General features: G+C 43.5%; 6 protein-coding genes and 1 pseudogene across 8 annotated transcripts; 3 read left to right on the top strand and 4 right to left on the bottom strand.

Annotated features, from left to right (window-relative positions):
* Nucleotides 1-357: 357 nt before the first annotated feature.
* On the bottom strand, nt 358-26,220 carry sec24b (SEC24 homolog B, COPII coat complex component). Its single transcript, XM_072395158.1, has 24 exons — nt 25,924-26,220; nt 24,670-25,323; nt 24,163-24,300; nt 22,813-22,941; nt 15,835-15,918; nt 14,095-14,258; nt 13,631-13,815; nt 13,446-13,548; nt 10,578-10,704; nt 10,369-10,478; nt 10,123-10,235; nt 9,916-10,034; nt 9,577-9,632; nt 9,189-9,395; nt 8,530-8,653; nt 7,720-7,878; nt 7,457-7,630; nt 7,140-7,250; nt 6,707-6,882; nt 5,951-6,088; nt 5,728-5,832; nt 5,118-5,210; nt 4,657-4,760; nt 358-1,270 (listed from the first exon to the last, which is right to left on the bottom strand). The coding sequence occupies exons 1-24, from the start codon at nt 26,015-26,017 to the stop codon at nt 1,156-1,158; spliced, it is 3,582 nt and encodes a 1,193-aa protein (XP_072251259.1). The 5' UTR covers nt 26,018-26,220; the 3' UTR covers nt 358-1,155.
* Nucleotides 26,221-27,170: 950 nt separating this feature from the next.
* On the bottom strand, nt 27,171-32,105 carry LOC140317678 (thiosulfate sulfurtransferase/rhodanese-like domain-containing protein 2). The gene is made up of 9 exons (XM_072395157.1): nt 31,763-32,105; nt 30,278-30,567; nt 30,072-30,180; nt 29,870-29,989; nt 29,596-29,701; nt 29,244-29,359; nt 28,077-28,235; nt 27,759-27,897; nt 27,171-27,664 (listed from the first exon to the last, which is right to left on the bottom strand). Exons 1-9 carry the CDS (start codon nt 31,907-31,909, stop codon nt 27,429-27,431), a joined length of 1,422 nt encoding a protein of 473 aa, XP_072251258.1. The 5' UTR covers nt 31,910-32,105; the 3' UTR covers nt 27,171-27,428.
* A 97-nt stretch (nt 32,106-32,202) lies between these two features.
* Nucleotides 32,203-221,431, top strand: LOC140317674 (nuclear cap-binding protein subunit 1). 3 transcript variants are annotated; one of them, XR_011917787.1, is made up of 24 exons: nt 32,203-32,356; nt 33,680-33,768; nt 33,864-33,964; nt 34,048-34,204; nt 34,293-34,400; nt 34,773-34,894; nt 35,337-35,406; nt 35,566-35,781; nt 35,908-36,005; nt 36,085-36,148; nt 36,229-36,339; nt 36,944-37,008; nt 37,084-37,146; nt 37,243-37,317; nt 37,824-37,927; nt 38,028-38,150; nt 38,450-38,552; nt 39,381-39,474; nt 39,553-39,656; nt 39,731-39,848; nt 39,926-40,069; nt 40,839-40,952; nt 41,201-41,631; nt 221,411-221,431. XR_011917787.1 is itself a non-coding variant. In XM_072395151.1 (23 exons), the coding sequence occupies exons 1-23, from the start codon at nt 32,323-32,325 to the stop codon at nt 41,312-41,314; spliced, it is 2,391 nt and encodes a 796-aa protein (XP_072251252.1). In that variant the 5' UTR covers nt 32,203-32,322; the 3' UTR covers nt 41,315-41,763. The 3 variants fall into 3 exon arrangements, 2 of the variants coding, with proteins under 2 accessions (XP_072251252.1, XP_072251253.1); XM_072395151.1 differs by lacking the exon at nt 221,411-221,431 and having other exon boundaries at nt 41,201-41,763; XM_072395152.1 differs by lacking the exon at nt 221,411-221,431 and having other exon boundaries at nt 32,204-32,356; nt 39,929-40,069; nt 41,201-41,763.
* Nucleotides 42,069-55,025, bottom strand: slc49a3 (solute carrier family 49 member 3). Its single transcript, XM_072395150.1, has 10 exons — nt 54,603-55,025; nt 50,878-51,036; nt 50,490-50,706; nt 49,560-49,636; nt 47,979-48,116; nt 45,735-45,851; nt 45,483-45,635; nt 44,871-45,028; nt 43,855-43,958; nt 42,069-43,740 (listed from the first exon to the last, which is right to left on the bottom strand). The coding sequence occupies exons 1-10, from the start codon at nt 54,753-54,755 to the stop codon at nt 43,583-43,585; spliced, it is 1,434 nt and encodes a 477-aa protein (XP_072251251.1). The 5' UTR covers nt 54,756-55,025; the 3' UTR covers nt 42,069-43,582.
* On the top strand, nt 59,093-133,297 carry LOC140317672 (polycomb group RING finger protein 3). Its single transcript, XM_072395149.1, has 10 exons — nt 59,093-59,221; nt 89,838-89,947; nt 96,837-96,954; nt 104,430-104,526; nt 108,827-108,882; nt 109,120-109,227; nt 118,609-118,697; nt 123,799-123,936; nt 126,311-126,391; nt 128,437-133,297. The coding sequence occupies exons 2-10, from the start codon at nt 89,933-89,935 to the stop codon at nt 128,482-128,484; spliced, it is 750 nt and encodes a 249-aa protein (XP_072251250.1). The 5' UTR covers nt 59,093-59,221; nt 89,838-89,932; the 3' UTR covers nt 128,485-133,297.
* On the top strand, nt 101,657-103,435 carry LOC140317671 (tripartite motif-containing protein 16-like). Its single transcript, XM_072395148.1, has one exon. It carries the CDS (start codon nt 101,713-101,715, stop codon nt 103,393-103,395), a length of 1,683 nt encoding a protein of 560 aa, XP_072251249.1. The 5' UTR covers nt 101,657-101,712; the 3' UTR covers nt 103,396-103,435.
* LOC140317675 (tripartite motif-containing protein 16-like) lies at nt 133,683-136,003 on the bottom strand (annotated as a pseudogene).
* Nucleotides 221,432-242,949: the final 21,518 nt, after the last annotated feature.

Here is a 242,949-nt window from a genome sequence, read left to right as displayed (position 1 = left end):
CTCAACATTATTGAAGCAGTGTGGGATCATCTGACAGAGAACGGAACAAAAGGCAGCCCACATCCAAAGAAGAGCTTTGGGATGTCCTTCAAGAAGCCTGGAGAACTATTCCTGAAGACTCCTTAAAGAAATGACAGAAAGCTTGTCTCAGAGGGTTCAGGCTGTGTTGGAGAATAAAGGAGCTCAGACTTTAAAGCTTGTTAGAACTGTAGAAACTCTGATTTTCCCTTATTTACTGTATTTACAGTCATGTTTCAGTTAATGACTGCACCTGTAATCTATAAGTCAGCAGAAAACAGGGTAAAGCTTTCATTTTAAAGACCACATATTTCCACACGAATCAACACATGAAACGAGTTCTCTTTCTGTTTTTATTTAATAAGCTGGTTCATAAATTATCGCACATAAAAGATTCTTTTCAGTAGTTACAAAGTGGATCGCGACTTCAGTTAGCGCCTGGAAAAATAAAACAAGAAGATTAGAAGATTGCCCGACGAGTGGAAGATTTGAACAAATCCAAAGTTCATTCAGCGGAGCAGAGAAAACGGTTCAAACGTCCCATCAAATCACGTTTCCAGGCATCTGTTATCCGTCATCAGACTAGCAGCAGACAAAACCGTGACATGCGTTTCCTATTTCAAAGCACATGCCCAATTCTTGATCCTGTTCTCCAGTGTAATGGAATGAGGTGTAAAATTAAACTGATTTAAAAGGGGAGAAAAGGGAAAACACAGCACAAGCTACATGTTATGCTCACAAAAACAAACTCAAGTGTTGAAGTGGCGTCTTCTTGGCTCGACTTTCCCTCCTCGGGTTCACCGGTGGTCCAGAGGCGGCCGCTGCAGAAGCGTTTTCCATAATTCACTTCGTCTCTGATCCATCAATCATTCATTTATATCTCTTTAATACCTTCTACTCTCCTACAATCCTCCCCTCTGACAGTCAAACTGCTGAAAAACAAGCTTCAGTGGTGGATATCTGTTAAAATAAGGACAGCCTGAAGGGAGGGGAGGAAACCGTCCTCACTAAACTGGACTGAGGGGTGATGGGTGTCCATCCCAGACTATCACTAGTTCTCACTCTATGAGGCCCACGTCTTTCCTCGCTCTGGCTTCAGGAATGTGTTGGCCAGTCTTTCCCTCAGCAGGATGGAGCCTACTTGGACGTTTGCTGCTGAATGTGCTGCAGGAACTCAAGGTAGGACGAAGCGGACTCGGACCGGTCCTCCACCAGGTACTGGAACAAGGTGGCCTTAGCCGAAGCATCGTCCCTGCAGGAGGAAACAGCAAAAAACAACTCATTTACCCCCCTTTAACGTCTATGCAACTCAAAGACGAGTCAGTCTAACTCTAAACAGCATTCCTGAGCTTTTCCTGAGCTAAAGTTCATTAGTTTTGAAGAGAAAATCACACCAAAGGCCCACAGGAACGCTGTCTGTTGGGGAGTATTTTACAGAAACAAGACGGCTCACTTTAAAGAGTTCCTGAGCTGTTTTCACACACTTTAAAACACCAACTAACACCTGGAAGAAAGAGTTCAATCAGTCTTTGTGTGGCGCGGGCATCCGTCAGCTCCAGCCCAGCCGTTACCACGACGACCAGCGTAAACACAACAACCCGCCAAAAGCTCAGTCTCAGGTCCATGAAATGCTTTAAAACAAAGCACACAGCGGAGCAGCTTCTTCTTCATTTTTCCAGCTCAAACCGGCAGCCATCCTTTGAGCTGAAGTAAATACGAACTTTCAGTATTTCCTCCTTTTTTAACCAGAAAGTTTGGTTGGTCTTTTTTAAAATATTTCTCTGCTTCAGCTAACTGAGGAAATATGAAGGGTCTAAATTCTGACTTAATCTTCTTCACTTCCAATCAGAAAGAGGAGATCTGAGCCTGTTAAAGGGGAACTCCGGTATATTTAAACCTTATTTCTGGCATGAAATACGTTCATCTGCTCACAGAGAACAGTCTGGTGAAAGTCGGCGTCCTTCAGAAGATATTTAGATAACTGGAGATCCATATAACGGAGTGAACGGGGCTTAGAGGATGCAGCCTCTAAATAAGGCATTATCTGTCTTTATTTCACCAATACTTTAAGAAGAATGAATGAATGAACGTGTGCTATAGCTCTGTTAGCTCATAGCTGCTGTGTTGCTGTTATTGGCGGCTATCGGGGGGCTTATAGAGGTTTTCTACACACTCGTTTGCTGGGATGACGTCATCCACACGCCCCCCTGCAGCACAGCTCATTCACTCCGGTAAGAACGTCCATCTTACTCAAAGTCGTCGTTCATGTTGTCAAAATCTGATAAATATCCTGCCATGTTGCACAAAACTATCAGCAGCAAACTCTGTGTGAAGTTAGCCGACTGTCACAGAGCACGGAGTGAATAAACTGTGCTGCAGGGGGGCGTGTGGATGAAGTGGTCCCAGTAGAGTGCCTGTGTAGAAATCCCTCCGTTAGCTCTCCTGTAGCTGCAAGTAGCCACATAACAGCAGCTATGAGCTAACAGAGCTATAGCACACGTTCATTCATTCATTCTTCTTAAAGTATTGGTGAAATAAAGACAGATAATGCCTTATTTAGAGGCTGCATCCTCTAAGCCCCGTTCACTCCGTTACATGGATCTCCAGTTATCTAAATATCTTCTGAAGGACGCCGACTTTCACCAAACTGTTCTCGGTGAGTAGATGAACGTATTTCATGCCAGAAATAAGGTTTAAAAATACCAGAGTTCCTCTTTAACATAGATCAGCTGAAGCCACGGCTCCAGCAGCACTTTAAAACTTTTAAGAAGCTATTTTTGCTTTCGATCGATCCTCTTTTAGCCTCATTGTCTGCTTACTTCACCACAAACATCCATTCAGATACCAGCTGACAACACTGTGGTGTAAACATGTTGAGCAACAACGCCACAAACGGGAGGAGAGGAAACTCCAACAATGCGTCTCCGCCGCTGTCACCTCAGTGTTTACGCTGGAAATAGAGTTCTGCCAGCCTCAGGCTGATCTGCTCAACGTGAAACCGTGCACAACCGCCTTCTGTGCACAGCGTGATCACAACTCAAACCGACTCTTAAAGCGTAGCTCCACTCAACTGAAAAAAGATGGATGACCCTCTGACACGTCCAAACACCTGAGGAGCCAAAGCTGCTCTCACATTTTCCAAAGAGCCTCTCACTTTCTGAGCTGCACAAAGTGATCATGTGACTGGAAAGTTATGGAAGAGAACTTCCCAGCTCCACGAATCTGTAGATAAAAAGTCTAAATTAAACTTTGTGCTCCTTGTTCTTCCTTCACTGGAACATCTGCACGGCAGGCTGCAGCCGACATCTTCATCGCATTCAGCTACAGTTTGAGGAACTTCGACACGCCGGTTGTTTTAAATCAGCTTCAACAACCCCACAAACTAGAGTTTATCCAGTTATTTCTCTGACTAATAAGCTCCAGCTGCTAATATGAATGTAATCATTACAGGAAGGCGCCGCAACAAACGTCCCGAGGACAGAAAAGAGCGTTTGTTCCAATGATAATGGAATAAAAATGAGAAATCCTGCCGTCTGTGGGACAAACTGAGGCCAAACCTTTACACGGATCTGCAGAAGAAAGGAGGGATGACCCCACAGAAGTGAATCTTAATTATTTTGTCAGGAAATGTGAGCTGATCTTTTTAAATGTATTAGTTCTTCTTCCCCTGGAGACTGCAGCTCACAGGGTGCAAACAGCAGCAGCTTCTGAACAGTACAGAACCGCTCCAGTTCCTCACTCGTCCTCCATGCTGTTCTGACATGTTTCTACAGAAGCCCGGAATGGACAAAAAGCCAAATGCAAGCTCCGGCGTGGCTGCAGTTTCTGCTGAGGTTCAGTCGGTTTAATCTGCACCACAGGATGAGACACAGCTCTCCCTGCAGAATAATACTTTTATCTTCATCTTAATGAGAGTAAACGCTGTTTCATCTCAACCAAAGCGCTTTCATGAGCTACAGCCAGTTTCTTTTCATTTTCACACACCTGGAAGGGGACAGCTGGCTGATGAGCAGACTTTGTGCAGGTTGACATATAAGATGACATCAGGGGCTGAACAACTCTTATCCACCAAACTGAGGTTACTAATAGTTCAGTTTTCATCATCCGACATGGTTTCAGGCTCATTATTGGCTCCTTTAATGTGTCGATACTAAAGACATGCAGGCTTTTATCGAGCATTTCAGCTTAATTTAACAGCTAAAAATCATATTTTCTCACTTCGGTTTGTTTACCAAACTGAACAGCCAATCAGAGTGAGCCGTCTCTCTTCCTGATGGAGATTTAAAACAACCAATCGGCACTAATCAAAGACCGACTGACCCATGGGGAGGAAACGGTGAACCTGCAGAGATTCAGACCTGCTGCTGGGGTCAAAGGTTAAAGAAGAGGAGAAGGAACCGGCACCAGTTCAGCTTCTTTAAAAACAGACGAAGGATGATGCCGGTTCAGTCTGCTCATTCTCTACAGCTTGTACTGTTGGTCAGAGGGGAAGTGAAACTGATTTTGAGGTCACTGATGGAGGAAGTGTGGAGACATCTCACCCCCACACGTCTCCGGCTTCGAACATCTGGCTGTGTGTGAATGTTAATCCCCCCCGACTGCTAGTTAAGGGGCAGATGTGAGCCCAGCTGTGCTTACTTGACGACGTGAACGGTGGAGCTGAACGCTCGGTTGTCCTGCAGCCAGTCGAGGAACGCTCGCACCCTCTCAGACAGAGGAGTCTCCAGCTCAGGAACGTGACTCTGGGATTCACAGAGAACAACAATCAGCAACAGTGCTGCGTGTCAGCGTGGAGTCACACTGTCACCCAGGCTGCCCCCCGTCTGTGCTCCATCCACCCGTCGTTACGCAGCAGAAACAAGTGCTGACAGCTGCTGACAGCTCTGGGTGGAGCTGCTACGCCTACAGAGTGAACAGCTCCAGCAGCAGATCTGTTTTGCTGCACCAGTTGTTTTTCTACAAGCCAAACAGAGAAGCAGCTCTGCTGATTTACGGGGCAAAAGTGGGTCGTTTGTCGGAGAAATGAACAACGACGGGGGGCAGCGTCTGCTGCACATCTGGGTGACAGCGGCATTCAATGTGCGGTTTGTCTTTCTGACCATGTTGGGGGGGATCGAAGCGTAGGTCGGGCAGCCCAGAACGTCTCGGATGAACATTTCGTTGCAGCATTTGCCGATCCACAGATAAAACACCTGGAGGGACAAAAAAGAAGAACCAACACCACAAATCCAAAGAAATGAGTAAAAACCGGAGGAAGAGAACGGAGAAATCTGTTATTTCTGCTTTTTAAGACAGTTTTTACTTTTGTCTTCGCGTTCTACGCTCTGATTTTTTTCAAGTTTAATCTGACAGATCTGTATTTTTCTTCATTTATACATTTTATTTCAACAAAGTCTCTAGATTTGAGCTTAAACTTCGCTTTCTGCAGCCTTTCAGAGGCAGAATCGGACACGACAGATTCATTTTTCACACATTTACTCCCACATTCCACCGATGAGTCCCATTTTCGGAGGTAAATCCCTTTAAATTTAGTTGAAGTTTAATGAAAACTGTGCTTTAATGCTGCAGCTGTTGTCGTCACGGCGACACAATAAAGGCTCACAGAAATGCTAAATCAACACATGTCGTAATTATAGGCCCATAATTAACATTCTGAGGAAAACCCGTCCATGTGGAGCGGGTCATGGAGAAATAATCGTAAATGCTCACACTGCCGCAGTCCATGAGGAAGGCGCCGTCTCTGCTCAGCCTCTCAGCAGACAGGTGCAGCAGGTGAGGCTGAGGAACTATGCTGTCGTTCAGATGCAGCGCCCCCTGCAGGTCACACAAGACAATTACACTGACAAATACAGGATAAGAACAGCCACATTCACACCAACATAAATCAAGATGTGAAGCTAAATCTGAAGCTCAAACAGGCTTTTAATCCCACCTGGTCCGACAGGGTGTCCAGCCTGTACAGGTCAGGATGAACCATCCGCATCAGCTGCTGCAGCGGCTGCGTCTTAAACTCACACATGGCGAAGACGCGCTCGTCCAGCCGCGTGCTGGTGCCTGTCCGCAGCGCTTTCTGCAAACAAAAGGAAGCGTTTTCAACAATCATTCACTTATTCGTTCACCTGAAAGTCGATGAGTGACGAGCGCACAGCTGCTTAAAGCCAACGTCTGGTTTCACAAACACACTCTGAGTCCAACGCCTCCGCCGGGGTTGGTCAGGCGGCGCCTGCGTTCATCATGAGTTCAGAAGTTCAAATGGCGTTTTTAATCCTGCTGACTAACGTTACAGAACGTCATGATCCCCCAAGCTTAGTTTGTTTTTCCACTTGGATTATTAGTATGAGTAAATGTGGGCACACCCTCCGAGTGTGTGTGTGTGTGTGTGTGTGTGTGTGTGTGTGTCTGTGTGTGTGTGTGTGTGTGTGTGTGTGTGTGTGAGCTCGATGGTTAAGGACAGTGTCCTCATTAGGATAGAAAATCAAGCCTGTGTGGGTGGAAAAAACTAAAGGCGTTTTCAGGGTGTGTAAAGATGTTAACGTCACAGCTTCTTCTCACTCGATGCTTCCACTGTGTGAGAAAAACTCACATTTCCAGACTGTAATCCAGATGTTTTCCATTCCATCGTGTCCATATGTGTGCGAAACCTGGAATTAGAGTCTGTGAAATCTGGATTTGTGTCGAGCAGTCGCACCTGTTTGAGCAGAGCGAGGATGTAGAGGGGGAAGAGGCGCATGGCTGCAGGGACGACGAGTCCGGACTGCTGCAGGTTGGACACGTTGCTCCTGTACGCGCCGACGAAGTCCACCACGGCGTTGACCAGGGCGTCCCGGGCATCGGACAGGCTGGATGAAATCGACCGGTCGATGGCTGGAATACAAAAATAAGATGATGGAGCAGAGAAGGAAAACATTCTGTAACGTGCAACAAAGTCTATTTTTACAAGTTTTATCATGGAAATACATTCATGAGGGAACGAGGATGTCCTGCGACTCATAAAAATAAGGATTGCATTTCAATTTGCTCCTTCATCAGAGGTGAAACGCCTGCAAACCACAGCCGGCGTGTCTGTAAACGAGCAGATTTAAACTGGTTTAAGCAGGGAGAGCTGAAGGTTTACAACGCACCCATGTTGGCTAACAGGCATGTGATGGCCTGGACGTCAGCTCCGGCGTACAGATCACTCAGCTGACTGACGACCGGCAGACACAGCGTGTGCACTCTGATGCGCCTCTTTCCTGCAGGTTCGGAGAAGAAAAAGGGATTCATTCTGCTGATTTGCTGATAATTCCTTCCCAAACGGGTTAAATGAACACAGTGTTTGGCTCATGCACTCCGGGAGAATCCGCTAAACCAGCCAATCTCCTGCAGCCGGTCCGGGGAGCTAGAATTTAGAGCTCCGTTTGGACGTCCCGGCTGAGGAGAGGACCTCGTCTGCGTTTACCTTTACTGGACGTGTAGAGCAGAGCAGCCTGGAAACAGGCCAGAGACGAGTCCGCCAGAGAGTCTTCGATTGACATCTGGACTGCGAAGGCGGAGTCTGGGTTCACATTAGCGAGGGACAGCAGGTCGGTGGAGCGCACAAAGAAGTTACCGTGGAACGTATGGATGGATAGACCTGAAAGCAGCAGAAGAAGAAGGCGGATGAAGGTTACGTTGGCAGCATACGGGCGTCTGACCCGACTGCATCACCTCTAACCGACTGACCTTTAGTGCATCGTATTCTCATGACTGCCTCGAAGCCGATCTTTCTGGTGAGGTAGCGCTCGAGATCCCGCTGGAACTTCTCCAGCTGGGCCGGGTTGTGGATGTAATGAAAGGAGGGATAGTAAAAGACGCTGCCCGCTGAATACTTGGACATGCAAGCTGAGGAAGAGGTGGAAGAAGAGAATGCCATCATCCTTAGTCAGTGGAGGAGAGATTCCACCACATCAAGCAAGACGATACTGAGCATTTTCCTGATTTTTCACAGATTTTCAAGCACAAACAACAAATAAAAACACCAATTTCTATTATTCTGATGGAACCTGAACACAGCAGCATAATTTACATGTTACTTTCACTCTGAGATATCAGCTGATTTTCAGAGGAAGTTCATAAAAAACAGAACCGCGACCAGAACGCTGGCCGAGTATCTGAATTAAGCAGCTAAATTAACACGGTTAAAGCCATTAATGTTACGTATTCAGTCTCTGAAAAGGCTTTGAGATGAAAAAAATAATCCCTGAAGGAAGGAAAGGAAAACAAGCCAAAAATCCCAGATATTTCTCCAGATTTTATGATGTAGATGGTCTCTAGTCTCGTGGAAGAGGAGCTTATATCTGAGCCACTTCATGTGGGACAGAATAATGCAGCAGAAGAGAAAAAGAGTCGTCAATAGAGCAACTGTCTGAAATATGGTTCAACGGATGAAACGAGGACAAAATGATCAGGACAAAGTTTTATTCTGGGGAAGAAAAAGCAAAACGGCAGTAAAACAGAGAGGGTTAGAAGGACAGATGCAGGTTGTGTTCTTACCCAGCGAGGAGAGGTCTGTGTACTGGGAGCTAAGCAGGAAGAGATCCACTCCAATCTGCTGTCCTGAGCAGTCCAGTGCAAGTTTCTTATAGAAGTCTGTGGCAGGACCGAGGTGCTGCACTCCCTGAAAGACACCACATGACCACTGAACTCTCCTGCTTTGACCACACTACTTTGAATGTTTCCAAGCCTCTGAACTCTCCTGAAACACAATCAATGTTCAAAAGAAGCCACATCTGTTGTCACTTTGTTTTATTGGCGATTTCTGGAACCCTCACTGCGACTTCTGAGCAGTTTATTCAGATTAAAAAAATAAGACGATGGACATCAATACGGGGACAGATCTTAAAGCATCGAGGAGTTCAGTCGGAGCTGAAATCTGAGCTACATGTGGGGTGTCGGGGGGGTTATAAAGTATCAGGGATGTAAATATATAACAGCAGTGAAAACGCCAGCAAGTATAACTCCACATATCAGTGGTTCTCTGGTTGTAATTCCTCTGTCATGTGGCTTGGTTTAAAGCTCATAAATGACAGTAAGAGATGACAAAGCCATCATTTAGAGGTCCTATTCTGTCTGATGAATGTGGAGCATGACGGATTAATTCCTCATGCTGCAACAAAGAAACCCAGCAACAAAAGACTTTATGCTCAGTGAACCTTGGAGCTGGAGCGCTGGTTGGGGTCTTCTCTGGACTGCAGCTTCCCGGCGCCCAGCGTCGGCAGCTGAGTCTGGAACACGGTGATGCGACCCCCGGTGGGGGACATGAGCTTGAAGGCGGCCTGTAAGGCAGGACCGAGGGCGCTGTGGGTCTCTGTGCTCTGGCTGAACATGGCTGGGAGCGACGTCAGCAGGTCCTTCACCAGCTGGGGGAGCAGAGGAGAAAGAGTCGGGTTAAAAAACCTGGAGATTCTCAGCTGACACCAGAACTGAGCCGGTGAAAGCGAGCAAACGTGTTTAACTTCACGATAACATGTCATAAGTAGAGAAGAGAGATGAGCATGAACAGGAGGAACTGTTGAAAAGGGAAGATGAAGAAAGACCTACCTCTCTGCTCTCCTTCAGGTTCACCATCAGACTGTCATGAGACGGGATGAATACATCTGCAACAAGACAAAACGTCACATTAAACCAACTATTTGTCCCATAATGACCCCTGAAAATGTCCTTTACTGTGTGGAAAACGTTGTTGTTGTTGAGTACATGAAAAGAATTTAAAAAATCAGTGCAAAAGCTGTGATTGTGGGATGGAAACATAAAAGTTGGCCCAGTGAAACACTGAGGCTCCACAGGCTCTGATCATGGCTGCAACTCAAGATCCTTCTGCATCATTTCTCTCAGTTAGGAAGCCAACAACACCACAGGACAGGCCACAGAGCGACATACCATCGATGTCCGACACCACCAGCATCTGTGGCTGGGACAGCCCCTCCTGGAGGTTGTAAAAGTGGACGGTGCTGTCAAAGGTGAGGAAACCCACTCGAATTCGTGTGTCCCCGGGTATCCTGAACACAAAACACCGAAGAATTAACAGAGAACTACCAGCGGAAAGCTGGAAATCGATGACATCTGCTTGGTTTCTTCCTCACTCACTTGTCCAGGTTCTCGAGAAGCGATTCACAGAAGTACTTCAGGTATCCTGCTTCCACAGCATTGTGAGACACATCCAGCACAAACAGATAGACGGCCGGCTGTGGAGGTCGCAGCTGGACCCGGAGGAAACACATGATGAGACAAAACGAAAAGGTCCATATTTCTACACTGGATCCATAGATGTTGCTGGAGAAATGGCACAAGACTTCCCTCTAGTGGAAAAACAATGACACTGCGTGTTTTTACCATATAGTCTGAGGAGGCGATGAACTCCACTGTGGAGTTCTGGACCTCTGGCCTCTTGTGTGGTTCGCCGTATGACCTCGTCACGGGGTTGTACATAAACTCATCTGGTACTGAACAAGACAAAAGAGGAAAAAAATAAATCAAGGAGCAGCAAAACATGCAATTAAATACCTGCTAAAACAAAATGGCAACAATGGAGGGCCTCGTACCATCATTGACCCGGTAGCAGAGGTTGCACTTCCACCGGCGTTGGTCCAGGAAGGTGACGAACGGGTTGATGTAGGTCCGACAGGAGCGACAGCGCACGATGGTGTTGGACGTGATCACCGGCAGCTGCTGCAGAGAGACGCAGAAACGCTCGTGATTTCAAATTCTTTGCTTCTTCTCAGGCCTCTGATGACCTTTGCTAAACATTCTTCGACTGAAGAGGACTTTGTTTCCCTTTCACTGGGAATGTGGGTCGACCCAGATTTTCTGCTTCTCTTTCCTCTTTTTGGACTTTGTGCTAAAGAGCCTCGGCTGGTTCAACAGGGTCATGTCGGAGTGTTTCTCTGTTTCTCTTCTACCTTCGTTTCCTTTTGTCCTTGCAGCTCAAATCTCTGGTGTTTGCTCCCCTCTTCTTGACCAGCTTCAAACAGCTTGTGTTGCTGAGCTCGAGCTAAAGTTCGACTTAATAACCTGCTAATCACCGTTTTGCTTTCAGAGAGCATCACAACACCATAAAGGTCCAATTTATTGTCTAAACACCAGCTTCTGAACATCTGAGCAGGAAATGCAACGACTTAGCAGCCAACTTGCATTAGTTAATGTAGGGCTGGGAACTGAACTTCGGTTCTTTTAAGGCACCGACTGAAATGCTTCGAGTATCAGAACATGCCTCGTCTTTCGGTGCCAAGTTTCGGTCCCCAGAACTGATCGAGCTGCCCTCGATTGGCCGTATTAACGTTACACTTTGATGCAGGAAACCGTGGTTACGCCCACAGACGGGTTCACCTGCATCTGCGTTGGGAACTGTAGGCGTGTGTAGAACCGGTTAAAGAACGCCACCGAGGTCTGAAACGTGGCTCCATTTCACCAAGACTGATGCCAACATGTGCCAAAAAGTCATCTCTGCTAAGGCCAGCAACACGACTGATTTAATGAGTTATTTGACCTGCATAAAGTCAGTTTAAGAGCAGAAAGTTGCTCCGTGTTTGACTGGAAAAAGGTCGGACCGCAGCCATCCTCCTCTCAGCATTCAGCCTGTGGCCACAGAGCCGAGCGGCACAATTCAAAGTCTCCACATCTGGACTCGGCTTCATCTCAGAGCACCGAGGACGGCGCAGTGTGTGGGATTATAACAGGAAACGTTCAGCGAAATCCGGCAGAAATCTCAGTGTTACTGCAGCTTAATACTGCAGAAAGCAGACATGTTGATGTTTCTGAAGGAAAACCGCTGAGTGGAAAGCATTCTCAGTGTGGAGGATGGTGTTAGACACCAACCTGGCAGCTGTTTCCTCTGGAAATGATTTGTTGTTCATTTTTTCTGTAAGAAAACTGCTTGGATTGGAAAATAGACGACTTTATTCATCTCTTTGGGAGGTTCCCTCCAGGAAATTGAAATACTGAGCTTAAAATATAAAATAAAGCTGAAGATTTGCACTGTTATGTCTAATGTAATTTCCTTTTTGTTAGAATTGATATTATAAAACAGGTATCGTAAAAAAGTATCGAATATTTTCGATTGATCCCCGAGTTAAGTGTCACATAAATATTAGTCTGTTAAATGTTAGAGACTCTGTTTGAGTTGAGTAGTGATGAGATATTCTGTCTTTTTCACTTCAAGACATCTACAAAAAGGGAAATGAAGCTGGGGAGCAGTGAGTTCTGGTTTATCTCTATAACCCCACCCCCAGTCCATGCTGTGGGCGGTTCTTTCCTCTGCACCAGCATAACGTTGGTGGCAGCAGTTTTCCTGGCTGGGAGTTGGTACTTTGGTGGTGGAAACAGACAGAACTGGTGGAAAAAGGGCCAGCAGAAGCTAAAATGTGCTTCATGTTGTTTGTTTCCTGCTGGCTGAATGCAGAATGGGTCACATGACCCACCCCAGCGTATGAATGGGGAAGATGAACACGGTTTCAGGCCTCCAGACGACCACATCCCAAACAGCTGAGATCGCAGCACACACTCAAAGATCAATGTTCATGTTTCTGAAAGCTTTTAGATCCAAATCATCACTCCGGTACGGTGGGATAAAGCGCTGATGGATCATCCAGCTGCATGAAACACGGCCCTTTTCCTTTCTTGTCATAAGTGAAAAGGACTCTGAGGTACAGTGTGAGGCTTTTAGGAAAATACGAAACCTCCTGAATGAAACATCATGTGGATGACTCATGACCACAAGCTGCAGTCAGAGGAAACAGCAGCACGGATGAAACTGAAACACTCAAATGACACATGTAGCCTCACCATTCTTTCTAAATAAGTGGAAGAAATTCAGAGCTTTCACGAGTGAGACTGCAGAGGAGAATGTGGGGTTGTTAGGAGCTCCAAACCAATCGTTACACCTGCAGAGTTGTGCAGTGAAGCCTGCCTCCACCGCAGTGCACAACACCACAGAAAGAGGTGCAGACGCTGTCTGAAAAGATTTGTTTCCCTACAAAAACCACCCGACGTTTTTCGAGTCAAACGATTTTCTGTCAGGCCACCGTCTGAGTTTTATACCCATTTGGCTGGTGATGACTTCCAGCGTTGGTTTTATGTGTCATGGCTGCAACTCTGCTCTCCGTCAGCTCAAACCTTCTGACACCAGCTCACCCATCGCCTCTAAAAATACGCCCATCTATCTTTCCTGCACTCATCATTCCGCTCCTCCAGCCACCATCCGTCTCCATCACCTGCTCTCAGGGTGATCATTTGCACATTTCTTTTGTATTTTAGAATACAGCCAAGCTCAAAGTGCTGTCTCACACACTTTATTGATCACTAAGCAGCGATAGCTTCCACTCAAAAAGACGTTTCGGTCAATAAGACAGTCAAATCTGAGAAAAACATGTTTGTGTGTGCAGGTTTCACTGTGCCGAGCCCCCAGATCATACCTGAAGGTCTCTGAAGGGGTGGAGGAGGAGGCCCAGAGGGAGTCTGGCCTTGTTGAGTAAAGCCTGGGTTTGTGGTATGCTGGTCAGGGTACACCTGAACGTCCTGATCGGCAGAGAAAACAGACGACAAATTAGAAAAGAGATCAGCTCATCCAGACTGATTCAATTCCCCGTGTGTGACTCACTGTGGGCTGCAGTTGACCTTCCTCAGGTCGCAGCTGAGGTTGGGCTCGGGGGCCTCCAAAGGCCTCGGGGGCAGCAGGTTCCTCTCCTGCAGCAGGTTGACTGGCCTCAGGGCCTCCACCTCCAGCTCAGGCACCCCGCTCAGCCCCCCCAGGGCTGCAGACAGCTGGGAGAGGTCAGGGAAAGGCTGCAGAGAGGCAAGGGACAAAGATAAACAGTTTACGGCCACAATGCTTCAGTTTTTGACCGTTAAAACTCTTTCTGGGCGGTTTCAATTCTTAAAAAATGAAAATTTTAAAACTACAAAAGCACACAGTGTGTTTATTCATGCAGATCAATCAATGTGACATAGGAGAAGTGGCAGACAATCTGGCATTTTTAGCATAAAAAGCTTTTTATCAGTTGAGTTCCAGCTGCATGCAGCTTAAAACACTGATTAAACATGAGAAAATAAGCGTAGCTTCACCTGAGAGTACTGCTGGTAGCCCGACTGGCCGTACGGGTTGTGGGAGGGGGAGGCGTCTGTGTGGGAGGCCGGTCCCTGCTGATAGGCTGTCTGCATGCTATGGTAACCATAGCTACTGTAGGGCTGAGCCTGATTGGTCAGATCGTTGGAAGGTGGCATGGAATCTAGGAAAGAGGCATTTCTGCATTAAAACAGCATCACGCACCTGATGATTTAGTCAGGAACGGCTGGTAAAACTGGGCTAACAGGTCTCAGCCCTCCCTACATTAGTCAATCAAAATGAGAATATAATATATAAATAATTCAAGAAAAACTTTAAACAAATTGTTTTTGTATTTTTGATCAGAGGCGGAGCAAAATCTGAACTGAAACCCATGAAATCGGTGAAAACAGGCTAATTATCTACAGCCCAAGTGAAGCAACTCGGTTACACTGGACTTTTCTTCAACATTTGATTGACAGGTTGTAAGTCCCGCCCCCTCCATTTGCGGTTTATTTGGGCTAAATCTGTATAGCCCAAAGCCAGCAGATTTGGGCCAATCACAGACGACTCTACTTGATTACGTGTGCAGGGCGAAACTTTGACAATTGCAGGCATCGGGGTTAATGAAGTGGATTATTTACTTTCTAATCTGTGTTCTTCAATGTAGGGGCACATCATCCAAAGGAAATCCAAATTACACAGAAAGAAAAGCGCCAATATCGTAGCTTTTGTGTAACTTGGTTTGAGAGAAAGGACTGGCTAACGGCTAACAGCTAACGGCTGGCTAACGGCTAATGTTAGAAAGGCTAACGGCTAACAGCTAGCCTCTTCAAATAAGGTAGACCACCCCCATTCATGTCACACAGATGGCTCATTTTGTGGAGTATTTCTTTTCTTAACGTCTTTCTGGAGTGTTTTTCTGGAGTTACTATTTTAGTTTTGTGCTGATGTTTGGATTATTGTGTTCCAAAGCTAATTGCAATAGGCTATAAATCTGGGTTGACCTTTTTTAAAACCTTTTATGGTGTGAAAGTATTTGTATTTCCAGAGAGATGGTAGATGGTATATTTTCCATCAGTGCATTCTTCTAAATAGTGTTTTGGTGGTTTGTTGAAAAGGCCCGTGCTGTTGTGATAGTTTAAACTTTCTAACAGGACACCTTTTATGTGGAAATACAACTACTTGGCTTTTATAATACGTTAGCCCCCCCATTCAATGTCAGCACAAGCCGTCACTGGATTTAGTGTTTAAAGGTGATAGAAAATCACTGCCACTGTCCCAGATAATTTCTGCTCGCTTCAAGTCCACATGTGTAACTATAGTCACTTAAAACAGCAAGTAAAACACTTAAATCAGGAGTAACTTTGGTTTTCAGTGACTTTAACGTCTGCAGTCCTTCCTCTATGCTGGTTGGTCATTTTCACACAGTCTTGCTAACAATTAGCAGCAATCATACGCCTCCACCCGGCTCTCGACTAATTGGAGGAACAAACAACCTGCGGACCCATCTGTCGGGTTGCCAAGTAGCTGCAACACGATGAAATAAAAAATTCTGACATGCTAATCAACATCTGGTGTCAACCATGACTCAAACAACATCTGTTGCAGTGCCAGATGCAAATATTTGCTACAGACACAATACAACAGTCTTTCAGGCCACATTTGTGCTGTGATCATTTGGTTAGAAGCAGATATTTGTGGTAAAGATGCTTCAACCTTTGAACTTGTTGATGCTCGCAGAGTCTGAGATGAAATACCTGGATAGCTGCCACCTTCTAGGGAATCATAGCTGTTGGGAACCGGAGAGGCGCTGCCAGTGGTGGAAGAAGAAGTGTCTCCACCTGAGAGAGAAACAGAGGAAGAGAGGACACAGGAAGGATAAAAAAAAAAAACAATTCAATTAAGAGCAAAGGGCTGCCTGAGAGGCGAGGCAGAATGAGGCATGAGATCAATGTGGTGAATAAGGCCAAAGAGAACAGTTCAATAAAAAAACAACATAATGAGATAACAGACTCACGGAAAAAGTAATAAAAAGAGAAAATGCAGGACTGGTGCTGCAGATTAAATCTATATGAAGGAGGGAGGGTCAAGATGAAATGAAAGAACAGGAGGGAAACAAAAAAAGACCATGAAATGGGCCGTGTTTCAAACCCCCCCCCCCGGGCCTCTCAGAAGAACAGCAAGAGGAGGCAGAGCGGCTGAAAGGGGATGCACTTAAATCTGAACAAGTGAGTGTGAATGTGCTGCTTTGCATGGAGGAAAACCAGGAAGCATGAAGCAAAACCAGGAAGCATGAAGCAAAACCAGGAAGCAAAACCAGGAAGCAAAACCAGGAAGCACAGAGGAAAACCATTACGAAAAACCACGATGCACGGAGGAAAACCACGAAAGAAAACCAGGAAGCAAAACCACGAAGCACGGAGGAAAACCACGAAAGAAAACCACGAAGGAAAACCACGAAGCACGGAGGAAAACCACGAAAGAAAACCACGAAGGAAAACCCCGATGCACAGAGGAAAACCACGAAGCAAAACCATGAAGCACGAAAGAAAACCATGAAGAAAAACCACGATGCACAGAGGAAAACCACGAAGGAAAACCACAAAGCAAAACCACGAAGCACGGAGGAAAACCACGAAGGAAAACCATGAAAGAAAACCACGAAGCACGAAGGAAAACCATGAAGGAAAACCACGAAGCACGGAGGAAAACCACGAAGGAAAACCACGAAGCACAGAGGAAAACCACGAAGGAAAACCATGAAAGAAAACCACGAAGCACGAAGGAAAACCATGAAGGAAAACCACGAAGCACGGAGGAAAACCACGAAGCACGGAGGAAAACCACGAAGCACGGAGGAAAACCACGAAGCACAGAGGAAAACCACGAAGAAAAACCACGAAGCACGAAGGAAAACCACAACGAAAAACCACGAAGGAAAACCACGAAGGAAAACCACGAAGAAAAACCACGAAGAAAAACCACGAAGCACGGAGCAATAAATGATACAGTTAAAGCCCCAATTTGGGTGAATTAAAGTGTTGAATTTAGTTTTGAATGTTAAGTATAAATAAAGGCAGTTTGGTCATGTGACAGCCTGAAAGTAAACAGCGCAGCCAGGGAAAGAAGGAGCTGCTGTTGTTTAACCTTCGGCATCGATGGGTCACACCGCAGGACGTTAATCAGAACAAACTCTTTCAAACTCGTTACACTAAAACTTATTTTGGTGTGTGACACAAATGTGAAACTCGAGCACCACAAAGTTTGTGTTATTGCACAGTTTAGCAGCAGTTGTGGTAACATATATGTATAAATATCATGGTAGAAATCAGCAGTTTTATCAATGTTTAATCGGTTTTTAAACGGCTTTGTGAACAGAGCTGTGTCTTATGATGCATTTAATGACTCCTCGTTAAAGTCCAACCATCTCACATCTCCCGTTTACTTCCTGATGTAATAAAGTAGCATTAATAAAGGAAAAATGCACAAAAATTATCTAAAAACACAAGCACAACAACAAAATACACATTTCCTCATCACACATGAAATTCTGAGCAGGTTTTCCAGAAGGATTATGTGGTCAGAATATCTGAATGAAGCCATTAATCCATGTGGGTCAACGGGAGGGATCGACAACCGCGAACCAACACACGACAGGCCTCAGGCAGCGAGCTCATTGGACAGCACAGGATCCAATTATCTTGCTCTAAATCTGACCAGCAGACTCCGGGATTATGCTCTCTGGAAGAGGTAAACTAAGCTGTCCTTACTTCTCAAAAACCTCTAGCTGCACAATAAGCAGACAGGATATTAATTCTGTTTAATGAGCACTTGCATCAGATCTTTCTGTCAAACTGGAGCCATCACAGGTTACTGATAATTATGACTCCATTCACACTGCGTCCGATGCGTTTCTCCCACTAATCCGATTACTCACAGTCAGTGTGGACGGGAAAGAGAGCTGCATGGAGACGGTTTGTGCAACATGTGCTCGAATAGTCAGCTCAGACTTAGAGACACCATGACAACTAATGCACCTTCAGAGTGACTGAAGTGGCAAAAAAGATGATTTAGTTGGAGCCAAAAACAATGAATCCATCAGTTAAAAGACAATAAATCCACTTTGGATTATTATGCATGTTTTACATTTAGTTTTTAGGGTTAAATATAAAAGTATGCATTGGTGGGACTTCTGTAAAGCCCACCTAATGTTGCTGTAACTGCTGTAACTTTGGCATCCAACGAGCTCGCGCTGTTCATCGAGTATAAATGACATTCAGCAGAGTGGGAGAGAAGATGTTCTCTGTAACCCGCCGCAGATGAATCCTTTTTCATCTCCTAACGTAAACCTCTGTTTCCTCACCCTGGTCCTCGCGGCACACTGCCCTGCATGTCCTCTCCAACACACCCGATTCAAATATACAGGTCAGCAGAAGGCTGATGGAGAAACATTCATTTGAATGAGGTGTTCAGGGACACATGGAAACCGTGCACGCAGTGTGGGATGGGAAACAGACTGAGCCAGATGTCTCCAAATAAAAGCAACAGCACCTCCAACAGAAACTAAAAGCCTTTTTAAAATCATCCACATGGTACAACTGGATTTATCGGCCACTCTTCCATCTTCCACTCAGAGAACTCTGATGGACATTTGATTAAACAATTTCACACGTTCAGCTTCAACTTTTCAGCAATTAGCAACAAGAATGGTCCTGATGGAATGATTTTCCACATCAAAAACTGGTGAAACGTGTGAAACTAATCAAAGATCCGGCAACACAAACGGCTCTTAGCAAAGAAAAACTAAAAAAAGGTGGATTTGGTTCTTAGAGTCTGTGCCGCTTCATAATGTTACAGCAGCAGATGCATCAATCTAGTTATTATAGTTTCTATATTAGTTCCCCTCCTTTCTATTCCATCTATTTTCATCATTTTCATGATTATCGATGACAAATATTCATGTTCAGTCCAAAGAAGTGAAGTAAATCACCAGATTTTTAGGCGAGCAACTACAAAACGGCTGCATTTATAAGTTTATACGTGACTAAAAAGGTGAAATCTTCCGTATATGACGAAGATGAATCCGATTAGCATGGTTTAAAGTAAAGAAAAGCAGCAGCATCTGTTATTGTGCTCCAACAGAAAAGCTGCAAGTCTGTGCAACACCAGGGGGAACCGAGGAGATCATGAGGGATAAACCCAAAGCTAAAACAAGCCTCTTGTTTTACTAAGATGTGTGCTAATGATGTGCAGAAGTGCTAAGAACTGTGGTGAGGAGCCGGAGAGTCGGCTGGGGAGTGGCTATATTTAAACACCTGTTAACCTCTGGCTGATGACACAGCTCCAGAGGGATCGGCAGAAGCAGAACATGGAGGGGCTGGTGTGAGCCAGGATCGTCTCCCTCAGATACACAGATATATATGTAGGAAAAGAAGTTAACTTCTAACTTTGTGTGGGAATGATTCATTTGATTTCAACGTCATTTTAAAGGCAAACTGTGACGGCTGCACAGCTAAATATCTGGGTCTGTGTGTTTAAACTAAGTTGAAATGCATTATTTCTGTTTGGAAGCGCGCACATTTAGATCTAATTGCATTTTCAACTTTGTTAAATTTGTTTTATATGTTAAACCTGTTTTCTTTTCTTCTATTGGTGCTGGGGGGAGCCATGTGAGAGCTGGGGGGGGGGGCAAAAGTGAGCACAAGCTGCAGGCAAAGCTACATGCATAGGAAGTGCAATGAGCCTGTACCAAGGCAGCTTCATCGGGGGGGGGGGGCACGGTGTAGTTTAAGTCCTTTAGATGTTAAGATGTATTCCTTTAGATTTAAAAGTAATTTCTTTATTTAGTTATTTTGTTAATTCTTTGTTTGAGTAATTATTAAATTAACTGTTAGGTTGTTTCTTTATTTGTTAGCATGTGTTACCCCCCCTCTTGTGTTGAAAATTGGTCTGATCAGCCAGTATTTAAGTCCTCTTTTGTTTCCTGTTTAGGAGGTCAGTTTGGTTCTGTGTTAAGTTACTCATCATTTGAACAGTTGGTTTGAAGTTATTATGACTTTACTTTATTTTGGCCTCTTTTAATGGCCCTGATATGATGTTCTTTGGGTAAAATAAAACCAGTTTCTTTTTTTAATCTATCTGCTTGACCAGCTCGGTCCCTCACACAAACATATAGGTGTTACATATACAGTTATATCAGCAAAAATGAGCTTTAAAAGTTGATTTCCAGCTGTCTGAAGGCTGATTCAGGCCCCAAACACAGGCTAAAACTTTCTTTTTTTAAAATGGTACATGAAAACTTTTATTAATTTCAAATAAATCGGTCTTACATAAAGATGTAAATACAAGGCTTACGTAAATCCTGGGAAACATGGCAGCCTAATCTAATAATAGTCACTAATTTGCATTTCAAATAAAAATAAGTGGCAGTCGAGTACAAACGGCCCTTTTTCTGAAACAATCATTTTCCACTGCAACATTATTTAAAGCAACATTTTTTTGTCAAGCATAAACGAAGAGAGAGAAATAAGCCTTTGGATGAATTACATTTGCATTTTAATGCCAACAATGTGTATTACTGAGAAAAAGCCTCGGGCAGCCGTCCTTTCTTCAGACGTTCCCTCCAAGCAGCCAGATTTACTTTAATCTTTTAAAGTGGTCTTGAAGAATAGTTCTCCAGGCTTTCTGAAGGTCTTTCAAACTTTTTCTTTGGCTACTTTGAATGTAAACACTTTCAGAGGAATGTGTTTTTTCTTTGTTCAGCCACTTAACTCTGACCTTTGAACCCTTCAGGCAGAAAAAAGGTTCCTAACTCAAGGGATGAACCAGTGTTGTGTCGACACAGAACAGACAACTTAGCAAAGAAGCCATTTTAAACTGGATCTTTAGGCACTTTGTCACAAAGACACATCATTTGTTCCCATTTCTTTAGCTGCATCTATGAAAAACAGCAAAGAAAACACAGTTTGACAGACAGAAAATAGGATTTCTGCAGCAACAAGGTGATTCCCAAAGAGCTATTAGCTGAAAACTTGGCATATCTCAGCATGGAGTGCAGTGTGTCCTTAAAACATTTGAGGAAACTGGACAAGTGGAGGACAAAAGAAGAAGTGTCAGGCCTAAAAAACTATCTATAGCAGATGAACAGGATCTGAAAGTGATGTCCTTAAGAAAGAGGAAAAAATCCAGCTGTGACCTGACAGGACCTGAGAGATGCATCTGGACCTTCAGCTGATCCATCTACTGTTGGCCCAAGCCTCATCAGAAATGGTCTCCATGGAAGGGTGGCTGTCAAGAAGCCGTTCTTAAGGAAGGGAAACAGGGAGAAAAGGCTGAGCTGTGCCAAATGACACAAGAAGTGGACTGAAAATCAGTGGCAACAGGTCTTATGGAGGGATGAATCCTCCCCAGAGCCCGGACCTCAACATTATTGAAGCAGTGTGGGATCATCTGACAGAGAACGGAACAAAAGGCAGCCCACATCCAAAGAAGAGCTTTGGGATGTCCTTCAAGAAGCCTGGAGAACTATTCCTGAAGACTCCTTAAAGAAATGACAGAAAGCTTGTCTCAGAGGGTTCAGGCTGTGTTGGAGAATAAAGGAGCTCAGACCAGAGATTCACTTTAAAGCTGCTCAGAACTGAACAAACTGATTTATATTTGTATGTTTTTACAAATTTAGCAGCTGTTTCCTGTTTCCATGCGGTATGGAAAGGAATGAGTGGTTTCTCATGACCTTTGTATCGTATGAACAATACTGAAAGTGTTCACGCCTCGAGCTTCAACTGTATAAAACTATTATAATCTATTCAGATGGCTTTTAATACCCAGTAGTATGGTGACTCTTTTATATTATCTTATTCAATTTTGCTGTATTTTATTTTATTGCGTTTACTGTTATTTCATTGTTTTGTACTTATTCTTTTCTTCATTTATTATCTGATGTAAAGCACCGAAATGGATTGTTGTAAAGGGCTGTAGAAATAAATTACATTTACACTCACATAAAAACCAAGAAAATCAGAAAATGTTCACAATTTGGAAGCTTTGACCTGATTTTTATGTTTGCTGATGATAATAATAATACCTGCTAATTAATTTCCTCTTAAACAGGACACTTGAATACGAGTTTAAGATAAGACAATGTGGTCTGATTCGGACTCATGAAGCGTTTTAATCCACTGGTACGATCTGGAGCTGGAAATAAAAACCCAGTTTATTGATTTTTTTTCCCTTTTTCCATTAGCATGGAAGAGAGGAGCACCACAGCGAGGCAGCGTTCATGCAGTGACGTCCTCCCCTGCTTCACAGTTCCAACGAGCAGAAGCCTTTAAGCCAAACCAAATGCTAATCTACTTACCTGCCACCTCCCTGAGAAAGAATATTTCAACAGAACAAGATGCACACAGATTTAAAGATGACATCAACATACGCTTGAAGCATTGATGATTGTGGTGAGGGGGGATACAGGGAGGGGGGGGCAACAGATGAATTTCAGAATGTCAGACCAAGGGGGAGAAATCTGATTAGCATATTAAAAAGGAGGTGGTGCAGATGATGAATGATGGAGAGCAGGAGTGACAGAAAAGCAGACGTGACACTGCGTTGGAAGGTGAAGGCACCTGTTCACACAAATGCAAAAACTGTAGGGGCATGGCAAGGTTTAGGAGAGCTAGACGAGTTCATGGAGGGTGGGAAAAAAGTGGTAAGAATGGGGTTAAGGGGAGGTAAAAGCAGACCTGCTTCCTCATCCTCATCCTCCTCCTCGTCATCATCAGAGCTGGATGACAAGGGGGCTGCTGCTGGGCCTGAGGTGGCGGCAGAGGCTGAGTTAGCTCCACTATTAGCAACATATCCATACTGCAAGCCTGTTGGAAGGGGGAGTGGGAAAGGTTCATAAGAAAACTGTCAGGACTGGGTGACTGTCAGCTGACGGGGGCACAGAGATCAGGCAGCATCTGTGTGTGTTTAAGCAAAGGCAGCTTATTCAAATATTCCTTTATGAGGGAATGTTTGATGCCTCCCAAAGAGGTTTCAGCCAGCACCCAAAGGAAAAAAAACACTCAGAATACAATGTCTTACTTTTTTTACACCACTTTTGTTGCTTGGAATTAGCAGAATAGATAATTTAGCTTAGATTTGGTCAGAAATAGGAAAATGCTTTCTGAGAAATAAAAGAACAGGTTCAATCTATGTAATATAATAAAAAAACACAATTAGTTTCCCCATCATGAGCAGGAAAAACCCCGTCTGCTGACCAATGAAAGAAGCCGGACAGAGAAAAGCACTTTGAGTTTTCTTTGAAGAACACTTAAACCCTCCAGCAAAACGTTAACAGGCCGAGATAAACTGAATGTTTCAAACAGGGTGAACCTCACAGCTCGACTTGGAATGTTGCTCGGACAGGTTTTAACATCCAAAACAATATTTTAAATGAATCCAGTCGCATGTAAGGTGCAGATATGTGACAGCTGGTGGGACTAATTTTCACAGGCAGAGGTTGCTGCCACAGCCAAAACAAAGCTTCCAAAAAATGTTTCCAATCATAAAAAGACTGCGTACAGACAAGTTAATCACTTAAAAGTATGAGCCAGTTACAAAAGTGCACTGGGTGTTTGTTCTCCTGCTATTATCCAACATGTTTCCACTGCTTATGGCTGCTAATAATAATAATAATGAGACAGAGGACACTGATTTGCATTGCAGGTATGACTGGAACAGGGAGTGAGGATTCTGTGTAAATAAACACAGGAAATCACTTCTTTCTATGCACTGAAGCTGTGCAGATTTGTTTTTGGAAGCTAAATAATCGTCAAATGCAACCCGTGCAGGAGCTTTACGGTATGAAACTACCACAGAGGGTAACGCGGGAGAACTTCACGGATCACAGCTGAAATAAACAGGCTTCTGGGCCTTAAACCCTAACATTTGCATGAAGACTAGATTACGTGTGCAAAGTCCCCCCAAGAGCAGCTGTGAACATGTAAACCTTTCAGTTGGACTTCTACGAATAACTAACTTTAAAGACTGCAGGCAGAGCTGAACCAGAAGAAACAAAAAAACAACTATCTGTTGTAAACTGCTGTTACCTTGGTGGCCTGGCGAGGAATGCACTGAAGTGGAGGGGGTTCCTGAAGGTGGTCGATCCACATCTGCACCACTGTAGGAGTCATAGCTGCGAGAGGCCTGGAGGGTTTGGTTATAGTGTGGGTGGACACTATTTTGGGCTACAGCAAAAAAAATAGAAAGAACCACAAGTAAATATAAGATCTAACTGATTAAATGCAGATTTAACTTCCTTAATACAGTGCATAAAGTGGAAAAGCAGTCGGTACTTTTCTTTCAAGGACAGGTTGGTTTCAGATACAAAAGCGAGATTGTTTAACAGCAATGCAGGTCAGTGCTGTGCTTCACAGAAGAGGTTTTAACAAAATAAACAACAGAAAATCACCAATTCTGATTGAATTTGTGCCAATCACAGCATGCCTGAGGATGACAATAAATCTACACAACACCAACTGAATCACCGGGCAATACATCAAGGTAGAAGCTCGAGTTCTCGGTTTAGCAGCAAGCAACAAAAATGTTAAACAAACCTGTGCTTCCTTGACCATTGACTGTTGGCGCCATTTGTCTGTGAGACCCCGCTCCATACCCAGGCTGCACTGCTGTTGTGGAGGGTGGGGGTGCAGTGCTGTACTGGTGCAAAGGTGCACCCATCTGGGTGGGCAACACTCCAGGCATGGAGGTGCTTTGGGAAGAACTGAGGGTGCCATACTGGCTACTTCCTGGAACAGAGGGGTACGAAACAATCGGATAGAGGGGGGCTCCGGGTCCGCTCGCTGGCGCTGGAACCAAACTGGGATGCTGCTGGGCGGGGGAAGCCTGGTACGACTGCTGCCCGTAGTAGGACCCTGGTGTGGCGTAGGGTGGCTGCTGCTGCTGGAACGGCTGTCGGTTGTATTGGGCATTTGAAGGTGGAGGACCTGAAGACGGGAGGGTGGCATATGGCTGAGAAGGAGGGGCAGGTCCTGGGGGGGCGTTGTATGGAGATGAAGCTACATGATGCTGAGGGGGGTGGTGTTGCTGCTGATGGTTGCTCTGGTAGTAGTTAGCACTGTGGGCACTGTTCGGTGCTTTGCTGGGAGCAGAGGAGGCTTGGCCAGTGATGGTGGGGTAGCTCTGCTGTTGAGGTGGGGCTCCACAGTAACCTGCAGGTGGATACATGGGTGGGTAGGTCTGCAGTGGACCTGAGGACCAAGAAGGGGTGCGAGTTAACTAAACTCATCATATAAATATACCATTCAACTTTAACTGCAGCACTTATGTCAAGCATGTAAAAATGTAATTAATAAAATACCATACAGAGTTAACCATAAACTGCAAACGAAAAGCTTATTTTTCAGCCAAACGTACACCTGACAGCACACGATTAAAAATTCAACTTATACAGTTATCTTGTACTTAACTTTTGTTTTTTGAATTTGTTGTACTCTGCGCTCAAATAATAACATGATGGTGCGCAATCTGTTACAGCACTTGCTAACACTTAGCTAACTTATTAGCTTGCGTTAGCCGTTATCCTCATTGGATTGCGGTGGCTCCACCGTTAGCTTGGGTTAGCATTTAAGACTAGCTGTAGCATTCAATAAAATCCCTTATTTTCTCTAATTTACACATAGTCTTATTTTACATACAACACATATGTGGTAATTGATTTTTTTAAATCAGTAAAATGTATATGTAACAACAACAATAAGTACAAATATAGGCTAATCACAAATTGCCTTCATAGGGCTAGCATGCTAATGTCAGCGAGCTGGCTCATCGCATCATCCGGCCTCCTTTACCGTTCTGATACGGGGGCGCAGCTCCCCCGTTCGGCGTTGAGTTCTGGCTGTAGCTGCCGGAGCTGTTCAGGTTTGTGAAGCCCGGCGCGGACATCCTCCTGGTCTTATGTCCACAGATTCACGAGTGAGTACATACGCATGAGCGTGAGTGTCCAAACCCTGGATCCCCCCGCCACAAAGGCGTTAAAGAGGCTGCTGGTGGTCGGTGAAGACCCGGGCAGCCTGGCCAGGTCCGCTCGGCTGAGAGCTGAAGCCTCCAGTTGGGATGTTGGGGAGCTTAGCTGACGCTTGGTTGTGTTCACATCACCCCCTCTACTGGAGTTGCTATGCAACTGTGTGTAATTTATTAATGTTCGTGCTATTACAACCCCTGGCAAACACAAGTATGCAGGTATTTATTTTAGAAATACAAATTACAGGGAGGATTACATCATCAGAAGGGAAATGTTACATTTTTTTCTTCAATAAAAGTACTAATTGAACAATCTAAAAATACTCAAACTCGAGCAAAAGTCATGCATGAAAAATCCTGTTAATTATGAGTATTTCTGTAAAAGTACTGTCTGGATGGCTCTAAGACATCATTAGATCGTGAATATTAAAGCACCAGTTGGTTAGTTGCTGAAGGTTAACTACACCTTTCTTATCCATATATAAAATAAAACATGGATTAAGAATATGCCTCTGTTATCTTTTTCAGGAACACCAGTTAAATATGAAGGGTTGAGACAGACTTACTGCTTTTTCTATGATGACAAACCCCACAAAGGTTGGAAATTATTGGTTAATCTTAAAAGTTTTCTATTTTTAAGAACTTGAGCAAATGTTTTAATGTGCTAATTCAGAATAGGATCCTGGAGCAAGTGACTGGTTTATCTGACAGATATTCTTAACCATATGAACATCTGGGCAGTTTTTATATACTTTTACACTCATTACACTCACTTTATATGCTTTTATGTTGAAATGTACATATGCTCAGTTTGGAACAAATAACTGTCATCCAAAGTCAGCCATTCAGATGCATTTGTTGCTTGTGGTTTGTTTAAACAGCACCTGCAGTTCCTCTAACCCACATTTCAGGCATTTTCAAAGCTAGGAAAGCTTCAGTAGTGCAGGTTAAATGTTCTGTATGTTTGGGGTTGTACAAAGAGTCGTATAAAGTACTGTTGTTGTGTTTAAATATCTGTTCATCACACCTCAGAGGTGGAATTTAAAAAAACAAAAGGTTAGAAACACAAATAAGATGGAGCCGAGCTTTTATTACTGATTAAATGTTCACAAAAGTCAAGTAATAAAATGATTCAGTCCAGCAGATATATTCATACATATATGAAATATAATAAAAATGATTAAAATGTTTCATTTGTTCATGAGAACTTCATGGATTTCTTTTTTTCAGGACCAAGTGTATCTGACTTCATGCTAAAAATTCACAGAAACAATGACAACTTTAAAACCGACCACACTTTTTTCATTGATCAACAGTTCTGAAGTCCAGTCGTTCAGCTGCTAACATCCTGAGGGATTCTGGGACGTCCGTCGGTGCACTCGCACTCCTCTTTGTGATGCGGGGGGTCGGAGGTCGCCTCATATTCAGCCCGTCCTTTGGTCTGGCAGGTGGGGCAGCAGGCGGTGTGTCCCTCCTGTCTGCAGCTGGGACAGGACAGCACCAGCTGGCAGCAGAACCGGGTGCTACAGAGCTCATATTGGTCCCATGGACGGCCGCAGTACCTGCAGTCTGGACACAAAAAACCCGAAACTAGAGCTTAAATATTAATGATCGGTAAGATTTGCACTTTCTTTCAGATCAAGCAGTTATTTCTTGTACTGACCTGAGATGATGTCGTTGTTTGAGGAGATGGCATAGCGGTCATCAAACACGAAAAGTTTCCCCCGATAGAAACCTTCTGGGAAACGCTCCAGGTACTTATGAATTCCACCTTTCAGCTGGTAAATATCTTTACACACATCCTGCAGGTAAAAAAGGACATTCGTAGGATAAATGTGAACAAGAATTTATGTTGCAACAGCTCCTCTAGTGGACAACTATGAGAATGCAACATCTGAGTCGGAGCAACAAGAGTTAATCAGGTCAGTTCCAAGAGAAGCTTCCAGTGAAAGACAGGAACATCCCACATCAATCAGCTTACTTTTGAGCGAAGGTAAGCGGAGCCTCGCTCACAACGTATTCCTCCAGTGCAGTACATGAGGACCTTCTTGTCTCTGAACAGTTCCAGGTTCTGGTCGACGTAGTCTGGGAAGTAGCTGAACTTGCGAATGTTCGGGGCCAAACATTGACTAAACTGTCCCTGTGGAATATAAAAATCCAGATCAGTTTTTACACCAGAACATGCCACCACTTTTTATCCAACATGAAACCGACATCCTGCAGCCTGCAGGGTCCCAAACAGCAAAATGAGAAGAAAGTGCAGTCTGCAGAACCAACACAGCGCCACAGGTTATAAAACACGACTTCTACGTGCAGTTTTTAGGAATATTTTGTTTAGTGTGACTTTAAAGAGCAAGTTGATATTACCAAAACAGAGTTCTGATGAAAACTGAGATCATGTTTCTCCAGTTTTAGCTTCTCTCCATTGGCTCCCTGTTAAATTCAGAATAGAATTTAAGATTCTTCTCCTCACATATAAAGCTCTTAATGACCGAGCTCCATCACATCTTAAAGATCTCACAGCTGGATATTTCCCCAACAGAGCACTTTGCTCTCAGGCTGCAGGTTTCCTTGTGGTTCCCAGAGTTTCTAAAAGCAGAATGGGAGGCAGAGCCTTCAGTTATCAGGCCCCTAAAAGCAGAATGGGAGGCAGAGCCTTCAGTTATCAGGCCCCTCTCTGTGGAACCAGCTTGGCTTCAGGAAGCAGACACCCTCTCTACCTTTAGATCAGGCTGAAAACTGGCCTTTTCTGAAGGAGCTTACAGTCAGGGATTATGTTTGTTTGTTTCTCTGTCCTGTCCTCTCATCCCTTAAGTGGGGGAGGCAGATGGCTGCTGTCTCAGTCAGGTTCTGCTGGAGTTCTCTCCCTGTTCAGTGGGTTCCTCTGCACTGTCAGCACAACCCCAAATTTAAGATTCAGTACAATCTGTTGGTTTCCTCAGCTGGGAAACTTTGTGGAAAATGGCATTTTATAAATACTGCTCTGCTGAATTGGACTGTTTTTAGAGGATTATAAGTAGGCTGAATTGGATTATAAATGGACAGTCTCTGGTTGTTGTAAGGTGCTATATAAAGAAATGTTGACTGATTAAATGTTATTTGTTCACTTTGCCTGTAAAGATTAAAAAGAACTAAAAATACTACTTACAATTTTACTCTCATAAAAGTTGCGGCAGTCCAGGAGGACGGTGTCTTTACACAAATCCCCTTTAGCCAAAAGAGTCTCCACTTCTTTGTGGAACTCTTCAGGCTCCAGATGAACTCCTGGAAGGCCAAACAGATGGAAGTGACACGATGACTTGAAACCGCACAAAGCAAATGATTCACAGCATCACCAACAGATGGATAACAACACTTTAATAATGCTTCACCTGAGGAGGAACAATCAGTGCAGCCATATGGCTTGTTGACAGTTTACTAACAGGGGTGCTATAGGTATTAATTACATCATTAATATAATATCTGTGGTGGAAGAGGCATTGGTTAAACACAAGAAATACCTGCCAGCTGGTAGGAAATCACATCAGGATCCACTCCCATTGGGACAATCTCCTTATAGACCCCGACCTTCAGGTCAGTAAAACACTCAGCACCACCACCACTGGTCTGAAAACACACAGATAAGTCCATTAATATGCAAGGCTAAATATCAGACATGCTGATTATTTCAAGGTATATTTTATAAAATAAAGGCTAAAGATTGAAGCTGTGGCCGATGACACACAAAGCAGGGTCACACAAACACAGAGTGCAGCGTCGGCCATCATTTCTGACCTTAAAATCCTCTTCATCCATCTCAAAGACAGGATGTGAAAGCATTGCATCGATGTAAATATCAGCGGCCACGTTGGTGCCACCAACTGTCCCATTGATGCCTTCTGCTGCCACCCTCACCTGAAGAAAAAGGGGACAGTTAATTCTTTAGCTATGTCTGATATTTCACGCTGGCAGTCTTGTAGTTGGAGAGTTATTTCACCTTTCCAGTTAAGTGCAGCTTCTCACACAAAGCTTTCTGCCAAGCACAGATGACATGTGGATCCTCCACTTGACAGTAGTGATAGTAGAGGAGAACCTTTCCGGGACCGCTGTGTGAAAACAACCAGAGCCATCAGAATTTCTTCAGAAATCATAAATATTACACAAATTAGCACCACTGTGCCACTGTACATGTGCTGGGTTTACTTTTCAAGTTGCTCCTCGGAGATGTGGCTGATGTCGGGTATCCATGCAGAAATGTCCACTGCTTCTGCTTTGAGCCCGTTTGACTGGTGTGTTTCAGTTCCTTCTTGCAGCTGGGTTACCAAATGGTCATATGTGGCCTGTGTGAGCTGCAGTATTTCAGCATTATGAGTCCTGGCCACATGTTTGTGAACTGCAGAGTGTCCGCTGAAGGTCTGGCCGCAGCAGCACCAAGACGTGCCTCCTTCCCCATGACGGTCGTCCCTCTTAGACGCCACAAAACCGGCAAAGGACTGCGAAGGTTAGGAAAAAATCATTAAGCATGTTCAGTGTGTTTAAGTTAAGGTTTTCTAAATCAAATGCGGTTAAACAACTTTCAGTGCGCAGATTATATGTAGTCAAAGAAGCAGCTGACAGACTTTCTTTTGCTTGGAACACCTCACCATGCTAGGAGTCGCTCCCCTCGTCTCTAACCCTGGACGCTATTCCTCTGTTTGAATGTTAAGTAGAGTGGATGCACATCTTCATTTGAGGATACAGTTATAGTTGTAATCTAGTCGCTAAAATGGCCCCTGACACCATATTAAAAGGCCAGATGACGACAGCAACTTGACCCCCCATACTAAAATAAACTAAAGAAACATAAGAAAAACAAACTAGTTTTCTTGTTCAAACTTAATAGCCACTAGATTCACCTCATTAGTGTTTTACAGAGCTTTTATTCTTTTAGCTCTCCAGGGTTTGTAATAAAGCTTCATCAATACAGGATTATGTCAGACTGATGCAAATATTATTGGTTTGTGGGATTCTTAAGATACCTGGGACTTTACCTGGACAACAGACAAGACTGGAAATGTAACACCAAGCCTGTCTACAAGAAGAAACAGAGCAGACTGTGCTTCTTAACGACACTTTCATGTCTGCATCATGTATATCTTTGATGTCTCTGGTGGAGAAAACAATCTGCTTTGCATCCATCTGGTGGGGCAGCAGCATCAGAGCGAGTGACTAAAAAAAAAAACCCTGGCCCTGTGCTGGGGACTGCTCTGGAGCCCCCCAGCTGATCATGAAAATAAGAGCGCTGCACAAGTTGATGAACATAATGGACAATACTACACAGCCTCTACACAACATCGTGTTGAAACAGGAGGAGTGTGTTCAGTCAGGCTTCTTCAGCTCTGCTGCAACGGAGCACAGAACGGGAGGTCATTCCTGCTACCAATAACCATCATAACCATTTTATCTGATGCTATTACAACCAAAATACATTGCAAACCTCTCACTTTCCAGCAATAATACCAACTTTTTAGAACTTTTGAGTTGAAGGACAATGGAAAGATTTTTTTCTGCAGCAGCTTTCTTCAAATGTTGCACAGTTAAAATACGGTTTGCAAGAGACTAGACTATCAGTGACAATTTCACATCCATCCACTAACCCGTTAGTCCGGTTAAAATAGGGCTAAATCCCTTCAGTCAGTGTTTTCTCACCTTCCTCCTGCATAAATTGTAGTATCTTCTTTGAGGGGCAGAGAGTTGCTTCTCCCTTTTTAATCCATTACAGGATGAAGTATCGACCTCCCAGTTCATGAACTCTGAGCAGGGTGTTTCAGCAGCAGCCATTGTGCCCAACATCATTTTTCATTACTATCGGTTTTTACTGCTACTGTATTTATTAGCTAAGACACGAGACTTCACTAACTTTATCACTTTGCTATTTGAACATCTTGGGTTAGTCGTGTTTTTAAATGTTGTCAAACTCTTGCCTCACATAAAATATAAAGTCTCAAACATGATAAATAACACGTTACATGGCCAAGTGTCACCAAACAGCGAGCCGGAACATCGGAAGAAGAAGGCGACGCACCTTCCGGTTGACCCCTGAATATCCCGGATGTGTCTCACTTGAATCGGACCACTGTTATTTTTTTGCTGGAATAACGGCGGCGGTCTGACTGAATGATTTAAACTAGCAGCCGAGTTGGGTTTTTTTTTTTGTTTCACAATTATTTCGTCGTTGCTACCTTGTGTGTACAACAAAACGGGATAAAATGTCGAGGAGACGACACAGCGATGAGAATGACGGTATGTCGGTGAACCTTCACTGCATGTGTAATTCAGACGTTGGGCTAACTAGCGGTGGTTGGCTAACGCTAGCGTTTTTTTTGGAGCATTCACCACGCTGGTTGATCATTTGTTTTACCAGGCCAAGTTTGGGTTTCGTCGGCGTCGCACAAAATTAAAATACATTCAATAGAAGTAATTATAGTTATCTTTTTAATGACAAACGAAGCATGGAGATTGAGCCGGGACAGAATTAACGGCTGCGTTGACCGTTAGCTGCTTGATGGCTAACATTATCCAAATGTTGTGAAGAGCTGACATGGGACGGTTACTAAATATGTGGAGCATGTATATCATTTGCTGTGAATCTGTGAGTTGGATCTGATTAAAAGTGTTACAATCTAGTAAAAAAACAACAACTTTAAGACAGGAAAAGTTGCGCATGAAGTTGTTAATGCACACTGTCATTTAACTCAAACTCATTGCTGACCCCATGTTTTGTTAAGTGGTTAGGCTTTAAATAGTTGTGATTCAAATATAGTCCTGATATACAAATTAGGGGAGTATTTGCATCCATTCACAGCTAAAGATGTGGGTGGAAAACAGGTTTCTACGTGAAAATGTAGTTTCACAATTATTGAGATTTATAAAAGAGAACCTCAAATGGATTTTGCAGATAGATTTAGTTGTTAGTCCAGGCTTATGTCTGGGTACAGTGGAAAACAAGGGTGGCAGGAGAGGATACTGTCCTGTGTCACTTATGGACCTCACACATTCAGCTCCTCAGGCTCTGAAGATACGACTGTTTTGCACATTTACATTTTATATCCGAGTTACACTGTGACCCAGACAGATGTCTGCCTCTGGCACTGTGGTGCTTCTCCAAAGTTCTGTGTCAGGCTTCAGAACAGGACTCAAAACCTTCTCAATGGAGGAAAATGATTCCCAGTGATTAACTGGGTCTTTTTCATGTTATTTTAGCTGAATACTTCCTGCTCAGCACCAATCAGCAGCTTGTGTTTCCAGGAGCTGATAGAGACCAAAACAAGGCTGTGCCTGAGATTTATCTGCTTTATGATTTAATCCTTAACTTTTAGATATGTTGACGAGCAACTTGAGGATGCCAGCTTAAAAACTGTCCCCAGAATAACATCATCTGTTTTTTATTTCGAGTCACTCGTGGCTGCTTTTTTTGTCCAGTTTTCATTGTTCTTATTTAAGTCTGTTTGATCTTTTTTTTTTACGTGTCAGTTGCATTTATTGTGTATTTTGACGGATTTTAAACACGATCTTAACCGTTTCGTTAGCTCATTTGTGCCTGTTGTTGTCTTTTTACTCTTCCAGAAGGTCAAGCCCATAAAAGGAGGAGAACCTCAGAGCCCATTGAGATCGAAGACCGCCTCGAGTCGCTGATATGTCGTGTGGGGGAAAAAGTAAGGACAGACGCGTTTTTAGCACAAGGAACATTATTGTTTAGACTGTTTTCAGTAATAATACTGAACTGTTTCTTTCTTTTATCTTTTCACAGAGTACATCATCCCTCGAGAGCAACTTGGAGGGCCTCGCCGGCGTCTTAGAGGCAGACCTTCCAAACTACAAAAACAAAATCCTGCGTATTTTATGTGCCGTGTAGGTTCCTACATGTTCTCACACTCGGATGGATTAAAAGACTTGTGCATTGTTGTTCTCACTCATGTTTTATTTGCCGACAGAGCCCGCCTCCTGCCTGAGAAACTGACCGTCTACACAACTTTAGTCGGCCTCCTGAATGCCAGGAACTACAACTTTGGAGGCGAGTTTGTGGAGGCCATGATCAGGCAGCTGAAGGAGACCCTGAAAAACAACTTGTATAGTGAAGCGGTTTACCTGGTATGTTGAGTCCTGACATCATAAATCACCACAGTGTGTATTTAGGCAACTTATCATTTTCTTTTCTTTTTATTTGCACCCTTTTCAGGTGCGTTTTCTGTCTGATTTGGTCAACTGCCACGTGATTGCTGCCCCCTCAATGGTGGCCATGTTTGAGAATTTTGTCAGTGTTACTCAGGAGGAAGATGTGCCACAGGTCGGTGAATGTTGAATGTATTTATTCATCTTTTATTATTCTCATTTGATTCAGCTATAGATTAACTGTCCATGCAGATAATTGTATGCAACATTTTCTTGAAGTATTCATTTATTTCTCCATTCTTTGGTGTCATATATTCAGTAATTCTTCTTCTTCCTTGTTTGGTTTCACAGATTTTGGTAATTAAGGCGGTTTTTTAATGAGTTTCAAAGTTTCTTTTGATGAAATGAGCACAAGTTTGATTTTATCTGCAGCTTCAACACAAACTTTTAAATTTTACTGAATGAAAGTTATAATGTGGTTATTGTGGGGCTCAACGTAGCTGAGGTATCTGTGAGGTGTTGTAAGCGCCCTGATTTCCTTCTGCAGGTCCGTTCGGACTGGTTCGTGTACGTTGTTCTGTCCTGTCTGCCCTGGGTCGGAAAGGAGCTTTATGAGAAGAAGGATGTTGAGATGGACAGACTCCTCAGCCAGATAGAAGGCTACCTCAAGTAAGATGACGGATCTCTGTTGATACCGGTTGTTTTTTCCTGGTCGGGACTTTTTGCTCATGGGGATCTTCCACACCGGGGGCCATGCCCACTTGGCGACTTGTCGGGGTGGCTGGGGGTTCCTGCCCTGCAGCCCTGGCTGTGTTGTGGATGCCGGCCGGTCCTGATCTGGGCGGTTCCCGTGGTAACGACCTCTGTGGTCATCGGTGGGCTGTTTCCCGGTGTGAACAGATCCCCAAGATACCGTTTCCTTTCCTCAGCGTCAAGCCAGATGTTACAGTTTGTTGTTGTTGATGTTGCTCATGTTGGGGGGGTGCATGTGTGGTTGTCAGTGTGAGTTTATGTATGTCTTGATTTTATTATGTGAAGCACAGCGTTTTGTATAAATCAAATTAGACTTGATTGATGATTCCTATCGATTGGTTTTCTCCTCATTTAACAGGAGGAGAGTAAAGACTCACGTCCCCATGCTGCAGGTGTGGACTGCAGAGAAGCCCCACCCACAGGAGGAGGTGCGTATCTCCGGTGTTTATCTGAACAATCTGCTGAATATTCTGCAGTGTCAGAAGTGACTCAGGCTAAATGTTCAGTTGCAGCACATATTGTCAGTTGTGAAAATGGCAAAGAAGGCAGCCAGAGTCCATTTTAAACCCTCTTTGTCTTCATTTTAGTACCTGGACTGCCTTTGGGCTCAGATTCAGAAGCTGAAGAAAGACCGTTGGCAGGAGCGTCACATCCTCCGTCCGTACATCGCATTCGACAGCGTGCTTTGTGAGGCCCTGCAGCACAACCTGCCCCCCTTCACCCCACCAGGCCACATGCCTGACGCCCAGTACCCCATGCCCCGGGTCATCTTCCGCATGTTTGACTACACTGACGCCCCAGAGGTTCGTTTGTCTTCGTGTTGCAGCCTTCGGTTCAGAATGACTTCAGTATTTCAGCTGTTTTAGTGAAACTTCTGCCTACAGAGAAGCTCCCCGGTTTTTCACAGCTGGCACATTTTCTGTCTGCAGGGACCCGTCATGCCTGGCAGCCATTCTGTGGAGAGATTTGTCATCGAAGAAAACCTAAACTGTATCATCAAAACTCACTGGAAGGAGAGGAAAACATGGTGGGTTGTGATCCTGATCCAAGGTTTCTGTTAGGAAAGTGTCCGAGTCGTTGCTTAAGTTTCTGTTCCTTCCTTTCAGTGCGGCTCAGTTACTCAGTTATCCAGGGAAAAATAAGATCCCACTCAACTATCACATCGTGGAGGTATACGTCCCTGTTGTTTAGTTCTTTATCGAAGCGGAAAAGCTAACGCTGTGATTAAACGTAGTTCCTTTCCCCATCAGGTGATCTTCGGGGAACTTTTCCATCTCCCCTCGCCGCCACACATCGACGTCATGTACACTGCGCTGCTCATCGAGCTCTGCAAACTGCAGCCGGGGTCGCTGCCCCAAGTTGTATCCTTTTGTTCTTGCTTTTGTCTCTTTTCTAAGTGAGATTTTAAGGTTTCTGAACGGCGATGAAAGTGGAACGTGAAGGATAATGATGTGTATTTTTATGAATAAAGTTTTGATGTTTTAAACACAGCCGTAAACAACGACCTGCTGTGGGAAGTTGTGCCGTTATCAGCCTCTTCCTGTGTGTGCTCTGCACTTCCTGCCTGGTTTGCACTCACTGAGCTGGCAGTGAAGTGTGAGAAAACACTCAAGTCTCTTTACTTTCTTTTAAATCAGAGACGCAGAGATTAATGAGCTGTTATGTTTGCATGTTTTGCTGCTCAGAGAAGTTTCCTGTGATCTTGTGATGCGTCTTTATGTTGTGATGTTTAAAGATGTGTTCCAGTTAGACTCTGATGGTGGGTGGATGAAGAGTTAAGAGACTAACGTTTCTCTTTCTGAAGTTCGGTACGAGCAACTGTTCTTTCAGTTGTGATGGTTCCCGTTAGCAGCTCTTTATCCTGGTTAAACCTCCCATAATAAGCCCATAACGGGTGGAAAGGTGCTTTTAAACGGCAGCAGTTGGGTTCTTTGCTGAGTTTTTATCTTAACGCCTGCCTGACAGCTGGCCCAAGCCACAGAGATGCTTTACATGAGGCTGGACACCATGAACACCATCTGCATGGACCGGTAAGGTCACTGCACATTAACTGGAACTCAAGGCTTTCCTCTCCCGTCTAACCTTGTTTCTCCTTCGTTGTACAGGTTTGTCAACTGGTTTGCTCACCATTTGAGTAACTTCCAGTTTCGGTGGAGCTGGGATGACTGGTGTGTGATTGTTCGATGAGAACACAGCATTTCTTGTTGTTTTCATGACAAAACGGCCGTTTTCTAACGTGATGTCGCACACGTTCCTCTTTAAAGGTCCGACTGCTTGGCCGTGGACCTGGATAGGCCTAAACCCAAGTTTGTCAAAGAGGTTCTGGAGAAGAGTATGAGGTATGAAAGCATTTTACACCTTTTATCCGAAGGAGACACATTCTGCCATTTTATTCTCAAATACAGCTGTCGATCCCTCTTTTAGGCACAATCTCACCACGGGTCATGTGCTGAACTGACCCAAGTTGTTAAAACCTGCAGCACAAAGCGTAACGATGGCTGCTTTAAATCCTCCATCACCGGTCGGCTCCTCTGTCGCTTCCTTCCTCTGTTTTCAGTTTTAATCGGTTAACATTCAGGCCGTTACTTCATCAGTGCCTGGTGCTGTTCTGATGGTGCATTCAATGACCAATGAGAAATCTCAGTTTCATTCGTTCCTTAAATAAAGTGAACTTTATTCCCAACGATGAGAAGCAGAAATTGAGGGCCAAAGAGTTTCAGTTCTCCAGTGAGTGCAGCATCATGGGGCCACATGAAGATGGTGAAAATAGGAGCTCAATATAACAGCTCAATCTTTTTAAATGTCTCCCGGTCTCAGTGGGTCTGTTTTGCGGTTGTACTTTCAGGCTATCGTACCATCAGAGGATGGTGGACATCGTCCCTCCAACCTTCGCAGCCCTCATCCCCGCTGAACCCATCTTTACTTTCAAATATGGAGATGAGAGCGCCGGTAAGAATGATTTCTGTTGTCATGGAGAATATCTTCAGAGATTAAGTGTGAAGCAGGACATTTTTAATGTGGAATGAAATAAATCTCCTCTCCCTCACAGCTTCGTTACCAGGATACCCAGTCTCCATTACAGTCGGAAACGCCATCAAGAACCGGGCGACCAATGAGGAAATCCTCACTATCCTCAAAGAAGTCCCCAACCCCAACCAGGAGGACAACGATGGTGTGTTCCACTCTTTATTCCACTTCCTTTTCACGCCCTACGGTGGAGGAAAACGTCTCTTCTTCATGCTGAAGCTCAGTGGTTCCTTCAGCCTCGCTGCCAGTCTGAATAATATGACAAACGGAGCTTTTCTGCTTGTAAAAGTACAGAATCAGCGGGATGGCGGCGGCACTTTATCTACATAGGACAGAAAGGCATAACATGAGAAAATAACACGATTTTAACACGCATTCATCCCGTTTGGTGCTTTTTCTGCACATTCTTTCCTCTCCACTGTATTTCTGTTTCTGTTGCTGCAGATGAAGGGGAGAGCTTCAACCCTCTGAAGATCGACGTGTTCCTGCAGACTCTGCTCCATCTGGCGGCTAAATCCTTCAGCCACTCCTTCAGCGCCCTCGGCAAGTAAGTTTAACTGCAGTGGAACCGGCTCATCGGTCGTAGAAGTCATCAAAATGCTGCCTGCAGTTCGAAAGTTCATTCAGAAAAGAAGCAAAGCGACTAAAAATGGACGCTTTCCTCGGGGGGCTGACGCCTGACTCTCAGGCACAGCTGGAGCATCTGTCTTTTTTTAATCCTTTTCCTTTCTGTCAGCTCGTGGCATCACACTCGCTCTGATTGGCTGCAGCGCGTCGGAGAAGGGAGGCGGCGCTGAGAACATGTCTGCTTTCATTTGTCGTCGTCATTCCTCCAAACAACACGTTCAATGTGAAGAAAGCGTCACATTAAGCTCAGTTTGACATGACTGAAGAACACGCTTTACGCTGATTTCCACCCTCACACACTGTGAAGCGTACGTTCTGCAGCTTCTGGCTGGTTCTGGCAGCTTCTGGCTGGTTCTGGCAGCTTCTGGCTGGTTCTGGCAGCTTCTGGCTGGTTCTGACAGCTTCTGGCAGCTTCTGACAGGTTCTGGCTGGTTCTGGCAGGTTCTGGCAGCCTCTGGCTGGTTCTGGCAGCCTCTGGCTGGTTCTGGCAGCTTCTGGTTGGTTCTGGCAGCTTCTGACAGCTTCTGGCAGCTTCTGGCTGGTTCTGGCAGCTTCTGGCTGGTTCTGGCTGGTTCTGGCTTGTTCTTCCCGTGCTCAGACACTCGATGGGTCTCTGCTCGCCGGTTTGCGTTTGAGCGCCTCGGTGACCGCTGCCTCGCCGCCTCAGAGACGCTCCAACAGTCCTGAACGCTGCTTTAGTCCCTCAGTGGATGCAGACCTGCTGAACTCTCCTTTCTGACGCTTCCAGGTTCCACGAGATCCTGAAAACTCTGACGGAGAGCGACGAAGGGAAGCTGCACATCCTCAAAGTGGTGTACGAGGTGTGGAGGAACCACCCGCAGGTGCAGGCCGCCGCTGTTCACCGTGAAAATGTTGCAATCTGCCACTTCTTCTTCTAACCTGTCACTGCTGCGTTCCAGATGATCGCCGTGTTGGTGGATAAAATGGTCCGGACGCAGATTGTGGACTGTGCCGCTGTTGCCAACTGGCTGTTCTCACAGGACATGGCTCACGAGTTCACCAGGTGAGCTGAGAACCTCGTGTTGTCTGAAGTGGCCCCGCCCCCGCAGAGTAAAAACCTCTTTTCACCTCATTTAGACTGTTCGTCTGGGAGATCCTGCACTCCACCATCCGAAAGATGAATAAACACGTGCAGAAGATCCAGAAGGAGCTGGAGGAGGCCAAGGACAAACTGGAGAAGCAGCAGCACAAGAGGGTAACCCTGTTTCCATCCCAGCCTCTCAAACATCTCAGGGAGGCTTTCACTTGAGTTCTAATGCGTTTGTGCTCCAGCAGAAGGACAGCGGCGACGACGAGGACATGGAGAAGAACAGCGAGGATGAGGAGGGTCAGCTGGAGGAGCAGATCGAGAGGCTGCAGGAGAAGGTGGAGTCGGCTCAGAGCGAACAGAAAAACCTCTTCCTCGTCATCTTCCAGGTACCGACCGCTGCCAGACGGCTCCGCCAGCAGAAAGCTTTCAAGCTGAAGTGTTGATTATTTAGTTCTTCATCCACTGCAGCTGATGAGCGGCAGTTTGAGGCTGTGCTGGTCACAGTTAGAGGAGATGTCCTCTCTTCTGCTGCAGAAGGACACAGTTATTATTACACAGTTATTACAGAGAAATGATCCCGTTTACTTTATTTAAACTGAGGAACATTAGAAGTGCAAATTCCTTTTTTTAACTGGATTCTCCAGCTTATGTCCTCTCTTCTGCTGCAGAAGGACACTGTTGTTATTACACAGTTATTACAGAGAAATGATCCTGTTTACTTTGTTATTTAAACTGAGGAACATTAGAAGTGCAAACTCCTCTTTTAACTGGATTCTCCAGCTTTAAAAATGTGTGTTTTTCCTGCAGTTTGCACAAAGTGCGTCTTCAGTACGACTCTGATCTGAGATGATGGAAGATTCTCAGAAAAAAGCAGTTGAACTATGTTTGTGTTGATGATATTAAGCTTTTCTGCGCTCTTACGTGAATAAAAGTTCACGCCGGGCGTCAAATCCGAGCTCCATCTTTTCATTTCACAGAACTTCCATCATTTAAATGTTCTGCTTCCTGCTGTGAGAAAGAGTTTTGGGAAAGATTCCCAACGTGAGCTTCATCCATTGTTCTCCTGCTGATTCAGCAGAACGAGATGAAAAGGCATCACTGGAGACCTGCTGAGTGCGTTGGTCTGGTCTTTAAAACTCTCTTTTCCTCCGTCAGCGCTTCATCATGTTGTTGACGGAGCATCTGGTTCGCTGTGAGACGGGCAGCGTCGACATCAGCACGCCGTGGTACAAAAACTGCATCGAGCGGCTGCAGCAGATCTTCCTCGTGGTAAACATCACACACACACACACACACGCACTCGGGTGGTTTTCTGGGCGCCGCAGCCCTAAAATGTTCCTCTAAAAGCACAGGAGGCGGTGCAGAGGACCGATGAGTCATGGCTCAGGTCAAAGTGAAAATCTGAGTCATCGCTCTGGTTCTTCCACGTTTATTTTTAGACACTTTCTCTTTCATTTGGTCTGTGAAATCCAACAACCCGCTGCGTTCCCATTGGTGCGTCTCCTGTCGCCCCGCAGCACCACGTCACCATCCAGCAGTACATGGGAACCCTGGAGAACCTGCTGTTCACCGCCGAGCTGGACCACCACATCCTGGCCGTGTACCAGCAGTTCTGCGCCCTGCAGCTCTGAGCGGCGCTGGCCACGTGCGTTCCTGCGCTCACGCTGAACCTGATGTGATAAACCGGCACATTAGAAACTACCAGCTCTTGCATCAAGAATCTCCTCTTTCCGTTTTGTTGGTTTCGCCCTCTCTGTGTTCGGTGCCAATGATTTCAGTTAACGTGCAGCCGCCACCTCGGACGTCCTCCAAAGTAGGAATTCAAACATTAGTTTGCCATAGTTGGTCCTTTTTTATTTTTTTTATGATAGGATTTGTTTTGAGTTTAGTTGATTTTTACCTCCTGCTCGTGTTCTTATGAATGAGTCTTTTTAAATCTGTACGAACTGTCCCCACCGAGCTGAAGAGATGTTCATAGGAGGAGACTTCAGGTCGGCTCTGAAGCCAGAGAGCGCTCTACTTTTTTATATTTGTGTTATGTGGAATTGGGAAGTAATTAAAACTCCAGAGTCTTTATCCACCTGCTTGTTTGTGCTGTCGTTCTTGACTCCAAATGCCTTTCCGGTCACCTGAAAAGACAAATATGCAGCCGACTCATCCGTAAATATCAGCTGGGGTCGACTGCTACAGCAGCAGGTAAGTAAAAGATTTCCTCCTTTCACACCATGAAAGTAAACCTACGGACAGAAAGCTTCAGCTTCAGTTAAAATGTCTCCTCCACACAGACAGCAGTCACATTTTGTGCCTGTTGACAGCTTAAAAAATGTTTCTATAACTACGAATAATCCTATTTAAATCAATAAAAATGTAAGATTGAGTCTTTAATCTGTTTTTATTGCACAAACTCCACGTCTGTGAGGCTTCAGCAGGTTAAAAAGCAGCAGCGGTCCATAAGAAGACGACGCTGTTAATAATGAGCCCGTCGTTTCTTTAGTGGTCCCACATCTACATGTTAAACATCTCGTTGGTGCTCTTAAACAGCAGCAGTTTAATCATTTTCTGTTAGAAAAATAAATCAGATGCTCCACAAAATGAATTCATCTAACAGTTAAACTTTCTAGCTTAAAAAAAAAAAATACCCTGAAAATGATGGAGTCGCCTTGTAATTTGTGTTGCTGAAACAGGTCAGAATATGAGTGTTTGCTGAGCTGTTAAAGGATGATAAAACTGGCTAATTCTGCTCCGAGTGCCACTAAAGATGCTGGTTTTTGGTCCTCAGTTTGGACTTAAAGGTTAAGGTTGTAAACGGGAAACCAGGGAGGGTGTCGGACTCAAAGGGTCTGAAAATAAAGATGTACAACTGATGCTGGGCTCACAGGAAACGATTTCCACAGCCCCAGACTGAAAACTGAGTCTTTAGGAGTCGAACTGGAGTCTCGGCGCGCTCCCGTCATCTCAGTCGTTAAGTTTAAGGCAGTAATCTGCAGTTTTTCCCCAGTTTTGGGCTTCAGATCATATCAAACATGTTTAATATTATCACAGATCAACAGCCAATAGATGAGCTCTGACAGCATCAGAAACAGGAAAGCAGACAGTCAATAACAAACATGTCGGCAGATGTAGAAAAACAAGTGATATTCTGTGGCGTTTCTCTTCTTTTTGTTGGGTTTTTCCCTACAAACCACTGCACAGACCAGAGCAGCTGCAGCTAAAAGCTGCTTCTCCTCCATTTATGTGAAACTTCTGCTGAGCATGATGGGAAAAAATCTAAAAATCTAGTTGAGGCTAGTCTGGGACTAAAAACTCTAAACTCTGGTCTTTAGATGTGAGCTGATAGTCTTTCAGAGTCTTTTCTAAGTCTTCTGGTGTGAGGGGAGCTTAAAGAAATGGAAAACAAACTTCCATCTCTGAAGAGGAGAACTCGGGGTGCAGTTGGTTGAAGGGAAGCAGTCATGGACTGTGGATGAAAGGGATTTTCAGTTTGGTGCAGTGAGACGGAAAGAAGGAGCTGAAACTCTTCTTTCTTTCTGTGGGGGACACGACTCCTTGTTTTTCCTTCTATTCGCTCCGGAGAAAAGGCCAAAAATCACAACTATTTCCACATTTTTTCAGGTAGCGTCAGAGGATCAGCTGCTAGATTAACTAGTTTGTGTGATAACTGATTAATGTATCTCCCACAAAGCCTCTGAATGGAAACCCTCCGTCAGGGGGGGGGGTGACGGAGTTACATGTTATCGGTAAGTAACAAACTCCCAGATTCTGGAGAACATTTTATGACTTTAAAGACCATTTGTGTGGAATATTTGCAGGATTATGACATGAATCTGTTTGAGTTTGGAAGTGTTTGGCACATAAACATAAAGCATGTGGGAATGTCTGAGAGCTGGAGCTGGGATTCTTCACGTGTCTTCGCTCGGAGCGCCTTCGCCGCCGCGGGCATTTCTTTCCCCGTACGTTGCTTGTTCTTCAGCCTCCAGGCGTCTGTAGCGGGTGTGGAAGAAGAAGACGAAGAGGCAGGTGAAGAAAGAGCACAGTCCTGCCATCACCATCATGGGCACTGAGGACAGCAGAGGGACCAGAAAAGGTTGGGTTTTAATCTTCTTTTACCTCTTTTCACTCAAGATGTTGACACGTTTTAAGGCTTTGAGCAGAACGGAGGGGGTGACTCTACCTCTCCAGCTCAGGACTTCATCCCCGCAGGTGGACAGAGGAGAGTCAGCCAGCCGTTTGGTTAAAGCCTGCAGGATGATGATGTAGAGGACCGACAGCACCTGCCTGGTGACAGAAACAGTCAAATATACATGAGCGCCACCTGAACACATCGCAGTCACTTATTATTTTTACATTAAAGACATTCAAACATCCACAAAACAAGCAGGATTCATCAGCTGCAAACACATATGATGCGGAACTGGCTGTAAATGGGCTCAAATGAAACCTCTCAGGTGCAGAGTGATGAAAACTATTCAGATTATAGATGATTACAGACGTTAAACTGAAGGAAACAAACTGAATCAGACGCTGGTTTCAGCATAATCAGCGTTAACCGTCTTCAGCCACATTCTCCCACTGTGTTAAAGCCAATAAGGTAAAAGAAGTAAGTGAACTGCATCTAAAAGGCTGATTCGTGTCCTGATGCCCTCCAGTTTCTCACCAAACTTTATTTACAAAAACAAACAGCGAGTGAAGCCAAAGTGCTTTACGGGTAAAATTAAACCAGTTCTAAGACTTCTAAATGCGATTAAAATAGCAGCGAAAGGAAGGAGTCAAAATTCAGACTAAAGGGTTTAAAGGATACAAAAGACAACCCCAAAAAAAGTAGCTCACAGGCACAAAGTTCTGGGAATAACGAGCAGACCTGCACACTGACAGCTGCGTGACTTTCAGACACTTCCACGGTTAAAAAGGTTAAACACGGCTTCTATGGACAGCGACCAATCTAAGAAACTTTAGGACTTGTGCAATCTGCAGACAACCCACAGGAATGGATTCAGAAAAGCCTGAAAACTTTGGTCCTTGTGCAGTTATTTTGGTGATATTCCACCTGCTCGCTCATCTGTCTCCAGTCGGAGGAAGAGGGAAGTCCTCCTGGAGGAGTGACCCGCTGGAGCAATTCTTTCAGCTCCAGTTGATCTGAGCTCCAGAACGAGCTTTACCCAGTAAAATCTGTTCAGACGGCGAGTTTACCCCGACACGAAGATGAGCCCGGTGGCTGTGGCCTCTCCGACCGGATAGGAGCTCTCCACAGACAGCTCCATGACCACCGGGTAGATGGAGAAACCGAAAAGGCCAAGGAGGGAGCAGACGGTGGCGACGGCGATCTTCTGCTGGGGCATCAGAGACACCTGGGAGGCAGGAAGGAGGTAGAAGAAAACCCAAAGGCATTCACTCCAAATCGAACATTAATTTGTGCTCAAATCATCATGAAAAGGAACAATAAGGCCTCAAATATAGACTCAACAGATACGTCACGAGTCGTAGCGTCCTGCCTGTCCTGTCCAGGGAAAACTGTTCTGATCACATCTGTGTGAAACCCAAAAGTATCCCTGGACCAGTTGTTTTCTAACGTCATCCCCAAATAACAGCTAAAAGTCAGGTAACTGGAAGCTTTCCTCATGGATCGCTGCCTTTGCAGATCAGAGGGTGTTAAAGAAGACGTTTCTGTCACTTTTAAAGAGAGAAATGATCAGAAACCTTCTGATTTGTTATCAGAGAAAGTCTTCCAACACCCTCTGAGATCCCCAGAATCAGCTTTATGGGTCTGAACCAGCTCCGTCTCCCACAGTTTTCTGCTCTCACCACTGAGAAGGCGATGCAGGCCAGAGCTGAGAGGCTCATGTTGATCTTTGTGGCTTCGATGAACTTCTTTGTCTTGTCGACATAGAGACCCAGAGCGCCGGAACCAAGGATGCCGAACACGATGAAGAGGGCGCCGCACAGGCCAGCGAAGTCCTGCCGTGGTGAGATTCAAAGGCTGGTTCAGTCCCAACAAACAGAGGGGCTTAAAATCTTTCCTTTCATTCCTCCGGCCCGGTCCAGATGTGTACTTACGTTGGTGTATCCCTGCACACACAGGATCTGCTCCAGCAGGATGGAGAAGCAGGTGAAGACGGCGATTCCCGAGCCGAAGCACAGCAGCAGCACCAGGTAGGCTTTGTTCCTGAGCAGCTGCAGAGGAAGAAAAACCAAACAAACCGATTAGGTGATAGAAACAGGGTTTCTGCTGGGGTGTTCTCTCCGTTTGCCACCTGCCTCTGACACTAACATCCAATAAGAAGCAGAGATTAACTGCACTGACTGCATTTGACTCGGGCGCTTGGGTCTAATTTGGTGCCGATTCTTTGTTTGTTTTCATCTTTATCCAGAAGCTAATAAATGTTGTCAGTATCAGGATGTGATCAGTTACAGAAGGAGAAGCTGCTGCTGCTGATGTTCTGGTTGTTACTTACTGGGCTTATGTCACATTCTTATGATTCTCTTTCTGTTTGTACTGTGGAAAAAGCCTCATTTCTTTCTGTTTCTCTGCAAGCAGCCAGACTTTCTTACAGTCTCCCAAAGTGGTTTTGATCAGTAGTTCTCCAGCTTTCTGAAGGTCTTCTTTGGCATATCTCAGCATGGTGTGCAGTGTGTCCTTAAAACATTTGAGGAAACTGGACAAGTGGAGGACAAAAGAAGAAGTGTCAGGCCTAAAAAACTATCTCCAGCAGATGAACAGGATCTGAAAGTGATGTCCTTAAGAAAGAGGAAAAAATCCAGCTGTGACCTGACAGGACCTGAGAGATGCATCTGGACCTTCAGCTGATCCATCTACTGTTGGCCCAAGCCTCATCAGAAATGGTCTGGTGTCTTTCTTTCTCTGCCTCCCTTTTCTCACATGTGCCCTAAAATAAGTCTAATTCATCACATCTGTTTAAATGGGCACAAAACTGAAGGTACTACAGTCATTTATGTGCCTTCATCTGCTGGAACACAACAATAAATCTCAGTGTTTTCTACGAATGTGACGATAAGACACATTTTAGGGTGCCTGACTGTCTCTGTTGTAAGAAAAATGTAATTTCAGTTGGATAAAATAAGTCTAAACTTGATAGACTGGATGAGATATTTCAGATTCAACATTTTTAACTGCTGTTGTGGCGATTTATGCATGAAACTTACAAGGTCAACCTTAAACACACCAAAACGACTCGTTTTCAGCAGCTTCTCAGGTTTCTGCCACTCGGTGTCATGTGTGAAGACGATGCAGCATATTAGAAGTGGTGAATTTGGGGCAATACGGAGAAGAATTTAAAGTCCTGTGATTGTGTTTTCTTTTTCTTTCTTAACTCTGACCTTTGAACCCTTCAGGCAGAAAAAAGGCTCCTAACTCAAGGGATGAACCAGTGTTGTGTCGACACAGAACAGACAACTTAGCAAAGAAGCCATTTTAAATTGGATCTTTAGGCACTTTGTTACCAGCAGCCTGTCACAAAGACACATCATTTGTTCCCATTTCTTTAGCTGCATCTATGAAAAACAGCAAAGAAAACACAGTTTGACAGACAGAAAATAGGATTTCTGCAGCAACAAGGTGATTCCCAAAGAGCTATTAGCTGAAAACTTGGCATATCTCAGCATGGTGTGCAGTGTGTCCTTAAAACATTTGAGGAAACTGGACAAGTGGAGGACAAAAGAAGAAGTGTCAGGCCTAAAAAACTATCTACAGCAGATGAACAGGATCTGAAAGTGATGTCCTTAAGAAAGAGGAAAAAATCCAGCTGTGACCTGACAGGACCTGAGAGATGCATCTGGACCTTCAGCTGATCCATCTACTGTTGGCCCAAGCCTCATCAGAAATGGTCTCCATGGAAGGGTGGCTGTCAAGAAGCCGTTCTTAAGGAAGGGAAACAGGGAGAAAAGGCTGAGCTGTGCCAAATGACACAAGAAGTGGACTGAAAATCAGTGGCAACAGGTCTTATGGAGGGATGAATCCTCCCCAGAGCCCGGACCTCAACATTATTGAAGCAGTGTGGGATCATCTGACAGAGAACGGAACAAAAGGCAGCCCACATCCAAAGAAGAGCTTTGGGATGTCCTTCAAGAAGCCTGGAGAACTATTCCTGAAGACTCCTTAAAGAAATGACAGAAAGCTGGTCTCAGAGGGTTCAGGCTGTGTTGGAGAATAAAACCTTCTTTTCTGTTTAAATGCAACACATTCATTTGACCAACATCAGCAACGTTGTTTTAAAAGTGATTGAAAGCAGTTCGAAGCTCAGGTGACAGAGGAGATGTTCCAGTTAATCTGTGAGATCTTACCAGTTTGAAACCCTGTACGAACGGTTCTGATGCGGAGGACTCGGCACTGGCTGATGGGGCGGTGGGGGGCTCATTGCTCCGTATCCCCACTGTTGCTAGGAAACAGATGAAGCATGCTGGGACTGCATAGATGAGCAGCTGGAGGAGGAGAAACACATATGAAGAGGTGGTGAATGGGTGGGAGCACCCAGCCCAGGATGTATTAACTTCAGAGCGACCTCACAGACATCTATCTTTGTTCTCTTTGCTTTCTCTTCAGTTCTCTGCTGCACAGGCTTAAAAAAAGCAGGAAACGGTCGAGTCGAGCTACAGTTCCAGCTTCAGTTAACATGGACTGGAGGGGATCTGATGCCAGACAGCACAGGGTGTGGCGTTCAGCGCCTCCTCGCATCAGGAAGCTGACTGGCTGGAGTTTGCATGTTCAAAAACACGCATTTTAGGTCACCTGGTGAGTCAAAGTTGTTCATTTGTCTGCTCAGCTCGGTGGCGGCCTGCCTCTCGCTCTGTGGCAGCTGGGATAGGCTCCAGGATCTTATTAGAGCAGAGCGACAGTCTGGAGATGCTCAAAGTGACGGCATATGGACACGAAGTCTTAATGGGTTGATTTTCAGTCACATTTTCTGACTTTTTTCACTTTCCTGACAAAATAAACAGAAAATATGTCAATGGGAGCAGCTTTATTGGAAAATGGGGCGTATTAATACCCGTTTACACTTTCCAGTTTAGACAAAAACCCATTTGAGTCGAGCGTTGATTCTCAACCACATTATGATCTGATTTAGTTCATTTTGGTTGGACGAACACGTTTAAATGCATCTTAAAAGCTCGGTTTTGGTTCGACTGACACAATTATTCAGTTTTCTCTTGAGTGTAACATGGTTGAACAGTGCATGCTCACACATGCAGCCCATAACTAATGACATGCAGATGTTTGAAGTGAGGGAGGAAAACCCCACAGGTGCAGGAAACATGCAAAGTTCCCACAGCGAGTCTCAGCTGACCAGCAGCGCTAAAAACGGCACCAACTTTGAGTTTTTCTGTCAAGTTCGACACTGAAAGCTGCTAAAAAAGTCAAACTAAATCAGGAATAATCCCAAATAGCTCCAAGTTGACAAAGAAAAGCCGATGAATGCTGTTAAATGCTGTAAAACCTAAATAACTTGCATATAAAACAGAGAAACAGAGACGAGAAGATGCACCAGATGTCTTTAAGCACCTTTATAATACGCTGAATAACGAGGTGTTTCTTCTAATTATTCATCTTCCAGCTGACACACGGTGGAATTATCCTTTTCACTCCAGTTTTGTCTCGTCTGAGTCGTCTTCTTTGAGCTTGTTTGTACTTCATCTTTCCAGTTTTCAGTCAGTCGACCTAACTTCCTGTTTTATCATCTCTCACCTGGTTTCTAACTGGTTCTGTCACTCCTGCTGCGTTGATTCATCTCCGGTTTGGGGGCGTTTTTCTTTTGGATTACCAGGGATGTTCCTGCTCCTTTAAGACTTTATTAAACAAACTTAAACCACCAATCATGTGGCGGCACAGATCCTGACGCAGAGTTGGAAACGGAGACTTGAACTTACCAGCAGTGGGATGTGTTCTGAGGTTCTGACGATCATGGGAGACAAGATATTGGCGAGGAGGATGCCCAGGGGATTGGCTGAGAAGGGGAAGCAGAAGTGTATGTGAGGGTTATTCTGGTCCCTGTCCCACATTTACAATCAGCACAGCGGGCGCACCGCTTTCACTTCCCCGCTTCACTCCTCCAAACAGCATCAAATAAAGGAAAACAACACAAAGGTGTCACAACGATCGCTGCAACTGAGAAGGACCGCGTGCCAGAATCCCCTCGTTTCATTCAGCAGGCAGCATGGTGGAAGTGGTGAACAAAGTGAGATATTTGGGTCATATTACCAGGAAATGACAGAGATGGAACCTCTGGTGCTGCAGATGAAGTTAAAACAGCCTTTCAGAGCTCACTGTGCTCCTTTTTACTCATTTATTTTTCATTCAGGCGGCATTTAAAGTCTCACAAGATGGACAGATAACGTTCCTGCTCATAATGTCACATTTTTAAGGTCTTTGGACGACAGACACAAGAGATTAAAAGTCCTAATTAAACTAAAAGTGAACGACTCCAGGTTCCCGTAAGTTTCTGTATTTCTTTTATTTCCTTTCCAAATAGCCTTCGGTTTTTGTTTTAATGGCCTGTAAAGTGCAGGCTCCAGATTTAATGGGATCAGTGATCTTTAGGATCTGGGATCACGTGGCGTCTGTACGCTCTGCTATAATTAGTCAAACGGATCAGGTGAGGCTGTGAGGGAGATGGTATTTAACCAGATACGAAGCCTTTAATTCAAAATTAAAGCCATTAAATTATCATCTCGTGTCCTAAAGTGCAGTATCAGACAAATCTACCTGAAATCCTCATGATTAATTCAAATAATGCCATGAAAAAGCCCTCTTTAAAGTGTTCAGGGGTGCTGTAAGAGCCAGCTGTTCCAGTCGCTTACACATGGAGGCGATGGTGTTGGCCGTCGCCCGCTGGCTGTCGGGGAACCACAGAGCCGCCAGCTTGGTGGGGGTGAAAATGATGAGGGGCTGAGCAAGAGCACCGAGGGTCTGACCCACCATCACCAGTACGTATTTGAGCTGATAAACGCCCGACTCCGGCGTGCCGCAGAGGCGTCCCAGCGCGCCGAGCATGTTCAGCCAGGACCCCAGGACCAGCTGTGAAGGTTGGCAGAGAGGTGAAAGGTCAAACTGCTGCTCATCTGGCTGCAGCTTTGATCCAAAGCCCCCCCAGACACACACATCTATCTATAAACTAACATGCATTTCATCCAAAACTGACGCTGAGCCAGAGTTTGAGCTCCCAGTCACATTAAAAGCAGTTTCTACCGTGATCCGTAACCCAACGGTGTCCAGCATCCACGTCGTGCCAAAGCTGAGCGGAATGGCCACCACGATGTAGACCAGAGACAACCAGTTGATGTCCCCCAAAGAGACCTTCAGGTACTGGGCTGACTGGTCTGCCACTGGTGCGAAGGTAAGCCATATCTGGGAGGACACATCCAGAATCCTGCTCTTAACAAAGCTTTAGAGCAGGGATGTCAAACTCCGGTCCTGGAGGGCCGCTGTCCTGCAGGTTTTAGCTGTTTCCCTGCTCCAACACACCTGATTCAGATCAGCTCATTAGCTGGTTTGTGCAGAACTTAATCTTTTGAAGGGATCCATTTCATCTGAATCAGGTGTGTTGAGGCAGGGAAACGTCTAAAACCTGCAGGACAGCGGCCCTCCAGGACCAGAGTTTGACATCCCTGCTTTAGAGGAATAAAACTGAGGTTTACACAGAAGATTCAACAGTTTAATGGTGATTATTTGAAGGTAAAGTTGCCTTAGATGTGAAACATGTGGTCATCCTGCCAAAAAGTCTCTCAGAAACGTTTCTGTCAGTAAAAGGAAGAAATTCAGGACATAAACGGGAGCTAGCAGTGAGATTTGTCTGTGTCTGAGTTTGGTGTTTAATTCTCATAAATATGTTGGAGTTATCACTGTTCAGCAGTTTTAATTCCTGATGGGATGAAGCCCGGATGACCTTCTGTAAACCAGCAGAGAGCAGAGCTTCTTTTGCAGCTTTAAAACGTTTAAAATACGAGCTTAGTTTCACGTTGTGACTAAAACTGTAAAGTAGCTGCGGCCCGTCTGTGACGAGTCCATCCAAAGCATCCGATTCCTTCAGTATTCTGTCCTCTGTGTCTAAACTCTGCCTGCTTCATCTTTCATGTGACTGTGAAACGAGGAGGTGATCAAACACATTTTAAATGCGCTCAGCGGACGAGTTTTAAACTATTTTGTCGTATTTTTTTGGTTTATGATCAAATATTTGTTGAAAACGCGACATGATCCATCTCAAACCGCTTGATTTTAGGTGTTATTTCAGGTTTCTGGGCCACTTGTGTCACTTTAACAGTTCCTGACATGATGAGAAATCAGGATTCTGCTCGGAAGAAACTCCTAAATGAAGTGTACAAAACGCAGGCTGAAAAACAGAAAATTCATCACTTTTATTCTGAGGAGGTTGATTATTATAAGCTGCTTTAACAAGACTAACAATCAGCGCCCCCCCCCCCTCTGATAGTTTTATTAATCCTCCCTCCCATGGGCACATTAATGTCACACTGACTGATGTCCAACTGGCTCATCAGCTGTTATTTGCCACCTCATGAATGACTCTCCACCAGCTGAGCTTCTTTTGTGGGGTTCAACACCAGTTCTCCGGAAACAATGGCTCCCATTGAAAGGACGAGTCCCGCAGGAGCTGGAGATGCACGAGGCGGGGGGGGGGGGGGCTTGGAGCGGCACACTTGCCTCCAGGCACGCTCTGCTTCACAAAGACAACGTCCCCGGGGACTGATACGAGTCGTGCAAACATTACAGGGGGAAAAAGTCTTAAAAAAACGTAACGAGAGGAGCAGAAAACAGGATGCTGGGCCTGAATTAAATATTAATGAGAGAAGCATGTCGAACAATCTGCAACTTCTTAGCCAGAAGCAAATCAATACGACGAGAAAGGTCAAAGAACTGAGCCGAGAGTAACATGAAAGCTCCGTCTTATCAGAAAGAGAAGAACAAATAAGTCCAAATCCACAAGAGATTTATTGATCGGTCAACACGTGCGAGCAGCCAGAAGCTGCAGATCTATTCTGCCACGATTCAGAGGGAATCCGTTCAGAAAGTCACTCTTTCCTGCCGTCTTTCAAAGGGAAAAATTAAGCTTCACCTGTGCTGGAATGTGCTTTTCACTGTTTTATGAAGCTGTGTTATTCTCTGAAAGGAGAATCAGCTGATTGTGCATGTGATCAGGCACGTGCGCAACATATCCAGCACTCATTCAGTGAAGCTGCTGCTCTCCAAACTAAGAACTCCCCTAAATTACAAAAAAAGCCCCGAAAGGAAACGTTAAAACACACTGAAGCTTTCGTTTTGGTCGCTAAGCAACCAAAGCCGCTGAGTTACGGCCTGGATGTAGCTGTAAGGCGCAGGATTAGATGTGGTCGCTCATTCAGATCGCGCGACCAATCGAAACGGGTCATTTCCTGTTCTCCTTCTTCGTTTAGCTTCTCTCTGTTTGAAATGTCCAGCTCGAGCTCAGCTCAACTCGGCGTTTTGTCTCGGATGTTGAGCCTCTCGCTGCTATCGGACAGAACCGCGTTTGCGCTCGTCCGGCTTTCCGTAGAAAATGGCGACCGTTACCCACAATGCAACTTACCGCGCCATTGTTGCCCATTCTCTATTTGAACATTTTAAGAAGTGAGTCTTTCTAATTTTGACCACATATGTGTGAAATCTGCATACTGCAGGTACTTTTCTCCTCAGTTTCTTTTCATTTTGGCACTTTGGCACCGTTCACAGTGGGCAAAATAACTATTTTAAGGATGAAATTCTCATTTCCTGTATCTTGTTGTGATTCGTAGTTGTAATTTGGAGGGAAAAGGACGGATTGGTGAAGATGAACGGTAGTTTTCCAATAAACTGATCAGAACGTAGCAAAAACAAAACTAAAACGGGCTCAAACCGACTGACCGGGGAGGAACCACAAGGAAAAGACACAGAACCACTGGATTACAACTATAATCTGGCAAGGAGCAAAGTTAAACCAGGAGAAGGTGTACCGATGGATAAATGACCGATAGCTGAGGGCAACCAGGGAGAGACGAGCAGCAGTAGAACTAACAGAAGTGAATAAAACATCAGGATCTACCAAAATAAAACAATGACACATGAACAAAACAGGGAAAACCGGGACATGGGTCATAGGAGTCGGAACCGAACTACAAAAACCAACGGATCGTGACATATTTGAGCTAAAAGATCTGGGAATCTCGTTCAAAAAGGGAAATAATCCATAAAAATCTTTTTATGAAACAACTGATCACTTCTGGTAATCTTTGTCTAAGCTTCTGCATCAGAAATGAAAAAATTAGACGTAGTTTGAGTTTTCATGAGTGTAGTTGGAGCGCCTCTGGACATGGGATCAGCGTCCGCTGGATCAATAACCAAAGCAAATGATTAAGGACTTCATGAACAACTGAAACTACAAGGTTCGTTTTAATCCAGCTGTGATTTCACACTATTTCAGTGAGATAAATCTGGCTTTGGTCAGACTAATGCAGCACTGAATTTTCTACTAATTTCATGTAAACTTACACACTGCTAAAAAATAATCAGGATCTCCAATAAAAAGTCAAACCTACAACATGTAATTACAACTTAAGTCGATGCTGAAGAAACACGATCTTCATTTTCCATCAGCTCACTTTCAAAATTACAGTTTTAAATAAAGTTTTTTTTTATGGTTGAGGAAAATTAGTGCCATATTTTATTTATAATTCAAATAGAAGTATGAAAAATGAATACAATAAAGGTACAGGAAGGAAAAACTACCAAACACATCCTTTCCATTGATTAAAAAACTCCATGTCTATTTAATTTTTTTAATTTGTTTTTGCACAAGTGGGCTTCCATACCGCGCCGGCGTCTTCGCGTTCTGTCCCACTTTAACCACAGTTTTGACACGTGCGGTCACGTGATTCACCCCCAAAACACACCAACCGCAGACTCACCGTTGCGTTGGAGCAGTTTAACAGACACAGCACCAGCAGCATAAACCACCTCCTCTTGTAAACTTTAAATAGCAGAAGTTTCTTAAGCTCTGGCTTTGCTCCTGCGGCCGCGTAGACGGTCCGAATCTCGGACGTTTCGCCGCTGGACTCCATGACGACCTGACCGGCTAATCCTGGCGGTTCTGTTAGCTTGTTAGCTAACGTCACACTGTACAAAAACACCCGGACATTTTACAAAGTTTAAGCTGTAGCTGGTCAGCAGATCCGTAACAGTCTAAAACCCGATTCTGTGCTTGTTCAAACAGGCAGCAGGTCAACTCTGTCAAATCTGATTGACTCTTGTGTGAATTTATCTCACAAATAGACGCCGGAAAGGCAGCTGGCAAAAGTCAGCAAGTATCGGTTCAACAATCAGGGAATTGTTGTTGTACTGCACAAAGATCCTCCAGTAGAAAGATGAACCACTCTGTCCTTTAAAAATAGCTCAGAAACCGCTGTTTCTCAAACAAAAAAAATCGAATTTTTCCTTATTCCTTCATTAATACATCTCTTTAAATTAACTCAAACCCAAATGAGTATCCTCAGAATAGTTTCAATAAAAAGGGTAAAAATAGGACATGTATGGCATCGCACTGTATCCTGCAGGCTGTGCACAGACCCTCCATGTGAGACATTTGCCCGCTCAGACTGCCCTAAATGCTGATTGGAGCCTGAGCTGATAAATACCCAACACTACTGCAGAGTTATCTCCTGCTGCACTGAAAATCCAGATGTTAGCTGGTGTTAAGGGCCTTTTTTGACCTTATTAAGTGTTTTTGTGAATAATTTCCTCTTGTTCAGATGAAGGCTGAAAGTTTACTTTGACACTTTAACAAGAAAATTAGGAGTTTTATTTCCCTGCAAAGTAGGAGCGCTGTAGATGTCACTAGTGTGTTTGTTAATAAAGTTTTAAATCAATCACATGGTTTTCATGTATAATTAAGGCTTATATCTGACTTCCTTAAGGAAAAATGCTGACCAAACTTTTAATTTATCTGTTTTTCCCTATAGCACCGGTGAATAACGTGTATTAGTAGCACATATATTGTCTTATAGCCTGTTATTCATGTTCACAGGTTGACACAGACTCTCTCCAACTGCTGCAGCTGCTTTATCTCACTGGTGCAGAGACACTGAGGTGCACATTCACAGCAGAATGAACCCCATGCAGGAGCAGTGTTTCTGCATCCCTGTGTAAGCTTTTTCTTTAAAGCTGTGATACTTTTTTTACATTTGGACAGAGTTACTTTCTTCTGGGTTTTCTTTGTTGTTTGTTTCCAAATGAAAACTTCCCACCTACAAACTGAACGGCATCTTGATGCCAAAGGGGTCATATTTTCTCCATAAAGATGATTTATGGCAGCAGACACTTTGGGTCAAGCTATAGTTCTTTGAAACTGGCCACAGCTGTGTTTACTGAATGAATGAATCATATAAATGTCACGAACAACCTCGGGCTACATTTGTGCCCGTTGGGAGCGCACGGGATTAGAAAACACTGTGACATAACAGCAGCTGACATCATACATTTATACTCAGAATTGAATGAAGTCATGGAATTATTCTGCGATGGAAGTAAATTAATGAAATAAAAGTCTGTTAAATTCATTTTGGCTTCTTAAAGGGAATCTTTACCTTTGCTTTTTCATCATCCGATTGAATATAACATAATTAATAACACTTAACATATAAGATTTATTCAACTAAAACTCGCATCTAATCACATCTGAATGTGTTATTATTGTCCTGCAACATGCAGAGAATTACAAAGAGTATGAATGCTGTTACTTCAGGTTCCTCTGCTGTGTTTTCAGACCTCGAACACACGAATATGAACGTGGATGTGACCGTTATAAACGCTATTATCACATAAATATGGGGTTTAATCAGAGTGGAGCTGCTCATTTTTCTTTAATGACGTAAGATTAGGACCAGAGTGAGAGCTCTTTACTTCCTTTAGCCTCTTTGACTGCACATTAAAACACTCTTTTGTCTGCCTGCTTGTTCCTGTTTTGCAGTTTTATTCAAAAAGAAAGTAAAACTCGTTGAAATGGTTACAAATTAATCACGACTCTGACATTTACAACCATGAATCTACAAATAGTTTGACCAAACCTTTAAAGTAAGCATTATCAATCAGGTTTATTCCCGTCTTTCATCGACTGATTTACCAGTTTTAGGCATCAAAATACTAAGACTGGTGTCATTTGGCTTTAATTTGCAGTTGAAAACAATCCCAAACACTCTCAACTCTAACTTTATTGAAAACTGTTGCAGAGGTCTTCCAGTCCGATTAGGATTTATCAGCAGAAGCAAAATACTTTCCAGCAAATACAAGGTTGTGCTCGCAGCGCAGCAGGAAGATTTATCATCTCATTTGTAACTTAAAGGATTCAGAGAGAGAACAATAAGCTGCTCAAGCATCACCCTTAAAAGTCTCCATTTATAAAGTACTTAATGCATAATTAATTACTCGTGTTATACATCAGTTATAATCCTGTCATAATAGACAACTTTCTGGTTACCACATTCCCTTTAAACTGTCCTTTAGATTGACCACATTTGGACAAAAACAGCAAAAAACTCTCAACAAAAAGCAATTTATTGATGGTTCAGTGACATTTAAAACTATTAAAACTATTTAAACACATTTGCGATCATACACAGAGTTCAACAAGCTGTAAAACTATCTAAAATCTAAAATATCAGGAATCCCAAGAAGAAAAAGAAGCGTTAAAGGTTTAGTGTGACAGCAGAAAATAACATTTTTAATAACTCGACTCTTAATCGGTTAGAAAAAGGCATTAATATTAGATAAACTGGGCTTTGTATACATTTACAGTTCAACCTTTGAGTAAAAGTTTAACCACCTGTTCTTTTGGGGATCGCACACATTAGCATTACCTGTTTCAGATTTATATCTCACCTTAAAGAAATAAATCCGGCCATGAAACATGTTCACGTGTATCTGAAGTAATGTTTGAAGACTCCAAACTTTGATCTTTTTTCTGTTCAAATGATCAAAACCTCATTCACCACATTTCCCTGTTTTATTTAGTTGCTTTTGAGGGGAAAAAATACGACATCTTTGACATATATTTGCTTTAGTAAGGTTTAAACTTTTTTATTTAATGTCACACTGTCCTTCTCAGCTAGTTGAGTTCACTCATGTGTCCATAAATGTTTAAAGTTGTGTTTCCGTCTGATTGTTTTTGTGGAAACTTGAACTTTTTCCATGAATCTGTGAAGCTTCACTCAATACTTCAGCTTCAAAGCTGAAACATTTTCAGAATCAGTGTGTTTTTATCATTTAAATAATAAAATGGAGACATTTTATCCACAATATGTACAATAAACTCTTTCATTCTCTCATTTCCCTGGATGGAACAACCCTAAAAGTCTCCATTTATAAAGTACTTAATGCATAATTAATTACTCGTGTTATACATCAGTTATAATCCGGTCATAATAGAGAACTTTCTGGTTACCACATTCCCTTTAAACTGTCCTTTAGATTCACCACATTTGGACAAAAACAGCAAAAAACTCTCAACAAAAAGCAATTTATTGATTGTTCAGTGACATTTACAACTATTAAAACTATTTAAACACATTTGCGATCAAACACAGAGTTCAACAAGCTGTAAAACTATCTAAAATCTAAAATATCAGGAATGACAAGAAAAAAAAACAGTGTAACAGCAGAAAATAACATTTTTAATAACTCGACTCTTTCTTTTCTGTGGAAATACACTTAAAAAGTTGGCAAACCATGAATATGTTGAGAGTTTCCTGCTTTCTCGCCATTATAAAAAACTTAAAGCCGTAATTCAAACAAAGAATCAGAAAAAGGCACCTTGGAAATATGAATTTGAGCTCTGGGGGATAAGTAATGATGGCTTTTCACATCTAAATAGCTGATTGATGAAGAACATAATTAAATTCTGTATCATCTGTCGATGACAATATATGCCAGCTTCAGTTTCTCAGTGTTGACTAATCATATTCATGCCTGTTGTTCATTTGGCATGTTCTTTAATCATCACGCTAACTAAATATTTTTTATTGGAAAAACTGGATTTATTGACATTATAAACCAGATTTAAGCCTCAATAAATTACAAATGATTTATATCATTAACAAACGTGACGATGAATTGAAAATATGTAAAACAATCCAGAAAAAGTTCAAATATAGGAAAATGTTCTAAATAATATGCTCAAAAAAGGAGCTTTTGTTGTACTTAATCTGTTATGTAATAAAGTTTTTTTTTTATTAATTATTAATTACAGGTGATGACGCCTTTATACATGTTTCTAAATCAAATTGTGATACCAAATGAATCATTAATGACACACAGCAGATTAATTTAAAAAATGAGCTGCCCTCGTTCACCCCGTCCCCCTCCTCCACCGACACGGCTCCGGCGCGTCCGCTCTGCGCATGCGCCCCGCTTCTACAGGAGCACAGTTTCGGCCTGTTCCGCTCCCACTCGGTCATTTTCGCCTCTTTGTTTTACTGATAGTGGATTTAACTCGGATTCAACCCAACATCCAGCGGACTGTGCGGCTCGCAAACAGGTTAGTTCGTCTACTTACACTTGTGAGCGTGTCCCCGTCCTCGGCGGCTCTGTCACCGGTCTACGGTACCGGTCCGCTCCCCCTCCTCCTCATTTTTCGCCAGTCTCTTTCCGCTTGGTGCTACGGTGCATGCTGTACGTGTTGTTTAATGTGTCTGTGTGGTGGTGTATGGCGGCGCCGGGCCCTGCAGTTGCACACCGGGGATGTGGGGGGGTTTTAAGGGGAAAAGTGTGCTGTAAAGGCGGCTTTAACGCTAGCCGGGGTGCACACGGTTAGCCGCACCGGAGAGGAGGCTCCTGGCTGTCTCGTCATGTGCAAACGCTGTTGTTCCTCTCTGCCAAACACCAGTTCTTGTTCCCCATTGAGATGGAATGTTCTTGAAAGCTCCTGCTCCACCATTAGAGGCTAACCTCTTCCTCCTGCCGTCCAAAGTTCAGCATGTGTGCGTGGAGCAGCTTCGTGGGGCTCGGATTGAATCAAGACTCAAAGTTGGTGCATATTCTTGTGTTCTGGGTGGATGTCGCCCCACGCCAGACTGCTGCTGCTGCTGCTGCGGTGACATTGTGGGGCGAAAAGCGTGCAGAGAGCAGCCAACAAGTCTGTGCAGTTTGCTGGGAGGAAATGCAGATAGAATATCACCTCCACACACTCAATTCAGCCTCTAAATTCAAGGATTTCCGCAACTTTTTCACGCAGCCCGTGGAGCACGCTGTGGGTGATCCGCAGGTCAAAAGAGAGGAGTGACAAGGTTGAAAGTGGGACACATTTAGCCTCCAGTCCACTTTTAGCAGGTATAATGCTTCCACTCTGTGGTTTTCAGCTTTTAATCTGAGTTTTCTGTGTCTTTTTCCCAAATCTGGAACTTGGTGTTGATCTTTTCTGCTTTAATAATGGAATGAATAAAAAAATAAATGTTTAAATTTCTTGAAATCTCCCCAGAAAGTGTGAATCTTTGTGTTTTTCCTCCATTCTGGTTCACATATTTCCATCTGTAGAGAGAAAACTAGCTTTTAAGGGTTGAAACAGACAGAAATCGTACCAATTGGGGGGGTTTCAGACATCCTCAGACTCGGACCTTCTTGGATGATGTAAAAGTTGTTAACCACATCCTGTTTCTACTGTATGGCATCAGGAAACACCCACTCTACGCATTTTGCCTCTTGTCACTTGTGAATTTACTTCCAGTTGACATTCATGCAGCAGACGCCTCTTCGGGGGCAGCGTGGGGCTCAAAGCTGGGTTTGACTCGTGGAGTTGGGGCTCAAACTAGCAGCCTTTTGATTAACTTATGTGAGAGTTACAGCTTTCTCTTTAAAACGCGCCGCGCTGCCGTGGAAACGCCACGTTTAGTGTCACGTTGATCCCATTTTTGACAAAGATATAGATTAAAAATGGCCGGACGGATGGATGAAGAGGCCTTTTTGTGCATTTCAGCCGATCCTGAGACGCACCGGTTCTACTTTTCCATCATGTGCCAAATCTGGAGCTTCTAAGCGTTTCTTTTCCTCTCAAACAGAAACTTTGAGGACACGTCCAGTTAGGAGTTTTGGTCCATCCTGGTGAGATTCTCTGTTCACAGTCCGCCTAACAAAGCCGTGGTTACGGTCACATCCTGAATGAACAGCTTGTCAGAGGCTTGTGAGATGGATAAAGGAGTCAGAGTAGAGTCAGAGGAGGTCCTGTTGCTCACAGATGAAGAGACCGAACCGTAATGAGCGTTTATAGGTGGTTCTGTGGTGCGTTCAGGGACCCTCCGCCTGCTTGTTTGTTGTCCTTGTCACAGATGAAGAGACCAAACCGTAATGAGCGTTTATAGGTGGTTCTGTGGTGCGTTCAGGGACCCTCCGCCTGCTTGTTTGTTGTCCTTGTCACAGATGAAGAGACCGAACCGTAATGAGGGTTTATAGGTGGTTCTGTGGTGCGTTCAGGGACCCTCCGCCTGCTTGTTTGTTGTCCTTGTCACAGATGAAGAGACCGAACCGTAATGAGGGTTTATAGGTGGTTCTGTGGTGCGTTCAGGGACCCTCGGCCTGCTTGTTTGTTGTCCTTGTCACAGATGAAGAGACCGAACCGTAATGAGGGTTTATAGGTGGTTCTGTGGTGCGTTCAGGGACCCTCCGCCTGCTTGTTTGTTGTCACAGATGAAGAGACCGAACCGTAATGAGCGTTTATAGGTGGTTCTGTGGTGCGTTCAGGGACCCTCCGCCTGCTTGTTTGTTGTCCTTGTCACAGATGAAGAGACCGAACCGTAATGAGCGTTTATAGGTGGTTCTGTGGTGCGTTCAGGGACCCTCCGCCTGCTTGTTTGTTGTCCTTGTCACAGATGAAGAGACCGAACCGTAATGAGCGTTTATAGGTGGTTCTGTGGTGCGTTCAGGGACCCTCGGCCTGCTTGTTTGTTGTCCTTGTCACAGATGAAGAGACCGAACCGTAATGAGCGTTTATAGGTGGTTCTGTGGTGCGTTCAGGGACCCTCCGCCTACTTGTTTGTTGTCCTTGTCACAGATGAAGAGACCGAACCGTAATGAGCGTTTATAGGTGGGTCTGTGGTGCGTTCAGGGACCCTTCGCCTGCTTGTTTGTTGTCCTTGTCACCGATGAAGAGACCGAACCGTAATGAGCGTTTATAGGTGGTTCTGTGGTGCGTTCAGGGACCCTCGGCCTGCTTGTTTGTTGTCCTTGTCACAGATGAAGAGACCGAACCGTAATGAGCGTTTATAGGTGGTTCTGTGGTGCGTTCAGGGACCCTCCGCCTGCTTGTTTGTTGTCCTTGTCACAGATGAAGAGACCGAACCGTAATGAGCGTTTATAGGTGGGTCTGTGGTGCGTTCAGGGACCCTCCGCCTGCTTGTTTGTTGTCCTTGTCACAGATGAAGAGCCCGAACCGTAATGAGCGTTTATAGGTGGGTCTGTGGTGCGTTCAGGGACCCTCCGCCTGCTTGTTTGTTGTCCTTTAAGGTTCAGATGTTGGCGTTCACTCTCAGAACGACTGGCTCTAACAGAGCAGTCGCACCAGAGGCTGTTTTAATCAGACCAAACCTGCGCTGTGTGAACACTCTTTGTACAGAAACCGCTTTGACTTTTAGCCCAAAGCTTCAGAACTCTTTTGATGTCGACGCTGCTGTTCAGTGCAAAGCGGCGGCCGCCACGCTGAGCCTTTTGTTGCAGGAGTCTCACCAGTCTTTAAAGCTGCATGTTGACAGAATGTGAGCCCGTTGTAGTTGTTGGAAGCACTCGACTCGCATGTTGCCTGCTGATGAATTAATGAGTGATTATGAAAGTGTGCCGGTGTTTTCTCTGCGTTTCAGAGCTCCAGCAGCCTTGGATCTGGGACTGTTTGAACAGCAGAGCCGCTCTCTGACTCGTTACATCAGAGGGGAACGAGATGTAACGCTGGCAGAGTCTTAATGATCCGGCGTGCTCTCGCTCCTCTTTGCTTTCTTTGGAAACTTTTATCGCGCCAGAATCAGACACACTGGCAGTCTCAGCCTTTAATTCGGCTGTAATTCACCTGAGACTGACTTCACCGTGGCTGTTTTTAAAGCTGCTCTTTGACAGCTGTGCGTCACTCTGCTTGCACTTTGTGGTTCCTTTTGATGACCCACTCTCTGAGAATCAACTTTCCAGAGTCAGATCTGTGCAAACCTTGCAGGGAAACCCCAGATTACCCACAAACAACCTGCCTCTGACCTGAAATCTAACATCTGAATCATCCTTTTCAATCTTCTAGTGAGATTTCTGCACTTTAATCATACAAAATGACTAAAAGAGCTCAATCTTGACCCTTTTACCCCCAAAACATGAACATTTGCCTCTTTAAGCGATGTGAATGGTCCCATATGGCACTTTCTGAAACTGTCAGCCCATGACAGGCCGACAGGATATGGCCTCTTAGGGCTCAACACTGCTTGTTAATGAGAAAACTCAATAGAATTGGAGGCACCAGAAGATGCATTTGTCTTTTTCTTGGACAGGAAATTAAATCAGGCAGCTCCTTAAATGAGCCGCTGAGCAACTGGAGACAACAAGCCTCCGTCCGCGGAGCGGCTCGCATCCTCGGCCCGACTTTCCTCCGAGGGAAATGGATTTTAGAGGGAAAACTGGAGGGAAAGGACAGAGCTGGAGCAGCTTTGAGCTGTTAAAAAGTTAGTGATGGCGGAAGAAGAGGCTGGTTTGGAGGATGTTGGGAAGCAGCTCGGCACCAATCAGCGGCTCTCTCCACTTTCTGTCACTTTCTTGGTGAAATACCTCGGTTTATTTTCTACCTGCAGCTTTTCTCTTGCTAATGTGTCGATGCTGTGCTTGAATTTAAATGAGTGGGGAGGAGGGGGGGCTGCTTTTTTCATGCAGCACTATTGTTCGTCCCGCTCACACCACCATCAAACTGTGAGAAAGAGGCAGAAAGCTGCTTTTTCACGTGTTGCTGAGGCTCGCCGTCACATGCTCATTCAAGCTTCTGACGGGCCTCGAACGCTCCTGATTGGGCTGACTTTTCAGGGCACTGAGAGTCGGCCGCTTTCGAGCTTTCTCTTTATTTAAAGGAGGTGAAATGCTGCAACAAAATGGCAGAAGGGATAAATGTCAGAACATAAAAGAAGCTTTCAGAGCCGGCCGGACTTTACCCATCAAGACCAAAAGTAAGGAAGAGAAGTTCTTCCTTTTTGGCCCCGTTTGGACCTGCTGGACGTGTTCGGGACGATCCGGGGGCCCTAAACTGGCAGGAAAGCAGGCCCCTGTGTGCTGAAGAGCGTTCATTTTGTGCTCAGCATCAGTTCTGGTCCATTTTTCACCTCTGATACCCTGGTTCTGTCTTATTGGACTGAGACGGAGGTTTTAGCCTCACAGCAGAATTAAAAAAGTAACATGAAGAGAAAAACAAGGTGATGAATAAGAATCGAGCACCAGCAACATAGCAGTGATAAAGAAAGAGAAAGACGGGCTTCTGGCTGAACATCGGGTCACTTTGGATGAGACTTTACGATATTTTGGCTACATTTCCATCAGATGATCCGACTGGAAGCTCCTCTCTCATGTTCCCCTCAACTCTGAACTGGCTGAGATCTCATTGGCTGCCACATCTGCTTTAATTAGCCTCCCCACATGTGGAGGAGGCTCTTCTCCAGGCCTGGGGGGGGCGGCTGGAGCGCCACAGAATTAAACGGAGGCGTGTGACACGGCTGCTTTAATGCAGCGAACTGTGAGGACAAACCTTCCTTTGGTTCCTTTGGAAACGAAACATTTAGCCTCGGAGTCTTCTGCTGAAGCCTCGTCCTGAAAGTTTTCTGCGTGGTTTTTACCGTTTTCTCTGTTTCTGCGTTTAAAACCTCTGCAGAGGACACGCTGAGCGGGTTGGCGGCTCGCTCTGCGGCTGCAGCAGCTGTCTGAGATGGACGGCAGCGGCATCAGATGGTGGAGACGGGATCCAGATGTGCATCTACTGCCGCAGTTTTAAGGCTATAAGGCGCATTAAATGAAGCAAAACTCAGAAAAGTCCAACTTTACTCAACTCACTTGGTGTTGAGTTTGAAATCTGCTTCATCAGCATGTCTCTGAACAGGAGCGGGTAAAGAAAATGAATGGATGAATGCACACACCTTAATGTTGAAGCTCGTGACTACGGTGGCCCGTAATGCTCAATCCATCCAGCAGTGCAGCTTCGTAGCTTTCCAAGGCCGAGCTCAAACATTTTGACAGATTTTTGAGCGCCGTGTACCACATAAAATCTGTTCTAGGTCAGAAAGCACAACCAGAACTAATTAATGCATCAGGCGCACCGCATTTTAAGGCGATTTTTGAGCAAATTAAAGGATTTAAAGTGCGCCTTGTGGTCCGAAAAATACGGCTGATGCTCGGTTATGTTGCGATTTTCGACCTGGACCAAGCTCTGAAGAACAAGTCTTTGCTGCTGGCTGTGTGTGCTTTGGACTCCACATCACCCCCCCCACCGCCTCGCTTCACATTGATTTCTGCTGCAGTTTAACGACATAACTCCAGTTGTGAGGAGCAGAAACATTTGTAACTCCGCTTCAAAGATTCAGGCCAGGGTCCTTTAAACTGGGCAGGAAATAACTGGCTTTTCAGGGAATCTGCAGCTTTCAGTTGGATGGTTTCCAACAAAGCTCAGCTTTTTTGTCCTGTGGACAATCTTATGGTTTTATTCACATTACAAACACCGTGCTAAGTTTAAGTTCTTTCTCTGGGAAACTCCTGAAAATGAATGAAACGGCCGAAGTCTTCCTGAAGACATCAGAATTCAGGCGTTTAGGAGACGGGACGCTGAGGTTTTATTCTTTTATTTATGTCAGCGGCACTGAGGCAGAGGGATGCAACACTGTGGCTTATCTGGCCTGTTTTTCTTCTACTTTCACTACTGTTCTGTGCAAACATCTGATCAAACCTGTTGCCTTCAGGTCGTTCGTATGTTAATGCTTTCGTTGGCCTTTGTGCTGACGTGGGAAACAGCCGCTGTGGCCTGCAGACGGCTGCTTTCGGATCCTGTCGCTGACTTTCTCTGTGGCCTGAAAACCAGATGAAGGGAGATGTCGATGACTCGGTCTCAGACTTATCTGCCTCAGGAGCTTTGCAGCATGGTGGCTGAGTAATAAAGAGGAGCTGGGCGGCTTCCAGGCTCACTTGTTAGCTTAATGGAGACAGGAAAATGGTTTCCATTAGATGCTGGAAGCTGTGACGTAACTGCTGCAGGAGAATCATTAGCTGCTGCTGCTGCTGAGGGCGTTTTCTAACTTTGGGCAAACTTGCTTTCTCTATTGAAGGGTGCATTGTGTAGCCATCAGTCATACTGCATGCTTAGGAGGTGCCTGGAAGTGCTTTTTTCTTCCCCCACTGGTTAGTTTAGCATTAAAAATGCTCTAAAACACACGATGAATCAACCAGTGCTTTGCCTCCAGTGTTGTTTTGAAAAATAAGATCAATTTTTGTGATCAAGATGCAATACGAGCAGAATAATATTATATATATATATATAACTTAAAGCATCAAATCGAGTCTTTCTGACATGCAAACATTTAGAAATGAGCAGGTTTGTTACGTTTCTGGTGTGGAAGTGAAAAAAACCCAGCATTTTTTCCGTTTCTAATGGTTTGTAGCCCATTTCTAATGGAAAAATTGCTGTTTTTTCCATTGTTGATGGCACCTGATATCAGTTTTACCTTGGTTATGGTTTCAAGCAAACTGGGCTGAATCTTAAGAGTGGCGTGAAGACGCTGCAGACATCTGATTGGTCGGGGGGACTCCTCACCTGTGGCTGGAAGGTCTTTCCTTTGTTCTCTGATTTAAAAATAAAAAATGCACCAGCAGCTGGAGGTTTCTGAGAGAGAAGAGGTGCAGCACAAAGCTTGACCAGCTGATGCAAATAACAAACGTGGCCAACGTGAACACCCAAATAACGGATCTAAACCTGTTCGTTTCAGGTGTTGAACCAGGGCTGCAGCTTCGGTCGAGCAGCACGAGCCGCTCCACCTGCTGCTGGTCCTGCCGTTCTTCCAGAGGAGGTTGTTCTCTGTCTGTCTGGTTATTTTCTCAGAGGAAACACGGCCGTTTTTGGCATTTCAGGCTAATTTCAGGTAATTTTCTTAAAAAACGGAGACAGCTGCCAGTAACCTGAGCAGATTGGGGATATTTTAATGGATTAAACACAGAATTGGAGCAAACGAAGCTTTATTTTCATCACATAGAACTCAAATTTCAAAGGAGAAACCGCCTCTCTGAAGCTAAATCCAATTATTTTGCACAGTTCACATATCTGCGAGCACAGATTGCGAAACATAATACACGGACGTCCCATCTGTGCGTTTGGATGCCGACGCTCACAGACTGTGCCTGAGTTGTGAATCTGAGGGGCTGCTTATAGCTGACACATGGCTGCTTTTCCCTGCTGACCGGAGGTGAGCGCTGCAGTGCACGGCTGTCTGCTGAAGTCAGAGCTGGCTGCACATTCAGTGCAGTGTGGAGATCTGCTGCTACCTGCAGCAAAAGCACGGCTGTGAGAGTCGGCTCCCGCGAAACGCTCATCATTAACTTAAATTTGCATGTTTTTCAGGGAGTTTCAGAGCAGAGGAGGCCCAGGAAGGCAGCTTTTTCGCCATATTCGCCCGGCCAAAGTGTTCTGGAAGCGAAAACATCCCCGTGTCGTATACTGTGAACCGAAATGAAAGTTTAATGTTGCCCAGCAGGCTGAAGCACGTCCACAACATTGTTTTTGTGCTTTTCATGAGCCCAGAACTTGCTTTTCGAGCAAGAAATCCCTCAAATTCAGCTGCTGCGGTGCTACTTTGGCCATTTGTATCTCAGCTTATGCCCAGCTGAGGGAAAGGCAGTTAACTGGTCTCTAAACGTGCAGCATGCCACCTTTCTTAGGTCTCACAGGCCCTCTTACAGTTCAGATATGACCCCAAACACCTGCTTCCCGTCTCTGAACTGAATGATTCGCATCGAGCCGAGCTGGGCAGATGCTTGGGAGGTTTTATTAACTCCTTTTCTTTTTAAATGGCACTCATACCTGTTTCTCAGTGGTCTGTCAGCCATTTGGTGAAACCTGGGTCAGTGAAGGTCTGTGAGTGACGCCCCTGCTTAGCGTCTCAGTTTAATGACCCCAGAAAGCTTCGGTAAATGAACATCGGGGAGGAACTAATTACTTGCTTGCCTTGTCTTTGGCTGAGCTTGTACAGTAAATGCGTAATAACTGTGTGTGACTCACACTGTGGCCTGTGGCCCACACTCTGTGGTTAAAACTGAGAAAAGCACCACGACAAACCCTCGGAACGGCTCACTGCATCCTCTTGGTTGGACCGCAGACTGTCTGGTGAATTTAAATGTTTTACTTTAGAAACGGGAACTTTAATGTGTTCTGTGATTCTCAGGCACCTTTTGCACAAAGAGCCAATCAGGATTTGAGTCCTAAAGCAGGGAGATTTCTCTGGAAGTTACACTTTGACTAATAGATGAGGAATCAGTCTGAGTTTGGAGAGTTTTTGAACCGAAGAATTACGATTTCGAGCGAAACAAAAAGGATTTTTGTGGAATATTTAGTGGATTTTTGTGGGATATTTCTCCCTTAATTCCTTAAACTCTTCCCCCTCCCGTTGTTTGAAGCAAAGGGATCTGTGCCGATGTCTCAGAGGATAGTTGCGTCCAGTCCTCCTGACACCAGCGTCTCTGGTGTGTTTATCACTGATGCCATGAGGCTGGGGGCTTTTAAGAGGCGCCCTTTGACCCGGGGAGCTTTGTTGTAGCTGGATGTGTGGTTTTTATCTGGTGTGAGACAGACGATGAGTCAGTTTCAGTGCTCAGGAGGTCAAATCTCTCAGAAAAACATCTGCGTTTACGTGTTAGATGTGGTGTGTTTTCTGTAGAATTCAGTTAATACGGCAGGTAAATCGGCTCATTAGATTAGATTAGATTAGATTCAACTTTATTGTCATTGCACAAAGTACTGAGACAAGGAAATGTAGTTAGCATCCAACCAGAAGTGCAAAACAGCAGTAAAAAAAAAACAAAATCATTGTTCAAACAGCTGATAAACTCCCTTCTGGCTGAAGGGAAGTGAGGAGTGATGCATAATCCCTCGTTGGGCACTGAATTACACATAAATACGGACACTGCAGCTAATGCTTTTAATTCTCACCTGCAACAAATGATCCAAAGCAGTGCTGGGCTGCAGCAAAGCGCTGGTTCTGTAGGAGCCGTGAGTCAGAGGCGGCCACCGGTGATGCAGGGCGCCTGCTTGTATCGTGGGGTTGCTGCACGGGAAAGTTCCCCAAAGTCCAAGCGTTCCCCGGGCATTAAAGCGGGCCTCCAGCTGAGCCGGCACCGGTCACATGATGCAGATGTGACGCATCATATTTCACTGACGTTGGTTTAAAATGACTTGAAAGCAAAGCTGTCGGTGGTTAAATGCTCGTCACCTCGGCTCCTCCTCTCTGTTCTCACCTGATCTGTTCGTGATATCTGAGGTCAGGATGTGGAGCAAAGGTTCGAAGCTCGGCTTTTATTTACCTGAAATCACAGGAAGTGAATGAAGACCAGGAAGCTCCAGGCGTCGCAGCTCACACTCATTTGCAGCTTTTAAAATGTGCGTTCTCTTCATATGATGCCGGTATGTTAAACAAAGGTGGGGTTCCGCTTTCTTTCTGCATTTGATTTGATTTTATGGGTTAAAAGGTGAGGCTGACCCCGAGCTGCAGCCCTGCTTTAAAAACCATTTCCAAAACTTATTGAACTGTTCGCATCATCGTGATCCTCGCTTCTGTAAAACATCCTTTTCACGACAGGAGGGAAAGATCTTCAGGGAAATAAAAGGCTTGGTTCAGAGGATACAGCTTAAGGCTTCCCAGGTGATCGATCCAAGCTTTCTCCATCAGATTTATTAATCCCCACAGCAGCCGTGGAAGCAGGACAAGCACCGAGGACGTCTGTGAACTGCTGCTGCTCATCTGCACAGCTCCAGCTGCAGCTCCAGCTGCAAACCGCCCGGCTCCAGCTGCAAACCGCGCGGCTCCAGCTGCAAACCGTGCGGCTCCAGCTGCAAACCGTGCGGCTCCAGCTGCAAACCGCGCAGCTCCAGCTGCAAACCGCACCGCTCCAGCTGCAAACCGCGCAGCTCCAGCTGCAAACCGCCTGGCTCCAGCTGCAAACCGCGCGGCCCCAGCTGCTCCTCTGCACCGCTCCAGCTGCAAACCGCCCGGCTCCAGCTGCAAACCGCGCAGCTCCAGCTGCAAACCGCACCGACCCAGCTGCAAACCGCACCGACCCAGCTGCAAACCGCACGGCTCCAGCTGCAAACCGCGCAGCTCCAGCTGCAAACAGCACGGCTCCAGCTGCAAACCGCGCAGCTCCAGCTGCAAACCGCACGGCTCCAGCTGCAAACCGCGCAGCTCCAGCTGCAAACCGCACGGCTCCAGCTGCAAACCGCACGGCTCCAGCTGCAAACCGCACCGACCCAGCTGCAAACCGCACGGCTCCAGCTGCAAACCGCGCAGCTCCAGCTGCAAACCGCGCAGCTCCAGCTGCAAACCGCACGGCTCCAGCTGCAAACCGCACCGACCCAGCTGCTAAAAGGCTTGGTTCAGAGGATACAGCTTAAGGCTTCCCAGGTGATCGATCCAAGCTTTCTCCATCAGATTTATTAATCCCCACAGCAGCCGTGGAAGCAGGACAAGCACCGAGGACGTCTGTGAACTGCTGCTGCTCATCTGCACAGCTCCAGCTGCAGCTCCAGCTGCAAACCGCACAGCTCCAGCTGCAAACCGCGCAGCTCCAGCTGCAAACAGCACGGCTCCAGCTGCAAACCGCGCGGCTCCAGCTGCAAACCGCACAGCTCCAGCTGCAAACCCCACGGCTCCAGCTGCAAACCGCGCAGCTCCAGCTGCAAACCGCGCAGCTCCAGCTGCAAACAGCACGGCTCCAGCTGCAAACCGCGCGGCTCCAGCTGCAAACCGCGCGGCTCCAGCTGCAAACCGCACAGCTCCAGCTGCAAACCGCGCGGCTCCAGCTGCAAACCGCGCGGCTCCAGCTGCAAACCGCGCGGCTCCAGCTGCAAACCGCACAGCTCCAGCTGCAAACCGCGCGGCTCCAGCTGCAAACCGCCCGGCTCCAGCTGCAAACCGCGCGGCTCCAGCTGCAAACAGCACGGCTCCAGCTGCAAACCGCGCGGCTCCAGCTGCAAACCCGCGCGGCTCCAGCTGCAAACCGCACAGCTCCAGCTGCAAACCGCGCGGCTCCAGCTGCAAACCGCGCGGCTCCAGCTGCAAACCGCACGGCTCCAGCTGCAAACCGCACAGCTCCAGCTGCAAACTGCAGGTGATGGTGGCTGTAAATGAGACGCTGGAGCAGAGCGAAGGTGACAGGAAATACAAACTCAGCACAGCCTGCTTTGGTAAATGAGTGACTGCGAGCTGAGGACACCCTGAGTCTGTTAAAGCGGCGCCTGCAGACGGCACCTTAAGTGATTTATGTTTATTTTTTGTCACTTGAGTCCAGTAGAAAAGAAAAGTGGAAGTTAATTATAAGCTCCTTTATTCTCCAACTCAGCCTGAACCCTCTGAGACCAGCTTTCTGTCATTTCTTTAAGGAGTCTTCAGGAATAGTTCTCCAGGCTTCTTGAAGGACATCCCAAAGCTCTTCTTTGGATGTGGGCTGCCTTTTGTTCCGTTCTCTGTCAGATGATCCCACACTGCTTCAATAATGTTGAGGTCCGGGCTCTGGGGAGGATTCATCCCTCCATAAGACCTGTTGCCACTGATTTTCAGTCCACTTCTTGTGTCATTTGGCACAGCTCAGCCTTTTCTCCCTGTTTCCCTTCCTTAAGAACGGCTTCTTGACAGCCACCCTTCCATGGAGACCATTTCTGATGAGGCTTGGGCCAACAGTAGATGGATCAGCTGAAGGTCCAGATGCATCTCTCAGGTCCTGTCAGGTCACAGCTGGATTTTTTCCTCTTTCTTAAGGACATCACTTTCAGATCCTGTTCATCTGCTGGAGATAGTTTTTTAGGCCTGACACTTCTTCTTTTGTCCTCCACTTGTCCAGTTTCCTCAAATGTTTTAAGGACACACTGCACACCATGCTGAGATATGCCAAGTTTTCAGCTAATAGCTCTTTGGGAATCACCTTGTTGCTGCAGAAATCCTATTTTCTGTCTGTCAAACTGTGTTTTCTTTGCTGTTTTTCATGGATGCAGCTAAAGAAATGGGATGACATATGTTAGTATCCAATAGTAACACTATCAGTCTTGTTCTTTCCTTCAGTCTGATAGAAACCAACCCTTTAATCTTGCTTTAATGCAGATTATTTTGAACACAACACGAGTTCAGAGCCTCAGGACAGCGACGCGGTTTATCATCAAACTCAAACTCTGATGGTTTCTGGGCTTTTTGTTTCTACTCATGAAATCCTTCCACAGATGCTTCAACATGAATTAACTTGAAACTAAGCTGAGGGACAGATATATTGATGAATCACCTCTTTCCAGGTCATCATCTCTTTATCAATGATCCATTTGCTCATCCGCTGATGACACTGAGTCAGCGCCTGTTACCTGTTGCTGCTGCAGGCTCCTTTCTCAGGGAGGTGGAGGCCTCCGTTGTGTTAATAAACCCAGATTTACAAATTAAAAATCAATGCAGGACTAAAAAAACAAGTGACAAAAAGATGTGAAGCTTTCCAGGAAAATGGTTCTTCTTCTTTCTAATTATTCCCAGAGAGCAGAGGATTGTGGGAGTTCCTCCTCTGCTGCACGCTGTTAATCCACCGGTGAAAATAAAGCGCCGGCCGCTGGTGGTCCTGAGGATGATTATCTGGGCCGAGAAGGTCATCTTTTCATCCCACAGGCTGGTTTACAGCTGCGTCTTTGAGCAGGAGAAGGAGCATCTCTCATTTCTCTGAGAACGCGTTGAAAAAAGGTCCAACAGGTCGATTAAGCTGCCATCAGATGTGTGACACCGTGGATTCTCATCGTTCAGCTGTCCTGCATTGCATAACAGCGCTGAGAGGGTAAATGTTATCTGACATATCACTTTGTGAAGCCCGTTGAGGAAAAACCGAGCTGTCTTGAGGCTTTTATTGATTGTTCTCTGCAGACCGGAGCGTTTTTACAGCTGCTTTGCTCATTATCCTCTCGTTTTCTCTGCTGCAGTCGGCGCTCTTTTTAGGAATAGATCGCCTTCATTGGAGTTAATTATTTGTAGTTTATCTCAGTTTACACACCATCGGCTCACTGAGGCCTAACTGGGACGGCTCATTTGATGGATTTGGAGTGAAAACCAGTGGAGTTCTGCTGGGTTATCGGAGAACGTCTGCAGCTGCTCGCTGTGGTTGATCCGGGGCGCCGCTGTTATCATGAGCTCAGCAGAGCAGGGAAGTCCACTCACGTGCATGTGTGAGTGTTAATGTATGAGCACACTTAACCTTGTGTGTCCTGTCATGAAACTGCATTACATTACATCCGTGTGTGGCCAGGTTTCCAGAAACCTGTTATTATGTCTCATTGTTAATCTGATCTAAACAGCCCTTTAACACCCATATTTATTCTATTCTACATGATATTTCTATAAATGTGTGTTGGTTTGTTACCTTCAACTCCAAATATGAAACAAAAGACCGGAGAATCTGAGTGTTTTGTCCTTTTTAGCATCTTTCTCGGCTTCGGTCTTTGCTTTGATATTGGAGTCTGGAGCCTGGTTGTCGGTAAAAACCAGTCGAATCGGCATCTTTAGGCCCAGCTGTGTGTATCTATCTTTCAACCAAAGGCAGTAGATGTTTTTAGCTCTGAACTGGCCAAGCTGCGGCCATGTTTTGTGTCTGTTGAAGCTGCGACAGCATCCAGGGAGTCACTCTTCTCCCATGTTCCTCAGGTCTCATAAAAGCCAAATGATTTGCAGACATTTACCCTCCTGGAGCGTTGGAAACCAGCACTGTCTGTCAGGCATGCTTCCTTTTTACTTTGCAGATAACCTCTGATATGAGCGGGGTTTCGGCGGCATGCAGACTCACAGCCACTCTCACATGCACCCCGCGTTGGCTCTGCAGCTCGAGCGTATTCAGCTGGAATTTAGCCGTTAATGCGGTCAGTTTTGGAGGCTTTTAGCTGCTTTGACAGTTTGAGGGGAAACGAGGAGAGCCGACATGTTTGAATGTCACAGGCCGTCACGAGCTGCTGTCAGGGCGTGTCCTCAGCCTGTTGGGGGTTCACTTTCCTCTGTCTCCACAGAGCCCGTAGCACAAAGAAGCTGCTGCCAGAGATGGTGTTTCTGCTGTATCCTTGCTAATACCCCCTCCAGGATCAATTGAAGCCATCCTGGCTGACTCACATGACTGGAAGTGGCGTATGTGATTAAAAACCCACACTGGTCCCCACTGTTAGTGCTGTTTCATCTGCACACGTGAGCCAAGCCTTCTGTAAATGTGTCCAATGCTGTTTCCACACACTTAAGTGCGCAGAATTGGTTTGTGGCGTTGAATTTAGCAAACAGGGGCTCCACATCCAGCCTGGTGGTTGTTTTGCTCGCTCCTCAGAGCGAAGCAGCTCCTGCGATCAATAACGGCGCCGCTCTGACCCAGTCGGACACTTTCTCAGGCGGAGGGGTGGGAAATGGATGCTTAGGTCATCGCTTTGGCCTCAGACCTGCAACATGGATGTGGGGTTGATAAATAATGGCTTTTTTGTTTGAGCTTTTTTGAGATAAGAAACCACCAGAAAACTCACTCTGGGACCGTTCTGGGCTGGGTTAATTTATCTGGCCTGGGTTAATTTATCCGGCCTGGGTCCATTTATCCGGCCTGGGTCCATTTATCTGGCCTGGGTCCAGTTATCTGACCTGGGTTCATTTATCTGGCCTGGGTCCATTTATCCGGCCTGGGTCCATTTATCCGGCCTGGGTCCAGTTATCTGACCTGGGTCCATTTATCCGGCCTGGGTCCAGTTATCCGACCTGGGTCCAGCTATCCGACCTGGGTCCAGTTATCCGACCTGGGTCCATTTATCCGACCTGGGTCCAGTTATCCGGCCTGGGTTCAGTTATCCAGCCTGGGTCCATTTATCCGGCCTGGGTCCATTTATCTGACCTGGGTTCATTTATCTGGCCTGGGTCCAGTTATCTGACCTGGGTTCATTTATCTGGCCTGGGTCCATTTATCCGGCCTGGGTCCAGTTATCTGACCTGGGTCCATTTATCCGACCTGGGTCCAGTTATCCGACCTGGGTCCAGCTATCCGACCTGGGTCCAGCTATCCGACCTGGGTCCAGCTATCCGGCCTGGGTCCATTTATCCGGCCTGGGTCCATTTATCCGACCTGGGTCCATTTATCCGGCCTGGGTCCATTTATCCGGCCTGGGTCCATTTATCCGACCTGGGTCCATTTATCCGGCCTGGGTCCATTTATCCGGCCTGGGTCCATTTATCCGACCTGGGTCCATTTATCCGACCTGGGTCCATTTATCCGACCTGGGTTCAGTTACCCGGTCTGGGTCCATTTATCCGGCCTGGGTTCAGTTACCCGGCCTGGGTTCAGTTATCCGGCCTGAGTCCATTTATCTGGCCTGGGTCCATTTATCCGACCTGGGTCCATTTATCCGACCTGGGTTCATTTATCCGGCCTGGGTCCATTTATCCGGCCTGGGTCCATTTATCCAGCCTGGGTCCATTTATCCGGCCTGGGTCCAGTTATCTGACCTGGGTTCATTTATCTGGCCTGGGTCCAGTTATCTGACCTGGGTTCAGTTATCCGACCTGGGTCCAGTTATCCGGCCTGGGTCCATTTATCCGGCCTGGGTCCATTTATCCGGCCTGGGTCCATTTATCCGACCTGGGTCCATTTATCCGACCTGGGTCCATTTATCCGGCCTGGGTCCATTTATCCGACCTGGGTCCATTTATCCGACCTGGGTTCAGTTACCCGGTCTGGGTCCATTTATCCGGCCTGGGTTCAGTTACCCGGCCTGGGTTCAGTTATCCGGCCTGAGTCCATTTATCTGGCCTGGGTCCATTTATCCGACCTGGGTCCATTTATCCGACCTGGGTTCATTTATCCGGCCTGGGTCCATTTATCCGGCCTGGGTCCATTTATCCAGCCTGGGTCCATTTATCCGGCCTGGGTCCAGTTATCTGACCTGGGTTCATTTATCTGGCCTGGGTCCAGTTATCTGACCTGGGTTCAGTTATCCGACCTGGGTCCAGTTATCCGGCCTGGGTCCATTTATCCGGCCTGGGTCCATTTATCCGACCTGGGTCCATTTATCCGACCTGGGTTCAGTTACCCGGCCTGGGTCCAGTTACCCGGCCTGGGTCCATTTATCCGACCTGGGTTCAGTTATCCGGCCTGGGTCCAGTTATCTGACCTGGGTTCAGTTATCCGACCTGGGTCCAGTTATCCGGCCTGGGTCCATTTATCCGGCCTGGGTCCATTTATCCGGCCTGGGTCCATTTATCCGACCTGGGTCCATTTATCCGACCTGGGTCCATTTATCCGACCTGGGTTCAGTTATCCGGCCTGGGTCCAGTTACCCGGCCTGGGTCCATTTATCCGACCTGGGTTCAGTTGTCCGACCTGGGTCCAGTTATCCGGCCTGGGTCCATTTATCCGGCCTGGGTCCATTTATCCGGCCTGGGTCCATTTATCCGACCTGGGTCCATTTATCCGACCTGGGTCCATTTATCCGGCCTGGGTCCATTTATCCGACCTGGGTCCATTTATCCGACCTGGGTTCAGTTATCCGGCCTGGGTTCAGTTACCCGGCCTGGGTCCATTTACCCGGCCTGGGTTCAGTTACCCGGCCTGGGTTCAGTTACCCGGCCTGGGTCCATTTATCCGACCTGGGTCCAGTTATCCGGCCTGGGTCCATTTATCCGGCCTGGGTCCATTTATCCGACCTGGGTTCAGTTACCCGGCCTGGGTCCATTTATCCGACCTGGGTTCAGTTACCCGGCCTGGGTCCAGTTATCCGGCCTGGGTCCAGTTATATGACCAAATCGAAGCTAACGGACCTTTCAGGGCTTTTCTGTGGTCTGGCCAACATGGAGGCTCCAGGTGGATCAAACTGTTTATCAGCAGCTGCAAAGCTTACTTTGGGCTCATGAAGTTTCCAACCAAACATCTAAAATATCGAAATAAATAAAGCAAAGATGACAGAGAATTTATTAGAAATCAAATGGGCAAAGAATTTAAATCAAAGCTAAGGTGTGGAGTGACTTTTTTTAGGCATAATCTGATATTTGTGAAACACTTCAGTGATAATGGAGCCGGACAGTCGGAGAGATGTTTCTGTTTCTGTATTCAGCAGAAGCTTTTATCCAAAGCGACTTAAAAATGAAGATATAACAGCTGTATAAAAAGCTAACAATAAGCTACATAGAAGGAACCCAGGAGTCCGACTCTGTCAGAGGGGACAGAGTAGAGATAGGGTGCAGGCATAGAAGGAAGTGCAGAAAGATAAAGTGCAGAGATAGAGGGGGGAGGGAAGTACAAGGTAAGTGCTGGGATAGGAGATGCTCTCTGAAGAGCTGGGTTTTCAGGAGCTTCTTGAAGATAGACAGGGACGCCCCTGTTCTGGTAGCGCTCGGTAGGTCATTCCACCATCGTGGGACGACACATGAACAGAGTTTGGATTGTCTTAGGCGTGGTGTAGGAGCTGCTAGACGACAATCCTGGGACCAACGGAGGGACCCAGTTGGGACAGAAGCCTTTGCAGGAGCCTTCAAGTAGATGGAGCCGCTCCATTAAGCTCTTTGTAGCTAACATCAGGGACTTGAACCTGATGCGGGCGGCTAAGGGCAGCCAGAGGAGCTCAATGAACAGAGGGGGGACGTGTTCTTTTAGGCTGATCCAAGACCAGACGCACCGCCGCGTTCTGGACCATCTGCAGAGGTTTCACAGGCTGGAGACCAGTTAGGAGACCAGTTAGGAAACCAGTTAGGAGACCAGCTAGGAGACCAGTTAGGAAACCAGTTAGGAAACCAGTTAGGAGAGCAGTTAGGAGACCAGTTAGGAAACCAGTTAGGAGACCAGTTAGGAGACCAGTTAGGAAACCAGGTAGGAAACCAGGTAGGAAACCAGTTAGGAGACCAGTTAGGAGACCAGTTAGGAGACCAGTTAGGAAACCAGTTAGGAGAGCAGTTAGGAGACCAGTTAGGAAACCAGTTAGGAGACCAGTTAGGAGACCAGTTAGGAGAGCAGTTAGGAGACCAGTTAGGAAACCAGTTAGGAAACCAGTTAGGAAAGAAGTTAGGAGACCAGTTAGGAAACCAGTTAGAAAACCAGTTAGGAGACCAGTTAGGAAACCAGTTAGGAGACCAGTTAGGAAACCAGTTAGGAAACCAGTTAGGAGACCGGTTAGGAGACCGGTTAGGAGACCGGTTAGGAGACCGGTTAGGAGACCGGTTAGGAAACCGGTTAGGAAACCAGTTAGGAGACCAGTTAGGAGACCAGTTAGGAAACCAGTGAGGAGACCAGTTAGGAGACCAGTTAGGAGACCAGTTAGGAAACCAGTTAGGAGACCAGTTAGGAAACCAGTTAGGAGACCAGTGAGGAGACCAGTTAGGAGACCAGTTAGGAAACCAGTTAGGAAACCAGTTAGGAGAGCAGTTAGGAGACCAGTTAGGAGAGCAGTTAGGAGACCAGTTAGGAAACCAGTTAGGAAACCAGTTAGGAGACCAGTTAGGAGACCAGTTAGGAGAGGAGTTAGGAAACCAGTTAGGAGACCAGTTAGGAGACCAGTTAGGAGACCAGGTAGGAAACCAGGTAGGAAACCAGTTAGGAGACCAGTTAGGAAACCAGTTAGGAAACCAGTTAGGAGACCAGTTAGGAGACCAGTTAGGAGACCAGGTAGGAAACCAGGTAGGAAACCAGTTAGGAGACCAGTTAGGAGACCAGTTAGGAAAGCAGTTAGGAGAGCAGTTAGGAAACCAGTTAGGAGACCAGTTAGGAAACCAGTTAGGAAACCAGTTAGGAGACCAGTTAGGAAACCGGTTAGGAGACCGGTTAGGAGACCGGTTAGGAAACCAGTTAGGAGACCAGTTAGGAGACCAGTTAGGAAACCAGTTAGGAGACCAGTTAGGAGACCAGTTAGGAAACCAGTTAGGAGACCAGTTAGGAAACCAGTTAGGAGACCAGTGAGGAGACCAGTTAGGAGACCAGTTAGGAGACCAGTTAGGAAACCGGTTAGGAGACCGGTTAGGAGACCAGTTAGGAAACCAGTTAGGAAACCAGTTAGGAGACCAGTTAGGAGACCAGTTAGGAAACCAGTTAGGAGACCAGTTAGGAAACCAGTTAGGAGACCAGTTAGGAGAGCAGTTAGGAAACCAGTTAGGAGACCAGTTAGGAAACCAGTTAGGAGACCAGTTAGGAGACCAGTTAGGAGAGCGGAGTCAAGGCAGGAGCTGGGGGGCATGTTGGGTCAGGTATGGTCTGATCTTTCTTATGTTTAGTAATGCAAAGCGGCACGAACGAGTAACCGAGGTAACGTGATCTTTGAAGGTTAGTCGGTCACCAATCATGACACCCAGGTTTCTAGCAACCTTTGATGGAGCAAAAGATGGGGAATTCCACCTCTGTTCATCCTCTTGGTTTAGTTTTACTGCTTTAGAAAATGCAACTTTTGCTTGAAGACTCGTGTGAATCCATATTTTCCCTTCATGTCTGATGATTTTAACGGTTTTTTGTTTCTTTTCCTGCTCTGAACAGTCGTGTAACCCGACAGGCTCTGAGCATCAGCTGCAGCTCTTTGGTCCTTCCTCTGGAGGCGGTTTATGCAGCCAGACGTTTCACTGCTGAAACAAAGTGGGGGAACCCAGATGAAAACAAGCTGTTGACTCGTGGTCTAGCTGCCTATCTGCTCTGTGTGATCAGACTTTCTCTGCTCACCCCCTCTCAGCCTGAAGTTAAGAGAGAGTTATCTTATCCTTGCTGAGCAGAACTTTTTGTTGTGTTGCTCCTCAGATATAGAAACACGCCCTCTTTTAAACTCCGTTTCCAGTTGAATTCAGATATTTAGGACCAGCAGATTCTGTTTTTAGGTTCTGCTTTTCCTGTGTTTTGTCTGACCTGTGAGACAAATTACACATTAGCTTCAATAACTCCTGTGCTGGCCATCACAAGCCCGGCCCAAAGCTGCATTATTCCAGTGTTGCTGGTTCTTGGCAGAGAGGACGGCCTCCTGGCCGGCTGCGGTCTGCTTCTCTTTAGATCGCCTCCATTGTCTGACTTATTTCCCCAGGCACCGAGTCCTGGCAGGGGGATTGAGGCCCATCAAACAGAATTAAGAGGGACAATAACTGTGTGTGTGAGGCGGTTGTGTGTGTTGGAGCACGAGGGCATTTCCATTTTTGTGTGCTTTCTGTGGATTTTGGTCCGCGTCTAAGTGTGTGAGTTTTGAAATGAAGCCAATGCTTCCACAACAAGCAGAGGCCTCTCCTCCTGGCTCCGTCCACTGATGCTTCACTGTCCGGCGCTCCAGCTGGCAGCCAATTTATACCGAATCCAAACACTCCAGGGCCCACAGGCGGGCCAACAGGGGCTCTTTGTGATGCCAGAGTGTGTGTGTCTGTCTCTGTTTGTACTTCCCCGCCACTGAGGCAGTTGTTCAGGGAATGATTGACTGCAAATGTTGTCAATCTCAAGACTTCGCTGGATTCCTAAAGCCCTGAAAATGAATCAGCAGAGCCACACAGCTGCTGTGCTGCCGGTGCTTTCGGCAGTAACAGGGGTGAAAGAGACGCAACAGACTGCTGTGGTTGTTCCTGGACATGTGTGTGGTGTGGGGGGGGGCAAAGAAATACGCACATTGATTAATCCTGACGATGGTGTCGAAGTTAAAGGGGAACTCCGGTATTTTTAAACCTTATTTCTGGCATGAAATACGTTCATCTACTCACTGAGAACAGTTTGGTGAAAGTCGGCGTCCTTCGGAAGATATTTAGATAACTGGAGATCCATATAACGGAGTGAACGGGGCTTAGAGGATGCAGCCTCTAAATAAGGCATTATCTGTCTTTATTTCACCAATACTTTAAGAAGAATGAATGAATGAACGTGTGCTATAGCTCTGTTAGCTGAATATTTCATTTGAGTGGACATTCCGGCCACATTTCAGGTTACATTCTCAACTACCGATGTGCTATGATGATATGTCCAAATCAGAAAATAACTCGGTCACGGTGAAGCTGACCTCAGACTGCTTCAGAGGTAATCGGACATTCTGATACTTTCACCTTTAAACTGCGAGGTCAAGATGTGAAAAGTTGTTTAAATGATCGAATTATTCATTTATTTTTCAAAAGGTTTTCCATTTTGGTGCAAATAATACTTTTACCATAATTTCTATCACTACAGTGTGCAGATTAAAGGGGAACTCCGGTATTTTTAAACCTTATTTCTGGCATGAAATACGTTCATCTACTCACAGAGAACAGTTTGGTGAAAGTTGGCGTCCTTCGGAAGATATTTAGATAACTGGAGATCCATATAACGGAGTGAACGGGGCTTAGAGGATGCAGCCTCTAAATAAGGCATTATCTGTCTTTATTTCACCAATACTTTAAGAAGAATGAATGAATGAACGTGTGCTATAGCTCTGTTAGCTCATAGCTGCCGTGTTATTATTGGCGGCTATCGGGGGGGTTATAGAGGGCTTTCTACACACTCGTCTACTGGGATGACGTCATCTGATAAATCTGATAAATATCCTGCCCTGTTGCACAAAACTATCAGCAGCAAACTCTGTGTGAAGTTAGCTGACTGTCACAGAGCACGGAGTGAATAAACTGTGCTGCAGGGGGGCGTGTGGATGAAGTGGTCCCAGTAGAGTGCCTGTGTAGAAATCCCTCCGTTAGCTCTCCTATAGCTGCAAGTAGCCACATAACAGCAGCTATGAGCTAACAGAGCTATAGCACACGTTCATTCATTCATTCTTCTTAAAGTATTGGTGAAATAAAGACAGATAACGCCTTATTTAGAGGCTGCATCCTCTAAGCCCCGTTCTCTCCGTTATATGGATCTCCAGTTATCTAAATATCTTCTGAAGGACGCCGACTTTCACAGAGCACCTGCAGGTGTAAAATTCCGAGTAAATAATGACCGAGTCACTTCATATTTAGTCATTATTTTATAGCTGAAATCTGCCAGCCACTTTGATCTTATACCCGATTCATTTTCCCACCTTGGTTCCACTTCGGTGAGCATCCATCCTACTAAGATGATTCATGAGTGTGTATTTACTCCCACAACTAAAGGAGGTGAATTTGCAGTGAGAGGAAGCTTGTCCTGCTCCGTATTCGCTGATCGACAAACAGCATTTGGTGTCAGAAATGTTCTTCCTGTGCTCCAGGCTGTGATCCACAACCAGCGGCGCCTAACTGCCTGATATTCTGTGCTAAGACAACTCAGCCTTGAACTATCAGGGGGGCCATGAGGCACGTCACAATTAACAATTAAATCATGTAATTATGGTTCCATAACCATCGAAGTTGTCTGAAAACAGCTGGGTGAAACTGACCAAATGTCCTGTTAAATATGTTTTTGAGCATTTGACGGCGGCGGGTTTTGGCCTTTAATGACATCATTTCCTCACCCACCTGCCCACCTGCCCTCTGCACGGGTCGTATCTGCCGCCGGCTGTTTGGTTCAGAAAGCCACATATCTGTGGTTGAATTTGAAATAACCCCGTTTAAAAATGGCGAAACTTGTGGTGAAGTTCACATCTGGCAGCTTTTTCTTTCACTTCCACACAGTTTGCTTTTTCTCACTTCTTTATAACTCGATATTGATTTGATCCAGTAGAGAAAACAGCAACAAGCTAATGCTGCTGGCTCTCATCCAGCGTCTCTCTGGAGGATGATTGTTTGCCGTTTTTACCCTGATGAATTAGCTGATTAGGAAAATAACCGACTGATTTAAAAGGGGAACTCCGGTATTTTTAAAGGTATTTTTAATGCTTTAAAGCAAATGTGGAGTTTTATCTTCTGAAAAGCTTTAAAAAAGGAAAGAAATGTGAATCAGACACTGGTCTGAAGCGATTAAACTCGGCTGCGTTGCTCGTGTAATTCAGAAGAAGTAAAATAAGTTTAATTTCTGCAAATATCTGGGATATTGTATCATACACCTGAAGATGCAAACCAGTCACTTGACTTTACTGACAGGAAACAGCTGGTGAGGCACATTATTTTAATTCTCCAGGTTGTTTCCATTCCCTGAAAGAGCAACAAGTCTTCTTAAAGGGGAACTCTGGTATTTTTAAACCTGGACCTTATTTCTGGCATGAAATACGTTCATCTACTCACCGAGAACAGTTTGGTGAAAGTCGGCGTCCTTCGGAAGATATTTAGATAACTGGAGATCCATATAACGGAGAGAACGGGGCTTAGAGGATGCAGCCTCTAAATAAGGCATTATCTGTCTTTATTTCACCAATACTTTAAGAAGAATGAATGAATGAACGTGTGCTATAGCTCTGTTAGCTCAGAGCTGCTGTGTTGTTGTTATTGGCGGCTATCGGGGGGGTTTATAGAGGGCTTTCTACACACTCGTCTACTGGGATGACGTAATCTGATAAATCTGATAAATATCCTGCCATGTTGCACAAAACTATCAGCAGCAAACTCTGTGTGAAGTTAGCCGACTGTCACAGAGCACGGAGTGAATAAACTGTGCTGCAGGGGGGCGTGTGGATGAAGTGGTCCCAGTAGAGTGCCTGTGTAGAAATCCTTCCGTTAGCTCTCCTATAGCTGCAAGTAGCCACATAACAGCAGCTATGAGCTAACAGAGCTATGAGCTAACAGAGCTATAGCACACGTTCATTCATTCATTCTTCTTCTGAATATCCCGGCGGGTGAATGATCTGATATCGGTTTAACTTTGATCCAGAGGTGGAGTTCTTCCTCCAGCTGTAAAACTGTGCTGCAGCACTTCATCAAACAAAGTCCTATTTATTTGAAGATGTAAAATCCTTTAGCGGTGCTGTGAATATGTCATGTGATCTGCTCGGTTTGCTGCCCTCAGAGGTCAAAGAGGTCGTCTAACCTTTCACTCTCCCAGAAAGTTGGACCACAGAAACCATCGAATTTCCCCTGCTCTGCTCTTTCTGCTCCTCAGAGGCAGCGACACTCGGCTCTGCTTTCAAGCTCCGTGCACAGGGAGCCAGAAATGAATTCAGCATTTAAAGCGTTTATCTATTTTTTTTAATCCTTTCACCCCAGATGCAGATAATTTTTGCTGTAACACTTTAAAGTTCACATTAAAGTCGTAACTAAAAGCAAAATGAATTTATAGGAGGAAAAAAAGCATTTCATCGGGTCGGATTGATTTCTGCGATTTATCGCAGTATTTTGGCAGTCTTATCAACGAGCATTTCCTGTTTTAGTGCATAAAAGCACTTTACAGAAGCCGTTATCCGTCTTTGTAGATAAAAACCAGAGCAACCGGCTTCACACGGAGGTGCTGGTGTTGTTGTGGCCGGACAGGTTTCAGTGGGAGGCAGCGGGATGACGAGCTCCTCGTGAGTCACCACAAAGAGGGAATTAATCACTCGTGAAAATGTTAATCTGCGACCTGTGCTAAACATTTTGAATGCATTTAGAGCTTCTTCTTCTTCTTTATTCACATGATTTAGGCCGGGTGCCCCTCCTGAAGCAGCCCTCACTGTTTATCCGGCACTGGAAACACACTGACTCGTGCCCCCCAGCGGCCGGGCGCTCACACTCGCACCAACGGACCGTTTAGAGTCACCAGTTAACCCGACATGCATGTTTTTGGGGGGTGTGAGGAGGCCGGAGCAAACCTGGGACCCTCTGCTGCTCACCACCACACACTTTTTGCAGCTTGTGTCTCTGCTCCGCTGCTTTCATTCTAAACATTGAGCTGAAACTCGTGTGGAATCATTTAATTAAAGAAGAGAAAGCAGACGTGGGTGAAAGCATGAATGTAATCACGGAGGTTAATTACTCATCTCTATCTGCGGGGCGACAGGCAACGAGATCTGGCAAATAACAGGGCGCTCTTTAAACTTTATCGGCGGCGGATGCTGGCAGCAGACATCCGGGAAAACACAAATTGTGAAGTATTACAGCGTTTTACTTCCTCTAAGCCTCGGTGGGAGTTTTTGGCTGGTCTTTAATGGGATTTCTGCGTGTGCCCCGGCACAGTTTGGGCAAATAAAGTGTGGAAAGGGGGCTTCTGAATAAGAGATCCGGTAAAAATGATTTCCTCCCACTAAGAATGTGTGCTTATTCGCTCTGATTGCTTTCCTGTTCACGTCCACGTGCGCCAACGCAGATCCATAAAGAAAAAGCCTCTCAAACAAGTGTAAAGAATTACTTCAGCTCCACCCGACACCTGGAGAGGTGTTCAGCTGTCGCTTACAGAACTGTGCAAGTCTCGACTCTTTCTTCAGGCTCCGAACTCAAGGGATGAACCAGTGTTGTCTACACTTGTTTCTCATCATCCTGTAATCTTTTAAAGTGGTTTTAAGCAATAGTTCTCCAGCTTTCTGAAGTTTTTATTTGAACATTTTCTGCTTTTTTCACTCATTTTCAGTCCAGTTCCTGAAGCTATTTTCACAGAAAAGGGTTTCTTTCTTTGTTCAGCCACTTAACTCTGACCTATGAACCCTTCAGGCAGAAAAAAGGCTCCTAACTCAAGGGATGAACCAGTGTTGTGTCGACACAGAACAGACAACTTAGCAAAGAAGCCATTTTAAACTGGATCTTTAGGGACTTTGTTACCAGCAGCCTGTCACAAAGACACATCATTTGTTCCCATTTCTTTAGCTGCATCTATGAAAAACAGCAAAGAAAACACAGTTTTACAGACAGAAAATAGGATTTCTGCAGCAACAAGGTGATTCCCAAAGAGCTATTAGCTGAAAACTTGGCATATCTCAGCATGGTGTGCAGTGTGTCCTTAAAACATTTGAGGAAACTGGACAAGTGGAGGACAAAAGAAGAAGTGTCAGGCCTAAAAAACTATCTACAGCAGATGAACAGGATCTGAAAGTGATGTCCTTAAGAAAGAGGAAAAAATCCAGCTGTGACCTGACAGGACCTGAGAGATGCATCTGGACCTTCAGCTGATCCATCTACTGTTGGCCCAAGCCTCATCAGAAATGGTCTCCATGGAAGGGTGGCTGTCAAGAAGCCATTCTTAAGGAAGGGAAACAGGGAGAAAAGGCTGAGCTGTGCCAAATGACACAAGAAGTGGACTGAAAATCAGTGGCAACAGGTCTTATGGAGGGATGAATCCTCCCCAGAGCCCGGACCTCAACATTATTGAAGCAGTGTGGGATCATCTGACAGAGAACGGAACAAAAGGCAGCCCACATCCAAAGAAGAGCTTTGGGATGTCCTTCAAGAAGCCTGGAGATTCATTCCTCATTTGTTTTTACATCATTCAGACATGTTTTAAGCTGCTTATCACAGCAGATGTCGGCATGTCTCGTCTTTTCTTACAGTATTTGGGTACATTTGGCTGCTTGTGAGCTTTTATCAAGTAAAAGAAGAGAGGAGCTTCAAAAACATCAATTATAATCGGTTTGGCTTGAGCTCAACCCCACAGACACACAGATGTAAAACATGACATCAGAGAAGTCGCTGGCGTCTGACGGCGGTACAGTTTGCGTCCTCCGGGGCTAATTTCACGGTCTGACGGGCAGACACGGGGCAGGCTGGTTCACTCATCTCTGACTGTAGACTTTAAAGGCCGTGTGTGTGCAGCAGGATGAATGAGTGGTGGGTGTTCGCCTCACACTGAGGATGACTCTCTGCTGAGCAGCGAATCACAGAAACGACGTCACAACTCGTCACTGAAGCATTCCTCTGGAGGAGAAGTGGGATGTTTCACATGGGATCGTCTTCTTGTGTGTTCCCTTTAAACAATCTGCAGCCTGGGTGGTTTGGTGTCGTGTCCTGAGGTTTCTGCATTATTTGACTCTGTGTCCTGATGTTTTTGCATTATTTGACTCTGTGTCCTGAGGTTTCTGCATTATTTGACTCTGCGTCCTGAGGTTTCTGCATTATTTGACTCTGTGTCCTGATGTTTCTGCATTATTTGACTCTGGGTCCTGATGTTTCTGCATTATTTGACTCTGGGTCCTGATGTTTCTGCATTATTTGACTCTATGTCCTGAGGTTTCTGTATTATTTGCCTCTGTGTCCTGAGGTTTCTGCATTATTTGACTCTGTGTCCTGATGTTTCTGCATTATTTGACTCTGCGTCCTGATGTTTCTGCATTATTTGCCTCTGCGTCCTGAGGTTTCGGCATTATTTGACTCTGTGTCCTGAGGTTTCTGCATTATTTGACTCTGTGTCCTGAGGTTTCTGCATTATTTGACTCTGGGTCCTGAGGTTTCTGCATTATTTGACTCTGTGTCCTGAGGTTTCTGCATTATTTGACTCTGTGTCCTGATGTTTCTGCATTTTTTGACTCTGTGTCCTGAGGTTTCTGCATTATTTGACTCTGTGTCCTGATGTTTCTGCATTATTTGACTCTGCGTCCTGAGGTTTCTGCATTATTTGACTCTGTGTCCTGATGTTTCTGCATTATTTGACTCTGGGTCCTGATGTTTCTGCATTATTTGACTCTATGTCCTGAGGTTTCTGTATTATTTGCCTCTGTGTCCTGAGGTTTCTGCATTATTTGACTCTGTGTCCTGATGTTTCTGCATTATTTGACTCTGCGTCCTGATGTTTCTGCATTATTTGACTCTGTGTCCTGAGGTTTCTGTATTATTTGACTCTGTGTCCTGATGTTTCTGCATTATTTGACTCTGTGTCCTGATGTTTCTGCATTATTTGACTCTGTGTCCTGATGTTTCTGCATTATTTGCCTCTGTGTCCTGATGTTTCTGCATTTTTTGACTCTGTGTCCTGAGGTTTCTGTATTATTTGACTCTGTGTCCTGAGGTTTCTGCATTATTTGACTCTGTGTCCTGAGGTTTCTGCATTATTTGCCTCTGTGTCCTGATGTTTCTGCATTTTTTGACTCTGTGTCCTGAGGTTTCTGTATTATTTGACTCTGTGTCCTGATGTTTCTGCATTATTTGCCTCTGTGTCCTGAGGTTTCTGTATTATTTGACTCTGTGTCCTGATGTTTCTGCATTATTTGACTCTGTGTCCTGAGGTTTCTGTATTATTTGACTCTGTGTCCTGAGGTTTCTGCATTATTTGACTCTGTGTCCTGAGGTTTCTGGATTATTTGACTCTGTGTCCTGAGGTTTCTGCATTTTTTGACTCTGTGTCCTGAGGTTTCTGCATTATTTGACTCTGCGTCCTGAGGTTTCTGCATTATTTGACTCTGTGTCCTGATGTTTCTGCATTATTTGACTCTGTGTCCTGATGTTTCTGCATTTTTTGACTCTGTGTCCTGATGTTTTTGCATTATTTGACTCTGGGTCCTGATGTTTCTGCATTATTTGACTCTGGGTCCTGATGTTTCTGTATTATTTGACTCTGGGTCCTGAGGTTTCTGCATTATTTGACTCTGGGTCCTGATGTTTCTGCATTATTTGACTCTGTGTCCTGAGGTTTCTGCATTATTTGACTCTGTGTCCTGATGTTTCTGCATTATTTGACTCTGTGTCCTGAGGTTTCTGCATTATTTGCCTCTGGGTCCTGATGTTTCTGCATTATTTGACTCTGGGTCCTGATGTTTCTGCATTATTTGACTCTGTGTCCTGAGGTTTCTGCATTATTTGACTCTGTGTCCTGATGTTTCTGCATTATTTGACTCTGGGTCCTGAGGTTTCTGCATTATTTGCCTCTGTGTCCTGAGGTTTCTGCATTATTTGACTCTGTGTCCTGATGTTTCTGCATTATTTGACTCTGGGTCCTGATGTTTCTGCATTATTTGACTCTATGTCCTGAGGTTTCTGTATTATTTGCCTCTGTGTCCTGAGGTTTCTGCATTATTTGACTCTGTGTCCTGATGTTTCTGCATTATTTGACTCTGTGTCCTGATGTTTCTGCATTATTTGCCTCTGTGTCCTGAGGTTTCTGCATTATTTGACTCTGTGTCCTGAGGTTTCTGCATTATTTGCCTCTGTGTCCTGAGGTTTCTGCATTATTTGCCTCTGTGTCCTGATGTTTCTGCATTATTTGACTCTGTGTCCTGATGTTTTTGCATTATTTGACTCTCTGAGCAGCTTCTTTTCCCTTCAAACCAAACCAAACCCAACTTTTTTTTCATGAATAACCATCCAGGCGCCCCCTGCTGTTCTAACACCGTTTCTATGATTTCGATAGAAGCCAAAATTAAGATCCGTCACTTCAAATCCAAACCTCAGAGTTGGGATTAAGCATTTATTATATATATATCCCTTCAGTGCTGTGACAGAGCTGTAGAGTTCATATCCAGCAGCCAGCACTTGTGTTCAGCCTGGAGGATAAATGGAGGAAACTGTCAGGTGGTAAAGCTTGACCAGACTTAAGAGTGCATGAGGTGAATTTACAGGGTGGAGCAACACAGCAGCCTCACAGGGAAAAGTCTGGTTTTAAAAAGAAACACTTAAACTCTTCTTATCTTTCCTCATATTAAGATAAACCAAAGCTGCCTTGAACGGCCTGAACTGTCCAAACAAAGCGACCTGAAAGCTAAACTAGACTAAACAATGACCAGCTTCCGTTGAGCAGAAAGGAAATAAGTTCCCACGTCCAAGGCCGTGATAAGATGGCTGCACAAACACGTGGAAGCAGCCAGAAGCAGAGCGTAAAGTAGAGATTTCCAGCAGCTTCTCTTGAACATGTACAAATGGTGAAGCATTAGGTAGATGGAGGCTGGTTGGTTAAGGATGGTTCTATCATTAATTATCACGTAGAGTTTATTTAATTCTGACTAAATAGAGCTGGAAAAACACCATCTTCCCTTTTTAGTTAAAGTTATTTCTTTAAAACTGAAGTAATTCTGACTAAATAGAGCTGGAAAAACACCATCTTCCCTAAAACTGAAGGTTTGCATGTGAATTTAACACCTTTCATTGTCTGATTTTGGGCTTGTTCACGGTGAGCTGAGCCGATCAGTTTGGCCTCGGACACCAAAGATGTCTTCTCTTCTCTGTCTTTGTTTCTGTTAAATGAGAATCCGAAGGAATCCTCTAACAGTTTGCCTCTTTCTGTGTTGGCAGTCTTCGATGAGAGGCTCTCCATGATGAGCAGCTAACACTGTCGGCCGCACAACGACGGGAAGAGACGTGGCTGCTGCACCATCCACAGTCGACGCATGGCGGTATTAGGGGTAAGAGCCACTTTTTCAATTATCATGACAAGAAAAGTGAAATCGGACTGAAAAAACAACATTCCTGCCTGAATTAAAGCTAATAAAATGTGAACAAATTCAGCTTGAAGGCTCAGAAACTGAAAACAGCATCAGATATTATTGGCTTTGGATTGAAAAGATCACATGATTGCATTTATTTCAACAGTTTCAGTGAAAATCACTGAAAAATGGAGGCCTGAAACACTGAAACTGCCAAATAAATAACTAAAAAGCACATAAATGGCTCCATAAGTAAATGAACATGCCGATAAATGCTAAAAAAGTAACTTTTTTCTCTTTGTTTCCTTCCTATAGTTTATCGTCGTGCCGCTTTATATTTCGTAACTGCATTTTTTTCAAGCTCTTGAGTCTAATTTGAGTTTCGTTTCGTTAGTTTCAGTTCACATTTCAAACCAAAGATGCCTCCCTCGGTGGACAGAAACTGTAAAGGAGACTCTTTTCTGTCTGTGTTGAGGCGCCTGCACAGTTCGAACTGAGGGTTTTAGATCGGGTCTGAGCCTCTAAATAATGCACGTCTCTGCGTCTGATTGGCCGAACACGAGCAGCCTTTGTCTGAACCATCTCTGCTGGTTATCTTGACACACTTCAGCCACCTTGTTTTCACTCCACAGGGAACCTGATTTTATGTGGAAACGCATCCAGAGACACTGGCTGCTTCTTATCCCATCTGCTGAACTGATTTTCTTGGTTCTGTGAACTTTGTTATTACGATTACGCAGAATTGGCTCATGCCGCTCGGACATTTTCTTCTAATTTGAAAGGTTTTCTGCCTTAGAGATGAACAGAAAGAGCCCTTCATCCAGTCTGGATGTTACCAGCCTCACATCTGTCAGTGTGACATTTATGTGCAGAAAGTCTTTCATCTTTCTTTTTATTCAGACTTCAGGAGTCAGTTTGATGTGAAGCTGAAGCAGCAGCCGAGTTTAGAATAAATCAACAGCAGCTGAATGGCAGCTAAGCTTGTCGTCTTGGCTGCAGCGAGCACTCGACTTAAACAGGTGTGTAACTGTTTCCTGAACCTCTAAAGAGGTTTCTCCGAGGTCACGCTTCCTCTGCCGCAGCCCCAGTTACAGTCCTCCTCATTACAGGGATTCCTGTAGGCTACTATGAAAGGACACATGTGGCATCATCATTTAGCACTTAATGTTTCATAAAACAGGAAAACGGATCAGAGTTCAAAGACGTATTTAGCTCTGTGGGATCTTTGCAGCCTCGGGCACTCGGAGATCTTTATTGGCGGATTGATTCAACTGCACACGCAGATTTAGATTAGTTGGGTTTATATTTGCTTTAAAGCAAATGTGGAGTTTTATCTTGTGAAAAGCTGTAAAAAAAAGGAAAGAAATGTGAATCAGACACTGGTCTGAAGCGGATAAACTCGGCTGCGTTGCTCATGGGTGTAATTCAGTAAAATAAGTTTAATTTCTGCAAATATCTGGGATATTGTATCATACACCTGAAGATGCAAACCAGTCACTTGACTTTACTGACTGGAAACAGCTGGTGAGGCACATTATTTTAATTCTCCAGGTTGTTTCCATTCCCCCGAAAGAGCAACAAGTCTTCTTAAAGGGGAACTCCGGTATTTTTAAACCTTATTTCTGGTATGAAATACGTTCATCTGCTCACCAAGAACAGTTTGGGGAAAGTCGGCGTCCTTCAGAAGATATTTAGATAACTGGAGATCCATATAACGGAGTGAACGGGGCTTAGAGGATGCAGCCTCTAAATAAGGCATTATCTGTCTTTATTTCACCAATACTTTAAGAAGAATGAATGAATGAACGTGTGCTATAGCTCTGTTAGCTCATAGCTGCTGTTATGTGGCTACTTGCAGCTATAGGAGAGCTAACGGAGGGATTTCTACACAGGCACTCTACTGGGACCACTTCATCCACACGCCCCCCTGCAGCACAGTTTATTCACTCCGTGCTCTGTGACAGTCGGCTAACTTCACACAGAGTTTGCTGCTGGTAGTTTTGTGCAACATGGCAGGATATTTATCAGATTTTGATGACGTGAACGACGAGTTTGAGTAAGATGGACGTTCTTACCGGAGGGAATGAGCTGTGCTGCAGGGGGGCGTGTGGATGAAGTGGTCCCAGTAGAGTGCCTGTGTAGAAATCCCTCCGTTAGCTCTCCTATAGCTGCAAGTAGCCACATAACAGCAGCTATGAGCTAACAGAGCTATAGCACACGTTCATTCATTCATTCTTCTTAAAGTATTGGTGAAATAAAGACAGATAATGCCTTATTTAGAGGCTGCATCCTCTAAGCCCCGTTCACTCCGTTATATGGATCTCCAGTTATCTAAATATCTTCTGAAGGACGCCGACTTTCACCAAACTGTTCTCTGTGAGTAGATGAACGTATTTCATGCCAGAAATAAGGTCCAGGTTTAAAAATACCGGAGTTCCCCTTTAAAAACAGGCAAAAGCCACATCAAGCCAGCTTATGATTGTTTTTGTGCATTAGTGGAAGTCTTTGTATTCTTTCCATCCGCCTTTTGAAAATGTGACTCGAACAATGGAAACCTGCTTAATGTGGCCAACATGTGGTGCAAAAAGTGAGATTTCCCAGTCTGGATTTGGTCCGATGCACTCATGGATCCCTTCAAAGTTCAGTGTCCCACATTCTGAGCTCCTCCTGTCAGCTTCCTCTCGTCTCCAGGTGTGTTTTATGTCGAGGGCGGCTGTAACGCCGGAGGTAGGCTGGTCATCTTTCAATCAGAAGCTTGCTGGTCCCGTCTCCAACTCCCCAGAAACTCTCATAGCCCCCCTTCTTTTCACAGTCGTAAATCACTTTGAATTTAAGCGTCTAATTGATTTAATGAGATGGAATCAAGATGTTCTTCAGGATAAGATGTTTTAAAAGGTTCCCTGTTGGAGGAGGGAGACGAGAAGCCGCCAGACGAAGAGAAATCAGAGGAGCTTTGAGTTTAGGGGAGGATTTCCTCTAATGCAGCCTGGGAGACAAAACTTGGGGCAAAGCTGCCGACTTCCACAGTCGCCAGCTAAGCTGTGAGTTCAGAGCAAACAAAGATAACGCCCTGGCTTGGTGCTTTTTGCACCCTCTGAATGTGATTTGTGGGCCGATGAGCACATGGAGGGAGTTTCTGCGAGTGGACGCATTTGTAAATGATGCTCCTGGCAGAGTGAAACCACGGTTAGTCACAGTAACCGTGAATCACCGGCTGTGTTGCAGCCTGTTTGTCCTGAATTTCTGATTGTGTTGCTACACGTTGAACTCGAGCCTCGCTGTGGCGATGCTGCACTGTGGTTAAAAGGGATGAATGACTCACCTGCCTTTTTGGTGATGCTATCTCAGATTTAAAGTCAACGCCTCATCTAGTCCAGATGAATGGAATATGTTGTTAGGCTGGGAATATGGAGCTGGGAGCGGCTCCGGCCCAACCCTCTCCACCCCTCCCCCACAACACCTGAACTGGATCCAGTGGATATGGAGAATATGAGATGAATTTCAACATGTGGCCCAATTTGAGCTCATATCTTGTGAATTTTACTGATTGTGGAGGCAATCTTGGCTCTTGGCTCAGTTTCCTGGAGTGTTGAACTGTGCAGGTTGTTCTGGAGGGTTGGGACGTGCACATAAACATGTGTGCACTCTGTGAAATGAAGCTTTACTGTGTGATGGTGAGAGCTGCTGCTGCTTCCTGCTTTCTGCTGACCCAAACGTTGCTTTCCACGCGCTCGTTGCTGTTATTATCAACAAAACAAGCAGCTTAATCTGCTCTTCTGAGCGTGTTGCAACGATATGACGGATGATGAAATGATTTCCACACCGTACTTTGTCTCGGCAGATGCTCCCCTGCACCCTCTCCAGCAGAAAATCTCCTGCTGTGACGTACTGGAGGAAAAATCTGCCGAACGTGTGAAAATGACAGTCAATGTTAAGGGAAAAGGGGAAGAAGCATTAAACTGGAGTGGAAGTGGAACGTGTTATTAGTGAAAAGTCGTTCAGATGAACAGAAGTTGATGGAAAACAGCACCGTACTCCCCACTCAAATATATCTCTAAATGTTTCCATTTAATCTATCGGAACAAAATTTAGTTGTGAGAGCGAGAGATTCAGGTCCTGCTGGTCTCAAAGTTTCACCCCCACACATTGCACACCTCTACTTTAACAACTGACAAACTACTGCCTTAAAACCTCACAGAACTCCCGCATTACACCATTTATTAAGGAAAATTAAAAAGTTTATCAGGGAAAAGGGGAAGTAACATTAAACTAGAGCAAGCTTTGTGCGAGTGACTGACTTTGAGGGTCGGACCAATGAGCTTGCAGCCAGTAGCGTGCAGCCGGTAACGTGCAGCCGGTAGCGTGCAGCCTGTAACGTGCAGCCTGTAGCGTGCAGCCTGTAGCGCGCAGCCTGTAGCGCGCAGCCTGTAGCGCGCAGCCAGTAACGCGCAGCCTGTAGCGCGCAGCCAGTAGCGCGCAGCCGGTAGCATGCAGGGAACTGAGCACGAGCAGAAGCAGGCCATGGGTTGCTCACGGTTACCAAATGAGAAATGAGCTCGTTATCGAGTGCATCGTTCCTCAGATCGCTCAGAATTTCAGTGATCGGGACAGTTTGCGGGAGAAAAGCAACAAAAGTGACTTCCTGCATCAGATAACCAATCAAAACTCATCAGAAAACGGACACGCCACCAAATGAAAGATTGAATGTGGGCGGGGCTTATAATTTCCACTACAACCAGTCAGCAGAGGGCGATGGATGCACTGTGGCTTCCCCACAGTTGGGCTTGTTTGGGCCAGACAAATCTACTCTTTTTGGCTTTTTTTATGCTGCTGTGGAGACTTTGAGATGTGATCCAGCAGCTCGATGGACGTGTCATGCGTGGATCTGGCCAAGTCGCTCCACGTCTGAAGAGTAACTGAACAGGTCTGCACCCCTGCAGAGGGTTAGCCGTCAGTGTGGACTCTTTAGCATGTTTGAGCTGCTTACCCTCTTGGTAAACAAACTAAAAGTGGATGCAGATCCAGCTGCTTGTGTTAGGGTAGATTTGAACCCAGTGAAGTCTCCTCAGGGTGTTTCTGATGGTGAGGGGCTGCCTTCGGGCTTACAAAGGAAAAGTTCTCACAGAAAAGCCGCTCACACAGTCTCTTTGAAACGCTTCTGCTTTAAAAAGTTGGACACGAACAGAAAGTATGTCACGAAGTCCTTAAAACTCTCTTCTTTTACCACCTAAAAAATGCAGTATGGATTAGAAGCCTTCTGTCTAAACCAGACCTGGAGAAACTCCGGCTTTGATCTCGAATAGACTCGACTGCTGCGATGGGCCTTCCAAAGAAAAGCATCCAACAACTGCAGCGTGTTCAAAATGCAGCTGCAGGGTGCTCACAAACCCAGAAAGTACGACCACATCCCACCAGTTCTCAGGTCTTTGCACTGGCTTCCTCTGTGAGAGATTAATTTAAAATTAAATGGTTTGGGCCCAAAATACCTGCTAAATCTCCTTATTCCCTTATCCAACCATCCAGAACCCTGAGGTCACCTGTTAAGGGTCTGCTAACGGTTTATAGTCCTAAGATAAAACATGGAAAAGCATAATTTTGCTGCTTATTTCTGGAACAAACTCCCTGAAACACTCAGATGTGCCCAAATGTTGCTGCTTTTAAATCAAAGCTCAAAGCTTTCTTGATTTGTCAGGCCTTTGAAAAGAGTTTATTTTCTCCTTTTTACTCGTCTTATCCTTTCTTACCAAAGCATTTTCTTAATTCTATCTTCACTGCTTCTGCTTCCAGCTGAGTGGATTTTACAGAAGGTTTTATTGCCTTGTTTTACGTGTCTTTGCACGTTTTCATCCTTTTATTCTGCTCTTTTCCTGCTTTGTAAAGCACATTGAGTTGCACTTGTGTATGAAATACAAATAAAACGGCCTTGCCTTCTTTTCAGAGGTCAGTCTCCGTTTTACCTGCACATCGTGGCCTTAATTTCAGCAGTCTGGCTTCTAAACGCTGTGAGAAACGAGTCGGTTTGTGAATTCTCTGTTCAGGGCTGACCAGCTTCTCCAGCTGCTTAAACAAGTTGTTTTCAGCAGCATCTTCTGTATCTTCTTCAAAGTTTCTACAAAGGGATGATTTAAAGTGACACTACACCCCCCATCAGACAGTCCAAACCACAAAACCAACTAAATAAGTCAGAAAAAGCAGCAATTCTGCACATTTAAGTGAACTTTTGGTATTTCTTAAAAGCCCTGCTGTCATATTTATGTCTGAGATATAATCAGTGGCAGATTATTACCAGATAAACGTTTTAATGCGTCAAAATCTAGTAACGAAGGCTATTTAGTGAAGTAAGAAGTATGTTTCCTCCAACACAGAGAGAAGTAAAAGTGTGGAAGATGTTATCAAGGCTCTTTTCCTGTCTGCCGCTGCCAGCCTATGAGTGTTTAGTCTGATTGGATTACAAAGTATTACCTAATTACCACAGAGCAGCTCTCTGCCTGATCCAATCTAGCAACAGCTCCGTGCTTCATCTCTCTTTGCTCACAGTCTGCTGGGCACAGAGTCGGATCCGAGCCGCCGCCCCACAGTGAAACTCAACCTTATGATCGGTGATCAGACGGGGAAGTTGACTTTTTCACGTTTTATCTCAGCCTGGTTCGAGGGAGGTTTATGTGAAACAGTTCATATCATAAATGGGGTGTGTTGATGTGGATCTGAGCCAGAACCAGCAGCACAGAGCAAACATGTTCTTTTATTGTTGGGTTATCTCTCGGCTTCTGTATTGATGGGCAGGATTCCCTCACACGTTGTTTTCTCTCCAGATAACGTTCCTCAGAGGCTGAATGACTTCAGTATTCTCCTTCTTTTTCCTCCACAGAACCCCGACATGCTGACGAGGAAGATAAAGCTGTGTCACATCAACGCCCACATCACATGCCGCCTGTGTGAGGGCTACCTGATCGACGCCACCACCGTCACAGAGTGTTTGCACACCTGTAGGTCCCTCCTCACACACTCTCCCTGTCTTTCACGTGTGGTCAGCTCTTCTTTGTGTTGCTTCTTCTGAAAGGCAGGAGTGATTCTCTTTTCTTTCACTCACTGCTCCTCGTCTGGCACCAGCAGCGAAGCCTCTGGTGAAGCCTCTGATCCGCCTGCTGGTCGCTTGGTGCTTTAATATGTTGTTTCCACAAACCCTAATCTGAGAAAGAAAGGTCTCGGTACATCTTCCAGTTCTTAAAAATCAAAGCCGGCGCCTTGAACCTGAGGAAACCGCAGCATCACAGAGCGTGTAATCTGCACAATATGCGTGTAAGAGGGGAGATGATGCTGTCTCTCATTCACTCTGTGGTGCGTCGTTAGCGGGGTTCAATAAAGTTTGATCACACCATCTGTTTCCTCCTGCAGTTAGTCATTATAATATGCGATTAGGGCTCCGGCTGTCTCAAACCAACTCTATAAAAGCGGTCGGTACCTGCAGAGGAGGTGCCGTTTTTATGTCTGAGTGCTGTGAATCTTCCGCTTCCTCATTAAAGAATTGGAGCCAACTCTTAAAGCCGCCTCAGCTCAGAAGCTTGCGGTGTAAATTTCGTCTGTGAGGAGCCAGCTGGTCCCGACCACGTGCAGCCCAAAAGATTTGTAACTGCTGCAAGTGAAGGCAGCGGCCGTGCAGCCGCCGGGACCGATGGGGACAAGAAGCGAAGAAGAAAAATGGCAAACCATGAGTAGAGATTCATGACGATCCACACCTCTGCAGCACAGATTTCATGCCCCTGCATGGGAGTGTCTGCACAGCCCACCCAAAGCGTAGCAGCCACGGGGCTCTGCGTGCACACGGTGCATCGATGCACCCGCTGCGATAAAAACACGGAAATGGACTGCTGGACTTCCCCATGCAGCGGCCCGTTTGGTTCCCAAGCCTCTGTCCTGAAACGGCAGCTCTTCCCAGTCGCAGGGACGATGCTCACAACATGGACGTTTCATATCTCAGGTTGGCTGTTTCACCGGAACATTCAGTCAAATCAGCTGTGATAACACTTGTGATGGTTTAGTTGTCTCAGAGATGTCACTTTGATGATGTTTCAGCTCTTCAGGATCGTGCCGTACGGCCTCATGTTCAGAAATGGTTTAATACTCTGCAGAGGAAGAGCTGCTCGTGTGTGTGTGTGTGTGTGTGTGTGTGTGTGTGTGTGTGTGTGTGTGTGTGTGTGTGTGTGTGTGTGTGTGTGTGTGTGTGTGTGTGTGTGTGTGTGTGTGTGTGTGTGTGTGTGTGTGTGTGTGTGTGTGTGTGTGTGTGTGTGTGTGTGTGTGTGTGTGTGTGTGTGTGTGTGTGTGTGTGTGTGTGTGTGTGTGTGCAGAGCAGATGATGCCATCTGTTCAGTGTTCACCAGGCTCCACGTGAAGGTTGAATGCACGCTTTTTTCCCAGGATGCTTCCTAACTGAGTGAAATGACCAACAGAAGAGCCTTTTGAATGCTTTGATGCTTCCTTTAAGATCTCTTTTATTGAAGGATGCAGCAGACGATCCTTAATTCTGTCCCATGATTCCTTGCGGTTGCAGCTTTCAGAGCAAAGCTCGATTGTTTTCAGCCTCTTTGCGCTGAATGTGATTCTTATGAATGAATTTGAGGGGGTGTGAATGTAAATTACAAACCGTGATAATAAAGTGTTCAGAATATTTATGGAACAGCTGCAGTTTCAGTGCTGCAGACCCTCATCACGGCTTCCTCCATCCTTCCTAAAGCCCATGATGTTTCCACTGAGGTCCAGAAAAAGAGCTGAGGTAAAAACATTCAGGTCCTGGCCCTGGTCCTGGCCCTGGCCCTGGTCCTGGTCCTGGTCCTGGTCCTGGTCCTGGCCCTGGCCCTGGCCCTGGTCCTGCTGGTCCTGGTCCTGGTCCTGGCCCTGGTCCAGGTCCAGGTCCAGGTCCTGGCTCTGGCCCTGGTCCTGGTCCTGGCCCTGGTCCTGGTCCTGGCCCTGGCTCTGGCCCTGGTCCTGGTCCTGGCCCTGGTCCTGGCCCTGGTCCTGGTCCTGGTCCTGGTCCTGGTCCTGGTCCTGGCCCTGGCCCTGGTCCTGGCCCTGGTCCTGGTCCTGGCCCTGGCTCTGGCCCTGGCCCTGGTCCTGGTCCTGGCCCTGGTCCTGGCCCTGGCCCTGGCCCTGGTCCTGGCCCTGGTCCTGGTCCTGGTCCTGGTCCTGGTCCTGGTCCTGGTCCTGGTCCTGGTCCAGGTCCACCCTGAGTTGCATATTGCTGTGAAACCATGTTGCTCCTCAGGTTTAAAGCGGATCACAGCAGGAAAAGCAGAATGAAGTCACTCAGTTTATTAGGATTCATGCTGAGAAGCGGCTCCATACAAATGAAGCTCTTTAACTCTGGAAAGAAGGAGCCAACCAGAGGAACTCCTCCACTGGTTCCCGGTCCGGTCCCGTGGATGTTCCATCTCAGCCGAGTCACATTCGTGGCTCATCCTGCCATCAGTCATCCTGATGAAGACTCATCGGACTCTTAAAAAGCAACAGAAGCTGGAAGCTGAGCCGCCGACATGCAGCTCAGAGCGGACCGGGACCTGGAAGCCATGCAGCGATGAACCGTTGGTGCTGTTTTCAGTTCGTTTCTGTCAGAAAACCCGTTTTCAGACAGTGTCAAGGTTTGAGAACGGTTTTCAAAACATTCTCTCCGGTCTTAACTGTTTAAGGTTGATCATTTAAGATTTTTTTGATCCTTTGACGTGAGTTTACCAGCTAAAAGCTTCAGATTTTCATAAAATCTTCACATGAGGAGTGCTTGCACTTTGCAACATTCCTCATGCATTTCAGGAGGTACTTTTTATTCCCTGTCTTGGGGAAAAGGCGGCAGAACAACCTTGTGGTAGATGTTTGGGGGTCACTGAGTTGATGAGGCCTCCTCTGGAAACTTGCTTTAATGCTCACATGAGATCTGGGTGAGTCAGCTGAGGGCTCAGCCAACAGTATACTGACACCGAGCTGATAAGTGTCCTGCAGAATCCTCTGCTCTGTGGGCTTTCAGCTGCAGGGCACTCAGAGCTGAACCAGAAGTGTTTATTCCCAGTGCAATGCGTCCATCTTTCTCCAAACTGAACTTTAGGGTCGACAACTGTATTGCATTTATTCACTTTATTCACTTTCCATACGCACATACTCTGCACTTTAACCACTTTTACTGCTGTTTTGCACTTCTGGTCGGATGCTAACTGCATTTCGTTGTCTCGGTACCTGTACTTTGTGCCATGACAATAAAGTTGAATCTAATCTAATCTAATCTAATCAATCTGTGTCTGGTTTTCATGGACCAGACTGAAGGCAGAAGCTTTTGCTCATTTCACACCAGGAAAAACCCGATTCTGAGCACCTAATTCCGAGAAATGAATTTAAATCTTTTCAGATGCACATTATAGATGTTTTCAGTGATATTTGCAGCACAGACCAATCTAAATCTCCGATGCAAAGATAAGAGCGGAGCATTGAAAACAAACCAAGACGTTTGGATGCCTCGTCGCTCCACTAGAGGGAGCTCTTGCACCTTAGATGGGAGCCATTCTGCTCTGTTTCAACATCAGTCCAGACCCGACGCTTTGATTCTCCTTCCCAGTTTGAGCGGGGGCTCTATTGGAGAGTCGAGACAAAGAAATTCACATTACGTCACCAATGCAGCTGCTCTCGCAGACTGGGCTCCACTGCAATAAAGCTGTCAGGTGCAGATGGATTTTATTGCACGTCGGGTGCAGTAAATTACATTTCAGGGTTGTACACTTCATGTGTTGTGCTCACGAAGGGGTCTCTAGGTGAGAGATGAAATCAGTGTAATATAAACACGTTTTACAGGATCAGTGTATTCATCAGAAGTCAGTTTGTGACTCAGATGTGTTTTTCCTGCTGTCAGACGAGCACCTGAGCCTCTTAATTACTTCATTTCGCTCACAGTGATGTTTGTTTGAAGCCACTGGTTCACCGAGCAGCAGTTAAATGTTCTTTTAACTCGGCGAAGGATCTTTTTTTTGTATCTTAAAGCTTGAATGTGGGGAAAAAGATAAATCAGCGGGTGTTCTTGCTGTGAAAAGCAAATAAATCCAACCTGACATGAAGCCTTGACTTTATCTGATGGAAATATTTACGCTTTACAACATTAATCATCACTGGACTGGAAGTTATGAACACTTTAGAATTAAATTTGACATGGCAACGTAAATATTTCTAATTAGAGTCCTGCGTTTCTCACGTTTTTCTGCTTTTTCCCTCAGTCTCAGTCCAGTTCTTGTACCTTGTTTGTTTGTTCAGCCACTTAACTCTGACCTTTGAACCCTTCAGGCAGAAAAAAGGCTCCTAACTCAAGGGATGAACCAGTGTTGTGTCGACACAGAACAGACAACTTAGCAAAGAAGCCATTTTAAACTGGATCTTTAGGCACTTTGTTACAAAGACACATCATTTGTTCCCATTTCTTTAGCTGCATCTATGAAAAACAGCAAAGAAAACACAGTTTGACAGACAGAAAATAGGATTTCTGCAGCAACAAGGTGATTCCCAAAGAACCATGAAGACCGGTGTAAAACAGCTTCAACGCACTTCCTGCTCTCACACACAGCTCGGCTCCGCCCACATATTTCCTTGTTCCCTCCCCTTCAGACCTGCAGGCTGATGATGGGTGTGACCAGCAGCTGGTGAGCTGATTGGCTCAGAGCTCAGACTAGTTTCAGCTTTGAGGAAGTGAAACTTACTCAGTCGCTGATCTGAGAGGAGAAATGGCGCAGAAAGGAGTTCAGCTGGACCGGGAAAGCTTCTCTTGTTCGATCTGTTTGGATCTGCTGAAGGATCCGGTGACTATTCCCTGTGGACACAGCTACTGCAGGAACTGTATTAAAGGCTTCTGGGATGGAGAGGATCAGAAGGGAATCCACAGCTGCCCTCAGTGCAGGAAAACTTTCACACCGAGGCCTGTCCTGGAGAAAAGCACCATGTTAGCTGATTTAGTGGAGCAGCTGAAGAAGACTGGACTCCAAGCTGCTCCTGCTGATCACTGCTATGCTGGAGCTGAAGATGTGGCCTGTGATGTCTGCTCTGGAAGAAAACTGAAAGCCATAAAGTCCTGTTTAACCTGCCCAGCCTCTTACTGTGAGAATCACCTTCAGCCTCATTATGATGTGGCTCCATTAAAGAAACACAAGCTGGTGGAGCCCTCCAAGAACCTCCAGGAGAACATCTGCTCTCTTCACGATGAGGTGAAGAAGATGTTCTGCCGCACTGATCAGAAGTCTATCTGTTATCTCTGCTCTGTGGAGGAACATAAAGGCCACGACACAGTGTCAGCTGCAGCAGAAAGGACTGAGAGGCAGAGAGAGCTGGAGGGGAGTCGACAGCAAATCCAGCAGAGAGTCCAGGACCGAGAGAAAGATGTGAAGCTGCTTCAGCAGGAGGTGGAGGCCATCAATCTGTCTGCTGATAAAACAGTGGAGCACAGTGAGAAGATCTTCACTGAGCTGATCCGTCTCCTCCAGAAAAGAAGCTCTGAGGTGAAGCAGCAGATCAGATCCCAGCAGGAAACTGAAGTGAGTCGAGTCAAAGAGCTTCAGGAGAAGCTGGAGCAGGAGATCACTGAGCTGAAGAGGAAAGATGCTGAGCTGCAGCAGCTCTCACACACAGAGGATCACACCCAGTTTCTACAGAACTGCCCCTCAGTGTCAGCACTCAGGGAGTCTACACCCTCATCCAGCATCAAGATCCGTCCTCTGAGGCACTTTGAGGCTGTGACAGCAGCTGTGTCAGAGCTCAGAGAGAAACTACAGGACATCCTGAGAGAGGAATGGACCAACATCTCCCTGAGAGTCTCTGAGGTGGATGTTTTACTGTCACAGCCAGAACCAGAGAGCAGAGCTGGATTCTTAAAATATTCATGTGAAATCACACTGGATCCAAACACAGCAAACAGACGTCTGTTACTGTCAGAGGGGAACAGAAAAGTGACATTTATGAAACAACTTCAGTCTTATTCTGATCATCCAGACAGATTCACTGAATATTCTCAGGTCCTGAGCAGAGAGAGTCTGACTGGACGTTGTTACTGGGAGGTGAAGATGAGAGGGTTAGGAGTTGGTGTAGCGGTTGCATACAAGAACATCAGCAGAGCAGGAGATGGGAATGAATGTAGATTTGGACGTAATGACAAATCTTGGGCATTAGATTATCTCCTAGACAGTTATTCATTTTGGTACAACAGCATGGAAACCTCCATCTCAGGTCCTGAGTCCTCCAGAGTCGGAGTGTACCTGGATCACAGAGCAGGTATTCTGTCCTTCTACAGCGTCTCTGGAACCATGACTCTCCTCCACAGAGTCCAGACCACATTCACTCAGCCGCTCTGTGCTGGACTTTGGTTTTGGAATATTTTTGGTTCTGGAGCCACAGCAGAGTTGTGTAAAGTGGAATAAAGGTATCCTGTCAGCTCTTTGCTGTGATGTCTCTGCACTGCTGTTCGTTTTATTCCTGTGAAAATATTTGTTCTTTTGACTTTCTTCAATAAAACGGCTTCATCGCAGAGAAATGAGTCCAGTTTTCTTTGAATTTTTCTTTCCTCCGTCTCTCCCACACAGATTTGATCCACATGCTTCAGATGATTACTTTTTATTCTGTGAGCTCTGTTGTTTCTTCTTTAACAGCGAAGAAACATTTTCTGCAGCCGATAAAAACAACACGAGAACCGATGAGAACTTCAAGAAAGAGCTATTAGCTGAAAACTTGGCATATCTCAGCATGGTGTGCAGTGTGTCCTTAAAACATTTGAGGAAACTGGACAAGTGGAGGACAAAAGAAGAAGTGTCAGGCCTAAAAAACTATCTCCAGCAGATGAACAGGATCTGAAAGTGATGTCCTTAAGAAAGAGGAAAAAATCCAGCTGTGACCTGACAGGACCTGAGAGATGCATCTGGACCTTCAGCTGATCCATCTACTGTTGGCCCAAGCCTCATCAGAAATGGTCTCCATGGAAGGGTGGCTGTCAAGAAGCCATTCTTAAGGAAGGGAAACAGGGAGAAAAGGCTGAGCTGTGCCAAATGACACAAGAAGTGGACTGAAAATCAGTGGCAACAGGTCTTATGGAGGGATGAATCCTCCCCAGAGCCCGGACCTCAACATTATTGAAGCAGTGTGGGATCATCTGACAGAGAACGGAACAAAAGGAGTTTCTATAGACAACCATAGATGTATTTTCAGGATTTTTTTGCTCCTCTTCTTGCTACGCTGATATGTCTCGAAACGCTTGAAATGGGAAGAAACACTGACTCAGACACTCAGGATTATCATGTCCTGCAGACGTGAGAATACACTCACTTCAATGCTTCATTTTGTCAGGTCATTGTATGAGTGCTTTGCATAATTTCCCTTTGCAACAAAAGTACATTTTAATTGAATTAAAAACGCCTTGCATGCTGAAAAGTAACCCTTTGTGTTTGCTGTGTGTCTGCAGTCTGCAGAAGCTGCCTTGTGAAGTATCTGGAGGAGAACAACACGTGCCCCACGTGTAGGATTGTTATTCATCAGAGCCATCCACTGCAGTACATCGGGTGAGTGAGGGGCCGCCGCAGAGCAGCGCACGGCCGCAATCAGCAGCACGGCCGCCACTGAGCGATAAATTCCAACGGGCCAAAGAGCCGTTCTCCCGCAGGAAACCACCCGAGCCGCGGAGGCGGTCTGTGTTTTCCTGAAAGATGCCACTTGTGTAAACAATGCAGCCAGTCAGGTGCGGTGGTGTTACTTTACAGTGGAGCTGGCATTAAAGCTTCATGGAGAGCCGAGTGAGTGCAGATTTGCATGTTAATCAAACCCTGATGTGGTTCCACTGATTGGTTTTATCCGCAGGCTGTGGTTGGAATGACAAGCAGCTCCGTGTCTGCGCTGCACGAGGACAATAAAACCTGCACCTGCGCGGAAATATCGGCTTTTTATTTCCTTTATTACAGCTTTGACACCCCGATTTTTGTGTTTTTACTTCTGAAATCGATGCGACCCGAACGGCAGGGACTCGTGTGAACGTTTATCAGGTTTTAATCGACACAAAGCAGCTGCACACGTGCACGATAATCTCCACATGTGGAGGGGGTCCTCACCAGAGCAGGCTTCAGTTTGACAGACAGAGGCCCGGCCGAGCACCTGCTGCATCATCCTCAGCCTCTGATGGGACTGAGTCGGCAGGGATCAGCTGCTCAGGACTTTCAGCTGCATTATGGAGCCGGCTCTCGATGCTGGTTTCCAGTCCGCCCCGGTTCCTCTGGCTCTGGATGTGTCTGCGTTCATATTAAACCTTAATCTGGAACAAACAATCATCCTTTTACTTCCTTTAAATGAGCAGAACTCACAGCTACTTGTTTACTATGAGCCTTGTGAAAACTCATTTAAAGGCTTTTAACTGAAAGTAGCCACTGGAACATGAATAATGTATTTCTATTTCTTTCTTGGTGTGTTCAGTTTCGGTGAGGATCTGTGAAACATGGCTGTGTTCTCTGTGTTCTGAGGTTGTTTCCATGTTTAGCGCCTCAGGGTCACCCTGGACCGTGACTCTGCTCGCTGCCATCGGGCTTGTGTGGTTGTGGTCCTTCAGTCGCCTCCGGTGACGTTTGATTGGCTGCGTTTGCCTGTAAGCTTCTGTGTTTTTCACAGGAGTAGTTTGACAGTCTTACTGCTATTGGACACCCAGTCTGGCTGCTTAAATTCTCCTCTGTGAGGGATCGTGTTGTTGATTCTCCTCTAAGCACTCGTGCATTAATGTCTGATTAATTTGACACTCAAACTTTCGTGTTCCTGCAGTTTAGTCATTACTGTGTAAACTGAGACGTCTGCAGGAAATGCTCCATTTCAAACACATTAGCTCTTTGCACAGCTGTCTCAGTGTTTGCAGGAAATTGGAGTTGATGGGACCATCAACAGTGATTCGAAGGCAAAATGTCCAGCAGATGACAGACAAATCCCATCTGCTCATCAAAGATTGATCAAAGTTGATGCTGGAGACTGAGCTTGACATCACACTCGGCTTGTTTTAAAGCATTTTAAATGTTTTGCTCAGACAAACAGCATTTTGGAGCTCAGAGGAGGAAATCAGCTGTTTACTGTGTGTGAAGTAGATCAGTAACAAACAGTTTTCCGCTCCCAACACCCAAAAGCTTCCTTTTTCCACTCAGGCAGCCATCAGCTCTGACATCACGAACCGCCCTGACGTGGATGCTGAATCTCTAAAGCTTTTCTTTGGTGTCGGGCACCAAGCTGCCAGTAGCTCCATCAGTTGGTATTTCCCAGAGCATCACTCCCCCTACAGCTTGCCTTCACCCCGTACTGCATAGGCATCACACACGGACACAGGCTTCCACCAAGCCAACGCCTTCCATCACACCGTGACCCAGCTCTCATGTTCACTTTCGGTGCCTTGGCGCTGAATTTGGGTCGGCACGAGCACCCGAACTGATGTGATGCCAAGATTTGAATAGAGTTTATCAGTCACTGCAGTTCTTAACCTGAACAGTAGGTGTCACTGCTGAGAAAACTAACGAATTTAAAAAAACAGAAACGTTGCAGAGCGAAGGAAACCAACGGACCTCATCGCATGAGGCAACATTGGAAAGAAAAACTCCCTTTAAACTGGAAGAAATCTCCAGCAGAACCAGAACCAGGCAGGGGTGGCCATCTGCCTGAACCTTAACCTTAAAGCAGTGTTTCTCAATTCCGGTCCTCATGACCCACTGCCCAGCACGTTTTCAATGTTTCCCTCCTTCACCACACCTGATTCAAATGATCAGCTCATCATCAAGCTCTGCAGTGACCTGATTAGGAGCCATTCAGGCCTGATAGGGCCTGATAACTGAAGGCTCTGCCTCCCATTCTGCTTTTAGGGGCCTGATAACTGAAGGCTCTGCCTCTCATTCTGCTTTTAGGGGCCTGATAACTGAAGGCTCTGCCTCCCATTCTGCTTTTAGGGGCCTGATAACTGAAGGCTCTGCCTCCCATTCTGCTTTTAGGGGCCTGATAACTGAAGGCTCTGCCTCCCATTCTGCTTTTAGGGGCCTGATAACTGAAGGCTCTGCCTCCCATTCTGCTTTTAGGGGCCTGATAACTGAAGGCTCTGCCTCCCATTCTGATTTTAGAAACTCTGGGAACCACAAAGAAACCTGCAGCCTGAGCGCAAAGTGCTCTGTTGGGGAAATATCCAACTGTGAGATCTTTAAGATCATTAAGAGCTTTATATGTGAGGAGAAGAACCTTAAATTCTGAGAGCCAATGAAGAGAAGCTAAAACCGAATAAATATGATCTCTTTTCAGCAGAACTCTGGCTTTTCTGCATCACTCTGAGGCAGGATGTTCCTAATTTTGACAGTATTACAAAGGCAAATGAAGGCAGTCCTAGAAATCTGTTTTATATGTGGGTCAAGGGACAGATTCTGGTAAAAACTTAGAAGTTCTTCACTGTAGTACCAGAAGCAAAGGAGATACAATATTACAGAGGAACTATTCAGCTTCACGGTGTCTCTCAGCTCATCCAGAAGCCATACAGGAAGCACTTTATGCACACACATACTACCCAGTTTCAACTTTTTAATAGTACAAAAACCGGACCTTCTCTGGTTTTGATGGGTCATACAGAAGAGAAGAACCTGCTGGCTCAGTTTTGGCTCATGCTGCCGTACCCAAGGTCGAGATAATGAGCAAAAACAGTCCACGAGGCTTCAAAGCCTCATGTCCACCGATCTGACAAACTTCTGCCAGACCACCGGAAACATCCCTGCAGCTGTGGAGATGACCCAGCTGTGCGATCCTCACATTCTGACCCAAATCTTTTCTTCCCCACATCTTTCCTGCTTTAAACACATCATCTTTAAGGGCAGAATGAACACTTGATATATTCCACCCACTGCTGGGTGCTATTCAAACAGGATTATCGATGTTTTCCGCTTCTCCTCTCAGTGATCATGATGTCATTTTATTCTGGATTGAATTGATTCGGCCTGTACATATCACCTGTATTTATATACATATATATATGTATATTTTGCCTTTCATATGTGAAAGATGACAGAAAGTTATATTTTGTCCCATCTTTAACGCATTAATTTAAATTTACTTGTATTTTTTGCATGTTTTTTGCGAGGTTGGAGTCCAAATGATTGGACTTGAAGGTAGAATAAGACGCTGTTGCACTGAGGATGTAGTACCAGCTCAGTCCAGCAGGGGCCACTGTTTTCTTGCCATTGAGGGAGCATCTCTGCTGATTTTGGCCCCTGATACAGCAGCTCCTCAGTACACAGCTTGCTGGGTTCTTTTCCTCCATAACACCGCAGCTAACTCAACACGTTGTGTCCGTTAGCTGACTGTCAAGGCTGGGTGTCAAAATGCACCGTTGTGGTGATGGCAGACCTGAGCTTCCCCCACTGAGCCGCCCTGTCACCAGCACAGGGAAAGGCTACTTAACACTCTGACTGACAAGAGCATATGCTGCTCACCAGCCTCTCAGAGTGTCAATTGGATTTTTTATTTTTTTTTGTCACAACACATTTGACATTTTCCCGTAAATGCCGTCCTGAGATTTGCAGCTTTTTATCAAGCAAGGGAGGGAAGATGTGTCCTTTGTTGGCTCGACGTGTTGCATAAATCAACAGGTTCCCACTTGTTCATCCTAAGACTTATTGTCTCTTTTGATAGTGCTGCACTTTAAGGGTGAATAAGGGAAATCTCTCAGTAAAAAAACTCAAAGATTAGAGGATAAAAACATTATTCTGCAGCTGAAAGTTGGAAACCAAACATGTTTAGATGTTCATTTCCCTCTCTGTTGGATGGAATGAAAAGATAACTAAAACTAATCACTTTTTTTGTTCTTTTCAGCCATGACAGAACAATGCAAGACATCGTCTACAAGCTCGTACCGGGGCTTCAAGAGGGTGAGTGTCCTCGTGTGTCATCAGAGATTAAAGCTTCACTGATGTCCTCCATCACTACCTGCATATGGGGCTCAACAGTGGGGACATTTTGGTCACATTTTCTTGCTGCCGGGTGGATTCAGAAGCCTTATGGAGCACAGATGTGACACACTCACTTTAGGGAACCGTTAAAGTCTGGTGCCGGCAGTGATCTTGAGAAAAACCAAACATTTCTTTGTGTTTTTTCCTCTTGTGCAGCGGAGATAAAGAAGCAGAGGGAGTTCTATCAGAAGTTGGGCATGGAGGTGCCCGGCGACATTAAAGGAGAGCTGTGCAACATGAAGACTCATCTAGACCAGCGCAATGGTACGGTCCTCCCGCTGCTGTTTTTATAAACCCAGACAGGGTCCTGATGAAACTGCTTCCTCACCGTCACGGCCGAGCTCTTCCTGTTGGTTAGAAACTTTAATGTGTTCGGTGCATCGATCCAGCCGCTGACCTATGATCAGCTTCACTTGATGGGAGCCACAGCATGTCAGAGTGTTGTTTAGCTTCGTTAGGTGATGTGTGTTAAAAGTCCTCCAAAGAACCGAAGGGTTCAGCTGCAGCCTGATGAAAACACACTGACTGAGGCTTTTCTGACTCACAGACACTCAGACGAATGGCAGCTTTTCTCTAAACCCACCACAGACTGTTCAGGTGATATCATAAAGTCACAGTGTCACACACAAAGGATGAGACCAGAAAGAGGACGATACGACGGCCCTGCAGCTGTCCTTTTTCACCGTCTGAACACATCAGTTATCAGGGACCAATCATCAGTAGGCATTTCCTTTAGATCCCTTTTATAGCTCATAGTTCAGTTAATGTCTCATGGCTTCCAGCTGGGAATAAGGAGCATGGGTTAGCGGGGTTAGCATGGGTTAGCGGGGTTAGCATGGGTTAGCATGGGTTAGCGGGGTTAGCATCGGACGGCTGCCGTCTGCGTGAACCTGAGTGGAGAATTGAACCTTTTTCTTCTTCTTCGCTGTGTGAGAAACATGGAGGTGTGCACAGTGTTAGCAGCGAAAGTCTCGCCATCATCACCTGAGAGCTGGCGGCCCTCGCTGCAGGCGTTACCTCCACCTGTTGCTGCACCGATGCTCCGAGCTGAGACACAGTTGCACCTTTCCGGGTTCTGTATTCGCACAGAAACTTGCTAAATAAATGAGTCTATTTAGGTTCTTCGTCTTGCTAGTTTAAAATAAAGTAGTCGGTGGGAGTCTCCTGCACACGAAGTCTCACAGCAACATGTAGGCGGTGACCGTGCTTTTACCGGCTTTGATTCCAGCAGCATCAGAAAGTAAAAGCTGCTCAGACCAAACGTTTCTACCTCGATTAGCCGCTGCATTGATGAGGGTGAGGGCCAGCTGGGGTGTGAGGGCCAGCTGGGGTGTGAGGGCCAGCTGGGGTGTTTCCTGCTGGATTTGGAGGTTCTGATTCTCAGTTCGTCAGTTCAGTAATTACTTCTTTAAATCCACCCAATCATCTCAAGCTTTTGTACAAAACAGATCAATAGACTGCAGGACAGACCCTTTTCACAAGCTAATGGAAGTAATAATGACAATAATTTGGAAGCGATATTTGCTTTGAGCCTAATAGTAAGCAGCTTATGCTGAGAAGCACTCGGAAACAACAGCAGTTAGATGCTTGGAAAGTTTAGAGCAAACATTCACAGAAGAATTCAGCTCATCGGTTCAGTCTTTGTCCCTGCCGGGGGGCCACAAGCCCTGCTAGGGGGCCACAGGCCCTGCAGGGAGGCCACAGGCCCTGCAGGGAGGCCACAGGCCCTGCCGAGGGGCCACAGGCCCCTGCTGGGAGGCCACAGGCCCTGCCGAGGGGCCACAGGCCCCTGCTGGGAGGCCACAAGCCCTGCTAGGGGGCCACAGGCCCTGCCGAGGGGCCACAGGCCCCTGCTGGGAGGCCACAAGCCCTGCTAGGGGGGCCACAGGCCCCTGTTAGGGGGCCACAAGCCCTGCTAGGGGGCCACAGGCCCTGCAGGGAGGCCACAGGCCCTGCAGGGAGGCCACAGGCCCTGCCGAGGGGCCACAGGCCCCTGCTGGGAGGCCACAAGCCCTGCTAGGGGGCCACAGGCCCTGCCGAGGGGCCACAGGCCCCTGCTGGGAGGCCACAAGCCCTGCTAGGGGGGCCACAGGCCCCTGTTAGGGGGCCACAAGCCCTGCTAGGGGGCCACGGGCCCCTGCCGGGAGGCCACAGGCCCTGCTAGGGGGCCCCTGCCTGGGGGCCACAGGCTCTGCTAGGGGGCCACGGGCCCTTGCCGGGGGGCCACAGGCCCTGCTGGGGGGCCACAGGCCCTGCAGGGAGGCCACGGGCCCCTGCCGGGGGGCCACAGGCCCCTGCCGGGAGGCCACAGGCCCTGCTAGGGGGCCCCTGTTAGGGGGCCACAAGCCCTGCTAGGGGGCCACAGGCTCTGCTAGGGGGCCACGGGCCCTTGCCGGGGTGCCACAGGCCCTGCTGGGGGGCCACAGGCCCTTGCCGGGGGGCCATGGGGCCCTTCCGAGAGGCCACAGGCCCTTCCGGGAGGCCACAGGTCCTGCCGGGGGGCCACAGGCCCTGCTAGGGGGCCACAGGCCCCTGCTGGGGGGCCACAGGCTCTGCTAGGGGGCCACGGGCCCTTGCCGGGGGGCCACAGGCCCTGCTAGGGGGCCACAGGCCCCTGCTGGGGGGCCACAGGCTCTGCTAGGGGGCCACGGGCCCTTGCCGGGGGGCCACAGGCCCTTCAAGGGGGCCACAGGCCCCTGCTGGGGGGCCACAGGCTCTGCTAGGGGGCCACAGGCCCCTGCTGGGGGGCCACAGGCTCTGCTAGGGGGCCACGGGCCCTTGCCGGGGGGCCACGGGCCCTTGCAGGGAGGCCACGGGCCCCTGCCGGGGGGCCACAGGCCCTGCTAGGGGGCCACAGGCCCCTGCTGGGGGGCCACAGGCTCTGCTAGGGGGCCACGGGGCCCTGCTGGGGGGCCACAGCCCGTGTACGCTCACAGCTCGGCAGAGTTCAGGATTAAAGCAGGCTGAACTGTTTGAGCCCTTCACCTCAGCAGTTTGAATGTCACGTGCTTCTCGTCGCACGATAAAAAGAACGAGACTTTAACGAGTGACATTAGAAACAACCAAGAGGACCAGCAAAAATCCATTAAACCAGCTCAGCCAATCAGAATGAGCCTCAGGCCTGGTTATTGTGCACAGCAGCTTCTCCAAACCAGCTCGCTGCAGAGGGCTGGTGTGCATGTGTCCAGAGGGCTGTCACGCCGGCAGGCCTAATCGCTCGCTCTGATTTTGGTAATTAAGGCTCAGATGGAAGTGGAAGTCTTCTCCGGCTCTGGGGCCTCGTTGCTTTGAGTCAGTTTTATCTGAAGCGTGCAAACACAAACACGTTTTAATGTGGCGACGCCAACAGAAATGGAAACAAAAGAGCTGCTGGACTGCATTACACCATCATTCAGTGTGTTGAAATGAAACCAGTCTCAGCCTTTTATCAGAAAAAACAACTATAATCAGACGTAGTTTTCACTCTGAGCTCATTGTTGTGTGTTTGTGAGAAACTGAGATGATTAATGTGCTGCTCAAAGCTGAAAACCGGTTGGTTTCTGACACATAATGCCTTATTTAGAGGCTGCAGACCTTCACCAAACTGTTCTCGGTGAGAAGATGAACGTATTTCATGCCAGAAATAAGGTCCAGGTTTAAAAATACCGGAGTTCCCCTTTAAAGCGAGACTCCAGGAACAACTCTGGCCTGTTTTCTGTGTCGATGATGATGATGATGATGATGCACAGGCACACCGCAGATGGCTGAGTGACAAACCAAGTGAAAGGTGGAAAAATGGTTCTGCAGATGGTCTCCATGTTTTGGTTTCTGACATTTACAGGAAGTAGAGACGGATTCTTCTGTGTGATGCTGTAAAGGCTCGAAGGGAAAGTTGTGTCCAGCACTCGGGATGTGATATTATTACCTGTGTTCACCTTCAGCATGAAAATGTTCCACAGTACTGATGGTGCACTCAACAGAAAGGAGCAGAATAGTTGGGAATACCAAGAAAACGCCACAGAATAGAGTTTAAATTCCTCTCATCGTGCCTAAAGACAGCTCTTAGTAACAGGCTCTGCAGCCTGGACAGATGGCCCGTTAAGGCCTAATAAATCCCAGCTTTCTGTGAGGACCTGGCTATCTGATCTAATCAAACCAGAATGAAGATGTTTCTGTTTTCCAAAGGAATCCGAGGCTAAGAGAAGAGTTTGAATTGATATCATTGAGATGATTCCCAGCCATCGTTCTGATTCACGAGGCGCAGCAGTAATCCTGTGTTTCACATGAGAGAAACCCCTTTAAGGCTGTTGGTGACTGCTGCAGAAACAGAAAATTCTTCTGTTTCACGGCTCCATTTTCCAAAGAATTGCAGGAACTTTACATTCATTCGACCCACTTGTTAAGATACTGCAGAAAAGGAAACCTCAAGGCTTCTTTACTTGACAAAAAACGCCCTGAAATGTTGCCGTAACATCAGCGTTCCTTGAGAGGCTCATCATCGTCGTCTCCGTTTTCCCTCTGGCAGATTAATGTGCTGTTAAATCCATGTGCAACAAAACCAAAACTCACCCAAAAGGAATGGAGCGAGGCAGTATGTGCAAAACAAAATGCTTTCAAAGGGAAGTAGTGTCAGCAGAAGCTTGTTTGTCTGACATGCCCTGCGGCTGATGTGGCCTCGTCAAGTGGGACGCAAAGCAGATAAAACTGTGGAGCAGCAAGATGTAGCCAAGGGTTTAGAGTGTATTCTCATCATATAGTCTAAAGACATCAAACATGAAGTTGAGTTTTAGGTCCATGGCTTGCACTGGGCTTAAATGAGTGCAGAAATCTCATTTCAAGGCACCGTGAGACTTTTATAACAGTAAACTGCGTAATATCCCACTTAAAAACGAGTTTTAAACGTGCTTTTTGCACCTTTCCATCCGAGAAACCCTCAGTAAAAAAAACCAAATCACAGCTAAATTATACAGACTCACGAAAGGGTCAAGCATTAATGGAGAATTAACATCCAAATGTCGACTAAACGAACATTTGACCAGTAAATGAGGCGGCAGCTGCCATTGGGTGAGAGGTGGGGTACACCCTGCATGGGTGCCACACAACCGTGCACGCTCACACTCACTCTTAGGCTCATGCATGCTTTGGGAGGGCCTTCCACCCCCCCCCACAGCTCTGCAGGGAGCAGAGGATAAAGCAGACACTGGTCGCACTGCAGAGCCGTGAATGCAGGATATTAGGAGGAGATTTCTAAGAAAATCACGTTTTCTTTCTATTTGATTCAGATTTGACTTTGGATTCACAACTTTGACGGACAAGTGAAGGTTTACCAACAGAAAACACACTTTAAAGAGATAAAACTTGAGATGAGTCTTGACTCTATTCAGTTTACTGACTTATCAACAGAAGCTCTGCCTCCAATGGAGCAGAACAGACTCATTTTTCTAAATTACCTTCTTTTCTGAGCACTTAAGGCAAGAAGATTGATAGACATGAGTCTGCAGAGCACACTTTTATCTTTCATGACAATACAAACTCCCCCGCTGACACACAGAGTTTACTCCATCTCATTCCTGATGTACAGTAGCCTGAAAATGTTGTGCACGCCTTTGGGATTTTAATGTTACGGCACGATCCCATAAATCAGCAAACAGACAGAAGATCATTTTCTAACCATATGAGAGCAGAGAAAAAGAAAAATCTCCAGTCCTCGTTATCACTGACGCTGTCAGCTCAAACACGAACCACTTGGGGTTGTTTGAAGGTGAAACCGTAAGAGCGCGGCCCCCCTGAGAAGCAATAAGCGAGGTCGTTGCTGGAGACAATTGCCACAGAGGAAGCTCGTGATGCTCTGAGGAATTGGTGCCGGTTGGCCCGGTCGGACACGAGGGGGTGAAGGCGGTCTCATGTGCAGCCTGAGCAGGAGGCGGCTGTTCGCATGCACAGACACACAAACTCTGTTATTACCTGCAGCAAATCCACAAAGAACAGGCTGATTGTCTTTGTTTTTAAAGGTTACAGAAAAGCAATATCCAACTGTGCAGCAATTTTGTCACAGCAACACAATTTGGACTTTGATAACCAGGTTTCATATCAAAAAAATTCAATATTTCAAAGCCGGAGCATCGCAGCCAACGAGAAAAGCCATAAATAAATGTTTACTGTAACCACAGCTGTCCTGATGTTGTTTCACTGGAATCTGATCAGTGGGGAGATGTCTTGCTCTGAGTTTCTGTTCACGAAGCACCGAGGCTGCTTAGGCTGAGCTGCAGGAGGAGCCGAGATGAATAATAGATTAAAAGCTGTCCTCGACGGGCACAAATTCTCTGAGGAAAGGACAAAAAGTGAGAGGAGTTAGAGCTCCAGCAACCTTTCGGCTTTTTGGGATACAACAAGCAACATTTAGCAGGTGGGATGGATCCTCAAAGAAAGATGGATATGCTGTTTGGTTATAAGGCCTCAAGTCTCAGGAAGGCAGAAACGTGCACAGAGTAACACCCACAGCTGCAAACATGCCTCAGGTTAGAGTGCTCATCACCAAAAGAATGAAAGCAGCAAGATGCATCCGAACAAAGCCACAGCAGCAGAACCATATTCCATCGATGCAGAAACAAACGAATTTTTACCGTTTCAATATATTTTTGCCATTTACTGAACTGGCTTTAAGTTTGTGAGATAAACTCTTCCAGAGGAGCCGGTTCAGAGCTGCGTCACCTACAGAAACATTGAGGTTTCTCTCTTCCCACACTGTTTTAGCCTCGCTGTTGGTCTCATTTTCTGTGCAAACCGGCATCTGAATATTTAAAGATCCCTGCTGTAGACTGCAGTCTGTGTTTGGGATGCTTTGTGCCGCGTTCAGCGTTCATTTCCACCTAAAAAAAAGCTGCTGCAGATTGGATTTCCACACTGTTAAAGGCAGGATCTTTAAATGCCAGCCGGTGATGATAAAGGACGCAGGTTTCTAGGTTTGGCTCTGATCTGAACCAGCACTGGAACCACTGAGGTGCAGAAAGAGCCATGTTGAGCAGCCAGGTGTTCGGCCTCAGACCGAAAGCTTCGCTGGGCCTTATTATTCTCGTGTCTTACCTTTCTTGTAGCTCTCGGAACACAATACTTGGGCGTCATGATTGGTGACCAACTAACCTTCAAACATCACGTTACCTCGGTTACTCGTTCAGCCGCTTTGCATTACTAAACATGAGAAAGATCAGACCATACCTGACCCAACATGCCCCCCAGCTCCTGCTGCAGGCCATGGTCATCTCCCACCTGGACTCCTGCAGCGCTCTCCTAACTGGTCTCCTAACTGGTCTCCTAACTGGTCTCCTAACTGGTTTCCTAACTGGTTTCCTAACTGGTCTCCTAACTGGTCTCCTAACTGGTCTCCTAACTGGTTTCCTAACTGGTTTCCTAACTGGTCTCCTAACTGGTCTCCTAACTGGTCTCCTAACTGGTCTCCTAACTGCTCTCCTAACTGCTCTCCTAACTGGTCTCCTAACTGCTCTCCTAACTGGTCTCCTAACTGGTCTCCTAACTGCTCTCCTAACTGGTCTCCTAACTGGTTTCCTAACTGCTCTCCTAACTGCTCTCCTAACTGGTCTCCTAACTGCTCTCCTAACTGGTCTCCTAACTGGTTTCCTAACTGGTTTCCTAACTGCTCTCCTAACTGCTCTCCTAACTGGTCTCCTAACTGCTCTCCTAACTGCTCTCCTAACTGGTCTCCTAACTGCTCTCCTAACTGGTCTCCTAACTGGTTTCCTAACTGCTCTCCTAACTGCTCTCCTAACTGCTCTCCTAACTGGTCTCCTAACTGGTTTCCTAACTGGTTTCCTAACTGCTCTCCTAACTGCTCTCCTAACTGGTCTCCTAACTGGTTTCCTAACTGGTTTCCTAACTGGTCTCCTAACTGGTCTCCTAACTGGTCTCCTAACTGCTCTCCTAACTGCTCTCCTAACTGCTCTCCTAACTGGTTTCCTAACTGGTCTCCTAACTGGTTTCCTAACTGCTCTCCTAACTGCTCTCCTAACTGCTCTCCTAACTGCTCTCCTAACTGCTCTCCTAACTGCTCTCCTAACTGGTCTCCTAACTGGTTTCCTAACTGGTTTCCTAACTGCTCTCCTAACTGGTCTCCTAACTGGTTTCCTAACTGGTTTCCTAACTGGTCTCCTAACTGCTCTCCTAACTGCTCTCCTAACTGCTCTCCTAACTGGTTTCCTAACTGGTCTCCTAACTGGTTTCCTAACTGGTCTCCTAACTGGTCTCCTAACTGGTTTCCTAACTGGTTTCCTAACTGGTTTCCTAACTGGTCTCCTAACTGGTCTCCTAACTGGTCTCCTAACTGGTTTCCTAACTGGTCTCCTAACTGGTCTCCTAACTGGTTTCCTAACTGGTCTCCTAACTGGTCTCCTAACTGGTCTCCTAACTGCTCTCCTAACTGGTCTCCTAACTGGTTTCCTAACTGGTTTCCTAACTGGTCTCCTAACTGGTTTCCTAACTGGTCTCCTAACTGGTCTCCTAACTGGTTTCCTAACTGGTTTCCTAACTGGTCTCCTAACTGGTCTCCTAACTGGTTTCCTAACTGGTCTCCTAACTGGTTTCCTAACTGGTCTCCTAACTGGTTTCCTAACTGGTCTCCTAACTGGACTCCTAACTGGTTTCCTAACTGGTTTCCTAACTGGTTTCCTAACTGGTTTCCTAACTGGACTCCTAACTGGTTTCCTAACTGGTTTCCTAACTGCTCTCCTAACTGCTCTCCAGCCTGTGAAACCTCTGCAGATGGTCCAGAACGCAGCGGTGCGTCTGGTCTTGGATCAGCCTAAAAGAACACGCCCCCCCTCTGTTCATTGAGCTCCTCTGGCTGCCCTTAGCATCAGGTTCAAGTCCCTGATGTTAGCTACAAAGAGCTTAATGGAGCGGCTCCATCTACTTGAATGCTCTTGCAAAGGCTTCTGTCCCAACTGGGTCCCTCCGTTGGTCCCAGGATTGTCGTCTAGCAGCTCCTACACCACGCCTAAGACAATCCAAACTCTGTTCATGTGTCGTCCCACGATGGTGGAATGACCTACCGAGCGCTACCAGAACAGGGGCGTCCCTGTCTATCTTCAAGAAGCTCCTGAAAACCCAGCTCTTCAGAGAGCATCTCCTATCCCAGCACTTACCTTGTACTTCCCTCCCCCCTCTATCTCTGCACTTTATCTTTCTGCACTTCCTTCTATGCCTGCACCCTATCTCTACTCTGTCCCCTCTGACAGAGTCGGACTCCTGGGTTCCTTCTATGTAGCTTATTGTTAGCTTTTTATATAGCTGTTATATCTTCATTTGTAAGTCGCTTTGGATAAAAGCGTCTGATAAATACAGAAACATTATCCACAGAAGTTTAGATTCTGAAGGACGCCTCTTTCCTCAGACTCTATCTTTATTTTCACACCCGCTTACTTTTACACTCGTTACGCCATATAAAGACGTGTAATTGCCTCATAAATGAACCTCTGAGGACGTGCTTTTATTCCCCGTTAAGTGGCAACAGGAGGTCAGATACGCACAAACCTCTCAGCCTAAGTGAACAATGACAGAAGGTTGAGTGGCTGCTGCTAAAACAAACGCACACCAGTGTCGTGCACATGAACCGTGCACTTTTTGTGACCTGTGGCCCTTTTCTTTCCCAAACAGGCGATACCAAATCAGAGGACACGACCAATAAGGAGGCAGGAGAGGAGAAACCAGAGGAGGACAACGACTATCACCGTAGTGATGAGCAGGTGAGCCCTATTTCTCCTGATGGACAGCTTCGTATCCTTCCACCGGGCCTCAGACGGGGACAACCTCTCGTTAGTTAAATAAAGGAAATGGCCCCCGTGGACAGGACTGTGTGTGAGTCAGCTGGACTATAACAGGGACACTTAAGCAACATAAACACAACATTTCACTGTATCTGCATGGCTGTATCCTGCCATAGATATTTTGATTCTTGTAATTGAATTTGGATTGAAAAGTACCCCCCCCCCAGGCTTCTCCAGGCTGTTTTACAATCACTGGCTTGTTTTATTTTGGGGCTCCGCTGCCATCCAACCGCACACATTTCCAATGGAAATTAGCTCCTCTTCCATTTATATTCGGGCACATTTATAAAACTTCCAACATGATTATTAAAATGAGGAGTGGATTTGTTGTTATTGCTGGACAGACACTGTCTGGAGCATATATGGCTTCTGTATCATTTCAGCTGTGGAGATGAGTAAAAACCAGCCAAAGAAGCACTTCTTTACGGCCCTGTAGCTCTTGCCCTTTTGTAAATCCAGCAGCGCTGCAGAATGCACACAGAATAGTTGATATGGCAGTCTGAATCCAGCAGTGTCAAATGTCATGGGCGGAGGTGGAGGGATGCAAGATGACTCATAAAACATGGAGAAATTGCAGGATGGAGAGGGAAAATGGCTGCTGATGGCAGCAAGTCACCGCGCCGGGGGATGAGGTGATCCTGAAACTGCAGGAGGCGCTTCGCTGGCTTTTATGTTGAAGGGAAGCGTTGTGAAAGGTGATTGAAATGCTGAAGCTCATCAGAAGAGATGGGAAGGAAGGTGGGAGGATGATGGAGGGAAGAAGGTGAAGCAGCAGGGAGATGGGCACATTCTTAGGGTTTGTGGAGCTTTTAGATGAAAAGAGACACTATAGACCAGTGAAAAACATCCATCCATCCGTCTGCTGGAGTCTCCTGAGTCCAACACAGGGCGGCGGGGGGGCTGGAGCCTATCCCAGCTGCCATTGGACCAGAGGCGGGGTACATCCCGGGTCCACACTCACTCCTGGGGTCAACTGTAGAGCCAGCTGTGGGAGGAAGCCGGAGAGCACCCACAATGAGGGATTTGAACCGGGAACCCACCAACACGCAGCCGACTGCTGAGCAATCGATTAAAATGATAAAACAATATGATGAGAGTCGTGTCGCCCTGTAAAAACAAGCCTGCTGCTGTGGAAGCTCAGATTGGTCATTAAAGTTGTGTTTTTATATAAAAATCAGATCTTTGTTGAGGTCTGAGAGTGTAAAACCTGCCATTCGAGTGCCGGACAGCAGGAATTTGTCCTTTACACGGCTCAGTCACAACACTGTGAGCTCTGATGAAGTGAAAAGCGTTAATTACCTTGCTGCAGTGACACCTGGCAGGGGGTGGGATATATGAGGCAGCGAGTGTCAGCTGTCCTGGAAGCTGACGTGTTGGAAGGAGAAAGGTTGCTTCAGGATTTGAGCAGCTTTGTTGTTGCTGGCCTGCTGGGTCACGATGGGCTCAGCGATGCACGCAGGGAGCCACGGCCGGGCCGTGCTTTTCATTGTTCCAGGTCAGGTAGGTGACCCTTTTCTTTGGAAAATCAAGGTGTAGTCGTCATCTAACCAACCAAAGGGCCCAGGTGAAGTGCTGGATGACCGTCACACCTTGATCCTCAGAAGAAAACGGGGCACCGTGTCTCTGAAAGTCGACAGTTTATGTCCAAGGAGATGATCTGAGATCAGGCCTAAGATTCGGGTCAAGACAAAATGAATAAAGAAAACATCCATTTAGTCCTCAGTCATCGCTGATTAAACAGCGACAGTGAAGGTAACTGATAATGTTTGCAGTTATTATTAAAAATTTGCTTCCGTTGATTTAGGACGACCAGCTCCTGAGATTCAAGTGGTTCTGCAGCTTATTCTAAATGGAGGCAAAAGCAGATTTAAATGTTTTTTTTCCTCTATTACAGACCTTAAAGGGGAACTCTGGTATTTTTAAACCTAAACCTTATTTCTGGCATGATAAATAAGGCATTATCTGTCTTTATTTCACCAATACTTTAAGAAGAATGAATGAATGAACGTGTGCTATAGCTCTGTTAGCTCATAGCTGCTGTGTTGTTGTTATTGAGCTGTGCTGCGGGGGGGCGTGTGGATGAAGTGGTCCCAGTAGAGTGCCTGTGTAGAAATCCCTCCGTTAGCTCTCCTTTAGCTGCAAGTAGCCACATAACAGCAGCTATGAACTAACAGAGCTATAGTACACGTTCATTCATTCATTCTTCTTAAAGTATTGGTGAAATAAAGACAGATAATGCCTTATTTAGAGGCTGCATCCTCTAAGCCCCGTTCACTCCGTTATATGGATCTCCAGTTATCTAAATATCTTCAGAAGGACGCCGACTTTCACCAAACTGTTCTCGGTGAGCAGATGAACGTATTTCATGCCAGAAATAAGGTTTGAAAATAACGGAGTTCCCCTTTAAGGATAAATAAAAGGTTTAGAACAAAGACTTCCTGCAGTCAAAGACTCGGTTTGAGGAAACTTAAAGGTACAAAATTCCTTCAGAAGCGGATTTGGAGCAGAGTATGCTGTGCGTTTGAAATCCAAAAGCAGATAAAAGAGAAGATTAGGAAATTCTAAACAAAAACATGCATCTCTGAGCAAAGAAACAAGACACCAAAGCTTCTGAAGAAAGGCAGAAGAGTGAGAGCAGCAGGTTCAGTCGAGCTGAGGAACAAAACAGTCCCTGGAGTCCAAATCTCTTCCTTCTTCCATCACTCAGATGTAAGAATCAGCAGGCGAACCGGCACGCATGGCCGGTCTCCAGAACACTTCCCTGCTGCCTTCTGGGTGACCTTTCAGAGAGTAACCTTGGGTTGTGAGGCGGTGCCACTGAAAGCTGATGACACCATCGACTTGAACAGCAACAACAGCCTCCTTCTTTATCTGAAAACGTGGTTTCACAAGTTAATATTTCCAGATGAGGTATGAAGTCTGAGGATGGGGTCCTGGGGAGGTGAACGTGCAACATACTGTTGGAAAGCACAGATTCTTGCTATTCTATTGATTGAAAGCCTTTTCCAGCACTGTGACCGCAGCAGGTATAATCATTACAACCCGCCTGAAACACTCCTGGTCATCCACCAACTCTCCTCCTCAGCCATAGACGCACGTCCAGCTCAATAAATGCTGAAAACTGCCCCGGAAAACTGCAGCCTCCAGGTCGCCTCATTATAAGTCTGGCACCCATGTAAACTTTCTCTTTACGGTGATTTGGGGACAAAGCTGGAGTCGTTTGCTTTTGATTGACGCTTCAGATGAAACTCACATTCTCAGGGTTTAATAGCCAACACAAATTAGTGGAGAATGCCTGGACTTAGCTGTGAAAAACCCGGGTGAGACGTCAGGACGTGGACTGATGGCGTTCTCTTACTACCGGGTTAAAACCACAGTTACTGGTTTTCAGTGTGTTTGAACATCTGAAGGATTCTTACAGTTTAGGGGTAAAAAAAAAGATCAAAATCAAGCTTTGGTTCTTGAACAGCTCTCAGTTTCCTTTTGGGATGCCGTGGATCGGTGGTATGGGCAGAAGTTTGAGAGAACAACTGGGTCTGCTTTAGAGAAATTGGGGGAAAATAGTCTTTTTTCTAAATTATTAACCAAAGTCTTACACTGAAAACTCTCACGCTCAAACTTTTCTTGCACACAAAAGATTTCAGAAGAACAAATACGGATAGAACTGTTGCATCAGATCTCTGCAAGGATGCAGGACAATAATGAGCCCGAGGCTTTCCCCGCTGGATGTTTTCTTTATGTCACTGTTGCAATACCAAGGCTGTGTGCTTAGCCTCGGCTCCGCGGACCTGTCATTAGAGCACTATCACCGCCGTGCGGCCGCCACCGAGCAGCCGCCGAGTCCAGATCACCGGCAAGGCTTTTATTTGACATTATGAGCCTCCCACTGGAAAAGAATTTGTTACGATGTTGGTCTTTGCTTATTGAAGGGCAGGCTGTGCACTGATGAGTGTGCACACAGAGAGCACTGCAGAGTTTAAACAGGGACCAGGGCATTGTTGGCTCATCCTGTCTCTGAAGAGAGGAATGAAAAGAGACATGGGGACACCCACACATTTGGAAAGCTTCTGTCCCTCTGCTTGGTATCTTCATATGTGAGGGACAGAGGCCCAGTGGCGGTGATGCATTCTGACTGCTGCAGCCATCGACCGCCAAAAACCAGCCACCATGTCACCTCAGGGAGAAAACCAGCGCCCGGGCCAGTGAAAGTCAGCCACATGAACAGCTCTGGCTCAACGCTGAAGTGACCTCTTTATGTGGCATGAATGGAGGTGAAACCAGTCCATTTCTAAACTGCTTCCTGCTTTGCATCAATCTGCCGACTCATTCAGTCACTTGTTTGCATTAGTCACGACTCGACAGTTTAAAGCTGGCGTCAGACTGGGAATACATAGTTTTACTGGGTTCATTTAGCTTTTAAAATGTCAGCGTTCAGTCAGATCTACAGAGGTGCTTCACATATGTTCATTTGGCTGAGTCAGAGTTCTCTTTCAGCCATAACACTCGTTCTTATCCTGACAGGAGACACATTGCATCCTTTTCCAGGTCTTAATGAGATGTTTGTGATATGCTTTGGTTAAAATGCCACCGAGAGACAAACTAATGTTGGTTTTTGTAATTGTGAAACGCGTTTAATCGTTAAAAGAATTAAAAAAAAGTCTGATTTCTTAGTCTGGATGTCAGACAAATAGTTTTCTGTTTATAGCAAGTCAAAAAGAAAGAGCTAAAGAGCTAAGCTTTGAAATTGGGTGGAGATAAAGGATAAGAAGGCGGGAGATTTCCCCAAAAAGCCTTTTTTTTAATCTTTTAGTTCTTCAGAAATCCAAATATTTGCTCCCAAGCGAGAAAAAAGGTGATATTTTTGCTAATATGTGGTGTTTAAACACAGTGTGGTGAATGGGAGCAGTTTCAGGACGACTTTAGAGTGATTAAAACTCGTGTTGCTGCCAACAGAAAGCATCCTACAATGAGGAGCATTGCATGGCTGCAGGATCACTCTTCTGTGCTTGTCCTCCAACAGGTCAGCATCTGCTTGGAGTGCAACAGCAGCAAACTCCGGGGCCTGAAGCGCAAGTGGATCCGCTGTTCAGCACAAGCCACAGTCCTCCACCTAAAGAAGTTCATCGCCAAAAAGCTTAACCTGACATCGTTTAATGAGGTACCGACGCCGGCCCGCACAGCCGCATGCAAAGAGCAGTTTTAGGGGATAAATTGGAGCAGTTTGGGTCGTTTTGGGGAGCTTTGAGCTCCGGTGAGACGCCCCAAAGATGAGTGGGTCATGCATCAGGTGTGGAGCTGCCCTCAGCTCTGAAATATTCCACAAAGTTTAATCAGATTCCCTCCAGTGTGTGTGAGAAAGTGGATTAGTAGCAGCTTGGACCTGATCTCTTAAATCTCGATCGTTTGTTTGAGCACCAGCTGGGTGGTGTGGGCCTGAAAGTTTTCTTGATTGCAAAAATACAACATAAAGGTCAGATTATAGTATTTTCCTGCTCTGACTCACGCTCAGCCTTTGTGTTCGTTATATTTAGCATGAAAACAAGCCCTCATGATATCTAATTTTCCATTTATTGTCTCCCCCGCCCCATTCAGAGCAGCAGGGGGGGGGGAGTGGGCAGTAATTTGACAGATGGATTTTTAGATGGCTGTGAATAATCGTCAGTCGCCCTCTTGTTGTCTATTTTTCCATTTTCTCTGTTTCTTTCCCCTTTTTTGGCTTTCACACAGATGAGTGGGCAGGCTCCATCATATCGTCAGCCTCCATAACTAAACGGCGGCGAGGCGGACGCGCTCTCCCCGCCAGCTATTGTTGTGCTATTTACCAACTATGAAAAGATGTTGTTTGAAACGATTCAGCTTCCAAGCTCAAAGCTTCACAACGACGCTTTGTGGGAGAACAACACAGCACTTCGTCAACGCTCATGTTTACATGTTCGCCATCGTGGTCACGCCACCCATCTAAGCGCCTCTGCAGGAAGTGCGTCCGTTAATGATTCAGACCGAGAAGAAATGCCCAAACCGACACATTTCTCATGTCTTTTTTTTTAAAATCACACCATAGAAACTTAAATCTGTGATTTGGTGTCTGTTTTCCACCTTTATTTAACAAACACAAGGGGAAGAAATGCTTTTCTGCCCGTTTCTCACCAACTTTATTGCAGTAATGACACTTATTAACGGTTTGGGAACATCTGAAATCTGATGTCGGCCACATTTAAAAGAGGACCAAACCTTCCGAAGCTCCTTTTATATCCGATCCTGACACCCTCACCCGTCATTAGTTTAACCTGCTGATTGTTCCAGTCTTTCTTTGCTCCCTCACATCTTCTTTTGAGCTGTGTCTGTACCTCTCCGGATCCATTTTACCCTCCTTATAAACTCAGACTCTCTTTCTCTGTGGGTGCGTCGTTTGGTTTCACCTTGAAAAACGAGCCTTCTTCGAGGCGTCTTAATTAGAAATGAAGTCCTTGTTCAATCAAAACTTTGGGATCATTTACAGCCTTCGATTAATCTCACGAAAGAGATGTGATGAAAATAAATGGGTTTCAGTGCCTTCCTCCATTATTTTAACATTTCTATGATTCTATGATTCTCTTTTAAGTGTTGAGGCCATCTTTTAGGTTTTGTGTGTCTCCAACCCTGCAGTGTCATCCCCTTTTTGGCACCATCTGGCGTATTATTTCAGCCTGCAAGAAAGTAAACTTGTGCAATTATCTCTGTGACCAGCTCATGAACCAGATGTTGACTTTCAAACTTCCGACTTTGTAAGTCGGGGACACGTCGGATCGATTTGGTTCTGCAGCTTGATGCATCCAATGCAAGATGTGATCTGCAAATTTAAAAAAACTACATGAAGCAGACACAGAAGTTGATTTAAACTGACTTAAAGTCATCAAGGACTTCGATGTGTTCAGTAAAATGTGCAGCCGGCGTCTCCGTGGTGGATAAGCTTCTATAAGCTGGGGATCATTTTCATTGTGGCTTAGTTATTTTAGTAAATATAGAAGGTTTGACAGCTAAATTAAGGACGAGCATCTCCGTTTCTTGGGTTGAGACCCAAACCTGAGACAAACCCTCTCTTTGGCCTCTGTAAAGACCCTTTTCCTACTCTTCCTTGGAGCTGGTTTAGTCTGACTTTCTCATCTCCGTCGGCGCTGATAAACGCTCCTCGCGTCCTCTGATGGGAGCCAGCGGGCGGCGCTGTGGCGGCGTGGTTCTCCTTTCTTCTCCGCCTCACAGAACTGACGAGCAGATGTGAGACGCTGCTCAGCAGAATATCGATGTGGATTCACAGGGGGCGGCTGGATCCTTCGAGCCGGCCGTGTGTTGAGTATCGAACTTCAGCATCCAGAGGCCTTTCCTGCAGAAACGCGAGGTCCGAACAGGGTTGAGCAGGAGAGAACCGGGTGTTTGCTTCCTCATCACTTGGCTCAGATGCAGAAGCCATGTCGTGGTGCAGTTGTTGCCCTCTCTGAGGGAATATGAACCTTTGACTTCCTGCACTTCTAAATTTGCTGCCTTTCTTTTCACAGCTGGACATTTTATGCAACGAGGAGATCTTGGGAAAGGACCACACTTTGAAATTTGTTGTCGTGACGAGATGGAGATTTAAGGTAAGTGATGGTTTGAAGCTGTGATGTTGCACTGAAAAGGCAGATTTTTAAGGTTTTAAGGCCTTCTCTCCTGATAATATCTTTAATTTTGCTCAACTATCTCTTTTCTGGTGGAATGACTTGAACTGCTTTTTTTCTGATGAAAATCTAGATTCTAACCCTGTAAACATGGTGTTTTCTCTGTGTGTCTCAGTGACATCGGGTTCATTTAACATAATAACTTCATCAGTAACTGTGCTGATGAAGTTGAGCCGAATTAAAGTTGGTAAAGTTGCTAAATTAGATCGGAGCTATGAAGGGACTACTTTTGGAATTAAATTCACGTTGTTTGAGACGTGGTTTGATCACTTATCTGCAGACGTCCTCAACGACAAACCAATCGAAAGCCTCTTGAAACTAATGGATCTTTGAGTTGCAACACAATAGAAACGTGTGACACGGGTCACTTTCCCTGAGCAGAAGCACGTTTATCGGCTGTAAATCAGCTAAAACGAACCTTCTCAAACTGGCGGTTACAGCAGTCTTGGGCACTGTGTGGCGCTGACCCGTGAGGTCCAGACAGAAATGGTAAACGAGCCTGATTACCTCAGAGCTGGGATCTCCAGGAGCACGGCTTCCTTGGCGTTGCTGTAATAAAGCGAGGCAGCGCAGCCCTCAGACACTGAAGATAAACACGCTTCACTGCCAGTGAAACCAAACTATTGGTTTGTTTTTGTGAATTTATTTGAAATATCAGTTTAAACATGCAACTTTGGATATTTTCGCACACTTCCTCTGTGTTTTTAGCTCAGTTTTAGCTGCAGATTTTGTTCTTTAGAAGTTCTCTTTAACCTTAGAATAAAAAGAGGCTGAACTTTCTTTTTTATGTTACTGTAAACGTGTAAAAAAAAGTGAAGATAAATTACTTTATTGGACCATATTGTCAGCTACAGAAAAAGGTGCATTTCAGCTCAGTTTTCCCTCACACCACCGATCGGAGGGTGTCGTATTCAGCCAGTTGGCCTCAAATGCACAAAGTAGGATGTTTTTCTTTAACTGTAGCTCACAACTGAGGCCTCTGGTTTTAATCCTACAAGAAGGAATGACCTTAAAGGGGAACTCCGGTATTTTTAAACCTTATTTCTGGCATGAAATACGTTCATCTGCTCACCGAGAACAGTTTGGTGAAAGTCGGCGTCCTTCGGGAGATATTTAGATAACTGCAGATCCATATAACGGATTATTTACTTTATTATTTAATTTATTGTCTACACACTCGTCCACTGGGACCACTTCATCCACACGCCCCCCTGCAGCACAGTTTATTCACTCCGTGCTCTGTGACAGTCGGCTAACTTCACACAGAGTTTGCTGCTGATAGTTTTGTGCAACATGGCAGGATATTTATCAGATTTTGACGACAACTTTGAGTACGATGGACGTTCTTACCGGAGTAAATAAACTGTGCTGCAGGGGGGCGTGTGGATGAAGTGGTCCCAGTAGAGTGCCTGTGTAGAAATCCCTCCGTTAGCTCTCCTTTAGCTGCAAGTAGCCACATAACAGCAGCTATGAGCTAACAGAGCTATAGCACACGTTCATTCATTCATTCTTCTTAAAGTATTGGTGAAATAAAGACAGATAATGCCTGATTTAGAGGCTGCATCGTCTAAGCCCCGTTCACTCCGTTATATGGATCTCCAGTTATCTAAATATCTTCTGAAGGACGCCGACTTTCACCAAACTGTTCTCAGTGAGGAGATGAACGTATTTCATGCCAGAAATAAGGTTTAAAAATACCGGAGTTCCCCTTTAACATCTGTTGCAGACCTTAACCCGAGGAAGTACTCTTCTTTGATTTCCAGCTCTACCTCACCTCATGAAACCATAGAAGGTAGCATGGGAGGATCCTGTAAAAAGGCTCCAAAGTTAGTGGAAAATGAGGGAATCCCTAAAGAAAACCCCAGTAATAATGCAGCTTGTCCTATAGCCACAAAGACGTGGGTGCAGCTAACTCACAAAGGAGCTTCTGTCGGGTTCTAAGTTGTTCTGTCTTTTGTTCCTTCCAGAAGTCTCCTCTCCTGCTTCATTACAGACCCAAGATGGACCTGCTGTAGCTACAACGGACCCAATGGTTGTTTTATTATTATTTTCTTGGCCCGGTGGCCAGACTGTGCCGAAACCTTTTTATTTATGCAAAGACGATCAACCAACACCAAGCAAACACCTGACGGTAAAAGTCAACAAAAGCCAGCAAATCGACATCTGACATGACAAAAAAAACAAACTGGCAGCCGCCTGCACAGAAACTGCAACACTGGCGTGTTTTTAGGAACTAAAACAACCATTTTTTTCGTCCGCTACATCCTACATATGTGAACAAAAAAAGAAAAAGGAAAAAACAAATGGAGAGAAAGCATATATTTATACTTTTGTACAGAAGAGACACATGAACCAAGACACTACTGGTGCTCTGTTTACACGCAAACAAGATGTCTGGAGTCATGTGACCGTCTTTTTGAGCTTCACGCAGACCACACCCTCCTCCGACGATGGCTGACAGAAGAGGAAGGTCTTTTTTTTATATATATAAATATATATATAAAAGGTGTCTTTTCACAATACACTCGACATGTCTTGGGAGCACAGAAAATATATGGAAAAGTTATATAACAGGCATCGATTTTAAGCTGTTATCAACTGTCTCTGAACCCTTTTTTAATTTTTTTTATCATTTCATTCTGTCTAATTTGCTATTGGATTCCCGATGATTGTCAGTTGTGAATAGGCTAATTTTTTGTGTAGTAATTTATGTTCTATATACCAATATTGTACATAAAATGTCATTACAGAGAGATTGAAGAGAGACTTTAGACTGTTAAGAGTGGATCCCTGAAGTGCTATCTATATGTTGGGCGATAAGTGTCCGCAGCTCAGAAATTAGGATTTTTAAAGACAGACTCACTATCGGTATCAAAATATATAAAAGCGTCTTTATGTTGTCTGAGAAAGACACAAAACAGCTATATCGAATCTTCCTCTGCTTGTGTGTGTGGGGTCGAAATGTGTTGAACTTGTCTGACCTTTAGGGCAGAGAAGGACGAGACTAAACGCTCCCAAACTCATGCTCCTCAGCTCATGGAAAACATGCAGTTTGAATATTTTCGAGCAGCTCTCGCCCGTGAGATGTAAAATATGACGCCGTTTGGGCAGAGGCGTCTCTCCCGCCGTCACGCCAGTCTTTTCCTTTCACTGCAAACCTACCAAAGCTGCAGTCGGATGATTTTTGTAAGAGTAAACCAACACACTCCGTCTTTATCCAGATTCAGACGTGTGGACAGGGGAAGTTAACCGATCTCTCGCCAGGATGGTTTCGTCTGATCGACTGCAGGTTACTGATGTTGCATCGTTGCGTTTTTGGGGTTCGTTTCTGTTACATCTCACTGCCAGCTTGAGATGCAAAGTTGCACAGTATTTAAGAGCATTTCTGACGTTAATTAGACATCATTTTTATGATAAAATCAGTATAAAATTTAGAATAATTTTGCAGAATAGCCAGTGTTCAAGATCGACTTCTCGAGAAACTTTCCAAGTCTTTTTGAAAATAACACAAAACACTAATTCAGGTATCGCACTGAGATTTTTGAACGTTTTGATAGTGAAATTCAGAATAAAACGGCCAGTGTTTGGTCGTTTGGTGCTTATAAATGTCTGTTTCTAATCTTAAGCGGGATTGTTCCTCAGCAGCATGCTGTTCTTAACTGGGTGACGCAGCAAAGCAACAACAAAATGTCTTACGTTAAACTCTCTGAACTGTCTTTAATGTTCCCGCAGCTGGACGCCGGGTCAGACCTCGAGCAGTATTACCTCATCAGTTATTCACCCAACAACACGAGTTGGTCTGTGTTTGTGTGCGGGGCCTCTTTACGTTCTGAACAAGTCTGTGAAGGCCTTTGAAATAAAACAAACCCTACCACTAATGCATTATCGCCCCCGGTTACAACCCAAACTCCTACTTCTTTTGCTAACAGTCTAATGCTAAGGCCCTGGATACGTAACGTGTGCATTGTTTTTGGTTTTTCGGTGCCATCATTGGTACTTAATAATGAAAAGTGATGGTCTAAAATGTCCCTTTGTTCAGTTTTGGATTAAATGACAAATGGACAGTCTGATCATTCAGTATTTGGGATTTTTTCGGGCAGTTTCTGGCATGAAATTCACAAACGGTAAAAAGACGAGCTCATGAAGGCTTGGCTTGTGCTTTGGAGGTGAAATCCTTCAGGATTTTATCCTCCAGTAATTGTCTGACTTCTGTTCATGTGCTTTGTCCCCATTTTTTTGCCTCCCGTCATCCAAACTCGGAAGAAATGTGATTGGACTGCTGCAAAAACACTCGCCACCTTTGGAATATTCTAACCGTGAAGAAGATGAAGCTAATGTGTTCAAATTTGTTCTCAAAAAGTTTAAGAAAACCAAAAACAATGAGTATTGTGTTTGTTTGTGGTGGAAATCCTTGCAAATGTAATGTAACACTGTGAGATGTTCCGTATTTGGTGTTTTAAAGGCTCAGTGCTTCACATCAGTCATGCAGGTGGTGCTTTTCATCTCCCTGCCAGAGCGCCGCAGCCGGTCCTCATCAGTGTTGGTAACTCCTGGTTCTCTGCTAAACGTTGGGCCTGTTCGGGATCAGATCTCTTCACTGTACGTCAGCTTTTTCTTCAGGTGATGAAGCTGTGAAACAGCCAACATGGTGCTGCTGTAGTTATGGCAACAAAGAGAAACTCTCATCGCAGGCTTCTGGTTAACGCTGAGCACTGACTGGACAGCTCGGTGCCGCTTAGGCTGACTGGCATCAGCACTCACGTCACATCAGTGCCGATTTATTCGTGTTTCGCTTTGACTCAAAGTGATGAAATCATCAGCTAAAGTCACTGGTGTGGTCCTCGCCTCCACCTTAAACAGGAGGCCAGGACGTTTTTGTTGGTTTGGAGCTTTTTGGAGCTTTTCCACCCAGTGTCCTGTTGATCCTACACACTTCAGCAAAGGCTTCATTGGCACTAAACTGTTTATGAGGCTGTGATGAATGTGACAAACCCGATGGAAAGTGTGTGGTCAGACGCCGGAGCTTTCTATGGTGCTAACAACTCCTGCTTTCAGACTTCTTAAAGAGAGACATCCACTGGGAGACAGAAAGGCACTGTGAGAAAATCCTCCTGTCACCTTTTTCTCTCTACCTGTGAGCAGATAAAGAAGCTGCTGTTTCCCCCACTTTTTTATTGATTTGTTGGCTCTACCCACCAGCTTTGGCTTGCTCTGGAAAGCAAACTGAGGGAATTTTAAAGGAGTCAGAGACTGTGACGGGGCTGATGCTGTGAAAAGTAAAAGAAAAGTGGTGAGACATTGGCTGTGCTAGCACCAATTTCATGCCTCGAATAGAAATCACACTTATTACGGGCTTCTTTGGTGAGATGTTTGCGCCTCAGTCAGATTGAGACTTGCTTCAATCTCTTACTGATAATTGACTCTGCAGGACTTTTTAAAATGCCATCCAGCTGATTTTCTTTCAATATCCTTAACCACCACCAGTGTGTGGATACTGCTGGCTCCATCTTCCTCCTCCAGTGCACCAGAACGGATCAACGTTAAGCTTTTTATTGGGACCAACATTAAGTTTTCGTGAGGCGGTGCTTGACAGCAAACTGCCTGGCTGCAGATGGCTTTGAACCGGCTCTGAGGTGGTTTCTCCTGCTTCTGCTGTCAGTCCGAGCAGAATGTAGTTTGCTCTCACACCAGGATGTGAAGATGAGGAAACCGTGTGCTCTGGCTGCTTTTCTGGCTGCTTTGTGCTGTTTCTGAACTCTGAAACGGCAGCCGCATTCATCTGGTCCAGCTTCTCGGCTGCAGAACCCTTCGGGGCATCATGAAATGGCCCTTGTGTGTTGCAAGCCTCCACTCTGGGAGGTGGAAGCTTTCTTTGTTGCCCAGCTCACTCTTCCTCCTTCATTTCTGAGTTCTCTGTGAAGCTGAGTAATCTCACCGGCGGGTATTGTGTGCAGCAGAGATGGAGGCCACCAGGGTCCCTCTGAGCTGAAAACACTCCTGAAAATACAGCTTTTGGTTCGCTGGGGCTCTAAAAGTGTCTGAGCCGGTTAAATTACGGATTGTGTTACTTCTGGAGGATCCTGATTGTTGCTTTTAGAAACTGATACCAACTCAGCCGGGTCTCCCAGTGATAAATCTGTCCAGGTTCTTATTCATTTTGAATCAGAAGGTGACTTCTGCTCTTGTTTCTTCGTTAATTTGAGAGACTTTTTGCTCTGACTCTTCTCGCTGCCAGACTCACGCAGAAAATTCCTCCTTTTTTTATTAATCCACCTGTTTTATGTCTGAGCAATGTTCCGTCTCTGTATAACAAACCAACGTTTCTTTTTCTTAGGTCAAATGTAAAAAGAAAAGAACTACAGGAAAAAGAAATGGTGTGAATCTGGCTTTGTATTTGCATTTGCAAGGAAAATGTGCAATATGTGGTTCTCAGATGGTTCCGGTTTCAGCGTAGAACTCATTATTGTTGTTTTCTTTTTCCAGTCAGTTCCTCAGGTCGTTAAATGCCTTCAGGTCCTGAGGGTGACCAGGAGATCTCAGAACATACACTAATGCACCCAAAATACAAACGACTGGAGTCTCGTCTCTGTTTTCTTTCCTCAAACTTTTTTTTCCCAGGTTAACGCCGGCACTTATTCAGGTGTCCATTTCCTTGCCTCCTTTTGTATTGTTATTTATTGCACATGTAATGAACTGGTTTCCATTTAAACACATGTAATTCAAGGAGTTTTGGGTCTAGAATGGGGCTGGAATTTCTTACATACAAAACTACAGGAGCTTTTGTCAAAACCTAAATGTGTATTTCATCAATAAATGCCTTTAAAAGTGCTGCTGGTCCTGTGATTTCATTTCAATACAGATTCACTCCCCGTCCCGACCCACAAATGTACCTTTTTTGGCTTCTTTTGGCTCATTTCTTTGGTTTTCCAACAGATTTAGTAACTGTTGGGTGAGTAAATAAACAGTTTCCTACCAAATCTTCCACATAGAGGCCAAATAAAACCAGACAGAAACTAAAACCAGTGCAGCTTTAAAGACCTGCATTAATCTTATTCAGCAGAACACCGATAAGTTTGGTGAAAGTCGGCGTCCTATATCCGTATAACGGGAGTGATCGGTTTCTACGCTGTTAAAGAAGAAACGTCAGAACAACAGAGCTCACAGAATAAAAACTAATCATCTGAAGCATGTGGAGGAAAGAAAACTGGACTCATTTCTCTGCGATGAAGCTGTTTTATTGAAGAAAGTCAAATATTTTCTGCTCTGAACATGAACTCTGAACTTTGTGCTGTTACAGGAAAACTGCCTCAGTTATACCCTCACATCAGTTTGACATTTTCTCCGTCAGATTTCACACAAACACTGAAATGAAGACAAAAGAAAACACTTTGTTCACTCCTTCAAAGTGGTTTTTGCTGTGAAAATCTTCACTGGTTCTCACATTAAAGCTGATGAAGGATCTCCTGATTCCTGTTGATCCTGGAAATGACCGTTTCTGAGCACCTCAGAACAGTCTACCTCATCTGTTGGTTGGTTTAGAAAACAGCGACAACATTTGATCTCTGAAACAAATCAAAGTCAGTGTAGCTACAGAATAATTTTACATTTACAAAGTGATGAGATGTGAACAGAGTCTGTAGTAAAGGAAGGTCTGCTGATCTCTCTGTTGGGCTCCATGAAGTGGAAGAGAAACAACAACATACAGACACATCAAAACAAGCATCCAACTAATATTTAGAGCTCAGAGAAGTTTAGATTTTCATGTGGAGAAACATTTCTGTGAATAAAACTCATCATTAGCAGTGATATCCTCCATGGCTGCATCACAGCAAAGAGCTGACAGGATACCTTTATTCCACTTTACACAACTCTGCTGTGGCTCCAGAACCAAGAAGATTACAAAACCAAAGTCCAGCATAGAGCGGCTGAGTGAATGTGGTCTGGACTCTGTGGAGGAGAGTCATGGTTCCAGAGACGCTGTAGAAGGACAGAATACCTGCTCTGTGATCCAGGTACACTCCGACTCTGGAGGACTCAGGATCTGAGATGGAGGTTTCCATGCTGTTGTACCAAAATGAATAACTGCCTAGGAGATAATCTAATGCCCAAGATTTGTCATTACGTCCAAATCTACATTCATTCCCCTCTTCCTGCTCTGCTGATGTTCTTGTATGAAACTGCTACAGCAACTCCTCTCCCTCTCCTCTTCACCTCCCAGTAACAGCGTCCAGTCAGACTCTCTCTGCTCAGAACCTGAGAATATTCAGTGAATCTGTCTGGATGATCAGAATAAGACTGAAGTTGTTTCATAAATGTCACTTTTCTGTTCCCCTCTGACAGTAACAGCTGTCTGTTTGCTGTGTTTGGATCCAGTGTGATTTTACATGAATATTTTAAGAAGTCAGCTCTGCTCTGTGGTTCTGGTTCTGGTTCCTGCAGTAAAACATCCACCTCAGAGACTCTCAGTGAGATGTTGGTCCATTCCTCTCTCAGGATGTCCTGTAGTTTCTCTCTGAGCTCTGACACAGCTGCTGTCACAGCCTCAAAGTGCCTCAGAGGACGGATCTTGATGCTGGATGAGGGTGTAGACTCCCTGAGTGCTGACACTGAGGGGCAGTTCTGTAGAAACTGGGTGTGATCCTCTGTGTCTGAGAGCTGCTGCAGCTCAGCATCTTTCCTCTGCAGCTCAGTGATCTCCTGCTCCAGCTTCTCCTGAAGCTCTTTGACTCGACTCACTTCAGTTTCCTGCTGGGATCTGATCTGCTGCTTCACCTCAGAGCTTCTTTTCTGGAGGAGACGGATCAGCTCAGTGAAGATCTTCTCACTGTGCTCCACTGTTTTATCAGCAGACTGATTGATGGCCTCCACCTCCTGCTGAAGCAGCTTCACATCTTTCTCTCGGTCCTGGACTCTCTGCTGGATTTGCTGCCGACTCCCCTCCAGCTCTCTCTGCCTCTCAGTCCTTTCTGCTGCAGCTGACACTGTGTCGTGGCCTTTATGTTCCTCCACAGAGCAGAGATAACAGATAGACTTCTGATCAGTGCGGCAGAACATCTTCATCACCTCACCGTGACCAGAGCAGATGTTCTCCTGGAGGTTCTTGGAGGGCTCCACCAGCTTGTGTTTCTTTAATGGAGCCACATCATAATGAGGCTGAAGGTGTTTCTCACAGTAAGAGGCTGGGCAGGTTAAACAGGACTTTATGGCTTTCAGTTTTCTTCCAGAGCAGAAATCACAGGCCACATCTTCAGCTCCAGCATAGCAGTGATCACCAGGAGCAGCTTGGGGTCCAGTCTTCTTCAGCTGCTCCACTAAATCAGCTAACATGGTGTTTTTCACCAGGACAGGCCTCGGTATGAAAGTTTTCCTGCACTGAGGGCAGCTGTGGATTCCCTTCTGATCCTCTCCATCCCAGAAGCCTTTAATACAGTTCCTGCAGTAGCTGTGTCCACAGGGAATAGTCACCGGATCCTTCAGCAGATCCAAACAGATCGAACAAGAGAAGCTTTCCAGCTGAACTCCTTTCTGCGCCATTTCTCCTCTCAGATCAGTGACTGAGTCGTCTGTGTTCCTGCTGTAAAGGACTCCTCACAGTTCTGCACTTTGCAGACTTTGGACTTTAACTTGTGTCATCAGTCTCTAATCTTTCCAGGAGGAGGAGAAACTTGAAATAATATCCAGTAAGTAATAAAAACTGAGTGGTTTTATTCATCCTAAAGACATAAAAACAGTACAAAGTACAGGTCATTGGGCCTCATGCAACAACCAGTCATACGAACAGATTTGTTCTTAAGTGCGTACGAGTGATTTAAGAGAATTTGCGCATTCAATTTTTTAGCATTTTACAGAATTTACGAGCGATCCAGACCTGTCGTAAAAAATAGTCCGCTGTTATTTAGATCAACTTTGCCTGGGATTGTATATTTAATTACTTATAAGTACATTATAGCCCATAAATATGCTGACATTATTCTGTTTTACCTAAATTATGCACTAATTGAAGGTTAATTTGACTCTGTGTAAAACGCCAGGCTCTTGGAAGAGAGCGTGTGTTCTGAGACCGTGTGGATATCCTTACGAAGACAGACAAATGGCTAACATCGCCATTTAGATTGCTAAAGACTGTGCTGCTGCAAATATGCAGCTTGCTGGAGCCACAACTCAAACCCAATTCCACCACACGTCCAGGTCCTCAACATCCTTGGATTTTTGGCGACGGGAACCTTTCAGAGGGAGATTGGAGACAGATCGGGTGTGTCTCAGTCCTCAATTCCCATACACTGCTGTCCAACAAGTACAAATTAAGAAGGTCTTTCATGCCATGACAACTGCTCTACAGCCCAGAGAAGGCATACCAGTTTATTCTGGCATGCTGCAGAGCAGAAGGTGTGGTGCCAGAAGACCATGGACCGCCCCCATCAAAGTGCCATCATAGGCGCATTCGGACAGAGAGTTCTAAGACCTGTCCTTCCCCAGAGGAACTGTTTCATTTTGCATTTGCACATGAGTCGGGGGCCTCGACAGGGACTGATGTGACGCAGCCGTTTGCGACAGACGTGTTACTTTAGCGCCACTCAGCAACAAAACAAAACCCGGGAAAAGTAAGGAGAGAAGAAAACAACAGCACCAAGAAGCTAACATGGAGAGGAGGAGGCCACCGTGTTCATGGTCTGCATGGCGGTGATATTAATCATGGACGATCACATCAGGCGTCTAAGATGGAGGCTGGAAGAGCTCACAGCGAGAGTCAGGAGACGGAGAATCCAGCAGCGGGCGATACTTCTTCGTTTCATGGAGGAAAGAAGGAGAGCAGAGCGCCGCAGACAAAGGAGACGAAGTTTAACTTATTAAACAGGCGCCGGTTGGGTCCGTGTCGTATGAGTAAACATTTCAGACAAGGGGCGGAGCTACCAGCCACCAAACACCTACGTCAAGTTCCTGTGGAGCCCAGAAAAGACCCAGAAGGAGCTAAAATGGTTCCAGGAACTGAGGGCCGTGGTCCCTAGTTCCTGAGGGCCGTGGTCCCTAGTTCCTGAGGGCCGTGGTCCCTAGTTCCTGTATGTCCTGAAAAGGTTCCAGGAACTGCAAAAGGTTCCTACAGTGGGAATGCGCCTCATGATGAGGCAGCAACTGATTGCACGACTTTAGCTGCAGTCATCGAGCGCCTGGTCATGGCGACACGTTTTTTTTTAAAGCCTTGTTCATATCAAACCATTTCTTCTTTATTTCGGTGACATTACAAACCACAGGTGACACGGAATTAACAGCACTCGTAATTTCTTCCCATTTCTTCGCTTTAGCAGGTCCCGTAATCACTTAAATCTTGCTTCAACTTCAGTCTCAGAGCCCGTAAAGTTGTTCTTTTTGCACCTTGATGCCTTTATCATGACTCAACACTTTCTGGCACAGGAGAGAGGAAGCGTAGCCTTATATGGTATCATTTAGGGTGTGGAGTGTGCAGATTTACTATCCTCGTGCACGTGGACTTATGTATCATGTACACAGGTCGTTTGCACACTTTTTCCAAAGTTAAGAGCGTTTATTGGATCTGACGTGGCGAGTTCGTACGAGGCCTTCATTCGAAAAAAGTGAGAAATTTAGAATAAAAGTACGAAAATGTTCTTGCATGAGGCCCAATGTGTTGTTTGGATCTGATTTCAGAGAATGAACTGATGACTAACAGGCTATAAAGATTTCTGCTGCATGTTTATTTGTTTCCTTCACTTTTTACACTTTAAGGATAATTTTTTCGTACTTTACCACTTGTTTTGAGTCACAGAAAACGATCTTTAGAATGCAAAACTTAATAAACACGTTTTGTTTGGATCAGAAAGGTTCAGCTGTGAAAGTTAACTTTCTGAAAGCTGAAACTAGTCTGAGCTCTGACCCTATCAGTTCACCAGGTGCTGGTTACACCCATCATCAGCCTGCAGATCTGAAGGGGAGGGAACAAGGAAATATGTGGGCAGAGCGGAGCTGTGTTGAAGCTGTTTTACACCAGTCTTCATGGTTAAAATACAGATTGATTCTTCTTTTAATCCCTTTGGAAAGAAATTTAGCTTCTCTTTCACAATGAATCATTGTGTTAAAGCTCCAGTTCCTCGTCAGCTTCTTTCTTCACAGAACTTTAAATAAAGCAGACGAGCTTCTCCTGAAATAATGGAATTATTTGCTGCACATAAATCAAACATGTTTTAGGCTGATTGGGGCCTGATAGTTAATCTGAGTCTGGCTAAAGCTAAATGTTCTCTTTAAAGATGAGGCAGATGTGCTCTCAGCACCTCCTCAGAGTTGTTTTTCTACTTCTACATGGGAGAAAGGCCTGTGAAGACTACTTTTAGTTACTTTAAAATGCACCAGGGAGGGGAATTAGCCGTGAAATAAGCGTGTGGTAGGAACAGCTCCACCGGGCAGCTTTCAGGGGAACAGATCAACAACAGCAAGTAACATCTTTTTCTAGGATTTTTATCCCATCGGGAAAGACAAAAAACTATCAATCAAAAGACTGTTTGTCACCACCAGCAGCAGCCTTCCAGCATGGTGGCAGATGTTAAATGTCAGGCAGTCTGTGGCAGAGCTTTGGGTTTCCATCTGCTCACGATGCAGCTGCTTTCAGCTGGTGGCCGCGGGGGCTTCATATGTTGGTCCTCATCACATGCAGAAAGTTTGAACTGTGTGTTTTTATATGGGTTTCATAACTAAGAGGACCTATCAGGAGAATGTTGGGATGTTAATGATAAACTGGGAACTGGGCAGTAAATCTTATCAGCTTATCAGCTCTTTGGATGGACAACGTTCAAGTTTATATGATACTAAATTATTGTCTTGGTCCAAAGTGAAGGGGAAATGATTATCAAACCTCATGCTGACACATTCAGGGACTATTTGATTCAACTATTTTCAAGCTAATGGTTGTGCAAGTAGAAAAGATTATCTCCAAAGAGTCATGATTTACATCTGCAGACATTTCTGTGATTGGCTGAAGTATCTTCAGTCGTGTTAACTGGAAAGGCAGCTGGATTTTGGCTAAATTGACCACCAGCTCGAAACATCATTGGTCACCGCTGTATGTGTTTGTGTGTTCATCAGAATGGATGTTCAGGTCTGCTTGTAAGCCGGTAGAATGACATCACAACATCTCACTTAATTATCAACCAGTTTTTAGGAGGTTTGGTTGGAGTAAATGAGGGAAATTGGACATAATTCTGGTTACCTTTGGAATCAAATTAGGTCATTTCAAGAGGAAATCTGCTCTCTGAATGTTTGTTTCACAAAAACACACAGTTCTTAAATTAGCAGCAATGAAGGAGCTCATTTTTCACGGAGCCCGTGTGTGATGGAGGAAATATACCATGCTGGTGTATTAACCTGCTGACCAGTGGATGACCTCGGGAAATTGTATCAACTTGTGAAAAAGAGTAAAATATGACCTGAAACATTAAAATAGTAAAATCCACATCATCCACATTCCTATTACAGATGCACTCTTCAGCAGGTTTTGCAGCTGGATTAGTGTAACTTGTAGAGTTCTGAATGACATTTTGTTTCATAAGTTATAATTATCTTTAAGGTGTTTTAGCCAAAAAATGCAGGTTTTCTGAATGTTATTAAAGGAGAACTCTTACGGGGCTTAGAGGATGCAGCCTCTAAATAAGGCATTATCTGTCTTTATTTCACCAATACTTTAAGAAGAATGAATGAATGAACGTGTACTATAGCTCTGTTAGCTCATAGCTGCTGTGTTGTTGTTATTGGCGGCTATCGGGGGGCTTATAGAGGGATTTCTACACACTCGTTTGCTGGGATGAGGTCATCGACGCCCGCTGCTGCACAGTTGATTAAATTTATTATTTAAACTATCAGTAGCAAACTCTGTGTGAAGTTAGCCGACTGTCACAGAGCACGGAGTAAATAAGCTGTGCTGCAGGGGGGCGTGTGGATGAAGGGGTCCCAGTAGAGTGCCTGTGTAGAAATCCCTCCGTTAGCTCTCCTATAGCTGCAAGTAGCCACATAACAGCAGCTATGAGCTAACAGAGCTATAGCACACGTTCATTCATTCATTCTTCTTAAAGTATTGGTGAAATAAAGACAGATAATGCCTTATTTAGAGGCTGAATCCTCTAAGCCCCGTTCACTCCGTTATATGGATCTCCAGTTATCTAAATATCTTCTGAAGGACGCCGACTTTCACCAAACTGTTCTCGGTGAGTAGATGAACGTATTTCATGCCAGAAATAAGGTCCAGGTTTAAAAATACCGGAGTTCCCCTTTAATATGAACTCTGTTTGAATAATTAAAGTACATAATGCATCTGAAAGTGTGAAACTAACACCAACAAATGGAGTGAATTCAGGATGAGGCGACTCAACAGCTGTATCGTCACATTTATCGTTACAGTCGGCTGCTTTAAACAGAAAAAGAACAGTCGCTACACATGTCGAATTTAACTAACACATTCACTAAAAACAGTTTCTTCTTAATGTCTGAACACAACATTAAACATACACGGGCATCTTTAATCCTCTCTGTGCCACCGTCGTACATCAAATAATTATGGGATCAGCGGCTGATTTTTGGTGGAAATAGTCGAGCCTTTATTGGCTGTTCCCGTTGGTGCAGAAATGACTCCCAGGAGACAACAGGAAGCAACGGGTTGTTTGTTTTCTCAGGACTGTTAGATGGCAGCTATTTCAGTCCGTGTCTGTGGGCGGGGTGCTCAGATGTGTAAAATGAGAAGAGGAAAACCACATTACCAGCTCATTAACCGAGTGTGGAGTGGAGGCTGAGAATCTTGGTTTTTCTTGCTGATGTTTTCCCACATGGTGCTGTTACACAGCAGGGGCAACAAGAATCACACTCACAGCAGTTTATCAGCACGAGATGCTGCTGGGATGGTGGAATGCTGGGATTTCAGACCTTTTTGGGGGGATTACGTCATAAAAACGTCCATTTGTGACTCGTCATTAGAGTGCACTTAACGTTCTATGGGCTTTAATTTTCTTCTCATGTGAATCTCGAGTGAAACCGTTTTGTACATTTCACTCAACCATGACTGATATTACGTCAATAAAGCAATACTCCAAGATTTCTTGCACATTTTTATGGGTAAATTTAGGATTTTCACTCTCAGGAACAGTTCCAGGAATCATCGTCTGTGAACACAGCTCACCGTAACATCCACATGTGCAGGTTAAAGCTCCATCAGGCAGAGAAGAAGCCACATGTGAACGTGATCCAGAAACTCTGCCGTCTTCTCTGGACCGAAGCTCGTTGAAAATGGACTGAGGCAAAGTGGGAAACTGGATCAAAATGGATCAAAATGGATCAAAATGTGAAAATCGTTTTGGAAAGCATGGTGAGCAGTCAGTTTAAAAGCCTGAATCCCTGATGGAACTGGCATCTTGCACATCTGGAAAGGCTCCATCAAAGGTTTTAGAGCAACATCTGCTCTCGTCTTCAAGGAAGGCCTTGCATATTTCAGCAGGACACAGTTAAAGCACATCCTGCATCTATTCCAGCAGCACGGCTTCGTAGCAGAAGAGTCCAGCTGCTGGACTGACCTGCCTGCAGTCCAGATGTTTCACCACCTGAAAACACACAACAAATAAGACCCAGGACTGCTGAGCAGCCAGAATCCTCCATCAGACAGGAATGGGACAACATTCCTCTGCCAAAGGTCCAGCAGCTGGTCTCCTCAGGTCCAGATGTTTACAGATGTTGCTTAAAAAGGGGGGGAAGCTGCACATGGACCTGTCCCAACGTTTGAGACGTGCTGCTGCCATTAAATTCACGATGAGCTGATAGTATAATGTCTCACTTTGAACATTTGAGATGTTTTCTATGTTCTATTGCGAATCAAATTGTCGTGATCCATCTTTTTTGTGTTTTTCTTTGTTCTGGTTCAGTTATTTCTTGTGGTTTAGTCTCTTTCCTGTGCTCATATTTGGGTTTTGGCTTTATTCCGCCTCTGTGTTAGATTTAGTTTCTTTACCTGAACCCCTCTTGGTCTTGTCCCCTGGTCTTATTCACACCTGTCATGTGCTAATCACTCACCTGTTGTCACTTAACTCCTCAACCCTCCCAGTATTAATAGCTCTCTGGTCATTTGCACGATCAGTGTAGTTACCCTAATTACAAAAAAAGTTGTGACACTGTAGATAAAAACAAAATGCAGCAGTTTTCAAATCTCATTGACTTATGTTTTCGTCAGGATTCATGGTGGAACTCGGTGAGGAAGGACACAAACTACCAGATGAGGAGGCAAAGACTGGCGGTGGATAAACAAAGGTTTCATTAAAGCTGAACAAAAGGAGCTGCCGAGGACAGACGTTAACATTCTCATTAACAGAGGACGATTAGGCTGAGTACAGGACCACAGGATAGTTGTATTACACCAGTAGTCTGTGTTACAAGTGAACGTCAAAGCGCTGTTTTCAGATAGGAATTGAAAAAAAAACCTTTCACTTTTGAACTTAATTAAGCCCTTTTTTAGTTTCAGCATCAATGGTCCATCACAATTTCTTTCAGATATATTTCACACTAAAAAAAGCTCAATAGGAGAAGGAAAAGTGTGGCAACAAATGAGATGTTTCAGGGAGTTAGTTTCCTGTGTTTGCAGATCTTTAACAAGCTCAAAGAGACATATAACACTGAAGGAAAGTCATAAAATGAGCTCTTTAAAGAGGAAAATGATCAACCAGCAAATGTATGTCTGGCAAGTCAATCCACGCTTAAAAAGAACCGAAGAATTACATATAAATCTTATGTTAAATGAAACATGTTGAAGGGCATCAGAGGTTTGATGTGCAGCTTAAAAACTGAACGAAGCAGAAGTAGAGCCAGTGTGTGAGTGCCTAATTGGCACTTCTGCCTTTAAAAGCACTTTATCATTCATCCATGTTGGCAGCGGTGGGGTTGCAGCTGATCAGAGACCACTTATCTGAGCCAGCATTACGAATAAACAAGCTAATAAATAACTGAGCTGCCCGGTGGATGCAGCTGGATGCCAGCAGGATGGTGAGTTTCAGCATCCAATTCACTTGATGTGTCCAGACAGCCATGAGTGGACTGACAGCGAGAGCAGCCCTGTGCGGTGCGATTTCCTCACTACTGCTGATTTTGACATGGCCTCCCCGTCCATCTCCCCTCTCGCCTCGGCTGAAAAATCAAAGCCTGCTGTAAGCAGCTTGCACAGGATTGGCTCACCGCAGTGTTTAACTTTGTCAGGGTGACACTTCTGGAAATAAATGTTTTCAGAGTTCAGAAAGTACCTTTAGTTTAAACTCTGAGTGAGTATAGTATAACAGATTAAAAACCTTGCAGGCTTACGGAAGTGTTGTCCTTCTGGCTTTTATAAATGTATTTCTTATTTATTTATTTTCATTTACTTCCAATTCCAGCCCTTAATGGGTTTGGTGTTACTGTAGCTTCAGGTTATTACTGCTGTGTGATGCAGGGCAGAGACACCGGTGGACAAAGAAAAGGTCAATATCTCATCAGCCATGACACACAAAAGAAAATATTTCAGCTCCAGAAAGAAGAAACCTTTCAAAAACAAATGAAATGGGCCTTTTTGCTTTCTGGAAAAAGATCAGAAATGAAGAATTTATTGGCATTTATGAGGCCTTTGATTATATATATAATTCATGCCTCAAAGGAAATTCAAACGGACCACGATGACAAACAAAACATCCAAGACAAGATCATTTGGTAATTTTGTATCTAGTCTCGGCCGTTAGTGTCTCAAACATGGCACCAAACACATTTACGTGCCAATAATAGAAAAGTATGAAACGATCACCAAGCTTTGACGATAATGGTACATGTAACAAATGTAGTCTTTTTGTAGTTTTGGAGGCAAGGTTATCTGAATTGGAAGCTCAGCTCTAACCCTAAACCTAACCACCCGATCGCTAGCCAGGTGCCTTTACTTGATGTGGAGCCACCTAGCGTCACTAACCCCATTAGCCACCCTGTTAGCTGCCCCGTTAGCCGCCCCGTTAGCCGCCCCGTTAGTCACCCTGTTAGCCGCCCCGTTAGCCACCCCGTTAGCCACCCTGTTAGCCGCCCCGTTAGCCACCCCGTTAGCCGCCCCGTTAATCACCCTGTTAGCCGCCCCGTTAGCCACCCCGTCAGCCACCCCGTTAGCCGCCCCGTTAGCTGCCCCGTTAGCCACCCCGTTAACCGCCCCGTTAGCCACCCCGTTAGCCACCCTGTTAGCCGCCCCGTTAGCCACCCTGTTAGCCGCCCCGTTAGCCGCCCCGTTAGCTGCCCCGTTAGCCACCCCGTTAGCCACCTTGTTAGCCGCCCCGTTAGCCGCCCCGTTAGCCACCCCGTTAGCCGCCCCGTTAGCTGCCCCTGAGCATAACCCGAGCCCGGGACCCCAGGCTGGCTGGGTGACGGTCAGGAAGACAAGGCATAGCCCTAAAGTCAAGCCCGTGGTTCACCATCAACCTGACCACGTTTAAAACTCAGCGACACACTGTTAAATATATATTCCCTTTGGCAGACGAGTAGATAATTGCTACAAGACGACAAACTGTGTCTGCATGTTCAAAAAAGTGTGGTGATTATTCTTTCTTTCAGTTGTACACGCAGCACTTGTTGTATTTTTGCTCTCGTACAGTAATGTGCCCACAGGCAGAAGTCATAAAGGGCCAATAATGTTTTCCACACAAAGCTGCATGCACGATGAGGTGGTGATTCTGATATGTAGCACCATTCATCATCCTGCTCGCTGCGCTCTGGCCAAGCATTGCTCATTAAAGCAAAAGAAACCAAATGTATTTCTCGTCTTTAAAAAAAAAACTGCACAGAAGAGGAGAAGCCCTTTGATTCAATTTGCAATTTGTTCCTTCTTGTCAGTGGGCAGAGGTGAAAGAAAAGGCTTTAATAAAGAGTGTGGATCCATTCTTTATCGTGCAACGAGTGCCTTAAATGCAGTTGTCCTGCATGACTGGAACATGCAGAATACAGTAGCAATTACAAGACTGTATCTCATTAGTTGTCCAACTTCTGCAGGAATAAATCAAACCCATGATAAAAAAGCACTCCGGAAATTTAATATTTAAGTTCCCATGTGCCCCATCATCCCATTACTTTATTAATATATAATTAACATACCAGTTGCTGCATCGGTGCAGTAACTAAAGTGTTCAGTCTTTCTGTTCGACGTGTCTCACCGCAATGCAGAAACCTGATGCAATTAAGAAGTTCTCAACCGTAAAGACAACCCAGAGGGACGAGGGAGTGTGTCTTATCCACTCCAGTGAAACACTTTTGGATCTGACAGGAATACACCGGTGGGAAGACATGGAAACAGCAGCGAGGATGTTTGGCATTAACTATCTTCCCCAGAAAATTGTCATGGTGCACCTATACAATTTGCTGCTGTTTTTTTTAATGAAGATATTTCTCTCTGGAAGATTATTGGATCAGAAATTCAGCCAAATGGGAGCAGTGGTAAAAATAATGAGAATGAAATAACTTAATGTGCTTTTTATCCAAAAAAAGAGAGCAGTGAGAAAGTGTTGCCAGCTGTACAGCAGCTCATGATAATCAGCTCATATTTTTACACATTAGTCAAACAGTAGCTGCTGCGGACAATGAAACCGACAGTTTGTATCAAGACCCTGGCTCTCTTATAAAACTCTGTGTTTCACAAATCCAGTTGTGTTAGCATCTTTAATCTTAATCTTTTAGATCTTTTTTTCTGAACAGAATAGCTGCACTAACATGTGGTTGGTAGGCATTTGAATGGCAAGCACCTTTGTCTGTATCTAATGGAGACGCAAGATGTTGACGCACTTAATGAGTCTCTGTACTGTTGTTCTGTTTTAAAACTGAAGCTCAGCTCTAACCCTAAACCTAACCACCCGATTGCTGGCCAGGTGCCTTTACTTGGTGTGGAGCCACCTAGCGTCGCTAACCCCGTTAGCTGCCCCGTTAGCCGCCCCGTTAGCCGCCCCGTTAGCCACCCCGTTAGTCGCCCCGTTAGCTGCCCCGTTAGCTGCCCCGTTAGCCACCCATGAGCAGAACCCGAGCAGCCGGGACCCCAGGTTGGCTGGGTAACGGTCAGTTCTGTTAGCATGTGCACATTTATTTAACGTCAGAAAAACCATCTTTTAGATCTTTTTTTCTGAACAGAATAGCTGCACTAACATGTGGTTGGTAGGCATTTGAATGGCAAGCACCTTTGTCTGCATGCATGCTGCCTTTAGAGAAATCATGACCACGCAGATACAAACATGAATCATCCATCCATCCATTTTCTGTTCCCGCTTAATCCAATTTAGGGTTGCAAGGGGGTGGAGCCTATCCCAGCGGTCATTGGGTAAGAGGCGGGGTGCACCCTGGAGTCCATCACAGGAAAAACTGGGAAAAGATCTGATGTATAATGTCTTACTGAGAGAATCTGAAGCAAATAAGTTTTAGAAAATTTCTCACCTCCTGTGACATAAAGTCCTTGAAGTTCTTGTAAGTTTAATTTCTGGCTAGTTTTCCAATTCAACCCTCTATAATACACAAATGTTAAAGGTTTGCATGAAAACTGACTTCCATTAGTATCTAATGGAGACGCAAGATGTTGACGCACTTAATGAGTCTCTGTAGTGTTGTTCTGTATTAAAACTGAAGCTGCATCTGTAATTATACAGTTTTAAAGACATTTATTTTATGTAGCTATCACATTCTGAAAGTTAGCATACAGCTACACCAAAGGCACGATCTTTAACCTTAAAACTGCACCTGAGCTGAGCACAGAACCTTAACCTCGACCAGCTTGCATAGATTGCTTCAACTAAGTAGTGAAGCCCCTCGAAAGGAAAGGATTTAGATGTTTAGTTAGACTTTGGGCAAAGCTAGGGTATATATTATATAGTTATACATACGTACAGGCATTCCACATGTTTACAGGGACACAAACAGCAAAAACACTCCTCAGATTTGCTGCTTGGATCCATATCTATCTTGTTTCTTTCTCCAGTAAGACATAGTCTTGGCTTTGTTTTCACCACTTCACTCAGTCTCAGTGCATGTGTGAGAGTGTTAAAGCAGAACCAGCGAAGTGTATCCCTGCATTGTTTCACACCACAGAGGTGTGTTGACCTTCTGCAAGCTAATTAGAGTTTGCAAGAGGAGAGATAATGAGGGAGAAGCATCGCACATGGAGAAAATGCACGACCATCCCATTTACAAACAAACTGCACGTATAGATGGTGCCTGAGAAAATCCTAACAACCAGAAAAGGTCAAGAAGTGCCCACAGTGAGATTGATTGCCTTCTCCTCAGATACCTGCTAACACCTTTACCTGCGGGGCTTAATTAGTCATCGGTTGGGATGAAAAGGGGGCCGAGAGGTCAAAAATCTAGATGATTTCACTCCTCTGCAGCTTCCCCTGGAGTCAGACGATATCATCACCAGCAGCGAGCCCTCATTATGGCCCAAGATGTGCTTCAGGACGAGATCTGTGACAGCACTTATCCTTCAGAAGCGAGGGGAAAGAAAGTTGTTATCCTTGAACTGCTTCAGTCTCTCTGACATGTTCCCAAACATTCTCCAGATGATTGAAATCCTGAATGATGTTGTTTTCTGTCTGACATCAGACCCTCACATGAGAGGAATCATGCAGTTACTTGCGATCGAATTAAGACCCGAGACGACAGCGGATCGGATCGAGCGTTCTGCGCATGCTCCAGATTTTTTCCCGCGATCGTCACCCGGAAGTGGAAGGAGACGATATTCCTGTTGTTGTCAGAAAGAAACAAACAACGCGATGGAGAATGCGCCGTTGGGCATCGGGTTTGTGCCATAACCAGTTCATCACAGATGTGGGACCTCATCTGTCACACCTCTCCTCACTTTCCTCTCTTTTCCCCCTGTTTAATTTCTCAAATGATTTTATGTCCATGTGACATTATTGTGGTTATTAACTTGTGTTTCCCTGTTCCAGCAGGTATCCTTTGAATGGTGTTATGGTGTTTTTCCCCCCTCTTTTCCCTCTTTTCTGTCTTCTCAAACCCCAGCTGGTCGAGGTGGATGGCCACCCTTCCTGGTTCTGGTTCTGCCAGAGGTTTCTTCCTGGTTCTGCCAGAGGTTTCTTCCTGGTTCTGGTTCTGCCAGAGGTTTCTTCTTGGTTCTGGTTCTGCCAGAGGTTTCTTCCTGGTTCTGCCAGAGGTTTCTTCCTGGTTCTGGTTCTGCCAGAGGTTTCTTCCTGGTTCTGGTTCTGCCAGAGGTTTCTTCCTGTTAAAGGGAGTCGTTCCTTTCCACAGTCCCTCAGGCTCAGGACGGGAGATTGGACTGAAGACAAGTTTCGGTCCAATCTGTTGGTTTCCTTAGCTAGGATATTATTTTTTGAATTGGCTCCATATGAATTAATTGGATTATGATTACAATGAATTGAATTCCAATTGGCTTGAATTGGACTATATTATTTAAGTGCCTTGAGATGACAATTGTTGTAATCTGGCGCTTTATAAATAAATAAATAAAATAAATGTAGAGGGACGCAGCTTCATCTTCCTCTTCGTTCTCCATCTTTCTGAATGCCTGAGTTTGTTGTTGTTGGCGGTGAAGACGTCAACAGGAAGTGGCTCTATTAGCGATAGCTGAAATGGGGACAGCGCCACCTATCGTACCGGGGTATGACATGCTTTGTGCCAGTGATTCCATTCATTCACCGCCATATATCCAAGGATAATTACCCTCAGATAAGGAGCAGAACCCAACTGTAGCTATAATCCAGTTAATCTCATCATGTGGACCCACTGACTAAGAATGTGACTGAGGGCTGTGTGAACACCTCACCACTGTCAGCTGTCACCGGGGCATTCGATGCAAAGTGAACCCCACATTACCAGAGACGAGTAAGAAACAATGCCAACACTCAGTAGCTTCTTCCACTCTGGACATTAACTGAGCGGTGCAGAGTCATCCTGCAGCTCTCGACTCTGTTCAAACAATAAGTGCAAAAGCAGTAGAAATCTACCAGATTCTTCTCAACGCTGGACTTACACAGGAGAGCCTTGTAAATACTCTTTGATCCGGCCAGGCTGGCAACGGTTGACTGAGATCCAAGAAGGCATTAGATGATGAAGGAATCTGAGTGAGGAGAGGCCATATTCCTGCTGAGCTCTGAGAAGACCAGCTGATCGCACCATCTGGCCTTCCTCAACAGGGCGTGTGCTCCTTGAAAAGACACTCAGCTAATCTGCAGGGGAGAAGTGATACTTTGCTGCTTGACAGAAGCTGCTGCTCAGATATAAATACACTGTTTTTTATCTTTAGAAAATGAATTCTGGTTTTACAACCCCCGACTCAGCCAGGGAAAAGGGGCGGCGACATTAACACGTTTAAGTAGGTTAAAGGACAAATGATTTGTTGTTCAGAGTTATGATTGCTGCATATCTGAAGACAAAAACCTCTAAGAAAGTGAAAGTACAACGTAATGATGCCAAACAAAGGTGCAGCGACCAGCAAAAGAACCAAAACTACAGAAATAAATGAATACCCAGATTACTTACTGAGCTCTTCACCCTTACTTAAAGGGGAACTCCGGTATTTTTAAACCTTATTTCTGGCATGAAATACGTTCATCTGCTCACCGAGAACAGTGGTGAAAGTCGGCGTCCTTCAGAAGATATTTAGATAACTGGAGATCCATATAACGGAGTGAACGGGGCTTAGAGGATGCAGCCTCTAAATAAGGCATTATCTGTCTTTATTTCACCAATACTTTAAGAAGAATGAATGAATGAACGTGTGCTATAGCTCTGTTAGCTCATAGCTGCTGTTATGTGGCTACTTGTGGCTATAGGAGAGCTAACGGAGGGATTTCTACACAGGCACTCTACTGGGACCACTTCATCCACACGCCCCCCTGCAGCACAGCTCATTCACTCCGGTAAGAACGTCCATCTTACTCAAAGTCGTCGTTCACATTGTCAAAATCTGATAAATATCCTGCCATGTTGCACAACTATCAGCAGCAAACTCTGTGTGAAGTTAGCCGACTGTCACAGAGCACGGAGTGAATAAACTGTGCTGCAGGGGGGCGTGTGGATGAAGTGGTCCCAGTAGAGTGCCTGTGTAGAAATCCCTCCGTTAGCTCTCCTATAGCTGCAAGTAGCCGCATAACAGCAGCTATGAGCTAACAGAGCTATAGCACACGTTCATTCATTCATTCTTCTTAAAGTATTGGTGAAATAAAGACAGATAATGCCTTATTTAGAGGCTGCATCCTCTAAGCCCCGTTCACTCCGTTATATGGATCTCCAGTTATCTAAATATCTTCTGAAGGACGCCGACTTTCACCAAACTGTTCTCAGTGAGTAGATGAACGTATTTAATGCCAGAAATAAGGTCTAGGTTTAAAAATAAACCAGCCTATACATACGGGTGAATAAAAGTATCATAAAACAAGCCCAACGGTTAGTTTCCGGCCCTTTTTGCTCTGTTAAACTGGTTATATCACAACATTAGTCGGGCAAAACAACAACAACACAGTCTGAGTGACAACCTGCCCATGAGGAGGCACAGCTGCCCCTAATTACAGAAAGCTCAGGGATCGGTTAATCAGGGCAGAAATTATACCGATATTTCACAAAGATGTTGAAAATAAACCTTCACTTTTGAACTCAATTAAAGTCAGGACCAGTAAAATGTTTTTAAGGTGATTTTTTTTAGTGGAAAAAAATGAAAATCAGTTTGCAGAGTGAATTATGTGAGTGTACAGACAGGTGATCCGGCTCCATGGTCCTTTCTGCTGTTCTGCAAGTTGCTCTCCACACAGTTCTTGCTTTTGTGGCTAAGTTTTGATCATCAAGACAAGGAATCTCATCTACTCTTTTCAGTGCGTTGTGAAAAAAACATTAATTTAGCATCGCATCCCGTCTTCTGTGATCTTCAGCCCGACACTCCCAAGCAATGAAAGTCTCCTGCTATGAAGCCTGTTTGAACAGGAACTGCAACAACCAAATGCTACCAAACTGGGACTTGGAATATTCAGAGCAAGCAGCGAAGAGTCAGAGTACCGAGCATGAAACTCTGAAGATTCACGTGGAAAACTCATGGAAAACTCATGGAAAATTGACATTTTATTTCTTTCTCTTTTGAAATAAACACTGTTTTCGGCAGTATTTGTCAGGAGACCCATGCTAAGCCGCATGTGGTTGATACGGTGACACGTACCCCATGGGCAGGCAGCTCTCAGCCCATCTCCCTTGTTCCCAATTAGTGTAGAGGAATATGTAAGCAGCGACTTTGAGGGCTTTTGCATGCTGTTTTCCCCTCTTTGGCTCTTGTGTGACAGGAGACTCTAATGGGTGTACATGCAACAATTACTGCTTCTGAATCACAGAAAGTCCCTTCAAAAAAGTACAAATATACAGCAACAAAAAGGCTTGTTAAAAGTCCTCCGTTTTTTGGGGAAAATTTATGGTTTCACTGTGTTTTTCTTGTGAAATCGACTGCAGCTGCTTCCCTTTCTTCACTTTCTTGGCCCTTTGCTCATTTACAATGTTGCAGTTTGGACGCATTTGAGCATACATTTTATATTTTACAATGTGAACAAAGTTAGCTTCAACACTTTCTGCAATGACACCAGGCTGAAAATGAATAACGAACTTTATAAACTTCCATTTTTAATCTGTGGCATGTAGTTTTCCTAATCTAACATACATTTGGGACCATTCTGGTCATATTGTAATCAAACACATACTTTATATTTTTGTACAAAAACAGTTTTAACTGTGGTTGCCTGACAGATAGATACGAAAGTAGGAGAAGAGCCTGGTTGAATAAGAAATAAACAGATATATAAATAACTGTGATTTGAGGTTCCTCTACGTCTGAGATGCTGGACTGAATTAGCTCTACGTATTGATGGAAAAATCTCCTGCTTCTGCAGTAATATTAGGGTTATATGGATTTTCCTCTAGCTGTGAATGATTTGCAGACTCCCCACAGGTCAAATTCATTTAGAGAGGAACATGTTTCATTGTTTAGGAGCTCGTGTTGCAACTGAGGCTCTTGCAGTTTGCTTTGGATTGATTTATGTGCTGAAGCTGACGAATACCTGCTGTTTTTCCTCTCTAGAGATTTGATTAGATCTTTGTCTTTTGTTTAATTGTAAAGGTAGTTATTTAAAGACAAATATATTGCACTCTAAGGTTAAACTCGTGTGTAATCCCTTGCAGGATGCATGACATACAACCCGAGCGTGTGCAGGCCAGAATAAATGTGCATATCACAGTGTTAGAAGAAAGCATTTGGTGAACTGACTGCCTGCACCTTCAGACAATTAGCTGCTCCTTGAAGAGCCAAAATAGCACTTGATGTGCACAAGATAGAACCCATTTCCTTTCCTTCCAACTTGCTCATGTTCCATCTGTCACTGGAGTGATCAGTGCCATCAAAGGCAGATCAATTCCCACAACTATCCCCGGAAGAAGCTATTCTCTGCTTCATCAGTAGCTGACAAATCAAGATATCTCAGCTTCCCTGAATCAGGTACCTCTCAAAGTCTGTGAGCATGAATTCAGTGCGATCTGTTGGTTTCCTTAGCTAGGATATTGTTTTTTTAATTGGCTCTAAAAGAATGAATTGGATTATTTTAAATTAATTAATTGGATTTCATTGGATTATGATTACAATGAATTGAATTCCAATTGGCTTGAATTGGACTATATTATTTAAGTGCCTTGAGATGACAATTGTTGTAATTTGGCGCTTTATAAATAAAACTGAATTGAATTGAAAAAATAAATCAAATATTAGAAACTTTTTTTCCATTTTGAGAGTCATAAATCTGCTCCTTTTGTTAAATATATATTATATTTCAAACTATGCATTTTCTAGCTATGTTCAACACCGCTGAGGTCTGAGCGACAGCAGTCTTTTTAACAGAAACGTGCACAGTAGAAGGTTTAACTAACATGTGATCTGAGGTATCTGACAGATAAATACCAGCATTTTTCAAACTTTTTGACCTGAAATTAGCAGCAGAATCAAGTTTTTTTCCTCAGCATCTGCACCAAATCACTAAGAAAAAACCCGCTTTGTATAAATAAATGCTAAGTTTATTTGCTCCTCCCGGTTATAAACCAACAGTAACAAAAGTGGTGGGTTTAGCACCAGGCTCTGTGCTTGTTAGCTTCACATAGATTTTTATGACATCACAACAGAGAACTGCTTCTCTCTTCTGATAGAGTCATATTACAGATGCTGAAATAAAAGATTACACCGAGTTTGTCACAGTCTATGTTCTCACAGTTTATGTTTAATCATCTTGTTTTCAGGTTGTTCTTGTCTTGTTTCTCCCCGTCACGTTCAGTTCACTCACATCACCTGCTTCATTGTTCACAGCTGCATTCACTGATCACTCCCTCCACAGTATTTAGCCTCCTGGTTTCCTTTCAGTCACTGCAGAATCCTCACTATCCCTTCATGCTTTGCCACAAAGATAAGTCTGGGGTTTTTGCCTCATAGCCACAGTTTGTTTTGTCATAGTCATGTTCCTTTGTTTACTCTCAGTCATCTCAGTCTTGTTTTATTTCATAGTTAAGTATTTTTGATCCGGCTCTGCCGCGCTTTGTTTTTTGCCTTTGCTCCCTGTTTTTTGTGGAATAAACCCTTTTTTGTGAACAAAAAGAACTGCATCGGGGTCCTACCTCTCCACCAGTTCGTGACAGAGTTGATAACATTTATACCGTAAGCTTGACAAGCTTAAAGGGGAACTCCGGTATTTTTAAACCTGGACCTTATTTCTGGCATGAAATACGTTCATCTACTCACCGAGAACAGTTTGGAGAAAGTCGGCATCCTTCAGAAGATATTTAGATAACTGGAGATCCATATAACGGAGTGAACGGGGCTTAGAGGATGCAGCCTCTAAATAAGGCATTATCTGTCTTTATTTCACCAATACTTTAAGAAGAATGAATGAATGAACGTGTGCTATAGCTCTGTTAGCTCATAGCTGCTGTTATGTGGCTACTTGCAGCTATAGGAGAGCTAACGGAGGGATTTCTACACAGGCACTCTACTGGGACCACTTCATCCACACGCCCCCCTGCAGCACAGCTCATTCACTCCGGTAAGAACGTCCATCTTACTCAAAGTTGTCGTCCTCATCGTCAAAATCTGATAAATATCCTGCCATGTTGCACAAAACTATCAGCAGCAAACTGTGTGTGAAGTTAGCCGACTGTCACAGAGCACGGAGTGAATAAACTGTGCTGCAGGGGGGCGTCAGTTTCTGGATTCAAATCCATAATACAGTTAGCAAAATAGCTTTTATAGACGGCTAATTTCTACATTTTACATGATGAAATGCACCAGGTTGTAAAAAAAAAAGTGGATTTATCTTTTAAATGTTCAGTGTAATCCCTAATAAATGAATGGTGTGGCTACAGGAAGCGTTTCAGGCAAAATAGATGAGACATTCAGGCTTTTTTTGCATGTTTCTTTCTAAGAAGTTCATTGTGGGAGGAAAATCCCTGCGTAGGTCAAATTAGTCGACGTCTCCTTCCTCATTTTTGTTTAAACCGATTGACAAACCACTAACTCTTATTCTTAAAGAACAAACAACACAAGCAAAGCCTGGTCCCTGTTTCCAACTTCATAACAGAGTCAGAAAACTACAGCCATATAAGCCCCTTTTCCTGCTGAGGAGCTTCCTTCTAACATCTTTTCTCAAGTTGTTCCACAAACTGAGGCTGTTTTTCAGCCCACTGATATCCACTCATAGCACCAGCACAAAGAGATAATTTAGAAAACAGTAAAAAGCTTTGTTAGCCAACTGAAGTAAGGGGAAAAAAACAGCAGTGAAACGGCAACACTAGTGTGCAACACTTTGAGACTTTCTCAAACAACCCGCTTACTTTTGTCCCAGAATCATCCGGCAAACCCATGAACTTTAGATGTTTTAATTCACAAAACAACATATTAGTTTGCTCTTGAAATCCAGCATTTCAAACCACATTTGATAATGCAAATCAGTAGGATCTGCAGGTTCCTATTCCCATTGCAACCGTCCAGTAATTTGGGTAATTTTTATGTCTTTATGTGTCTCCTGCTGCTTTATTATTATGAGCTACTTAAGTCACCTGCCTGTTCTTATACATCAAGTCAATTATATTTCCATTGCCTGTAACATGATTACTTTCCTCACCTTTTCTCTAAGGTCAAATTGTGACGCGATAAATCTCAGTTTACTGCATCTCCGCTGGTCCGAGTCAAACATGCAAAGAGTCACTTAAACACGATCAACAATGAATGTTTTTTAGGTCAGAGTCAGGGAGACTGATCATGAATAACTGCCATTTATTTTTACTTAACCCAGTACAGTCCATGTAACAGCAGAGTTTTTTTTTTTTTTCAATGCATCAAGCCTTCCAAGCGTGGGCGTTTGCTGGAGGCGGAGTAATCCTCCTTGGTCTCAGAATCCAAACAGCGCCAACATGAAAGGAAAGTGCAATTACCCGACCTTCTTCCACATCAATTGGATGCCACCACCAATAAAAGCAGAAAATTCTGACGCAGTTTTCTTCTCTGTGTGCTAGGAGCCTCTGGAGCTTTCTCTTTGTTTCTGAAATACAAGGAAAGGAGTTTGAGGGCGCAGATTTGTCTTTTTGACAGGCTTGATTTGAATGTGGCGTCTCAGTCCGCTTTCTGCTGAGCAGGTGAATTGCGTCACGAATCAAGACGTAGAATATCTGCACAAAATGTGACTCAGGGACGTCTCTTCCTCTCTGATTCTGTGAGTTAACACTACAAGCATGTTCCTCAGTTTAATGCAGAGAAACTCCGTTGTCCTGCAGGTTTTAGCTGTTTCCCTGGTCCAACACACCTGATTGAGATCAATGCCTCATTAGCTGGTTTGTGCAGAATGTAACAATCTTTTGAAGAGATTAATTTAATCTGAATCAGGTGCATTGAAGCAGGGAAACGTCTAAAACCTGCAGGACAGCGGCCCTCCAGGACCGGAGTTTGACATCCCTGGTTTAATGAGATGATAACAGGGTAGATTCCACTCAGCGTGATGCCAACACATAACTGAATTTATCCATATTTTACATGAAAGGTGGACTTACAGTGCATAACAATCTGTCTACCAGCCCACATCTTTACAAGCCTTTTTGCTTCTCATTATGCAGAAAGTAGACATTTCACAATTTACAATAAAAAAAATAAATAGGCACGTAGCATCTTGGGAGCCTTGAAAATGTATTAGATATTAGAGTTTAGCTTTTATTGTAATAGTGCAACATTTGGCGAACGGGACAGTGAAGAAATGACACGTTTTTAAGTGAAATGGCCTAAATTTTCTTCCTGTGTGACAGTAAAACTCATGATGTGAGCTTTTAGTATCTGCTGCACGGTAAAGGCGTGCATTTGATATTTGTATGTATGGTCTGCAGTTCAGGTCAGGCTCTCCCAGATGTGCCCTGATGGTGACCCTCACTGTGAGTGCTGCTCATTTGTTTTGGTCGAATCTAACATTTAGATTTTCGGAGCACTATGTGAGGCAAGTAAATAGATTATTAAACCAGAAACAAGCTCAAATTCCTGCTTACAACAAATTCCTACATACAAATTCCTGAATTATTTAGTTAATAATGTGACAGTATGTACGAGTTTCAGGCGAGGAAGGTGTGCACTACAGTTTTAATGACTTCAGTAAAGGTTACTGACAGGGGAAACAGCTTTTTATGTGCAAAATCTGTAAGTGTCAGCTTAAAGGTTCCCCTTCAACAAATACTATTCGCCTTTGGTCATTTTTCACACTATTAGAAGTCCTTTGTCAGATAGAAGACTCTAATGCAGACAGGCCAGAGTCGAGTTACAAGGAAAACCAGACAAGAATGAACTGGTAAACAGAGGGCAGGAGAGCTGAAAACACCGGGAGGGTTGATTAGCTAACTGATAACAGGTTTAAACTTCACCAAAGACTGAAAACAAATACAAACTAAACATGATACATAATGAGTCTAATAAAAAGGATTGAACAGAAAACAAAGCAATGATGAGAATTAGTTAAAGTGAACACGAGAAACGAAGAGACTAAAAGGGAAACTGGAAAAACAAATAAACCCTAACAGAGCTGCAGAAATATGCAAAACAATCAGCTGATGCAGCTCTGAGTACATATGAGCTGTGGTTACATCCTGAATTATGAAACCTGCTCAGTTCCGTTTTCAAACCATCACCCTGATATTCACACGCATGCATTTGCAAGATCAAATCTCAAATTACGTGGTGAACAGTGAGAGATGGTCTCACCTTTATGGCTACATTCTCAGATAGCTTGCTGTTGAATTACCATTTTAAATCTAAAACCTATCAGGCTGCCATGTCACTGACAGCTCATTCATTCTGGGCTGTCATCTCTCAGCTAAACATAGTACAGATCTGTGCCCCGAAGTGCTCGCCTGACAGGTGATGGAGGCATTTTCTCTGTCGCTCAGTGAGGGAGAAACCCACAGAGGGAACATCTTTTCACACCGGCCAATAAGCACTCTCCACTCGATATGTGTTTTGTAGTTTTTTTTAAGCTAATCTATAAGCGATTGGAAATAAAACCATGTAAAGGTCATCCTGACATTTTCATAAACGCTCCAAAAGACGAAGGATTTTGCAGATTTTCATCTCTACAACAAACCCACTCGACATCCGCCTACACCAGCCTGAAGTCCCAAAGTCAGCAGAAGAATATTCTGAAACAATAGAATTAGAATAATATTATTATCTAAAGCTCTGGGTCTTTAACTCCCAAAATATGCACATCCATTTGAGCTCATGCAACCTGTGAATCCTCTGTGGCAGGTGTAATATGGAGTAACTCCGAGGCTCTTGAGGCTGAGGCTGATTGATGTCTGTGGAATATGAAGAAAAAGGAGGAGGAGGTATGGAAGTCGTCCACCATTCAGTTTGCTAACGTATCGCCATGTAATGTAGTTTCAGAGAGGTGTCCTCTGAGAATAAGTCATGCCTCTACAGGAGAATGATTTTTTAGTTTTAGAGCTTTACAAATTGTGTGAGAACCTTTACTCCTCCATAAAGGCTTTTCCACCAGAGTGATGCAGAAAAGTGCCAACTTTATGAAATTCAACCTTCCCCGGACCTTTTACTCAAACCAAGCCTGACCCACGAGCCTTAAAGTGACATTTCAAATCTAAGGCAAGGCGAGTTTATTTGTGTAGAACAATTCAACAACAAGGTGATTCAAAGTGCTTTACAGAGACATTAAAACAGAAGAAATAAAAAGCATGATTTAGAATTTAAGCAAAAGAAAGAAATAAGAACAATAGATAAAATCAGAAAAAATTATATATATGAAAGATGAAATCGGGAGTTAAAATATGATTCCGTTTTGAAACTCAAGCTTATTCAAATGCAGCTGAAAATAGATGTTTCTTCAACCTGGACTTAAATACCGAGTGTTTCAGCTGATCTGAGGCTTTCTGGGAGTTTGTTCCAGACATGTGGAGCATAGAAGCTGAATGCAGCTTCTCCAGGTCTGGTTCTGACTCTGGGAACTGATAAATAACCGGATCCAGATGACCTGAGGGGTCTGGGAGGTTCACAGTGGGTCAGGAGGCATCATTTTACCATCAAAACGTAGGCAAGGCAAGTTTATTTGTACAATTCAACGACAAGGTGATTCAAAGTGCTTTACAGAGACATTAAAACAGAAGAAATAAAAAAAAACATGATTTAAAATTTAAGCAAAAGAAAGAAATAAGAACAATATATAAAATCAGAAAAAAATTATATATGAAAGATAAAATCAGGAGTTAAAAACGTTTTGAAACTCAAGCTTATTCAAATGCAGCAGAAAATAGATGTTTCTTCAACCTGGACTTAAATACCGAGTGTTTCAGCTGATCTGAGGCTTTCTGGGAGTTTGTTCCAGACATGTGGAGCATAGAAGCTGAATGCAGCTTCTCCAGGTCTGGTTCTGACTCTGGGAACTGATAAAGAACCGGATCCAGATGACCTGAGGGGTCTGGGAGGTTCATAGTGGGTCAGGAGGCATCATTTTACCATCAAAACGTAGGCAAGGCAAGTTTATTTGTACAATTCAACAACAAGGTGATTCAAAGTGCTTTACAGAGACATTAAAACAGAAGAAATAAAAAAAAACATGATTTAAAATTTAAGCAAAAGAAAGAAATAAGAACAATATATAAAATCAGAAAAAATTATATATGAAAGATAAAATCAGGAGTTAAAAACGTTTTGAAACTCAAGCTTATTCAAATGCAGCTGAAAATAGATGTTTCTTCAACCTGGACTTAAATACTGAGAGTTTCAGCTGATCTGAGGCTTTCTGGGAGTTTGTTCCAGACATGTGGAGCATAGAAGCTGAATGCAGCTTCTCCAGGTCTGGTTCTGACTCTGGGAACTGATAAAGAACCGGATCCAGATGACCTGAGGGGTCTGGAAGGTTCATAGTGGGTCAGGAGGTCACTGATGCATTTTGGACCATTCAGAGCTTTATAGAGCAGCATCAGAGCTTTAAAGTCTATCCTCTGATGGACAGGCAGCCAGTGTAAAGACTTCACAGCTGGACTGATGTGCTCCACTTCTTTGGTCTCAGTGAGGACTCGAGCAGCTGAGTTCTGGATGAGCTGCAGGTGTCTGACTGACTCTTTAAAGATGCTTTTACAATAATCAAACCGACTGAAGATGAATGCATGGACTAGTTTTTCCAGGTCCTGCTGAGACATCAGATCTTTTAGCCTTGATATAATAAATCTAAATCTAAGGTGGACTATAACCATAAAAACCACAAAGACAGCCAGAATATATCTTAATAAAATGCTTCAGCATGTCATGCGAGCACATAAGTCAGGGATGTCAAACTCCGGTCCTGGAGGGCCGCTGTCCTGCAGCTTTTAGACGTTTCCCTGCTTCAACGCACCTGATTCAGATTGAATTAATCTCTTCAAAAGATTGTTACATTCTGCACAAACCAGCTAATGAGGCATTGATCTGAATCAGGTGTGTTGGAGCAGGGAAACAGCTAAAACTGCAGGACAAGTTTGACATCTCTGACATAAGTATAGCAGAAGTAGGGGTTAGCATGCATGTAATGCTCCTCGGTATTATGCAAATCATAATTTTACATATTTGACACACAGTCTGAGGAGTGGATGTGACAATCATGTGACCGTTTCCAGGGCCCAGCAACGCTTATTGGAGTTTACAAAAAAGAATCCACAAGTCAACCCTGCAGATCAAGCTAGGAGTGACCCAGTTTGTTTAAAGTCTCAGATGCTTTGATCACAGACTGACAATCAAAGAGACGGTTTCCAGGCCACGTTTGCAGCTCGAGGGAGGTGATGCAGTGATAATGATTTATTGAAGCCACTCTGTGTGTGCTATCAAACTCTGAAGAGTCTACCGTGAAATCATGGCTCCCAAAGCCTTTTGTCATCAGCTCATCATGCTGAAATACCTCGCTATCTGCTAAGGGGTAAACAGAAAAGAGCTGGAACTGTTTTATAATATGTGCTTTACGCTGGCTGCTTGTTCAGATGTGCCACAAAGTTATTATCATCTGAATGGAACACAATCCCTTTTCCTTGGCTTGTGTTCAAATGTTTCTAATAATCCAACCTTTATGGAGAGAAAATGCTCGAAAATCCTCAATAAAAGAACAATTCAAAAGAAGAAGCAAAGCAGAACAGCTCAATGGTGTTTTCTCTGGCTGAAAAGAATAAAACAATTATCTCTTTGGCACTCAGTATTTGCCCCATTCCAGATGCATTGTGTAGGTTCGCTGCTTATGGGAGAATGAGGAATTAAATTGGGCCGTTTGTGGCTTATAAGCAGGAAATACAAAGTTTCTTTGTACTGTGATGTATCTGGTTGTAGTTTTCATTTCATCTCCCTTACTGTCAAAACACATTGTTTAGAGAAAATGTTTCTTTTCATCTTTTCACCCCAACCTGCCTCCTTCTTTTGAACCAATTTAAGCACAACTGTGACAGTAACAGTAGACACACACACTTACAGGCATCCAGTCTTAAAGTCAGACATTTCGGCCTTAAATTTGAAAGAAAACCGGAAACATTTGGAGCACAACTTGTTCTTAAAAGTGTAAATGACATCATCTTATGCTTCGTTTTACTGTATAATGCAGGGTGTCAGACAGCTATTCGTGTTGCACTGGAGTAACTGAGCTGACCTGAATGAGCTAATTATAGTAATGCATTACAAAAAATCATTCAAATGGAAAATCCGGGCCTCTGCGAGTCAAACTCATTAATTTTGAAGAAGAGAGCTTAGGGTACAAACTGCAGGACACTTTTGAAGGGGGGCAAGTTCACATTAACACGTCTACATTGACCGTAAGCTGAAAGTTCAAAGTTCAAGAGGGTTTTTAATTGCATCTTCATGGCTGCATTCACTTCATTGTCTCCCAATTCTTTGTCGTTAACTGTGGCTGCCGACGTTATTGTGAAGCTTTCCTTTGCATTTGATTCGTACCAAGAAACCCGGGAGAGTTGTAGCTTTAACAAGAAAGACTTCTGTGTCTGAAAATTAGGAACTTCCTTCGTCCTTTCTTCTTCTCCTCGATGCTCCACCCGTTGATGTCTTTATTTGGCTCCTCGTGAGGTTCTCTCTGGATTCTCCAGCCTCCTTGAACTTGCATGTTAGGCTAATTGGCGACTCGACCTTAGGGGTGAGTGTGCCGGGTTGTTTGTCTCCGTGTGGCCCTCTGATGGACTGGTGATTTGTTCAGGGTTTATCCTGCCTCTCGCCTAATGGCAGCTGGGAAATGCTCTGGACCCCTCGACCCTGGACTGGATCAGGCGAGTGTAGAAAATGGACGGATGGTTTCTCTGAAAAGCCTCCAGCTGATCCAAAACCCTGCAGCCAGAGTTCTGATGAGAGCTAACAGCAGAGATCATGTTCCTCCAGTTTTAGCTTCTCTTCATTGGCTCCCTGTTAAATTCAGAATAGAATCTAAGATTCTTCTCCTCACATATAAAGCTCTTAATGACCGAGCTCCATCATATCTTAAAGATCTCATAGTTGGATGTTTCCCCAACAGAGCACTTTGCTCTCAGGCTGCAGGTTTCCTTGTGGTTCCCAGAGTTTCTAAAAGCAGAATGGGAGGCAGAGCCTTCAGTTATCAGGCCCCTAAAAGCAGAATGGGAGGCAGAGCCTTCAGTTATCAGGCCCCTAAAAGCAGAATGGGAGGCAGAGCCTTCAGTTATCAGGCCCCTAAAAGCAGAATGGGAGGCAGAGCCTTCAGTTATCAGGCCCCTAAAAGCAGAATGGGAGGCAGAGCCTTCAGTTATCAGGCCCCTAAAAGCAGAATGGGAGGCAGAGCCTTCAGTTATCAGGCCCCTAAAAGCAGAATGGGAGGCAGAGCCTTCAGTTATCAGGCCCCTAAAAGCAGAATGGGAGGCAGAGCCTTCAGTTATCAGGCCCCTAAAAGCAGAACGGGAGGCAGGGCCTTCAGTTATCAGGCCCCTCTCTTGTGGAATAAGCTGCCAGTAAATGTCAGGGAAGCAGACACCCTTTCCACTTTAAAGATCAGGCTGAAACTTTCCTTTCTGATAAAGCTTATAGTTAGGGATGGCTCAGGTGATCCTGAAACATCCCATAGTTAAGCTGCTATAGGCTTAGACTGCTGGGGGAGCTCATCTGTCACCTTTCCTCACTTTGCTCTCTTTTTCCTCCTGTTTAATTTCTCAAATGATTTTCTGTCCATGTGACATTATTGTGGTTATTAACTTGTGTTTCCCTGTTCCAGCAGGTATCCTTTGAATGGTGTTATGGTGTTTTTCCCCCTCTTTTCCCTCTTTTCTGTCTTCTCAAACCCCAGCTGGTCCAGGCGGATGGTCACCCTTCCTGGTTCTGGTTCTGCCAGAGGTTTCTTCCTGGTTCTGGTTCTGCCAGAGGTTTCTTCCTGAGTCTGGTTCTGCCAGAGGTTTCTTCCTGGTTCTGGTTCTGCCAGAGGTTTCTTCCTGGTTCTGGTTCTGCCAGAGGTTTCTTCCTGAGTCTGGTTCTGCCAGAGGTTTCTTCCTGGTTCTGCCAGAGGTTTCTTCCTGAGTCTGGTTCTGCCAGAGGTTTCTTCCTGAGTCTGGTTCTGCCAGAGGTTTCTTCCTGGTTCTGGTTCTGCCAGAGGTTTCTTCCTGGTTCTGGTTCTGCCAGAGGTTTCTTCCTGAGTCTGGTTCTGCCAGAGGTTTCTTCCTGAGTCTGGTTCTGCCAGAGGTTTCTTCCTGGTTCTGGTTCTGCCAGAGGTTTCTTCCTGGTTCTGGTTCTGCCAGAGGTTTCTTCCTGGTTCTGGTTCTGCCAGAGGTTTCTTCCTGGTTCTGGTTCTGCCAGAGGTTTCTTCCTGAGTCTGGTTCTGCCAGAGGTTTCTTCCTGAGTCTGGTTCTGCCAGAGGTTTCTTCCTGGTTCTGGTTCTGCCAGAGGTTTCTTCCTGTTAAAGGGAGTCGTTCCTTTCCACAGTCCCTCAGGCTCAGGACGGGAGATTGGACTGAGGACAAGTTTCGGTCCAATCTGTTGGTTTCCTTAGCTCGGATATTATTTTTTAATTGGCTCTATAAGAATTAATTGGATTATGATTACAATGAATTGAATTCCAATTCATTGAAAATTGAAAACCTTACACAGAGGTGGCGTCAGGCCAAATTTGCATCCAACTCAATATTGTCCAAACAGCTTAAAGCATTAAGAAATATCTGATAAAAGGTTAGCATCACATGAATGTTTCTTTATAGAAAGGCCAACAAATTGAGCATCTGTGTCAGTAGAGTAAAACCCATCCATAAGGTCAAAGCTTGCAGTCAGTTTAATCATTAAAAGCCTTATTCTGATAAAAAGGTACCACAGAAATGTAAATGTAATTTATTTACACAGCACTTTACAGTGTACCAAAGTGCTTTACAGCAGATAATGAATAAAGAAAATAATAAGTACAAAACAATAAAATAAAATAACAGTAAACGCAATAAAATACAGCAAAATTTAATAAGATAATATAAAAGTGTCACCATACTACTGGGTATTAAAAGCCATCTGAAATAAATATGTTTTTAGCCTCGATTTAAAGAAATTAAAGAAATGGCCGACTTTCTTTAGGGTACATAGCTGAAGTTAGAAATGGCATAAAAAGCATATTACGGTCAGGTTTAGAAAGGAAAAGTACATTATATCACTCAAACATTGGCCGAGGAATAGAAATAGAAATGCTGCCACTGTTCCACAGTTTTTGTTGTTATCGGTGAATTACGCATTCCTGAGTGACATCTTCAGTACTTTCTGGTGTTTCTTTTATTATAGTTTGTGCCCTGAAGGCGTATTAGTCTTCAGCTCTGTATTTGTGACACCAGTGGGTGTTTTCTCAGCTCTGACATGCCTCCTGTGCTGCTGCTGCTGCTGCACTGAAGCAACTTATCCATAAGAATAAAGAAAAGTGCAATTTGCATTAATGGTAACATAACATTCAGCAATCCCCACAAAAAGCTCTGTGCTTTCTTCAAACTATGCATGTGGGAGCGGGTGTAGGCTGGTTGGAGCCTCGAAATTCACAGGTCAACTTGTTTTCCGTTTGATTTCAAACGGTTGCTATGCAACTACATCGTCGTTTGATCGTAAATAGGCTTTATTTTATTCCGACACTGAGATGACATGCAGAGCCAAAAGCTGCTTAAACCTCATTTAAAAACACAGGCGAGCTTCAAATATTGTGTCATCTCCCGCTTATTTGTTGGAGGATCCACGGTAAACATCTTGGGAGTCCTTATCCAGAAGGCTTCTCCTCACACAGCTCATACTGTTCAAACTATTCAAATTCATAGGTAGAATTTTAGATAGCTCACTATTGGAGGGATACACATGCAATAAATGATGCTATTCACAAATTCTCTCCACAAATCTAAACTTATTTGCATATAATTAGATTAAGACCTGCGGAGGAGGCGTCTCTCCATATTGGACCATTTAATGAAACTTTACTTTCATCCATCTTTAACTTTTCTTTTAAACCAAGAGACAAGTTGATGCATGAGCCGAATTAAAGAGTCTACAAAACTCCTCCAACTGGGTAGAGTTTTGGGACTTAAACTCTGCAGGAAGTCGCTCTTCCAATTTAGCACCTTTCATGGAGACAAAACGTGAAAGCAGCAGCAGCGAATGGTAGCTACAGCAAGACCTGCTCAATATGTATCAGATTATCTGTATTTTTCTGGATAAAACTGTTTAATTTCCCATTTTGGAAGCTTTTAATTCCCACAGGTGCAGATGAATGGCTCTCATTTGCCACCATCTCGCTTGGCTTTTTCTCTGTCGCCTCTGAATGAGAATATCAGCCAATTACAATCCATTTCCTGTCTTTGTGTTTGCGCTTCATACACTGCTGCAGTTTCCTTCACCTCTGACAAGCTGAATTATCTAAATAAAATAGAAATAGGTTGTAGTCCTGTATGAAAAGACACTTTTAACAGCTTTCCGGAGGCTGAGGCATTGTTGGATGATGGGGAAAAGTTAGCTCTCACACTCAGGATTCAAGCCACAAACACAGCTGCTTTATCAAGGCCTGAAGAAAAGGAATCTGATGTATTTTATCCTTTGGAAATGAATCATTACTTTAACTGTGAACAAGTTACGAAACAACTTCAGCTCTTTGAAATGAGCAAAATACTAAATACTGCCTTTATGTAGTTTTGATGGAGATATTTTTTCATCAGACAAGGAGACAGTGAGGAAAAGACAAGGGACTGAAGTGAGGCTGTGATGTCAAATGAAGACAGAATGAGGATGTTCTGATACAGAAAACATCTGTATCACTTTGTGATGTTTCCCACGAGCAGAAAGGCCGACACACGTTTTACTTTTTACTTAAGACCAAAGAAGTGGAGCACATCAGTCCAGCTGTGAGGTCTTTACACTGGCTGCCAGAGGATAGACTTTAAAGTTCTGATGCTGCTCTATAAAGCTCTGAATGGTCTCATCAGTGACCTCCTGACCCACTATGAACCTCCCAGACCCCTCAGGTCATCTGGATCCGGTTCTTTATCAGTTCCCAGAGTCAGAACCAGACCTGGAGAAGCTGCATTCAGCTTCTATGCTCCACATGTCTGGAACAAACTCCCAGAAAGCCTCAGATCAGCTGAAACTCTCAGGATTTAAGTCCAGGTTGAAGAAACATCTATTTTCAGCTGCATTTGAATAAGCTTGAGTTTCAAAACGTTTTTAACTCCTGATTTTATCTTTCATATATATAATTTTTTCTGATTTTATATATTGTTCTTATTTCTTTCTTTTGCTTAAATTTTAAATCATGTTTTTTTTTTATTTCTTCTGTTTTAATGTCTCTGTAAAGCACTTTGAATCACCTTGTCGTTGAATTGTACAAATAAACTTGCCTTGCCTACGTTTTGATGGTAAAATGATGCCTCCTGACCCAGTATGAACCTCCCAGACCCCTCAGGTCATCTGGATCCGGTTCTTTATCAGTTCCCAGAGTCAGAACCAGACCTGGAGAAGCTGCATTCAGCTTCTATGCTCCACATGTCTGGAACAAACTCCCAGAAAGCCTCAGATCAGCTGAAACACTCAGTATTTAAGTCCAGTTCTATCTATTTTCAGCTGCATTTGAATAAGCTTGAGTTTCAAAACGGAATCATATTTTAACTACTAATTTTATCTTTCATATATATTTTTTTTTCTGTTTTTATCTATTGTTCTTATTTCTTTCTTTTGCTTATAAATCATGCTTTTTATTTTTTATTTCTTCTGTTTTAATGTCTCTGTAAAGCACTTTGAATCACCTTGTTGTTGAATTGTACAAATAAAGTTGCCTTGCCTTTGAACCTGAGCCTAAACTCGAGTTAAAAAGGTAGGAGGCCTGTTTTCTCATTAAATGCACCTGTGTTGATTGGTCTCATAGGCTGCACCTGCTGAGCTTTTTCAGTCCCTCTTACTGTTGGGTCATTTCCACGATCAAGAGAACAAGAGGAAGTTGTTTTCTCTGCCTGTTGTTTTCATATCCTGAAACAATGAGGTTTCAAAGTGTGTCCTCAGACCCTTGCTGTGTAGAAATGTCCGCGTCTGGGTCCTAATTCTGATGAAAATGTCTGATTTTACACAGGAAAGGCTGTTTGTTTTCACCAGGGTCTGCATTTACAAAATCTATAACAACATTTCACTCTAATGGCTTGTGGAAGTATTGAAAAGGTGGCTGGCTATTAAAATTGAATTTTAGCTGCCTTAGAAGAAGGTGACAACTGTTCAGACAAGATAACGAGCTCCGTTGAGCAGCTTGAGGAGTAAATATTGTATTGAAGAGAATTTTCTTGTGGTGACATTTCTGCTGAAATGTTTAAAGACGAAAACTTTTCTCCTCTTTTTCCCACAAATTGACACAATGTCTGTACTTTTAAATTCCATTGAGGTGATGTGTTGTGGTCAGAATACCACAGAGGGCCTTTTCCACTGCTTTTCACACAGCTGGAGGATAAAAAACGTTATCCTCCAGCTGTGTTCCCAACCAGAACCGGACTTCTGGGTTCAGAATCGACCCGTTTCGCCGGGGTTTAGATTTGCACGACCAAATTACGACTCAAGACACAGAAACTTGAGGAAGGTTTATCATCCAACTTCCACATTTTAATCTGGGTTGCCTTGGTTACCAAGTGAAGATAAAATCTTTCATTTACAGTTCTTGATCTGGAACATTGGACAAATAATGACAGAGCAGTATCAGCTCGTTTCTTTCTTAAGTGAAGTGTCTGCAGATGAGAATCCAGAATAAAATTCTGTTAATTCTGCTGTGACATAACCTTTGTCGTCACTTCAGATATTTAAATATATGTTCTCAAGCACAGAAATAAGGGGCTACTTAATGAATTAATCCATCTGTAGCTCCTCAGAAGCGTTGACGTCCCCAGAGTAAACACATGAAAAAGTACACAAGCTTGTGTTGTTTTAGTGACTAATTCCAATAATAATCTGCGATGTTCTGTCAGTTTGTTCAGGGACTTAGTGCGAGTCAGTGCTGGTTTATGCATATTATAAAGAGAGACTCGGGGATTAGCACCGCTGCTGAGTTATGCTTTCATTCAACATTTTGAAGTTACACACAAAGGCTTTATGGAAACGACACAAATCGGAAACATTTCTTTCATTTTTTTGCCATTTTACTCTCACATGAGGTCTTTTTCAGAAACGGTAGCAATACTTTAGCTGTTAATAAAGAATTAAAGCATCACAACTCACCCAAATTCCTCAAAATATCTCAGTTTTCCCCCTCGTGCATTGATTGGATGGCTATTGTTTGTTTTCGACCATGTTTCTGTGCATTTCTACTCAAGAAGAGAGAATGTTCTTATGAAATTATAGAATTATAGTGATAAATATGCAAACTTGTTTACCCATATGTTAGAAATAACCCCAAACGATGCCATGCTGTTACAGTAAAGCTCCCTTTTTGGTTCTATTAGCAAAGGAAAACACATGTACATGCAGTAAGGTTAATGGTTTCTTTTACAAATCGCTCTTTTTGGGTCTTTTTTGTTGTAACTGCAATAAAATGCAGGCTACAGTCTCCCCTGAGCCTCCATTAGCACCAACAGATGAACACTTCTTTACCTGTTCCACATGACTCCCACAAAGTATTGAACCGACAACCTTGAGGGTGTATTTTTGGTTTAATTACTCACTCGTCAGCCTCCTCGTATGTAAAGCAAACACAGTTTCATGCAAATGAAGCACTGTTTGTCGTCCTCGCTGCACATATTTAACTCCACAGGACGGCACACTCAGCTCTCTGAGGTGCTCTGACTTTTTGTTTTCTCTGGAAAATCCCAACAGGCTGCTGCTTCACTTTGTTCTGCACCTGGTGGATTAAACAGCAGCTTAATGGAGTCTCAGGTGACTCATGCTGAGTTCTGCGGTAGAAGGATGGTTGTTACCGGCACCGAAGCAGAGGCAAGATTTCTCTCACGGTTATTTCACAAAGTGGGCTTTTCTTCTGCGTTTTCAAATCTCGTCCACATACAAAGAGAAACTCAATCCACAGGCATTAGAAACGATAGTGATCTGTCATCTGTTCACAGCTACTTTTGGCCATGCTGCACCATCTTGCCCCCCCCCCACCCAAAAAAACAAACTACCATCATACTGATTCTGCAGTCACTGCCAAAGATCAGATAAGATCAGTGGGCATGCTCACAATGTTCTTATTAAGTCATTAATGGTGTTCTGGGATCCATCCAGGTGTACTCTGCCTCTTGCCCAATGACAGCTGGGATAGCCCCCCCCCTGAAATTGGATAGATGTGTTCTCTGGTGAGATATATTTATACGGTATGTATCAATAACCTGTAAACTTATGTCTCCAGTTGTAATTGACATGATGATTTTTTTCCAAGATTACATTAAAGGGGAACTCTGGTATTTTTAAACTTTATTTCTGGCATGAAATACGTTCATCTACTCACTGAGAACAGTTGGGTGAAAGTCGGCGTCCTTCGGAAGATATTTAGATAACTGGAGATCCATATAACGGAGTGAACGGGGCTTAGAGGATGCAGCCTCTAAATAAGGCATTATCTGTCTTTATTTCACCAATACTTTAAGAAGAATGAATGAATGAACGTGTGCTATAGCTCTGTTAGCTCATAGCTGCTGTTATGTGGCTACTTGTGGCTATAGGAGAGCTAACGGAGGGATTTCTACACAGGCACTCTACTGGGACCACTTCATCCACACGCCCCCCTGCAGTGCAGCTCATTCACTCCGGTAAGAACGTCCATCTTACTCAAAGTCGTCGTTCACGTCGTCAAAATCTGATAAATATCCTGCCATGTTGCACAAAACTATCAGCAGCAAACTCTGTGTGAAGTTAGCCGACTGTCACAGAGCACGGAGTGAATAAACTGTGCTGCAGGGGGGCGTGTGGATGAAGTGGTCCCAGTAGAGTGCCTGTGTAGAAATCCCTCCGTTAGCTCTCCTATAGCTGCAAGTAGCCACATAACAGCAGCTATGAGCTAACAGAGCTATAGTACACGTTCATTCATTCATTCTTCTTAAAGTATTGGTGAAATAAAGACAGATAATGCCTTATTTAGAGGCTGCATCCTCTAAGCCCCGTTCACTCCGTTATATGGATCTCCAGTTATCTAAATATCTTCCGAAGGACGCCGACTTTCACCAAACTGTTCTTGGTGAGCAGATGAATGTATTTCATGCCAGAAATAAGGTTTAAAAATACCAGAGTTCCCCTTTAAGTCTACATGTGCTCTGTTAATGCCTTATTTATGCTTCAGGCTACATTACTTTGTTTAAAACTGTGAATCGTCCCCTACTGTCCAGCTAAATGGTTAAACAGTTACAAGAACTCATACCAGAGGAAACATGGAACATCAAATAAATGTTAAGATTTAGCACAGTGGATCGTTTCAACATTTACTGACAAGGAGACAGAAATACATGAGACTGCCCCACATCTTTTAATGAAACATTTAAGGGCAGCATCCAAATAACAAGTTCATGATTTGAACACAGTCAGTAAAATCTTCTCACAAGTGCACATGGCAATTTAAAAAATCACTATAGGGGTATTCTCAGCAGTAATTGCTGCCTCAAACTGACTTTGCACCATTCTGGAGAAATGGAAAGATGCTAAATTGCAGCTGTTATGGTGAGTCACACCATGAATGCTGTCATTTTCTGACATTTTGAGATTGTAATTTCAGTTCTGAGTCAGTGCTCCTTTAGAATTCTGGAGAAGCAAGCTTGATGTCTCTATTTATATTTCATATGAGCTGCAGAGCTGATAATTTACCATCAAAGTGGCCCCTGAACAGAAGACCTTCAGTAGGTGGAGCCTGTGAGGATAACTGGTTTAAAGCAGATGAGATGACGCGAGTGACATGAAGATATATCTCTGGGTATTAAGATCACGATTCCTTGTCGATTCCTTGCAATAAAGTCTTTGACTTTATGTGAAGAAGCAGCGAAAGAAGAAGGGAGATCATTCCAGGCTGTTGCTTTACTCTTTGGTGGGAAACTGAGAGACTCTCCTCTCAAGAACCACATGAACAATTCAGTCATTTATCTGTATTTAAGAGAATAAAATAGATTTGATGAAGGTCTCGGCAGCATGTGTGGCAAATACTTTGATAATCTGAGCCGTCAAACAAAAAGCTTTGGTGTTTCTTGATTTATTAGCGCTAAAACATTTTGTTTTAACGCCCAAATCACTTGTTTTCTCAATAAAAAACAGTCCTCATCTGTTCTCACTACAGGATGTATGATGGTGACACTGATCTGAAGCACAGAATGTAACCACATGAACAATTCAGTCATTTATCTGTATTCAAGAGAATAAAATCGATGTGATGAAGGTCTCGGCAGCATATGTGGCAAATACTTTGATAATCTGAGCCGTCAAACGAAAAGCTTCGGTGTTTCTTGATTTATTAGCACTAAAATATCAGCCAAACATTTTGTTTTAACGCCCAAATCACTTGTTCTCTCAATAAAAAACAGTCCTTATCTGTTCTCACTACAGGATGTATGATGGTGACACTGATCTGAAGCACAAAATGTAACCACATGAACAATTCAGTCATTTATCTGTATTTAAGAGAATAAAATCGATGTGATGAAGGTCTCGGCAGCATATGTGGCAAATACTTTGATAATCTGAGCCGTCAAACGAAAAGCTTCGGTGTTTCTTGATTTATTAGCACTAAAATATCAGCCAAACATTTTGTTTTAACGCCCAAATCACTTGTTCTCTCAATAAAAAACAGTCCTTATCTGTTCTCACTACAGGATGTATGATGGTGACACTGATCTGAAGCACAAAATGTAACCACATGAACAATTCAGTCATTTATCTGTATTTAAGAGAATAAAATCGATGTGATGAAGGTCTCGGCAGCATGTGTGGCAAATACTTTGATAATCTGAGCCGTCAAATGAAAAGCTTCAGTGTTTCTTGATTTATTAGCGCTAAAACATTTTATTTTAACGCCCAAATCACTTGTTCTCTCAATAAAAAACAGTCCTCATCTGTTCTCACTACAGGATGTATGATGGTGACACTGATCTGAAGCACAAAATGTAACCACATGAACAATTCAGTCATTTATCTGTATTTAAGAGAATAAAATCGATGTGATGAAGGTCTCGGCAGCATGTGTGGCAAATACTTTGATAATCTGAGCCGTCAAATGAAAAGCTTCAGTGTTTCTTGATTTATTAGCGCTAAAACATTTTATTTTAACGCCCAAATCACTTGTTTTCTCAATAAAAAACAGTCCTCATCAGTTCTCACTACAGGATGTATGATGGTGACACTGATCTGAAGCACAAAATGTAACCACATGAACAATTCAGTCATTTATCTGTATTTAAGAGAATAAAATCGATGTGATGAAGGTCTCAGCAGCATATGTGGCAAATACTTTGATAATCTGAGCCGTCAAACAAAAAGCTTCGGTGTTTCTTGATTTATTAGCGCTAAAATATCAGCCAAATCACTTGTTTTCTCAATAAAAAACAGTCCTCATCTGTTCTCACTACAGGATGTATGATGGTTACACTGATCTGAAGCACAAAATGTAACAGATTAACAAAGAAACCTCCTCATATGCTGCTTGTTACCAGCCGTGATTATAAAACGGCATTATCCTGGTTCAGTTTACCATCGGTGCAGCAGCTGTGTCACTTACCACCACAGAGAGATTACTGAGAATAAGCAGCTGTGGAGCAGTTTGCTGCCCATAAAAAAGTGCCTGTGCTGGGATAACCATGTGTGTTTAAAACTGCCATAAAGGGCTTTTCACCAACAGTATGTTAATAGCTGGGAATAGAAACTGAAAAAACATGCTGAGTGGGTCAATTGAAGGCTGAATTCTTTGTTCCATGTTCATCTGAAGGGCATCACGCAGCTCTGCAGGTTGCAGGTTGTCGTCTTCACACAGGTTAGCTCCTGTGGACGACTCTGATGCTGTTGATTGGTTCAGCAACAACGCGCCATACTTCCTTCACATGCGTGCTGTGTGTAATTTCTAATCCGTGCTTGTGGGGCAGAGGTTGGTGGCAGTTGTTATGGGGACCATTAAAACCAGGGCTTTGGGAAATGCTCCTCAGAGTGTCATTACCATCTGTAACCTTGCAGCTGACATGTTTTTGGCTGTGTGTGTGGAATCATTGGCCAACGGAAAGCAAAATCTCCTTTGCCTTTCTCTAACAATGATGGAGATCTAACTCAAGCAGATTTATTCTTGTTCTGTGTCCGAAAACCCCCGATTTTCAGTGCTTTTTCTCTCATGGGGGACATTGAACGGTTGACTGCAGGATTTTGAATGAGATCCAGATCACAATTCCAACATTTCGGTACACAAAGACATAACAGCAGAGATCGCTTCATCACATTCAAGTGCAGCTTCATAAACTAAAGGGAAAATGCATGAAATTTAAAAAAGACACCATAACGGATTACACTAGTAGTCTGTGTTAAAAGTGAACGTCAAAGCGCTGTCTTCAGAAAAGAATTGAAAGAAAAACTTTCCCTTTTGAACTTAATTAAGCCCTTTTTTAGTTTCAGCATCAATGGTCCATCACAATTTCTTTCAGATATATTTCACACTAAAAAAAGCTCAATAGGAGAAGGAAAAGTGTGGCAACAAATGAGATGTTTCAGGGAGTTAGTTTCCTGTGTTTGCAGATCTTTAACAAGCTCAAAGAGACATATAACACTGAAGGAAAGTCATAAAATGGGCTCTTTAAAGAGGAAAATTATCAACCAGCAAATGTATGTCTGGCAAGTCAATCCACGCTTAAAAAGAACCGAAGAATCTTATGTTAAATGAAACATGTTGAAGGCACTGAGATCAAATTATCTCCTTCATAAAGTGAATAAACATGCATGTCTGCACAGTTCTCTCTTTACTGGAAACTGTTGAGTTTCACCTCTCTTTGGCAACCAGTGTTTAAAGGATATGAAGTCGTAAGAGCGAGTGCACGGCATCCATTTTTGTTGTGTGTTGTCATCGGCAAAATGGGCAGCAAATGGCGTCCATGGGAGTGAATGTTGTGTTATAGCCCAGTTTTCTGACCTTAGATATAGTTATAACCACACAAAGACCCACTGGTGAAAGTGCTGCTCCAGCCACCCCTTCTCCCCTGTCCTTATCACCACTTTATCACTTCCTAAACAAAAGACCTGAGACTCATACGAATCATATTCTGCTGCTTGTGGGGACGGTAGGTTGCAGTAAACTAGGGATGTCAAACTCCGGTCCTCGAGGGCCGCTGTCCTGCAGGTTTTAGATGCTTCCCTGCTTCAGATTAAATGAATCTCTTCAAAAGATTGTTACATTCTGCACAAACCAGCTAATGAGGCATTGATCTGAATCAGGTGTTTTGGAGCAGGGAAACAGCTAAAACCTGCAGGACAACGGCCCTCGAGGACCGGAGTTTGACATCCCTGCAGTAAACTGTTATGAGCCGCTTGTTGTACAGCACAAAGAGATCACTGTCTGATCCACAGTGAACAGAAAATTGTAACTGGCAGCGATTTAAACTCAAAAACGAGTACATCACAGACATCCATAGCAGCAAAGACTACAGCTGGGTACTGAATATTCCAGTTATAACATGCCTGATCTAAAAAACAAGTCTTTCATTCGCTAAAAAGAATATAAACCTACAAGGCTTTTGTAATTTTAACATGAAAAGAGTTAAATTCAGCAACCTTGCACACTATTATTGAGGATTTTGAAAGTCTCCTTATCCTTGTCACCAGGCAATATTAAAAATTAGAGGCTAATAGCAGCTCCTAACAATAAGTCAGTTATGTGAAGCACAACTAATTCTGCCACCATTTCAGCCCTGGTATTACTTGGCAGCCGGTTCAGCTCAATGTGCCATGCTTGGGAACATTCGAAATGTAGAAATGGCTGTTTTTAAAGCAAATACACCTTGATCCAGAACATTTTAGCCCTGTGAAAATATGGGCCAAAATATCCACTTACAAGATCTCATTTCATTTGGTGCAAACAGTGCAGCAACTCAAGCACATTTCATGTGTCATCTATGTGTTTTATGTGCTGTTGATGCGCATTTAAACATTATATTTAAACACATGTTGTATTAAATGTTATTAGGATAGTATTCAGCTGGATTCTAGTCATTTTTCTAATGGAGTACATTAAGGAGTTGCTGATCTACCGCATCCAAATAAGCCGCTTGAGGTGGTTCAGTTATCTGATTATGTCCCTCCAGGAAAAGGTTTTGAGGCAAACTGAGGAGCTCTGTCGGCTGGCTTGAGATTGCCTCAGTTACAGCATGTCACGAACGGTGGAAGATAGGACCCAGATGCAGTTCTTTCAGACTCAAAAAAGGTTTATCAACAAAACAGGGAGCTAGGCAAAAACAGAAAGCGCAGCAGGGCCGGATAAATCACATAAACTGTGACCTGAAAAACCTAAACTGTGACAGAAAAAACCTAAACTGTGACACAGCACATGACGTATTCAGCATATGTTGTTATCTGTTCAACAAAAACAATGCCAAAAGCCACCCTAACAGGTGGAATAAAGGAATAATCAAATACACTTTGCCAAGGAGGAAAGACATCAGCAATGATCTCAGACTCTCCAGGCCTCAGTTAGCATGTTAAAGGTTAAAGGTCATGGCAGCACAGTTAGAAAAAGACTGAACAAGGATGGCTTGTTTGGAAGGGCTGCAGGAGAAAGCCTCTTCTCTCTAAAAGGAACATGGCAGCACAGCTTAGGTTTGCAAAGCTGCATCTTGTCAGGTCTCACAGAGACTCGTAGGTTTTTGTTTATTGTCTTGTCACTTCCTGTTTTATTTTGAAATGAACAACTCCTCTCGTTTCAGATAACTTGCCCTTCCTCCCGCGTCATGTGTCTCATTGTCTTCCCTGATTCCCAAGTGTTTCCCCCTGTTCCCCTTGGTCCCTCAGGTGTATTTAGTCTGGGTTTCCCTTTGTCTCGTTGCCAGTGTGTTGAATTGTCTCTCGAGCTTTCGTCCGCTAGCCTCCACAGTGATTCCACGCCTACGTATTCCAAAGATCTTGTTTGTTAATGATTTCCTCCTTGAGAGCGATTTTTTGTTGTAAGTTTTTTCATAGATTTAGCGAAGTGAAGTTTTCTTTGTCATTTATTCAGTAGTATCTCCAGTAGAGGAGTGTCTTTGATTTATAATTATAACTTTCATAGCAACTCCAGTAGAAGGAGCCTCTTTTGTTTATTGGTTTATCCCTCTCCGATGGTTCGGAGAGGGATAAGTTTATTTGTAAGATTTATATAACCTTTTGTTTTTTCCTCCTAGCGTGGAGAGAGTTTTCTTTTGATAAGTTTTATAGTCTCACTCTTCTCTCCATAGGTATCGAGAAGAGTGAGTTAGGAATTTATAACCTATTGCTTTGCTCTGCAAGCGACTATCATTATATAAATAAAATCTGGTTATTGTTTCTACCCTGCATCTGCATCCAGTGCTTCACGGATCGTGACACATCTGAACAAAGCACAAGACTTCTGGAACAATGTCCTTTGGACAGACCAGACCAAAGTGGAGATGTTTGGTCCTAATGCACAGCAGCACGTTTGGAGGAAACCAAACACAGCATATCAGCACAAACACCTCATACCAGCTGTCAAGCACGGTGGTGGAGGGCTGATGATCTGGATCTGTGGACTACTTTTGCATTTTGACCTAATTGTTGTCAAATAATGACACGTCTTCATCTGTTTTTTGGTGGTGGTTCGCTGAGGCCATATTTACTCTACTTCAAGACTCTGTAAGAACCAGATGATCTTTTCCCCCCATTATGCCCTGATATATCAAACCAGTTCCCATGGCGATCATGTGAGCTGTAAACTATATAAAAAGACAAATGAGCCTTAAAGTTACTATTGTTTTTACACCAGTTTTGGATGCTGTGTCAAATACACGAACATCTACACATCTGCAAGATGAAATATGATGTAATGCACGAAAAAGCACATTTTGTTCCTCAAATGATGTTGCATAGTTTGCTTGTATCAGCCACTGGTGGTTTGCTGCTCTACTCCACTTTTTTTCCACAAGACAGGAAATCAAATATGTGTAGTTTGCATAATTCATTTCAAATTGTATTACTCTGAATCATGTCTTGATTTAAAATTACCATCAAAATGCAGGAGAGCCAATAGAGATGCATTCAGATGTCATATCAGGCGTGTGTTCTGTGCAGAGCCTCACTGGGAAATGTCTAACCGTTGTGCTGTTATCTCGTCATTTCCCAGAATAGTTTATTACGTTATAATCCAAACTAACACTGTAATCAGTTCCAGCCGCCGTCCCAGACTGCCTCGTCTCCTGCTTACAGAGGATGTCTGGGGCTGGTTGAGGTGACCTTGTTGTCAGTGTTTTTCTCATTGAGCCCAATGAAGTGAACTTTTTCACTGCTGCTAATATCGTCAAATAGAGAGAGCAGAAAAACGCGACCAACGGCAACAACCGGGTCGAATTATTCCCACAGAGTCACATCTTCATACTAAACTCTGAACTACGAAAATAGGTTTTATGGTCGAGTCATTTCATAACTGCGTAAACAAGAATTTGTTTATTAAAGAGACTTTTTGCAAACTGCATTTTAGCCCCTTGGTGCAGTTTGGATGACTTGATGACTATAGGACAGGGATGTCAAACTCCGGTCCTCGACGGCCGCTATCCTGCAGGTTTTAGCTGTTTCCCAATTTCAACACACCTGATTCAGATCAATGCATCATTAGCAGGCTTGTGCAAAATGTTTATTCACTCCGTGCTCTGTGACAGTCGGCTAACTTCACACAGAGTTTGCTGCTGATAGTTTTGTGCAACATGGCAGGATATTTATCAGATTTTGACGACGTGGACGACGACTTTGAGTAAGATGGACGTTCTTACCGGAGGGAATGAGCTGTGCTGCAGGGGGGCGTGTGGATGAAGTGGTCCCAGTAGAGTGCCTGTGTAGAAATCCCTCCGTTAGCTCTCCTGTAGCTGCAAGTAGCCACATAACAGCAGCTATGAGCTAACAGAGCTATAGCACACGTTCATTCATTCATTCTTCTTAAAGTATTGGTGAAATAAAGACAGATAATGCCTTATTTAGAGGCTATAAGCCCTGTTCACTCCGTTATATGGATCTCCAGTTATCTAAATATCTTCCGAAGGACGCCGACTTTCACCAAACTGTTCTCGGTGAGTAGATGAACGTATTTCAAGCCAGAAATAAGATCTAGGTTTAAAAATACCGGAGTTCCCCTTTAATAAGTCTGTTCCTTTTTGGAGTTTTCCCTAAAGGTTAACCTCCCAGAATCTAAGAATAAAAGCAGACTAGAAAACCTTCCTTTTTTTGCATTAAAATGCAGATGAGAAAACCACATCAGCTGAAACTCAGAGTGGATAAAAATAATTAAGGCAGAGAAATTAAATGATAAAAACCTGCTTTATTTAAGGAGACTTCTGAGGGACTGGGATACAAACAGCATCACAGCATGTGTGAGTATGTGATGTGGAAAATAGTTTAAAACTATAAAAGCAGACCAGACAACACATGAAAGGGTAGTGGTGTTTAAGCAAATCTGTTTCAGCCCATCAAGTCCTGTTTGTCTGCACACAGCCCCCCCACCTGGAAATCCTCCGGCAACAAGCAGAGTAAATTAATGTTGTTTTTCTAAGGCAGGGACTCGCCTGTGGTCCACTGAATTTTCAGGCAATTATAAACAAATGTGATGCATTTCCCCAATTTAAGGGACCAGTGTCACCACATGCACTGGAAATAATCTCTAAATCCTCTTAATGTTTTCTCTCTGATAGGAGAAATGACATGAAGGCCAAAAAGGGTTTCCCTGCAGTGAGAATTTCATATAGGAACCATCAGATGCTGCCGGAGACACTGCAGATTTATTGTTTATAGAAGCTAAACTCGCACCAATAAATGACAATGAATTGATGCAAAGGTTGGAAAGTATCATCATGATCCTGAAAATTGGGAACAGAATTTAAATAACCTTTAAGATCCGCTGATTCTGCAGGTAAAATGCAAGACTTCTCCTCAGCATCAGCTGTCTTATGTTTATTATTAAAGGTTATTGTGTGAAGCTGCACATTCTGCAGCCTGTAATGATCCTAACACGATCCAGTCGAAGGTATCCAAACATTTTTAATGGATTTTCAGCTCCTTTTTAGTTCCTCTCCTCCCCAAATGACATTTGTGACACACTGAATGTTGTTTTTGCCTCACAGAGGGTCCTACAAAGTTACTGAGCGCATTTATCGCACCTTCACAACCTGTTTTTATGCCAAGGCAGCAATTACATCGATGATGACGACCAGAGATGCTGGACAGGGTGCATGATAGAAGGGATACTTAGAACAGCGCGCACTGACCTTTGAGGTCACCGAGCATTGAGATGATAATGTGACAAGAAAAGTACCGGCTTGTGTTGCAGCTGTGACCTTCAGCTGTGAAATAAAACGCACCTGTACAAGCCGAATCTGTAATTAAAGTCTTTAGTTTTTTACTTTTACTGCCAGCATTTGATTTCTTTTTACACACGTGTAACTGTTCAGTTTGTGCTGGACATTATGGGAAATTTGTGCTCTAAAGTCTTTGAACTGGTGCAGTAAAGTAGCCACATCCTTGCCATCCAGCCACCATTTCTCACCAAATGTTTTCTAAGTTTGTGAAACTGTTGCATTAGTTTAAGTTTGGGCACCAAATCTATCTCAGTTTCTGCAGTCTGACCTCACAAGAAAAGCAATGATTCTCCTGTTTTGTGCTGGTGTGAATGAGCTGGATGTCAACTCTTGGACCCTTTAAAAGCGTTAATTTGGGCAGGAACTCGCAGCCTTTTTGGACCGTACATTAAAGGAGACACATGTCTAACATACTTCTAACTTTAGCAGGTGTAATGTATTTTCCAGCTTGTATTTTGATCATTCACACAAACGCTTTTATATTAATTTAACATTATAACATTTTACTTTTGATGACATCTTGTTGGAACAAAGCACGCTACATCATCAATAAGCCAAAATAATTGCACTAAATGTATCTTAACGAACAGAATTTTCCATAAAAACAGCAGATCTGATGCTCATTAAGCTCATTAAACATCTATGTATATATTAATAAAGTTTAGTTTAAGCTTAAAACTTGATTTTGATGCATTTAAACCTGATTCACACTAAATACTGAATATTGTACTGATAAAAACACTAAAAAAACTGAAATATCCTTATTAATCTACAGAGCGTGCACTGAATTTGACATTTTCACTGTGTTTACTGTGCAGCTGTGTTGCATCTTTGCCACCTGCATCATCTGAGTGGAAGACAGCCGCTGGGATTGGAAGCAAACCTCAACAGCTCCAAAAAAGTTGCACTAAACTAAAAGTTTAATCCTTCAGTTTAACTGGTAACTGCCTTCCTTATTGAACACTGTGTGACCCGATGAATATACGAGCAGCTTGTGTGCTGCCCAATGAGGCTGTAATCTCGCTCAGTGTAACTCTGCGGTGTATTTGGCTGGTTGTCATGACTACGGAGAGGAACATGGGGGCCTGGTCCGATCCATCTGTCTTTGGACAGGGTCATCCAGAAAACATGAGCGAGAGATGGACCTTAACTGGCCGCCAACTTGGCCGCACACCACAGCAGAGCAACACATCTGTGTGTCCGTGCGGCCATTTTAACAGCTTTGCAAAAGGAGGATAATAACTTGTAACTTAACCTGATTGTTTTTTCCCCCCTTTTGAGCTACATCAGACATTAGCAAAGCATTTAAATCTAAAACATAGAGGGTTACTGCATTTGCTTGTTGCACCAGAGCGGGGGCTTCATTAATTAACCCCCACCCCCCTTCGCTGCGGCACGTGTAATGGCTGCTGGTGGCTGCTGAGCTGCAGATGGTAGAGGAGCCTCTGGGAATTCAGTGTGGGCTATTTGGAGCTGCTGCGTTGGCGATGTTGCACTCCCACTTAGTTCCCCAGGTCTTCGTGTGAGCTGTAAATGTTCACAGGAAACCAATAAACAGGTGCGAGATGCACAGTAATAACAAATGCGGCTTAATGTCTCTGTAATAATGAAAAGATTATGCTGAGCTTCTCCAAAGAGCCAGAAGAACCTCGGAGTAGCCTTTCAATGTAAACACTAATGTCTTACTCTGTGGAGCAGCTTTGGAGTTGTAGAACAAGATAAATATGATGTAGACACCCTTTTGACTTGAATATGTGCCGTTTACATCTTCAATCTGAAATGATTTTATTTTGGATTGTCATTTTTATTTAAGGTGTGTGTTCCCCAGCTGTTTTAATTTTCATAAAACTGCTAACAGAGTTTAAACAATGGCCTCAATAACCATCTTTTACAACTCTGAAAGTTTGCCTATCAAACTCTTTTCAACATAAATGAAGACATATTATGAAATCCATCACTTTTTCTGTGCTTTAGAGCACGTGTTTAGGTGTCCGAAGTCCCCAACAGCTCAAATATGACACCACACAACCCTGTTGTTAGATGCTGCTTAGGTCTGAAAAAAGCTCTTTCAGTGAGATATTCAGGTTTGCAGCATGCTGTTGTGTCACATTAAGCAGCCCAGAGTGAAATTAGCCAGATTAACCTTTATCTCCACCCTCAACTTTAGCTCATGTTGCATCCAGTGTTGTTACGACCCGCCTTGATGAGACTGAACATGGGAAAAAATTCAGATTTCCCATTTGTCATTAAATGCAGCATAAATGAGCCCAAAGTTTTTAGTCTTGAACTAAACTGAGAGGAGTGGAGCAACAGCGAAGCCAAGCATTTATGGAGGCAACATAGGATGTAAGATTAGGTTGATTTGAACTAATTTGTTACCTGGTTGTTGGATTTCTTGGACCAGTTCAACACAATGAGATTGTAATCAGAGGCTTCATTAACCCGAAATCTGTGGTTGAATGGAAGTATTTAAGAATAAAACAACCAGTCGCTTGTTTTACTCTGCTTGATGTGTGGAAATGATGTGCGTTTCATTGATTATTGAGGATAATTTGTGTCAAACTGATTCTTTTAGTGGCTCACTTCACCTGTGATAACAGTCTGCTCTGATCAGAGCTGTAAAGTCACCCCGTTTAAAAGTGGGATCATATATCTCCTTCAAATGTTCAAGTTTTGACTGGTTATTGCTGTCATTTGGTCATAGGGCAACCAAAATTGACAGTGCAATATGTATAAATATTATTTACAGGTCACATAGACCAGTTTTTGTTAGACTTTTCATCCCTTTCTAACTCAAAAACTCACCAGCAATCTGCAAAGAGCCGTGATTCCCGAGCAGTTTGGCCTGGAATAATGAAAGGAAGCATCCTCCTGCATTGTGTTGCCGGGCAGAATGCTCTTTCAGTGAGATATTCAGGTTTGCAGCATGCTGTTGTGTCACATTAAGCAGCCCAGAGTAAAATTAGCCAGATTAACCTTCATCTCCACCCTCAACTTTAGCTCATGTTGCATCCAGTGTTGTTACGACCCGCCTTGTTGAGACTGAACATGGGAAAAAATATCCAGTTCCCATGTGTCATTAAATGCAGCATAAATGAGCCCAAGGTTTTTAGCCTTGAACTAAACTAAGAGGAGTGGAGCAACAGCGAAGCCAAGCATTTATGGAGGCAACATAGGATGTAAGATTAGGTTGATTTGAACTAATTTGTTACCTGGTTGTTGGATTTCTTGGACCAGTTCAAAACAATGAGATTGTAATCAGAGGCTTCATTAACCCGAAATCTGTGGTTGAATGGAAGTATTTAAGAATAAAACAGCCAGTCGCTTGTTTTACTCTGCTTGATGTGTGGAAATGATGTGCGTTTCATCGATTATTGAGCATAATTTGTGTCAAACTGATTCTTTTAGTGGCTCACTTCACCTGTGATAACAGTCTGCTCTGATCAGAGCTGTAAAGTCACCCCGTTTAAAAGTGGGATCATATATCTCCTTCAAATGTTCAAGTTTTGACTGGTTATTGCTGTCATTTGGTCATAGGGCAACCAAAATCGATAGTGCAATATGTATAAATATTATTTACAGGTCACATAGACCAGTTTTTGCTAGACTTTTCATCCCTTTCTAACTCAAAAAGTCACCAGCAATCTGCAAAGAGCCGTGATTCCCGAGCAGTTTGGCCTGGAATAATGAAAGGAAGCATCCTCCTGCATTGTGTTGCCGGGCAGAATGCAATTAGACACAAGGATGCTAAACATAATTGTGTGTGACACATGTTAATCGCCTTTCATTTAGACCATTTTGGATCCACAGTCTACAGCTGGACGTCAGAGCAGAAATAGGAGTGGATGCTCTTGGAAGGCAACAAGTCATTATGTTGCTGTGCTGCATGCCAAATGTGTGTGAGGTCACAGCCTGATTGCTTCCTTACAAAAAAAAACAAGAACCAGACTGTTATCAGGACACCTGCATCTCTGTCAAGGCCTGAAAACTGTTTGTTTGAAGGTAGCACTCACTCTAAATTACGGTCATTTTTTGTTGCAGTAGAACCAGCAGACTTTTGAATAAGGCTTTTACAGATGAAAGTGCACAGAAGACATTGGGTGCGTCACTCCTAAAAGGAAACTGGCAAAACAGGAAGAGAGCTCCAATAATTTCAGAGAAAATTAGCTTTTTACCAGAAACACAAAGAGCTGAATCTTCCAAAACTTATCTAACATGTTAAAGGCATAATCACAGCAAGAAATCTTTCAATATTTCCTACATCCTGCTCCTCTTCTGCAACAGGTTCATGGAAGTAAAAGCCACTGACATGGGAAAAATCTGCCTGTATGGAGCACAGAACTGAAACATTCATGCTGCAGCAGTGATTCATCTGCATTCACGCTGTGCTGGGAAATGATATATCTGACCCAGCAAGGCTCCCTGCAAGGGAAGCAACAATAAGGGGAGTCAGTTCTCTCTGTACACTCTGTCCAAACAGGGAAAATTGATCTCTATGTGCAGATCTCCTGGATGTCGTCGAGATGAAGGTTGTTGCTCCAACAGGAAAGATGTCATAGAAGCCTCGCGGGTGGTTTTTGGAGTCAGAATTAAACTGATTTTATGAGAAAAAGTAACAGCTAAATTGTAATCTTGAGGGCATATTAGATGCAACATGAACAAAGGAAGTTTTCGCCAGCTGCACGATGACATTCTGACTGAAATTACTGACTGAAATGGAACAATGAAATCTCAGAAACACTTGCAGGTTCCCTCATTGGACAGTACAGTTGGTGTTAACTGTTTTCAGCTGCCTAAAATGCTGCTTTTTTTCTCTTGATCAGAACATTTGTACCTAACACATCACCATGAGCTGATGGAGTCCGTGTTGTTTGTCTTCGGTTTATCAGTCAAACTGCTGCATATAAAGAAAGTGAAGGTAGGGTCAGATAGATTAAAAAAGGCTACAGTCTTTTCTGAAGCTCTTCTTCTTAAAGGGGAACTCCGGTATTTTTAAACCTGGACCTTATTTCTGGCATGAAATACGTTCATCTACTCACTGAGAACAGTTTGGTGAAAGTCGGCGTCCTTCAGAAGATATTTAGATAACTGGAGATCCATATAACGGAGTGAACGGGGCTTAGAGGATGCAGCCTCTAAATAAGGCATTATCTGTCTTTATTTCACCAATACTTTAAGAAGAATGAATGAATGAACGTGTGCTATAGCTCTGTTAGCTCATAGCTGCTGTGTTGTTGTTATTGGCGGCTATCGGGGGGCTTATAGAGGGCTTTCTACACACTCGTCTGCTGGGATGAGGTCATCGACGCCCCCCTGCAGCACAGTTTATTTGCAGCACAGCAGCTGGTCTCGTCAGTTCCAGATGTTTACAGATGTTGCTTTAAAAAAAGGGGGGAAGCTGCACATGGACCTGTCCCAACGTTTGAGACGTGCTGCTGCCATTAAATTCACGATAAGCTGATAGTTTAATGTCTCACTTTGAACATTTGAGATGTTTTCTATGTTCTATTGCGAATCAAATTGTCGTGATCCATCTTTTTTGTGTTTTTCTTTGTTCTGGTTCAGTTATTTCTTGTGGTTTAGTCTCTTTCCTGTGCTCATATTTGGGTTTTGGCTTTATTCCGCCTCTGTGTTAGATTTAGTTTCTTTACCTGAACCCCTCTTGGTCTTGTCCCCTGGTCTTATTCACACCTGTCATGTGCTAATCACTCACCTGTTGTCACTTAACTCCTCAACCCTCCCAGTATTAATAGCTCTCTGGTCATTTGCACGATACCTTAAATACAAAAAAAGTTGTGTTTTTTTGTAGATAAAAACAAAATGCAGCAGTTTTCAAATCTCATTGACTCAAAATCTGATAAATATCCTGCCATGTTGCACAAAACTATCAGCAGCAAACTCTGTGTGAAGTTAGCCGACTGCCACAGAGCACGGAGTGAATAAACTGCTGCAGGGGGGGCGTGTGGATGAAGTTTATCTACTTCTTTCTTAGGATCTGAGTTGCTGCTCTGAAGACCTGCTGAATTATATCTAATCTCCGATGAGATGGAACAGCTGGATAAATAAGAATAAAGTGCATTATTTATGATTCTGTAAGAGAATTATTAAACATTTATCAGAAGTTTACTTCCACAGTTGTGGGGGAATTATAGTTCCAGCCTTTGTCATGAAGCAGCTTTACCAGGAGAGCTTTTTACGACCAGGAGGTGAGTCTCACTGCTATAACCCTTTCCCTTCCACACACTCATTTGTTGATCAGTTCCAACACTCATCTCTAATTGAATGTAATGGGTTTTGGGCACAGCCCCTATAGCGCTAATGTTCTGTCGTAATCAAGTTCTCACTGCAAATCCCACGTTCATGATTCAGAGATTGAGGCCAAATTAGTTTTTCTCCACACAGGAAAAGATGAGTCAATTTTATTTATTGCTGTATATCACAGTGTGCTTAAATAACACAATGATTGATCTTTAATCTTTGTTAAAACCTGAGCTCTGAGAAATTTAGGCATGAAATATTCACATAAAGCTTCACTTGAGGATGAGCAGAGGCCAGAAAAAAGCCTATCCAGGCCAATACTTCCTGTTCTGTGTTGCTGTCATTGCTAGAAAGCAGATAAGATGGAAAAAAGAGGGATTGTCTTCTATAAAACCACAGAATAGCACTGGGATACGTAAGTATTTAGTTTGTTGCATCTCTTCTCCAGTTAGCAGCTCTTTCGTTGTGAGTCATCTTCCAACTTTTTTGTTGTACTAATGATTTCTGCAGGTCACAGATCATTAAAACTCCTTTAAGGCTCGTGCTGCTGTTGTATTTACAGCTTCAGCCTGGAGGAGAGGAGATTTTTCAGCTGTGCAGCGATACCTAAATGTACAACTGACCTACTTCCCCAAACCGATGGGGAATAAGTGGATGAAGCGCACATTAAACACATTTGTTTCTTTCATGCTTGCTGCTCTGCATTATAAATGATGATAAGCAGTGATTATTTTCTACAGCCTTTAATGCTCTGCTTCACAGATTAAATCCATTCAACAGCAGCTCTCTTTTGACTTAAGTTAGAAGCTGTTGCAGCCAATCCAAAAACATTTAGCTGGCTGCCGTGAATTTAAAGGACATGTTGACTTGTTCAGGTGTACTTCCTCCTGTTTAGAAGCATCTGAATCAAACACTTTTAGTTTTAGGATTCAGTTTGTATTTTCGTATAAATGACAGATAAAAACATGCTTCTTGTTATGAGCCCACAGAGAATTGCCTCTTGTCTCTATGACTCCAACTAAATTGTAATGCAGCTGATTTTTCTTCAATTTAAAAATCAGACAATGGATCATTTCTGTTTAGTGGGTTTCACATGATAAAGGAAATAAACCGACTTCCATGTAAGGATCATGTGGTTTTTACCAGGTCTTAAAATGAGGTCCATCTTTACTGCTTCAATATGAATTAAGAGGGTAAGAAGCAGCCAGAAGCTGCTGATCAATGCTCTGATTAACTGATCATCAGTCAGTGTGAGCAGCTCTATAAAAGCAGAAGTTCTGTCAGTTTTCAGGTGTGTGTTAACATGATGCCAAGGAGGAAAGACATCAGCAATGATCTCAGAGAAGCAGCTGCTGCTGCCCATCAGTCTGGGAAGGGTTATAAGGCTATTTCCAAACTATCTGGAGTCCATCATTCTACAGAGAGAAAGATTATTCACAAGTGGAAAACATTCAGGACAGCTGTCAATCTTCCCAGGAGTGGACGTCCCAGCAAGTTCACCCCAAGGTGAAGAAGCCCAGAGCTACATCTCAGACTCTACAGGCCTCAGTTAGCATGTTAAAGGTTAAAGGTCACCCCAAGGTGAAGAAGCCCAGAGCTACATCTCAGACTCTACAGGCCTCAGTTAGCATGTTAAAGGTTAAAGGTCACCCCAAGGTGAAGAAGCCCAGAGCTACATCTCAGACTCTACAGGCCTCAGTTAGCATGCTAAAGGTTAAAGGTCACCCCAAGGTGAAGAAGCCCAGAGCTACATCTCAGACTCTACAGGCCTCAGTTAGCATGTTAAAGGTTAAAGGTCACCCCAAGGTGAAGAAGCCCAGAGCTACATCTCAGACTCTACAGGCCTCAGTTAGCATGTTAAAGGTTGCTAGAAACTTGGGTGTCATGATTGATGACCAACTAACCTTCAAAGATCACGTTACCTCGGTTGCTCGTTCAGCCGCTTTGCATTACTAAACATAAGAAAGATCAGACCATACCTGACCCAACATGCCCCCCAGCTCCTGCTGCAGGCCATGGTCATCTCCCACCTTGACTCCTGCAGCGCTCTCCTAACTGGTCTCCTAACTGGTTTCCTAACTGGTCTCCTAACTGGTCTCCTAACTGGTTTCCTAACTGGTTTCCTAACTGGTTTCCTAACTGGTCTCCTAACTGGTCTCCTAACTGGTTTCCTAACTGGTCTCCTAACTGGTTTCCTAACTGGTCTCCTAACTGGTTTCCTAACTGGTTTCCTAACTGGTTTCCTAACTGGTCTCCTAACTGGTCTCCTAACTGGTTTCCTAACTGGTCTCCTAACTGGTTTCCTAACTGGTCTCCTAACTGGTTTCCTAACTGGTTTCCTAACTGGTCTCCTAACTGGTCTCCTAACTGGTTTCCTAACTGGTCTCCTAACTGGTTTCCTAACTGGTCTCCTAACTGGTCTCCTAACTGGTTTCCTAACTGGTTTCCTAACTGGTTTCCTAACTGGTCTCCTAACTGGTCTCCTAACTGGTTTCCTAACTGGTCTCCTAACTGGTTTCCTAACTGGTCTCCTAACTGGTTTCCTAACTGGTTTCCTAACTGGTCTCCTAACTGGTCTCCTAACTGGTCTCCTAACTGGTTTCCTAACTGGTCTCCTAACTGGTCTCCTAACTGGTTTCCTAACTGGTTTCCTAACTGGTTTCCTAACTGGTCTCCTAACTGGTCTCCTAACTGGTTTCCTAACTGGTCTCCTAACTGGTTTCCTAACTGGTCTCCTAACTGGTTTCCTAACTGGTTTCCTAACTGGTCTCCTAACTGGTTTCCTAACTGGTTTCCTAACTGGTCTCCTAACTGGTCTCCAGCCTGTGAAACCTCTGCAGATGGTCCAGAACGCGGCGGTGCGTCTGGTCTTGGATCAGCCTGAAAGAACCCGTCCCCCCTCTGTTCATTGAGCTCCTCTGGCTGCCCTTAGCCGCCTGCATCAGATCCAAGTCCCTGATGTTAGCTACAAAGAGCTTAATGGAACGGCTCCATCTACTTGAATGCTCTTGCAAAGGCTTCTGTCCCAACTGGGTCCCTCCGTTGGTCCCAGGATTGTCGTCTAGCAGCTCCTACACCACGCCTAAGACAATCCAAACTCTGTTCATGTGTCGTCCCACGATGGTGGAATGACCTACCGAGCGCTACCAGAACAGGGGCGTCCCTGTCTATCTTCAGGAAGCTCCTGAAAACCCAGCTCTTCAGAGAGCATCTCCTATCCCAGCACTTACCTTGTACTTCCCTCCCCCCTCTATCTCTGCTCTTTATCTTTCTGCTCTTCCTTCTATGCCTGCACCCTATCTCTACTCTGTCCCCTCTGACAGAGTCGGACTCCTGGGTTCCTTCTATGTAGTTTATTGTTAGCTTTATATAAAGCTGTTATATCTTCATTTGTAAGTCGCTTTGGATAAAAGCGTCTGATAAATACAGAAACAGAAACATTAAAGTTCATGACAGCACAGTTAGAAAAAGCCTGAACAAGGATGGCTTGTTTGGAAGGGCTGCAGGAGAAAGCCTCTTCTCTCTAAAAAGAACATGGCAGCACAGCTTAGGTTTGCAAAGCTGCATCTGAACAAAGCTCAAGACTTCTGCAACAATCTCTTCTTTCGCCGTTAATGATTCATTGCTTTTTGTTTTTCACACAATATATCAGAAAACTGAAACTTCAGCAGAAAATAGATGGAACAGATGCCTGCAGTGACCTTCACAAAGTGCTGAAACGCTGCAGAAATCCTACAATCACGGAAGGAAAAGTGCAGCGCAAAGTGAAAAACGAGCCCAAATGATCCTGCTTGGACAATCTTTTACGTTCCAAAGAGCTGCCATTACGAGAAACACAAGAAGTGATCCTCTAATTATGAGCAAACACAGTTGGACCATTTTCCTCATGCTGGGTGACATTTTGATTTGAGAGAGAAAAATGGAGGCAATCAGAATCTCCCCCCCCGACTCCCCCACTGTGCTCACAACCCATTTGTGACATGTTTACCCTCAGCTCTGTAAACCTTCATGTTTCAGTTTGGCTTTTTGTCCACCCCTGGGTCTGTTACCATCATTATGATCCAAAAAAGCCTGCAGACTATGTGAGAAAGGTCATATTAGCCGTAGCGCCCTGTGTGTCTGCTGTTCGTGTTGTTTTCAGTGTTAAATGATGCCTCAGGAGGATATTAGAGCCGGTCCTAACTAGGAAAAATCTAACCAATGATTCATTTGGTGACACTTCTTGTCTGATTATTAATGACAAAAGTTTTGCTGAAACAATCAAGTGCAAAAGTCAACTTAATGTCAGCGAAGTTACATCAGGTGATATGTTCAGTACAAAACTTCTTAACAAGAGAACTTTTAACTTCAATATGAAATGTCATTATAGTCTTATAGTTACCAGATTTCCCTTTAGTTAGATGTAGCTATTCAACATTAATCATCCATGAATCCATTTTAATATTCCTATTATTATCATTTATTTTCTTTTAAGTTAGAAAACCCAAACACCTCAAAGGTTATTCAGATAATCAAGAGAATAATTACCGTATGGTGGCACAGTGAGCCTTTAAGGGGGAAGAACAAGGTGATTTCTTCACAAAAACACATTAATTAAAACTCTTTAACAACAAAAGCAAAGCTGACAGATACCAGATTTGTTGTGGTAGATACACAGAAACATCCAGCAGTCAAATGGGTATAAAAACTCGACTTATTGGGGAAGAGATGCTGTGTTTTAGCCCATTTTTGCTTTAATTTTCAGTTAGTTTGATCACAGTTGAGCTGGATCACTCATCCTTTGATTTAAACAATATTCGTAATAGATTATTGACATATAAGCACTTTTATTCCACGATTAACTGAGCATATTTGTATCTTCTATCTGTAGCTGTAGATGTCTCAGTTTAGAATGAGCAATAGAAAATGTGAGTTAAAGAAACACTAACTTGGATTCATTAAGTCTGCTGCCCTCCAGCATGAGTTTCCTGGTTTGAGTCCCGGCTGGAGCCTTTCTGTGAGGAGTTTTCATTTTCCCTGGTTCTCCGCGGGTTCTCCGGCTTCCTCCCACTCTTCATAAACACGAACGTTAATCGTGACTCTAAATTAAAGCGTGAGTGTGCCTGGTTCGTGACAGCAACCCCCCCCCGTGAGCCTTTAAGTGGGGATAGAAACTAGATGGATTAATTAATTCAGATGTCAAAATCACTGGACTGTAAAAGTCTTAGAATTAAGGTGCTAATTAAAATCCGAAATGCTTCATATGTTGCTCTAAGTAATGCCTTTTCATTCTGCTTTGATTTTTCAGTTTGTTTTCCAAAGACGACTGATTTAAATGGAATTTGGGAATTTAAATGGATTTATTGTCCAGTTTAAAACATGCATGTTAGGTTAAAACTGAAATCATTGTCTGTGGCCCACAGAAACAAAGAGAAAGTGTTTTCAGTCATATTGAGACTCTCTCTCTAAAACCTAATAATCAGGTTAGAAATCTGGGGGTAATATTGGACTCAGACCTTAACCTTAAAAGAATAACATCAGCAGCTTTTTACCTTCTAAAAAACATCAAAGGAACAGTGTCTAAACCAGACTTAGACAGACTAATCCATGCGTTTGTCTCCAGCAGGTTGGACTGCTGTAACGGCTGCTCACTGGGCTCTAAACGGGCCGTAAGACAGCTGCAGGACATCCAGAACTCTGCAGCTCGAGTCCTGACCAGAACCAGGAAATACGACCATATTAGTCCAGATCTCAGGTCTCTGCACTGGCTTCCTGTCACTCAGAGACTTTAAAACAGCTCTGCTCGTGCACATCTCTGACATGTTAGAGCCATATGAACCAGCTGGGACTCTGAGGACCTCAGGGGGGGGGGGTCTCCTGCTGGGGCCCAGAGTCAGGACTAAACAAGCTGAGGCTGCCTTTCAGCTTTATGCTCCTAAAACCTGGAAAAGATCTCCAGAAGATGTGAGACGGGCCTAAACTCTGTTTAAATCCAGGCTGAAAACAGTTTATTTAGCTGTGAATATGACAGCTGAAAGCATTTATCTGCACTCTTTGCTTTTAATTTAATTAATTAATGATTATTTTTATATCAATGGAATGATTTTATTTGCCTTATTCTGATTTTATGTAGCTGTAAAGCACTTTGAATTACCTTGTGTATGAATTGTGCTACAAATAAACTGGCCTGGCATAAAATTGCCTTAAATTGATGGTTGTGTGGCCCTGTGATGAACTGGTGACCCGCCTCTCCACCAATGACATCTGGGATCCTCTTCACTCCATTTGTTCATCATTTTAGATTTCAACAACATAAGCTGCATTTAAATAGAAGCATTCAATGTTATTTAAACTGAACAAACTTTGTGTTTGTGTTCAATGTGATTAATTCATTTCAAATGGTTCAAATCCCCAAACTAAACTAAATCAGTTTTAATTTAGCTGCAGCTCAACAGGAGAAATCCCATTTAACCTTAAATTCTGATTCTGCAAACAACTGCATGCATTTCTAATTCATTCTGCTGTAAATGACTGTTTCAAAGTTTCCACCAAAGCACACAGAGGCTGTCACTGAGGCTCCTTGCTGTGCAGCATTGCACAGTGTGAACGACTGACCCTCATTTGAGACTAATCTCCAATCATTAATGTTTCCGTGGCTGCAAGTTGTTGCAAATGTTAGCGTGTGAGATGATTTAGTTCATAAAAGCATCGTTTTCTCACCAACAATCCCTTAAATGAGATCCTTATCAGCTAGATGATAATCCGCAGTTTCTCTGATGGTATCAGAGATTAAATGTTCAAATAATCACACGCTGGGTAAGTGAGGCAGAGGAGGAGTTGGACCGCGGCCCAAGGATCAAACAACGCTGTTCCTCAGAACCAAGAGAGCCGGCAGGGACGACTCGAAAGGGATATCAAGAACTGAGTGGGGGAAACAAGAGAATGAACCTGTCAAGTGGAACTAAGCTCACAAAACATGATGCATTGCCACGTCAGGAAACCTGTGAATTCAAGCCAATTCAATTATGATTAAGAAGCCGATGTCATTAGTTCACATCGGAGTGGGAGCGGATGATGAATGAGGAGCCGTGTTTGGGTTTGTTTTTGTTGGTGCTTGGTTGCAGTTGCTGGGAGTGCCTACAGTCACAGAGCTCATTAATATAAGGATATCACTGGCATAATATGCTTAAATCCAATCTTTCTAATAGAGTCCTGGCGTTTAACTTGTGTGGAGCGGTTTCTCTTAGTTACAAGAGAAAAAAAGTGTGGCCAAACCTCCAATATTAGCAGAAAAATAACAAAACAGCCTTTATTTTCTATCTTTGCCGTCGGTTATTGCTTCTCATGTTCTGCTGAGACAGACAACTGCTGCTGCTTCATCTAAAAGGCATTAATGCTCTATTAGAGTTCCTTTATTCAGACCTGTAAGCATTCACTGGCATCATTTAACATTTTCTCTGCACGATTATCGGCCAAAAGCAGTCCTGATAACGGTGTTGTTGCCGTATCGATAGAAATGTTTCTAAAAATGATCTTATTTTCAACTCCAAGTCATCTTTGTTGTTCTCTCTGTTTCTTTTGTAATTGAATTAGAGTCAAAATTGCAGGCAAGCAACTATAAAAATTATACAAATACCACAATTTTCACACAGCTGAGATCAAATTATGATATTATCTTGTGGATTAAATGTTTATAATCATCTTTATATCGATATTTCACTGTTTTAATGTCACATTTATCATCAACACCAATATATCGCAGCTGCAGTTTAAAGTTTCCAGGAAGCTGAAGGAAGTTGGATGTTCTGCAGCTTCTTTAGATCTAATTTCTTAAATAAACTCTCTTTCTGCCTGTGGCAGCTGTGGCAGCTCTGGTTTGTTCTCACCAACTTTTATTCAGCACTTTAGCATCATCAGTGGGTTGAAATCTGAGGTGTATTTAGTCAGTTTCTTTCATATTTCATGCTCCCTTAAATTAAATTCCACAAATATTTTCTGAAACATGGAAATTGTCTCAGAAAACTTAAACTAATTGACTTTTTTTAACATTGCAACCCTGGTTTCATGTAACCATCACCATGCACCCGTGATCATTTCTTATGTGAGTGTCTAAACTCGCCTGATAGAGTAAATTAATGGTTTACTCTGGTTCTGCCAGAGGTTTCTTCCTGGTTCTGGTTCTGCCAGAGGTTTCTTCCTGGTTCTGCCAGAGGTTTCTTCCTGGTTCTGGTTCTGCCAGAGGTTTCTTCCTGGTTCTGGTTCTGCCAGAGGTTTCTTCCTGGTTCTGCCAGAGGTTTCTTCCTGGTTCTGGTTCTGCCAGAGGTTTCTTCCTGTTAAAGGGAGTCGTTCCTTTCCACAGTCCCTCAGGCTCAGGACGGGAGATTGGACTGAAGACAAGTTTCGGTGCAATCTGTTGGTTTCCTTAGCTCGGATATTTATTTTTGAATTGGCTCCATATGAATTAATTGGATTATGATTACAATGAATTGAATTCCAATTGGCTTGAATTTGACTATATTACTGAAGTGCCTTGAGATGACAATTGTTGTAATCTGGCGCTTTATAAATAAAATTGAATTGAATTGCAGCAGCTGGATTAAAACAGGAGACCAACCAGGTGTTTGTTCGCCCACAGTGAAGAGACAACACTGAGTCACAGTCAAACATCTCAGGCTGCAGCCATTTCTGGTACCAACTAACAGCCTCTTATACACCCCAGCGACCTCATCCTCAACAATAAGATGCTTCTAAGATCTGTGTTTGTGCAATAATTTACTGTTGACTAACTAATGTAATTTGCTTCCTGTGTCAGTAACGATTATTATAAGCTCATTATAAGCTCAGATAACATGTTATGTTGTTTAATTCGATCGACCTGATTGCCAACGGCTGAAAGTAAAACATTTTATTTTAGTAGATCCAAATGCTGGATATGACAAAAGAAGACTCATCAATAATCAGAATTCCCAAGTATCTGTACTGAGATGCAGACTCAATTCAAACCACAATGAGTGCGAACAGATGGAAGATTATTGGAGGTTAAGTTTTGTTTTGTTGGCATTCAAAACAAGTTTTGAGCCACTCAAGGTGCTTTGTTGTGTCTGACAGCCTGATATGGTGTAGATGCAGCAGTATCATCAGCATAAAAGGGACAATAAGCCTTTAATACCTCTCAGTAAAGATTACTTACAGACTGAAAGGGAGCGGTCCAAAGACAAATGCTCATGATTCTGGTCAGACTAACATCTTTACATACATTTTAAACGTCCGTTTTTGATCTCTTAGATCAGGGGTCGGGAACCTTTTTGACTAAGAGAGCCATGAAAGCAAAAAATTTGGAAATTTATTTCAATGAGAGCCATATAATATATTTTAGTAGCTCTTGGCACGCTTTCTTTCTGCTGTCTCCTGCCGGGTATTTTGATGCAAAGGTAGCATGGCGCGTGTCGAAGTGCCGCTTTACATTCGACCGTTTCATCGATGTAATTTTGTCTTTGCAAATTAGACACACCGCAGAATTTGCTCTCTCCACAAAGGCGGATTCTTCAGTCCATTCGGCCTGAAATGTACGATACTCTTTTTTTCTTTTCGCCATCTTCTTCGTCGAAGGGTTAGCTTTGAGCTAATGACCGAGCAGACTGATTCAAAAGGGGCCGTTTACCTGTTTTATGCTGCAACGGCCAACGTAGTCCAGTATCATCCAATTAAAATAATGGACAATTGCTCCTGCAGCCCTGAACAGGACATGAAAAATCGATGGATGGATTAAAACAAGTGAGAATATTTTGTTTGCAATCATCAAAAGAGCCAAACCTGGCTCGCGAGCCATAGGTTCCCGACCCCTGCCTTAGATAATCTGCAGTAACATTTGACAGTAGTTGCTAAAGATTAAACATCAAATATTCAAGTAATTCAAATGGAACCATTGTGTTGTGCAGATGGTTTTCGGAGGTAAAAACAAATCAACTGATCTTAGCAACATTAAGTTAAATGCTGTTTCTGAGCTCCCAAATCAGTATTAGTAAAGACAGGCTACTTATCCTCCAGAAAATGCCCGTTTTTGTATAAAATACATCTAATAAGTACTGGACACGTACACACAAACACTAAACCAGTTTATGGTTTCCTTCCAAAGTCATGAATTTAAATGAAGGCCATTTAGAAGCCTTCCTATAATGCAGAGGAGGTGGATAATTGTCAGTCATAATTCAGGAACAGGAATGTGGGCTTCAGCTGCCCACAGCGGCTCCCAGGCACCGAGCAGGTCGAGATGGATGGTCCTGTTTGGAGGCTCCACAAAGTCAACGGCACCCATGGGTGCAGTCTCCATCCCTTTGTGCAGCACTCACATGGTTGTTAGGAAGCAGCAATTTAAAGTCACGAGAACACAGCCTGACACGTAATAACTCATCAGGTAAGAGGTCGTAACTTAATGTGCAGAAGCATTTGTCGCTGGGTAATGAAGTGCAATTGTGGTGTTAATTTAATGGAAAAATAAAAGCTGGCCACCCAAAGTGGTGCGCCACTAAATGTGACCCAATAACACTAATGAAATGGAGTTTAGCACGAAACAAATGTAATCTGTTGTTGTTATTTTGCACTGTAACACATGTATGGATAAAGGTTCACTCCATAAACATCCAGTTTTGCTGCCATTTGGTGTCAAAAGGGGGTGATAATTTCTCAAATCCTGCATCTCAGGCAGAAAACAGGACCTCTGACCACTTATCAGTGGATAAGAATAACAAGCTGTGGATACTTGCTGGTTGTTCCCATCCTAAATGCTTGATGGTTCAGCTTCTGTAGCACATGACGAGTTAAAAGTGCATCATATAAAATGTTAAACAGTCTATATAGTCCACAGAGTTTGGCTGAATAGGATATATTTGTATTTCTTTGTTTAAGAAAGTGAAGTAATTGAGTGAAGTGAGCCAAAGTGTCCAAGTGGCAGCTGAGAGAAACGCTGTTTAAATTCCCTAAATGCTTAGGGAAGGAGTTATAGTTCCTCCTTCATGATTCCCTTTTGGCGTAGAAACACTGAAATGTTCTTTTTTAAAAGGAAATAATTTCGTCCGACAGTTTCTTGCAACAGCAACAAGGGAAATGGCAAAATAATGACGTTAATTATTTTCAAATAGTTCTGTTTAGGATTCATGTGAATGAAAACGAGAAGGCTGAGCGACCCCATCTTGTGATAACAATGTCTTTCACTTTCACTTTTATTGAATATCCAGCCATGATAATGAAGTTATATTATACATAATAAGTTAACAGTTATATTAACGTAATAAATGATTATACTAATGATGCATTCGTAGCCTTTAGAACTCTTTAACTTTAAGTACCTAAGTGCTGTTTTTTTTTCAAACTAATGTAGTTTCACTACTGCAGACCCATATCACAGCTTTTTGATGTTCTCACTGCAGCACCTCTTTTTAAAGGGGAACTCCGGTATTGAACGAGGCTTAGAATAAGGCATTATCTGTCTTTATTTCACCAATACTTTAAGAAGAATGAATGAATGAACGTGTGCTATAGCTCTGTTAGCTCATAGCTGCTGTTATGTGGCTACTTGCGGCTATAGGAGAGCTAACGGAGGGATTTCTACACAGGCACTCTACTGGGACCACTTCATCCACACGCCCCCCTGCAGCACAGTTTATTCACTCCGTGCTCTGTGACAGTCGGCTAACTTCACACAGAGTTTGCTGCTGATAGTTTTGTGCAACATGGCAGGATATTTAGCAGATTTTGACAATGTGAACGACGACTTTGAGTAAGATGGACGTTCTTACCGGAGTGAATGTGTCATATATGGATCTCCAGTTATCTAAATATCTTCTGAAGGACGCCGACTTTCACCAAACTGTTCTCGGTGAGCAGATGAACGTATTTCATGCCAGAAATAAGGTCCAGGTTTAAAAATACCGGAGTTCCCCTTTAAGGTCCTTAAGAAGTTTTCTCATCCATCTTTCTTTAACCTCATGGCTTTTCCCAAATAGTTCCAGGAGAATTGCTTCGTAAAAGACTATAGAAGCTAATTTATTTAACAATTTGACCATAACCGGAGTGTGTTTCCTTAGTTTTTATCAGGTTGTCTGTGTTCTTACGAAATGTGCAGGTTTCTTCTGCTGCATTGTCCCCGTGTTTCTCTTATTTTTGACCTCAAAGCGTGCTCATGTTGGAGGTCTTTCAGGGCCCTTCGTAATTAACCAGCAACTGGAATGAGGATGAGGAATAGGACGCTGCTCTCAGACATTCCCACTGGTGACAGAAAGGATGAGGACTGGTTTCTGCTATGATGAGATAATTAGTTTTGCAACAAAATTCCATGCAATCATTGACAAAAAATGTGCATGTGCGCACAACAGATAAAGCAAAAAACTGAAACGAGAAAATGCTTTTTTAATTAATAGACTTACAGAGGGTTTTTCCGGTCTCCTAGCAACAGTAATTGAGATAAAGTTGCGTATACTCTGTGGCACAATTTTTGTATTTTTTTTGCCCATAAACACACGACTGGAGCTTCCTGCAAAGGGCTGAAGGGTTGTCATAGCGACGTGCTTTAAATTGAAGCCATGTCAATCTGTCACATGTCGGCGGTCTTTTCGTGACAAATAAAACTTCTGCAGCCTTATCCTCCTGGAGAAAAACAAAACTCCAAGGGAAGGCTGCCTGATTGATGACCAAAGTAAATAAATCACATAAAGCTGAACTGGTCACACGTCTGCTGCCGTGCACGCGTGCAGAAGACAGTCAGTCTGGACTGTATCTATAAGCTGATAATAATAAAACAGCCCACTCATTTCTTCACATTCTCCTGACAACCACTGTGCAGTTTTCAGTCTTTTCCATTTCTTCTTCATTCATTTTCATGCACACTGCAGGAAAACTAATTCAATTTTGTGGATCATTAATTCAACCAGTTTGATTCGGCTTCATTCTGTTCCTTCTAAGCTGTGATCATGTTTTAGTTATTTCTGCATGTAAAAAGTAAGATTATTAAACCATTTAATTCCACAAGCGTCCATAGTTAACTCATGATTAGCAGGTAACTTTGGTCATGTTGAGAGAACCATTCAAAAGACCCTTTTTTAAATCTATTTTCTTACTTTCCAGCCACGAGATCATGCTGCATCCTTTCTTGATTTCCCAAACTATGGCACCACAGAACGTATGAACCATTAATCCTGCGTTAAAAAAAGAGGAATTATTGTTAACAGCCCTTAAGTATAATGTTTGAAGCAGAGTTTTAAAGTAACAAAGAACAAATTATTTATTATAATTCTTGAATATAATTTTCATATATCAATGGTTCAACTGAATTTACTTTTACTTGGTACATTTTAACATAAATATACTTTCTTACAACTCACAACCTGCACTGACCGGACGGTAAAATAACTGAATTATATTGAATTGACTTTAATTTAATTAGATAATAATAATTTATCCCAAAATAGGAAACGATGTAGTTGTTGATGTCCTGTAATGTTCTTTGTTGTAGTGAAGCTGGAGCGTAAGTTTAAGTCTCTTTGAGTCTCTGGCTCTGATGCTGCTGCCCCAACTCGGGCAAAAAATTAAATATGTCGATATTAAGAAGCCCACCAAGCCATCGCCGCACGTGACCTGATCTCGCCATAACACACGCTGAGAAGGAGACAATGGCCGTCGCACTGGTATCAAAACCAAATGTTACTTCGCCCTTTTGGGAGCTTTTCCGCTTTCAGCCAAATGAAAAGGGGGCTCCAGCCAATTTAAATGAGGCAATCTGTGAAATCTGCGGCAAAACTGCAGGTGCCATATGATTGATATAAATCATAGAACATCCTAGTTCATTATGGAGAATGTATTTCATGGCAGTTTAATGATTTAATTGAATTTAAAGTTAATTGAAGTCATGATTATTATTATTTACTTATTATTTGTACATAAACTCATAATTTCAGTGAAGCAGATGACAGTAAGCACCTAAATCTTTAAGAAGGTAGCTGTTCAAAGCATGGAGTTAAGGAACTGGGCTGTGGATCACGGGAGAGTGACAGGAGCGCACGGTTTTTCTGACCGTGTTCATAATTTAGTTGATGTCGTGCAAGAAAACGAAGTGTGCATATAATTGGTTACAGTGTCCGTGGAAAACTTGTGCTTTTTATTTTTTGTACTTTGGCGAATAAACCTGTAAAATAAATCATCGTGGAGGACACACTTCTTTCATGGTTTCGCTTTGGACTCCGGTGGAAACCGATAGGTTTGTTGGAAAACCTACAAAAACGGTTCAAGTAAAACCAGCAAAGTCAAGGAATTTAAGGGCTCACCAAGCAAGCTACCATCCAGATATTGGGCTCCTGCCACACAGCCGCGGAGCAGCAGCCGACAGCTTGGAGTCGAGTAGAGCAGAGACAGTGACTAACAGTGAAATAAAAAGTGTTATGAATTGTCTTCTTTTTTATATAACCTTTTTTAAATGTGTAAGCGCCATGTTTCAGAGGAAATATTGCAACGAGTTTAGTATTTTAGTAAATAACAAACGAATTTGCTTGATAGATAGATTTAAACAAAAGAAAAGGTGGTGCGATAATATCGCATATCGCGATATTGAGCCGCCCTGACTCACCTCAGGGGGAATTCCTTAACCGTGACAGCCCCAACAGATGTTGTCAGGTCTCACAAAAGCTCTTTTTTTTTGTACCTTGTCTTGTCACTTCCTGTTTTATTTTGAAATTAACAACTCCTCTCGTTTCAGATAACTTGCCTTTCCTCCCGTGTCATGCGTCTTATTGATTCCCAAGTGTTTCCACCTGTTCCCCTTGGTTCCTCAGGTGTATTTAGTCTGCGTCTCGTTACCAGTGTGTTGAATTTGTCTCTCGAGCTTTCTTCCTCTAGCCTCCAAAGTAACCAAAGTATTAGTATCAAAGATCTTGTTTACTGATGATTTCCTCCTTGAGAGTTATTTTCTGTTGTAAGTTTTTGCCACAGTCATAGATTTAGCTCAAGTGAAGCTTTGTTTACCTTTGTCATTATCAGTAGTATCTCCAGTAGAGGAGTGTTTTTGGTTTATAACTTTAACATTTATACACCCTAGTCCCAACAGATGTCTGCAAAGTAGGCGTAGGAGCTTCTTCAAGAGGTACAGTATCTGTCCAAATGTCTCCAATGTCAACTGTGAAAGTCACCTACTCAAACCGGTTATCATGTTGTTATATTTGTGAGAAAAATTGTAATTAAAATGACACATAAGTCATAAATAAGAAGGTTGGTACTAAAGCAGTTTCTCTAAATCCTTTCTCTGTCAAACTCAGCCTGCAGGCAAACAAAGTGAGGACAGTACTGTGTGAGGTGCTCTGTTAAAAACAGCCTTTTCTATTTTATATAAAGCTTTTACAGAAAAAAAATGGTTAGAAAATATTTGTAGTATTTTGAAATGTAACAAAATGTTAAATCTTCTAAAAGAAATTGAATAAAACTGCTGATCCATTAGCTGACTCAGATGCTTTGACAGCAACCTTCCCTTTAATTCATTCTTTTTCTCTTTTTGCTTTTACCTGTTCTATAAGTTGTTGTGTGAAGTCGACAATTTGCTAAAAGCAGATGAGAACCAGTCATTAAAATGTCATATTAAGGTCATCAGCTGGAACAAAGACCTTCAGACTCATTGGCTAATGGCAACTTCAGCCCAAGAGACCAATTTCACCAAATAAAAAGCATGCTGTTAGCTGATAGATAGTTAGCTTAAACTGCAATCAAGATGGTGGTTGGAAAGCAACTAATTCACCAGTAAAAATGCAGAAGACATCGATTTTCTTTTTTCTATCAGTTGGAATGAAGAAGAGAAAAGCTTCAGAGTTTCAGGATGTAATAATGATGGCTGGCTTGGCAGGGAGTAGTGGTTTCGTTTTATTCAAATCATTTTCATGTCACAGTGTCTCTTGAGTTGCTGCAAAGCTGAAGAGATTCTTGCAAATATCTACATTTGATGCTCAGAGGCTGCTCGGAGTGGCAGGCGCTCCCAGCACCAAAGGCTCAGACAGCACATCATCTCCTATGAGTTTTCCTCCCAAATGTGACCACTTGACACTGAAAACTCAACTGGAACATTGAGCTGCAGTTTTTTTCATACATTCCCTTGTATACACTGATAAAGTTTCTATTCAGATTCAAGCTCAGTGCAGCAGGACTGTGATGCATGGCAGCGTTTTAATGGCTTCCTGTGAAGTCTTCCTGTTGCAAGTTGCTTTATTTAGAAACAAACGGCAACGTCTGACCTCCCGGAAACCTCCATATCCCTCTGAAATCACAGTATTAGCATCATGTAAGATCATGTGTTTCCTCCAGCTCTTTTAGAAAGTAGTGCTGTGCCCTCAGAGCCATTTAAACTCCCCTTCTGTATAAATCCCCTTAAACCACTTTAGCAACTCCAAACAATTCTCTCTCATTACTCATTCTCTTTTGAATTTTTAATCAATTGGAATGAGATGTTTACAGCCAAATTTGTCCGCTTTAACACGGTAAAATGTCACAAAGTTGTTGTGTCTGCTTCAGAGTTTAAGGAGATGCAGGAGGTCCCACCAGGGCCAGTATGAAGTACCCACAACAAGTATGAATGGCTGGAAGGTAGGTTTAGCTTTGATGTGCATCAGAGACAGTCTGGTGACTCTCCCAGCACATTTCCCCACAGGAAGGAACCTCTTTCTGTCGTTTTTGTGCTGTAGCCAACAGATCAGGATGCCATCAAAGTGTGAGTTTCAGTCTCTGAAGCAGTACTAATGAATATGGAAATGATTATAAATGATTATAAATTATGATTACAGCCCATTCCAGGCAATACAGTCTGGAAACGGATGGATGGAGGATGGATGGATGGATGGATGGAAGATGAAGGATAGATGGATGGATGGATGGATGATAGATAGATGGATGGATGGATGGATGGATGGATGGAAGGAAGATGAAGGATGGATGGATGATAGATGGATGGATGGAAGATGATGGATGGATGGAAGATGAAGGATGGATGGATGGATGATAGATGGATGGATGGAAGATGAAGGATGGATGGATGGATGGAAGATGAAGGATGGATGGATAGATAGATGATGGATGATAAATGGATGGATGATGGATGGATAGACTGGGTTCAGTATGTTTGTAGAACTACCGAGTTTGCTCCTGCTAGTCTGGATTGCGAGTTAGCTGCAGGGGGGCGTGTGGATGAAGTGGTCCCAGTAGAGTGCCTGTGTAGAAATCCCTCCGTTAGCTCTCCTTTAGCTGCAAGTAGCCACATAACAGCAGCTATGAGCTAACAGAGCTATAGCACACGTTCATTCATTCATTCTTCTTAAAGTATTGGTGAAATAAAGACAGATAATGCCTTATTTAGAGGCTGCATCCTCTAAGCCCCGTTCACTCCGTTATATGGATCTCCAGTTATCTAAATATCTTCCGAAGGACGCCGACTTTCACCAAACTGTTCTCGGTGAGCAGATGAACGTATTTCATGCCAGAAATAAGGTTTAAAAATACCGGAGTTCCCCTTTAACAGTAAATAACAAGGGGATAAAAGCCAGATGAGTCCTCAGCTCTGCAGAGCTGAAACATCCAATGGACACACTTGTTTGTACTTTTTCTATGGAAACCAAATATCATAAACCGTGGCAACCGTGGCAACCATGGCAACCATGGCAACCATGGCATGGACTGTGTCTTAGGCAGTATAAGTCATTGTTTTGCTCTTACCCTCAGTGGCATCCTTGATGGTTTTGGAACATATAGCTGTGTTGTGTGGTCCTTACCTGAATAAACACATAAAAGACCCTTTGTTCATCTCCCATAAAGAGCATATTCTGATTTCCACAGCAGGAGAAAGCAGAAAAGTGCAACAAATGCAGGGAATATTGTGCAGGACAAGACTCAAACTGTTGTTGTTATTTTGTTACAGTAGTTTTAAATGTGATTGTGTTTTCCTTCACTGCCAGAAGATATCCTTGAATATAGCAGATATCCATTTTAGCCCACAAAAGTGTAACTTTGAGTGAATGACTCACAGAGGCCGGTGGCAGCCGGGAGCCTTCATCCTGTTACCAGAGACACAGGTGTATCACTTCTCCTCAGCCACTGACTATCCATCCAAGAAGTGTTTGCCAGAAAACGTGGGAGCAGGAGACAGTAGATTCTCACAAGAAATAAATGAGGTTTACTGTGGCACTGTGACAGCTCAATCGGAACACATTTTTGGAGCAAGCCTCTGATGGTCTGCACAGCCTCAGTGTTGAGCTGTCCCTTTGTAAATGTCACAGACAAAGCAGAAATGCCAAGCTTTTGTGGGTTTTTTCTGGCCGTTTCATGTCCTGCAGCCGAACAAAAGGAAATATTTACATAAACACTGTGCAGATGACCGTATATGACTTGGCAGCGTCAAGCCTCCTGCAGAAAAGACCACATGTGTCCGAGGAAAACAACTGCTTTGGAAGGCAGATCTTTGTCACTTTAAATCTCTTTCATCTCATGCTGGCTCCATGATCACTAGCTCCTTATATCTGTCGTGATAATACATGGGGTTTTTCACTCTACGGTTTATTTGCAGATGGGTTCATTTTGAATCGGAGTGAGAAGAAAAGAACGCAGTGAGCTTGGCAACATGAAAAGATCTAGACGTTGTGAACCTTTCAATGGTAAAGAAAAAGCTCTTTCAGACAATCCAGCAGAGTGATGAACACTCCCTAAGAGGAAGGCATCTCATTATGAAGGTCTACACAATCTTTCCAAATCAAATACAATGGTTTCACCACCATTCAAATGCCTCCAGAACAACAAGGCTACTTTTATAACAACCAAATCAGATTAAATGAGGATAAACTTGCACCAGAGTCCCTGCAGAAGATGGTATGGGGTCAGGATCCAAGGCATCCAGCGTTATCTGTACAGCACATTGTGTGATAACACGGGCTTGCATGTTTTCCAGTGGCAATGAGTGAAAAGTGTTTGATTTAGTCAAATAGATTAACTCTGAAGTAAACAGGGAAGCTCAGCCAAATGCAGCAACACTGACTGAACGGCGCTTCCTGGTACAGATGGACAGTGAAAATTCTTCAGCGCTTGAGTTAATCACCTGAAATCAACCCAAACAAGTTGCATTTGGCACAGTGAGGACAAAAAAACAGCAAAAAAACACCCCCCACACACAAAAAACAGCTGGAGGAAAGTTTAACAAAGGCGGAGGTCCAGTGACTGGTGACGGTTACACTTTAAGAAGTTTTATTACATATGAGTCCCTAAAAAAAGGCTTAAATTACTGTAAATTAATTAAGAATCTAGAAGCTGAGAATCTACACTTTCTGCCCGTGTTCATTAAATAAATCTAATCTGAACTACATAACATTTGTTTTGATGTCCAAATAGTTCTGGGCCTAAATACTTAGGACTTACTTTAATAAGCAAACTTTAAACATTAACATGACAGTAGTTACTGAAACTGATAAATTCTACTTGGTGCTGGAAAAGTCAAACAAATTGATTATTCTTCTCAAATTCTTCTTTTTACAGCAATTAATTATGATTACAGTAAGTAATTAACACACTTTTCATGCATGCTGGGCTATTTTATCGAGGCATTTTTAAACCAATCGTCTTGAGTTGTCAGAATGTGAATCTCAAGCTTTTCCTGTAACTATCCAGCATGATGAGTCCTCTTTGAGTTCCAGTCAGACAGTAGAGTAGCTCATCTGCTCTTTCTTCAGGATCAGGATGAGACTAAATCTCTGCTGAGAACTTTAAGGTTCTTCAGAGTCTCATCAGTAAGAGAGAGAAAGTGGGATTCAGGATATTTCGCTCACTATTTGAGCAGTTTTATAACTGCAGAATAAAACGATTACTTATTATGAGCTGAAATGCTTCTTAACCGGCATAAATCTGCTATCATATAGAACCGCCATCCAATAAATACCTGAAGGAGTGATGCAACTCAGTGATGCAACTTCAGGCACACACATAATTAAGCCTGTATTAATGCACGGGCTTGAGCCCCGGGGCCCGATGCAAGGCTCGAGGAAAAAAGAAAATCATTGCTCTGACTGCTGTCTGCTGGGCGGGAAGATTAATGTATCGAATAAATTTAAGCCACTGTGATTGGTTAATGACTATGGCTGTCATCTTGTGATGTGCCAGTCAGTCCAATGACTGAGTTGTGGTCTTTTAAACTCTGCCAAAGTCGAAATTGTGAGTAAAGGAAAAAGAAAAATGGCGGGAAAGAAACCAGAAAGTGGAGCTCAAAAACTAAAAAAAAAAATCATTAAATCATTACCTATTAACAAAAATCCCCAAACTCGCGGGATATTTCAAAGCTGCAAGCCCCAATGGGGACAGCGGCGTTGCCCAGGCGACAGCGACGTTACCCAGGCGACAGCGGCGTTGCCCAGGCGACAGCGACTAAGGAGCCGGCCGGCACAGGTTAGCAGCAGGCTAACTATCATAAGAAAATGCAGTTATAATTTAGCACGACATCCGATTTCAGTCAAAGTTATACTGCAGGGATTCTTGAAGCATCATTTGATTTATTATTAAGTTTGTATTCCCGGTGGCGGTGGCGTGGAGGGCCTTGAGAAAGCGGTTAGCCCCGGGGCCCATGGTGCTGTAATGTGGGCTGGCACATACTCCCGTGTTCATGGAGAGCATGTGCATCGTGTTTGAAAGGTAGCACTGAATTTACTGCAGGTGTGCGGCTCTCGCATGTCGATAATATGTCTGGGGAAGCCAAACCTGATCAATGCTTTGTACCACGTTAGGATGATCTGACCCTGAGACGTTTATCTCAGGCATTTATGTGCTGATGCGTGTCAGCCAGGCACCAGAAGGTCTAAGAGACCCTTAACTTAACAGAGCCAGAACTGACCTGCTGTTCTGCACATAAGTCTTAGTATAAAAAGCTATTGTCCTCTTTGTCCTTGGTCTTATTTCCTGTATTACTTTGCCTCTTGGTACTGAAGACATCAGAGCACATGGTCAAATAAACCCTCCTAACACATGTTTACAGCTCTTTCAGCCAAAGGTCTCTAATTTGAATCACCAGCACAAACTTATTATTCAATCTGGTGAACGAATAAGGGCACATTATTCTATTGCTAGGCACCCCGGGGCAATTAGGGGTTCAGTGTCTCACCCAAAGTCACTTCAACATGAGGACCGGATGATTAAACCACAAGTCTTCCAATTAATGGATGACCTTCTCCAGCTTCTGAGATGCAGCTTAAACTTCTGGGAGAGAAGTGCACTGGTTGGACACATTTCCCAATATGAGAAACAAAACCTTAATAAGTTGGACCCATTAGTGTTCCCATTAAGGAAGGTCTGGAACTCAGCGAAAGGCTGCCCCATTATTTTTAATACTGAGCACATGAATAAAACTAATTCTGACTGCTTTCAGCTGACAGCTCTGGTGTGAATCTCACAGAAGCCTTTCTCTCAGGTGGCACAAGTCTGCGATTTTCACAAATGTTTTACTTTCAGGAGGATTTTTTAGTTTAAATCTATTAACTTGAAGCTGAAACCTGAGAATAAATGAATCTATTTTATCTCAAATTTGCTGATTCGGAGCAGAAAATACTCAACAACAGGTCTTATTGGTGGTGACATTTGCTCTAATAGATAAATAGATCCATAAAATCATGTTCAGTTTCAATTCTCTTTAGGGCTTCATTGACATCTGCTTTGATGAGAACAATGAGACCAAAGAAAAGTTGTAAATAGCAGTAAAAGCAAAGTCTGACACGGTTTAAAAGTATAAACACCATAATCCATAATTCTTTTCAGCCACTTTGCTCCTGTGAAACACCTTATTATCCATTTATTATCCAGTATTGACTTTCAGCCTCTTCAAAAGTAAGAAATGACTTATTATCTGGTGAATTACTGGTTAACAGGGTGTAATTTGCTGTTTTTACCTGCTCAGCTTGATCCTGCATGAATTAAAACTAAAAATGTTAATATTCCTTCGGCCATTATCCTTCACGGCTCTCATGTCAAAAGTTCAAATGGTTCAGTGAAACCCTGCTTCTCTTTCATCTCCCTCATCAGGCTTTGTCCTTGAAGTGAAGATGGTGGGCTCTTTCTCTTCCAATGAAGAAGAAAGCCTCAAAGTTTCTTTGATGTATTTCATCTGCCCCACATCTGAGAGCCTTCAGGCTCAGAAGAAATGAAGGAAGAGCTTACAGGTCTCTCAGCTGTCAAGAGTCCAGTCAGTAGGATAAATGTGAAATTAAACATTCGTATCAATATTACAACACTCTTCGAACACTCCTGGGAAATGGTGATGATTCATGTGAAATGGAACCAGTTTAATTACTAATTCTAAGGATATTTAGGCCACAGAATGAGGTATTTATTGTTGATGGAAACATATCCTCATCTGTGACTCCAGCACAGAGTGTAAAACAGGAAAAAAAATATAAGAAATAGCCTTTAAAAAATACAAACCCTTTGCTGGACGTATTTTGACTGGGTAGATAACACTTTTCCACACTTTTCCATCTAAATCTGTCTCGATATTCTTTGAAAATGCGGGGGGTGCTGATGCAGGTGGAAGTTCCTGGCCTGTAGCCCAGTCATTTCCATCTCTTTGCCTACTTTCCTGTTTTCTTTCCACCACGATTAAAAGCCTCAAAGAAATCGGAAAAGAATTAAGTAAGAAACTAACAGAAAAAACAAGTTTAATTGTCTGCATTTGTGCTGGTTTAAGGACTAAAATATTGAAGAAAAGAGACTTTGCTCAACATGTGACTGAGAGGCCTCTAACAAAAGATGCTGTTATTCATCTTTTGTTAAAGAGTCATTAATTCAGAGAAAAGTTACTGAGTTTGATTGAGCTGAAGTGGATTATAATAGTCTATTTAATGTTCACTTTGTCTCTATAAAGTGAGGTGATGTTTGTAAAAAAGCAGGCAGCCAAAACCCTGTAAAACCTTAAAAAAGAGCGACAGAAAACAACAGTTCAGCACCACATATCAACATTAACATAAAACAGATTCTACTCAGGAACCCACCAGGGATTATGGGTAAAATGTCTTACAAAGCTGCTAATTTATCTTTAATGGACTCTCACACATTACTTGCCAGTAACACACATATAAAGAGGCTGTGCTTATTTCACACATACATGTGGGTGAGGTTTTTCTTGGTTAGGTACCAACAAGCATTGGCACTTTGATGTTTTAATTCTCTGGAGGCAAAGGAAGTCTGGATGCTTGGAAAAAAAGTGTTTGTTTATTCCATTTGCCTGTTTCTTAAAGAAAATGCCTTTATGCGTGTTACATTCGGCCCAAATTGTCACAAAGGTGAAAGGTCGGACGTCATAGCCTAAAGTAGGGCTAATGGTGCTAATGGTATTTATCTTAAGATAAGAGAGCTTGAGAGACAAGTCCAAATCAGTTGCTTTTATACTGGTCTGTTGGCACTTTCACTTTCACAAAGTGACTAAAAAAAGAAGTTAAATCTGCAGTAACACCATTTATTTCTGAATTATTCCACATGCAACACTACCTACATGCAAGAAACATTTCAGTGTGACAGTGCAACATCGTACTTCCACTTTTCATCTCTCAGCTGAGTCGCCTTAGCAACATTTCCACCCTCCACGAGAGAAAAGAATCTCACAGTATGACAGGAGAAACTACACAACTGGATAAATAAACAGTGCACATGATTCCCAGTCATCATCAGTGGTGTTTCTCAGGGAATTCATGTCCATAAACATCTAATCCATGAAGAACAGCCTTATTAGAACAGCCTTATCCTCTGTAGTGTGGCCAGAACACACACAAAATGTGCAAAATGGGTGTATTCTGTTGCTAAGTGACCATATATATTAATTAAATCAGTTTTTCTGTTTGCTTGTGTGTAAAGTCTCATTGTTCCCAGTCTTTTGTCTGTGATAATGAGCTGTTTTGTTCTCAGTGTCTTTGTCATCACTCAACCATCAGCCCTGTCTCTTACCTAATTATTCAAATCTACAAACAACAGCAAAAACATCGGTGCCCCATTGGCTCAGTAGCATTCAATTAAAAGCATCAATCCATCTTTGAAGCTTAAATACAAATTATCTTTACAAGTTTACTATTCGAAAGAAAGACTTCCTGGTCTTACTCCGCATAAGGAGTGCAGGATCTGATGAAAACCTTATTATATAATTCAAAGTCTGACTACTTCATGCTTCTTAAAGTCCATATTTTTGTCACCATTCCCCCAAATCAAAGCGGTATCTTCATGGAGCCTGGCTGTTGTGGGCAGAAGCAGGCAGCCCTGCAGTGAGGAACACTCTCAGCACGGAGGTGGCAGAAAAGTGCTGTTTGGCAAGAACATAATGTCTGTGGGTAAGCTTCATGTTCCTCCACTTCCAACAGCTTTTGGTTCACTGGAAGATTTGTGTTCAGTTTCTTCCTGAATATGTTGCACACCGAGCAAGACGAGTTCATTTCCATCTTTATGTAAACAGGGGATTGAAAGTGTCAGAAATTGATTCACAAGAAAGGTAAAAAAGAATTAGTATGAGAGCAATACATGTATATTTGAAAGTTTTCTCCTGTTATTGCAGTAATAATCATAATTATGCCTTTTTGCCACAGTAATGACAGTCAGATACATCCAAAGCCCCTTTTTTAGAGCTAGAAATCCCCAAATTTCTTTTGTAAGACACAAAATTCACGGTGTAATTTCAAGCTCATCATCCTGCTGCGACAGCTGCTGCAGCACCAGGAGAAATGAGCCCGGCTGGTTTGAGAACCGGCCACAAAGCATAGAAGGAGTGCAGGAACCCGTGTGATTATCTCAATGCTTAAAACACCATTAATGTAATGAGTCGGAATTTAATTGTAAATACAAATATATAATTAAGACGTTATCTCACTAACTAAATTGGATACCTTCAGGTGTGATTTAATTTGTTCTCCAACATAATAGGTCTGGAGATGAATATTGGCTGTGTGTAAATGTATGGAGGCAGACTCTTCTCTCTGTATTTCATTCAGTGTTTCTTCATGAATATATTCCCACTGAACGACTGCTTTTATCTCCAAACAACACAGGCAGCGTACTCCACTCACTACAATCTCCACTTCTAGTTGATCTTCCATTTTCTGCACAGTTAAAGCAGTAAGAGCAGCTGGAGCTTCAAACGCTAAATTCACACTCAGAAAAAAAGGAGCCTAATTACATGACAAGAAAGACGGGAAATTGAATTAAAAAAAGATCAATTAAAGCATTTCTGCACATATCAACTTTGAGCTGGACATTTTTTTTTGGTTATAAAGAGTAAAACAATAACAATAATACTGGTTTTCATCTGCTGTGTGCAAAGTTTGAGGGACCATAAAACCCAAAATGTGAAAGTATAGGAAAATGGAGACATTAAAGTGGCAGCTCTGTAAAGGTCTGGCATGACCTAACAAACATAGATTCATGCTCAATCAGCCAACAGCATACACAAGTGCTGCTAAACGGCCTGGGCATGTCACAATAACAGCGTTTGACATGCTGCAGGGCTCGGCTGGTCGATCCGAGGGTAATGGCCTCAGCAGCATGCAGACAGCGGAGGTACCGCTGCTGCTAATCCCGCCGGGTTTGGGGGCCATTATGGAGAGGTGGCCAGCAGCTCTGCAATGTGGTGATTGACCTCTAAGATCACACGAGGCAATTAGCAGCAAATGAAAAGCATGAAAAAGAGCTGATTGGATTATTTTGGCTGCCTCTGCACGGAGGCTTTTTTGGCAATGTGAAATGAGGAGGAATACATCTCTTCGGGAGCTGCAGAGCACATTGAGGGGAAACAGGTTTTTGCCTCTATTGCTGCTCTGTTGCTGGATGTCTTTTGCTAAAATAATGAGGGAATGCAGCATCATGTAGCTGACAGGGTTAGCGCAGACTCATTTTCCTGTCTCAGTTCGCTTTGGATGACTAAAAGATCAAACCGTCATTAAACTTCAAAGGTCTGTGTCGTCATCACAGAGAATTCCCCAGCAGGTGCATCAACTCTGTCAGGCTGAGGCAGAAAAAACACTGTCTTTTGTCTTTGTTTGCCCTGTAATCTCCTTTTGAAACCCTTTTTTTTCTGGGAAAACATTCAGATATGACTGAATTGCACATATCCCTGCAGCTGTGGTCAGGGTCAAAATTTACGGCTCTTTTCTGATTTTTCTTTCAAAACCTCTGGCTAACAGATCCATCTTTTAAATATGTGTTGTTTCCTCAGTCAGAGGAGCGAATTTCACTGTAGTTTATTCAAATTTCATGCACATATCGTCTCCTCTTCACTTAAACCTACATTTACATAATATGAGCAGCACCAAATAGCAGCACATTTAGCATTTTATTGGTTTCCGAAGTGGGCTGCACCAAGCAGGAAGGTCAAACGTACAGGCGGTGAATAATTTACCACTTGAATGCTAATGAAAATCTGGTCTGTTTGTCTTTTTTTCTCCCAGAGCAAACTCATTTGTTTAAATTAGCAGAGCCTGGATGATGTGCAGAGTGTCACGCAGAAGATGCTGGCTACCTTAAGCGTCACATGAGGTTTATTCTGAATGATGACAACCACGTGGGTGCTGGCATCTGTGCACTGATGCATGTTTCATGGCTTCTGCATGAAGTGGTGATGGCTGGACCACTTCGTTTTGCATCACAGGTGGCTTCTAAATGACACAATGGGAAGTTTTTAAACAAATAACAGGGACAAATGCTTGGTTAGAGAGGGAGCATTCAGAGCTTTACATTATATACTGTAGCTCAGGAACAGATGACTCACTGCAGCTGCATGTATGTTACCAGCTGTTCCAGAGACTCAAACTGGTGCCGGTCACAAATCATTTTGTGTAACCTTCAGGGTGGAGTTGAACTTTAATTCTGAGTATTAAGTAATTATTACTGTAGAAACGCCTGAAGAGATATACTCAGGCAGCAACCATCTAGGCTGGATCAAGTAGAAGCAAAGGAAGTCTCAAAGTAAAGAGGCTATAAAGTAATAATATTACTAATATTATTATTATTATAAGTGTTATTAATATTGTCAGTTTAAATATACAATTTTTAACTTTAATACACCAACAAACAACTAATATTAACTATTGTAAAGATATAGAAGGGTAATGGTGTCCTTATCTCTGTGCTAACAGAGCAATAGTAAGTGAAAAAGTATAAATAGTGAAATAGTATGTGAAAAGTGCTCGTGGACGAGTGTGCACATGAGGAGAAAAATCACAGACATGTTTACAACAGGTTCATCTGTTTCCAAAATATAGCAGGTCACAGTTAAAATAGCACCAGATAATCTGACTGTGTTTTACTCTCTGGCGCCCCCTACTGTTACAGGATGTAACGCCATCGTTATAGAAATTAATCTTCCTGTGAGCACAGCAAATTAATTCTGAACACAAACATAATTATATTCTTATTCATATTTGAAGGCAACATGTACCTTTTTTCACTCCCAAACCAAACCAACTGCAACTGACCTCAAAGGTGAGAAAATGCTAAATTATTGGAAAATATTTGGTAAAATGGGACCTAATCTTGGTTCTCTTGTGTAACAGAACAAGGTTTAAAGCCATCGTCCATCCTCTCTTACCTCGATCAACGCGCCAAATCACTTTTGTGACAGTTTCATGTTATTAAAACTCAAGAATGTTACAATTTGCAAAGAAAAAACAGACGAGTAAAGGTTTTAGAGCACAGCTCATTCACTCCGGTGAGAACGTCCATCTTACTCAAATCTGTCGTTCACATTGTCAAAATCTGATAAATATCCTGCCATGTTGCACAAAACTATCAGCAGCAAACTCTGTGTGAAGTTAGCCGACTGTCACAGAGCACGGAGTGAATAAACTGTGCTGCAGGGGGGCGTGTGGATGAAGTGGGCCCAGTAGAGTGCCTGTGTAGAAATCCCTCCGTTAGCTCTCCTATAGCTGCAAGTAGCCACATAACAGCAGCTATGAGCTAACAGAGCTATAGCACACGTTCATTCATTCATTCTTCTTAAAGTATTGGTGAAATAAAGACAGATAATGCCTTATTTAGAGGCTGCATCCTCTAAGCCCCGTTCACTCCGTTATATGGATCTCCAGTTATCTGAATATCTTCCGAAGGACGCCGACTTTCACCAAACTGTTCTCGGTGAGTAGATGAACGTATTTCATGCCAGAAATAAGGTTTAAAAATACCAGAGTTCCCCTTTAAGTACAACAACAGTAAACCACTGTTACTAAACATAATTATTCACTCTCTGCACACATGAAAACACCAAAACAATTCTTCTTATATCTAATTATTTTTGGTTAAAGAAGACACAGACCATTCATCTTGTTACCAGTACAGAATCCTAAAAGCCATAATCCGTGATGGTACTGTATGGGTCACGACCCTCCTGCTGTGAAAATAACCATGTCTGCTTTAACATGATAAGCATAACCCTGCAAACAGAGGCAGTGCAAAGTAAATAAAGACAACCCAGCGTTTAGTTTGTGACAGCGGTGCATGTTGTGGCGTTTGCAGTGAGGCAGACTAAGATTAATCTTGTTTATCCTCCATACAAACCCAGGAGTGATCACATAATGGTGTGCATCAGGAGAAAAGGAGGAAGATGAGGAAGGAAAGTTGTACAAAGAATGAGTCACCCTACTGGAATTAGCTGTACTCTTGCAAGGCTGAACTTGTTAAGTCAAAGGAGGAGAGTTTAAGCATATGCATGAGGACTGTAATTATGTTTCTACAACCCATCAGCGGTCTGCATATTGCCTTGGGAAGTAGATGTGAGGAAGTGATGAAGAATGGTCTCTCCACAGTCACTTGTGCACTGCACACATTTGCATATGGAACCTCAGCTGTTCTCTGGAACACCCACATGATTAGACTCAGAGTTTTATTTGCAGCAGAAAATTCTCTTTTTACAATTTAGGGTCCTAAAAATAATGTTTTGCGGCTCACATCTTGATGTATTTCTATACTAAAATGGAAAATAAAATCCCCAAAGGCGAGTTGGTGGAGAAGGAACCAGAAAAAAGCATAAATATGTTGGTGTGATGAAGGTTATTCGAGAGTTTTTGTGATAGTTGTTTGCGTTTCTCTATGATTTTTTGCTCTGAGCTAATTCAATATGTTATAGTCTTAAACTTTTAATTAAAAGGTTCTTTAAGAAAGAAGGAAAGTTCAATCGATTTGTGCCAATTTAACTTGTTCATATTAGAAATGCACTTTTATGGTAAAAATCATGATTTCTGCACATGTTTAGTTCCATTTATTGATTAGATAATTTCTGTTCAACTCAACTTTATGATTATGCTGCACTGCTGCAGTATATATTGTCACAGATATGTTGTTGTTGTTATACATAGATAACAAAATTAAATTAATATATCATTATATTGGAAAGTTGAAGTGCAGCAGAGAGGATTAGACATTCCAAGCTCTGCATTTTCTACAGTCTCTGTCTGCCAGTTTAAGCCATGTAGAGAGTTAAATAAGCACCTTAATTTTATTCTAGCTGCCACCTTGTCGGGGCTTTGAAATTATCTGTCTTATCTGCCAGTAATTCACATTTCCCATGATGATTGAGAGAACAAATAGCTTAAACTTCCTCCTCCTTTCTTTCTGTTTTGATCTTGCGCTGCATCCTTAATTTCTGATCTTAAACTCATCTTTGATTTATCATGAACCGCACGAAAGGGTAAAATATTTAGCCTTGTGCTCTGATGTTAATTGATCGAAAGAGTTTTTTATTTTCTGTTCTGCAGAAGTTTATCAGCTTTTTTCTTACACAAATCTCAGTTCAAGCATGTAGAAGTGTTATATATATATGAAAAAATGTCCATGCAAATAGAATATTGCTTCTTTCAAACTGGACAGAACTGGACTGTTTATGGGTCCCCAACAAAACCCACCGCATTACAGGCAAATTAAATTAACAATCAATGTTCTTTGCTTCAACTGTCAGGAAAAGATACCATGTGCTGGAGGTATGTTTGTTTCTAAGACATGTTAAGGAGTGGAGCTTCATTCTGTGGAGCTGTGCAGTAATGATTTATGTAAATATAAGGATGCGGAAACATATTGCATCACAGGAGCCTAACCACCGGGAGGCATATTAAAATACTCTCTTCAAACTTGGTGCATCTAGAAATTAAATATAATTGAGTTCAAATGAATACGGAGCTGGAATAAATGGGATCTTTATATCACCAGTGGAAGGTTTGATTAGGAACACTTTCCATAAAATTATAAGTCGGAGAAATTAGAGGAAATCGCGTGACTTCATTGGAAAATATATCAAATGGAAAGTAAGTTTTGAGACTACCTTAATTTTATTCTAGCTGCCACCTTGTCGGGGCTTTGAAATTATCTGTCTTATCTGCCAGTAATTCACATTTCCCATGATGATTGAGAGAACAAATAGCTTAAACTTCCTCCTCCTTTCTTTCTGTTTTGATCTTACGCTGCATCCTTAATTTCTAATCTTAAACTCATCTTTGATTTATCATGAACCGCACGAAAGGGTAAAATATTTAGCCTTGTGCTCTGATGTTAATTGATCGAAAGAGTTTTGTATTTTCTGTTCTGCAGAAGTTTATCAGCTTTTTTTTTACACAAATCTCAGTTCAAGCATGTAGAAGTGTTATATATATGAAAAAATGTCCATGCAAATAAAATATTGCTTCTTTCAAACTGGACAGAACTGGACTGTTTATGGGTCCCCAACAAAACCCACCGGGTTACAGGCAAATTAAATTAACAATCAATGTTCTTTGCTTCAACTGTCAGGAAAAGATACCATGTGCTGGAGGTATGTTTGTTTCTAAGACATGTTAAGGAGTGGAGCTTCATTCTGTGGAGCTGTGCAGTAATGATTTATGTAAATATAAGGATGCGGAAACATATTGCATCACAGGAGCCTAACCACCGGGAGGCATATTAAAATACTCTCTCGAAACTTGGTGCATCTAGAAATTAAATATAATTGAGTTCAAATGAATACGGAGCTGGAATAAATGGGATCTTTATATCACCAGTGGAAGGTTTGATTAGGAACACTTTCCAAAAAATTATAAGTCGGAGAAATTAGAGGAAATCGCGTGACTTCATTGGAAAATATATCAAATGGAAAGTAAGTTTTGAGACTACCTTAATTTTATTCTAGCTGCCACCTTGTCGGGGCTTTGAAATTATCTGTCTTATCTGCCAGTAATTCACATTTCCCATGATGATTGAGAGAACAAATAGCTTAAACTTCCTCCTCCTTTCTTTCTGTTTTGATCTTGCGCTGCATCCTTAATTTCTGATCTTAAACTCATCTTTGATTTATCATGAACCGCACGAAAGGGTAAAATATTTAGCCTTGTGCTCTGATGTTAATTGATCGAAAGAGTTTTGTATTTTCTGTTCTGCAGAAGTTTATCAGCTTTTTTTTTACACAAATCTCAGTTCAAGCATGTAGAAGTGTTATATATATATATGAAAAAAATGTCCATGCAAATAGAATATTGCTTCTTTCAAACTGGAAAAAACTGGACTGTTTATGGGTCCCCAGCAAAACCCACCGGGTTACAGGCAAATTAAATTAACAATCAATGTTCTTTGCTTCAACTGTCAGGAAAAGATACCATGTGCTGGAGGTATGTTTGTTTCTAAGACATGTTAAGGAGTGGAGCTTCATTCTGTGGAGCTGTGCAGTAATGATTTATGTAAATATAAGGATGCGGAAACATATTGCATCACAGGAGCCTAACCACCGGGAGGCATATTAAAATACTCTCTCGAAACTTGGTGCATCTAGAAATTAAATATAATTGAGTTCAAATGAATACGGAGCTGGAATAAATGGGATCTTTATATCACCAGTGGAAGGTTTGATTAGGAACACTTTCCAAAAAATTATAAGTCGGAGAAATTAGAGGAAATCGCGTGACTTCATTGGAAAATATATCAAATGGAAAGTAAGTTTTGAGACTACCTTAATTTTATTCTAGCTGCCACCTTGTCGGGGCTTTGAAATTATCTGTCTTATCTGCCAGTAATTCACATTTCCCATGATGATTGAGAGAACAAATAGCTTAAACTTCCTCCTCCTTTCTTTCTGTTTTGATCTTGCGCTGCATCCTTAATTTCTAATCTTAAACTCATCTTTGATTTATCATGAACCGCACGAAAGGGTAAAATATTTAGCCTTGTGCTCTGATGTTAATTGATCGAAAGAGTTTTTTATTTTCTGTCGTAATGGACCATGTCCTGCAGCCTAACCACCGGGAGGCATATTAAAATACTCTCTCGAAACTTGGTGCATCTAGAAATTAAATATAATTGAGTTCAAATGAATACGGAGCTGGAATAAATGGGATCTTTATATCACCAGTGGAAGGTTTGATTAGGAACACTTTCCACAAAATTATAAGTCAGAGAAATTAGAGGAAAATATATCAAATGGAAAGTAAGTTTTGAGACCAGATAAGATAACGACGAGCAAATTGTTGATCAAGGAGTTAGTTTGAAAGTATCGTCCATCATTCTGCAGCTGGACTTTATAAACTTCTTTCCTTGTATGCAGCAACAGCAGATGAATGGGTTGGAACAACTTAGAATATTATATTATACTGTATATATGCATAATGTCATCCTGGCTGTATATTTCATTTAGAAAATAACACAGAAAACTGAGTCATTGTTATCAGCTCCACAATGCTGTGTGAGCAAGCCAGCATTGTGCCAGCATTATCTTCATCCTCCAGGCAACAGCATGAAAAGCGTAATAACGCTTGAAAAAGCTGCTGTTTCTCATCTCAGGCTCTGAAGTTGACCCTAGTTTGACCTGCTTGGACCCTGCAGGGGGGGTATTACTGCTGAAAGACGCTGAGTGGAATGAGGGAAAGCTAATTTCCATCATTTACTGTAATTTCTGTTGCGTTCCTCCTGACGGCTGCATAGGAATTGAGAAGCAGAAGCCCATAAATCAATCCACTGGGGATTGTGCCTCAAGACAATACTTTCATGGCACTCTGCAGTCACTGTGCTAAATTGGTTGGATAAGGACAAAGGCATGAGGAAGATTCAATACTTTTCATGTAGCCTGGGGTTGTGAGCAATGACAACGACGTAAGCTTGAACAAAGCTCCTTTTAGTCACTGTCCAATAAGCGAAGAGGCTTCATTCATATGAAAAGTCTTTGAAAGTTTAACTACATCCTGCTGGGCCATGCTCACTGAACACTGTAAATTCAAATCCTCGTATAAAACTGTGGCTGTGTTCAGATTATCCTCTCATTCTCTCACTCAAATAGTGCTCACAGTGTAGAGGACTCCTGGGGGGGGGGGGTCAGGGTAGCTTTGATGATGCATTTCAAGCACTTTCTGAATGCAGTGGTGCTTCGTAATTATGCGGCATTGGATATTAACAGTTAATGCATCATATAAACAAACAACGGCAGGATAAGTGCATGCCAAATCTGAACTGATGGACAGCGAAGGTGGCCAGATTTTGTGAAAATGAGGTGGGGGGGTGCTGAGTAGTGAGATGTAGTGAATGCATACAAATGTGTCCACAGTTAAGGGTTCTACGGTGAGATAATGAGCTTTATTGGCCTTTAAGAACATTGTGGCCAACAGGCCTATTAACTCTGAACTTTTCAACTTTTTGCCATCACACAAATACTTTTGTTTGTTTTTTTTACTGAAATCTAGAGGAGTAGCATGTTGAGAATTGATGCACAGGGGTGTGACCAAGCATGTAATGAAATTAAATTATATGAAAAAATACTTTATTTCTCCCAAAGGGAAAATTGTATAATGTGACAAGTAATAAGCATTGGGTGCTAACACAGCTTCATCAGCATTTTTGTATTATAGCTGAAGTTTTACACCAAGATAAATGCCTCCTCTTTGTCCAGATTGACTCCAAAATTGAAAAGAAATATCTTTGTGAGCTATACATTAAAGGCTTTTATATTTATTTATGTATATTCTTATGTGTGAGGCAGAGAAGATGCAGTTTGCAACAGGTCAAAGTACAGAAGAAGGAATTATTTTCTTATCTTTGTACCTGAACTGCAGGGCAAAACACAACCATTCCCATCTGAATCCCAGGTTATAAAGGTGCATTTGCCTCAGGGGTGCAGTGGCTTGGATGAGCTTTAAGTGAAGCTGCTCTCCTAAAGCTCTGGAGCAGCAGCTGGGAATCCAGCTGGACTCTCTGATGTGTCGGTGCAGCTGCTCCCAGAAAACCCACGGTTGGGCTGTGCTAACGACAGTGTCTCACCTGATAAACTGCTTAGCATCCTTCCACTTTGAGCATAAGATCCTAAAACAAGCAGCCGAAGCACTCTGCTTTTGTGAGAGTACTCACCTTAAAGTTCATGTTCTGTCTGGAAGAGATGTGGAGGTGAAGATAATATGCTTCCAAATGACACAACAACTATGAGAAAATGTGCCGGAGAGCTATAAAACATCCAGTAATTTTAGCTGCTCTGTGATATTACTGCAATTGAAAAGAACCAATGCATCAACTCGCTTTTTGCCGATCGCTGAAACAAAGGAGCCGACATGCCAGGCTGAGGTGAAAAAGATGTCTCCACAGGCTATAACTGAAGATCAGAGTTATAATCTGTGGTATGTTGGAGTAAAGATGAATACTGACCGGCTAAATCTAACAAAACATGCAGAGGAGCAATAGACATGTATTTAATCTACATCTGGATGTTAATTTCCCTCTTCTAAGTGACATTTGCATGTCTGAAAATACCTTAATCGCGTTCTTTCCCCAACATTGAGCTGGGTGTTATTCAAAACTTTGCATTTAGTTTCTTTTGAGTTTAATTCAAATCCAGAGTTAACAAGAAACACTGGATCTGTGCTGTAGGTGTGTCTGGCAGGACTGAAATAGCTCAGATAGATGGGATGCTGTCTAATGCAGCCGCATGTATGCCAGAGTACAAATAAATCTAAATTTAGGTTAAAATGTCAGAAATCCAACAACAGGAAATGTTGACCATCTGCCAGACCAGGTTGTCTTCATGCTTTCGGGCTAATGACCCGACTCTCCTCTGCCTTCAGGCCTTGAGATGACAGCAGACAGCACTGAGACCACTGTTGTGCCGTAGCTCCCATCTCACTCCATCTTTTAAGTGTCATGTGCAGAAAAGTGGGGCTTGACTTTCCACCCAGAGCAACTTATTCTCTTTGAAAGATCACGAGTCCACACAGAGCTTTGGGGAAACTTGGCTGGCTGATCAATCACATCTTACCACTTTTAGTTTGAACCCATGAGAGCTTCTTCTGATTCTCACACCTCAATACTTTTTTAAATATGTTCCTTCCTTTAGGGCAAAGTGCTTTTATTCCCCCTCTTTTCCCTTTTTTGTAGTATTTTAAAGAAAGAAGAAGTTTTTGAGAAAACTGTCAAAGCATTATGAAAAGTTTCTAATACTTAGTGGGAGGTGAGGAGCAGCTATTTCAGCAGCTTTCTGCACTTGCTTACATCATCCATGGATGTTAGAGTTCAAAATGACAGTAACATACAGTCTGTCTTCCCAGGCCACACACTGTGCTGAACGTCACCTTAAATACAAAGTTCTAATTCAAGAATTGTCACTGGAAGTTCTGGCTGTACCCACGAGTCCTTCAGTCCCTACGGCCTTACGCTGATTGCTGAAATGATTTTATTGGCTTTCTCATGGCAGATTTGGTGACATGGTCCTCTTTGACTTGCTGGGGTCACCCATAGAAAAGATTTGCCATAAGTGAATTAGTCCCTGAGACACCACCAAGATTTCTTAAAGGGGAACTCTGGTATTTTAAAACCTGGACCTTACTTCTGGCATGAAATACGTTCATCTACTCACAGAGAACAGTTTGGTGAAAGTCGGCGTCCTTCGGAAGATATTTAGATAACTGGAGATCCATATAACGGAGAGAACGGGGCTTAGAGGATGCAGCCTCTAAATAAGGCATCATCTGTCTTTATTTCACCAACACTTTAAGAAGAATGAATGAATGAACGTGTGCTATAGCTCTGTTAGCTCATAGCTGCTGTTATGTGGCTACTTGCAGCTATAGGAGAGCTAACGGAGGGATTTCTACACAGGCACTCTACTGGGACCACTTCATCCACACGCCCCCCTGCAGCACAGTTTATTCACTCCGTGCTCTGTGACAGTCGGCTAACTTCACACAGAGTTTGCTGCTGATAGTTTTGTGCAACATGGCAGGATATTTATCAGATTTTGACAACGTGAACAACGACTTTGAGTAAGATGGACGTTCTTACCGGAGTGGATGAGCTGTGCTGCAGGGGGGCGTTGATGACGTCATCCCAGTAGATGAGTGTGTAGAAAGCCCTCTATAAGCCCCCCGATAGCCGCCAATAACAACAACACAGCAGCTCTGAGCTAACAGAGCTATAGCACACGTTCATTCATTCATTCTTCTTAAAGTATTGGTGAAATAAAGACAGATAATGCCTTATTTAGAGGCTGCATCCTCTAAGCCCCGTTCACTCCGTTATATGGATCTCCAGTTATCTAAATATCTTCCGATGGATGCCGACTTTCACCAAACTGTTCTCGGTGAGTAGATGAACGTATTTCATGCCAGAAATAAGGTCCAGGTTTAAAAATACCGGAGTTCCCCTTTAAAGTGAAAGAAGAGATTATGTTGGTTGAAGGCTGTCTTTTGCAAAAGGGTCCAGTTAGAATGAAAAGCAGCAACCCAGGAGAGCTAAATTCAACCAAGTAGCTTTCTTGTATCTTTATCAACCTTTGTCTCATCAACAGATGATGAACATGACCTTTTTTAACGACCTTTCGCTGTCATTTGCTAACTATGCAGAAGGAAGTTGGGGGCTGCAGAGTTCACCAACAGAGAAAATTAGGCAGGCCAAGCGCTGAATGTCAGATTCTTTGGAGGTTCTCAGCGGCCTGGGTGTCAGGTGTGGAAAATGGCAGGTCAAATATCTTTTTGAAAGCTGTCCCATCTTTTAAGTGCTTGATTCATACTGATGAGCCTCTGTGTGTTTCACTCTGTGCAGATCAGAGAGTAAGACTGATGCACAGCTGCCCAGCAGCTCTCACTGCCCCACATGGCTGAATGATAATTCTGCCCATCAAACGTAGAGCTGGACTACAGAGCAGCTGCACCTGTTTTTTGAATAAACACCAAACCCCTCCTGCTGAGTCTTTGATGCCTGAACAGCCTGATGAAACCAGTCACACATAGTTCAGACTACAACTATTCTCTCTATGGTGCTAATAGCTGGCTGCTGCTGACCTGAGGAAAGGCACGCTTTAAGAATACCTCTGGAGTATTTCTCTGTGATGCCTGACTTTAAACCACAAGATCAGCAGCCTCGAAACTGCAAATAACATGTGTACTCAATCCAAGATCAAGTGAAAAGTTATCAACTCACTGTTTGGGCGACTTTTTGAATATATATCCTCTTGTGGAATGGTTTAAGGGTCCCTTTAGTAAATAGATATGAAATCTCAAGCATCTTCCCAGGTCAAATAAGCTTATTAAATATTCCAGAAAGTGGGCTCAGTGAAGGTTTTTTGCACCTTACAGAACTTCCTCTGACAGAAATGAGTGGAATTGAACTAGTTAAGTTTTAAAAATTGATGTATAATTGCTCAAAAAGAGACGCATTTTGGATTTAAACAGGTCTAAATGAAGACTTTGACCTGAAAACACATTTTTTTAGTCATCCCTCATCTTTTCATCTCGGTCAGATGTTTACATTGTAATAGACTTTATGGTTTGTTGATCATTCAACTCGTCTGGGGAGCTTTGAAGAAATGGATATTTGTCCATCTGCTGGTGTTTCTTTGTCTCATTAGGAGCATTCACACTGAAAATGCCACTGACTGAATGCCAATGACCGCTCCAGCACCTTGGGCTTGCATTTTATTCTAAACTGAGTCAAACACTGAACCCCATAAAACAGCTTATTATAAAACAGACCAGAAGTCACACTGCCAACAGAGGCGTCAAAAACATTTTCACTTATTGATTTAGAAGAATACTTCATTTGATAATGCCACATTTTGTCTGTCCAGTCATTGTAAAACAAAATCAACTCGGGCTGCAAGCAGCACTGACTCGCGCTCGCGCTTATGTGCCCAGGCCTGTCGTCTCTGGCGAGTTTTGAGCTATGTTTGCAACTACCAGCAGGTGGCGCCGTGACAGATGTCACTATGGCCATATGTGCGTGTTCAGGCCGTGTCCATCGTTCACTTTATGACATTTGGTCAGGATCGGACAGTGGATGCAGAAGTTATTAGTGACTTTGCGTTTAGTGGTGAGTCGTCAAACTTTGAGGCCTCGCCACAGCCACACCCTTTAAGGTATTAGAAAGCTTTGCAAGACGTTTTATCCCCCATGGGTTAAGAGTACCCTGGCCAAGTTTGAAGCCGTTAGCATTTAGTGTGTAGGACGAGTTGGATCATATGCGAGGTGTGGAAATGGGCAAAAACGTGGTCAAATGGCAACTTCCACCCAAAATGGCCGCCTTCCAGTGGCCCTGTCACCATGACGTCCAAAGGCTTTTTTGTGCGTCTGGGCATGACACATGTGTGCACCGAATTTTGTCATCCTACACCAAAGTGACTGCATTGTGTAGTGGTGTTTGCAATATTCTAGGGGGCGCTACAGTGTCATTTTGCAAAGCAAACGCCAAATTGTCCCTGTCGTCCCTGGCGAAATTGGTTTGGAGCAAGTTTCGTAAACAACAATAAGAATAATTATAGTTTGCAGTTCACTACTCGGGCCCTGAATATATCTTCACTTCCCTTATAGCTCCAGTGATTTCTGCATTAAATGTCACCGTTTTGAGCTCAGCAGAACCACCACAGCTCTGGTTTTGAGTGGTTCACAGGACCTTTTCTCATAAGAAGCGATTAACTGTAAAATGAAACGGTCTTCTTTGTTGTTGGGATCAGAAAAAAAAACACTTCTTTACCATGAGACGCACGAAACAATGACTTCATCCCAGCCCTCATCCATGTCCAGGGTCACTTCATATCAAAGACAGAACATCGCACGGCATCCTCACGGACACGTCCACAATGAAACGTGCATTTTGATGCTGTTGCTCCATCATTTTCTCATTTTCCTCGCAATCATATCTGCCTGCCTCTGTTTGGAGCGAGTGCGCTCCATGGGGAATCGATTAAATTATGCATGGGAACAAATTGATACTCTGAGCTAAAGGTGGCTCTTATCATTAATTTCTCTCCCCTTCATTAGCCTATTATGATTCAAATGAATAATTGAATTCAACATCGGAACCGAGAGTCTGAGTGTGCTGAGTCGGCCCTTGGTTTTTAGGTGCTTCTGGGTGTTCTGTCTGAAAAAAATGATTCTCTCGTCTGTCTCATTACCAGTTCTTGGAGGTCTTATTATTTTAACTGCCACATGTAATGGGGATGCTGATTTAATGGTAAAATCTCGATTCAAAAAGAAGTTTTTTGTTTGTTTCTCAACTGATTTTTTTTTTGTCCCGAGCTTCATAAAAGCGATGATTCATTCCCACTTTTATTCTGATAAAATTTGTAAAAGGCCTTCTTCACATAATGAAACCCATTTAATTATTTCTCTGATTTATCGGAACATTGATGCTTAATTTCTTTTTTGGATATCTGCCAGCTCTATAAGATAATGAATGAATGATAGGCTGCCCTGAGTGCTTTAAAGCAAATCAAACCCATAATCTGTAACTAAGCTGGGAAGTCATTTATGGCCTTTATGGCTCTGAAAAAACAGACGTTATGTATGAAACTATATTCCATATAACTATGAAGCATGCTTTTTTTCACACTGTTTCTCCAGACCATCATATCCTGTATAAAAGAAACAGACCAACTTGTTACACAGTGATGTTTGGTTCGGAGGGAACCCTGAAAGCATCACTTTCTAACACGCAGCTGGTTATATCATATGATAGGTTGCCATGGAAACGTGAAAAAAAGAAATTCACGGTGTGTTTTGATGCCTAATAACGATGTTTCCCGAACCTTAACAAAGTCCTTTTAATGTCTAACTACGTAGAAACACAATAGTAGAGCGAAGGAAGTCAAAATAAAGAAAGAAAAAGTAAGAAGTTGTCTATGACGTTGCTGCCCTGCGACCTGCTTACGAAGTCTGTGTCACTTCCTCATGGGCCAGTTCTAACAAACATGTTACTTTTGTCAAGTTTATGCCGTTAACATTGATTCCTGCTCATGTAACCATTAGTGTGAACTATCTGTCTGCAAGTGAAATAAGAAAGAAGTGGAGATTCAGGAGGAGGCAGGTTGCAGGAGTCAAGCTGGAGGGATGACGACAGAAGAGAAATTGATTGGTTAGAAAAGGAGCAGGTAGTTAAGACCCCTGGACCAGGGCAGTGATTAGAGTTCTCCAGCGTGGGAAAATGGAAGTAATAAAACAAATGAAAACACCAGGAAACGAGGGCAGATGGGAGGCGCAGACCTTCCTCACTGAACTTGTGCATAAACTCAACTGAAGCTTTCAGCTTTCACAGCTTTAATCAATCAGTTTCTTTGCTTTTTGCACAGTTTAACAGCTTTGATGATTGAAACACCTCCAGCAATGATCAATCATTTGCTTTCACTTTCACCTCCTTTCTGAAGATATCTATTAATTAGTTTGATATTCCATCATCTCGGCTGCACAGTTTATTAGCTCTTAAACGCTTTGTTCAACTTTTGTTGCTTTTAAATGTTCCATATGAATAAAGTTGACTTGAGAGCGTTGTGCAGCAGATCCTGTGGCACAACGGCTGCTGAAGGGAGCTAATCAATGAGCGAGGAGCGGTGCACGGTGGTCAGTGACACTCACAAGCTTCTCTGCAACATTCCCTCATTTTGGGTTTCTAATTTTTTCCCACACCCACTGCATATTGACACGCTGACTGATACAGTCACAGGCACTCAGGATGTTTGATTTTAGAGCAGGGTGTATGGATTTTCTTTCACAGACAGTAACACACATGTCCTTTGAAACACTCCAGTGGTCTTGTAAATAATTTATTTAGCCTCTCCCCTGCGGGAGCTCAAGGATTTGTAGGCCAACATGTCTGCCGGCATTGTAAAAGCTTTCCTTCCGCTTGCCTGTGGTAATGCTGAGCATTAAGCTTCACAGAATTAGATATTAAACAGCTCTCTTTCAGTTCACACGGCTGTGGCTTTGATTCCAGGCTTGCTCAGTTTTTGATCTCAAAGCACAGAAACATGTAAAAACTCAGTTTGCCAGCTGAGATGTGGGATCCAGGCAAGAAATATGATGATCCACAAGCTGGAAGGAAAACAGCCACTTCACTCAGTGTCCTTGCTTTTGTGTTTTCAATAAGAATCATATTCTTAAATGATTTCAAATCGAATTATCATCCAAGTATCTCTGAGCAACAGAGCTTTTTAAATCGCAAAATCTGTGAACATAATAACAACTTAAATTTGATCAGCTCAGAAGATGAGATGCAAAAATAGTACGTACAATTAAAATGAGCAATTCATCTGGAAATGTGGGAAGAAAGTGGAGGATATTTGAGCAAATACAACTCTGCTGTGCTTCGGCTCCACCTTTCAGAGTGCAGCAACTGATCTGACCGCAGATTAAACCGTTAATGTTGGGCGAAAGCTTGCATTATGGACTAGATGCTGCAGCTTGACTGGATATAAAAAACCCTGAAGTTGAGAGAAGCTTTGGAATTGTATGGTCGCCATTAAAGAAGGTTGCAGTCTGGGTGTGTTGGTTCCTGGTTTGGTTGGTTCCAATCTTAACCAATTAAGGTTGGTAAAAGTTTATGTTAAAATGTTAAAATACACAATAAAATATCTTTTGTTGCAGAAAACTTTGACATTTCCCACATTGATGTGGTGATTTTTACATTATACTCATGAAGTATGTCTAAAAAAGATGCTTTTTAGGGGTAGTGGCACAGCAGTCGCCTGAGAACAGGTTGATACTATACTTACTAACAGGAAGGTTCTTGTATATTAAGAATATGAGAATATTTCTTATTGATCTTTGAATAAAGGGAAATGGTGGGAGCTAAAAGCTGTGATGACAAACCACAAGGCTGGAGATCAGTCAGGAACATTTATTCATGAAAACCATGAACTTTATTGTCCTCAGCAGAAATCTTCCTTCAGAAGATATTTAGATAACTGGAGATCCATATAACGGAGTGAACGGGGCTTAGAGGATGCAGCCTCTAAATAAGGCATTATCTGTCTTTATTTCAGCAATACTTTAAGAAGAATGAATGAATGAACGTGTGCTATAGCTCTGTTAGCTCATAGCTGCTGTTATGTGGCTACTTGCAGCTATAGGAGAGCTAACGGAGGGATTTCTACACAGGCACTCTACTGGGACCACTTCATCCACACGCCCCCCTGCAGCACAGTTTATTCACTCCGTGCTCTGTGACAGTCGGCTAACTTCACACAGAGTTTGCTGCTGATAGTTTTGTGCAACGTGGCAGGATATTTATCAGATTTTGACGACGTGAACGACGACTTTGAGTCAGATGGACGTTCTTACCGGAGTGGATGAGCTGTGCTGCAGCGGCGGGCGTCGATGACATAATCGATGACGTCGATGAGTGTGTAGAAAGCCCTCTATAAGCCCCCCGATAGCCGCCAATAACAGCAACACAGCAGCTATGAGCTAACAGAGCTATAGTACACGTTCATTCATTCATTCTTCTTAAAGTATTGGTGAAATAAAGACAGATAATGCCTTATTTAGAGGCTGCATCCTCTAAGCCCCGTTCACTCCGTTATATGGATCTCCAGTTATCTAAATATCTTCTGAAGGACGCCGACTTTCACCAAACTGTTCTCGGTGAGCAGATGAACGTATTTCATGCCAGAAATAAGGTCCAGGTTTAAAAATACCGGAGTTCCCCTTTGAATTAAAACATGAATGGCAAACGAAAGCAGACTTTTGAATACATCTAATTTGCAGAGGAAATGAACTTTTTCAGAAAGCAATAATGGACAAAATTGTGTTGATTAGGAAGATATTTGGCAGTGAATTTGATTTCACACTTTCACAGGGAAGCACTTTTGACAGAGCGGATGAAACGGAGATCTTTCTTTACTCCCACAGAGATTAAACTCTGAGATTTTCATGTTTATCACAGCGTAAACCCAACCAGTACAAACCTGGAGTAGAAAATGTTTTAGAAATTATTTAAAAATGACTAAAGATGGAGGGTTTTTGCACATATCCATGCAGATGTTCGAGCATAATGCTTATAGCCCTTTAAAAATCTATCAATACAAAGGCAGGTCAATCAAAAGGAAGCTTCAGTTGATGTTAAACCATCCAAAGTGTACAGAAGCGTCTTTATTGGGATCACTGTGTCAGTTTCCTCTCTGTTCCACATTGATAATCCTTCAATCTGTTTGTGACAAGATAAAAACACACTTGGCAGCTGTCACACATCATCAGGGACCGAGAACGAGATATCTTATGGGTCTATGATAGAGAATTAATGAGATCTCCCCAGTATGCCGTCACAGTTTTGTCACAGCTGGTTTCGGAGTGGTTCAGTGCCCTCACAGGGGATCCGTCACAATGAATCTTGTTATTTGTGCATTTATGGATAACTGTGGCACATTGTGTGACTACAGTTGGCCATATGCTTTTGTTAGTGAAGAGGAACTGTTGTGAAACAGTGCTCTGCCTGATGAGCTGCTGCTCTGATTTTATTCCAGATCATCCACCTCTGCAAATGTTATAAATACACTGCGATATATGCTGTAACGTCTTACTTTGGTGAATTCCACCATAAAAGGTATCTGCAGTGCCAGCCAAGGGGCAAAAACGCGCTGCTGCTGCTGCATCAGTTCAGGATGTGTTCACACCAGTGGTTCAGAGTCAGATGAGCTGCTCGTTTTGCTTTAAGCCACCAGCATGGATCAAAAGTTGGGGTGAACTAGGGACTTTTTTAATACTAACTGACTTATTTAACAATGTCTATGATAACTTAGCCAGAAGCCATGCAGCAATACTAAGTAAACAAAGTGATTTACCAACGTTTTCGGACATTTCTATGGCCTTTTATTGGTTATTTGTCTGGATTCAGTTGAGATTTGTCCTGCATCTTTTAATTAAACAGCGGCTTCTCGGGTGAAAGAAATTTGAGTCCAAAGAACGTCGGGCAGCGCTTACAATTAGACAATCAGCAGCGTGGGTGGGACCAACACCGTTGCCAAACTGTGCGCTTTTAATGGGAACGTTTTAATTGGGCGATGGTTGCTCTTTCAGCTGCTGAACGGCAGGCGGGTCTTACCTCCTGCAGACAGCAGTTAAAGAGCGCTCCAAGTTCAGAGAAAAGAAACAAATCCTCATGGGGGAGCTAAGCTGAAAGCTGATCAGAAGGGGACCATGATGGAAGGGAATTTTTCATCTTAAACTGCTTTAAAATGTGGTTTAACTGGTGCTTTACTTTAGATTTTTACACGGGGTCCCTTCTCCATTAAACAGTTGTTTACTTATTCTCAGCTACAGAACCTCCATGCAACAGCATATAACCTCCTTAAGTCCGTGTAACTGTCTGATGCAGATGTGATGCTGTGTGAAAATAGCACTCATTCAATCTGCTTTGGAATTATTTAGGTTGCTTCAGAGGGTGAAAAATTAGCTCTTCGCATGGTTCCCTTTAGAGTACCTCTTAGTTTGCTTGCCCAGCAGAAAACCTTCTAAATTCTCTAAACTGGAACCACTACTAAAGGTAGGACAGCCAGCACTGTCACGTGCACAGCTGAGTTACAGCTCAACAGGTTTGTTTTACTGGACCATCGTTTTTGTTGCAGTATAAGACGCACGTTATCAGAGGATGCTGCGGTTATAAAGCACGTGTTGATACCTGCGGGAGTAACTCGATCTCTCTCCATTCATGTTAAATGTTCATATTTGGTCAAACTTTTTCTAGTCTTATATAAATGTGCCTTTTTGCTACTCATATTTGCAATGAATAGCCCCACTGCAAATGCAGCCGTAATGTCCTTTTAAATGTCAAATTTATGAAGAAAATTTAAGCTGTTTTGTGCAACTCCATCCATCCATCCGTCCATCCATCCATCCATCCATCCATCCATCCATCCATCCATCCATCCATCCATCCATCCATCCATCCATCCATCCATCCATCCATCCATCCATCCATCCATCCATCCATCCATCCATCCATCCATCATCTGCCGCTTCTCCGGGGGTCACGGGGGCAGCAGTTTTAACAGAGAAACCCAGGCGTCCCTGTCCCCGGACACTTCCTCCAGCTCCTCCGGGGGGACCCCGAGGCGTTCCCAGGCCATAGTCTCTCCAACGTGTCCTGGGTCTTCCCCGGGGTCTCCTCCCAGTGGGACGGGCCCGGAACACCTCCCCAGGGAGGCGTCCAGGAGGCATCCTAACCAGATGCCACCTCATCTGACTCCTCTCAATGCGGAGGAGCAGCGGTTCTACTCCGAGCCCCTCCCGGATGACTGAGCTTCTCACCCTATCTCTAAGGGAGGCCCAGACACCCTGAGGAGGAAACCCATTTCGGCCGCTTGTATTCGCGATCTCGTTCTTTCGGTCTCTACCCACAGCTCGTGACCATCGGTGAGGATAGGAACCAGTAAATAGAGAGCTTCGCCTTCTGGCTCAGCTCCTTCTTAACGACGGGTCGGTGCAGAGCAACACTGCAGACGCTGCACCGATCCGCCGTCAATCTCACGCTCCATTCGTCCCTCACTGTGAACAAGACCCCGAGATACTTGAACTCCTCCACTTGGGGAAGCATCTCATTCCCGACCCAAATAGAGCATCCCACCCTTTTCCGGCTGAGAACCATTTTTCCTCCTCCTCATCTGTGTAGTTTTGTGCAACTCAGAATGTCAAAACTGGAATATTATTTTAAATTTAAACTCAAAATACAGATTTCTCATTTATGGAACTCATGAACCTTCACTTTTGCAAGAGTTGGTATAAGAGAGGATGGATTTAATTACCAGTGTATCATTATATTACAAGTGATTTGTAAACTCCAAGATAAATAACGCTAATGTTAATGAGAAGGCAAATTAAATATGAAGACTTCCTTGATGAGGACACAAAGTGCTTCACACTTGTTTGATTTAGTTATTAAATATGCATGTAATCACCTCATGCTGTAAGTACACTGATGTTAAGCAGAAGAAAATAAGCACATAATTAATTGCTGAAGGTGTTTTTTCTTTTAGAGTTTTAGAGAAATGTGCGTCCACATTTTGGGACGAATCCCCGGTGCCGCCACAACACTTCCTGTTTACGAAAGAAGAATCAATCAAAAGCCAGTCTGGACATGATAAATAGCAGCTCCCAGAAACAAGGTGCGATTTAATCAGCCTCACAGAGACTTGGGAGGAAACTGGGTGTCAAGGGCAGCAGCAAAGGCTAAAGCCCCCAGAGGTTAATCTGAAATTTCAAAGAAATCCAATTAAAATGCCGACACCAAAGAGACAAACAAGAGACTTCTTTTGTGTAACAGTGCTTCTGTACAATAAAAAACAAGGTATTTTTTCACCGTGACACCTGGGGAAATAAGGGCTAGTTGCCGCTGCTATTATCAATGTCAGCATTTCCTATTGTGTAGTAGAAATGTTAAGGCTGGCTGACACTGGGACTCTTTATCTGCTCAGTTTGTGCCATTTTGAGACAGAAGAGAAAAGGTAAGACAGCAGCAGAATCTCCAATTACAGCGTAACACAACAGGAGGAGAGAACATTTCAGCTTTCACTGCCTTTTGTTGTGAAGAGAGGATATTTTAAACCCTCAAACTGTGCGATCCGGTCAGTCTGTTGAGCAATATCCTTGAAAAACACACTGAAAAGGTAGCAGTTACCTTTTCTGTGTCACTTATCTCTGGATTTGTGTTGATATTGAATTTTACTTGGATGTAACTACTATTAGGCACCGAAAAGTAGATATTACAGACTTCAACATCCTGACAGCTGCTTTTAATTCAAGTTTGAATCATAAAACATAAATTAGCTGCGGTAATACACTGAAATGTTCTGCTCTCCCACATCCAAGGAGCACAGTGTTCCTTTGCTGTATTTTTTGTGTCCTGAACAACAGGTTTGTTCAGTTCTCTGCAGTCATTTTAAGTAAAAATGATCAATTTTACACAGTGAAATTCTCTCCCATTACCTTAATTTTTTGGCTTTGGTGCAGCAGTCGGATGTATCTCAGTTATCAGCTCTTATTCCAAAGCAGCCATACAGCTCACCTTTGGTTGCAGTCACATTTACACCAACAGCTTACTTATCTTAGTAAGAAGTGTTCATGAATTAAACGGTAACTTATCTGGGCTGCTGTTTTCTATCTAGGAAGCGTCCATTTCATGTGACAGAATTAGCTTGTATGTGCAAACCCTGACCATGAAGAGTTTTGTTCCTGCTTAATCCTACATTTTATAACTTGTTGACCTAACCAGCCCAACCTTGTACTCATAACGTTAAAGTGGTCGGCGTCCTTCGGAAGATATTTAGATAACTGGAGATCCATATAACGGAGTGAACGGGGCTTAGAGGATGCAGCCTCTAAATAAGGCATTATCTGTCTTTATTTCACCAATACTTTAAGAAGAATGAATGAATGAACGTGTGCTATAGCTCTGTTAGCTCATAGCTGCTGTTATGTGGCTACTTGCAGCTAAAGGAGAACTAACGGAGGGATTTCTACACAGGCACTCTACTGGGACCACTTCATCCACACGCCCCCCTGCAGCACAGCTCATTCACTCCGGTAAGAACGTCCATCTTACTCAAAGTCGTCGTTCACGTCATCAAAATCTGATAAATATCCTGCCATGTTGCACAAAACTATCAGCAGCAAACTCTGTGTGAAGTTAGCCGACTGTCACAGAGCACGGAGTAAATAAGCTGTGCTGCAGGGGGGCGTGTGGATGAAGTGGTCCCAGTAGAGTGCCTGTGTAGAAATCCCTCCTTTAGCTCTCCTATAGCTGCAAGTAGCCACATAACAGCAGCTATGAGCTAACAGAGCTATAGCACACGTTCATTCATTCATTCTTCTTAAAGTGTTGGTGAAATAAAGACAGATAATGCCTTATTTAGAGGCTGCATCCTCTAAGCCCCGTTCACTCCGTTATATGGATCTCCAGTTATCTAAATATCTTCTGAAGGACGCCGACTTTCACCAAACTGTTCTCCTGTGAGTAGATGAACGTATTTCATGCCAGAAATAAGGTCCAGGTGTAAAAATAAAGTTCCCCTTTAACAATTCACGGGTGATTGAAGTATAGAAATAAGGAATGGTGGGAGGAAGGAAATAGGACTGTTGAAAACATTGTGCAGGACGGATGTCGAACCTGGAGGACACCTGGGGGGAGACTCAGGACTTGCTGCAGAGATCATATCCGTCAGTTAACCTTCTGGGAGAGCTGGAGGAGGTGGAAAATGGATGATCAAGTATTTAGTGACAGTAAGACTCGCAGTTTGGTGCCTCGGGTCAATCAGGAGAAAAACCATCGTCTTATTGGAAGGGGCATGGCAGTGTGGGACATGCTGATGAAGAACTAAAAATAAAAACTGTATTAATGTGGGGAAGAAAGCAAGAAAACATTATAACAACTGCAAACTTTTATGGTTTGAGCTGTGCTATTTCAAGTTGTGTCAGGGGATCAGAATCACAACTACGTCCTGTGTCAATTAGCCTCAGTGTCAATGGATTAGAGAGCTCTTTTCTGGCAGATTGCTGCTATCAAAACAGGTTCCCCACAGGTGCAGCAGTCACAGCTACCGAGGTGCTATTACATTAAAAGATTTCCCCACATGATAACACAGCTCAGCCCAATTTAGATTTATAATGCTCCTCACATACCCTTTTCCAGCACTTTGCCAACAGTTTATCAACAGGACCGTTTGAAACCGAGCAGCTTCTGTTTATCAATTAATGATAATAAGTTTGGAAAATGTTCTTTCAGATTATTTTTGTAAATATTTTTCTGACTTCGCAACAGGAAGGAAGTTAAGATCGAGACTCAGCAGCTCAGAGTTCGAGATGTCTTTAAATTCATTAAGATAAAAGCTGATTTATCCCCACTGATGAAGACCACTTTAACTATAAAACGATGTCATGTTTTATGTCCATTCATGCAGCTCCGTGACCTGGACTTTATCTCCTGATGATTATCAAAACATATTTTAACGTGTTTAAGAGAAAAGCGTGACTCTCTGACTTTATTTTTACTCTTTTGTGGGATTTATCCGGTTTATTGAGCCAAACTTAACAGAGCTAAACATCCATATGGTGTCACAGATAAGAACTGTGCCAAAATAAGAAAATAAAGAATAATGTTGCCCCATTTTCATCCCCCAATGGAAGTGTTTGCTAATTATAGATGGAGTGTCCCAGTTCATGGTAACTTTTTTGCTTGAAACTGAAGTATGATGCATATATATATATATATATATATATATATATATATATATATATATATATATATATATATATATATATATATATATATATATATATTATGGCATGCCGTTCAGGAAATTAATATTTGAATATATGGAATGAAAATCTCAATATATTGAATGAACCTTGAATATATGGAATGAAACTGAATATATTGAATGAACCTTGAATATATTGAATGAACCTTGAATATATGGAATGAAACTCTGAATATATTGAATGAACCTTGAATATATTGAATTAAACTCTGAATATATTGAATGAAACTCTGAATATATTGAATGAAACTCTGAATATATGGAATGAACCTTGAATATATTGAATGAACCTTGAATATATGGAATTAACCTTGAATATATGGAATGAAACTCTGAATATATTGAATGAACCTTGAATATATTGAATGAACCTTGAATATATGGAATGAACCTTGAATATATGGAATGAAACTCTGAATATATTGAATGAACCTTGAATATATTGAATGAAACTCTGAATATATTGAATGAACCTTGAATATATGGAATGAAACTCTGAATATATTGAATGAAACTCTGAATATATGGAATGAAAGTTGAATATATTGAATGAAACTCTGAATATATGGAATGAACCTTGAATATATGGAATGAAACTCTGAATATATGGAATGAAACTCTGAATATATTGAATGAACCTTGAATATATGGAATGAAACTCTGAATATATTGAATGAACCTTGAATATATGGAATGAAACTCTGAATATATTGAATGAACCTTGAATATATTGAATGAAACTCTGAATATATGGAATGAACCTTGAATATATTGAATGAACCTTGAATATATGGAATGAACCTTGAATATATTGAATGAACCTTGAATATATTGAATGAACCTTGAATATATGGAATGAACCTTGAATATATGGAATGAACCTTGAATATATTGAATGAACCTTGAATATATGGAATGAACCTTGAATATATTGAATGAACCTTGAATATATGGAATGAACGTTGAATATATTGAATGAACCTTGAATATATGCAATGAACCTTGAATATATGGAATGAAACTCTGAATATATGGAATGAACCTTGAATATATTGAATGAACCTTGAATATATTGAATGAACCTTGAATATATTGAATGAACCTTGAATATATTGAATGAAACTCTGAATATATTGAATGAAACTCTGAATATATTGAATGAACCTTGAATATATATATATATTCATATATATATTCAAGGAGATATATGAACGATATATATATATATATATGTATATATTGTGTTGTGAAACTGAATACGTTGTTTTTAGGCCCCTGACTTTGTATCACACATCCTGAGTTGCTCAGTCTTCCTGTGACACAAGATGTCTGCATTTAAATTTCAAAGTGATCCATTAGCTTCAGGCAGCACATGGTTCCTCTGCATAAATCTTAGCCAATCCGTTGAAGGTGGAACAATGAATGTCTTAAATTAAATTTGAGACACTTAGGCCTCCTGCTATACACAGCTGTTTCCCTGAATGGATCGAGCAGCCGCTGTTCGGGCTCAGATGAGGGAATATGTGGGTGGACTCAGATACAACAACAAAGCTCGAGATGAGAAGTCCCCGATGCTTCATCAAACAGGTTCATAATGAGGACCGGTGCAATCTTCATCACTCCTTCCTGCTCTCTTTTTGCCTCTTTACTTCCTGTTCAATCCCCTCGATGGTCTTAAAGTGATTTACTTTACACCACGAACTGCCACAGAGCCAAAATTCAGACGTCAGGCCCAGAGTATTACCCTCTATCATCACATATGCAGCCCAATTGTGCAGCTCAGCAGACCTTAAACCAAAGAACCCTTTCTTGTTATGTGTTATATGTTGTTTCATGTTTGAAAGCATGAAAATAGAGTACAGTTTTAAGAAAGGCAGCAGAGTGAGGAAAGGGAGGACTTCTTATGGAGGTGATCTCTCAGCAGCTGTGAAATCCATGTGCAGTCATGTGAAAATTAAAGAACACCCACCTTTTTTTACTTTGACACACATGACATGATACTAATAATCTTGACCCGAAGCAGTCTGTGAAAAACTAAGTGCACCCTCTCTGCTGCCATAGAAATGAAGATTAACTCTCGGTTAACTGATCACCAGCAAGCGTGGCCACTTATATAAAAGCAGGAGTTTTGACAGTTTTCAGATTCTTCCCCTCCTAAATAGAAGTTTATATGTTGTAAAAAGGCATGATCCTCGTATTTGTCTGAACCCACTGACAGATTCTACCGGCTTTAACAAGATAAAACACACCATTTCATCATATTTTATGGACGTCTGCTTAGCTTCCTCTCAAAAAACCTTTGGTTCCTCGGTGTCCAAAGGACATTGAACTCAGTTTAGATCAAAATTAGGATTTCAGGCCACAGCTAGATTCTGCTGTTGTCGATTCCTCTGCGGCAGACATGCCTTTGAGAAATGGTGACACGCTCTGTGGAGGTGAAAATGAAAGCTGACAGGTTAAAGAAGAACAAAACACCTTCGCCTGAATACGCGAAGCCAAGGAAAGAAATGAAACGATGAAGCGCATATCCAGCTGTATTACATTTAGCAGACGGCCTGAGCTGGATAACCACAAACAACAACCACATCAGTTGATTCTACGCTACACCTGGTTTCCCGGAGGAGCAGCACAGCACAACAGTGTGGGGCTGACAGGAAACATTATAGAGGCACAGTGGTATTTATAGACAGAACAAAACTGCTTCCCTGCTTGAAGTTCTCATGGAGGATCATGCAGTATTCATACATCCAGTCTACATTTTCTATTTATGGAGAGATTAAGTCCTCTTCTATATATATAATGCAGGGCTCTGCGCCACATTAGAAGGTGTGGATGTGTGGCAAATACTTCGTATCATCATATATCAGCTAACACTTCAGACCTAGATGATGAACACTCACTAATTGAGGTCAGGACTGCTCTTTACTGGGCTTTTTCAGTCCTTTTTATCCCATTTAACAGAGTGAAATGGAGTACCGTCCCGTTGGACCATATCATACGTCAGACCTCTTGTCACCAAGGTGGAAGGGAAAGCAGCTCCCGTGCCAGTTGCTGATATGGGTGGAAAAGGTGCCTCGACTACTTTATTCATTAACTGGACTTATTATAGCTTCATCTGAGCCGGTGCGGCAGCTGCGATCTTAATTCAATGGACTTGTCAGTCAGAGTACCCCCAGGATGCGGTGATAGCTAATGCGGTGCCCAGGATTTAAGGTGGAATTGTAGAGAAAGAGGCTTTCTGCAGTGAGATGTCAGTCAAGCAGCAGTCTGACTGACTCACGTTCACCTAAAAAAAGTCAATATGAATACAATCAACATATTCATATTCAAGGAGAATCAGTATGCATTTCAATTTGATGCAGATGGTATGAATGAGAAAATTAAGATGGAGTTTTCAGTCATTGGTCTCTGTGTATTAGCTCTGCAAGAGAGGAATCCAACACTGTTGGTCTCACTGTACCGTGTTCGTACACAAGAGATTCTGTGAGGACTGTTTTATGAGCTGTCTGTAGACTTAGGATACTAGTATTAGTTAAATTAGTTAAACACAATTCTAAAAAACACGAGAAATTATCACATTTATTATACGGTACATATCATGACCCCCTTAATTCTGACATGGTGACTTGTTGCTGAATAATTCTGATTAACAGGCTGTAGTTGAAATCACTTAATAACTTCTTTACTTTGTTTTATGGTAAAACTGGCATTTTTCTATTTAAAAATAATTAAAACAACTACTATATCTGTGATTTATTACATTTTTTTTAGACCTTTGTAGTGTTTGAGCTTTGTTGTAGGGGTGGGCGATATGGCAAAAATATCATATCACGATTTTTTTTTAAATAAAATCACGATTTCGATTTTATCACAATCTTAAATTGAAAAGTGAAAAACAGACAGTGTTGCAGAAGTATTTTCAGCTGGGCAGCTCGTACTGCGGCTCAACTACTTGAAGTTCAACCTCCTCCTTTTCTACCATCTTGAACGGTATCATATCTTTTGCAAGATAAAAGGTAACTGCTTCTGTTACCTCTTTCTATCGCTTGCTTGACCTGTCATAGGAGTGCCTTTGTCAAATGCCTGTGTTAATGTTGTCTGTTTTGGTTTTAGCTAGCTGCTGCTTACGCTAGCTGCTGCTTACGCTAGCTGCTGCTTACGCTAGCTGCTGTTTATGCTAGCTGCTGTTTATGCTAGCTGCTTCTTACGCTAGCAGCTACCTACGCTAGCTGCTGCTTACGCTAGCTGCTGCTTACGCTAGCTGCTGCTTACGCTAGCTGCTGCTTACGCTAGCTGCTGCTTACACTAGCTGCTGCTTATGCTAGCTGCTGCTTATGCCAGCTGCTGCCTATGCTAGCTGCTGCCTCCGCCTGCGGTGCCGGTGCCGCCGGGGCCCTCGCTGTGTGGCTCTCAGCATACTGTTTAGGATGCTTCCTCTTCAAGTGATTGAACAGGTTCGTCGTGTTGCCACCCGACGTGTGAACCGTTTCTGTGCAAACTTTGCAAATTACATTTGATCAGTTGCGAAAAATCCAAACCAATTCCATATAATGGAGGTGGAATTTATTTTAGCGACCAGCTCCTCAGTTTGGCTTTCAGCCACAGCTCTCCATGCCACACACAAACAAGGAGGCGGGTAAGAAAGCACGTCACTGCCCGTAATTCGCTGTGATTGGTCGGTCAGGTTGATGACGTAATACTGCAATTTATAGAATGTGCCCAAGACGAACCCACGATCTGCAGTTTGACAGATCGTTACGGATCGTCTTCACGTTGCAATCGTTCACGATTTAATATCGTCATATCGCCCACCCCTAGTTTGAGCCCATTCTCAGAAATCAACTCAAAAGGAAGTTCGATGTCAGTTTTTAACACATCAGTTAATTATAATAAAATAGTGTTTTATGAAATAAACATAGCTGCTGGAGGCTGTCTCTAAGAAAACAGTGAAGTACTATAAATATATCAAAATGTCACATTTGAAAGCAAAAATACAGTAAACATGTGGTTTTGGTCTCTTTAGCTTATTTGTCCCGTCCTGACAATGGTGTTAATTCATTCCTTAATTCCTTGCTCAGTGGTTTAAATCAAGCTGAAGTACCTCCAGTGAGTCCACATTTGGGTTTTCTCCTTCTGTGGCAGATCTGGACATTCTTATGCATTGGAAATTATCACGGGCAGGGCTGCTTTCAGTGGAGGTGAGTTACCCAATGGATTATTCAGGTTCTGGTCCATATCAGCCCACTGGAGTTCTAGCTGTAAAAACCCAACATGGGAATGGCTAAACCCTGAACTTGATGCTTCAAAACCAGTCGTTAGTTCAGTTGTAAGTGAACGTAGAATAAGTTTTAGTGCCCAAACCTACTCAGCAAATGTTGTTGATGCCTAAACTTGTGTACAGCAAGTGAAACTAAAAGTAAGATATAAAAAATAGGACTCACTGTCTTCCCACATCCAGCCTACGAATGAGAATCTTCTAAATTAAATAATAATGAGGCGTCATTATCAATAATGAGTCATAACTGATTTAGAAATGCATGTCCATTCACTCTGGGATGTAAGGAACTATTCCAAAAACATCAAATTATCACTACAGTCAGTAACCCTAATGCTTTATGTCCCGTAATGATCATATATATCTGCAGCTATACATTTAAGATTAACACTGATGATATTAGTGGTGTCAGAGCTCCTATTGCAAATAGATCAAATAAATAAATTAAGGTAAAAAGAAAGAAATCAGGTGCATAATGAATGGGGTATAGGCTCAAGAGCCAGTGCCCAGTAGAGAGCTGTTAATTGACAGTGACTGTGGCGTGTCTACAGGACACCAATAGAGCTATGACTCTCCTGCAGCCAGAGTGCTGTTCATAGAGCACAAAGGCAGCTTGGTTCAAAAGGACTACCTCAGTGCATGAATACTAATGGCATTGATTTATACCTCCATTTCCTGCTGGGAGACTTGAGGAGCCAAGACTCTCGTGTGTGCTCAACAACCTGAAGTGGTGGAAAAGCAGCAGCTCAGTGAAACCATGAAAGATATTGCAATCCTTCTGCAAAAAAAGAACTTTGTCTTAATGGCGTCCACTAGAGAAATGGCCTCTGAATATCATAGCACACAAAAAAGCTGGAAGTGTATCGATGTAGTTAATGTTTCTGGAAAGCTGGGCTAAAAAGTCACCGTCCTTTATCTCAGAGATAATACCCAATGTGAACATTATCAGGAGTTAATGGACACCCTGCTACCAATTATAATTACATATTCGCCCAGACTATGGCATTAGTTGGTGGTGTGGTGTCATATTTTCTGCCTTTACTCTGTCTGGAACTCCATCTGTCACATTTTGAGTGTTGTGGAGTGTTCACTGACATCTGTGTGGTGCAACAGTTAGAAAAGTCATCTCGCAGCAGTGCTTACATGACATGATCCTTAAAGGGGAACTCTGGTATTTTTAAACCTGGACCTTGACTTGCCAAAAAAGATTTGCCATAAGTGAATTAGTCCCTGAGACACCTCCGCTCTCCACAACAAATGTTACTCAACTATTTGGGTCCCTTAAAGGGGAACTCCGGTATTTTCAAACCTTATTTCTGGCATGAAATACATTCATCTACTCACCGAGAACAGTTTGGTGAAAGTCGGCTTCCTTCAGGAAGATATTTAGATTCCTCGAGATCCATATAACGGAGTGAACGGGGCTTAGAGGATGCAGCCTCTAAATAAGGCATTATCTGTATATATCTATAGGAGAGCTAACGGAGGGATTTCTACACAGGCACTCTACTGGGACCACTTCATCCACACGCCCCCCTGCAGCACAGCTCATTCACTAAGAATGTCCATCGTACTCAAAGTCGTCGTTCACGTCGTCAAAATCTGATAAATATCCTGCCATGTTGCACAAAACTATCAGCAGCAAACTCTGTGTGAAGTTAGCCGACTGTCACAGAGCACGGAGTGAATAAACTGTGCTGCAGGGGGGCGTGTGGATGAAGTGGTCCCAGTAGAGTGCCTGTGTAGAAATCCCTCCGTTAGCTCTCCTATAGCTGCAAGTAGCCACATAACAGCAGCTATGAGCTAACAGAGCTATAGCACACGTTCATTCATTCATTCTTCTTAAAGTATTGGTGAAATAAAGACAGATAATGCCTTATTTAGAGGCTGCATCTTCTAAGCCCCGTAGGCTTGTGATGAATTGGTTACCCTGATGTTAACCCTGAACAT

This window comes from Leuresthes tenuis, unplaced genomic scaffold, assembly GCF_036924035.1.
Source record: "Leuresthes tenuis unplaced genomic scaffold, fLeuTen1.0.hap1 SCAF_11, whole genome shotgun sequence".
Lineage (NCBI taxonomy): Eukaryota > Metazoa > Chordata > Actinopteri > Atheriniformes > Atherinopsidae > Leuresthes > Leuresthes tenuis.
This window is presented reverse-complemented; position numbering and strand designations above follow the sequence as displayed.

Excerpts from the sequence above, each read along its gene's own strand:
- LOC140317671 (XM_072395148.1), top strand. The coding sequence starts at position 101,713 with ATGGCGCAGAAAGGAGTTCAGCTGGACCGGGAAAGCTTCTCTTGTTCG.
- slc49a3 (XM_072395150.1), bottom strand. The coding sequence starts at position 54,755 with ATGGAGTCCAGCGGCGAAACGTCCGAGATTCGGACCGTCTACGCGGCC. Across the intron at positions 45,636-45,734 it reads GTGTGCAGGGATACACCAAC|GACTTCGCTGGCCTGTGCGG; the intron begins GTAAGTACACAT and ends TCACCACGGCAG. Across the intron at positions 43,741-43,854 it reads TGAAGTCCTGAGCTGGAGAG|TGCCCATGATGGTGATGGCA; the intron begins GTAGAGTCACCC and ends TGCTGTCCTCAG.
- LOC140317678 (XM_072395157.1), bottom strand. The coding sequence starts at position 31,909 with ATGATGTTGGGCACAATGGCTGCTGCTGAAACACCCTGCTCAGAGTTC. Across the intron at positions 30,181-30,277 it reads TCCGAGGAGCAACTTGAAAA|CGGTCCCGGAAAGGTTCTCC; the intron begins GTAAACCCAGCA and ends GTTTTCACACAG. Across the intron at positions 28,236-29,243 it reads ACTTTTATGAGAGTAAAATT|GGACAGTTTAGTCAATGTTT; the intron begins GTAAGTAGTATT and ends TATATTCCACAG.
- LOC140317672 (XM_072395149.1), top strand. Across the intron at positions 96,955-104,429 it reads CACAGAGTGTTTGCACACCT|TCTGCAGAAGCTGCCTTGTG; the intron begins GTAGGTCCCTCC and ends GTGTGTCTGCAG. Across the intron at positions 118,698-123,798 it reads ATCACCGTAGTGATGAGCAG|GTCAGCATCTGCTTGGAGTG; the intron begins GTGAGCCCTATT and ends GTCCTCCAACAG.
- sec24b (XM_072395158.1), bottom strand. The coding sequence starts at position 26,017 with ATGTCCGCGCCGGGCTTCACAAACCTGAACAGCTCCGGCAGCTACAGC. Across the intron at positions 14,259-15,834 it reads AGAAGGTGGCAGCTATCCAG|ATTCCATGCCACCTTCCAAC; the intron begins GTATTTCATCTC and ends CCTCTTTCCTAG. Across the intron at positions 10,035-10,122 it reads CTTCTCGAGAACCTGGACAA|GATACCCGGGGACACACGAA; the intron begins GTGAGTGAGGAA and ends TTTTGTGTTCAG.
- LOC140317674 (XM_072395151.1), top strand. The coding sequence starts at position 32,323 with ATGTCGAGGAGACGACACAGCGATGAGAATGACG. Across the intron at positions 34,895-35,336 it reads CAGATAGAAGGCTACCTCAA|GAGGAGAGTAAAGACTCACG; the intron begins GTAAGATGACGG and ends CTCATTTAACAG. Across the intron at positions 35,407-35,565 it reads AGCCCCACCCACAGGAGGAG|TACCTGGACTGCCTTTGGGC; the intron begins GTGCGTATCTCC and ends TCTTCATTTTAG.